The 214,231-nt window shown below is 48.3% G+C and overlaps 16 protein-coding genes across 45 annotated transcripts; 11 read left to right on the top strand and 5 right to left on the bottom strand.

Moving 5' to 3' along the window:
- The first annotated feature begins 265 nt into the window (after positions 1-265).
- Positions 266-15,991, top strand: DUS1L (dihydrouridine synthase 1 like). Of its 8 annotated transcripts, XM_082326792.1 has the most exons (15): positions 552-632; positions 901-1,025; positions 2,590-2,652; positions 3,021-3,129; positions 4,056-4,106; positions 5,859-5,971; positions 6,726-6,808; positions 6,954-7,057; positions 8,022-8,166; positions 8,791-8,887; positions 9,251-9,339; positions 10,151-10,317; positions 10,874-10,911; positions 13,025-13,100; positions 15,719-15,991. In XM_082326792.1, exons 2-15 carry the CDS (start codon positions 1,020-1,022, stop codon positions 15,892-15,894), a joined length of 1,317 nt encoding a protein of 438 aa, XP_082182918.1. In that variant the 5' UTR covers positions 552-632; positions 901-1,019; the 3' UTR covers positions 15,895-15,991. The 8 variants fall into 8 exon arrangements, with proteins under 8 accessions (XP_082182912.1, XP_082182915.1, XP_082182913.1 ...); XM_082326786.1 differs by lacking the exon at positions 901-1,025 and having other exon boundaries at positions 266-632; XM_082326789.1 differs by lacking the exons at positions 901-1,025; positions 15,719-15,991 and adding an exon at positions 15,597-15,707 and having other exon boundaries at positions 266-632.
- A 5,510-nt stretch (positions 15,992-21,501) lies between these two features.
- GPS1 (G protein pathway suppressor 1) lies at positions 21,502-34,065 on the bottom strand. Its single transcript, XM_082326799.1, has 14 exons — positions 34,018-34,065; positions 31,393-31,485; positions 29,255-29,436; positions 27,863-28,027; positions 27,546-27,681; positions 27,318-27,395; positions 26,852-26,912; positions 26,364-26,449; positions 25,795-25,889; positions 24,564-24,669; positions 24,135-24,215; positions 23,825-23,962; positions 23,459-23,593; positions 21,502-22,699 (listed from the first exon to the last, which is right to left on the bottom strand). Exons 1-14 carry the CDS (start codon positions 34,048-34,050, stop codon positions 22,625-22,627), a joined length of 1,464 nt encoding a protein of 487 aa, XP_082182925.1. The 5' UTR covers positions 34,051-34,065; the 3' UTR covers positions 21,502-22,624.
- Positions 34,066-34,414: 349 nt separating this feature from the next.
- Positions 34,415-43,325, top strand: RFNG (RFNG O-fucosylpeptide 3-beta-N-acetylglucosaminyltransferase). 5 transcript variants are annotated; one of them, XR_014229740.1, is made up of 9 exons: positions 34,415-34,849; positions 35,688-35,736; positions 36,245-36,347; positions 36,734-36,887; positions 37,877-37,965; positions 38,056-38,221; positions 39,603-39,688; positions 39,921-40,964; positions 41,776-43,323. XR_014229740.1 is itself a non-coding variant. In XM_082326873.1 (9 exons), exons 1-8 carry the CDS (start codon positions 34,436-34,438, stop codon positions 39,985-39,987), a joined length of 1,128 nt encoding a protein of 375 aa, XP_082182999.1. In that variant the 5' UTR covers positions 34,415-34,435; the 3' UTR covers positions 39,988-40,028; positions 41,776-43,325. The 5 variants fall into 5 exon arrangements, 3 of the variants coding, with proteins under 3 accessions (XP_082182999.1, XP_082182998.1, XP_082182997.1); XR_014229741.1 differs by having other exon boundaries at positions 39,921-41,044; XM_082326873.1 differs by having other exon boundaries at positions 39,921-40,028; positions 41,776-43,325.
- Positions 43,326-43,447: 122 nt separating this feature from the next.
- On the top strand, positions 43,448-46,842 carry DCXR (dicarbonyl and L-xylulose reductase). Its single transcript, XM_082326723.1, has 8 exons — positions 43,448-43,595; positions 43,697-43,794; positions 43,917-44,071; positions 45,177-45,219; positions 45,536-45,635; positions 45,799-45,863; positions 45,958-46,075; positions 46,546-46,842. The coding sequence occupies exons 1-8, from the start codon at positions 43,538-43,540 to the stop codon at positions 46,647-46,649; spliced, it is 741 nt and encodes a 246-aa protein (XP_082182849.1). The 5' UTR covers positions 43,448-43,537; the 3' UTR covers positions 46,650-46,842.
- On the bottom strand, positions 46,837-52,309 carry RAC3 (Rac family small GTPase 3). The gene is made up of 6 exons (XM_082326724.1): positions 52,202-52,309; positions 49,814-49,885; positions 49,417-49,534; positions 48,716-48,778; positions 48,067-48,226; positions 46,837-47,949 (listed from the first exon to the last, which is right to left on the bottom strand). Exons 1-6 carry the CDS (start codon positions 52,234-52,236, stop codon positions 47,819-47,821), a joined length of 579 nt encoding a protein of 192 aa, XP_082182850.1. The 5' UTR covers positions 52,237-52,309; the 3' UTR covers positions 46,837-47,818.
- Positions 52,310-53,144: 835 nt separating this feature from the next.
- Positions 53,145-64,876, bottom strand: LRRC45 (leucine rich repeat containing 45). 6 transcript variants are annotated; one of them, XR_014229721.1, is made up of 18 exons: positions 64,654-64,876; positions 63,800-63,861; positions 62,855-62,925; positions 62,365-62,543; positions 61,504-61,632; positions 60,823-60,935; positions 60,211-60,269; positions 60,012-60,089; positions 58,929-59,064; positions 58,569-58,646; positions 58,285-58,396; positions 58,041-58,111; positions 57,069-57,161; positions 56,373-56,465; positions 55,251-55,424; positions 55,009-55,156; positions 54,345-54,597; positions 53,145-54,253 (listed from the first exon to the last, which is right to left on the bottom strand). XR_014229721.1 is itself a non-coding variant. In XM_082326715.1 (18 exons), the coding sequence occupies exons 1-17, from the start codon at positions 64,871-64,873 to the stop codon at positions 54,401-54,403; spliced, it is 2,013 nt and encodes a 670-aa protein (XP_082182841.1). In that variant the 5' UTR covers positions 64,874-64,876; the 3' UTR covers positions 53,145-53,528; positions 54,358-54,400. The 6 variants fall into 6 exon arrangements, 4 of the variants coding, with proteins under 4 accessions (XP_082182841.1, XP_082182842.1, XP_082182843.1 ...); XR_014229722.1 differs by having other exon boundaries at positions 53,145-53,528; XM_082326715.1 differs by having other exon boundaries at positions 53,145-53,528; positions 54,358-54,597.
- A 64-nt stretch (positions 64,877-64,940) lies between these two features.
- On the top strand, positions 64,941-67,000 carry CENPX (centromere protein X). Of its 4 annotated transcripts, none has more exons than XM_082326728.1 (5): positions 64,941-64,999; positions 65,083-65,134; positions 65,218-65,271; positions 65,545-65,633; positions 66,869-67,000. In XM_082326728.1, the coding sequence occupies exons 1-5, from the start codon at positions 64,961-64,963 to the stop codon at positions 66,872-66,874; spliced, it is 240 nt and encodes a 79-aa protein (XP_082182854.1). In that variant the 5' UTR covers positions 64,941-64,960; the 3' UTR covers positions 66,875-67,000. The 4 variants fall into 4 exon arrangements, with proteins under 4 accessions (XP_082182854.1, XP_082182852.1, XP_082182853.1 ...); XM_082326726.1 differs by lacking the exon at positions 66,869-67,000 and adding an exon at positions 66,489-66,845; XM_082326727.1 differs by lacking the exon at positions 66,869-67,000 and adding an exon at positions 65,769-66,482.
- Positions 66,842-118,494, bottom strand: ASPSCR1 (ASPSCR1 tether for SLC2A4, UBX domain containing). Of its 5 annotated transcripts, none has more exons than XR_014229723.1 (16): positions 118,262-118,310; positions 117,202-117,313; positions 112,315-112,415; positions 104,578-104,635; positions 103,682-103,755; positions 102,433-102,871; positions 95,405-95,544; positions 92,842-92,923; positions 91,908-91,974; positions 90,950-91,012; positions 90,590-90,642; positions 72,265-72,316; positions 71,484-71,553; positions 70,969-71,156; positions 69,526-69,618; positions 66,842-66,962 (listed from the first exon to the last, which is right to left on the bottom strand). XR_014229723.1 is itself a non-coding variant. In XM_082326720.1 (16 exons), the coding sequence occupies exons 3-16, from the start codon at positions 117,238-117,240 to the stop codon at positions 69,605-69,607; spliced, it is 1,440 nt and encodes a 479-aa protein (XP_082182846.1). In that variant the 5' UTR covers positions 117,241-117,313; positions 118,262-118,317; positions 118,402-118,494; the 3' UTR covers positions 69,486-69,604. The 5 variants fall into 5 exon arrangements, 4 of the variants coding, with proteins under 4 accessions (XP_082182846.1, XP_082182848.1, XP_082182845.1 ...); XM_082326720.1 differs by lacking the exon at positions 66,842-66,962 and adding an exon at positions 118,402-118,494 and having other exon boundaries at positions 69,486-69,618; positions 118,262-118,317; XM_082326722.1 differs by lacking the exons at positions 66,842-66,962; positions 118,262-118,310 and adding an exon at positions 118,402-118,492 and having other exon boundaries at positions 69,486-69,618.
- Positions 118,495-125,420: 6,926 nt separating this feature from the next.
- Positions 125,421-133,078, top strand: NOTUM (notum, palmitoleoyl-protein carboxylesterase; the record flags this gene model as incomplete). Its single annotated transcript, XM_082326657.1, has 11 exons — positions 125,421-125,929; positions 126,406-126,458; positions 126,627-126,722; positions 127,741-127,801; positions 128,699-128,757; positions 130,202-130,304; positions 131,100-131,291; positions 131,643-131,743; positions 131,843-131,990; positions 132,614-132,661; positions 132,772-133,078. 11 exons carry the CDS (start codon positions 125,421-125,423, stop codon positions 133,076-133,078), a joined length of 1,677 nt encoding a protein of 558 aa, XP_082182783.1.
- Positions 133,079-140,662: 7,584 nt separating this feature from the next.
- MYADML2 (myeloid associated differentiation marker like 2) lies at positions 140,663-141,571 on the top strand (the record flags this gene model as incomplete). The annotated part of the gene is made up of 1 exon (XM_082326942.1): positions 140,663-141,571. One exon carries the CDS (start codon positions 140,663-140,665, stop codon positions 141,569-141,571), a length of 909 nt encoding a protein of 302 aa, XP_082183068.1.
- Positions 141,572-146,245: 4,674 nt separating this feature from the next.
- PYCR1 (pyrroline-5-carboxylate reductase 1) lies at positions 146,246-151,383 on the top strand (the record flags this gene model as incomplete). Its single annotated transcript, XM_082327083.1, has 7 exons — positions 146,246-146,312; positions 146,403-146,473; positions 146,578-146,757; positions 147,426-147,647; positions 148,133-148,225; positions 148,623-148,786; positions 148,887-151,383. 7 exons carry the CDS (start codon positions 146,246-146,248, stop codon positions 149,044-149,046), a joined length of 957 nt encoding a protein of 318 aa, XP_082183209.1. The 3' UTR covers positions 149,047-151,383.
- Positions 151,384-152,936: 1,553 nt separating this feature from the next.
- Positions 152,937-161,236, top strand: MAFG (MAF bZIP transcription factor G). 2 transcript variants are annotated; one of them, XM_082326784.1, is made up of 3 exons: positions 152,937-153,031; positions 157,181-157,242; positions 157,332-161,233. In XM_082326784.1, exons 2-3 carry the CDS (start codon positions 157,207-157,209, stop codon positions 157,782-157,784), a joined length of 489 nt encoding a protein of 162 aa, XP_082182910.1. In that variant the 5' UTR covers positions 152,937-153,031; positions 157,181-157,206; the 3' UTR covers positions 157,785-161,233. The 2 variants fall into 2 exon arrangements, with proteins under 2 accessions (XP_082182910.1, XP_082182911.1); XM_082326785.1 differs by lacking the exon at positions 152,937-153,031 and adding an exon at positions 156,925-157,026 and having other exon boundaries at positions 157,332-161,236.
- A 491-nt stretch (positions 161,237-161,727) lies between these two features.
- SIRT7 (sirtuin 7) lies at positions 161,728-167,098 on the top strand (the record flags this gene model as incomplete). Its single annotated transcript, XM_082326780.1, has 10 exons — positions 161,728-161,907; positions 161,978-162,115; positions 162,681-162,785; positions 164,606-164,676; positions 164,773-164,845; positions 165,338-165,436; positions 165,917-166,153; positions 166,397-166,477; positions 166,662-166,768; positions 166,870-167,098. Exons 1-10 carry the CDS (start codon positions 161,812-161,814, stop codon positions 167,096-167,098), a joined length of 1,236 nt encoding a protein of 411 aa, XP_082182906.1. The 5' UTR covers positions 161,728-161,811.
- A 103-nt stretch (positions 167,099-167,201) lies between these two features.
- On the top strand, positions 167,202-178,615 carry PCYT2 (phosphate cytidylyltransferase 2, ethanolamine). Of its 3 annotated transcripts, none has more exons than XM_082326781.1 (13): positions 167,202-167,311; positions 167,809-167,897; positions 168,682-168,843; positions 170,743-170,809; positions 171,308-171,392; positions 172,458-172,502; positions 173,894-174,032; positions 174,712-174,794; positions 174,982-175,059; positions 175,672-175,737; positions 175,992-176,057; positions 176,549-176,637; positions 177,330-178,615. In XM_082326781.1, exons 1-13 carry the CDS (start codon positions 167,226-167,228, stop codon positions 177,418-177,420), a joined length of 1,146 nt encoding a protein of 381 aa, XP_082182907.1. In that variant the 5' UTR covers positions 167,202-167,225; the 3' UTR covers positions 177,421-178,615. The 3 variants fall into 3 exon arrangements, with proteins under 3 accessions (XP_082182907.1, XP_082182908.1, XP_082182909.1); XM_082326783.1 differs by lacking the exon at positions 167,202-167,311 and adding an exon at positions 167,323-167,661; XM_082326782.1 differs by lacking the exon at positions 172,458-172,502.
- Positions 178,616-179,114: 499 nt separating this feature from the next.
- LOC309597437 (uncharacterized protein C17orf67 homolog) lies at positions 179,115-184,777 on the bottom strand. The gene is made up of 4 exons (XM_082326819.1): positions 184,706-184,777; positions 183,926-184,026; positions 180,755-180,894; positions 179,115-179,249 (listed from the first exon to the last, which is right to left on the bottom strand). Exons 1-3 carry the CDS (start codon positions 184,758-184,760, stop codon positions 180,778-180,780), a joined length of 273 nt encoding a protein of 90 aa, XP_082182945.1. The 5' UTR covers positions 184,761-184,777; the 3' UTR covers positions 179,115-179,249; positions 180,755-180,777.
- Positions 184,778-186,858: 2,081 nt separating this feature from the next.
- Positions 186,859-204,077, top strand: DGKE (diacylglycerol kinase epsilon). Of its 4 annotated transcripts, XM_082326418.1 has the most exons (12): positions 186,859-187,454; positions 187,638-187,774; positions 189,461-189,620; positions 190,155-190,274; positions 191,187-191,330; positions 193,284-193,441; positions 193,664-193,715; positions 193,866-193,979; positions 194,462-194,533; positions 195,078-195,205; positions 196,150-196,261; positions 196,578-204,077. In XM_082326418.1, the coding sequence occupies exons 1-12, from the start codon at positions 187,317-187,319 to the stop codon at positions 196,767-196,769; spliced, it is 1,527 nt and encodes a 508-aa protein (XP_082182544.1). In that variant the 5' UTR covers positions 186,859-187,316; the 3' UTR covers positions 196,770-204,077. The 4 variants fall into 4 exon arrangements, with proteins under 4 accessions (XP_082182544.1, XP_082182543.1, XP_082182541.1 ...); XM_082326417.1 differs by having other exon boundaries at positions 186,859-187,774; positions 203,502-204,077; XM_082326415.1 differs by having other exon boundaries at positions 186,859-187,774.
- The last annotated feature ends 10,154 nt before the right edge of the window (positions 204,078-214,231 follow it).

Genomic DNA, 214,231 nt, shown 5'->3' with positions numbered 1-214,231 from the left:
CGGCGGGGAGGCCGCCCGTGGCCGTCGCCACCGAGCCCCGGGCGGGGGGGTCCGAGCACCGGCAGGCGCCGCCGAGGGGCCCGCAGGCTCCGAGCCAGCGCCCGCCGCCGCGGCGGGAAAGCGGCGGAGCGCGGCCCCTCGCCTTCGCACGCCGGCCCGGCGGCCGCCCGGACGCTTCCGCGCAGCGCCGCGGTTTCCGGAGGGGACGGCGCGCAGCTGCACTGCTGGGCCGGCCGGAGCGGGATGGCGGTGGTACCGTCCGGTCGCCCCGCTGCCCTGCCAGGGCCCAGCGATCGCGCCCGCCTCCGGGCCTCAGGCGGCGGCTGCGAGCCCCGGTACGGCGGCGCGGGGCGGCAGCTGCCGCAGCGCTGCGCGGGCGGGCGGGCGGGAGAGAGATGCCGAAGCTGCGCGGGGAGGCCTTCTGGAGGGAGACGCTGCGGAGCGCCCACTACGTGGTGGCGCCCATGGTGGACCAGAGCGAGCTGGCCTGGAGGCTGCTGAGCCGCCGCCACGGCGCCCAGCTCTGCTACACGCCGATGCTGCACGCCCAGGTCTTCCTCAGGGACGCCAACTACCGCCGGGAGAACCTCTACGGCGAGGCCTGTCCCGAGGACCGCCCGCTCATCGTCCAGGTGAGCATCGCGACTGCCCGCGGGCCGCCGGGACCCCCCCCCCCCGGCCCCCGGCCCCCGGCCCGGCCGCTGCGCTCCCGGAGCGGCGGCGCCGGCCCGGTCGGCCCTCGGTCGGCCCCGGCGCCGGCCCGGTCAGCCCTGGCACCGGGAGGAGCTCGCCCGGGGTTCACCTCGCGGTGCGCTCTTGGGTGACGCCGCAGAATCACGTCAGCATTGCCAAACGCACCCTCACCCTCGTCACCCACCCCGTTTGTGTCAACAAATGCAGACGTGTGCCAAACGCGCACGAGTTCAAGCTGGTCGGTCTCACCCAGATTTTAAAGTGGTTACATAGGATGACAGAAATCTCATTTTCTTCACCTAAACGCCGCTAACAGTACTTAGCTCATGAAGGTAAGTGTGGTTTTCTGTTATCCCTTGTCTAGCAAAGAGGATTTGCTGCCTTAACCACAGGGGCCTGAGCACTAGGCTTCTCACAGGGCTTCAGTCCTCTGCACCTTGTCTTTAGAGATAAATCGCAGCTGGTCTTCTAGAGGCAAGGGTTGTTCCAAATCTGGTACCGCTTAGGGAGGATCACAGGTTTTTGAACAGTTCTCTGAACCAAGAGCTCAGTGCTTAGCTGTAGAAAAAGGACGCAAGGAAGACAGGACGCACTTTTAAGCTTGCGTTGCTTCTGCTGCTTGAGTCCTGTGTGAGGTTCGGGTACTTCCCTCCGCTCCATCCCAAAGAGGGAGAGGGGCCTGGAGAGCTGGGGAATGATGCAGGGAAGGACAGTCGGCGCAAGCAGAGGAACGGTGTGATTTCCACATCTGGAGCAGTTAAATGGACGAGGACTCTTCACCCTGGAAGAGAAGTGTCTCCCCTGACTGAGGGGAGAGATGGGAGAGGTCCGTGAAAGTATGGCTGGCTTGAAGGTGGCGACCGGGAAACAAGAGTGCCGAGTAAGCGTAGTGATAGTTACAAACTGCGGAATTCATTGCTGCGTACTGGATGCTGACAGATTGCATGAGTTTAGAAAGCAAATGAAGGAAAACTCTGTTGAGGGTCATTAAGTGCAGGAAACACCACTTCTGCTTCCAAAGTCCTTGAAGACGCTTTCCAGCTTCTGCTGTTCCCTAGGCATCTGTTGTTGACCGTTATCGGAGCAGGATGAGGCGGACCTTGGTCTGTCTCAGTACAGCTTTGTTTTCCGTGGGAGGTAGTGTATTTTGCCACAGAAAAATACAGGTGGCGGAAATTTAAATAGCCTTAGAAAGCTGTAAGCCTTTTCAGCACAGATCTTCAGCTCAGTAAGCTGCGTGTTCTGAACAGTGCCAGCTACTGTGAGCTTGCTGGATTATCCTTTTTCCCACTGGCCCCTATAGGACATAAGGCGCAGAACTAACTAGATTGATCTTTGGATGGACCTGCTACAGCCATCCGTGCCGAGGTCTGCAGTAGTTCTGGGCAGGCCTGGGTTTTGGGCACGGGCTCTTGGAACCGGATTAGGCAGAGGTGCATCTGAGCCCAGCCTGCTCCGGGGGCTTCGTTTGCTGTGTAAAAGCCCTCACTGCCGTGGCTTGGTTGGAGGCTTTCCGTTGTTTCAGTCACCTCGGAGAAAGCAAATGCCTTTTCTGGTTTTAGTTGGTGTCAGCCATAATTTATGTAGTGCTGTAGGGTGTAAGTAACAGCTTCTGCTCATATGTTTTTGAGTTCAAATCCATATTATTTAAAGATGTAATGGCATTGGGGTTTGTTGATAATGAATTTTAGAAAATCTGTTTAAAAGCGTAAACGAGAAGAATAGTCTGGCTCTGTCCTCTTCAACAAAGCAGTTTCAAATTAACCTAATTTTTCTTAATAAATTGATTTTTGCACTGTGCTTTAAATGTAATATTAATTTTATTTAAGACTGAGTATTTGACTAACAGCCCAATGTGTCTGTTTCACACTCCACGCTAATGTGAATTCATTTTAGAGGCAGTGGTGCTTATTGGTGTCTACAAAGTGTGAATTGTCTCAAGAGGCAGAGGCACCACAGGTAACTCTTTCCTTCTGCACCACCTTTATGTATTAAAATGCTACAGCTGCTTGTTCTACAGGGGATTTTAAGAGTTGTTCCCTCTTGTTCTTGGGTACTACGTGTAAAATATTCTACAGATATTTCTTTGCCTCTTGAATGCTCATCTTTCTCATTTTGTCATTTGAAGGTTGAGGATCTTTAGCTGGTAAGTGTCACAGTTTTTGTTTGTTGGGTTTTATTTGAGAAACGGTGTTTGCTGTTATTAACTGTGCCTATTATGCCTGTTTTCTGTAGCAAGTAGTTGCTTCATAACTATGTCGTAACGTGTTGTCAGTCCTTGAAGAAAGCTATTGCCTGATGATTCCATTTTTCTTTGTCTTTCTCAGTTCTGTGCCAACGACCCTGAAGTGTTTGTCCAAGCAGCACTGTTGGCTCAGGATTACTGCGATGCCATAGACCTAAATTTAGGTTGCCCCCAAATGATCGCAAAGAGAGGTACGTGCAAATCTGACCCCTGGATACCCAGAGAAATGGCATGTTTCGAATGCCAACGGTGGCCATAAAACATCAAGAGGACCAGCTTAGGCCTGGGAGGGGGGTGGCTGCAGTACCTGCAGTACTGCTGAAGTCAGACTTAGTTACACGCACTTTAACAGGTAATGCTTTGTAGTACCTAAAGCAAGAATTAGATATACTAATAATTAATTCCAGCTTCTCTTGAGCGACACCTCTTGTGTCTAGAATATCCTTCAGAAAAAGTATTTTTAGGAAGAGCTTGATCTTTGTGATCTCAGTTGTTCAAACCGCCTAATTTTGCAAAACTGCATTGAAAATTATATCATGCAGGCACTTAGCGTCCCCTCTTTCCTCGATACTTGCACAGAGTTTATTCACATTAGCGTATAAGAGGATAACACCTGCTGAATCCCTTAAAGATATTGCAAAGATAGCTGTGTTTGAAAACCAGAACCAGGGTTTGAAAATTTTGGATCAGTTAGGATGTTGAGGAAAGATTTGTTCAGTAACTGCCCATTCCTCTTCTAAAATGTCTTTCAGGGACTAATAGGAAATGATCAGTGGTGTACAGGGCAAATAGGTCTTTCAGTCTGATCAGGTTTTATCCTGAAGGGAATTTTTAAACACCCCTGAAAGTTGGACTTTGAGCTGCCAGCGTCAACACACCAGCCTTAGGGAGCAGCAGTGAAAGCAGGGTGCGGGGATTCAGTGTTTATCCTGTAAATCTAGGGTGGCATGGGGAACCGAATGATCCAACTCTTCCAGTTTGGGCAGGACAGAGCAACTCTGTTTCTGGCAGTGAGGCACATGAGTGTCTGGATCTTTGTATGTGAACATTTATGAAAGCTGTATACTTCAGAATCTTACTCTTCTGTACAAGTCTGTCGTATGCTATTTTATTATAGGTCACTACGGAGCGTTCCTGCAAGAGGAGTGGGACCTTCTTCAGAGAATGAGTAAGTCTTTAGAGGGGCCTCACTTCAGAGAGGCTTCACTTTCAGAGGGAGTGGGGTGAATTCATTACTGAGAGGAGGTCTAGGGATTTGGGGGGAGAGGAGGTGCAGCATGTTTCTTTGGGGAGGGTTGTGTTTGGGTGGGGTTTTTTTGCCTTTCTTACTGTATTCCAGTGGCACCCTCAAGAGACTTGGTGGTATCCCACTACAAACTCATGCTAGATCTGCTAAAAGACTTCAGTACCTGAAACAGATTTTAGGTGAAAGTGAGTTAATGAAGTCCCAACCTAATGATGGCTTAGTGGCTCTCCAACTCTAGAAACAACAGAACTCCCAGTGCCTTACTTTTTTGACTTTGAAGTTCTCGGGTGCCAGGAGTTGTGTTTCTGCTTGAAGCCACAGTTGCCCTTTTCTGATCATCTCAGCGTACTCTGCCCACACCATAGCAAGTTATGCCTCTCTTCTCCAAATGTGTGTAGGATGTTTTCAGACTATCAGTAGCAGTTGTGAACAGTATCATATTTTTTTAAGAAATACATTCAGAACTGATGTAAAAAGCAAGGTTTTGGTCCTTGTGTACAGCTGAGAATGCACCTTCACCCCACTTCAAAGCAAGTGTCTGAACCGTGAAGTTAAAGAGTCTTTCTTCTGTTTGCGTTCCCTGTCGTCCAGGGAATCTTGAATGATGTTTGACACGAAGACACTGCTGAGAACCTGGAAGGACAGACAGTGCTTCCCTGCCCAGCATGTAGTGTGGTTGTTAGGGCACTTTTCTTAGGAGTGAACGATGCAAATCAGAACAGCCTCAAGGTGAGAAGAGAACCAGGTCATCTAGTTGGATGAGAACCCAGGCTGTCTAGTAAGAGAGCTGTCTTATTAGGCTATTGTATAAAAGGTGGGCAAAGCTTCCTCTTCCTCCTTCTCTGCCAGCCTTCTTTAAAATGAGAGAGTACTGTTTTCTGCTTGCACCTGTACGCACCTTGCTTGCTCCTTTGAAAGGGTGATAGGACGTACCTACCATTAGAGCTTCTGGGATTTGGATTAGAAGAAAGCAGGTGACTTCCTACATTATACATCCAAGCTCTGGGAGAGAATTTCAGGCATGCCATTGCTCCGTGTTTTCTGTTGGCTGTCTTCGTTAGCTCTCTTTTTAGTAGTTTTCCGATTCCACGCACTGTGTAAAGACTGTGGGAGTTTAACATCTTGTTCTGGATTTCCCCCTGACTCCGTAACCTACATGTACGACTTAACTGGGTCCACAGCCTACCTCGGTTGCTAAGCCTCTGCTCGCCGTGGAGAAAACTCTACTTGTCATGATTATTTGGGTGATAATTTGGAAAGAAGCAAAGGATCTCTTGTAGGAAAGGTAGACAAGCGAGTGTTAATGTTGTTGGCAGAGCAGGAGGAGCACAATACCCTGTGACGATAGTAAACCTGTATCAACGATTAAAATTTGAGGGGGGTGGTCCTTGGAAGTGAAGGTTTGATGCAGTGGAAACGTTAGGGTTATTAATGCTGACTATTTTATGCCTTCTTGTTAGAATGCAGATTTTGTGCGTCATGTTTTACTATTACTTGATTAACCTGTGCAATAAGGATTGCAGAGGACATTGCTGATTGTTTAAGCTGTGAGAACTGCATAGCGTTAACTTTTCAGGCTTTTTCCGTACCACACCCAGTATCAGATCTTGAGGAGAGTAGGCACTTTTCATAGCATTGTGCAGCCCACTTACCTGTCTTTTCAATCTTTCCCAGTTTTACTGGCTAACGAGAAGCTCTCTGTTCCCATCACATGCAAAATCCGCGTTTTCCCAGAAATTGACAAGACAGTGAAGTATGCACAGATGCTGGAGAAAGCTGGCTGCCAGGTAAGGAGGCAGCTGCTCCCTCGGCTCTCGCACTGGGCACGTCTCTCTATATAAAGCATCTGATGACCAGATCTTGGTGTACTCTGGAGGTGAATAGGCTACGTTGGTTTACAGACAGAGAAAACGGGATGCAGAGAGATTGTATGTATTCGCAGTCACAGGCAGCGGGTCGGTAGTATGATACGGAAGACATCATGACTTCAGAGTCTCTCTTGTAATCATGGCGCAGTGGGGCATCCTTCACTGTGGCTGAGCGTCTCAGTCTAACGTAGTGCTTCAGGAGGCAGTGTGAATGCATGAAATCCACAGAAAAAACCAGTATCAAAGATGGCCACCGCTAGTGAAGAAACAGGCAGCCTTCTAGGATTTAACTCCAGTTAAACTGGAAGAGAGGGTCTGTAGTTAGAGCCAGCACTGACAGTATTCAGGCCTTCTGCTGAGGAGCAAGCCAGATCAATCCATCACAAATTCCAAAGTGAATCACAGATGGGAGCCAGTGCAGTAGGAAATGTGTAGGTTCTCCCAAGATACGATCTTGTCATGCTGTGGAATAGCAAGCTGAAAGAAGCCCAAGACCGTGCCATGGTAGGTGAGCTGTTGATACCGTTCTGTGATACCAAAGTCCCTGCGCTTTGAAGTAGCCGTGGGAATTCAGTGGCATCCACGAAGTGTATGGGGTGAAAGGAAATTTTTGTCAGTGGATTTGTTCCAGTGGTTCATACACGTGAAAAGTAAATGTGACTTTGTCTTCTAGCTGCTGACTGTGCACGGCCGTACTAAAGAACAGAAAGGACCGCTTGCTGGCGTGGCATCTTGGGAGCACATTCAAGCTGTCAGGTTAGTGAGCAGTACCAATCCTAGTGGGTTTCTGCTAACAGGCATTGAAGAGCAAACAAATTTGTGTGACAGGAGTAGAATTTCTGGGTTGACTCTAAACATTCTAATTCTCAATTTTATGCATCTGTTTTATTCACTGGTATAGAAAAGCTGTGAGCATTCCTGTATTTGCAAATGGAAACATCCAGTGTCTCAGTGACGTGGAAGAATGTATCCGTAAGACGGGAGTTCATGGTGTCATGAGCGCAGGTAAAGAAAATGAACTTTTACTCATAATAGATGAGAATACGAACTATTTCTTACTCTCTTAGCAGCCCCATATACATTTATTAAAAGCTTACGTCAGACTGACTGGGTGAAGAGATTTGATTGAAAGCTGAGCGGCCATTCTCTCCCCTCTTATACTGCCCATCTCCAGGAGTCACTTCAGATTTGTAAGAATTGTTATGTTGGACTTGTAGTACCATTGAGTGGAGAGCTCAAATCTAATTCCTGGACAAAGGCATATGGGACTCCTGTTGTTCTGGAATATTTTCATGACATCTGTTAATTAATGGAATGGTTTTTGAATGGATCCTGATGCAGTAAGCGCATCCACTGATGAATGTTCCTGCCGATGGTTCATGTTGGTTTGGGACAAGAAAGAACTGGCATAGCTTCCTACAGGAAGAGCTAGGATAGACATCAGAAAAAGCTTCCAATCACTCGGACAGTTAAAGCAATGAAACATTTTCTGGGAGGTTGTAGAATCTTATTTTTAGAAAATACTGGTTAACAAAAGGCTTGTGAAGCTAGTAGAGAGAAGCAGAGTGAGAAGCAGTATCTGTAAACTTGGGGCAGACAAACGTGAATACAGACGTAAGGGAAGACACCCGGTGTCCAAGTATTTAACCACTGGGCAACAAAAGCAGTGATTTCTCCATTTATTCATTTTTTTTACTGTCTTGGTGTCAAGATTGGATGCCTTTCTGGAAAATGTACTTTAATTAGATATGAGCTATTTGGCTCAATTAAGAATTGTGTAGTGAAATATAGCATCCTGAGGTCAGGCGAGAGTTTTATGGACCCTCTGTTCCTCTCTGTGAGTACGTGGCTGATGTGTCTGTGACTGGCTGGTAGAAGCACAACAGAGCTGATCAAGCTGCAGAGCCTAGATTTTGTTTTCTGTTTCAATCCTGAAATGAAAGTTTGAGTATTTCTTTTCATTCCCTAGAAGGTAATCTTCATAACCCAGCTTTGTTTGAGGGCCGAAACCCATTGGTGTGGGAGATGGCTGAGGAATATCTGGAGATAGTGCAGAAGTACCCTTGTCCATTGTCTTATGTTAGGGCTCATCTCTTCAAGCTCTGGCATCACACGTGAGTATCTCCAGAGAACTCTTCATGTTTTCAGGGCTCATCCTGCTTAGCAAGTGTCTGGCTTTTCTGGACAAGGATTTGTTTGGCCGGAATTAGTATGCTGCAAGGTTTTCTTTCCTGGACCTGGCTGGAGAGAATGTGGGCTGAGGCCTTTACCCTTCACTGCGCGCCTGGGAAACAGGGCATGGGGAATGACTGAGTTACCACGAGATGAGCTAGGGCACGAGCTCACAGCGCATCAGCTACCGTGTGCTAATCGCCCGTACGCACACATGCGCTTCGTGGCAAACACGAGCTGATGAACTCGGTGTTCGTTGCGAGGCCAGCTGTCTTGCATTTATTGTGGAGTAGGAGCACGGCCACGGGCAGTTGCGGAGGAGCAGCTGATGCACTGTACGTTCACGTTAGCTTATCTCGAAGTACCTTGGTTGTGTGCCAAGTGTTTATTTGGAAAAGAGGAGCAGGTATGTGTGCTCGTCTCTGGACTTAGAAGATAAGCTTCTACCAAAAAGGGAAATGCAGCAAGAAAAATCTATAAAAAGCTTTTATAAAGACATTTTGAGTTGATCTCCTCAGTCTAGCAATAATGAATAAATATGACTTGATGTTTGGGATTTGCCTCAGGCTTCAAGTTTACCAGCAGCTGCGTGAAGAATTAGCAAAAGTGAAGACTCTAGAGGGCATTGTAGATGTCAACAGGGAGCTGAAGCTACGATGCCAGGTACCAAGATGGGCCCTAATCTCCCAGAACAACCCTGTCTGCACTTGGTGGGAGCTTACGTGTATGTCATGCAGTTGATGTCTGTTAGCCACAGCGTTAGAACTTTGTGGCTTGCCAACCTTGATATTGGTAGTTTGCTACAGTAGCAGCCCCTTAAGCCTGAACAGCTTTACACGGGGTAAAGTTGATTTAGGAGTTACAAATTTGCTTCATTTCATCTGTCTTAGTCGGGTTTTTTTGCGTATATTCAGCTGTCAGTAACTGTTAGTTTAAATTCCACTTTGTAGTTTCCCGGAGTTTGAAGTATTATTTAGAGTATTTCCTGAGAACTCCAGGAAAACTGACTGTAACTCTATGCTGCAGGAAGAAATAGCTAATCAGAAAGAAGGAGAAAAGCCAAAAGAAGGGTTGCCTTTTTTCCACTGGATCTGTCAGCCATACATCAGGCCAGGGTGAGTTCTCTATTCGAACACGGACAGGTACCCTTAGGCCTTTCCCACCCATGCCGTCAGTACAGAGCCATCCGGTTCTGTTCTAGGAGCTTACGTTCACTTGAAAATGAGTGAAGGCTTTGGATCATTTTTATTTGGGTTTGGTTTTTTCCTGGTTATTGCTTTGTTCGTGGGGATGTTGCTCATTGTATGCATCTTCTCCTTCAGACCCTCCTCAGGTTCTCTCTCTCTCTAAAGTAAAAAGCGAGAATTGCACTGCAGCTGAGAAAGAAAGAGAACCCGACGTGCCACAGATGTGCTACCTGGCAGTACTTTATTGTTACACGTAACGTGAACTTTGCTGGTAGCTGCCAGGGTAGCAAAGATGGGAACTAAACTGTATTCTGTAAAGGATGCTTGTGTTGTATGGACAAGCTTTACAGATAGCTTATTCCCTTTCTGTTGTGCAAATCGGGCTGAAGAAGAGAACGAGCATGTCAAGATTAATACTTCAGTAAATACTTAAGTAAATTAAGTAAATACTTAAGTAAAACCTGGGAATAACAGGTTAACAGGTACCTAACTAATTTAACTGGCCAACTTTCATTGACTTCCCAGCCGACATACGACAGCGTGTCTGTTATTAACAGCCAGCGTTAACAAAAAAGTAAGGTTTTTCTATTCACTTCTAAGGGCAATGATGACACTTCTTTGTAATTTAGCCGTGATAGAAGGGCTTACAGTTCACCCAGATTTCTGTAAACCGGAACAGTGGCCAGGGAACAGCCGCTTCTTCCCTTCAGCCAGCTTAGGATGGTATTCGCTGTTTCAGGCCAAAGGAGAGGTGCAAGGAGAATGGAGCCAGTGGGACTGAAAAAGGCGTGCGAGGGAAACGCGCCCTGGAAGAGGAGGAAGATGGAAATTCTGAGCTTCTGTCAAAGAATAAGCAAAAAAAGAAGCTAAGAAATCCAAATAAAAGCTTTGATCCATCTTTAAAACGTAAGTTCCGCTTATTGGCATAAATGCGTGGAAAGTTGCTGACACCATATTTGGCATAAATTGCCGCTACTTTATTTTCCTTGTTTATGTAATTGTAGAAACTTCTTTAAAAAGAGGGGGGATTATCGGGAAATTTTGGTAGTAGGCAGTGTGATTCAAATTATGTTCATTAGTAAAGAAAACAAGGATCAAAGAAGTAGGTCACTGATCCACTATAAGCATCTTTTTAGGATCAAAATGCTTTACAAACTAAATTGTAGCTGTCACTAGTATTTGAAATGGAACTTTCATATGCAGTTCAAGCAGATGTCCTCCTCTTTTACACTTGACTTGAGGATTAAAATTTTCTGTGTTTGGATTTAACTTAGAGGCACTTAAAAAGTCAAAGTTTCTTTACCTTTGCCCTGTTCTTTGAGGTACTGTATTTTTATTTCAGAAAAAGAGTTTCTCTCTGGCTAGAAAAGCACCAAGCTTTGTCTGACCCTGATTTTTTTTTTCACTTTACTTCTTCCATATAAAAATACCATTGCTGAAATCACGTCTCTCTCTTTTCCAGCCAAATATGCAAAATGTGATCAATGTGGAAACCCTAAGGTAAGTCAGTGCCAGTGTCCGTGAAAGCATTTCCGTGAAATGGCTCACCTTTCCAGGTCCCCTCCAACCCAAACTGTTCTGTGGTCCTGTTCTATGATTCCAACCCCTGAGGCAGGTCCATGGCGGTGTCCGGTAGGGCGTCCGTACCGAGTCAGGCTGGTAGGTGGGGGGGAAAGAAGTCCATACTTAGGCAAAAGCCTCTTAATTATTAACTGTAACCAGTCTCTGAGGTGAAGGTGCTGCACAAACATCACTAACATATGTAGGCTTTTTGATATCATTTGCCTTCCTTTCCAAAAAAACGCAGCCTTACTGCTGCTGAGGATATTTATTGCTAAGACAGTTGAGCGAGTTAGTTAGCTAGATGAACTTCCCAAGATCTCTTGGAACCAACTCTCCAAACTGCCAGTAATTACACGCGTATATTGTACTGCGAAATTCAAAACAACCCCGCTCTGACGAGGCTTAGCGGTGGGTGGGGGTTTTCTGCAAGCACTGAGAATTTGAATAAGTGGTACGGTTGTTGGTGTCTGGCCTCTGAACACCATCGCCGTGCAGCCTGCAGCGGGTGTCGGGCAGCAGTCTGCAGCGCGGGGGCCTGGTGGTTTTGCATCTATGCCCTTCATCAGAATGAGCACCTAGGCACTCCTGGCTCTTTTTGCTAGCAGATTAACATCAACTTTCACCACCAGCAGTGTTAAACAAGCCAGCTGGTTTCCAGGTTGTGTGTAGCAGAGATGTATTTGAAACGTTATGTATGAAAGTTCAAATATTTGATATTTGAAAAGAGTTGATTGGGTTTTTGTTTGGTTGGGGTTTGTTTGTTTGTTTTCCCTTGGGGTCCATAGCTGTTTCCTTGACAGGGAGATGTTGCTGAGTGTATTTATTGCTGCTAACATAGCTGTGCACGCAGACGTACGAGCAGGGTGTAAGAGGCAAGGCATACTTTTGTGTTCTAGCTGAAAAAAAATAGCATTACAGCTCTGGGGCGCCAGGGACCCAGGCATGGGGTGGTGCGCTCTTTTGTAACACGGTTCTAGCACTGTAGAAAGAGCAGCCAGCCAGGGAGCAGTTTGGAGCTGCAGCTACAGAAGAAAATGGTTTTTCTTGCTGTGTTCGTTATTGGGAAAACACTGAGCGGTCACCTGGCCTGCTTGCAAAGCCATCCTGCTTCAGCGCTAAGCCAGGCGACGCGGCTCGCTGTGTCAGCCGTCGCTGTCTGAGTTAGGCTCAGTTTTGTTTTGCTCTTACATCAGTGTCATGTTGCAGGCAGCCCTTGCGCTCTTGTGACCGGCCCTGGTTTGGTTTTGGTTTTCCCTAGATCCTATGTTTCTAAGCTATGTCGTGGAATGGGGGAGGAAAAAAAAAAAACCAACAACAACAACAACAAAAAAAACCCACCAAAAAATGTCAACCGGGGCTCCCTAAACATAAAGGAATTTTTAATTGGGGCAGAGGGAGACATGCCGAACAACACAACCCCACTTTCCCAGCTGATCACTGAGCACCTGCGAGCCAAGCCCCACGGGCCCGCAGGCAGCCCAGCCACGTTGCCAGCTAGCCAAGACTCAACTGCTGCTCTCCGCTAAGCACCATACTTTAGGTTTTAATATATACTCAGGTATAGTTTAAGCTTCAGGTAGGGACGTAATTGCCGTGGTGACATTTATTTGAGGCATAGCTACAGATGGCAGCCAGGTGTCGGGCACGGCGTTTGACCTGCTACTTTAGCAGAGGCGTACGGCCAGCTCAGCTGCAGCAGCTCTCGCGGGGCTTGCTCCACGCTGCCCGCGGCACTTGCCTGCTGCCGGTGTGCGCCTCGGGCTGCCCAGCCGCGTGACGGTGTTGCAGAAGTGGAATGTGGAATTTTTTTGGTTTGTTTTGGTTCAGTTTTTGTTCTCTGCATACGAACAGCTGATAGCTGCGGCTCCCCCCAGGAGCTCAGCTCTGTCATCTTCATTAGACCGAGGTGTGACTGCCTAATATGCAGGTGCATGGGTTTTCTCCCAAAGGTCTGAACGTGCAGAGCTGTACTGTTGTTGCTTATTATAGTAAACAATAATAATTTTATTTTCACTGATACAAGCTTCTTTCCACCCCCATCCCAACGCAGGGCAATAAATGTGTGTTTAACATGTGCCGAGGCTGCTGTAAGAAAAGAGCGTTCAAAGAGACGGCCGACTGTCCGGGTAAGTGCCGCTGCCCTCGCGAGATGAGCAAACGTCTCGTCTCCCATGGATATTCATTACTTTAATCTTTGCTTTACGGGGGCGTGTGTTAAAATCCACATACGTAGCTATCTAAAGTTTTAAAAGCCTGCTCTTCCTTCTGCATACGGTATTTCTTCTGCTTCCAAAGCCTTGGGGTGCAGAGTTTCCAGACTGTTCCAGCCCCATTCTTTATAAGGAACGAGCTGTCTGCTGACCAGTGCCCTCATCTCATTTCAGTTTCTTTTCTTTTTTTTCTCCACCCTTGCTTCTTCAGGTCATGGATTACTTTTTAAGACCAAATACGAAAAATCCCTTTCATGGCAGAGTAGTCAAACAGTAATTCAAAAGGCAGAGCTCAGTCGGAGAGGAGCTGTAGCCGTGGGGGAGGCGGCGGCGCTGAAGGAGGCTGGGGACAGCGCAGTGTGACCCTTTGGAGGCGAACAGTTAAGAGCTCCCGCCAGGCCTGCGCTTCCCTGGGCCAAAGAACGCGCCGTCTCCAGCGTGAACTTGTTCCACACGTTTATTTTAAGTTCTGGAAAAGTTTTATTTAAGTAAAAAGCTGCTTACTCAGGGAATTATCCTGCATTTGAAATAAAAAGGATGCAATTGAATTTCTCATGCTGTGTTTTGAAGACTGAAAACTGCATTTTTGGGTGGGGGCAACCTCTGTAGGCTGCCATCACAATCCGCCTCTTGTACGTTCAGTAACTCTTCACGTCCCGTTTTTAATACTGGGGAATAAATTTCTTGTAGTAGGACACCATTCTGGCGCGCTAAAAATAGCAGCATCGGTGACTTCTAACAGAAAATGCGGGACATTTGTCTGAGCTCCAGCAGACCGCGTTTTCAGTGCAGAAAAGAATCTAGCCGTACTTTGAAAACGTGAATGTAAAACTGTAAGAAGTTGCTATAACCACCTTGCGTATTAACAATTATTAGTTTTATACAGTATGATAAAGCTTAACGGTCTCCCATGAGCCAAAGGCTGGGGGAAAATGAAATCTCTATTTTAAGAGAGGGTTGTCTGCAATTACGTGCTGTTACAACCGAGTCCCTGAACCTTTCCCTGCTCAGCGTTTCATAATTATGCGATCATTCCTTCGCCTTCCCAGCGGGTAAGTTCTGGGAGAGGGGTGTCAAAGCCAGATGCAGGCCTACACGTGCGAGACCCCTACCTGCCTTTTACCCTTTTCCCCCGTGGGCTTTGTGTGTCTCCTGGGCGCTCGGTCAGCGTGGCCTTCCAGCGGTCAGCGTGCTGCAAAGAAGGTCAGCAGCCAAAAAAAAAAAATAAATAGCAGTAGTACGCGGCTGTTTAATAGACTGAAGAGCTGGAAGGCAAGCCGTCCCGTGCTTAAGCTAGAATAAGTAAAGCTTAGCTCAGCTTTGACTGTTTATCTCCCCGTGGGCTGTTTTCTGGGTGCAGTTTCCGTCGCTGCGTGCTCGGTGCCCCTGCTCCGGCGCAGGCTGCCGCCTCCTGCAGCTGCCGGCCTCGCTGCAGCGCTGCCGGCGCCGCGCCGAAGGCAGCAGGCCTGTTGGTGCCTTCTGGGCACACGGAGCCTCCCGAGGGGAACAAAGCCGCGCGGCGGCGTGCGGCCTGTAAAACACGCGGTTGGGCTGGCAAAGCTGGCACGTTACGAACGAGCCCTGTGCCGCAGCAGAGCTGCCATCGGCAGGTCTCAAACTACCGCTCCTTCACGGGACGTGGAGAAAAGAGGCAGGGGGAGAGGGGGGACAAAAAAGCCCAAGGGGGGCTGCGGGGGGAATGGGAAGGGGACAGGGCGTGGGGCAGGACCGGCCCAGAGCGACCTGCCTGGCCTGGGTGCTGAGCAACCCTTCGCGCCCATCTAACGCGGCTCGGGCGGCCCCCGAGAGCGCCGGGCTCGGCGGGGCGCAGGGCCCGAGCCCTGCGCTAGCCCCGGACCTGCCTCCGGCAACACAAACCTCTGCTTCGCGTGGCCAGACCAGCAAGAGCTGGCATACATTGACGAGCGTGCCCTGCTTGCTAGACTCAGCACGCCTGGTTTAAGCCAGTAGGTTTGCCTCCGTGGAGGCAGGTTTTATTCATAAGTAGCCTTAACTTTTTGTTTAATTTATTCTAGGCTGGTGCGTAACCTAACAGTTCTCTAACAGCCTACTGCAGCACAGTAACAAGGAATTTTGTTGTGGTCGAGCTGTCAGTTTTGTAAGCAAATAAAGCAAGCAATCTGTCAACAAACTGTCCTCAAAAACCACTGTAGGGCATGTGGTAACGCTTCTGCGTGGATACGCCGTGTTATCACTTCTGGTCTGTAGTTCTGAACAGCCGAGGCTTGGGGGGTTTGGCCGGTACGGGGCCACTTCATTTCACAGAGAGAACAGCTCACCCTGCTTTAGCTGGTGCTGCGCTCTTACGCTCAGCCTGTGCAACAGAACCCCCCAGAGTGGAGCTGCCTTAGGTGCGTACCTTATTTTAAATTTGTATTTAAAATAAAACAGGTCGTCAGCATCAACGCCGGACGTGGTATAGCCGTTTTGAGCACAACCAGGAGGACGGGAGCCAGGAGAGAGACATGGTTTCTTTCCTTGATGCTTCATCTGGCTGACATTTCTTCTTCTAGAATCCCGATTGCAGAGGTTCCTCCTCTGCCTGTCGGAATCGGTCCGATATTCCCGTTTGGAAGTTACGCTGGGGCTGAAAGGAACTGAACAAGAAACCCAGCACCCGGCCTGCATGACGCACTGGCAAAGCGCCCGCTCAGCGCCTAAGAGCCCTTCCCTTGGAAAGGAAAGATGATCAGCAGTCGTAGACCAAACATCAAAAGTGCCTCCAAGGGCAGAAAACAAATGCGGGACCAGGCATTTCTGAAAACAGGGAAGACCCTGCCCTGCCCCACCCCCAATCAAAAGAGGGGCTCGAGACTTTTTGGTTTTTTAATGACAGAAACACAGCACTCAGGAATCAGACGGTAACAGCATGCCCGGCTTATTTCATAAACCATTTTTACCACGTTTTTTTTTTTTGACTTCTCAACAACCATTCCCTGCTTATGCGTGTGTGTGTGTGTGTGTTCGGGCATGCACGTGTACACACGCCCCCTCGAGCCCGGGCAAGACCAGTTTATGTTTCCTAACCTGCCTTACAAACGATGGTACAGTTTACAGCCATGAGGTCATACACGGACTGGAACAGCATGCTGAAAACCGCCCTGCGCTACCAGTAGCTGTAGGCTTATTCAATCCATGGAGAAACGTTCTCATTCAAAGCATGAATAACAGGAGAGCCCAAAGGAAGACAAACAGGTCCCTCAGCAGAGCACCATACGCGAAGCAGAGGCCTCGGCCTGCCGTACGTCAGCCGCCCTTGTGCTCGCTTTCTTCTATTCTGTGTTCAAAGTCTCCGCGCTGTTTCTCCAGGCACCTTCCCTATCACAGCACCGGGCGCACCTTAGTCTCTCGGGCCATTTGTCTACCCCTAGCGAGTTTTTACCTAGCTGTTCCCATTTATTCACACTAAAGCCTCTAGAGCGACCACAAGGGGGAAGAACTTCGTATCCTGGACTGAATGCTGCCTAACGAAGCTTGGTTGAGGGGCTGAAAGAAAGGTTGGACCAGATGATCCTTGAGGTCCCTTCCAAGCTGGGATTCTACGGTTCTATGATAACATTTAGTTGTGTCTTCCTACAGATTATGACAATAAAAGCAGTTCAAAGTCTCCTACTGAGTCTTCCCATTTCATTTGCTCGTTACTTGAACAAAATATTTTCCATGATGTTCTGGGAAAAGCATCTTCCAGCCTTAATCAGCTTGTTAACCAAGACTTTCATAATTTCTGACCACCCTTGTATTCAAATCCAGCTCAGAGGCTAAGCTGCTAGGTGTTACTCTAGCTTGCCTTGTGAACTGGAACGAGCACAGAACCCGAGGGGGAGGCACCGGGTGTGGCATTTACCACCGAGCCCAGTGATTAGTGTGGGAGAACCACGTCTGAAAATGCTCCTCTTTCTTATTTAAAGACGGGAACTGGAAACCACCTCTCCCACCTCCTGTGGAAACAGCCCGCTTCTTCCCTCGCACAGGCATACACTTCAAAGCTCTCGAGTATTCCGAGTTCCCTGGTCTGTTCGAAAAGCCCCTCTTCTAATAAAAAGCCAAGTGTTCGTTATCATGGAATTTCAAACTGCTTACCTGACCCCGTTTACAGTTTCCCAAAAACATCAGAAAGCTCAGTCATTCTCCTGCTCGCTGTACCAGAGAAAATCCACAAAGTCAGAAAAGGCGCTGGCATGAGAAACACCCGCTGTTACAACACAGTAGCGGACTGGTGCGAGGCGAGGGGTCGGGGTTATACGCTTAACCACACAGTGGGATTTTAGAACGCATCTCTCACGAGCACAGTCTCATCACGGAGTCACTTACCAGCGTGAAGAAAGGAGCCAGCTGGCTTTAGGCTCCTAAATTCAGGAAGGGCCTTATACTTGAGAATCCTAAATGGACACATTTCTATACAGAATTAGTATTTAAGGCATATTCGTCCCCACCCTCTCTTCCAAGGCATTTCTTAATAGGCAATGCGGAGAGACGCACGCTTCTCTCGTTAGCTCCCGTCCCACGGCGTGGCAGAAGACTGCAGGGCTCCTGCCACGGGACTGGAACGCTGCTCGGTTAGGCGCTGCAACACAACGCTCCCTTTGTGCATCTAACTACAAATCACCGCGCTTGTGGAAAAAAAAAGGGGCAACCTGAACTTTCAACAGATGTTCTAGAAGATGATAACCTTGCAATTAATAAGGTAAAGATGACCAGCGTATCAATTTCTTAATAAGCAATGCTTGTGAATTAGGAGGCACTATTACAACATGAGTAAAGCTGAGCCACTTACCATTCGTGCTGGGCACGCCTGCACCCACACTAACTAGGGATTACTCTCAGGCTAGGCAATATACTAATTATCCTGTTCATCTCTCATCAAAAAATTGCAGCCTGCCAACTCAGCAAGGTAATGCCCTATTTTGTTTCTGTTTGATAGGCCCTCAAGAAGATATACACTATATTTAATTTTAATGGCAGTAGGGGGAGGAAAAGGCAGTACTCTGCATGTAGAATGAGGGCGAAAATGATCCTCAGTCTTTGGGTTTGAGGGAGATTGGATTCTTGTATCTAAATCCATTTTCAGAGGCACACAAATAGCAGTAGTTCACCTGACAAAAAGAAAGCCAACTGCCTTTATTTGGCAAACAGCTTATGAGATGAGATATCAGAGAATTTAAAAAAAAAAAAAAAAAGACAAAAAGAAGTACATCAAAACAAAGATTGAAAACCCTGGATCTCAGCGTGTATTTACAGGGTACAACCTTTATGTACACACAGACTTCAGTTCCATAAACTACAGGCACATGGAGTATAACAGTCAGAGCTACAGCTGCAGAGGTATTGGAGAACTGAAACAGCGATACCTGTGCGATCAAGGACAAGATTACCAAGCCTGATCTACCACATAAGACAGATTTTCAGGTCTTGCCACTTGAATTCTTGTTTGAATTAGACCATCTCTTGCTAACGCAGCAACCCTTCAGTCTGTAGCTTTTAATAAGTCTACTGAAGCCTAAACTTGAATTATTTCTTTGCTGTCAAGAAACTGTCTTACTTGCATTATGAATTTACCAAACTTCTGAGTCTCCTACACTTCTCTTAGAGGTTGACTACCTTATTAGCCACTTTCTGTTCCCTATCTGATTAATTTAGCCTGATCAAGTTATCCTATGAGATAATCTAAAGCTAGGTTGTTCTATCAGACCCCATGAAATGTTGAATGGAATTCACAGGTCCATAGGAATGCAGAAGCCCAAATCATACCAGTCGAAGTACCAAGCTCACTTGCAAAGCAGAGAGTAATTCATCTCCTGTTCCCTAACAGCATCAGAGAGAAGCAGGAGTCAGTTCCATACCAGTTTGGTGTTCTTCACCCTACTGCAAATTCACAGCTGATGGACTACTGAAAAAATGAAACGCTGGCTTGTATTAGTCTCAGCTCTCCTAAGGAGGTGGCGCAAGAAAATACTAAGAGCACTGTCCTGTGGAGCATACTGCTCCCCCACTGTCATCTGCTTCATATAAAAAGTAATGAAGGAGATGGCGTAAGAACCTCAAATAGCCAAATTAAGTTGGCTGAGACTTCACACTTAAAAAAAAATTAAAAAAAACCAAAAAAAAATCAATGCTTGACCAGCACTTTCTACCTATGCATGATGGGTCTTTGTCAGAAGCATTGTTGCTATTATTAGAGTTTCCTCATTTGTTTTTCTGAAAGTTTATATTACATCGCATGTATCAGAAATAATACACTATCCAGCGGCAGTTTTGGGAGCTGTCCAGAGGATGGAACAATGCTGAAATTTCAGCTAAGTTAGGAAGTAACACCGAGACCGTTACGGCAGAGTCCCAGAAAGCAATGCGCAGATCACACACGCGCGGCACGGGGGCAAAGATGGGAACTCTCCTACTTTCTCCCTCAGCCACTGAAGTCTCTCCGACGACAGCAGCTTGCGGATGCTGCTGCACCCAGGCACAGTCCAAGCAGTAACGTAATCTCCCCCTCTTACAGACCTCCCTCTACAAATCCTAGCGACACAGACCGCTATGCTGGACAAGTTCTGGCCAGATAATTACCAATCATCCCCAACTACTCCAACACAAATCTCCATGGCAGGTTCTACATTACCACTACAATTAGTTGTGCTAATTAAAACTGCCTTCACCAAAAGAAACCAGGTTCTTTCCAACTGTTTTTCCTTTATCCCTAGCTAGGTCAGGTAAAGAAAGCAGGATTTACACTGCATAAGGACACCATCAGTTATAGCCTGCCACTGGCATCTCCTTCCTCGTCAACAAAAAGGTGCTGCAAAAGTCCATGAAATCCACTTAAAGAAGTTCCTCTGAACATATCCTAGGCATACCAACATGCTACAGATCCCACAAAACTTCATCCTCTGAATTACCTTGGTGGTCACAGGGAATCGCTGGAAATTCATTCTGTGCGAGTCACTGTTTTCCCATTTATTGCTTGGGAAATTACTTAGAAATTTAAGGTAAGAATGACCTTTCACTGGGAGAAACTGCTTACAAATGCAAGTTATACAGAACTATATCTGTGCTGTGTTGTATTCCCTGATTTGTGGACTGCCAGGTAGTTAGGACTGAAGCAGGCGTTGAACAATGTCTAGAAGAAATAGGCCTGGACAGCCCTGAGTCGCGTCTACAAGATCCTCAAGCAACGGCAGCTTCCTTCACCGGCTGAAGGAGTTACATGCCAATAATTCTACACAAAAGCATACACTATGCCTGAACAGTGCCAATGAACTAAGCAATAAGAGAGAAATGCTCTATCTGTCCAAAAGAGGATGTAAGCATTTTTGGCTGGCGAGAAGAAACGGATCACCTCTGCCCAGCTACGGAACCGCCCCGGGCCACAGCAAGAGCTGGAAACTGCTGTTGCCACCTCGTGGGCTCCACGCCGACTGCTCACGGATACACGCTTCCAGCCGCTTCCCGAGCGTGGACAAGCGCTAGTGTCTGGAAGAGCAGAGACTCTCAGGGCGGCGCGCTGAAGACGTCCTTTGCAATTGAGGATTCCTCCAGCAGAAAGCCTCCAGGAAGGAACAGGAGTAATCTAACAAAAATCAGGAGTCGAAGCTGTGCGTAAGAACAGTCAGCTGACGTGATGCACTTAACTGGGTTGCAAAACCATCTTTTCAAGAGCAGAGCATCAGATCTTTTCCTTCGAAATGGTATCAGTGGCCCATTTTAGGAAGAAAGCAAGAAGGTTTAAGCAGTGTTGTAGGACTGAACGGCTTTCCTTCAGCATGAGCAGAAGGCATTAAAAGGACTTTCCCAGCATTTCTACAAGGACGTACAGCAATTTACCTGAGGACTCAACCTGCCTTTGGTGATGCCTGACTCGAAGTTCTCGATTAACTAGCTCTCTCTCCTTTCTCTCCTCAAAAATGGGAGAATTTTTCCATGCCAAATGGAAGATTTAACCAAAGACTTCACAGGAACCACTGCTTCCATTTTCAGCACCTAAGTCTTAAAAAGCACGGAAAGCCAGAGGGACAGAGCACTGCTGCAATTTAGCAGCTGTGCAAATGCAGTCCAGGAATTTTGCGGTTAGAACATTCCCTCAGATTGTACTTTCTTCACAGTTCATCCAAGCCACATCTCCAACCAGATCAGAAAGCAAAATACAATGGCCTACAAAACATCATCAAGCTTAGCAAAAAATCAATGGCTTGAGATCAAAATACCTAAAAACCAGCTTTAACACAAAACTCCAAATACTCAGAAGCTTTTTAATCCTGCTGTTTAATGCACTAGATATAACAACTTATTTTAAAAAAAAAAAAAAAAAAAAAAAAGCATTAACACATTAACAGTAACATCTGTAGTCAGTTGCCAGACCGGTCAGGGCTGGATCAAAATTCTTAGCTTGCCTTACGGATTAGATGAAAGCAAGGCTGCAGTGACTTCAGAAAATTCAGTGCATATCTCCTTTCATTGACACAGAACATGCACACACCTCGGCTGCCACCTTTAATCCCTTTATAAAAGGAAAAGCAGAATAAATGCACCTGGAGAGCGGGCACCTAGATTGGCTGCTCTCAGCTCTTCCACAGGACTCGAGTGGTATTTTATGGCATTTATCCATGCTACCAGAAGCAACTGTTGCACATGTTGGGAAACCATCACACGCTATGGCAGTAAGACTGGACAAGCAGCAATATTTGCATGAAGTAGAGATTTACTGCTGTGATAACACTGGACCCCAAAGCCAGGTCATGCACAAGTGGGAAACACATCAGGAAACAGGTCTTTGAAAACAGAGACCAGAGAGAAAGAACCTGGATCCAGGTAAACGTAACACCCTGAAATAAAGGCCTGTGACTGAATTCATGGAAGCAGTGCCATGTTTTCTGGTGTAGGTGAAAAATCATTAAGAGTTTCTCAAAGGAAATCTCCTCTCCCATCAGAACTCTAGCTCCATAATTGAGAGCAATGCACTTGTAAGTTTATCTGGAATAAACAGAAAGCTCAGCATTGCTCAGACTCAAGGCAATACTTTCAGGCCAGCAAAATTCATCTTAGATCACACCTGTCCATTGAACCTAACACTATTTTTTGCAGCTTTGAAACAAGAAAACTAATAGCAGCTGAAAAAACTCTCAAATCAGCATCTGTGTGAATAACCTGACAGCTCTTTATGGAGTGGTGGAAGAAGGAGAATGGAGGAAGATGTTCTACCAAAACTGAAATGATGACCCATTGCAGGGATGCTGTTTTTAGAAAGAATTTCTTGTCAAGGAGAATTGAAGTTATTGGAATATTCATATTATCCACCATCAGCCCTGACCCTCTCAATCCAAGCAAGAAGTGAGGGAGACAGGGACAGTTTGTGAAGCTCAGCAGTTAGTGGGTGAGACACCGGGTACAGTCCTGGAGGGACAATTTCTTTTGGTAGTGCACGAAGTTTTTCACATGTTGGTGCTCATCCTGGACTGGCTGTTAGCTGGAGTAAGCTCCCCTTGGCTACCTTCTCTCGGAGGAGACTGCAACAAGACCAAAACACATCCCAGTTAGTGATGTGTAAATATCCTGCAGAGTGCTTCCTGAGAGACCAAATGAAGCACAGGTGAAGCACAGCAGGATAACAGCAGAGGGAGAGCGGACCCCCAACTCGTAAATAACGATGGCTTTGCAAAAGCTTTGTGTTTACAGCTTCTATAGTTACAGTTCACAACAGCCGATCCTAAAAAAGTCAAACCAGAACTTTTAAGCCCCTCTTATTTACTATATACAAGGTGCTGTTGGCCCCAGAAGTTGAATCCTATCTGGCATTTAGTTATCACAGAGATTAATATACGACAGAATTTAACACGTTCTGTGGCAGGTGACCTATCCTCCCCCTAAGGGCATTCTTTTGGAACTGCATCCTGGAAGGAATACTCCAAGGAATTAATGCATTCTTTACTTCCTCTGCTAAAAAAAAATTACTTCAATCTTTGTTTTGATAAGATAAAAGACATGTCTATCAAGAGTTAGTCGGAATGAATTAGTTAGAATCAATCCAAGCCTATAAACTTCAAAGGACAGTCTGCGTTGTACAAGCGGGTCAATGTATTGGCTAGAAGCACTTGTTCCTTACATATTTAGTATTGTAAGAATTTGTCCAATCACGAGCACAATAAATCCATTCCCCTCCAGAATCTTCAATTCACCAACTTTTATAGTTTCAGTTTAAAAAAAAAAAAAAAAAAAAAAATTAAATCTTAACACTGCCTCAAAGTCCCCATTTAACACGCCCATACCTTGACATGTATCTGGTTGCGCAGGACTGCGGCTCGCAGGATCATAGCTTTGGCACGTCGCTGAAACTCTTTGCCCATTAGTAAAGACTTCTCAAAAGTTGTGCTGCGCTGATCTACATCTCGAGCATAAAGAATCTGCAACCAACAGAGAGAACTGTACACAGGAGCTATGACAGGGTTCCACAGCAGGAAGCCCTTTCTGCGCAAGGGAACAAAGCTAAGCTATCGCGGAGTCTGAGTTTACACACAGATCAGCCCTACCGAAAACACCAGTCACAACAGATGAATGCAACTTCCAAGTGTCCCAGGAATGGAGAGTTTCTAATCTTAGTACAGCTGTTCAGTCTGCGGCTCAGATGCACTCACCTTACTGTGCGAGTCTATTCTGGCATTGATCAGTCCCTCCAGGATCAGCTGAGTAAGTTCATCTTCCAGAGCAGCCACCGTGGTATTAAAAGCAGTGGCCATCTTGCGCATATCTGCCGACACATAGGGGCTGAAGTACTAGGAAGAAGAAAATATTCAGTTGCCAAGTGTACTCCCTGCCCTCTGAAAAACCACGGGAAAAGCAATTACAAAGAGATGGCCTTTTGACTCTGTTCTCTCTTTTGTCTCTGTTCAAAAGAGAGACTTTTGACGCCGTTCATCCACCTCTCAGGATTACAGGAACAATTACCTGGATAAGGGCACGATTTCGAATCTGGGTATAAAGTGTCCTGACATGAGGTGCAAGGTACATATCCAGCAGCAGGTTATCCTGTGAAAAAAAAAACACATCAGAAGCTGAGAAGCAGCTGGGAAAAAGATATTACTCCTATGTTCTGAAACATGTATGTGTATATCCTTAAGGATATTACACTACAGCAAGACAATACCATAAACCAAGAATGAATGAAGAACTAGCAATATATTTTTAAAAAGTTATCATTTCTCCTCACCCTCTACTGCTAAACTACTCCCAATTTCCCTTCGCTACATCAGGAGACAGAAGACACATAAGAGCTGAACACCCTTAGTAGCTACTTTGAACGGTCACTGCTTCTCACAAAAGGCTAGGCGAAGGGAACTTTTAAGGTCTGTTCTGCACTGCTCCCCTGCAACTCACCTTCATCTCATCCAGCATCTTCAGGCATGAAGCATATTTAGATTCATAAAACTTGAAGATGATGTCACGAACCTGTGGCTCCAGCTCCAAAAACAATTTGAAGGAGCTACAGATAAAGATAGCAGTGATTAGACATTGGAACCCACCACTTAAATACCCCACAACCCCATCACTCCAAGTTGCAAGGTTACAAACTCTCACTATCATTTGAAGATCCCAAGAAGTTACTCTCTAACAGAGCAGACAGCCCATTTTCAGCAGGGCTGGGAGCCTGGAACACAGAGAGATGCAGCACAGCATCAGAGCTGTGGTGAAGGAAAGCAAGAGACTTTTGACAAACCAAGCAGTAGAAGTGTTTGCCCACACAAAACAAAAAAATGAGTGGGAATAGGTCAAAATCAGGATACACCACCAGAAAACACAGGCCACATCTGTGCGCGCACTGTAGTCTGTGCTGGCCAGCTTTGTGTTCCCTTTCGAAGCACAGCCTTCGCTAAGTACAGCATGCCATAGGCAGGGTAAGCAGACAACTGTCTCGGGAAAATAACCTAAGTGTGGGAGATCTTTGGGATTCACACTCTTTCTCAGCGCTCTCCCAATTCTCCATCACAGATTTCCAAACCTTGGGATCTCAGCCTACGAATCAGCCAACAAAAAAGTCACGGTAACAACCCTTTTTCCACATCAATTTAAAATTAATGCTCCATACGCTTAGCTGACAGGAATTCAGTATCATTGTAATTCAGTCTATGACACACAAATAGCCATTTCCTTTCAAAGACTGTAATTCTCTTAACCTTGTATATGCCATAGTTAGATTACGCTGCAAGTTGTATCTAACAATTATTAAATTGTATTAATATGATTAACATACACCAGAACAAGTGGTAACATGAAGGCAAATTATCTTACAGCTGCCTTCTGTAGGGCTGTATCCCTCTGATTTACTATCTGATACAGACTGCTGATGGAGATAGAAAATTGGGCTATGTAGACGTTGGATTTGACCTGGGTTGGAAACTTTTCTTATATTAGGAAAATTTCAGCTGTGATTAACAACCGTGTTTTAGACAGTGAAACGTCACTTAATGCTAAAGCCGAACTAAGGCTCGGTGATTCTTTCTCTCCTGTACGATAAAGCTACTACTCCTGCCAGAATCCACTCTCAACCAAAGTCCCATGTCCCAAAAGACGTCCAGTACATACAAAGTCCTCTCAAGGCATCAGTTACCTGCTGGAGATAACATTTCGTTGCAGTTCCTGACGGTCAAAGGTAGCAAGGGCACAGAGACCACCGTACACAGCCACGTTGCTAGGAGATAACAGCTAGAGAGAGCGAGCACGAAAGAGAGCTGTCACTGACTACTAAAATGGCAGAAGGTTGGAATTAAGTATTCTACCCCAGGCCCTTCCTTCACGCAGTGCCAAGATCGGTCCTTATCGAACGCAGCGGAACCACTCAGCATGCTCTCAGGCATTCACCCAGAGCCTGAGGAGTGACTGTCCACAGCTAAGAGAGCAGAAACCAATTCCAACAGCCAGTCTTTTGATTCAGCTACACAGATACACAAATCTCACAGGTAATTCCTATGCAATCTAGAGTAAATCATCTAGAGAATCAAAGAACAGAGACTTTTATTTAAAAAAAAAACCCACAACACAACAAAACACGGTTCACAGCACCACCAAGCTATATAGGAGCGCTGTGAGAATAACTACAGTATCTGAATTTTACAACTTAATACTTAGCAGAATTACATCCCCTCCAAGAGCTGCACACAGCTCCCTCTTGCTCCTCACCTCAGGGAAATCACAGTGATCAAATGATGCCAACAAGAAGCACTTTGCTGCCTGTTTGTACTTCCGAGCAGCTAGTTCGGCCAAGCCTAGGAACCAGAAAAAGTTAGTCCTTTGTTTATGATAGCATACAAATTAGGAGAAATTGCAACATCTGGGGAGTAGGACAGGCCCCCACACGGTTGCTAGTGCCTTCGCTACTGAAGTGAAACGAGACTCTCGGACAGTATCTAGCATCCTTTCAGCTATGTTGACTCACACTGGCATCCTCTCTGAAGAAACTTAGGGAGAAGAAAGAAATGGCAAAAACAAGTCAGCAGTTCCATCTCATCAGCTTTATTAAATTTTGCATTTCTGGTGAGAAAATACAAAGTCTGTCAAATCTGAGAGAAAAAAATAAACCAAGCACACACTGCTGTCAAAGAGCCCTACGGACAGCTAGCAGGCAGACAGAGGGGCAGACAATACGGGAAGCTGAAGGAGTCACTCACCTGCTGCACATTTCAGTTTGGTGAGAATTGCTTGTGTCTGGCTGTCTCTTTCTCCTCTTTGCTAAAGGATAAGAAAAAGCAGTAGTGAGCAAGCAGTATGAAAATCATTTTGATTACAACTGTCCTTGGGATATTTCATCCTAATAATGAATTTGCAAATCTCAACGGCAAGATAACTTCATCTTATTTGTCTTGGGAAATATGGCAAGAACTGAGGATGGGAAGTCTCTCTGTTTTTACCATGAGTCAGATTTCCTACACACATATCATGGGAGAAAAGCAACAATGAATCTCAAAAAAGTAGTATAGCAGCCAAGGAGGCTGGATTAGAGGAAGAACAGACTGTAAGATGAAGGGAGTCTTATAGGGAGCAAGTCATAAAGGGGGAAAGGAAGAAATCGTTTTACAAATTTTGGAGACAGAAAACAAAGGGAAAACTCATGCAAGTTAAAAAGCAGGACCTTACTTCTGCAATTTCTGGTGTAGACTCAGCCTTGCTTACATAGCTCAGAACATGAGACCAATTCTGGAGGTAGACGCTGACCTGTGGTGTAGAATAGGCATGGATAAATGGTGTTACTTAGATCAGCAGTGTCGCTGCGGACACAAGAGGTGTAACCAGCGCGAAGTACAGGTGGACTTTACAGCAGATATCAGAAAGACACCAAGTACCATTTCCTGCAAACTCTCCTACCTTGATGACATTGAGACACATGTTGATAACGTGTTTAGCACTGGTGCAGTAATCACGGGCTCGTGAGTAACACTTGAGAGCGTTGCTGAGGTCCCCACAGTCAAGGTAATGATCACCTAAGTCATCGTGGCCTCTCCTGGAGCACAGGAATTAAAATACCAATGAACTGTGTGCTCAGAAAGGGACACAGTCAGTTTGTTCCAAACAAGTAACTCAACACACTGACCTAAGGCACTGAATGCAGTTGACATCCTGTGTTAGGTGCCTGGAGGAGCAAAATGCTCTTCCTTGCTCCAGCAGAGCCTTCCGCATCTCACCTGATACTCTCCTTGATGGAGTTTCCTTTGTAATTTTTCAGATCTGTGTCGAGTTTCTCCAGTTTAAGAAGAGCTTTTTTGCGTGTAGCTTCAACCCAAGCTGTGTCAAGAGGAGGGGGTTCAATTCCACTGTCAGGGACAGCATCAGGTGTATTCTGCAGTTCTCTGAAAGGGAAGAGTTCGAATGGGGCTATAAGGCTGCAAACCTTTCAAACCAGAGGTCTGCTAAGACCTGGCACAGTTACCCTAACAAACAGGACTGCATAGACAAAATAAATGAAAGAGAAAACAAGGATGGTGGGGAAAAAAGAAAGAGACGGCTAAGATTTCCAGCGAAAACAGTAACATAAACATCACAGATGTTCACAAATTCTTCTCAAAATTCTTCTCCTAATGATCTTTTGCAGGAATTTTATTAACAAGCAAGTCACTGGTAATTTCAAAGAAACAACCTGCTCTATAAATCAATTGAAAGCAAGTTAGTAACAGCACTGCAATCAATTATTACATTCTCTGAAAATATTTAATGACTCTGAAGAGTCATTGAATCCAATCAAACATCTCCATGTGGGACACAGCGCGCAAGTGTTTACGAGTTCTCTCCCCAGCTATATTGCAATGGCTTGATAGCAAAACTGCGCTGCACAGATACTCTCCAACTTCTTTTTCCATCCAGCTCAGATCAACATATCTACTTGCACTGAACTCACTTTCCAATATTTTAAACAGAAAAACACACTCTGAGTTTTCTGAGGGTTTTGTTTGTTTGTTTGTTTGTTTTTTACCAACAGTCCTTTTCACATATAAGAAAGCAATGACCATGCTGTCACACATACATGGTAAAGACTCCCAGGGCAAAACAGACAATAGATCAATGAAGATGCATAGCAACAACAATAACGCAACGACAAGAAGCGTGGATGGGTCAGTGAAGTATCAAACACCACCCTTAACAGCAAACCTGTTGTAAGGGGGGAAAAAAAGGGGGGGGACGACACCAAACCAAACCAAGGCAAACAGATAAGGTTTTAATTTATGAACACAAAAGCATCTAGAAGAGGCTTCATCTCTGTAATCTACCTAAGGAAAGACAACTGTTTTCATTAATATTTGAAGCAGTTGCAAGGACTAAACTCTCCTCAATATCTACCCGTAGCCTTTTAAAACACTAAGACTCCAGAATGAGATAATGTCTTCTGTGCTTCATCTTTTAAAAAAGCATGAGACCTTAGGCCTGAACACACACACACACACTGCACTGCTATCAAATTCTAACGGCAAAGACAATTTGCATACGGAACATGCTAGCATTACACGCAGAGTCCCCCATTGTGGCACATCGGTCTTAACCCAGTCAAAAAGGCTCCCCAGGTTCCCATGATCTCTTAGTACCTGGTGGCCTCAGACAACTTTCTGTGGATTTCTTCGTACACATCAACATTGAAAGTTCTCTGGACAAACGACAGTGCCATCTTGAGAGCTTCCACCCGCAGCTGTGGGCAGTGATCAGCAATAAATTGCAGCCGCTCAATTCGCATCAGACCACTGTAGCTGGACGCATACTGCTCCAAATCCTGCAAACAAAACCGGGTCTTAGAACGTGAAGATGGCAACACTAAATCAGGCTACTCCACTGTGACCTGCCCAGGTTCTCCTGCAGTCCTGGCCCCTTCATGGAAGGCAGCATGACTCAGACAAATGAAAAATCAGGTAAGATTATTCCATTTCTGCTTTCTTCAAACGTTAGTAATCTCCTCAGAAATATGCAGTACATTACAATTTACCTTTTTTTATTGCAGTTGCGATGCTGTCCGCTAAGGCTAATCAGCTCACACACTTTAAGCATCAGTTATATCACCTGTTAATAATTTTGTCAAGATTCCATCATTTGAGCTGAAGTTTCCTAAACCAGACAACCATTCCAGATGTAGTTTTTCCTTGAAAAATAGTTTCCATATGACAATTCGCATTCTTTTGCTCATACTAATTTCTTAAAGCATCTCCTTTGAGAACAAATAGGGTCTCCTACTCTTGAGGAAGGATCTGAGGTTTAAATTCTGAACACTTAACAGATTTTAAGCCTTGGGGGGGGGAGAAGAGGAGTACAAAACATCTAGTAAAGATATGATACGGCATTGCAGGGAGATTTCCAAGACAGAAGTACGCATGCAAACAACCATAGCAGAATGTTCAGGGCACAGTCAAGCATTCAGGCAGTAGCAAACACTGGATTCAGGTTGCCTGTCCACATTGAATATGCATCCTGTGTCATGTCTGACTCCCTCACCCCTGTACGTCTGAATTAAGATACCGCTCTAGATGTCACAGTAGCATTTTCTAACATGATTGTTGCCCGATTCAGTGCAATAATGATCTTGCTCTAAGACTGAAACAGGACTGTGTGCACTGAAAATCTGTATTTAGGATTCCTGCTTTATTTACTACAGAACTTGAAAAATATAAAAGCAGGAGGCATTCTTTCTTCCACAGTTTCATGCCTGATGGTGCACAATACTCCTGAAATCACTGAGCAATTTCACTTTACTCCTCAGCTCTTTGAATGTCAAAGGGGAATTATGGTCCTTCACATCAGTTACAGTGAAAAGAAAATCACTAATTTTTGTGGAACACTTAGATGCTATAGTAATAACAAAGACATAAAGGTCACAACATAATTGCTTCATCACTCCAGCTTCAGAACAGAATTGAAATGCAATGAAATCAAACAAGGTATCAGGTGATACGCTGAAAAAAACCCAAAACCAACCAAAAACCCCAAAACACACAAAAAATACCAACAACAAAAAAAAGAGGGCTGTGCAGTAAACCGTGAATAACCACATGACAACTGTTATAAGGCACGGGGACAAGAGGAACAAATTAAAGCTTCAGAGGTTATGTCAGGTCCAAAGCTTCCTAACCGAATGCTTTATTTTGCAATTTTAATGTTGCTTTAACTTTTTCCAGTTAACATTTTTGTTCTCTTCTGCAACACCCATCTCTCACTGTTACAGAGCTGTTACATAAAAATTAGCCAAAATCTTAAACCATTAACTAAAAATTGAAGAAACTGATACAAGCAAATACAGCCTTTTACAACTCTACAGCTCGGTGGGTTTTAGCCAGTCTCCAGCGGATCAAACAATGAAAGAATTCTATCCTGATTATATACTTAAAGCACCTGAGCCTTGCTCCTCAAAGAACAAGCCTCAAAATAAAGGAATGATGTCTCTGTAAGTAATCGGAGATGTACTAAACTATTTCAGAAAGGAAACTGTGTCAAACAGGCAGCGTGCAGCAAGTCATAAAACAGCAATTCCTCCTTCACCTCAGGAGGTGCAGCAGAGGTCAACACATTGACAAGCTACAGAAGAGGTCACTGCATTCTTACCCCACCTTGCTTTGAAGAGACCCTATTAATATCTAAATAACAATTTGACGAGGAGTAAAATGAAGGATTTTTTCAAAAACCTTAAAGGAAGAGGCCATGCCCAAGAAATGTAACCCACTAGCCCTCAACCAGCACATACCAGAGTGGGGTTCTCCACCACATAGTTGATGTCAGGTGCATTTTGCTGATCTTCTTGAGGATCTACGTCAATCTGCATGGGCTCTACCGCACCCTAGAATAGCAAAATGAGGTCAAAAGTAGCTTATTACGTTTGAGCAGGAAACTGCTATGTTACTCAATCTATTACGGACTTGCTTAAATACACATTAAATTTTAAAAATCAAAAACCAGCCCTCAGCCTTTAGACATGTTTAGGATTTTTCTCTAGCAACACCACTGCTCAGCACGACGCTTTGTCTAAGACAAGTAGCCCTAAGGCCCAGCATTCACACAGAGCGTTTTATTTGTTTGGTCGATTACCAAGCAAGAAAGTGAAGGGGTCAATAAATCTGATTATACAAAGTATCTATCTCAGGCATGCATGCTAAATTCCAAATGACATTCCATTTCTCTTTCTTGAGCAAGAGCAGGCATTAACACTCAGCTCAAGAAGCTCCAAAAGTCAAAAAGTACCCAATAAACTCACCAGAACTTTTCAAAGCTGCTTTAATGCTTCAAAGTAAGAATTTGGGGGGAGGGGGAAGATGACAACTGTTACACTTCTAAAAAATATTAAAAAATTTAAAGAATGCAGAATGGCAATTCCACAGTTTCTAACAAACACTGGGGAAAAATTTATCTGCACTGCAAAAATTTACCATCAGTTGAACTATCCTACTATAGTTATCCGAGTCCAACTGTTTAGGTAGATTCTCTTGCGCAGGAACAACAGAATTTTATTCTCCTGGTATATCTTGCACTGCTTTGAACCACGTGAGGAATCGCAGCAGCACAGTGACCTCAGGACAACTGCATCGATACAATACCTGCGCACGTTCCCATTTAAGACCAATTTACTATGCAGTCCCACAAACAAAATCGGTATGCTATCGTGAAATTCTTCTCCTAGTCAAAAGTGTGCTGAACCTTCCCCCTAGCTATTACCGATTTAAACTCAGGAAAACCAAGCTGAATGTCATCTTATAAAATGCTGAATATGTGCAGATATTACCATAAGCAACACCCGATTTGGGGTAAATTGCAAGAACTTTGCATGAAATTGCACGTCCTTTAGAAAGGACAAAAATGCCAGCCACATTGCCCTGACCAACACCAAATTACTTCCATGTTTTTATTGATTTTGCTGTCTGTTAAGAAACCAGAGATAGAGGGGTTTTTGGGTTGGGTTGGTGTTTTTGTGTTGGGTTGGCGGGTTTTTTTGTGAGGAGGGGTAGGGCAGATCCAGATTTCCTAACTTTAAAAATTGATGCATCTTGTATTCACCCACAGCCTGTCTATTCTTTCACACAGCGGTACGTACCAAATACGCACATATCTCAAGGCTGATGTGAAATCTCCCAAAATCTGAAGTAAAAGCAAGTAAAGCATATGAAAGCTTGTTTCCTAGTTTGTTATTCTCTGCGTGAAGGAAAGAGAGGGAGGGTGCAAAGGAGCATTTGGTTGTCAAGATCACCACTCAAGAAAACTGTGCATAAAACTATTTAAGTCATCATATATTGAAACCGTTATTTTTCCCATTTTTATCTACCTTATCTCTTATACCATAAACACTAAGTGTCAGGGTTGCTTTTTTCTGCCTACCATAGTAAAAACCTGACAGGGACTCCTTAGAAATCAGTGTTACAGAAACTAACAGTAACTCCAGCTGGCGGAAGAGAATGATTTGCGTCCTGCTAGGCTGGCAGGCTGTCCTCTGCGTGTCTCTCTTAACTCCCAGACAAGGAAAAACCCAAGTGGGCTGGCAGTCCCACTAGGACACGCGAATTCAGATGTTTTCAAGCTAACTCTTTATTTTGGAAGGAAGATGCAAGGTTTACTTAAGAACTACTCACAAAGCAAATAAAATAATGCTCGCTCCCCAAGATTTTCTGAGCCCAGAAGGGCGCCCTGTTGGAAGGTACCTCGTAAGGCCTCACACAAGCTGAGAAGCTGGCACTCAAGCTGAAGTCTCCTGCTGTACTCTGGAGGAAGAGCTGTGACCTACTGCTGGAGGGGGTGCAGTACAGATCTGTCACTGATGAAGAAGCTGAGCTGGATGCTGAACTATCCCTCATCCTGTCCTGACTCTCCACACCCCCGTGCCCTGACAGAGAGCTTGCTGGCTGCTAAAGGGAAGAAAGACAGTTAACTGGCAAAGGGATCACCTGTGCGGGTACTGAGGGCCCGGCTCAGCACACCGGGCCCTCTGGGCGCCTGCGGCTTTCCCCCTGCACTGCGGGCTCAGTTCCTCTTCACCCGCCACCTCGTTCCGGCCTCCTCTACTCCCCAGCCCTCCCGGCGCCGCGGACAACGCGAAAACCAAGCGAGGGGGCCGCGGCGGGCGCCCGGCTGGGCGCTGCTCCTCGCCGGCGGCGGCGGAAGGGCGAGCGAGGGCCCAGGGCCGGCCGAGACCGGCTCCCCCTCCCGCGAGGAACCGGCGGGCGCGGAGCCGAAGGGGAAGGCCGCACCGCGCCACCCGGAGGCCGCGGCAGGGCCGGGCCGCGGCAGGGCCGGGCCGCGCTGTCGCCCCGGGCGCGGGAGGGACGCCGAGCGCGGCGGCGGCGGGGCGGGGGCAGCGGGGGCGGCGGCGGGGGCGGCCCCGTACCTGCAAGTTAAAGACCTGGACGGGCAGCGGCATCCTTCCCCTCGCGGCCGCCACTTCCGGCTGGCCGCCCCGCCCCTCCCCCGGCTCCGCTTCCACTTCCGGGGCGCGCGGCGCCGCCAGGCCGCAGCCGACAGGTGAAGCCCTTAAAGGGGCCGCGGCCCGGCCCGCCCGCCCTCGCCTCTCCCCTCGGCGCACCGGCCGCCGGGGCGGGACGGGACGGGACTGCGCGGGGCTCTCGTCGCCCGCCGGGCCCGGCCTCCCCGCCGCGGGTCAGCGCGGCCTGGGGTGCCCGGGCGCTCCCCTCCGCCGGCCGCGGGGGCCGCCGCCGCCTCCCGGAGCGGGTCCGGCCGCTGCCGCCGCCCGCCCGCGGGGCCATGAGGCGGCCGCGCAGCGCGGCGGGGGCCGGCGGGGCTGCAGCATGAGCGGCTCCTGCCTGGGGCTGCGCAAGGCCTGCTTCCTGCTGTCCGTCAGCGCCGCCGCCCTCCTCCTCCTCCTGCTGCCGCGGGGGCAGCCCCCCGCCGCGCCCCGCCGCCGCCCGCCGCCCGCCGCCGGGCCCAGCGGGCCCCCGCCGCAGCGGGCGGGCCCCGGGGGGAGCGGCGTGGCGGGGTCGCTCGGGGAGGCGGGCGGCGGGCCGGGGGCCGGGGCGGGCGGCCGGGGCCCGGCTGGCAGCCCGCAGCCTGGGCGGAGGGGCCGCCCCGGGGCCGCCGGGGGCCCGGCCAGGGAGAGCCTGGAGCTGAAGGACATCTTCATCGCGGTGAAGACCACCAGGAAGTACCACCGGAGCCGGCTGGACCTGCTGCTCCAGACCTGGATCTCCCGGGCGAGGGGACAGGTGAGGCCTCGCCAGCGGCCCGCGGCCGCCTCCCTCCCTCCCCGGCCGCCGCTGCCGCTTCTCGCCCGCCTTCTCCCTGCCTGCGCTGACCCCGGCTTTGCCTGCGGGGCTGAGGGAGGCCGCCTTGTCTCAGCGGTTTGTCTGAGCCGGCCTCCGAACGAGTGCGTTGTCGGTTGAGCTAACGACCTGCGGTCTGGGAGCGGTGGTCCGAGCAGAAACGCTTTGCTGACTTTTGTGCGACTGTGGAAAACACTACGTGATCGTGAAAGGTCCCTAGAGCTGATGCCTCTACGCCGATATTTTTGGACTAAGTAGTTCAGCGACTTAGTTTTTTCCATAGAACGACATAGAATTTGTTCCCTTGTTTGGGAATTTCAGTATGTTCAAGCATATTAACACAATTTTGTCCAGCAGTTGGGACGAGACAGTGTTACCACCTGGCACCTTCCACCCTGACTTGCATGCTTGCCTTTAGCTTGCTTAACAGCTGTGGGTGACTCCCAGCCAGAGAGAGGACGTGAAGTTGCAGAGGGAGGTGCTACCAAAAAAGACAGTCATTCCTATCTGGAAATGGGTTGTCTGTACCTTGAGATGAGGAGAGTAAAATCTTGGATGCTTCACTGAAATGAGACTCTTCTCGTTTGCAATGCAAAAACTTACCAAGTAAGGCGAGGGCTGAAGTTGCTGGGGTTCTCCCCACTCCCAATGGCTACCGTGAAATAAACGAACCAGACAAAACATTTCGAGTTCTGACTGCAACTGGGCAAAGTTGAAATTAGTTTCTGAAATTCTCAAATGTGGACACACCTTTCTCCCAACCCGTTTTTGTCTCCCACAGACGTTTATATTCACAGACTGGGAGGATCGGGAGCTACGCCTGAAAGCAGGTAAGCTGTGGAGCGTAGGTGCATGCTGTCTGTTATAATTGAGTTTCGCTTCTGTCGTACTTTCCCTAGAAGTCCTCGTTTCATGCTGTACAAGCAATTAGGGAAATAAAGATGGAGAAAATGGAGAAAACTTCTCCTTTCACAGGAGAATATGCTGTTCCTACTTACCACCTGGACAAGATGCCTGGAACTTCCTGAATACGGGGTTCACCTTTGCACCTGTTAGTAAGCTTAAGTATGTCTGGTCCAGTTATAGTAGGTGTTTCCGTTGCGTACAGTCTTACGGCACTGTTTATACACCCTGCACTCACACGTTTTTACGTACTCTACAGCTTGCATGCCACATGCATAACCCGTGAGCCCTGCCTGGCCTGCAGTTTACTCTCCGTGTGTGCACCATATGCACTTCAGATGTACGGCATTAGTGCCAAATGTGCTCTTCTTTTGTAGTCCCTTTTGGACTACACATGCTTCTCAAACCTGAAAGGGCTGATCTTTATTTTTCTAGGGGATCATATGATCAACACCAACTGTTCTGCTGTCCATACCCGGCAAGCTCTCTGCTGCAAGATGTCTGTGGAATATGATAAATTCCTGGAATCTGGGCAAAAGTAGGTGAAACACGTTGTTCTGATTGACTTTGTTTCTTCCAGTTCTGTGTTCACAGGAAACTTGAGTAACCTCTGCTCCAGTAAGGAATGCAGTCTTAGCTAAAATGTGGTGATGAATGCAGGGAAGGGAGCACAGCGTGAAGCCGTGTTTATAAACAAGCATCATCTAAAAGGTGGAAAGGATGATAATCTAAAGGGGGTTATTAATTTCAGCCTCTTTCCAGAATTAGGATCTGTGAGTGATTTCAGCTTCCAAATTCTGTAATTCAGGACAATGGGAAATGCTTTCTGCTCCAAGCCTGAAAGACTAAGACCCAGCTGTAAACCTATAACTCATTTCTTTGTCACTGCTCTGCAGTAACTTTCTCATTTTGTTTGGTTTGAAGATGGTTTTGCCACGTGGACGATGACAACTACGTGAACCCTCGGACCCTCCTTCGTCTCTTATCTGCCTTCTCCCACAGCCAGGATGTCTATGTGGGGCGACCCAGTCTGGACCATCCCATCGAAGCAGCTGACCATGTCCAGAGCGATGGATCAGTAAGCAAACCTTGCAGTTAGTCTGAGAGACATCCTGACCTTCTAAGCTTCTAAAACTTTGAGAGTTCGTAGGATTCCCCCATAAAAACAAGTGATTTCATCTGCGAGCAATGAACCTGGCACTGCTCATTTTCAGAGACAGGGGTGCTGGGTTAAATGAACCTTTGATCTGACTTCATATGCATATGTAAAATAGAGTTTGTCTCCTGGGTGGGTGTCTGTGTCTCTTCTTTGACTCACGTATGTTGGTGATCTCCCTCACGCTGAGGTGAGTAGGGCCTCCCCGCCTTGACTCTTCCTTTAGTGGTTTTGGGGAGAGTGTTTCTTGTTTTGGAGGTTTTGTTTGCTTGTTTTGAGAGCAGTATCACATCGTCATCATCTTGAACCAACCTCAGATGGGTGACAGAGGCTCTCTGGGTATATACGGCATTTCCAGTACTTAGTGGTTACTAGCTTTCCTAGAAGTGGAAGCAAACACATCTCAGTCACAAGATACATGTGCTAAAGGACAAGTTCTTACCAGGTTGCCTATGCTGACGGGCCTAAAGATAAGTCAGTCCACTGGCCAGAGCTTATTAGGGAAAACTCTGCGCAACAAAATAGTCTCCGTGGACCTGGAGCCAAGTGACTAAGGAACCACCTTTGATTTCCTCAGGCACGCTGAGCTGGCTGTGCCCCTTGGCTCGCATGACCAGGGGACAGACGGAATGGGGTAGGAGCGGGACTGTAGTTTCCCATTTCGAGTGGGCTGCCTTAGTTGTGCTGACTTGATGGTTCACCTGCTGTCAGTTCCAGGATAGAGTTTCCTTTGAGAGAACACCTAGCGGGGCTTTCAGCAGCCGGAAGAAATAGGAATTAATCTGTAGCCTTGTTCTGACTCAAATGTAGTCTGTGATATCCAGTAGAACCTCACGTTCCCTTCCCTGCCCAGCCAAATGGAAAAAGCTGATTATCAGTAACTACTGTGTGTTTTTCTTGTTGCTCTTCAGAAGACAACTGTGAAATTCTGGTTTGCCACAGGTGGAGCAGGGTTCTGTATCAGCAGAGGTCTTGCCCTGAAGATGAGTCCCTGGGCCAGGTATGCGCTGTTCCTAGCCGAGCTCCACCAGGATGCGTTTGGTAGGCTTTGAAGCGTATTTCAGCTTGTCTCCTACGCTCTGTCTCACAGCCTAGGTAATTTCATCAGTACCGCAGAAAGAGTGCGTCTTCCTGACGACTGCACTATTGGCTACATCATCGAAGGGCTGCTGGAGGTGAAGCTGCTGCACAGCCCGTTGTTCCACTCCCATCTGGAAAATCTGCAGAGACTACAAGGCGAGTCTGTGCTGCAGCAGGTAGGGCTAAGCCTCATGTCCTGTTCTTACAATTACACCTCAATCTGATCAGAAAGAATACTCTCCATAGACGTGGCAGTCTTCAGCAAAGGATGTCTGCAGACTCGCTCAGAGCTGTGTCCTGTCCAGTTCCTTCATTTAGGTAAAAAGCATGCTTTCACCCTAGCCAGTTGGGTGACATAGCTGTCCTCTCCTTTGGGGACACGTTCTGCCACGTTAAGCCTAAATATGGTGTTCCCCATCTCCTTCTGAACTCTGACTTCCCATGAGTCGCAGAGGCAGCCAGGGTAGGAGGAGGCAATATTTAGTTTGCCAGCCTTGTCAGAAAGTATTTCCGTCTTTGCCTAACAAAGTCTCAGTCTTAATTCATGCTGTTCAAAAAGACTGTTGTCGCAGCTATAGCGAGTACCTCTGTGATAGCTAAGACACAGTTAAATGTTTGATCACTTTTAAGAATAACTTGTCCAAATTTCAAGAAACTTAATCAGTGTTTCTTAGGAAAAATCAAGTATTTTTTTAATTGCTGGGATACCTTCTTACTCACGGGCAGTAGATGGAGCTATAAGGCTATCCAGAAGCTTTGTCTGCCTCTTACTGTTTGGCACCATGAAAAAACGAGAGTGTGGTTTTACCCCTATAAACTGCTTGGTTATATTTTCCTGGCAATTGTATTAGGCAGCAGAAATGTACACTGGGGGCCAAATTCCAGCATGATGTAATCTCCTTCGTGTTAGTGAATTTAACTGTAGGCCGAAGACAGCCTTTCTTTGGTGATCATTGTCTCCCGAGACTGTAACAGCTAACCCCAAATCCAGGAAATCTAAAATTAGAAAGAAAATATAAGTCGTCTTGTATCTGGCACCTGAAAATTTCTTAATACAGTGCTTGTGTGGAAGAATAGCGCTGAACTGGAGTTCCAGAGATCGAAATTTTGTTGCCAGGTTTGTCACACGGCAGTCCTTGGCATGCCATTTAACATCCAAGTGTTTCTGTTTTCCCGCTGTGCTAAGACACTGCTACTGCAGACTTCAGGCAGTGTCCGGTGAGGATGAACATGCGTTATTTAGTGAAGGTACAGACATCAGCAGGATTAATGCCCTTACAGAGCTTACAGTTGTAACTCATCTTGTCCTTCAGGGCAATGCAACCTTCAGCTCCTTTGTTTATTCTCCCGCGCTGCCGTTAGATGAGCGGTGGTCCGTTTGATAGCTGCCATTCAGTGCCGATATTGCTTCTGTCGGAACTAACCACTGTTTTTCAAATGTAATCCACCGTTCAGATCAGACAGGATCCTTGGAGTCTGTCTTCATGCCTCATTAATAATCCACTCTGTTTTTCTGCATTAGCGTAACAATTTCCGAATATTTATTTGCTTTTACAGGTAACCCTAAGTTATGGGGACCCTGAGAACAAACACAATGTTGTGAGTGTGGGAGGAGTGTTTGGCCTTCAGCAAGATCCAACCCGGTGAGTGTCCACTTCCAAAGCAAGATCTCCCTGCCTTGTTCGCGTTTATCAACTGTGAGATGATCAAGCCCACTAATGGGGTTATTCTCTCATGTCAGCGCTTGATGCTGTGCCAGAGGCGGGTAGAGCCACCCTCTCTGCCCTGAGACTGCTGCGCATTCAATGCTAGTATGTTCCTTCTATGGAGAATTCCAGCCTGATATTTTCTTTTTTTTTTTTTTTTTCTTCATAGATTTAAATCTGTCCATTGTCTGCTCTATCCTGACACTATTTGGTGCCCTGCTAAGAAGATGTCATAATTCTCGACCAGTCGTTGACACCTGTATCTTACCTACTTTGCGTAAGACAGGAGCTGTGGTGGACTTTTGGGGGTTTTGGTTTGGTCTTTTTTTTTTCCTTCTTCTGGGAGACAACCAGAGGTATCTGCAAAGGAGGCAGGCAGACTCTACTTACAAAAGCAAGAAGGTGTGGGTTGTTCAGCTGCAGCCTGGGACATTCCAAGAAGAATCCTTGTTCCTTTGTCCAGTGGCTCTTCGTATAATGACCACAGTCATATGCGTACGAGTCGCTGTACAGGTCTGGCTGATGTCAGGTGAATCTGTGCTGGGGCACATCCTAGGCAGATGCAGTACTTGGAACGATAGCATTCTTACTACTGTTAGGGGCTTTTAGAGGCCGTTGTCTTGAAGCTGGAGTGCTATAGCAGACTGTAGTCCCCATGGTGACAAGAGAGGGGAAGTTTTCACTCGTCTTTCTTGGGAATCGGAATTATTTAAGAGCTGCTGTGGCCTGCCGTATTAAAACTCCACTTGTGGGCCAGAACAGGGTCTGTTCGTAAACACCAGAAATCCTGGAATCGCTAGGGTGAACGAGGCTGAAAGCCTTTGTCATGGGAAAACCCTGTGTAAGGGTAAGCTTACTCGGGGCTGGATAAGAGCTGCTTACAGTGCACATTCTCCCCTGCAGTCCGTGTGTACCTCCCATGGAGGTGATTGCCAGACTTGGCTCTCTTACCAGCTGAATTGCAGTGGTGGTTGATTACGATGGTGGTCTGCCAGGTCCAAGACTATTCCCTTGATATTTGATCCTGAAGAAATATTTGCCAGACTAGATGGTAATCATTTCTCCTGCGTTGCCCACAGCAGGTTGTATGAGCTAGAGCATGCTCATTGGCTGATGAAACACGCCCTGGTTCTGAAGCTGTGCTGGGTCTTTTGCTGTCTGCGAGGGAGGAGGAATGCCAGATCGCTGCAGTGCCCCGGGGAAGTTCTTGATGGTATCGTTTGAGGGCCTTTAATGGCGTGACTGTGGTTACTCCACTTCAGCTTCTTCAGAGAATCTTTTGATTACCTTAAGGTCTAGATCAGTGTTTATTTTTACTCTACTTCTTAATCTTTCAATAAATAGTTCATGCGATGACTGAAAGGAGATGGCACGCTCCCACAGAGGCAGAAGTTCAATGCTGTAGCAGTATCACCTGCTGCTGCTTTTTAAATAAAGTAAGCTTAGTTTTGGAAGTGGAAGAAATGGGGCTCCATATGTTTACGTTTCTGTTAGCCCAGGCTTTGGCCATGTGCAATCCCTACCTGACACGAAGAACAGCATAAAAAATGACTTTGTAAAACTACTGTTTACTCTCTCAAACTCTTCAGAAAATACTTGCCGGTTTAGTGCTAGAGTCTGAGGCTGAATTAGGGAGAGAATACTAGAATGACATTGTATAACCTGGACCTATGATTAACGGCTGGAATGTGGACCTAGCAAAAGTTTCAGATTTCTAACCAGCTGTGCTGGGCTGTACTGTGGACTTCAGCAAGTTGCTTAACTTCCTGCCGTTCGTAAAGCGGTATAATGTGGGCAAGCGCCTGCAGTGTATTCAAGTATGAACCTTGGCAGAGGTGTCAGCCTCCTGACGTACGCTGTTCCCTGCACTCTGGTTTTACCACAAACCTTTCAGCATTCACCTGGGCACGTTGTCCTCTCTGTTATTTTTCATTAATTCCACTGAGGAGCAAACAAGCTGACTGCTACTTGCTACAGTCCTGCTCCTCGTTCTTAAATTTCTCCTTTCCTCCATGTCTACTAAGGTGACCGTGAGGTGTGGGAATAAGGATGCTGCAGGGAACCGGACCAAAGCCCAGCTAGCACGGCGGCTGTTCCGTAAGCGGTACAGCTGTGACGCTGACAGCCTGCTACAGAAAACAGAGGAGGACTCGTGGAATAGTAGGTTGTGGTGTGTGCTACCTCTTGATTAGGTCTTCTGCTCACTAGAACTGAGGCGTCCTGTGGTTTAATGATTTGTCATTCATAGCTCCGGAGATTCCCGGCATCTGCTTTTTAAACGCTTGTGAGGTTCTTGTTTTCAACCTCCTGCAGCAGAAGGCTGTGAAATTTCATGAGCTCTTGGTGAGATTTTTGTCTTCAAACACTGATTCTGAACTCTTCTGTTGGAGCTTTTCTTCCTCTTCCACTGGCAGCAGCCTCTTGTGAGATCTCACAGACGGCACGGACTGGGTAGTGATTATGTGGCAAACTGCAGTTCAGAAATGACACCACTTCATATGGATGGCAGCAAAACTCAGCAGCAGCAGTTTTACAGCGCAGTCACTGGTCACCCTAAACTAGGTGTGCCAGAGAGGCAGCAGGCTCTGAGCCGGCCGGGTGTTTATTCAACTGAAAAAGGACCACGTTCTCTGGCACGGCAATGCAGAACTGTTCAACGTGTTCAAGCTTCTTTTAAGGTTTCTTGTGTTGACAATACAGTAGGCTGTGTGGATGTATCGGGATGCAGCTTTTTAATCAAACTACTGTCTCATACATAAAGTGATTCTACAAAATAAATATTTAAGTATGTCGAAGGCTGTGTTCTGGCATGTTTCTTGACACGTTCTCTACACCAGAAATGGACCGTAAACCCTGTAATCTAGAAAACGGCAGCCTCCTGTCAGGCTGTTGTGATGCCAAATGGCCAGAAAGCACGTGAGCGAGATGACTTTGATGTGCGGAGGAACAAATATGGATGAGAAGAATCCTTGCAGATGATGATTAACAGAGTGAAGTAAAGGAATGGAGATGAGGAATAAGTTAATGGTTGTAAACTTGTCCTCGGCACTTTCCTCTTCTGTTTCTGCACTTACTAAATATGCCACAGGAGCTCTTAAATTTATGAGTCCTCAGAAAGCAATGCCTGAATTGGGCAGTATTACAGACAGACCTGGTAATAGGGTGCACAACTGTCTGTGCTGCTCTGCTCTTGTGCGACGCCAGCTCTGCGAAATCAGGAGTTGGAGCTGCCATCCCGGCTGTCGCTGGAAGTAAACTGGGGTGCAGTAGCTCGTCTACGACCTCTTCCCTGTCTCCAGCCTGTTCCTCTGTTGCGCTTCCCAGCACGTTGCTGGTGTCACACAGGTGCTGCATGAGAAACCCCGGGTGCCTGGGTCCTCGGGCAAGCGGAGCCCATGTACTGACAGCTGATTTTCTAGGCAGTGACTATCAGACTAGGGCTGCCCGCAGCCCTCATCAGCAACTTCAAGCGGGCAGAGAAGGCAGGTCTCCCCCTCAGCTGGTAAAAGCCTGTTTCTCGTGGTCCCTCGCTACGGTACTTCATCCCTGCGTGCCCGTCTCCTGCTGGGCAAGCCCAGAAATGGCTTCGTGCCGCGTCCTCTGGGGAGGCGGGGGCTGCAGCAGGGCGGGCCCGCTCCCCGCAGCTGCCTGCCCGAGGCGGCCCGCAGCGCCCGGCCTCCCGCCCCGGCCGGGGAAGCGGAGGGGCCGTGCGGGCCCTATCAGGCCTCCCCGCTCCCGGGCCCCGCCCGGCCCCGCGGCCCGCCCAGGCCGCAGGCCGCCCGCAGCATGGAACCGCATCTCAGCTTCCGCGGCCGCCGGGCCCTGGTGACTGGGGCCGGCAAAGGTGGCCGGGGGCCGGGGGCCGGGGGCCGGGCGGGGGCCTGGGGCCGGGGGCCGGGGGCCGGGCGGGGGCCTGGGGCCGGGGCTGACGCCGTCTCCCCGCAGGGATCGGGCGCGCCGTGGCCGTGGCGCTGAGCAAGGCCGGGGCCCGTGTGACCGCGCTGAGCCGCACCGCGGCGGACCTGGAGAGCCTCGCGGGAGAGGTACGGGCCCGGGACCCCCCCCGGCGCCGGGAACCCCCCCGGGAACCCCCCCCCCCCCCCGGGCCTCCCCCGGCCCCCCGCCCGGGATAACCCCGGGCCGGGCCGCCCTGCCCTCGCCGCAGTGCCCTGGCATCCAGCCCCTCTGCCTGGACCTGGCCGACTGGGACGCCACGGAGGCGGCGGTGGGGGCGGCGGGGCCCTTCGATCTGCTGGTGAACAACGCGGCCGTGGCGGTGCTGCAGCCCTTCCTGGAGGTGACGCGGGCGGCCCTGGAGCGGTGAGTGCCTGGCCCCGGCCGCCCCCCGGCCGCCGCTGCCCCGGGCCGTGCCCTGGCGCCGTGGCGGAGCCGTGCCGCCTGCGGAGCCTTAGCAAAGCCGCCACCGTCAGAAGCTGCGGCACAGCGTTCCCGAAACTGGTGTCCTACGAAAGGAAGCAGCTGGTGCAGCGGCACCAGGCAGACACGCACGCTTTCAGAAATGCTAACGTTCCCTTTCTCAACGGTTTGTTGATCGTTACTGCTTACGTCTGCTTTCTTTTCTTTACTGTGTTTTAATACTTTGCACAACCACCTTTCACCCTGTAAACATCCAAAGGAAAACAAGTAAAGCACCGACGCTATTCCACAGTTACGGAGTAGCCAGAACCTGCCGCTTCACCTCTGGGACGGTGGTGTGCGCACGCCGTCCAGCCTGCGCAGGGGAGACGAGCGCCTTTTGCTGTTAATCAATCCATTCTAGCTCCGACTCGGTCTCTGCTAAACTGGAGGGCAGTTGTCGGTAAGACAATTCAGATGTAGAGAAGACAAAGCCAGGTAAGGCAGTATAGAACTGTCACAGCGGGAAATTAAATTTGCTTACTGCAATCACATCCTTTTTTCTCAGAAGAGCCATCGTTTCAGTTGAGGGTAAGCTTTAGGATACAGGGTGTGGTGAGTCTGCTTCTGAGAAGCTGGGTCATGCTTTGTCCCTACATGAAGAGTGGCTATTGGGGGTCTATAAGGAAGGATGCCTTTGTGACTAGAATATAAAATGTATGGATTCTACTAAGGCCAGTCTGCAGAACTAGCAGGTAAAAACCTGATCAAGTAAGGACTATATGTGGCAAAGAGAAGAAAAGCCGAGTCCTGCCAGAAACGTGACAATGCCCGAGCGCGCCTCCCGCCCTGCACGCTGAATAGCTCACGTCCAGGGAAGGGTTTATTGCCGAAAGCCTGCCTAATCGCTCTCGCTGGCCAGCCAGCTTGGCATTTCTGCCCATGCTCTAGAGTATCACCAGCGTTTCCAAGATACCAGCAGCACTTGTCCTCTGCTGCCTCCCAAAACAACTCCTCTCTGGCCTGGGCTGCAACCACTCCGTAACTTTTAAATTTGATTTATTTGTAGGTCTCTCGATGTGAATCTCGGGGCTGTGCTTCATGTTTCCCAGGTGAGGAAGAATTGTCGCTGCAGTTGTCTCCCTGAACAGCAGTGACTAAGTGTTCTGCACAGCGGAGATAAGTGCCCGCTGTGGGGGCTAAAGGGACCGTCATCCAAAGCTAACCGGACAATTGGCACGTACAGCCCCTTCGCTCTCTTGCTTTGACTCTCTTGTAAGCGGGAGGGAGTGAGGACTTGCTTCTTCCGGACGTTTTTGCTCTTTTGGCTACCACAATAGCCCAGCAAGATTCCTACTGAATGAAACAATGATTTCTCCTGTTACGATTCTGGCATCCCTTTTTTTTTTTCCTCCTCCCCCGCCCCAGATTGTTGCTCGGCAGATGATTGCTCAGGGGGTGCCAGGTGCCATTGTGAACGTCTCCAGCCAGGCCTCTCAGCGTGCTCTGCGGGACCATGCCGTTTACTGTAAGTATGTGCAGCGTTAGCAGTGCCCCCCTCATTTCTGACTAGCTGGAGGCCCACAGCCACCAAGCTGCTGGCTGCCAATTCTGGGCAGTGAAATACTCCTGTGTGTTCCAGACCAAGTGCTATGCACTTAAATGCCTCCTGGTTTTCCCTTCTCTTGAAGGTTCCACCAAAAGTGCTTTGGATATGCTGAGCAAGGTAATGGCAATGGAACTGGGACCCCACAAGGTAGGATTCCGAGAGTAAGAAACGTGTGAAAGCTGAACCTGAGCATCTCCTCTCGGAGCAGTCTGGTTAGATTGCTTGTTGCGTTTGGTCCCAGATTAGGGTAAACACTGTGAACCCCACAGTGGTTATGACCGACATGGGGAGAATTAACTGGAGCGACCCTCAGAAATCTGCTGCCATGATTAATCGGATTCCACTGGGCAAGTTTGCAGGTCAGTGGTGTGGATTTGTTGCCAGGCTGGGCTCTTTTGTCGTATCCAAGCCTTCCCTCTAATTGACATCACAGCCATAGGCACCTTGCTGCTTTTGTGGGCAAAGTCACAACTCTGCTGAATGGCTGTGCTTGAATTCCTGAAGCATTTGATGACAGGGCAAGAATCAACCTTATCTCCCCTCTCCTACAGCCTTCTCACCTCAGGACAACTGACACACACTTGCTCTATTGTTCATAAATGTGACTGGGAGGGGAGCATAGGTGCTTGCTCTGAACTAAGTATCATTTAATCACAACAAGGACTTTTTGATGTCCAGCTCTCAGCTACACTGCATCAAGCACGGTTTGGGGGCAGAGGTATCTCCCTGCCCCGATTACATGTAGAGGTCAGAGGCATACCTTTGGGGATGCTTGTTTTTCTAGGACAATTTGAGGGGTGCATCGGATGTTCTCTGTGTTTGATTCCAGAGGTGGATGATGTGGTGAACAGCATTCTCTTCCTGCTGAGTGATAAGAGTGCTATGACAACTGGCAGCTCACTGATGGTTGATGGGGGATTTCTTGTCTCCTAAGATGACACCTGCATTTCACACCTGGCCTTAATTTTCCTACTAGCACTGCATAGATGTAAACTGGATAGAAACCAATGACACAGACCCAGTCTTGCTGGAGAAGAGGGGCAGCAGGGCTGGAACCTGTATGAGAAGTGAGGCAGAAAATTACCTTTAGAAGGCTGCTATATAATAAAGCTCACATACGCCGTCATGGAGAATGTTTATTGCACCAAATAAGGTTTTATCTTGTCACTCTACATGATGATTAGAAATTGGACCTGTCTTTCTTCCAACCCTATTCCCCCCCCACAACCCTTCAGAAGCTCTCCCTGTTCCATCCAAATCCGTAGAGCCCGCCTGCACTTTCAGTGGGAAGGGAAAGAAGTTAGCAGACTCCTCATTGCTTCCTTTGCTGTCTTTAGTAGAAAAAAACAAAACAGAGGCAACAACCACAGCCCTGCTCTGCAGAGACTGGATTTGGGGGGGGGGGAGGCCCTGCTAAAGACTGATGGGAGGGAGCAGCACCACGCTGTCCTGGGGTGTGCACACATGAAAAGGCAAATACATTGATTGCACAGAGCTGTTTCACTCACTGAGTTTGGCTAGTACCCAATAAAGCACCTAATGATTAGTTCTTCAGCTTTGTATCTCAGTTACTTCAACCCCTTCCGGGGCTGGTTATGATTTCTTTAACAGTCCCAGGCACGTATCTGCTAGAGCACCAGTTTTTGTTAACTGTTAGCCACGGGAGGCTGGGCAAGGAGACCCTACCACTTTCCCAGCTGCTCTTGTTGTTCAGCACCATTCATACCAGCTCCCTCCCCACTCCCACAAGGATCTTCCCCACCTGTTTCACCTGCAGGTTGAAACTAGGTGTTTCCAGGACAGGATGGATGTCTCAGCCCTTTCAGCTCGGAGTTCAGGAGAGCCAAAACAGCCTGTTGCCCCAAGGAGCTACCTTGCCTTCCCCACTGTACCTCCCCTGGGGACTGTAGAGCCCCCAGCTAGTCTCCTGCCCCCGCTGCCCCTTCACATCAACACTGACGTTAAATCAAAGAGACATTTAAAAAACACTGACTTCGTACATGATGAAGGGCCCTACACATCCCAGCCCCCTCCAGAAACACCCAGCTAATATGCAATCTGTCGGAGGACAACATGCTGAGCCAGCACCTAGGCCACAGCCCTCAAAACACGGTACACTTTTTGCCAGGCTTCTTCACGGGCGGCGGGCAGAGCACAGCCCGGATGGCTTCATCAAACACCGTCTTCAAGCCCCGCTGCGTCAGGGCAGAGCACTCGAGGTACTTTACCGACCCTAGGGGAAAGAGAGCTCCAGCTCAACCACTCCAGTCCTGCCAGGACGTACTGTCCCTCACCCACTCCAAAATACAAAGCTCAATGCCGTGGAGATCTGCCAGCACACGAGACTCACCAATCTCCCGAGCCATGGCCAAACCTTGGGGGTAGGTGATGGGGGCCAGTTTCTTATCACGTAACCTTTCAATGGTGTCCTTATCATCCCTCAAGTCCAGCTTGGTGCCCACCAGGATGATAGGTGTATTTGGGCAATGGTGTCGGACCTCAGGGTACCACTGCAACAGAGAGGCATGATAAGAAAAGTAGCTATAGCAGTAGATGCAACCGTGAGGATGCATTTACTGTTAGGAACAAGGTTTTTACTCTCTGACATGGTGGCAATGCTTGAACAGGCTACTTCTGCCTACAGGTCTGAATATGCTCTGCAGAAAGAGATTGGTGCAGATGTAATAACAAAGGCACGGAGACACGGAATCATGACGCACGGTGCTGGCCAACTCTGCACACAGTGCTCCCCTTAACTGCGTTTTAGCTTTTAGGGCATCCCTTAATCTTTTTTAAGATGCACATTCAAAAGGGCAAAAACTTAGGCAAAGAAGTCATGAATAAAAAGTAGGCTCCTCTTAAAACCTGCAGACTATGACCTTCCCTTATCAAAACACGACTGCTAGAAATTTTGGGCTTGTAGGTGCGGTGCTGGGTGGGGCAGGGGGCTTCACCGGTTCCTCCCTTCCACTGCTTTACCCAGAAGGAGAATACTTTACCTTGGCTCTGACATTCTCAAAGGAGGCTGGACTCACAAGGGAGAAGCAGATCAAGAAAACATCCTGTGCGGAAATAAGAGGGTCAGCCGTGTAGAAAGAAACAGCTAGAGAAAATAAAGGGAGGGTAGAGAGGGAGCCTCATAGAGGACAACCTCCTCCCACAAGCTAGGACTGTGGCTGTAAGACGTTTTTCCCCACTAAGGGTGCTAAACTAATTCAGAGAGGGAAGGAATGGACTTTGAGTGTATGACTTCATCTTTTACAATACTGGGCCCTGCATGTTAAGAGCCCACGGCCACAAATACCTTAACAGTGCTGTGGGCTTCACCCCTGGTAGGGGGGCCACAGAGGAATTGCTACAGCCAGGGGAACACTACTAGTGCAGCCCAGCAGTGAGCTGTGGCACCGCGAGAGAACGGGAATACGGAACGTGGCTCGGCTGCACGGCAGCCCCGCGCCATTCCTTTCATTTGAGCCTCCCTATGGCACGCATAACTGTTCAAACACCATTACGAAGCAGGGACTAGAACAGGACAATCTCTTAGGAGAAATTCAGCCGTGATACTTCTTAAACAACCAGAATTCTGGTTACGGCTGCAGGAACTTAGACTTTCCTCAAAGGAAAGAAGCCTGGCTGTCCTTGGGAGCCTCCCTATCCCCAAGAGGGAGCAGTTACAAGCCGGTCCAAGCCCAGCACTCACCGTCTGTGGATAGGAAAGAGGCCGCAGTCGGTCATAATCCTCTTGCCCTGCTGTATCCCAGAGGCCTAGGTTCACTGGCTTTCCATCTACCATGACATTGGCAGAATAGTTATCAAACCTGCCAAGGAAGAGTCCCCATCAGTGACAATCTCCTTGTGACCCACCCATCTTTTTATACGAAATCCAAGGGGGGCAGTGAATCAGTAGAGGACACCGCAATGCTGCTCCAGTGGGGACAGCCCGCCCTCCTCACATACACAGCCATACCACCGGCTACTCCTCGCGTGTGAAGTTCATACTCTGATTTGGGACAGCCTTCTCCTCACTTACAAAACCAATTTTTACCAACACGTGCATACAGAGCAAAAAGCAACTGAAGCCCAAGGCCGTTACTCACACAGTGGGGATGTATTCTCCAGGAAAGGCATTCGTGGTGTAACTGATCAGCAAGCAGGTCTTCCCTACAGCTCTGCGGAGGGCAAGAGTGACAAGCGTAAAGAAGGGTACAGCAGGAAGCACTGTAAAACTCACCCTTTCCCCACCAAGGAAACCTTTTACCAAGGTTAGGTAAAAAGTCATCGTGTGAGGAAAAAAAACCCTGTAACAGGCTGGAATTGTCCAGCTGTCAGGGACCAGGCCTGAACTCACGATGTGCACCTTGCCTGAGCACTTACCTGACCCTGCTCTCTCCCGCTCCTTTTCCCCACCCATTCGGCCTCAGCAAAACACCCGGCAAAATACATTTGTTCCAGGAGCCAAAAGAGAGGGAATAAATTAGGGTTCTGTGCTGGGCCCAACACATCCATAATAATCTAGCAAAATGGGTAAACAGTGAGGTGAAAAAACGTGCAACACAGAATTATTTAAGCTCCTGAGAGAGAGAAGTTCCATGTCGATAAATACAAAGGGGGAAAAATAAGTATCCATCAACAAAGATTAGTTTTAAAATTGACCACTATCAGTTTGGAAAGAGATTTCGGCATCAGTGTAGATCACTGAAAATCTCAGCTCAGGGCTTTGCTGAAGGTAGGTGGGACTGGTCAGCCCAGTGGTGGCAGCTGGCAGGGGCTGGGCCTGGCTGGTGACAGCGTAAGCATAGGAACTTTAGTTGGCCCTGTAGGATAAGGGAACAGCTTAGTTGTAAGAACAGAGGAGCACGAGGAGTGTAAACAACCTATTTATTGCTGTGAAAGTTGTGAACTGCAGAGAACCTTCCAGAGAAACAGATCGTGAGTGCCAGTGACAGGGGAAGCTGTCTGTGAGGTGCCTGAGCGAAGCTGAATAGCCAACAGCGACGGGCGTCCTCTACCCCATCTGTAACTGGAGTGACATAAGGAAAGACTTCAGGAGTAAGCGAGAGACCCCAGGGGACCCCCCAGTCCTGCACCAGGATGACACGAAGCACAGCAAGAGCCACTACAGTAACCCACCCAGCTTTTCCCCGGATCAGGTCCCCCCTCTTGGAGAGCAGGGAGGTTGTGCCAGGAACCACTATGCTGACCGGCCCGGCTTGCCTCCTGAACCGCGGCCTCTCTCCCACCAAACAGGGAAGTCATGTAATTCACAAACCACACACCTATCTATGGTTAGTGTGTTCTGGTAGCCGAGTTCATTTAGTGTCTGCACTGCCAGTTTGGTCTTAAAGCAGAACACCGGACTGCAAACCTGCAGCTGAAGCCCATTTCCAACATGCTGTGCTCCCCGTTGTTGCTCTCCCCTCCACGATAAGGCTGTGCTGTGGCGGCGGGTGGCTCTTTCTCCTGCTCCCCTCTTTAGCCCCCACAGGCTAGAGCCTGGGAGGCCTCGCTCCAAATGTGTATTTGAGGGGGTGGCATGCATGGGAAGGCGGAAAGACCAGTCCCTGCCTAAGACCAGTTCATGCTTAGTTCTCCATAGCTCTGTGCTTGCTGCGGGGATCAGAAAAGCAAACAGGGATTATGAGGAAGAATATGCAGGACAAGCTAGGAAAAGTTACAAAGCACCAGAAGTCTACTGCACGCCTGCATCTTGCATACAGATGTGTTCTCAGAAAAAGGCGTATAGGAAAAGCCCAAAGAAAAGAGCAAGAAGGATGACAAGAGGCACGCGGTGAAATCAGGAACGGCAACGTATTTCACCTTGGAACCCAAACAACAAAAGCAGGCATGAGAGAAACCCGTGAACATCAAGACTTTTCGGGGGGACTTTGCGATCAGTCACGCTCGTACGACGAAGAACAGCGGAACACAGGCGGCTGACGAGGGGAGGGACGCGGACGCCAGGGAGGGGAGGCGCTGCCCAGGCGGCACAGCGCGGGGGCGGCGCTCGCAGACCGAGACCCAAGTTCCCCAACTGAGGAGGGGGCGGGAGGCCCCGGCCAGGACGGCGACGGCCGCCGCCGCAGCGAGGCCCCGGTCTCCCGCCGGGAGGCGGCGGCGCCCGCTCGGCCTCGGCTCGGCGCCCACGCCGGGGGGCGGGCGCGGGGCAGGGCCCGGGGGCCCGGCTCCTCACCCGGCGGCCGCCTCTCTCTCCGGCGGCGCCGCAGGCGAGGGGCCGCGGCCAGGCGGGGGCAGCCCCGCCCCGCCCGGGCCCCGCGCCCCAGGCCGGGCCGGGCCGGGCCTCGCCGCCCGGCGCCGCGCCTCCCGCCGGCGGAGCCGGCTCTCCCGGGCCGCGGGGCGGGGCCCCGCCGCGCCGGGCCCTCCCTCCCTCCCTTCCCTCGGCGCCGCCGGGCCCGGGCCCGCTTTGTGCGGGGCTGCGGAGGGTCGAGGCGCGGCCCCGCCGCCGCCCGCCACCGCCGCGCACTCACCCGTCGCCCACCACCACACACTTGATCGCCTGCATCTGCCCGCGATGGCGGCGCCGCCGCGACTCCGCCGCAGTGACAGCCCGCGCCGGCGGGGCGGGGCCGAGCCGAGCCGAGCCCAGCCGAGCGCGGCCGAGCCCAGCCGAGCCCTGCGGCGGGGGCGGAGCGGGCGCCGCGCCGGGCCCGCCCCTCCGCCGGGGCCTCCCGCCGGCCCCGCTCCGCTCCCGCCGGCCCCGCTCCGCTCCCGCCCGGCTGCAGGGCGGGCCGGCGGCCGCCGCTCTCCCGGGGGCCCGCCCCGGCCCCGAGGCCCGGCCGGGGACGGCGGAGCCCGCTGGAAGGCGGAGCGCACCTCCCGCCCCGCCCCGCCGCCGTCCCCGCAGCACGCCAGCCCCCAGGGCGAGGTACCGGCCCGCCGCCGCGGCAGCAGCGCGGCCGGTGCCGCTCAGAGGCGCGCAGAGCGCGGCCGCCGCCTGCGCCGGGAGGCAGGGTTTTAAACCCGGGTTGCGCCGGCTGCAGCTTTCACCCTCATCTGCCCCGAGCTGCCGGGGAACACAGAGAGAGCAGCAAAAATCCTGCGTAAAGATGACTTTCGGACTCCTCCACCTCTCCCTGGGCTCTGCCAAGAACAGAGATGACTCCTGGAGTGGTACGGTCTCAAAACAGGCTTTGCTTTTCCCTTACCTGCTGGTTTACGGAGCTGCCCAGCATCCACAGACTACCCAGCGATCAACACAGGCTCTCCTCTCCTTGTGACTGGCGCATGGGTTCCCAGCTTCTTTGCTTTTACCTTAGTCCGGAACCAAAATCTGTAGACACGCTTAGCTTATCCACCTATAACAGCCTTTTAGCTCCAGGACAGACTAGCAGGACCTTCGTGGGAGTAACGCAGCACAGGCCCCTCCCTCCACATCAGCCAAACATCCAGCTTGTCACTGCCCAGTGTTACAGCAAAATGCAAAAGCTCTTTATTAAAAAAGCAGAGCAAAACACAGTATGAAAAATCACAAAGACAAACCAACCAGTCCACAAAAGTTCCATTTTCCAGTTGCCTCTTAAAATACGTACTGCAAGTCCATTTCTCCCACCACAGACTCACTGGAGAAACTTAACAGGAGGCTCTCGCACTGCTGTCCTGACAGAGGCCTCCATCTTCTCCGATTCAGACCCTTGCATCCCTTCCCTCTCTCCATGCCACGCGAGGACTGGTGCTGCCAGGAAAAGGAAGCACCTTCTCCCCTTGGTGCTCAGAGAAGCAAGTGCCCAGCAGCGAGTCGGAAGCATCGCTCCTCTCGAGGGTAAGGCCCCGAAAACAGCACTCGGCTCCAGGATCCTGAGAAGCCAGCAGGACAGTTTGGCCATTTGTCACAGCAGAATGAAATCCTGTTGCATTTTGGCCACAAGATCTCCAGCCAAGGGCTGCAGTTCACAGTGAGGAAGCACAGACGCTGACCCCCAGCACCCCAACCCACCCCCTTCCAGGCCAGTTGGTGTTGTAGAGGTTTGAACCACGGCCAAAGCCCAGCTGTCCAACAAGGATACGGCTAGCCACTGCACAGCAGCCCCCCTCCGCACAGCTCTTTCTATATCTAACGAACGCATATCTACTGCCCATCACTACAACCAGGGGCACGGAGGGGCAGGGTAAAAGTGAGCCCTGTCAGCCACTGCTTCCATCTGTAAGCACCGGGTATAAAAGCACAGGTGGGGAAGATCTGCTGTTTCCAGCAGCTTTGGGATCCCATGAGCAAAGTAACTGGCTCCCACCTACAGGGAACTGTAAACAGTGCTGCCCGTCATTTATCAGGTTTCACTGTGAACAGCCCTGGCATCGAAACAAACGCTTCAGAATGACCGCTGCCCAGGGAACATACAACTCCCTGGTAACAACAGGGTGTGCCGACAGACTGGTGCTGTATAAAAGGACACAGAAACTACTTCGAATGCTGTAGCAGTGCAGGGGAAGGGCTCCATATCATGAACTCAGACCCAAGAGCCTCTATCCCAGCCCTGGATGGTTGTTTCCTCCTCTCCTTTTTGCAGTCGGGAGCAAGATTTCTGAAGAGCAAGAACAATATTTCTGTGTTTGCAAGCCTTCGTGTCACCCCACCGTGACAAAACTGTCCCACTTAGAAAGAAGGGTCTGTACCTGAGTTGCTCACCCTCTTCCTGACAGCAGGTATCTGGATTCTTTAAGCCATGCTCTCATTTCCTAGAACTGCGGGTTCCCAAGGGGGAGCCCTGCACATATGCCATGATGGCATTCTGCAAGAAACTTGCTCGCTGGGCCTCTTCTTCCCTCATCCTGGAGATGTCAGCCTCTTTCATTCTCAGCTTCTCCAGGAGCATAGAGATTTCCCCTTCTTTGTCCAGCAGTGCCTCGCGGTGGTTACTTGACAGGGCTGTGAAAGAAGAGCAGCATTAGTAAAGAAAATTAGAGAGTCCCTAGAATAACCAGGAACGACACGTTATGGGCACAGCCAAAGGCAACGGAAGCAGGCTGATCAACAGGCAGACGAGAGAGGCTGCATGAGACAACGTGAGAGGTTTTGCACAGACAAGATGCTACACTTCACTGCGCAGGAAATCCAAACATTTTGCTTGCTGTGCAGCTTTGGGTAGCTATCTGAGTCTTGGTCTCTATAAACCGAGGACAAGAATCCCTGCAAATACATCAGGACGGAGGGTACGCTTTATGGTTGTATGCGCAGGCAGGAAGCGCCCTTGTCAACACCTGTAAGCGTAGCTCAGTTCCAGGCCCGCTGAAGGGCAACCCAGCATTACCATTTGAGAAGCACGAAAGGATCCATCACCTTTCAGCTGTCTCTCCAGGGCTGCAATCTTCTCTCTCAGCCCTTCCTGTGCTGTGCGTTCAGCCTGCAGGTGTCCAATTTGCTCCTGTAATTCCACTTTCACTTTATTCACCTCTGTCACTTTCTCCTCTTCTTTACTGTTCAGGTCCTGACACACAAAGACAAATCCACGAATAACCAAACCACCTCAGCAACCTGTGCTGCCCCTGTGGTGACTATATTTCTACTCCAGTCCCAATTACCTGCTGAAGTTCCTCTAGCCGCCTTCGGAGTCCATCAGCATGCAGGCTCAACTGATTGGCTTTGGCTTGGGCCTCAGCAACCATTTGTTTTTGCTTAAGGCAGCAGTTCTGAGCTTCATCCCGTGACTCAGTCATCAGCCGCAGCTTCTCTTCTAGGTATTCTAGTCGTTGCTGCTGTAAGACACAAAGGAAAATGAAAATACATCAGTGCCATTCCATTCCTGCGAAGGGATTCTCCCCTTTTTGTTCCCAACACAGCAAACCCTTGGCTGAGGCAACTGGCACTGAAGAACAAGCACAGGACTCAGCCGTCATAGATACGGCACTTCTCCCTTGCATTCAGGAGCGAATCTAAGCTGCTTTCTGTTGCCAGGGAAAACGTTCTGATGGAGATGCTGCAAAGCCCAGCTCACCCGCTGAGAAACAGAGGCATGTCCTTGGTAGAAGCACCAAAGCCACTGCTGCTGTTTACAACTACTGCTCTGTCTTTACTTCCTCCATGTCCCAAATGGCTCTGAAACACTGCTGTACCTGCTAAGCAACCGCTCTGTCCCACCACAGACACACCCGGCAGCTTTTATGTGTTTGTAACTCAGTAAAGCATTTTCTTTTGTGATGTTACGTATAAGTAAACATTCCAATAGTTTTGGTGTATTTTCCTCACCCCTTGTTCTCTGTCACAGGGTGGTGACTTCATTGCCGTTTTCACAAAGTTCAATTCTACAGTGACTTTTTTTATCCAGCAGCAGTAGCCACCTGCAGAAATTCCTCTGATTCCAGAGAAACAGGAGCAGCCCATGAAAGCTGCAGTTAAACAGAAGGATCGACATCTGGCTGTTAGCTTCAAAAGCTGGCAACTTAAATTAAATCTGCTATGACAATATCCACATCAATTCTGTTACTACTGGAAAGCACAGAGCAGGTGGGGATAGTGGTTACGTTCTGCAGACAATTCAAAGCGGACTTTTCAGGGCTCCTTCCTCAGAAATCACTCTATTTGCAGGCCAGGGAAACCCAGAGCAGGGAGTTACTCAGCAGTTCCCTGAGACAAAAACATAGGCTAGGCAGCCAAATCCACTCCTTCCCACAGAGACAGGGCCCACAGACAGGTCTTGTCCTTACCTCCTCCAACCGTGCCTGATTCCGGACTTTTATTAACTCCTCCTCTGCCTGGCCTCGCTCAGTGAGCGCAGCTGCTTTGACTTGGCTCAGCTCCTGCCACAGAAACATGAAAGATCATTTCAGACAGAGAAGCTGCATCACTGCAACACTGACCAGAAAACATTAGCAGCTTCCAGTCGCAGGCTACAACATGACACTGCTCTCTCTCTCACTGAGGGGTAGGGAAAACAAACCCAAATTACATACCTTTCTCACCCCAATACTGCCATCTAAATTCAATGAGAATTTCAGTTATATGAGGGCAAGTAATGGGTGAAGCTTTCCAAAGACAGGGGAATAGGAGACGGCAGTGCTGGATCTAGCTGGGGCAACAGATAAGGAGAAATATGCTACACTACTTGGGACCACATGGGAAACCTGTGAAGTCAAATCCTGGTAAGAATCTAACCATGGTCCATGGAAACTTTATTTTTGTTCAATCAGAACCTACAAGTTTCTCCTCGGAACCTTCTCCTTCCTTAGTCCAAAGTAGTAAAAATAATTTCAGCTGGTAAACTGCTGTTTTCTGTTCCTCCCTAGAGCACATGACAATCTTTACACAGGTCAGCAATAGAAGACTCCACAAAGCTCCCCTGGCAGCCTTCTCCTGCCGCCGCTACCTGAGCGTTCCAACGCGCCTGGAGCATCCAGTCTCACCTCCTCCAGAGCTATCCTGATGGCCTCCAGCCTCTGGATCCTGTCCTGCATGGAACGTTCACTGGCCTCAATGTGCTGTGTCATATGATCCACCTGCAAAGCAGCAGAAACCATTTAAGCAAGTGCCAGAAAACCACTCCTATCTCCAGGCATAGAAGCTTGGCCATTTGGCATGAGAAAGAACATCCTCTCACTGACCCACCTACCACCAAAGAAAAACTCTTACCTCCCTCAGAGTTCTACTAGGAAACTGTAATATAGATAGAATCTGCCCTCTAGAAACTGGGAACTTTAGACAGAGATCCCTCCCGGCTGAGATGAAAGACAGAGACTCTGAGCTCTCATCTTCAAGTGATATAAAACACCAGAGATTCATTTTCTAGTTGTAATGTGGCTAAAATCTTCCTGGCCTATGTCTTTTCTTACAAGATTTCAAAATCTTCAGAGAAATCTATTGGTATAATTTTATTTTTGAGAGATTTCACACCTCAATAAACACTCCAAAGACAGTTGATCACAGCCTCTTGTCCTGTCCACACTCAGACAGAATCCCCCTGAAACATAACAGAGAAGGAACTGGCAAGCTGAGCCCCGTTAAAGGACTGGTTCTATACAGCATGTACGTCTCGATTGCCTCCATTAATGCATCTTTATTTCAGCGAGCATGGCAAGACTGCGTGCTCATAATTACCTCCATGCATAGCAAGAGTGACACAAGGGCCAGCCTCGTGTACCACTCTGGCCCATACTCTTGCAAGCTACAAAACCTTACTAGCTGGTAGAACGTCTTGTGATCTCTTCAGCTAGGCTTTGCTTGTAGAAATGGCCTATTATTCCCACAGTAAGCCTGAGTCTACTGATTTTTAAACTTGCTTAAGAGCAGCTGACAGCAAACAATGACCTCCAGTGGTGCCTGTATGTCAGGACCAAAGAGAGACTAACCTCAGGGTGCTGCAGAAACGCCATTCTTACCTCTTTTAACCGAAGGGATTCCATGTCTTCAAGGCTTTGTTTAAATCTTCTCTTCTCCATTTCCAGGCGTTCTGCAGATTAAAAGCAGGCATATCACAATCGTGGCATTCCTGCTAGGCAGGCTATATTTATACTCTATCACAAACTCTTCCACCCTTTCTCCTTGGCTGCCTTGCACCGTTGACTCATGGAGAGTAATCCCAACCCACAGGTGTCCATGAGCTGCTTCTGCTCCTCCACTCACCCTCAGCCTGCACGGCCCGCAGCTTCAGCTCTGCTGTTGTGTTGGTCAAGTCTTGTTTTACCTGGAATAGCTGATCCTGCTGAACTTTGCACTTCTTCTCCAACTCATCCACCTAAAAGGAAATTACCACCACAAACGATTTTCTTTTCCTATTAGTAGAGAAAGTTGGCTGTACAGAACAGCCAGCAGAGAGACAAACAAGGACCAAAGTAGAGGACATCTATACAGAGCAGAAGTGAACAATGCCCAAGTCCCATTTCTCAGCCTTGGACTTGCTTTCCTACCTGGTTTTTTAGAAGCAGATTTTTCTCACTGGCAGCAGACAAGTCACGCAGAAGCTTGCCTTCCCGATCAGCACCTTCCTGCAAACAGAATCAAAATTAAGAACCTGTACTCACCTTAGCTCTTGCACTGCCAACCAACTCCACACCCAACTAAATCCAACCTACCCCATAAACACCACGGCTCCTCTCCACACCTAGCACTCACCCGTCTAATTTACACAAGAATTTTTGTCATGGCAGCTGTGGTTAACCCACTAAAAATCATGCTTGCCTGTACCATCCAACATCCCCCAAATCTGCACTAATGAGGAATGCCCTGGAACCCTGCTCTCAAACCTAACTAGGACTTATCCAGCTCACCTGCTTTTGCTGCTGGAGCTCTGTAAAGTGGCGCTCAACCATGCTGGTTTGTTCCTGTTTTGTGGCCTTCAGTAGCTCTCCCAAATTGTGCACCTTCTGCTCAGACAGAGCCAGGGCAGCTTCAGTCATCTGCAGCCTACACAGAGAAACACTTTCCAGAGTCCTTTCTAAGGAAGACACTTCCAGCGAGCCCTCTACGCCACATGGCACAAGATGTCAACACATATTTGGCAGTAATCAGGCTAGTTAAATGAGGCATTTTTTTGCCCCTGGGAAAAGGACACCGCTTATCTCTGCACCCAGCAGCCTCTGCAAACAGGGAGTGATGTGGGACTTCTGTGAGCCTGGTGTTCTGGTGCCCCATTGCATTTTCCCTGTGTTGTCTTCCACGAGCCGTTTTCCCTGCCTGGACCCCTCCAGGATTTGCCCACTCTCACAGAACAAAGCTGGCTATTTTATACCACTGCAAGGTCGTTTAAAACTAGGGACAGAATTTTAAACGCAGGTAGCAGAAGCGATTTGCTCACTCTGTACATGAGGGACATATCCACACTGAGGCATGCGATAATGAAACTACCTTTACCTGACAGAATTGAACAAGCCAGGCTCATCAGTGTTTGAAGTCTAACCACTGTCAGGTGCATATGGCTCTACACAATCTAACACTGCTTTTGGGCAGCTCCACCTCATTGTTCCTAAGCATACAATCTTGTTGGTCAGGTTCCTCCTTATCTGCAGTGGTTCTCAGAGGATACTGCCAACTGCCAGGGGAAGCAGGTACAGACTCTTGCCAGGCTGTAAACTGGGCAAGGAACATGTCCCCATCCCCACAATCCTGTTTTTTCCTTTTCACCCTCTGTAATTTGCTTGCTCTTACACCAATGCGCTGTAGTTTTACTTAAAAGCAGACTAAATATCCAGCGTGGCAAAGCCAAAGGCCTGATCCGACTGTAATTTCTGGATATTACTGCAGAACCAAGCGAAACCGTAAGCCAGCCACTCTACAAGACAGATTAACAGCTCTGCTCAGCCCTGCCTATAGAGCACAGACAGTGAGAAAGCTAAGGTTTTCCTCCCCCATACTTGGCTTTCAGTGAATTCATAATAGAGTGCTGCTCATCCAACGCTTCTTGCAGCTGGCTGACTTGTGCTGCAGACATCCTGTGTTTGGAGGGAAAAAAAAAGAAAGGAAAAAAAAAAAAGGGTGGGTAATTTTGCCAGGAAATGGAGAGGGCCCCATTCTGCTATCCAAGAGCAGAAAGAACTCAGAAATTCAACTCACCTGCCACTCCTGGCTATTTCTTCTCTCTGCTTGTCTATAGTGTCCATCAAATCCAAGAACTGTGAACAAGGCAAACATCGGTGAGAAAATGAACTGCATCGCTTGAAGCATTTACAGTCCGTCTTTCTCTTCCTAGTGACAGCTGAAGACAGGTCAAGTCACTCTACTGAAAGCAAGCAAACTGGAGGTTTGACGGGTTCATTAGCACATCTGACTGAGGTCATCAGCTATAGGGAATCTGCACCATTAGGTGTCAGGAGGAAAACGGACTCATGTTTCCAGGTTTTCACCACTTGGAAAACATCAAACCAGTTGCAAAAGAAGAACCAAAAGCACAACTATGGGTGAAAAAACCCACCAAAACTCCTCCAGAATCCAGAGTGAATATGTTCATCAGGGCATGTGTCCATACACATACTGATTTGATTCCTGGGCAACCTAGCTCAGAGGAAGATCCCAATTTACTAAACCATGCTGTGTGCCGCCCATAAAGATGCACGTGCAACTTCAGGTGCACGATAATCCTGTCACTGAGCGTTTCGTGGGGACACTGAGGGAAAGCACAGGATTCCAGCTGCCCCATTTGAACTGCCAAGATGTAAGACTGCTGACCTGCTTGGCCTTCTCATCCTTCAGACTCAAAACCTCCTTGCTGAGTATGTGCGTTCGGTTCTGGGTCTCTCTCAGGATAGTCTGACGGTCTTGGTTGTGATCCATGGCTTGTTCTGATGCAGAGAGAGCAGAACATGCACATGTTTCTAAAGCAACAGAATAGCAAGCGCTGCTGGAAGAGATAGCACTCGGGATGACACCTGGCTATCAGAAGCACCAGGACAGTAGCCCTTCTCAGGCTGGCCCACACAGAGAGACTGCTCTCACCTCACAGCGACGTAAGGTGGGGCAGAATCGAAGAGAGCTGTGTATATGGGGCAATCAACACCCCAGCCACCGGAGAGCCATTCAGCTCCATGGTGGGAAGGACAACGACAAAGGACATGCTGCATTAGCCATATCCAAACTTGGCTACTCAGAGGCAAACTAGAGCCCCAAGTTCTCCCACATTCACATGGCACAGTAATCTCTAATTCAATCCAAATGATTTTTTTCCTCTTACTGGTACAAGTGACACCCCCAACCTGACCAGCCCTCATTAAAGGACAAGAGGAAGCGACGCAGGCATTGTGTAAATGCTGTTGAGAAAGGGAGGGGCGAAGGGATAGCTCTCTTCTGGAGCAGCAAGTGTCCTATGTCCCTCAAGTGCTGATTCTTTCCTGTACAACAAGTAGTACTTACCCACAGCTTTCAGGATGTCACTAGGAACGTTGTTTCCAGCCAGCTCCAGCCTCTTCAGGGTCTTGTTGCTGTGCAGGCAGTTCAGCAAAGCTCGGCCGCCCAGAAGCCCAATGTTATTCCAACGCAAATCTATACAGAAAGCAAACTTTCACCTCTGTAGTCACACATCTGAAAAACAGAGGGCTCAAGAGAAACCGTGCTCTTTATACATCTCCAATGTATATATAACAATATATAATGTATAACTAATCCCAGATGGTCTCAGCACAAACACAGGTGAATACTGTCTCCCTTTTCAAGATGAATGAGAGGGAGGGAAAATCACAGACAAAGCAGGAAAGGCAAGGGTGAATCTCAAGTGCAGTGAAGTGCAGGAAGCCATTACAGTTCAAAAGGTACACAAGTCTGCCCCTCACATTTTCACCTCATGAGCCTTCCTTCCACAACCACAATCTGTGGATGAGAAAGAACTGGCACCGAGCGCCATGTTTTCCTGAAGGAAATTCTGGCAAAATTCCTTACGAAGGACAAAGCAAGTGTAAAGTAAGTCTCAGAGTCTGGCACGAGGCATGCCAACAGCATCCACAAATGAGAATGAACCCATTTCCCTCCTCCACTAACAACTGTTCTGCTCCAAGCACACAATCTTCATCTGCAGGTTTGGTTCCAGAGACTCCAATTACAGTTCCCACTCTCCAAAGGCCATGGGGCTGCACAAAACCTGCAAAGCACTCCAGACCGACAGGAACTGGGAATGACACTGACCAGTTGGCAGAGATCAGGGCAGGCTGCAACAAACCTGAAGATATATGTGTAGGTGCATGCATACATGTAGGTGGGCGCAGAACTAGTCACTCTTACCCAGCTCCTGAAGGCTGGCATTTTGTTTCAGTGCCATGGCCAGCTCTACGGCCCCTTGATGGTTGATCTGGTTATTGCGCAGGTCTAGCCGCTGGAGACAGTTGTTTGCTCCCAGTCCTTGGCAGAAAAAGGAGAAGCCCTCCTCCCATACGCCGAGGCTGTTCCATTCCAAGATTAGGCTAGGGAAAATCAGACAGGATTGGAGTCAAAGGACAGCTGCGAGAGCTTGAATGACACCTGGATCGCAGTACCTATTTGAACACCCAGCTCCCAAACAGAGACTCATTTTCAGAGAGCAGGATGCTGCTAGGGCCACACATCCTCAGAAAGGGCACCTCCAGTTCTCAAGCCTTCACCTGTCCCATCCCTCACAAGAAATTGCACCACTCGACATTCCTCCTACCCCAACAAAAAACACCCTCAACCCTTGTCTAATGTTGTGCTCCATCTGGCAGGAATAACAGAAAGAGAGGTAGGTACAATTTTTTACCTCCTGATGGATTTGTTCTGCCTAAGAAGTTTTCCCAAAGCCTCCGCTCCCATGGTTCGCAGGTTATTTCCCTGAAACAGAAGTCCCAGGTGATCAGTAGGCTATGCCCTGTCCCAGTCCAGCCATCCCATCAAACACCACCAGGTGCAGCCCAGCTGTAATGCCAATTTCAGTCTGTCAAAGATGGTTTGAGTAACATTTGTTTCACGTGTCAGTCAGCTTTCCAGGAAATGAAAGACCCCGGGAGGAACGGTGGATACATACACCATTAGTATTTTGAGGCATCGTGACTGAGAGCTCACAAAAATCACAGGATACCACAGGATCAGCATGGCCCACGATGGGACGGAAAACGCTGGTTCTAGATAAACAGAACCATTTCAACACGCTTCATTAAAAAGGCCTCGGCTAGCAATAGCACAGATGAGAAAGAAAGGTGTGATGCGGTTTAGGACTGTAGATTCAAGGGAACAGCTATGTGCCAGAGGAATACAGACAGAAAGTCACTCTCACAGTAGTGCGATCGTCACATCTGAAAGTGCATGCTTAGTTCCAAGCCCCAGCCTAGCTGAAAGACACTGGCAAGCTAGATAAACTCTACAGAAGCGCAAGTCGAACAACTAGTAACTCACTGATGAACAAGAAACCCAAAGAAAAGCCTACATATGCCTCATCTGACGGAGCAGCAAATGACAAAAGACATACAGCAATAACTTCCTATCAAAACAGAGTGACTGAATAAAAACAGACAAAGATGAGCTGCAAAGTAACTTTGGAAAGTTGTGACACGGTGTTAGGGAGGCAAGGACTGACTCACGTGAGAACAAGGACTTTACAGAAGTACGTATCTTGTAGAACAATCCTGCACCAGGACTGTCTAATTCTGATTACGCCTGTGCTCCTATTTCCTTCCCCACCTCTTTGTCTTAATTCGACCAGACTCACCTTCAAATCTAAAGATTTGACTGTGGTGTTGGAGCAAAGACCATGCAACAGAAGTTTTACACCTGAGTAGAAAGAAAACAGACAGCTGTTTATTTCATACGTGTAACGCTCTGCCTGAGCTGGAAGAGAAAGCATCCTCTCGAACAGCCAGCTCGGCAGACGTGGCTATGGTAAAACATATAACTTAGTAAACGGCCGCTGCTGCTGGAAAGCGTGAGTCTGAGCTTTCAGGGCAGATTTTTTTATATGTTCTCAGAGAAAGAGGTGCCTGGGTAGGGAACTGCGTGTCACCCTACGTACCCTCCTAACGCCGCTATGAAAATCGCCCACGTCCAGCTAGGCCACGCAGAGAAGACGCTCGCTGGCCCACTTACCCCCGCTCACGCAGCAGGGAGGGAGCAGAGACCCGCCCTACCTGCTACGGAATCCCCTTCAACGCCTGCCAGACGTACGCACCTAGCGACCAGGCCCAGCAGATCACCGCCTGCCTCCTCCCGCTGCGGCACCCGCCACCACTCCCCTCTACTCGAGGGCAGCAAGAGCCGACGCGCTCTCGAAGCCGCAGGGGAAAATGCCTCTGGCAACCAAGGGGTTCGTGGCCAGCTACGCTGCGGCGGGCCGGGCCAGCGGAGCGAGCTGCGAGCTGCTCCCTGCCGGCCGACGGCGCCGGCCCCGCCGCCGCAGCGCTACCGCCGCCAGGCCCCGCTCGCCCGCGGGCTGCGGCACGGCCCCTCTGCGGGCAGGGCCTGCGCGCCCCGGGCCGCGGAGCGGCAGCGCAGGGGCCGGGCACGGCCCCGCTCCGCCCGCCCGGCCCGAGGGGGGAAGGAAGCCGCCGCCGCGGGCCCCGCGCCCACCTTCCTCGCTCAGGCCGCAGTCGCCCAGCGCCAGCTCGGCGAGGGGCGCGGCGCCGGGCAGCAGCCGGCCCAGGGCGCCGCACGTCTCCAGCGAGAGGCTCTGCGCCGCCAGGTCCAGGCGGCCGCCGCCCGGCGCCCCGCCGAGCTCCCGCAGCCGCCGCAGCACGGCCTCCTGCGGCGCCGCGCAGAGCCGCGCGTAGGCCCGCCGCAGCTCCTCCATGGCCGCCGGGGACGGCGTGAGGCGCCGCCGCCCCGCCCCCGCCCGGCGCCCGCTTCCGGGAGGCGGGGCCCGGCAGCGCGCGGCGCCATGGAGGAGCGGCAGAGCCGCGCCGGCGGCTTCAGGAAGGTGCGGCGGGCCCGGGCCCGGGCGGGGGCTGAGCCCCGGGCTGCCCCGCCGCGCCCCGCTCACCCGCTCTCCTCCCCGCGCAGGAGACGGTGGACCGGCTGCTCCGCCTGCACTTCCGGGACGGGAGGACGCGAGGTACCGGGGCGGCGGCGGCGGCGGGCGGGCTCGGGAGGGGCGGGCCCCGGCCCCCGCCTTCCGTCAGCGCTTTGTCGTTGCAGTGAACGGCGACGCGCAGCTGCTGATGGCGGAGATGCTGAAGGTCTTCGTCCGAGGTGAGCGAGCGCGCGGCACCGGCTCCCGCTGCCGGGCCCAGCCCGAGCCCCGGCGGGGCCCGTTACCGGCCCGGGGGCACCCCCGCCCCCCCCAGCACCGGCCCGCGGCTCTGCCGCCGCGCCCCGCAAGCCCTCCGCAGCCAGGGCCGTGCCCGGCTCCCTGCCAACGGCCTCCCGCGGGGCCCCGAAAAGCAGGGCCAGGGCCCCGGGGGGCCGCAGGCGCCGCATCTCCGGGCCCCCTCCAACAACTCTTCCCCTTCGCTTGCACTGCAGAAGCGGCGGCGCGAGCAGCACGGCAGGCCCAGGCGGAGGACCTGGAGAAAGTGGATATTGAGCATGTGGAGAAAGTGCTGCCGCAGCTGGTACGTAACTGTAGAAGCTGAACGGCACTTGAACAGGATAAGGATGTGGGCTGAAGCAGCTTAATCCTCTTCCTTTCGGGAGATGTTCAGGGACCCAGCAGACGTGCTGACTGGCTTGCTGCTCTCCCCTTCCAGCTTCTAGATTTCTAGAGGCCTCACGAAGCACACGTGGCCTGCCAGCAGAGGATCCTGACCTGACAGCGAACATGGGGCGCATCCTCAGAGCCTGGCTCTAGGAAGAACACTCCCAACTTCTCTCTCTGCCCTTTTGCTTCTGTTTCCCCTCTCCTTTACCAAGCCCAACAAAGCCCTAGGCAACTGTGCCGTCAGATGCCGTTTTTGAAAAGAGGCCGTCGCAGATTTGTTTTGGTCGGCTAAGTGTGTAACTCGTTTCTGTCTTGCTGCCTCACTCCTTTAACAGCGGCCTGTACTTCACAGCACGGTAAGATGCTGTTGCTTTCTCAGCTAGTGTGAGAAACAGGTGCTGCTGCACAGAGATGCATGGAAAGACTTAACGGCTGGAAATGTCGTCCAAACGTCAGGCTCTCATCACCTCAGCAGGCAGCTGTGGCAGAAACGTTAGGTCCAGCTCCAAGGCTGTCTAATGAATAGGTTGTTAACAGGAGCTCAGTCACGGGCTCTTGCCAAAAGCAGGTAACTGATCTTTATTTTATAAATAAACAGTGTCTGTCGCTCACTACCTTCCAGTATTTCTCCAGGGCTGTGACATCAAAGAATGCTTGGAACCTTTTAACCATTTGATATTCTCCTCAGAAGCTGCTTCCCCTCTGCTATAAATTTGTTCTCACAAAGAAACATCAATAAATTAAAACCGAGTCACCCTCCCTTGTGTAGGCTCTTTGCTGCAATTAATCATCGAAAGTCAAGTTGCTTCAAAGACTTGCAAAGTTTCCCCCTCACCCACCCTCTTCGCTCAATCTTTGTAGGACGAAAGGAAAAAGGACAGAATAACAAACAGCATGTGTGAGAATCCCACATCATGGGACAGCCTGGCCCCTCAGCCAGCAGGGGAGCCGGGGGGGAAGCTGTGAAATAAGAAACCTTACACATGTAGGCAGGACCCACACAACTGAACTGGCTTTGTTGGGAAATATATAGCCGGCTGCACGAAAAGCAGCTGACACCAGCGTGTCTTGAGGATTGCACACTCTGTTGTTGGCTCTCTGTAGTCTTCATGATTAGTAATAGCGAGCAATTTTTTTTCCCGTTGACAGCTGTAGCAGGCAAAGGCTCAGTAGGTCACCGTACTCCTTCAGCCACGGGCTATCAAGGTCATCGCTCAGGACACCAGCCACTTGGAAGCTTCAACTAAAACCACAATTTAATACACATTCTTTCTGATGACAGTACCAGCTTAAGCAGTGCCCCATCCCTCTGCGCTGCAGCCTCTTTGCCAAGACAACTGTTTGTGCAGCTGTACAATGAAACCAATGAAGGAACTGACCTAGTTCAGCCTTCAGCCGCACAACCATATGGTAAAAAAAGGCAATAGCAAAAAAATCCAAGTAATACTACCTTTGAATGCCCCAAAGCCCCAGGGATGAGTTCAGCTACTATAGCAGAAGTGATACTGAAACAAATCCAGCTCATCAGGTATCTGCATGTATGGTTCTGTGGCAGAGCAGGAATCCTTGTAGCAACTACCTTAGTGAAGAGCCTGCAGTTTTAAGTATCGGGGCATCTTGTCCCTCGTAAAGAATGGACAAGCATGGGCAGAACTGACTGAGGTAATGCACGCAGTTAGCAATATGAAGTCTCCTAATCCTCATCCCTGTATTTAACCCATGAAACTGCCCCAGTAATAACGATGTTGCTGCTTGTGTCCCTAAACTTTTCCTTCTGTGTTCCCACATCAGGTACTAGCAGGTGGTAGTTAGGGTGCTAGCTCTTTGTCAAAACTGGTGGAACCAAAAAGGCTAAGAAAATCAGCACTATTTGGCGTTGCCTGTGCTCTTCAAAAAACAAGACTAGCACATCGGAAAGCACACAACTTCCTACCAACCAGACTGCTTCTGTTTATTCTAACCCTGCGAACAGAAAACACCAGCACAATTACACCACCCCCTATCATTAGCTATGGCTATTAGTTGGCCCCTGATATCCTGCATAAAATTCAGCAAAGCAGCTCCGGCTACAGTCTGCCTCCGACTTCTGTGAAATGAATAAGCCTTACATAGCACCTGAACCAAGATACAGATAGTCCTCTGGAGTGTAGGCTCAGCCCACGCTTAATCCACTAAAGTAATAAACTTTAAACATTATTTTAATGTTTTTTGTTTTGCTGTAGCATGTCTTTTATAGCCTGGCAAGTGCCAGAAGGGCTTGCTTTCCGCAGTACGGATTTACAGCAGCAGCTGTATGCAGTGCTCTTGCATTCCCCACTGCCAGCGGCCGCACACATTCCCTGTTTATGTTTGGGTGTCATATAAGAAATCAATCAACATTTTTGCTAAAGCATTCTGCTCCCTCCGCTTTGAGTCTCCTTTTTCCTCTTCCACCTTTCTTTCATGCCTCCCCCTCCCTCTGAGTTTCTTCAAAGCATCTGGGAGCATTTGGAAGTAATTAGACCTGAAGGGAAATGTTGGCCAGGCTGGGAGACAATGACAAGTGCCAGGAACCCTGGGTGCCCTTTCTAGCCACTTTGAAGTTCATTCAGATGGTACAAAGCTCCGTTTTGCTTTGTTGGAAAAAAAAATGGGAGGAAGGGAATGAGGCATGACAGGCCCATTGAAAAGGGAGCAGGTTCCTGTGAACTGACAGAGAAACTGAGTACTGGGGGAAGAAGCATATTATCAAAGAGACCGACAAAAAGGCCTCCTATGGCCACTCTGCTTTATTACATCTACAAATTGTGCAGATGCACACGTAGTTCAGGGAACAATTGTCTATACAGGGAAAATGGAAAACATGTTATTACCGTAACACGGAACCCCAGCTGTCCAATATGAATCACTGAGCCATGGAGGAGACTTCAAATAAAATACGGCACCATGGCTACTGTGGCACTACAGAGTTCATCTCCAGTATAAGCACAATTCTAACCAACAATATTCATTCCAGTACAGCATCTGCAGGAGGCAAAGAGCTGGACTAGTGCTTCCCTCTGTACGCTAACTGCACTGCAGAGAACGGCTACTCTGCTGTGGAAACATTCGGACCACAGAAGTCCATAGATCGAGGGTCACGTGAAGAGACCCTTTTACTGGATGCTTTTTTCCCCTCACTGTACCTGTAATTGCTAATGTTAATTATATGTAGTGAAAATAAAGCACAGAGCTTGGGGCAGAAACCAACTCCACATGCATTCCCTTAACAGATACCTGTGTTCTTCGTTAGCAAGATTCTGGCAACTGAAAACAAGAGAAGTGCAGCAGACCAAGAGGTTCACAGGAAAAGCCTATTTGAACTGGTTTAAGTGACCTAAGTGGTTGCTCTTCACTCACTTTCCAGCCATCTATGCCCAGAGTTAGCAGCAGCACTAACCCTGGCCAGCAAGAAGCAGAGAGAAGTCTTGTTCTAGGCAGCATTTAACTATAGGTAAAACTGAATTGGATTGTATCTTGCTGCTAGAATTCAGGCAGCTAGACTCAAGTTATCTCTGAAGGCAGAGCTGGGAAGATTTGAATTTAAAAATATGGATAGAAACAAAGTCCTTTACAGAAAGTACATAGGAATTATTTCCCCCTTAATTCTCTATTCATACTATTGGCATGCAAGAAACCTTAAATTTAACCTCTAACCTTGCTTCAGTAGTCACAAAGACCACAAACAGGCCTTCCACTCCTTCAAAAGGTGAAACTGGCATCTGAAATAGCAATTTTCTATTTATAACTAATGTTCATACAGATTAGAACTCTCCAGGGCCACCAACCATTTCTTACACATTCTGAATAAGTTCATCAGGAATGAGGCACAGCTGACTGCTTACTGATCCAGCAGCCCAGAATGTTTCATCTCTTCCCACCTAGAAAATAAAAATAAGAGCATTAAAACGCTTAACCACGTAATTTGCACTGTAGCGTTTCTGAATAACATGATCTGGTTGCTGAGGGTTCTATACACTGCTGTGCTCAGGCGACAGTTGGGTGGCACACAGGAGCACTTCTTAGGGAGATGGAATGGTGAATACGTAACTTTTGGAGCAGGGAACTTCATCCTACATGTTATTAACATGCATGTTAGGGCATGTTATTAACCTTTCATACCAGCTGCTGATAGGTAAGCTGCACACATAGGTGAGATGTTACTTTGTACTTTATCCAGATAATCTTTACTTGGGAAAGAAAGTTCTACTCTTAAGTGGAATGCTTCAAGCATACTGGAAACGGGAAACAGTAAAGATGCTGTTTCCCCCATGATCTGCATCAGTATCCCAGCACCAGTCTAACGCAGACCAGCCGCAGCAGGGAAACACACCAACCCACTGCTTGCAGCCTTCCAGCAATCATTTCACACCTTATGCTATGCTTGCTGGAGCTGATGGCCTCACATATCTTCCAGAATCGAACACTAAAATTCTCATTCAGGAGTTACACTTGGCATTATTAGCCAGGGAATTCCATATAATCTTCCTAGTTTTATTGCCGTTAAGGGGGTTGATTGAACGTCTCCCCCCCCCCCCCCCCCCCTTCTCTTTGCCACTGCATCAAAAAGTTAATATTGCCAATTGTTTAATTCAGGAATCCTTCTTCTAGTTACTTCCTATTTTATACAAATTCTCATATAAAACCACACAGAATTTATTGGTTCTGAGACTAAAAACAAGGTTGCAGTTTTCTGATCAGGATAAACCAAGAAAGAATTCATAATGGAAACTTGGTTGCAATCTTCACTATGGAAAACCACTGCTGTTTTGCAGTGAAGATTAAAAACAGAAAGCTCAACTCAAAAAAAATCAAAAGAAAGGAAAGTACTAAAACAGACTATACCAGCAAAGGAAAAATAACGACAGAGGTTTAACAGATGACATGGGGCCTTGGTATGTAGAATATCATGCCTATTAGTATTTGAACTACACTAGCACAGTTAAGAACTCAACACATTAAGCCCAGAACATAGTCAAGAGTGCTGCAAGCATATGGATTAGACATCAGACCCAACACTTCCCAGAGCCTGCATTCAGATACTTCTCCAGTGAAGGCTGAGGTTTAAGTCACAAACTGATTTGTGACTGACAAGCATTGAACCAAATGTCCTGCAAGCCTTATGTTAGCATCTTCAGGAATATTGCCAACATCCAACACGTTTGGCACAGAGGCGCCTGCCTTTCCGGGGAGTTCAGAATGAGAAGAGCGCTCCTCTGATTTCATGATACCTGGCAGCTTCAGCCATTTGGGTATTTTCCCAGGGGCCCTTCTCAACACCTGCGGAGCTTCCTGCACGCTTGCTGGTTGTGGCTGCTCATCCGTCTTTTTGTCACTCCCCACTTCTGGTTCAGACAGGGACGGAACTGTTGATTCTAAAGACGATGAAGCAGAAGGAACTACTGATTTGGACAAACATCTGAGGAAGAAAATAAGCAAGTAGAATTAAGCTTCATTTTTTCATAATAGACCCTTGTACCACTACCACCTTTAAACTTCTAAAGTCAGATTAAAAAGGCTCTTCTTTTTCATGATAAAAGCCCTAAGATTTACTTGATTTAGTCACTGAAATCCTACTTTGCAAAGGACTCACAAAGCTATGAAGTCAAGTATGACAGTATGTTTCAGGAGAAAACGAAGTCCTAGTATCTTCAGAGCACATTTCTTTGTAGTAAGATGGGCTTGTTTCATGCTTCCCATCCCTGAAATACTCTCCCGTTTGCAACTCTATTCAGTCCCAACGTACCTGGCTACTAATAAATCAGCTGCAGAAGGGGAAACGGCAGAGCTCAGCAGGTCCGATTTCAGGTAACAATCTGTTTAAAAATGAAACCCAGACACTTGTTTGGTAACATAGAGACATCAATCACCACAGAATCACGTAGCTCTCGGCTCAGCAAATACCTGCTGTACACTATCATAAATCTCCATCACCTTCCCCCAACGGACACAGGATGCTTTTAAACTATGACGGTTTCTTTCACAACTCAAGGTGCCCTCTTTCATCATTCAAACCTCAAGATGTTGACATTTTCTTTCAATGCTCACTGCATCTCAGAAACTTTTCTGTGAAGCCAGAGCATGCTTCAATCTCTGGGAGAAACAGAGAGCCTAAGCATAAACCAGAGGTGTCACAGAATCAAAGATTCAGATCTGTTCTCCGATCACCAGCCAGTCCAGTACAACAGGAGGTCTGTAGAAGTGTTTCACAGTCTAGTTAACATTTTGAACAATGAAATTTCCTTCTACAGAGTCATTCTTCTATCATTCTTGTCCCCATAGTAGACAATGCCTACTCCAGAGCCTAACAAATCTCATAAGAAAGGTACGATGCTTATATTTGTGCTCAAGCTAACTGACCGAGCTAGCTCTGAACAGCTTCAGCTGCTCGGAATGGGAACATTTACCAGCATTCTCAAGGACTGCGTTATCTTTTGTCAGAAGAACTCTGAACATAAGGATGTAATTCTTCTGGGTGTACTATAGGAGCTATACAGTCGGCTGAAGAAGAGAGGAAATTCACTCACCCCTGCACTCCTCAGATCCAAAATGAATGACAGCAGTTGGAAAGAGTTTAGCCTGCAGCAAAAGGGGAAAAGAAGAGATCACCGATTGTAGATGCTTTCACAGTTCACTGTGAACATTAGAGACAGGTTAGACAGCCACGGACAAATTCACAGAGTTTAAGCTGAGGTCACTGAACCACCTATAATTCAGAAAAGGGCAAACTTGTGTAAAGCACAGGGCACTCAGAGTAAGACATGAAGCAAAATTCTATGATCTATTCTACTACACACAGATGACGAGACCCGTACAGCAAGTGCTCATCGTGCTGACAACCTGCCATTTGTCTTCCTCTGTCCCCTTCTCTCAGGCCATTATATTTCACCTGCATTCTCCACTGCTGAGCAGATAACGTGAGTACGATTAAGAATCCAAGACCTGAGTGGTTGATAGTAAGAGAAGGAAAATCCAGCTATGCCTTCAGAAATCTATCCCAGATTATTCTATTACATTTATACCCTGTCTCTAGTTGGAATCTGTCTAGTTTCAACAGCTTTCCAGGATGCAGTCTATCCTTTATAAATCCAGCCTGACTTCCTAGTTCCTACTTGTCAGAATAACTGCCATATTCAAACATTTTTTTCATCCATTTAGCTCATTATGTGACCTAGATAACTGTAGGACTGCCTTTTTCATGTCTGTGTTTACCAGTCTGATGATCTTTATTTCATCTGAAAATGTTATTATTTTGTATTTTTATATATACCTCCAAACCAGATAAAAACAATGAAGAGAGTCGTACTGGGTTTGTGTGGCAAGGTTTTGGTAGCAGGGGGGCTACAGGAGTGGCTTCCATGAGAAGCTGCTAGAAGCTTCCCCCATGCCCAACAGAGCCGATGCCAGCCGGCTCCAAGAGGGACCCGCTGCTGGCCAAGGCCGAGCCCATCAGCGACAGTGGTAGCGCCTCTGGGATAACATAGTTAAGAAAGGGAAAAAGTGTCTGCGCAATGGCAATTGCAGCCAGAGAGAGGAGTGAGAATATGCGAGAGGAACAACCCTGCAGACACCAAGGTCCGTGCAGAAGGAGGAGGAGGAGGTGCTCCAGGCACCAGAGCAGAGACTCCCCTGCAGCCCGTGATGAAGACCATGGTGAGGCAGGCTGTGCCCCTGCAGCCCATGGAGGTCCACGGTGGAGCAGAGATCCACCTGCAGCCCCTGGAGGACCCCACGCCGGAGCTGAGGAGGGCAGTGATAGAGCGGCTTTGGTGGGCACCTGGTCTCCAGCCAGCATCAACCCACCACAAGAGTGTGGCCAGAACTAATTCCAGCAAAACACCAGCATAAGTGATCTATGTTTTTCAACAATTCCTCTCTGACTATTATTTGAGATGTCAGTCAGCCAAATCATAATTCATTTAGTGTGTGCTTTAATTACGCTGTGTGGTACACCTTAAAAAACCCCCACATATAGGTCGTGAAGCACTGAATCAAGTGAAAGTAAGTTAAAATATGTACATTTATTGAGTCTGTGATCTCGTAAGTACTGTCTCTATATAGAAAGACCTATGCTACGACAAAAGGATAGTGCCACGGGCCCTGGCTGACCACATCAGGGGCAAGGTGGGAGACGCTGCCTGCCCCACTAGGACCGGCCCCAGAAAGGTATGCACCACATCACCTGGAATCTTATCTTCTCGCCTACCTCTTCAGTGCGCCACAACAAGCAGCAATTTCTGGTCAAACGCATACACAAAAAACACATGAAACAGAGTTCCCATTAGCTCATAACCTAACAGAACAAACTCTTCCTTCTGCGACCTAGAAGTGCAACGAAGCCAGAGTCAGCTTTTGCCACTCTCCCATTAACTACCACTCCACAGAGAAGAAACACCCTCCGCAGGGGGAAGAAAAAAAAAAAGCCAGGGGGCGAGGGGGAGAAAAGAAAAGTGGAAATGTCTGCGATTCTAGTCAGCACGTCTGGATCCTCATTTAACCTGTTCGTACATTTACCACACTGCTTTATACTCCAGTTTCCCCCATTTTAAGGTGTATACCCATCACACAGGAAGAGTGAGATGGCAACTGATGTCTCTCAAGTTACTCAAATATAATATACCAGATAGTATCTGGCTTCTTGCAGTTCACTTGTTTTTCTCTAATTTTAAACAGCAACAAATCAAAACGATGAAGCTTCTGACAACTTATGTTGAAAATGGCCATTGTCACCATCTTCTCCTTTCGTTGCCTTACGCTCAGTCTCTTATGTCATGGCTAAATAGCTTTATTCAACTACCTCTGCATAAATAAATACCGAATAAAATGCAATACAAAATACGAATTATGTTCAACATACTAACACATTAAATGACATTATACTGCTGAGAAGTAATTTGTCAGTAGCTCAAATGATGACCTACTGAACAAATAATTGTAAACATAAAAGGAATTATTTTCAACTAGCCCTAAGTAATATATAGGATCAGATTCAAGCCAATAAGAAACAGTAATTACAACGTAATAAAATTCAACACCATAAAAAAATGAAAACATATGAACAATTAACACAAACACCATATTTTAGAAAGAGAGAGTTAGTAAAATCAAGCATGCTGCTTAAAGACCTGGAAGTCAGAGGAAATGGAAGTAAAATCCCTAGTTATTGAATCCTTAGCTACTGAGTAAACATTACTTGGAAAAATGGAGTCTTAGCAATGCTGTGCAGCCCTCACTAAAAAAAAAAAAAGCACGGAAGCAAGCATTAAAGCAAACTAGCAAATGTTGCCATTTACCCATAATTTAAAAATGACAAAGATCTTTCAACTTTGGTAGCTAATACTTCTGAGGTGAATAATAAGGAACGAAGCAGCAGAATGAGCGTAGGGAAGGAAATTTGGAGAGCTAAAGTACAATTCAAGGACTAAAACAACAAAAAGTTACAATAAGAAGTTCAGATAAAGGAAGTCCCTAAAATAATTGGTTGGGCCACTAATTATTAAGATTAAGGAATCCAATTAAAGAAGGGAATTTCAATTACTTCTTTGGATCAGTTTCATCATCGGGGAGATTTGGAGAACAGTGACTTTGTTCTCCGTCTGTAACAAACTACAGTGTGGGTAAGACTGGGCAGCTACTGGGGCAGAAATACCCTGCAACGTCATCGCCACCACAGACTCACTGAACGGTTGAGGTTGGAAAGAGCATCTGAAGACTGCCCAGTCCAAATCCCGCTGCTCTGAGCAGGGTCAGCTAGAGCAGGTTTCTCAGGACCACGATGTCCAGTTGGGTTCTCAATACAAACAAGGATGGAGACTCCACACCCTGTTCCAGTGTTAAGACCACCCTTTCAGTGGGTTTGGGCTTGATTTTTTTTTCTTTTTTATTTCAGTGGAAGTTCCTGTAATTTGTGTCCATTTCCTCTTGTCCTTTTATTGGGCACCACTGAGAAAAGTCTGGCCCATCTTCCTTGCTGTTTCCCATCACATTTATTATACACGTTGACCAGACCCCCACCAGAGCCTTCTCTTTTCCAGGCTTAACAACTCCAGCTCCCTCTGCCTCTCCCCGTAGGTCAGATGCAGCAGTCCCTTAATTATCTTTTGGTCCTTTGCTGGGCACCAGAGAAACTGTAGAACTGGACTTGCAGTCCCACTGGTTCAACCGAGGAATCACAAAAACAACTGCAGGTAAGTGAGGAGGGTACCTACCTACGAAGCTTGCTCTGCCACTTATAGGGATCATAGTATGACACCACACCCTCAAAGAAACTGAAGCAGTAGAAAAACTGGAGCTGGAAATTATATATTAAAAAGCACTACATCACCATGTCCAGATGATACATCCAAATGTTCTCAAGAGACTGAAGAGTAAGAGATTTAAAATTATTAAGCTTTGTGCTAAAAACAGACACTGCTGCAAGCACAGGGTTGTATTTTTAAAAATGTTTGAAGGTGATATGCGAAGATTAATATACGGTGTAACTAACCGTACCAGTAAGGATTCCGAAAGGAAAATATCATAGTTATAACCAGAATTAACACATCACTATAATACTACGTAAAGAAAAACTAGCTGAAACAATTATTTTAAGCTTTCAGAAGGCCTTATACTAAGAGACAGGTAAAGGAACCAAATCATCATAGTGTAAGAGGCAAGTACTGCCATAGCCAGAAACTGTACAGAAAATGTTGATTAATGGTCTACATTTACCCTGGCAAAACAGTAACACTACATTTCTCACCTTGATCCAATAAGTAAATAAATAGATAAAAGCAAGCAACTGCCCCTCTTCATATCATTAATGAATACTTAGGAATTATGCAGGGTTGGCTGCCTGCTCTTGAGTTTTCTTGAACCTCTGTTGCCACCATCAGCACAGTCAGGATATGGGAATGACGGTCCTTGGACCTGATCCAGCACAGCAATTACCAGGAGTCAAAGGAACCCTGATCTTCACAGGGGAGTCTGTGGATTGCTACCTAATACAGAGGCTAATAAAACTGTATTAACTGGAGGCAAAATGAAACAGCTTCATCTATCTTCCTGACCACAAACTTCAAGTGAGTATGTGGTATTACAAATTTTTTTACGTTAATCCAAATGCTGTAGGAGACTTTGACGTACAGCATGGCCTACATCATGTTAGACTGAAGCAGGAGACATTCATCGGTCTACTCTGAGCCTCGGCTTCTGCTAAAGCGGTCAGTCATCGTCATATCCTTGAACTGACGTTTTAGCAGAAATCATTATTTATTAAGTCTTTTAACATTTAATTCCTCAATCAACAGGGCCTAAGGTTGCCTGCTCCAGTCACAAATACGGCTCTCCATAAACTTTTTTAATTAAAAAGTACCAGACACGGTTTAGAAACCCCAGCGAAAACTCTTGCAAGAGCTTTGATGTTTCCGCTGCATTCGTCTGAAGGGATCCCTCTATTTAGGAAATGGGTGCCTTAAAAAGGCCCCCCCCAACACACATACACTCGAGCCCTTTTACACACAACATCCTTTTCATGCCAGCTGCAAGTTGGAAAATGAGGTTTTTGTAGCGTGTTAGTGTTGGAATTTTTTAATAACCTCCCCTCTCTTTTTTCCCCCTCCCGACCAATTATCTTGGTAAATAATTAACATTCTGAAGGAGATAAGTAAGCACAGCATCTCAGAGCTCAAAGCTCTTTAGTTCAAAGCCCTGCCCTTTTCTCTTCGTTTCCCTGCTGCCGCCACCGAAACTTCCTTGTCAATCAAGCTCTGGGCACACACATCAAAGCTCCATGTGGGAATGGCCCCAAGGGGTCAGAGAAAATTCATGGCAGGGCCTGCATGAGGCACAAAGAGAAAAAGAGAGTGAGAAACACAGACCAAGAGCTAGACAGACACACTCAACCACACAAACACACAGACAGAATGTGCCCCGATATAAGCCTCTCCCCTATTTACTCACAGGTTGACAAATAACCATAGTTCTAAGTTTCAGGATCCACCTCCACAACCATTTCCCACTGCTGGCAAAACATCAGTCCAAATGTTTCAGTTCAAAATCTTTCAATTGAAAGAAACTTAAAGGAACTAGACAGCAGCTCACAAGTATACAGAATGCAACCCCCTTCCCATGGCTCATTTCCCTGCATCCCTCTCCTTTCCTAGGGGTCAGCCAACACAGTCCCCTCTTGCCAAACGTCCATCCAGTAAGTTCTTTTTCTTCAATTCAGATGGACTATTGGCTCATTCATACAACCCTTTGGCCAGCTTCCTTTGAGCAGAATTCTCAGGTACCATCCCAATTTCAGCACTTACTGACGGTTCAGCACAGAAGGCAGCTAGCTACATCTCACTGATCACCCCAGGAATTCTCCAGCCAGTCACTGGCAGGACATAACGCTGTCTGAGATTTTTTTGTAACACAAAAGTATTTAAATCAGCACCAATTTCACATTAAAAAAAAAAAAAAAAAAGCCAGTGGAATGATCCCACTGGCCAAGGAATGTCTTGGCATAAAGATGAGAAGGCTTTAGTAGCTGCAGTCCAGGAAAACATACAAACCCAAAGTTGGAGCCTTTAGTATTCTCTAGCACTGCTAAGCATGCAAGGATCAAATGCTGGGCAGATCGTTACCTGGAAACTATATTCTCAAGTCAGCTGGTATTTCCTCATTTGCAGTTGTTCTAATGCACATATCAATGTCTCTAGAAGAACTCTGCAGTTCTTAACCTCACTGCATAGGATTCTTATAAGAGTATCTGTGAATCAAAACAGATTTATAAACCTCTTAGAGCCACAGTGAGCCTGTCAGATTGACCAAAAGAATCATAGGCTGTTTGAAACAAATATTCAAAAAACTCCGTTCAGTTATAGGTGAAGAATTACTACAATATAAGTGAGTCAACGGCTAGTTACCATACTCAAATATCCAGCATTTCTCTTTCTTGCTGCTTTGATTTCTAGCCAAAGATACAATGCCATTTTTACTGGGAAAATAGATACTATTAATCTATCAAATTATAATGTTCAAATCACACTGTGCAAGGCATATTTACAAGAGACAGTTACATTATTATTTTTCCTGCAACAGCACCTAGAAATCCAATTGAAAATGGTGTCCCATTGTGCAATTATATATATGTAATGAGCAGCAACATGCAATATAAATAAAACTGTAAGAAAGTATGATGTTTGGGGTTTTTTTTGTACAGATGAAAACCTGAGACCTAAAGAGATTAAATAACTTATTCAAGGTCACACAGGATGGCAATAGCAGAAATGAGAACTAAGTATGTAAGTCTCCAGAGTCCCATCCAAGGCCTTAATCGCAGGACAGCTTTCTTCTGAAGGGATCGGAAAGTCACCGATGAGGCAAGAAATGGAGGAAGCCAATGTCCTGCTTACTGTCCTCCTCATTTAAGGAGTATCATTCCAAGCGACCAACTCATCATTTTAAAAAGATCTAAATAACACAGCTTCATCAATTTACTTAGTTACAGCTGCTGAAGTTTAAATGAACGCTTTCCATTTCTGAAATCTGAAGACCAGCCTGTTACTCATAAAGCCACGTTTAGTCTGAAACCGTGTAGCTAAGTAACTCAAAGTCTTATTTCAGACAGGCAGAGTGCAGTTGCTCAGACACCATAGTGGTGAGCGTGGTTTATGACAGCAGGGCATCCTGGCTGTGGAGTGGTATACTGGGGCTACTGCATCTTGCATTCCACGATAAAAATATCCACACTAGGACAACATTCCCCTGTGACTCCAGCTGCGATACACAAGAAAAACATTTCTGCTTTGTTTTACTGCGTGTTTTAGTAACTTGTTCTCTAGAGCGCAGAAAAGATTTCAGGCAGAACCCTCCCCAAATAACATCTCAAGACTTCCTCCTTCACTAGGTATCTCCAGACATACACATTTGAAAAACCCTAGAACAGAGTATTGCAAAATATGTACATTATTACCACGCAGTTATTCTGTTCACTGACAGAGTGATGCTTTCAGATCAGGCAGAGACTGCTGTCTAAGGGGAACTTGCAGCTGCCAGAATGAGAAGCATTCTTTCCGTTACATGATCTGAAAAGATTAGAGTGCCACAGGTCTGCTGTTGGTTTGATGTTAAAAGATGAATAAGAAAATAAGCACTTCAAAGGAACACGCTCATGGAAGGAGAAACCCAAGCTACCAACATGAAATACTGCATAGTACACACACCCCAAACACATAAACTAGCTCTTGGAAAATCCAACCGGAAAGCCGGTGGATCAAAAGCTTCTCCAGCAAGACTGCAAAGCATCGCTGAAACAGAAATAAACACTACAGTCATGGTGAAAGGGGCAAAGTGACTAAGTGGTTCGTGTTTATAACCCGAGAACAAAGCTGCTCAATGTGGACTGCAACTGCCAAGGAAGATGGATATTCCGCAGCCAATACGGAGGAGGTCTGATCCGGCTAGAGCAGAGGACCTTTAAAATTAATAAGGCAAAGATAAGATTTGAAAGCACTATTTTGAGAAGGCTACTTAAGAAGGAAGCCAGGTATAAAGAGCATTCATTGAGCCCTTGAGCTGAGATCAGAAAGATCTGGCCTCCGAAACTGACAGTAGGAGAGCGAACATTTTTGGCAGAATTTCCACTCTAAGCTCAGCCACCCAAGGCAGGCCCGCAGCCGGGCTGCGGTGCCTGGCCTTACTCGAAGCCAGCGTAAGATGCAAGTAGGGACAGCATTTGCGAGCACGGTTAACAGACCTCGCAAGACAAACAGGAGGTAAGATTGCTACCAAAATCTAGTCAGATGAGAAAATCCTGAGCGGGTAAGTAAAGGCTAAGACTTCATACAGGAAGGGGAATGCCATCCTCTGGGCTGGGTGAATTTCACTATTAACTGCAATTTTCTTTGCTAGCGAGCGGAATAACCGCAAGGCCCGCCACTGGAAATACCTCTGACGGACTGACTCTGATGAAGTAATTTTTTCTGAAATTGCATTCAGACTCTTGCCAAAAGGAGAGAAGGCTTCACACAGCTCAATTCGTAGTCGGCTTCATTGAACAAGCATGCCAGATGTATTGCCCAAACTGGCATTAACAAATAGGATATGGAAACAGAACCAAAGGCAAAGAAAGGAACAAACAGCTCCTCTGGATTTCTGCCCCACGGTACACGCCAGAGGAAACACTCGGTGCACTCTCAAGATCTGATTAGAAGATCTAAATATTTATGTGGAAGCCTGTGGATTCCTTTAGCTCCTCTGAAGACAGAGGATGGCCTCCTGCCCTCTTTGCTGCCTTGACTTTTCCAGTGGCTGATATTCTTACCTTCTCCTAACTCTTTCCTAGTATTAACTCAGCAATCAATGATCGTTTCCACTAGTGCACCCCAGATATGCACTACACAAGCGCCTGTTTCTGGGAGCAAAAAGAAGGGAAGAAGCAACTCTGAAAAGCTCAGCTAGCCTAGAAAAACACAAACAAGCAACTAGAGCTATAAGAAACCCAAAACCAAGTGCTACAACAGGGAAGCCTGCAGTCGATCAGTTCTGGAGAGCAGAACATTATAAAACACTTCAAGGGACATGAGGATAAGGCAGCCAGCAAAAACAGCAATAACAAAAAATCAAAGCAATGCCTTGAAGTCTTTATGGGTTCCAAAAACTCCATGTTGCTGCCAATCTGTGTGCTCACTGTACTGTAAATACCCACATATTTTTGGAGAATTCACTTCAGACAGTTCTTTCAGCCCAAGTATCTTGGCAAATAAGTTAACAATATTTGTCTTTTTTCCCCGGTTTTGCTTGCAGCGTAAAGGTTCTCCCTTCATTGTAAGCGATCAGATTTAATGAATGTGCTTCCAATCTTATCAGCTTGAATGGAGTGAGAGGGTGGAGAGAGAGCAGAAGTGTTGACAATATGGTACTCCACCATCTGCAGTGATTCCTGTTATTGGCTTCAGCACAAATTTCAGTCATTTATAAATATTTGAATGCTCAAATGTGCTCACATTACTGCCTCAAACACCATCCGCTTTCTCTTACAGACAGCACCAAGGCAGTCTATAGAGTGGAGGATAACCTACTGCTAACTTAAGACATGGGAAAGCCAGGTGCAACTCCGTGATTCATGTCTGACATCGGACAAGCAATCCCGAACAACCAACTCCCAGTCATATCACAGAAGAAGCAGCTCTACCCTCTACCCTAGCAGAGGGTGGGGTTGTGACACCACCAGAAATCATGCAGTTTCCATGACAGTGAATTCCTAAAACATCCAGGCTGGCAGGGGTCAATGTCCAGAACACTCTGTGCTTGGGCTCAAGCAGGCTCTGCCTCTGATGGTGTCAGCAAAGACTGTGAGTTTCTAGAAAATCCTTTTGAAGTTCATCAAGAGAATTCCCATATCCTTGGAGGATGCTGCTAGAACTCCCTAGGTACTGAGACATTTCTCAAAGAAAAGGAGAAAACAGAAGGCTATTAAGCAGCCTGTGACTAAACTGAAGGGAATAATGGGATGCTTCTCTGCCACAGTCATACTTAAAAGCCATAGTAACAGTCCACTTACATTTAGACATGGCAGTATCATGTATTCTGAGAAGACATGAGGCAACCTGGAAAACAAAGAATGGACTGCGCAGAAGCCATAAGCCAACCTCTATTCCTTTACTCCTTGGTTTTCTTAACTATTTCTCATTTTCTGTTTTTCAAGATTTTAAGCACAATATTTGGGGAACAAGAATCTAAGAAGTCCCTGAGAGCAAAGGGAGAATAAACCACACACACACACACAAAAAAAAAAAAAAAAAAAAAAGGAAAAGCATTTATGGAACAGGGTAATTGGACAAAATCTCATGTTTGAAAGTTAGGAATTCTAAGGCTCATACAATTTCAATTGTAGCTCACAGTTATCACTGAGATTTCAGTGCAATCTTCCTTATGATTGCCTTTGCTTCCTCTGAAAGTCACTTTATTCCTGAAAGGAATATACACTCCAGAGGCACCTACAGTCTACCTCTATTTTGGTATGTTCTGCTCAGGTAAGATGAAAGAGTGAATGGCCTGATAATATGAAAGTTAAATGTTGAAAAAATCTAGAATGGCTAGATACAACATGGTAGTACCTGTTTTGGGAGACCTATTTTGAATAGAAACATAGGTTTCTAGTCATCTAAGAAATATCCCATTAAAATCAAGTGTCAGGTTGTGTGCAGGCATCTTTGCAAGGGAACCACATCAGGTGCACAACACTCCAGCAGGCTGTTGCTAACACTACTGACACAGAGCACCTGGAGTGAAAGCTGTCAATTTTGGCAGTTACATGATACGACCTGAAAACCTTAAAGAGCTGTACTACTGATAAAGACAACCTCCCTCCTCAACCTTTCACACATTTTCCAAAAAAAAAAAGATACTACAAAAAAGCTTGAGAAACTAGTTATTCTGTTATTTTACCCAGGCTCCCTTTTCCTTACAATTTCCAGAAGAACCGCACGCTCCACAGCACTTCATTCACATTTGCACCCTAAGTACCAAAACACAGCACTATTCCAGAACAAGCTCTCACACTAGAGAGATGCTGAGTACTGCAAGGTCACATTAGCATAAAAGTTCCTCTTCCCCCAGCCCGAAAGCCACACATTTTACAAAATACCTTAACCATATGCCTTCTATCTTTGCAGAGCAGCTCTGTCTTTTCATCTCTTTCCTTCCAGATAACGGGAACGGAAGGGGAGCTCTGACTCAAGTACAAAAGGTTTCCCTTCCACAGACGACACGATGCCTGAAAGGGGCAACATCTTCACCTAACCCACCCACCCAGAGCCTAACCCCATCCAGCGCAGGACCAGGCACCGCAGCCTGCTCTGCAGCCCTCAGCCCTGCAGCGGGTGTGGATGCTGACCCGCACAAACTTCTTCCCAGAATGAAGATTTCATAGTTTGGAAGGCAATACTAGAGAGCAAGTGAGAAGCGGTGAGCAAGTCCTGTCCCCAGCGCTGCCCCACCTGGCCCGCTACCAGAAATATCACTTCTCTTGCTCCTGGTCTGGGCCAGTGTCATTTTTACTGAGAGCACTGAGGCTCAGGCGAAGCAGGCCGATTAGTAACAGCCGCCTGTAAAAAGGGCATCCAACCATAACACAGTTGCCAGGGACATGAAAGCCAGAGCAGCTTCCGCACCCGTTTCTTCCCAGAGAAGAAAGCCCCCTTCAGCCCCTGCCAAGCACTCGGATCGGCAGCAGCAGAAGGGAAAGCCTGTCCAAGCAGAAGACATTACAGCATGGGGCCTTCACTGACTCAAGGCGAAAGTTAAAGACGAAAAAGGATTTATGCTGGTAACGGGGAGCAAAGCTTCCCCCAGAATCAGCCGACCTAAACTGGGACAAGGCACCATCCTGGTAAGTTAGAGCAGCGTGGTCTCTGACAAGCAGTACGGGTAACCAGAATGGTATGACAAGTTCTCAGCAGGAATTGTTTTTTCCTGTTTGATGCTTCATCCAAATAAAATGTTTATAAACACACAGAATCATTCCTGCCATAACAGACCAAGACCTGAAAGGGCTGAAGGGCCCCAGGCTACATGGCCACAGGCATTAAACACAGCTCTTCCAATCTGCAAACCCATTTTACATAACGGCCATTTTACACCCAGCTGCATCAAACAACTTCAAGGCTTTAATGCAAATGCTCGTGTGCCCTTCCCCCAGCGCACATTCCTGGCAGCGCAGAACCCATTGCTCCAAAATCGAAAACTCTAAATAGTGGAACCCAGCCCCGGCAGGCACACATTTCTTTGCGCTCCCTCTCTTCACCCCGTTTTATCCTTCCAAGACGCTTCAGCCCCTTGCAGCCTTCTCCCTTCTCACCCTAAACATGCATGAATTTCTTTGCTCCTCAGACAAATCAATTCCCCTGCTGTTTCTTGCCAATCCAGTGACACATGTCTTCCCTTATTGCTAAGCTTCTACGCTGCTCACCTCGTTAGAGTAGTGTTGCTAGCCTCAAGCATTTGGGTCACATCGTGTACTCATTTCCAATGCCCTAGGGCCCTGTAGTCAAGGCTAAAGCCTCCCTGAATATAATTTGATGAAAAAAAACCTTTGTTTTTTCTTTAAAAAACAAATTTGATTACAAAAATGCTCTGGCCTGCTCCTTTCACCATCAACTAATTTTTGCAAGTCAGCTCTGATGAACTGGATGGGCTTTCCTAATTCTGGGGATAAACTTTTGAAAACAATAGCATTTGAAATATCATGCTGAATGCGCATGGTGAAAAAATCTAGAAAGTTAAATACCTGTAGCTGCATACACATTTCCAACCATCTGTGGTTTCTGTACCAGATGGGCTATGGGGACAAGCTACATTACAAGTAAAAGCTGTGCAAAGTTTATATACTCAACTGCAAAAGGAGCAAAAATACAAAACTCAAAAGTGAGTTCTTTGAACTCACCATGAACTTTAGCAGGGTCTCCTGCAGAAAAAGTTTGTGTGGGTCCATTGGCGTAACTGCATCAGCAAACTCTTGTAGATTGTGAGCGACATAAGTGAGCAAAACCTTTACTTTCACCATGCAGCCGACACACATCCCCTTCCAGCTAAAGCCATACCCCTGAAAAGGTTACTTTTCTGAGGGGCTGAAGCCCGTCACTACCACCCGTTGCAAGATATTAACCACTTGGATTTGCATGTTATGAGACTCTAATCTACTTCAGTCAAGAGCCCTGAGCCATTATTTAAACTGTTTATATTTATCCAACTCATGTAGAATGAAATAAATAGCAGCCCAGGTGACAGAGGTGAGAATAACTGGGGCAGCAGTGTCTTCAGCTGACTCAGCTGTAACCAGCAGCTATGCATCCACTGTCTAAGATAAAGTTCCTTTAAAACAACAAACATCCATCTTAGGGTTTTCAGCAGAAATGTCTCGAGAAATAATAAAAATTAGTATGCAAAAAAAAAAAAGCTTCTACAGGACACCTGGTTAGAAGGAGTTTGCAGTGCCCTTGTTTCATATACTCATTTTTCATTAGCTGTATGTCACACCATCACTTGCACTGTATAGCAGAACACACCATCTCATGAACAAGTTGCTTATACTTTGCATCTTTTTTTCACAGATGTGAAAAGCTACACAGGGTGCCACATAGCAAAGCAAAATCTAACAAATTCCACTGATATTATTAGCTGTTTTCTCCAGAATTCTAAGGCTCATATAGTCTGTATTATTTTTTTCTTTTTTCCTTAAAATTGGGAGAATTGTATACAAAACAGTTCTGTTAATGAAATCATAAAACTGAAAAAAAACAATCGTAAACACCTAACAGGCAGTAAAGTTACAAAGGCTTAATTATTCCAGTATATTCAAAGAAACAAGTCATATATACCAGTTTAAATCCTCTGCTATACATGAAATTTTGTGCAGTGTTTCATGCATATTAGTCTGTTATCATTCAATCTATAGGGTAGTTGAGTCAATACAGGAATTGCTGTTGGGTCGGGTAAGTTGCCAAGGCAGCCTGGCCAGTCCACCTCCAGCAATACACAAGGACATAAGAACAACTGAACGCAGGCCGAAAGTCCATCCAGTCCAGCCAGAATCCTGTCTCTAGCAGTGAACAAAAAACCAGATGCACAGAGAAGAGTATTCTCGCTCTGCTTATATGGGATACTTTCCCCTAATACTATTAGCTAGCAGTGATTTTCAGTTCAGAGGCTTCCTGAGATGGTTTCTATATATTAAGAGAGACTCACAGTAGATCTCTTCCTTGAACTTGTCCAAATTTCTCTTGAACCAGTAGATACTTTTAGTATATAGTACCCTGTGACAAGGAATTCCACAATTCAATTTTCTATTGCATGAACAACTACCTTCTACCACCTATTCTAGCTCCTGCTTGCCTCACTTGATGCCACTCACTCTTGTACTGGAGAGAGTAAGAAATCAACCCCTTCCAGCTTCTCCTTGATATTTCTTTCCCAGTCACATCTGCAGGCTGACAAGTCCCAGCCTACTTAGTCTGTCTTTATGCAGGAGCCATTCCAGACCTCTGATGATCGTCATTCCCCTTCTCTGCACCTTTACCAGTTTCTTTTTAAGATGAGAGACCAGATCAGCACACATTATTCAAGATGCGAGCAAACCCTGGTTTCATACAATGACACAGTGATCTTCTTTACTTTGTTATCTATTTTGTTCTGAATATTTTGGATTTTGGGAAGGAGGTCGTTTTGGTTTTCACTACTATTCAGTAATGAGCTGATGATTTCATCACCTTAAGACTTAGCTCCAGAGCAGTAACAATCAACCCAAGAGCTCACTGAGATGCATATGAAGTTCAAATTATTTTTCCCCACACATGCATCACTATGTTTACCTACGCTGAGCCAGCTGGTTAAGAAGAAAATGCCAAGTCATGCAACTGTTAAGTAACGTGATAATAATCTCTTCATAACGTCATGTTGCAATCCCTAAAAATATTCTAAGCATGAGATTTTACTTGCTTTCCGCATTTTGCAAATAATTGTAATGATTTTGTATACTTAGATTATGCTTTAAAAAATCCATTTTTCTTTAATTATGCCCAAATTCTCAACACAACCACATTCTAATTACAGTTTAGTTAGACTACACTGTGATTATATGTTGCATGGAAAAAAAAAATTCTTACATCAACTTTGGATTTGCCACCCTTTATCTTAATTGGATGTTATTCGTCTCTTGTGTTGACACAGAGAAAATGAGAAAAATCATTCCTTAAAACAGTCCATTGGCAGGAGAATTTTCAGCTTTTGAGCACCATATCTTGAACAGTCACAGTTCTGTACTAGCATCAAGGCTTTGCACCTTTGCCATGTGACACAGCAAGCACTTCAATCTCAGGAAAGCCACTACAAATCAAAGATGCTTGACTCTCAAATTCACCAGGTTCTTCATCAAGTTGCGATTTCTGAAGGAGTCTAAAAGACTGGGCTGTAAGGCACCTCAAAGTCTTTACAGAGCACTAATTTAACACATTTTTATATGTTCAGGGAGCTGCCGCAAGGAATGAATTCCACAGTAAATGTCACAACTGGGAAATTGCCACACATGAAACAAGGTCAAGTAATGGTGCCAGGTACGGAACAAAGGCTTTAACACAGCAAATTAAACAAAATTCCTGCCATAAAGTTTCTGATTCAAAGACAGGGAGACATAATTATTTCTGTGGTGTTTCACTGAAAAAGTTCTGTTTCAGAAGACATCCAGAGAAACTTTAGATGTATGCTGAAAAAGAGAAAAATAAAAAAACAGTATTGCCGGGGCAGGGGAGTGAGGCGGGCAAGGGGTAAATACAGGTAAGCAGAGGACTTTGAACTTTATTTAGAAGATAGACCAAAGCTAACAACAGAGACCGGAGACAGCATCAGAGGTTGGACGAATGGGAGGCAGATACAGGCCAGCAAAGAGAGTGCTGCATTCAAGTTTACTGAAAAGCCAGAGAAACCTCCTTTTCTTTGTGGAATGAGTATGGTATATACGCAAAGGATTTAGAGGTTAACTAAAAAAGAGAAAGAGAATGGTCACAGGAGATTTCAAGGTGGTACGGACAGGCACATGAGCACACAGGGTATCTTCCAACAGTGACAGAAAACAATGGAAGAAAGCAGCGTCAGAAAGGCAAGTACCTTGAATTTGAAGGAGCAACAAAACATCCAATAGAAAATGAACTAAGAATAGGAAAAAGGTTCATTACAGAGGCAGATTTTGAGTCTTCAGCATCTAGGATGTCCTTAAAACAAAAAGAAGCCTATCTTAAAGAAAAAATAAATAGTGCCAAACTTGAAGTCCATGAGATTCTAGAGGAAAATGTGGCATACGGGGTGGGTGAGAATATCACTTCTTACAGAGACACTGAAGAGAAAGCAGTATATTTTGTAGGGACACAAGTCTGAAGGCTGAGACAGGAAATCTGGGAACACATCCCAGCCACATCTTAGAAGACGACAGAAAAACACCCATTTTATGCAGGAGACCTCTGTTGGTGAGAGCTGCAGAGAGACCATGCTTTGGAATGATGAAAAAAGCTTTCCAGAAAGCTTGTTAGAAAATGTGTGTAAAGGAACTTTAGGTGAGGGATGTGCTCAGACACGACAGCTTAGGACAAAAAAAAAGAAAGGAAAATTAAGACACAGAGAAAGGCCGAGAGTAGCGTGCATGTGCCATGTCAGACCAGTCTGTGCTAGTCACAGCTCTACGGCTGCTTCCCTTGCCTCTGAACTGCAAACAAGTGCAGGACATTTTTTACTATCTGCTGTTCCTCTGAATGTTTTCCAAATATATCATTAGCAATGCAACCATAGCCAGTTTCCCCTTCGTGGGATTTCTCAGAAATCTGAAGACAAGATTTGTCCTTTGCATTTCCCATCATGGTTACCATGTGTGCTTTCAGACAGTGCTTTGGGTGGCAGATGTGGGTGAGATGGCACAAGTCAGAGGAAGCTGGGAGAACTGCCTTCATGCCCAAATGGCAAAATCTCCTGGCTCAAAGACACAAAGCACTTTCCACTGGTATTTTCGTTATTATTAAAATATACAAAATGGCTTTGAAAAGAAAAATCATTGTTCTCCCCCACCCACGATGACATTATGCCTTACCAACACAGATACCATCCCATTCCTGTCGGTGGGAGAGGCACAGCCATGCGCACTGCACATTCGAACAGAGGCCATGGTCAAGCAGAGAGCAGGAGGGCTGACAGAAACAGAGCAGTCCTCGGGCTGCGAAGCTGGGTGGAGGCCAAGAGCTACTGCACAGCAATTCCTGAACCACAGAACCAAACAGGGCTGTGATCCCCGAGAGGCTCAGCACTCCCTAGGAAGCGAAACCTGTCACGGGCATGGTGACAATACAAGGAACTCCAACCAACAAAACCACTCCCCAAAACTTCAAATTTCAGCAAAAAGGTCTTAATGAGGTATTAGGAAGGGGAGAGACTTCCCACTGTGAACAGAGAAATCCACACTTTGCTCCCCTGAACATTCACTAGTCCAAAAGCAGCTGCACGTGTATCTCTTCACGTGGGCTGGTCAGGAAGTTGTGGAATTTGGAAAGCTCCATTACAAACAACTTCAGAGGCATGCTAATCCCTACCTAATTCACCACGCTGCCTGAAAGGTTCCTTTCTCTATCCCTCTCCCTGAATGACAGCACAATTTAAACATGGTGAGTTTGGGGCAAAGTCACTGGCAAAATCACTCGATCAGTCTCTTAACACGTGTGTGATTTACACAGCCAAAGAGTCTCTGGCCAGAGACTTCAAGACCACCTTATGTGGCATTTGCAAAAAACCTCCAGCAATCTGGATTTGAAAAACTAAATTTCAGCCTTTGAGAAAAGTTACACATAGAGAGTACATATTCCCCAATGTACAAGCTGGCTTAAAATAAATTATCGCCTAGTGATTATCAAAAAGGTCAGATTTTTGTCTACTATGGCCTCTAGCTCCTGCTGTAGAAACTGAAAACAGTTACCTATCCAAATCCAGTGTCACATCTCCTACTATACTAGTCCAACTACAGGTAGAGCAAATTCGCCTTAGCTCAGCTCTTGCAATAACGTTTCAAGGTTAAAGACCGTTCAGACTCCGTAAGGCACTGAGCGTATGTATGAAACAATGCGACCCCCAAACCCTGCCACAACATGCCAGCGCATATTGTTGCACAAGGTGGACCTCTTCTGGTGAAGAGCTTGTGCTCCAAAACACCTGGTTCCATTAGTCTTGGCTAAGCAGAAGTCTACAGGGATCACAACATTATATAGCTTCTTTTAAAAGGAACTAAAGCATATGGTGGGGTGAAGGGGAGCAGCAAGTCAGAGAGAATCACAGAGCACACATGTGAGTCCTTACCTCAAAGAGTGTCAAACTTTCATCGTTCAAGATGATTCTGGGAGGTGCAATAACTGAAGTTAAAAAACAAGTTACAAAACAGGACCACCCAGCAACCAAAACAATAAATACAGCAGGTATGGGAGGGATTACTGCTCTTTAAAGGAGTGACACATTCACACTGCCCACACAGGCTTCTTATGAGGCAGAAGCATAATGTGGTTAAGTGAGCAGGTTACACCTCCTTTACACTCTGAGGCTGTATTTAGGGAAGGAATTCCTCCCCAGGTCATACCTCATGGCATCACAAGATCCCATATGCACCACAGCTAGGAACAGGCTTTGTAAAGTAAGGCCAAACATTACCAACAGCACACTCACACAAGTAAAATGGCAAGTCTGCATCTGCAAGGTGGCTTCTTACAAAGTCTCTCAAAATGCCAACTGTGAAAAAAGGAGAGAAAGATTCGCTGAATTACATTTGTTTCTTCAGATGCTGGGCAAAAAGGCTAACCTGCACCAGCAGAACTCCCCTCTACAACATCTGTAGATTGCCTTCTCTTCAAAAGAACACTGTTACTATTACAAATATCTTGGGGGGGTGGGGTGGGGGACCACAGAAAAAAACACTTAGACATGCTGGTGCCTTAGCAAAATCTAAGGATGCCAGTGAAGTTCTTCCTAGGAAATCCAATAGAAGCTGCAAGATTCACAGAGACCAGCCAGGTGAGACTCTGATAACTAGTTATTACCGCTTGTTCCATACAAAAGTATCAAAAAAATTGTGTGGGTAACCATCACTGCCAGCTGAGAATAAGAGGACCTCAATTAACAACAGTAAGAGCTACATGGTGTATGGTCTGACTGCCTTTTGTGAACGGAGAGAGGCAGAAAGGTTCATCCCCCGTTATTACAGCTTCTTTTTCTTCTTCCTGATGTTTTGGTTTTATTTTGGATTAGGGGGGTGTTGTTTTTTTCCCAAAACTTTTTAAGCTTTAACATAGAGGAAGCGTCCAAACTCATCTCAGTAACATACCATTTGGACACAAACAATGGGACATCAAGTGGGACAGTTTCCTGAGCACAAATATTTTGCCATCAAGTGGCCTGACAGTCTCCATCAAGTAATCCTGGAAATAAGTTCCCCTTAACTAAGTTAATTACCCCAGACCCTTTTCTCATCGCATTCAGGGGCCCTATAAGGACAGTGTAACTAGCTACTGGTGCTTTTCCAGAGCAGTACTACTTCCCTGGACAGCAGAAAGACCTGTCCAGAGCCACTCTCTTGATGTGAGGGGTTAGCTGCAGCTACACAGACTGAAGTGGAGATTGCTCTTACCAGTTTCACTAGGACGGAAGAATCCCTGTAGAACATGACGGTCTGGAAAATGGACTCTCAACACCACCTAAGTCAGAGGCAAAGCACATTAGGTCAATTGTTTATGGCTGTCCTGTAACACCTGTCCTTGGCTTAGAATTTGTGAGCTTTTTTTTTTTTTTTAAATGGGGAGATTTGAGATATTTACTCTACAGGGGTAGAATAGCATACTGGGTAACAATTACTGTGCAGCTCCTCAGAGAACATGGGCTGTCTGGCTTTCAAAGGCTGATCTATAGAAACAGTACGATGTACAATGCAGCAGCACTTATTCAGAGAGTGGGAGCTCCCTGCGCTAAGTGATGCACAAAGTAGAAAGTCACCCGTGGACAGGTACAGACAGTGTACCAGTATCCTGAAGCATCCATAGCAGCAGGAATCCTCCTGCCATACGTCTGAAGTAACTCGTACCATCCTATTTCCAGCATTGGTCAGAAAGCACTTAACTTGGGAACTTAATCTCTTAATTTTTTTGCAATAAATCACCAAAGACAAAAACTGCATTAGGATCATATTTACAGAGTAAGATATCTCCAATCTGTAACACCTAATCATTTAACTTGTAATGAGATACTATCAAAATATAGGAGTCTACAGAGGAGAGGCAGATAGGAAAGCTCAGTCATACAGACTGATGTGTGCAGAACATAAGGGTTTTGAAACATCTGGAACAAAATAAAAGGAGCCATACTGCCCGACACTCAACCATATCATTACAGGCCAGCTGATTTTACACGGGACAATTGTTATGCAAGTCCCACAAACAATTAACAGGGATAGGAATTTGAAAAGTCTTCCTATAAGTAGCTCAAGATCCTGCTGATCACAACTGATTCCCAAAGTTACGCAATCCCCAAGTCTGGACCAGAGGGACTGGAAAAAGAACAAAGGCTACCTTTGGGTAACGCTCTAACTTCTCCTTCACCTGAGCCTCCCGCAAAGATTTTGTCATCAGTGGAGCTTCTTCGAGGCGTTTCCTAGATACATGGGAAGAAGACAAGCTGTCATTTTTGTAGTTTTAAGATGCGTTTTTATTTTATTAAGAAAGCGAAAACTCCAAGCAGGGCTGATGAGAATTGCTCAACTGTTCCATGTGTCCCTCACAGCATTTTCTCCACCTCCTGTGGTTCCCACCCCGAAATCTCATATATGGAACTACTGAGCATCAGCAACAATACTGCATAAAATTACTTTTCTTGTACAAGTTTAAAAAGAAGTTCACCATAGCAGATGCCAGAAAAGATACTAAGAAGAGCAGGGGAATGTTCGCTTTGACTACTCAAGAAGCACTTAACTTGGGAACTTAAAGCACTTAACTTGGGACTTGTTAATCCAATAAAACAGAGACTAAAGTTGAACGTGATTACTCCAGAGAGGGAGAAGAGCTACTGAAGCTGAAAAACAATGCTGGCACAAGAAATTAATGGGTATTAATTAGCAACAGGGAAAGAAAACAGAAGTGCGAAGTTTCAGATCATTCAAGAACCGGCATTGTAGACTGGTGTTTTAAAAGGAGTAGTGGGTGCAAAAAAAATCTACCTGTATTTAAGATGAAACAATAAACTCAAGAAAACGATCATATATTTTCCTGTAAGTATAGAAATAAGCTTAGATCCGACAGATCCCATGTTCAGCTTTAGTCCCTTTTCCTTGTTTGCACTTAATTTTGAATAACCAGTTTACTAGGCTAGATTTTGGTGAAACATTTGATCATGTAATTCTGCACAACAAATCTAAGTTCATCTCTTACACCTATACAGTTTGAAGGATCTCTTTTTATTTTTAAGAATCATCAAGATGTCTCAGGAACAGCTGCTGAACAAAACTACAGTCTTACTTCACCAACTGTACCCAGAACTGCCAGCTGGTACACCACGTTCCAAGATGCTCTGAAAGCGCCAACTCACAACCCGAAAAGCAAATGTGAAACTAACCTGCTTCACTCCTTCTTTGTGTACCAATTGCTGATTCATACCAATTCTCAGCTCTTCCTGAAGTCAGAATTAAATTCTCATTTAAAATATTGCATTGTATGCAGCTAGTTTTTGTTAAGATTCACCAGCTGAGATCAGGAGCCAACTGGTACCAGTTTCACGTGTAACTTGCCTTTATTTTTATCCCTGGCTGTGAGGGGAAGAGGGATTACAGGCATCAGCAAATTTGGAAATTAGGTCTTTTTTTGAGGGGGTTGTATTCCAGTAACCCCCAACCAAATGATCCTACATTTGTACCACTAAATACTCCAGACCCACAAGCGGCAGAGCAATTTTCAGGCCAATCTGTGTACTCATGTGGATTTCAGAGGCCTGTGGGGAAAAAAATCAGCTCTAAGTAAAAAGTTCAACTCAGACTTGGTTACACTGTAAAGTAGGCTGTCCCATGGTCTCAGAGAATGCTTGTAATGTTTAAAGGAATGTTATGATCCACTTGAAACTAAATGCATTCATGAAATTAATTTCTTTAAGGAGACAAAAAAATGCTGTTGTGATAGGGAGGCTGGTTTATCTTAATCTGAGTTTTTAGTTCAGAACTGGAATAAAAGTACAACAAAATCATGAATATTTGACAGCAAGCTACTTTAACAGTGAGATGCATAGTTAGTCCAGCTTCCCATGCTTCTTCCCCCTCTTTGTTCCAAATATTCTCGTGTCGTGATTTGTGGCTAAGTTCGATTTTGCTTTATTTCCATTTGGGTAGTGTCTCAAAGTTGGACTTTTCTGATGAGGTCTAATAAAAGGTTAATTCTGTTACTTAAAATACAAGGTGTTTCTTACTGGCTGAAAATGCTACTAGCTACTATTGCAGTCAGTGGGAGTTATTCGTATGAAGCTGGATCATTGTGTTCATATATTTGTCCATTACACGTCAAAAATTCCATCCATTTAATTCCTAATAGTTAACGTGAAGTCAGATCAAAACAGATAGCAGGAGCTCACCACCACTGCTTTGGGCCTCTAGCAAATAAGAGCACATCTAATTACAAAGGCAGTGGCTTCTCCTTCAGAGGAAGGGAGAAGGAAAGAAAGAAGAGGAGGCAGGGTGTTAAGAGGCTTTGAAGAACTCCCTGAAATGCAGAATACGGGAAGGAATCTTTCTCTTAATCCCTTCTCAGTGAGGGCCCATCCCTGATTAGCTTGAGGTTCTCAGATAAACTTATCACCACATAGGTATCACAGACACTTAATGATTAAATTGTCAACATCCACATGAAACCACTATCCCATGCACGAATGCTTGACTGAGTCACTCAAAAACATAGGTTCTGTCACAGAAACATGACATAGCCCTTGAACTCAAATGGCATAAATGGTAGAGACTTCCAGTGCTGATCATTAATTAATTCCACACCCAGTAACTTATCTACAACCCTTTACCCAGGGATCACAGCCAGCTATAGGTGCATAGGCTCAATAAAAGGGTATGGAGAAACCTCAGTTGCCAGTAGAAAGGGAACTTACCTCTCACTCTGCAGCTGTGCCAAACGTTTCCGTACATCATCCACTGTGACTTCAAAAAACTCATCAGGAAGCTCTTCTGGGCCAGAAGGAAGTGGTTCTAGTAGGTCTAGGTGACATACAAGTGGCTCTCGTTCTATAAGCTATAGAATAAAAATGAACTTTGATTAGTCTTAAATGCATTGCTTTGCTTATGCTATAAAGTTCCTGAAAAAAGTAAAAGGACAGTATTTGCAAACTGAAATACAATCACTAGTGTGGAATTCCTGTCACTAACTAACAGAGACTAACAATAGAGGTTAGACTAGTCAGACTAACAATACAGAGGTTGTCAGTGTTGTTGTTTTTTATAGTTGATAGAGCTTGGGGCACAACTCCTCCCAACAAGCAGCAGGAATCTATATTGTCAGATGAGTCATGCCCTAGCAGTTAGCTGCTCTCCACTGTCAGTATGGGAAGCCCAGGGTAATAACTTCAGCAGTCATCTAACGTAAGGAGAGATGACTCCTTTCCAGGGAGTGCCTGTGGAACTCTTCACTTACAATACAATGACATTTTGCAGCTGAACCATACTTCTAGCTAGTTACAAGTCTGTTATAAGTACTCAGAAATTACTCCTGTCCCCAAACCATCACCTACCTCTCTCTGCTCTACCCCAAACCCCTCTCAGTATGTAATCACTTCCTTACCATTCTACAGGCAGGTTACACAGGTGCTATTCTTCATACTACAGACTATAAACTGCACGTTTAAGTTTTTCATCTGCCATGCACTCCTGGCTCGCATTGTGTCTTCTGTTCTCTTCGCTTCACATTCTCCTGCCACAGAGCCAACGGCACTAGTTCCCAAACAGGGCTCACTCCATTTCTTCTTACTCTAGAGAACAATCCTTTCTTTAGGAGTAAGGTAATTTTTGACCTGTTAAGTTCTCTGAACTGAGCCACTGTAGGTTTCATTGCACGCGTTTAAAATTTTTAACCTGGCTTCTGCTGTGCAGAAAGCTCCCTTAGACAGTGAAAACCCTTTTGGTTTGCACTTACAAAGTACTTAGCGCTGAAATCAGCCTTTGTTGCAGGCAAAGCAGACAGATGCGAGGGGAGCAGTTCACTGTATGAATTAGCTGCAATAAAGGTACTTAATACATTTATTGGCAACTTTCCCTACACCCCAGCTGCTGAGGATGGGCTATTCGAGCAGCACACAGACCTCAAACAGCCAAGATACCCCTCTCACCTGCGCGGCAGGGCACAGGCAGCCTGGCCGCTCTGCTCCCCCTGCCTCCAGAGCCCAGAACTGGGAGCTGGATATCATGATGGCAAACCTTTCAGCACAATTGTGCCCTGGCCTATAACTGTGGTTGCAGTTATTAAAAAAAAAACCAAAACCAAAAACCAACATCAAAACCCATAACCCCCCAAAAAAACCAAACCAACCCCCCAACCTATTAGACAAACAGCATCGCTGTCTCTGAAGGAAGAAGGACATTATGTACCCTCCCAGTTTAGAATAGGTTAGATACTGGCTACTATCCCTTACATCAAAAGCAGCACTCTGGCGGTATGCGAATACAAACCACTACCCGAGTCAAACACACAAGAGGCAGTTACACCTATTGGCTCTTGAACAATTCAAATTGTTTAAATCACAGAAATGCGTAAAAGCACAAAGCTTGAAAGCAAACAGAATAGGGTACTGCAGGCTACAGGAGATGCAGGGGGGAAGCAGTCCGTGACTGAAGAGCCCCACGAGAACAAAAACTCTGATAGTTAATACAGAATTTCTTTACAGCCAGCTGCCAGCCTAACACAGCTCTAGGCTCTGCGAACAAACCTGATGCCCATTTCTTCTCCCCTTATTCCCTCATATACTCTTTCCAATCCTAATTAATGCCCAAATGTCCTCCCTCCATCTGTTCCATCCATCCTCCCTTCCCCCAGGCACAGGCCCCTTGGGAACAGGAGTCTCCCTCAATTGTCAAAAGCGACAACACAAATTACAAGGCAATGTTCGCTCTGCTTGTGGGCACTAAAGGGTAATTTGAGAAATTAAAAGAGCGAGGTTATGTGGGTGGGACCCTTGGCTACTTTTAGAAAGTTGAGCAGGGTCAGCTCTAACTAGCGGGTGAAGGAGCCTGATTGCAGCTTTCCCGGGGCTCAGGGGGAGGAATGCCCAGCGCTGCAGGAGCGATCCTGAGCGTGCAGAGCCACCCTCTGGGAAAGGGCCTGTTGCACAACGGTCCGAACTGCTGCCAGCGGCTGGTCTGGTCAGGTCAGATCGACATCAGAGGAGAATTAATCAGGCCTCCCCAATAATCAGGTATGCTTCAATCTCCTCAAACAGGCCTGAGTTTCATTTCATTCGAAACACAAACATACTGAAAATAGACTTCTTCAGAAAAAAAACCCCAAACCCCAAGAGTCTGAGTAGGCATACCCTGTGGCATGCTGGGATACGATGGAGAGAATTCCAATGTCTGCATTAGCACACCCTAAACTTACCATTTAGTATCGGATCTAGCAAGTACTTTAGCTAAACAGTAACAGGATTCCACAGGGAAAGCATCAGTCACTGCCCAAAGCCCAGCAGTAGCTAAAGACTTCAGCCAAGACATCAGAAATCACGAGACAGCAGAAGGCAGACATGTATCCCAGTCCTAAGGGCCCACCCCTCTTCCTCGCTGTGTGTTCACTGCTCCAGACCACTCTGTGTTAGAACCGTCACTCAAGCGTCGCTTTCCAGACATCTTCACTCCAACAAATGGGTCTCCATTGCCAACGAGGTACCGCAAACGGGCGGTCAGCAACTTCCCCTCCAGAGCCATTCCCCGGCCTGCCAGAAGTAGCTACGTGCTGTGATACAAGATCTACTACTTCCCAGACATAAACGCCCTATTCTGGACCTCCAACTTGCATCCAGCCAAGATGTCCCCGTGTAATTCTCCGCAGGATACCTGTACTGGCCCTGCACAGACACACGGCTACCTTTTAGCTCCTAAGTCTATAATTTGACCTGTTTCCCCAGCCAATGCTGAATATCTTAACTTCCAAACCAAAACACATTACTTGGCTACTACTTAACATGAAGAAACATACTTTTCTGCGGAGAAGAAGGAGCAGACTTGTGCATGTCTAACAAGACCGCAAAAATGCACAATTAGAGTAAAAATTCCCTAATATTAAATTTTCAGCTAACCCCCAATAACAGAGTAAGACCTCTGGAGAGAGCTGTAATGAGTGAGGCTTTGTGACACATAATTTAGGTGGTCTGACTCATAGAGTTTCTGCAACTCAATTCCAGAACTGTGCAACAGGGTCTGATCAGAGAAGGGCAGCACAAGGTGTCTACTAAACACTGCTTAGCAACAGACGACATCATTATTTCGCCACTGAGGATGCAAAGACTGCCACATCATAACAATATCATAATATCTCTTCTGCCATGTATTTAACACCCTGTGCAATCAACCATACATCTCGCCTCCTTACAGACATAAGAACGCTCTTCAAAGAGGTATCCATTCCTGTTGCTCTACCAATTCTCTCTTTCCCCAGAGTCCAGCCATCGTTCTGTTCCTCTTTCTTCATCCATTACCATTTGCTCACTGAGGTATTCCAATTCCAACTCCCAATACAGCCTTATTTGAATGTGTTGCCAACAATCCCAAAGCGCAGACAGAATCCAAGAACTACCTTCCCGCGGCAATTTGCAAAAAGGAGGCTACCAGGTACACCAACTTGCTTCCCAGTCCACTACGCATCGAGTGTTTTCTGCCGCCGTGACAAAAGGTAACCATCTTCTGTAATACTAAATGGCCACCATACGGCAGTTTCTGCCTTCCATTAGGCAACTCTGGAGGAAAGCAAGCTGTGCATTTTGCTGTCATATGTCTGTCAGCGATACCCTTTCAGGAGCCAAAGATGCTGCGTTACAGTTTGTCAACTTCATTCTTCAAAGCCTCTACTTTTACCACCAAAATTGAGATGTTAGGCACTTTTCACCAGTAGGCTGAAGCCATCTATTCACAGCAGCGTCTACTAGGCAGTCTACATAACTGCAGTCTATGCGATAAAGCCAGGTGCCGGGAAGAACGCAGTTCACTCTGTGGTCACCACCCCGGACTTCAGTAAGCAGGTAAGCTGAGGAAAACTTATTTCAAGTGAAGCAGTGGCTGTTGTGCTTTCCACAGCAGCAAGCCCTCCCTGGAGACCCACCTCCTCCCCACCACCTCAGGAAGCTCTAATCTCATGGGGAATCTGGTGTAAAGTTACCTTCTAATAATTAATGTTCTGACATCAAAGTCAGCGTGCAGCTGTCTGTAAACCATCTTTAGCCCAAGAAACGAAGGGACGCCGGCACAGATTTTATCCAGCCTCTTTCTTCAGCTTCAAAAACCACACACAGGCAAAGCATTAATGGGAAGATTCTTTTACAAAAATGGACCTTTGATGTTTAAAAATAATTTGTTTTGTTTTGGGTTTTTTCCTCAGGACTGAAAAGGGACAAAAAGCAGATGCCATGTGGCTAGCCCTGCTCTGCTGTTGCAGCTGAGAGCAAGGAGAGCAGAGGATGGCAGGAATGGAGGAGGGAACAAAATGTAATCAATCAGCAGCAAAAGCACCAGAGATCAAAGGGCTTGAAAGCAGCAGTCAAAATCACATGCTGTTTAACACAAGGGCAGAACCCCCCCAACAGAATCTGCAGCTGCTTCCAAAGCTGCTCTCAAACTGGAAGGGCGGCTGGCTCCAGAAGTGCCTCTGAGTGGTTTGAACTGGACTGCAATTCTGAGAAAGATGCCGGATCGTGAGAGTCCTTAGGCCACCGCTGTTCAGCTCTGTGCCCAACAATACAACTTCACACTAAGCTGTAGCCAGTAAAATGATAAACTGAGTTCTGTCTCTCCAGCCAGCATAGGGAGAAGCGCGGACAACAGGCCTGGTGAAGAATACCACCACAAACCCTCGCACTTCTTCCTTCCTTCCTTTTCAGACACAATTGAAACTCCTCCTTTCCAAATCCCTCATAGGCGAGAGTGTGATTGAAGCAAGCAACACATTAAACTGGACAAACCACCCAGCCTGCTGTTCACTTCTCCATGCTCAGGGTCTGTTCCAAAGGGTTAAATAACATTGATTAGATGGACCCAAACATGTTTCTAATCTACTGAAATATTCACCACTGGGTTGACAAGGCCTCTTTCTGCTACATTTGCTAACTGCTCCGGAGTCCTTCCAGGGTCTGGCTTCTGCTCCTAAACAATTCAGAAACTCATCAAGAATGGACTGCAACCACAAAAAAAGTCAACCAAGGTACAATCTCTACATCAACGTGAGAGCATACACATAGTCTTACTAAATTCCTCCTGGATCAAGCTCGCTTTGAACCTCATCAGGCACCCTTTCTTTCTACTTATGGCTTTCCACTGTTGAATCCCGTGGCTGGATCAGAACCAGAGATAAACACAAAACTCCAATTCTCGGAGGTACTAAAGGGTGGGAAACAAAGAAGGGGATCTCTGAACACTAAAGCCAGCCCTAGTGATGATGTGTGCAGCAAAGGGGCAAGGGAAAGAGCTGCTCACAGAGAGTCCAGGATGTGAAACTCCCAATGCGCAATATTGTGGATTAAGTTATAAACTTAATGCCTCCTGTACTTCATTTTACACTGCTTGCCAGACATATCCAACCTTGCTGAAGGCACTCAATTTCATACAGCTGCCCTACAGAAAGCATACTTAACATCATTCAAAGGTCGTCATGTGATGGTATCACAGCACTCTTGAGCCATCAGTTCTGGTATCTCTACATGGGCTAAAGCATTTTTAATTTTAACCAACACAGTTTTACTTCAGAGACACCAACAATGATGATAGATGTGCAATTTGTCTTTCTGGGAAGAGGGTTAGAGAAAGGTAAACTTTTATTTAAGAAGCAGGATATTTTAAAGCAAGACAGAAGACACTTTTATACTCAAGGAGAAATAGAGAAGGCAAAGGATGGAAGGTTTCTGCTTCATCTGCAATACTAAGAAAATTAAGACTCACAGAAGGGATGGGACTAGACTGAAAGGAAGAGGTCCAGACCTGTTTTTTTTCCCAACTATCAAACTCTTGGCAAGTACGATGCAATTGTAGCTGAAAAATTCCTTTCCTAGATCTATACCCCTTACATTCTACCACATGCGTCACCAGAAGAGTTAAACTGTAAGACAGAGTGACCACAGGCAGAAGGAACTCTGAGGACGCAGATGTTAACAACTACCAGCATGGGATACTGCTTTTACAATAGCTTTACTATGGAGTTCCACATTCCACAGAAAGGCTCAGACAAGACATCTGAGCACACCTTACAACCTAAGAGAAACTGACCATCTTCTCAGATCTTCGAAGTCATGGGATCAAGTTTCAACAAACCTTTTAAGACCGCTTCTACTCCTAGGACAGTCCTATAGCAAGCTAGAAAAGTTATCCCTTTCCATATGTAAAACTCTACCAACTCAACTATACCTTCTGCGTGATCTGGGAGAGAAGTCAGTCACAACAAGCAGTAAGCACCTTCAGGGTATTATAAAACACAAGTCTGACCAAACTCTGCTCATCTTTAGCAAAACTACACAGCAGATAGCAATTTTTAAAAGAAGGACAAGTACCCAGGGCTCAGGTGACAACGTGTGCATTTGTTAATGAAATCTGCATAGAATTTTAGGCACAGAGATTGAGGCTTTTCTGGACTGTGCTTTTAATGCGGTTGTGTTGCCTCCATTAGAACCACTCATCAAGGACACCTCAAGGTTCAAAGCTTTGCTTGCCTCTGGGCAGCAAATTCTTAAATTCCCATCCATATTTCCTATAGTAAACTGTCCAAAATGCAATAGTTCCTTACTGAACTCTTGGCAGAACTGTATGTCACCAAGGCACCTAATCCTATATGATGGGAAAAAGTCTTAAATATGGAAACATCTTTTTCCTTGTAGGAGCTCAGCCTTGGGCAAGGCAGGATAAAAAAAGCCCTCATTGCAAACAAATTTTCCCTTACCTGTTCTTGCTCCTTTTGCAGTTCTTGACTGTTCTTAGACTTCTTTGGCTTAGAAGGGCCTCCAGGGCTGGAAAAAGTTGTTGGCAGCTTTGAAGATGGCATATCTAACCCAGAAGATGGTACAGCTACAGAAGAGTCCCCCAGACGCTGTCCATCTCCAAAAAAAGGGACAAATGGGGTAGACTCGGGCTCTGAGGAAGGCTGCAGCTCCTCCAAGCTGGCATGAGATTCTCTAATCGAGTCTTGCTTGTCTGTGCAGCTGTTTAAAGACATGGCCACATCCCTGTGGTCCAAGTCCTTTGGGAATGTGTTTGCTTGAGGTAGGGGCACATCCACTGCTCCTTCAATAGAGCCTGGCCTCACTGTCGGCTCATTACACTGCACCGTGGCACCCACAGCTTCCTCCTGACCAGATGAACTGCGTTTCTTCATGACAACTCTTAAAGAAGACACCAAAAGGAATAAAAACAAAATAATTTATCCTAACAGTACTGCCCTCCCCATTCTCAATGTGACCATGACACAAAGAAGACAGCTAGACTCAAATATACCCCTAATTTAATGATCTGCTTCTTCTAGACACTCACAAAGAACAAGCTCCAGTTGCTCTGAAGTTAGGGGTGGGAGGTCTGGGGTTTGTGCGAAAAAAAAAAAACAGAACAGGAACTACCCGCTTCACAGGAAGAAAACTGCCTTCCAGGAAAAAACAGCAGTCAGTTGTAAAGCACAGCTTCTAATCACTCCTGCCTTCTGTATATACTGCAAAGAACTGGCTAGAAGATCACAGAAAGGCTGTCACTGTCCCTCACCTCACCCTCCCAAACAGTCAGCAGGAGGCACTGCAGGGATTGGGAGTTTAATGCCTGAAATCCAAAGCAGAGAAGAATGAAGTGGTAGATGATTGTCCTCTCAGAGAGGCTTTTAACTTTGAATTGTCTGTTTCACTCACAGGAAAAAAAAAAAAAAAAAGGAAAAAAAAAGGAAAAGAAAAAAAAAAGAAAGAAGCAAACAAGCCCCTTTAATCTGCACATGACTGGCCAGTGCCAGCATCTGCAGCTGCAGGAAGCACATCTGGGCAGCAGTTTCAGATAAACAGGCAAATGCAATAATTACTGAGTGGCGCGATGTTTGTCTTTTTGAACTTCTTTCGTGCCTTCTTTTTTTTTTTTTTTTTGGTATTTGAAACAAAACAAATTCATCACCAGAGCGGAAAGGAAAAATAAAGAGCCCAAACTTTGCTCCTCCCAACCTGATGATGGCACTGCCTCCAGTCAGGCCAAGTGACTTCAGTGTTGTCTTCTCTAGGGCATCTTTTCCTGATATCTGCAACAAAACCAGAGGAAAGTAATTATGGCAACTGCCTACCTGGGAGAGCATTTAAAGTGCTCTTTCTAGAAAGAAGCCTGTATCAAAACAAACACCACACAGCACCAGAAACAGCTCAACACACACTGTTTCTGCAGTTGGAAATGAGACCTGAATCTATCTGTATTTACCTGTACCGCTTTACCACATTCACTGCTTATTAAATGATCTCAAGGGAAGATGACCTACATATATTTCCGTCCCATACATACATCCAAAATCGGATCTGACCTCAACAAAGCATTATTTTTATGTCAGAAGTTAAATCACAGGCAACATCTCAGAGCTGAAAGACAGCGATTTCATTACACACACCTCCCATCTGCTTGTAATGACCTGTTCCAGAATAAAGATGATCTGTCCACAGAGGTCAGTGGGAAGTGAAGGGGACAGCTAGGGAGAGCGAATTCCATAATACGCACATACAAAATATTAAACAAAACATTAATAGCAAAAGATCAAAACACAGAGAAAAGCAAATATTTATTAAAATAAAACCACTGTTTTGACTCGAGCTTTAAAAGAAGTTGGAAAGAAAAACACAAACAGGTCATTGAGCTCATTTTATGGGCTCAGAGGTCTAAACGGCTCAGGGTTACGTTCCAAGAAAGCTTTTTTCCATACAGACACGTCATGCTTTGAAAAGACCAACATTTTTCTACTTCCCCTCTCAAGAAAGTTCAAAAGAAACACTTTCCAGGTTGGAAAGCAGAGCTGAGTTTTTCTTATTTTTTAGGGACAGAAGGACAAGAGACAGTTAAGAAGACTTTGCTGACTTACCTCATCTCGCATGTAAATACAGACTGGAGAGAATTCACCATGCTGTTCCATAAACTCCCTGCAATAAAGAGCAAAATACTGCAGCATCTGTAGCACAGTCTACCCTCTCCAAAACCAATGTAGAGCCATAATAAGAAGGGAAATTAGCTAGCAACAGTCTCCTCCATGTTCCTCCAGCAACAACCATTACACAGTTCACAGAGCCAGTATCAGATATTAGGTAAAGAATTTGCTCCAATGCATTCACCGTTCCTTAAACACAGCCCTGAAAGTTTAAAACAAAGGAGACATAACTGAAGTTAATTCTGAAATTAGTCGATCTTGCTAGATAAATTTGAGCACATCATTCTTCATGTCGCTCAGTACCCGATCTGGAACATGACTTAATAATACTCACTCTTTTTAATCCCTTGACTAAGTTAAATAGTTTATTACAGTTCAGACTGTACTTTCCTTGGGGACAGGTCAGTTTCTTTCCATGTATACATAGCAACAAACAGAATGAAATACTGCTCTAAAGCAAATAATCTGAGGACAAAGAATTTGCCTGTCTTAGTATCAGACAGATTAAAAAAGAAAAAGAAAAGAAAAAAGAAACAGCAGAAGCTTTCAGATTCTGGAGACCAGGGACAAAACAAAGCCAAAGGAAAGGCTGCTGCAGCAAAGTGAAGACCAGCCCACATTTAAGCATTTCAGTGAGGCAGGACACATATTAGCCATGATGCAAACTGCTGACAGGCCATCTGCAGAGGAAGACATAAGCGAAGGACTCTTAGCACAGAGAAGGGGAAAAAACAGTAAGATGCTACTCTTCCCATTTTCCTCTAGATAAGCAATTCTGAGGCATTCAAGTGGAAGAGAAGCTTTATTACATATTGACTTGATCAAAGACAGAAGATGGACAGCGAAAAGACAATCACTGCCTGTCACAGCAAGTCTCAGTTCTCATCCACCCAAGATCATGCAATTTCAAAAGAGAGCACATGTGGAAAACCCTACAGCAGAGTGTTCTTAATGGGGGGAAAAGAAAAAAAAGGACCACCACTTTTAGCAAGGAAACCTCAGATGTCTGTAGAAAAGTAAAAAGCCTTAACAAATTAACCAGTGCATTACACTGAAGCACTGAAATCAGTCAGAGAATTAGACTCAACAGTAGAAGAAACTCTTTTTCGTGTTGGTCTCCCCTTCAGCAGTCAAAGTGAAACTCAAATTGAAATCAGCTGAGAATGTGGTAAAACATGAAATCAAGGAGAAGCATCATTTGCTTCTCCCGGACAAGCACCAGGTGACCAGGAGAACCCTGTCCATGCTGAGACAGTGGCGGTTCAGAAAGATAACTGGCTGAATTCTCACACGCATTTTTTTTTCCAAAAGTTTTAGACTCAAAAGTTTCAGCCTAATTTAGCAGGGGAAACTACAAAACAAAAGGTGAGAAAGTTGCCCCAGGATATTCCCCATCAACACAAGGAGAACTGTTGAGATTTATCCTTCTCCATAACACTCCAGTAGCTCTGGTTAGCACATTCTGTCCCGAGCTCTCTGTCATTTCAGTAGCACCAGCACATCCCTCGGTTAGGAGCTGGTATATACCATCTGCACTGCGACAGCTGTTTTATCGTCAAAAGCAAAACAGCTGAAATTCTTCTTCATGGTAAACTCCCTTGATCTTAGTGCTCTCTGGAGTCCAGTCCCTTGGGGGGGGGGGGGGAAATGGCTTTCCCTGATGCCTCACTCCACCAGGAAACAATCACCCATCATCTTGGGTGACCTGAAGAGAAGGCACCTCTCTGCAAAGCAGCTAACGAAATCCACCTGACAGCCCAGTAAAGCGACCCATCCTTGCTCAGCTCCTGAGGCCTCTGACAAAAGAGGCTGAAGCTCGCCCCTGGAGTCAGCTTGTCATTTTATGTCCTATTACGCCGGTGTTGACTCCTGAACTCATGAGGAGCTTTGCAAATGACTGACTTACAGGGCTATGTGAACACTCGCACTCAACTGCCTCTTCAGTCACCGGATTCTAGTCTCTGCAGTGAACTTCACAGGAAAAAACAAAACCTACAGGACCCTGGCAGCCTGCAAAAAAATCCGGTATTTTTCACTGGAAATTAGAAGTTTTGGAAAGATATTTCTACTTCAGTCATTTCTCTGCACTGTTTGTAATTCTGCAGCAGCAGCCATAGCCACACATTCTCCTAAATACATTTGCAAAACATTCATCAACTTGGTGTCCAAGTGTCACAAAATCTAAGCAGGAACTCAGACTGTTTATATCTAGTGCATCGCTTAACCTATCACTTGTACCTTCAGGGACTCATTTGCTACCTTGTGCTTTAACTTGTGAGCATCATACCTGGGGAACGGAACAGGGAATGACTATAAGAAAAGGATGTCAGTGATCACAGCTGGGTTCACTCTGACTTATCCTGGAAAGGAGTTTAACAAACAGAGTTCCACTACTTAAAACATTCTGCCTTCAGCATCCCGTAATTTAAACATATGTATTTTGGGATGCAATATTACCATACACAAAGTTATCTCCAGGGTTTATGTAGGAGAAGGATCCCTTAAGTAGTAGTCAAAATACATTCAGTCAACCGAGCATCTAATTCTGAACTATGTACATTACGTAGTATATCTGTGCAGTGGCCACGCTGACTACTGCTGTTAGAAAGGCTTCTGCTTCATAGCTGCTAAGTCCACAAATAGGCAAGCAATAAACCCAACCATTATGGAAAGACCACCTTAAGACAGGGACAACATTTGCTGTTCAGGTAAGAAGAAAAGAAAATAACCATTAGCTCTTTAGCAATCTGCTCGCACAGCAGAAGACAAGAGTCTGCAAAACCATATGCATATTACTACTTGCAATCAGTGGTTCCAATAATCTTAAGTATCATCATAATGTTCAAAGTTACTTAACAACAATAGCTTTGTCTTTATCATCTTATGCAGTCTATTACGTCCCAAATACATCACAGATGAGCAGCTTAGAAGAATATATATACAATCAATGTCTTACATAATATTTTAACATGCATTTATGTAGCCCAGCACAAAGTGACAAAACAAACTGAACAGGGAAGGAGTCAACCAGCCTACAGAGCAGAAAATAAAGGGAAACAGCCATTAAGTTCTGGGAAAATTCATCAAGAACATTTACATTTAGACTCAAAACTCAGCTTCGATGAACTGTAAGCTGGAACCAGAAGTCACTCAGGATTGAGAGAGCCACCTGGAAAATTATGATACTCAATCCTTGAGTAATCCTCAAAAGCAAGAGCACATCAAAGAGTTCCAGCTGGAGGATGTGGGGGAGCAAACCTGTTAAGCACAGACCAGAACTGAGACTTCTGTTTGGTTTAATTGTAGGAGTCTATCTCCTGTCTTGATCTAAAGGTTAAAACTTAAGCCTTTCTAAATAAAGCATGCAACAGCATGGTGATACGGGACAAGGTGAGTCACAATGAAACTGAGAAGCTCCAGTGCTAGAGGTGGCAAATCCAAACAGAGCAACCTGTAAAACCAGTCCTGAGGGTCGGGTCTGGTTTAGGGAAGTCAGGGGCTGAGAACTACTTCCAGACCAGCTGCAAGAGATCACAAGGGGTTTATAGTCCTGCGGTACCATTCTTTCAGAACACTTCTCCCAGCCACCGCACCAAATCCTGTTATGCAGAAAGCGACAGACGCACCCAGAGCATCCAAACTATTACATTCAAGCTTCAGATTATGAAACACAGTTAACTTTCCAACTCAAGGTGAACAACCAAAACAACACTAGAATAGGTCTGCCACCATTTGCGGTTCTGCAATTAGTTATTCTCTGTCAAGGACAGAAGGCCATATACAATGCTCTGCAGAAATCAAGAGATGAAGTTCCTAAATTAGAATGAGCACAATCTTGTGATTCAAGACCCAGGCTCCGACCTCCCTCACTCCTTTCGCAGCAGTAACCGAGTAATTTCCAAAGGCCAGCGCTTGATGAGGAAAGGCAGAAAAAAACCTTGTCTCTTGATTGGAAGATTGGAACAAAATAGCACCTAAGAGACTACCTTTAGCACACCGTAGCAGGCTATGTGCACTCAGACTTTTCCAGACAATCCAAGAGACCTAGTCATCCCTACCTTATTTTCAATGGATTTTGCTTCCAATCAGGATCAGCTGTATCCCTACAGGAATCCTCGATACAAGTGCACAAAAGATAAAGGACTGCTGAGACACGGAGAAAACAGTACAGAATCACAGAAAAGGCAGTCAAAACAGCCCAGAGGAATAAAGGCTTGAACCTCAAGTCACCTGTCTATCAGGAGAGGTGGATGATCACCATTTAGGAGGAGAGAAGCCGAGGCACAATGGAACACACGTCCTCACCACACAGACCCATAAGAGAGCAAACTCATCTGACTTACACAACCTAGTTTCATTCACCTTTCCAAAACTGCTTTCCACTTCTATCCAGCCAATTCTTTGGCTTGAAGAGCCTTCTAAAAATGTATGGAAAATATCTGAACTTAATGAGTGATACCACAAAAGTAGCAGAGAGTCATAGTCATCGTCAAAACTGTCTTCAAGTGTTCAGACTGCAATCACTTCTATGTAAAACAGTCTACAAAGCTGCTGAAGCTGCCAGACAGGCAAGAGTGGGAGACAGAAAAGCAACAGTTCTCCCAGGCCTAATGCTAAAAGGGTATACAATGCTTGTGCCCTCAACCAGTCTCTGCAGAACACACTCCAAGGAAAGATCCCCCAGAGACTTATTTTTGTATAACTCTTGGAAGCCAGCAGGCTCCTCCTCCAGCTGCTGTTAATCCATTACATGCATTCACTGAGGCAAGCACACACATCAAACACACTGTCATTTCTTTGATGTGCTGTTCTTCAGAAGGGGAACGGCAAGCAGATTAGATTCCTTCATGTAGTGATCTGACAGGGCCTGTAAACATCTTGTGCAAGGACTGCCGCATGCTGAGAGGAGGAGCAGCCTTACAATAGCTTCCAGACCTTCTTCAGACCCAATTAGCCAAGATGGACGCTGGAAACCCAGGGGAAATTCCAGTGGATTTAGAATACTTCCCCTCACGCACTTAGAGCAGCTGAGCATTCCAGGAAAACGTCTCCAGTTGGAAAGTCAAAGGAAGGATTCAGCAAAAGTCAACAACTAGCTGACTAGTTAGTCAATGGAGTCAATACACACTGAAAAGCAGCACAGCCCATGAAATCTATATGGATGGATATAGATCCAGCTTGTATTGTGATTAAGTCACATGCAGCATCTTTGCTGCTTGTTGAACTTCATCAAAAGTTTGCAAAGTCCATCCAAACATCTGAGCTTGGCTTCCAGAGGGCAGAAAAGAACAGCTGTGTCTTATGAACTGAAGTTAATAATGCTTAGCACACTGTAGCAGTTAGAATCTTAAAAAGAGCGGCATGTACATGTAACTATTAGCATTACAATAACCTGTAACAAATAAAACCACGCCAAAGGAGTAAAATTATATAAAAAGCTCAAAATTTAAACCAAAGAAATAACCAACTAATGTGTGAGAAAGCCATACAAAGGCTATTTGTCACTGTCCATAATTATCACCCCCACCAATCTACCAGTTCCCAAACTGCAACAGGCACTCTTCTCCTCCCAGAGGGCACAAAGTATGTAGTAAGGTACAAGAGGGGCCTAAAAACACCCAGGAAAATTACACCTGGCTTTTCTTGCCTACCTCTTTCCTTGATCAAAAGAAAAAGAATTCTTTTCTCTCTAGCATTTACATGAAGACTGTCCCTTTTGACTCAAGAGTAAATGCCACAGAGTAGACCTGGTCCCTGACCATTAAAGACGAAAAGAGCATGATAAGTAAGACTCATTTACACCACTTTAGAGTCACTAGACTACCCGAAGCGTTTCCTCAAACTATGGTTTGATGATACAGAACGTATCATCAAAAAAACCAACATGAGCCATTCCTACCCATCTGCTGCTTCCTCCTTTTGGATCCTTCTTTCCAGACATGCTACATTTCTTGTCATCACTGCCTATGAGAGACAACCCTCAACTGGGTTAGGAACTTATCTACCTGAAAGATAATGTAGGGAAAATACTGTTTCTCAGCTGAATCAGCTACTTAAGCCAATTCACCATAAAGCTGCGCAAACAGCATGAGGGGAGTTAGACAGGAGGGCGGGAAGTGAGCAGCAACTGATCAATCCCCTCCTGCTACACAGAAGGTGCCCCCGATCCAAACTCCCTCCCTTGGGCCAGCACTAGTCACTCCTTTGATCTTGTTATGGGCCAGTCAGGGAGCTAAGCTGGCAGAAAACTAACAGCACATCATCGGGAGCCTGGAAGAATTAGTTCCTTACCCTGGAAACAGCTCCGGAGCAACTTCACTCGCGCAATTCAACTGTGCAACCCTGACTTAATGAGATAACGTCAGCCAATTCAACCCCAGAACCATGCTTCTTCAGCTATTTCAATTGCAGCGTAGAACAAGCAACTTCAAGCTTCAGTTAAAGTAATTTATGCTAGTACATGTTAGTCTAGTACTAACACATACCTGTAACCAGTCAATTACTACAGCTCAGCTAACAGGTGACAATCCATTATTTTGGACCCTGTAACTGTACCCTAAAAGGGTGAGCTTATCTGAACGCTACTGCACCATCACCCTTACTACTGACTACTTATTTCACAGCTTTTCTAGCACCACAGCCTTGGAGACCTCAAAAGTTTTCACAGAGAAAGCTACCGTCTCTTTAGATGAATATTTAATTGGTTTGAGAAATTAACAAAAATAGTTCCAATTTGCACAATAGCCTAGCACAGCATCTGTACAGATGAGCAAGAGATTCAAATGCAACAGAGCAACTAGCAGAAGGTGAGAATGTAAGAGAAAGAACAAGCTAGAAATACAGGGTCTTGATAAAAGAAAACATTTTATCAAGAGAAAGGTAAAGCCAACTACAATAGAAGAAAATTAAATTTGGAAATTTTGTTCAGAATAGAACAGCTGTCACAGCTTCAAGGCTTCATCTTCCAAGCTATGACAAAAATAGAAGAACTGTCTTTGGAGAAAAGTTTATTAGCTTGACATTTCAAAACAATGCAGTATTTTTAAGTCAAAACTGAAGACAAAAGAAAGCACTGAATGTAGACTGGACTCTCAGATTTCTAACCCATGTATATATTCAAAAAACGTAGGACCAGAAATTCTTCCATTTAAACAGGATCTAATCAGTCTTTTGAAGATTCCACATTAGCCTGCTAAGAGCTCCACATCTCCTTGAAGAACTTGCACAACAGCAAGCCTCAAAAGGAATAGCAACTCACTTCACAAAGAACGCCCGCCACCACCTGAAACCGCAGCACAGAAATACTGGTGATCAAGATGATCTAGGCTACCATCTCAACTCTGGCAGTAACTTGACTTCAAAAGAGTGTGTGTAAAAGACAGTTGCGGCAATATATCCAGTTATAGTTTCTTCCTAGCCTTAGCTGTTTGTTACCAGTTTATGCCCTGAACCAGGAGTGCTACTCCAGGATTAAAAAAAAAATAATGAAACTGTGGAGTGTCAAATCTGAAAGAGCAAGGAAAAGGCAAATGTCTGTGTTGTAAAGGAAAAAACACAGTCAAATAAATGCAAATCCTACAAATCTGCAGGATTTAGCTGGATCACCGTAACAACAACTAACTACTGTCACACAGAGATCCATCCAAGCAAGTATTTTCTCACTGCATTGCTCACCTGATCTTTGCAAAATGGTTGAGAAGCTCCCACAAAGTCTGTTGACAGAGAAAGGTGTCTTGTAAACGGGACCCATCATCCAATTGTAATGCGATCCGAACCTATAGGAAAAATACACTGAATTAATCTGAAAATTCAATGAAAGCTTTTTCTTGACAACAATTTTTTTCAGTATTTCAATGATCTCTAGAACCTGCTATCCAAAAAAACCCATTACTTCCTTCCAAACACTTGCTGCGAAGGATTACATTACATAAAAATGCAGAAAAGCATTCAAACGATTATTTTAGAAGTTAATATTTAGAACAGTTCTATTCTGCTCTGAATATGAGTATTACATATGAGGATCTTATGAGAGACAGCGCTAAAGGCCTCACTGAAGTCCAGGTAGAAAATATCCACTGCTCTCCCCTCACCTACCAGGCCAGTCATTTCATCATAGAAGCTTATCAAGTTGGTCAAGCATGACTTCCCCTTGTTGAATCCATGCTGGCTATTCCTGATAATCTTTCTGTCGTTCACGTGCCTGGAAATGGTTTCCAGGATTAGCTGCTCCATTACCTTCCCAGAGATTGAGGTGAGGCTGACCCACCTGTAGTTCCCTGTGTCCTCCTTCTTGAAGACAGGAGTGACATTTGCTTTCCTCCAGTCTTCAGGCACATCTCCCAATCACCATGATCAATCAAAGACTATCAAGAATAGCCTTGCAGTGACATCTGCCAGCTCCCTCAGCACTCATAGGTGCATCCCACCAGGGCCAGTATGTTCAGTTTGCTCAAGTATCCCCTGACCTGATCCTCTTCCACCAAGGGTACCTCTTCCTTGCTCCAGCCTTTCCCCCTGGTCCCTGGGACTTGGGATTCCTGAAGGCCAGTTTTGCCAGGAAAGACTGAGGCAAAGGCGGCATTCAGCCCTTTCCATGTCCTGTGTAACTAAGTCCCCTGCCTTGTTAAGCAACGGGCCCACATTTTCTGTAGCCTTCCTTTTGTCACCTACGTACTTAAAGAAGCCCTTCTTGTTGTCTTTGACGTCCCTGGCCAGATTCAATTCCAGTTGGGCTTAAGCCTTCCTAACTTCATCCCTGGATGCTCAGACAAAGTCTCTCTATTCCTCCCAGGTTACCCATCCTTGCTTTCACTCTCTGTATGCTTCCTTTTTGTGTCTGTGTTCGGCCATGAGCTCCCTGTTCATCAATGCAGGCCTCCTGGCATTGTTGCCTGACTTCTGTTCGTTGGAATGGACCGCTCTTGAGCGTGGAGGAGGTGATCCCTGAATATTAACCAGCTTTCCTGGGCCCCTCTTTCCTGCCATATCCTGAACTGAAACATATTCAAAGGCCAAAGCAAGCGTCCCAAATAACGTGTCATCATGAGCAATTGAGATGTTCTGCTTTACACTAGCTGAAACTTTACAGCAAGGGTCTTTGCAGCTATATAAAATGAATTTGAATAACCCAGACAGGATTGATGCAGCTGCATAAACTAAAACACCAACCCAGAGCTCTGTCAACTTAAGCATCAATTTGCAGAACAACTTCCCCGAGGCAGAACAAACAGTATACTTGCACATCCACACAGCGAAACAAACACGGTCCAAATCTATCTTTGAGCTACAGAAGACCTAACCAGCTATTATCAGTCCAAAGAGACTACATGTGTAACTCGCAACTCACTAATGCTTCCTAACCACAAAATTTTGACATACAATTTAAGAGTGAATTAATCAAAAATCTCAAAAATAATTCTGGATGTTCAGTTATGAAGTTCTTAAACATCTGCAGAAAAAGGCAAAGGACAGCTAGCTGCCTATTCTAACAGGCCTTTTCCAACCTGGAATATGAACATCCACGTTCATTAGCAGTTGCTCATGCAGATCCTATGTATTCTTCAGAGAATTGCTACCAAAAAAAAAAAAAAAATCCAAGGCATTTCTAAAATGAACACACTGAGGACAGTCCTGAAAAACTTCAAACTCCTGATGGTCCCAAGGGAAAAAAACAGCAGCTGACCAAGAGATGGAGAACGGCAGAGCACTTCAGGTGTTATCTTTACCTTTTAGAGAATATTCAGCCTTCTTTTTCAAAATGTGTAACTCTAAGTTTTCCCAATTAGCTCACCCGTCTAAAGAAAAGTTTAAAAAAAAAAAAGGCCCTATTAGATAGCACCTAGCGTGTCTAGTCAACCACGGCTTTCTGAAGTCCACAGAAATTGGCCCTATTCAAAAGTCTGAGAAGGACATCAACAGAAGCTTGCTTTCATTCTCTGTTTTCATGTGTCCCTACCAACAATCTCCGTGCATCTTCTCTGTGAGCGCACATGAGCGTGAGGTGGGGGGGAGAGAGAGAGTTGGGGGAAAAAAAATAGACACCACACACTCCAGCTATCTACTGTGATTTCCTTGGAGGAATATGTTTGTCATCTGCCTCGGCTCCTACCAGTCCTTGCAGGACTGCAAATTGTGATCTGCTGGAGACAGGAATTTTTCTACATAAAGGAAACAGTGGCATCATCAACAACTAGCCAACAGAACTAAGTTGTTTCATCCCACCACTAACACAACCTCCTGGTTTCTCCTATGCTGGAGACAAGCCTTAGATTATTCTCAGCTACAGCAGAGTGATGACAGCTGACATCACCATCCTATAAGAATCCAGCCCAGAAATTCAGACTACCAGTTGCATCAGTTTTTGGGCAACAGTTCAAAGCTAAGCATGTCACGGAAGTCATATTCAGTCAATTAGAAAAGTCTTTCTAAAAGTTCCAGGCTCTATATAAAATAAGACAGACCAGTGACAATTACCTTCTAAGTTTACAAACACATAAACAAAAGGCTAACCACTTTAACACTCGAACTGTACTGATGGTTCCCCTAGATCACCTGCCATCACACGGGGAATTTGTTCAAGTTTTCACTGAAGAACTGTCTTAGAGGAATCAATGCTTTTTACATGCCAAGGCAAATCCAAAAGCATTCTATTTTAAAAATATCAGATTTGCTGAACAAACGCATGATTTATCGAAACTTGTATTCCGTCTCTAGGGGTAACTGCTGCCAAAGCACCACAGGAAAGCACACCTACTTCCATGCACATTATCTCGGTGAGAGAGACAACAACAAAAGGCACAGAAGCAAATTCATCCCAGCATTACTGCAGCCAGCCTGCATGATTGAGTTCGCATCCCAACTGCCGCTATATTAGGGCATAACGCTAGCGTCAGTTCTGGTCACAGAGTTATCCAGCTGTTTTAAACTTCTTACAGTATTTGACACTAGTTCCCTGCGGCAGGGCATTCTTTTGGTCAATTGTATTTTGTACAAAGTATTTTCTTATATGGTCTGTAAAATTCTTCCAAGTGAAATCTATGTTCTTCATTTATGGGACAGCGACTCTATTTAGACTGCAACCTTCACAAGCGTATTTGCTACATCTTCTCAACTCCATAAAATAGCAACGAGCGCTCCAAGGGAAGCCTCACTTCTGTAGATTCTTCCATTGAAATACAGCTGAACAGTAACAACTTAAACTTTCATTAGCTTTTCTCTTTTGTGATTCCATGTTATAACCCCTCTCCTACAGCACACAGTCGTTCTCACCCTTTCTGATATGCTGCATAGATCTTCTTGGGGGGGGGGGAATCAAATCACTGTTTTCCTTCAGTACAATACCTCCCAAACTGGATGCAAATGTCAGATAAAGTCATCACTGTACCATTTTAATAGAAACACTTTCCTCTGGAAAACAAACTCCATGCCATCACAACTTTTTTTAACTGAAAATTTTAAGCAGATGCTACCAGCTTGCAGGATTTTTTTAACTAAATATGTCATCTGGAGCACAAACTTCTTTCTACCACAAAGTCAGAAAGCAACCATTAGTGCCAAAACAAAGCACATGGAGGTTTTACAGCGAAAAACATGGACATCAGTGACCCCCAAAAATACGTTGCACACCCACAGTGAACTAGAGCAGAGATTTCAAAACCTTCTCAACACCACAAAGCTCACTTTTCAATGTATGTATCAGTTTCTCTTTGTGACAGCTAAGGCAACTGCCTGTAACAAAATACCACCAACGCAATTTGTCAGACAGACATTGAGAGATTAGCACTAATAGACCTGAAACTTTCACAAAAAATTGAGAAACTCCATGTGAGAAAGTCAGTAAGAGAAATAACTGTTAGTGATAAGACAAATTTTCATTCCCAGGCTCCTTCAATAAGATCATAGATCATTTTTACCACATAAAATGTTTACGCTCACTAACACCTATGCATCGTTTTAAAAATTATGCCTCCAGCTGTTATAACAACATGCATAAAATATTTTTTTCTCCTAAATGTGACAGTAATTCCTACAGAACACAGCATCTGTAAGCCCTTTGAAAATTATACTAAATAGAGACAACTGCTAAACGCAGCACACGTCACAAAAAATTCTAAAGCTGTGTGAACACACCGTGAACAGCAATGCTGGGAAAGAAGCAAAAGATAATCCTGTAAGAATGTGAGATTTTAGTCAAAATCCAGGGGCAGACAACAGCAACTGAAATAGAAATTAGGAAAGGGAACTGAGTTAGTAGCTCAATTGCTGAGCAAAGTCATCAGTGATGTTTAACTTCTTACACATTCATGACTACTGGCTTTTCAGCTCCCCAAAAGATCGCCCTATCCTCCAGCACACAGCCGGAACTCCACCATCACAGGGACTGCAAGCAAAGACTTCTATACTAAATTACCATTTTCCACCACACCTCAACCAGTCTTTGGGTGATCTTCCACTCAAGCATTGCCCAAGCCTAACCATAGTCTTGCTCATTAGATGTGACGAGATCATATCCAGCACGACTGATAACTGAACAAATCGGGTCACACTGTGACATGAACATACCGTGTTTCCAATTCCCACTCTATTAGAGACTGGCACCATCTCCAGCTTGGCATTGTTGGGCAGTCTGGCAAATCTCCACTGTAAAGAGAGATCCAACACACTCCTCTGAAACCTAAAGAAGAACACAGCCCATGAAGACACCAGGAACCATCCTATGCCACCTTCAGATCACTTCAGGGACTGGCAGCAATGCAAAGTCCAGGTATTGAGCAAGGGGACTCCCCGTGGGCTGACCAGAAGCCATTGAGCACGATTCAATGATGCACAACTGGTAATTCAGAAAACAGTCATCAACAAAAATTATTCTGCATACCAAAAAAGCTGCAGTTTGTAGAGGTCACAGGTAAAATACTCAAATGTATGTTCCTCCGCAGGCTTTAAGAGATAAACAGCAACTGAATACGTACTCAAGCCCGGTGTTCACTGTTAAATAAAAAGGTACTTTTTTTTACTGCCACTCAGACAAGTAACCTCTCAATTATGATCGGTTTACGGTCAAACCAGCAGGTGAGAGGGGAGAAGAGTCCTACCAGGCTGTGAGCTAGCAGAAGTGGGTGTGTGGGGAGGGACATCTTCATGGAAGTTACACAGGATCTCGGTATCCATCCCGAAAGCGAAGCGAACTTGGCACGGGGAAATCGGGAGAGATTAACTTGAACAAAACCACTTTGCTGGGGAACAACCTGAGCCGTGGCCCGTGGATCCCCCTCTCCCCAGGGACGACCGCGAATCGTTTCCTCACACAGGACCCCCGCGGCTGTGGCAAGGGCTAAAACGAAGACTGGCCTCGGCGACCGGCTCAAGGACCCCCGCCCCCACCCGCCCGCTCCCGCCGAGGCCGGGCCGCGCTCGCTGCGGCCTTGGGCGGCGCGCTGGCACCACGGCCCGCCCGCGGCCGTCAGCCTGGCCGGCAACGCGGCGGGCGGCTCGGCAGCGCCGGGCCCCGCTCGGCCCGGGAGCGCGGCCGCGGGCGGGCCAGGCGGGGCCTCTCCCACCGGCGGCGCGGCGCAGCCTCCGGCCGGGCCCGCGCACCCGCAGGCGGCCCCGCGGTGAGACTCACTTCAGGCCGTACTCGCCGGGGCTGCCGCCCTGCTTCCTGCAGACCTCCTCGAGGATCTGCGGAGAGAACGGAGGCGTTACGGGCCGGCCCGCAGCCCCGCCGCGCCGCCGCGCCGCCGGCCGCCCCCGCCCCGGACCCACCTGGAGCAGCACCGTGCCGGGCCCCACCCGCACCGTGACCCGCCGCCCGCTGGGGGCCAGCACCGACACCACGGCGCCCCCCCCGCCCGCCGCCGCCGCCGCCGCCGCCGCCGCCATCTTCCCTCCCGCCGCGGCGCCGGGCTCTGCGCGGCCGGGGCGGAGCTGGGCCCTGGGCCGCCCCTGCCTGCAGGCCCCGCCCCGCCCGGCACGGAGCGGAGGGGACCGGAGCGGAGCCGGCCGCGGCGGCGGATGGCGTTTGCCCGGGTGCGAGCGGGGCCTGCGGGGAAGCCGAGTGAAGGCCGCCGGGCGGGCGAAGGAGCGCGCAGCGGCGCGGGCGGCCTCTGCTCGGCTGAGGGAGCGGGACGGGGGGGCGGAGGCGATCCCTGCCCTCCCCGCGCAGCCCGGGACGAGGAGGCGGTTCGGGGGCCGGGGCCGGGGCGGGGAGCGGGGCGCAGGCCCGGGGCCGCCGCCGTCCCGCAGCTCTGCGGGGAGCTGGAGGGGCCAAGTGCCCACAGGCCCAGCGGCTGTTGGCAAGGCCTTGTCTTTTCCGCTGGGTTTCCAGTGTTATCGTCAGCCACCTGACCTCTGGGGAGATAAAATAGATTTATTCGTTGTGCTTGGGCCTCGTCTGGCAGCGGAGTAATCCCCCAAATCCGAGCGCGCCAGCCCTGCGCACGTAGCAAACCCTCGCAAGGCAAGAAATCTCTGCAGATGGCAGCTCTTGCCTCCTCACCCAGCAGTGACGGCAGTGACTAGTAACTCTGAAAGTATCTGCGTGTACGAGAAAGGTACTCCTTGGCAAAACGTAAAAGCTATCGCAACAGCCACATTTCAGAGAGCAGAGGGGAGCCTCTCCCCCCGTTCCCATTGCCCGATGCGTGTCCAGACAGTGTCACAACCGGGACACCAGTGTCACAACCGGGACACCGGCGGTAAGACAAAGGAAAAACGTTGATTGCGCATCTCCTGGTTAGTGTTTGCAAACTCAGCCGTTCAGATGGGATGACTGCAGCTAGGGAGCCAGGATTATCTTGCGTTGTACAACACAAAATTTCTCAGAGACTTTATTTCATTTACGAACTTCCCCTTCACTTTCAGTGCCGCCTTCTCAGCGTCGAAGGCGCTCTCGGAGAGTCAACTACAGTCTGTTTGGTTTGCTATCGTAAAAAAAACTTTTAGTTTGGGTAACCACTGGAATTTATTTAGCCAAAGTTGTTACCACATGCCAAATACTTTCTCTACTTCTTCTATATTTATCATATATGTTAAGCTTAAGTCCGCACTGCCACCCCCAGCGCCCACAAAAATGTCTGCTTTGCTTGGCTTCTAAAGGAAAAAGATCCTTTTAAGGAGAGACGCTTCTGTAAAAGATAACACTTGCTCGTTTTTACCATATCAGCAGTGTAAGCGAAGGGAGAAAAAGAGAGGATGGGAATTTTAATAATGGAGAGACATCCCCTTACTTATGCATGTGGATTCCCAAGTCCACCCAACACTATAGCTGCTCAATAAGATGTCCTGGTGTATAATGACATCCTTTATCCTCAATAAAGGATGTCCTGGTGTATAATGCGTTGTTTAGAAATAATGCTTTCAAAATGTCTTTTCATTTGTTCTTTCCATTACGTTGGGAAGGATCTTTGTCATGTCACTTATAGAGCTACAGCATTCAGGATATCGGCATCCCAGTCCATCTCTGTAACTCCTAAACACATTTAAATGGTTTAAGTCGATGTATTTCACTTTCCGAGCTGGGATGGACAAGAGGTATATATGTGGCCAGTTGCCACAGAATAGCTGATCAGTAACTTGTCAGCCCACATCGGCTGAATGACTTTCAATCATATGTCAATACCCTGTAAGTTGTCTGTGTGCGCTTTTTTTTTTTTTTCTTTGACTATTTTAGATACGTGGTTATGGAACTTTCTGAACATAACCGTGATAGCTATACCACCATCCTCCTTTTACTTGTCAGTTCTCAGCTTATGTAGCGAAGAACTTTGTTCATACGCTGCAGTTCAGCATTGCATGAGGAGGTGATGAATTACCGGCCTCTCAAGGATGCTCTTTTCTAGGAGCGAGGCCCACATCTTAAACGAGCTTCCTAATAAGAATGGCTACGCTGGCTCACACCAAGGTAATCAGAACGCTACCTCTGACGGCAATGGGGAACAGCAGCAGAGCAGGAGACTCTGCGATTATATGTTCCCCAGTACCGACTTCCAGTTTTCAGCAATCTGCATCTTCTAGACCTCCCGAGTCACAGGTTGTGTCTTTACATCTAATCATATCTGATGGATTTTTCTTACATGAATTTGCCCAGCCGTCTTCTGAGCCCGTCTGAGCTTCTGGCATCCACAGGATCATGGGGCAATGAATGCCACAGTTAAATTGTGTTGTATGACAGAAGTACTTCATTTTGTTTGTTTTAGAACTTCTTCCTTGGTGTTCCCCAGCTCTTATTAAGAAACAATCACTAATCATTCTCTGTTACCATCTCTCTAACAGTCACAAGTCTAGTGAGATATTTCTTATAATTCCCTACCTTTTTAATTGCCTTTTGCTGTAAAATATGTGAAGAGGCATGAGGACTTAAGGGCAAGATTGTCCTGAAAGTTTTCACGCTTTTGCCAACAAAAGGTGCACCAAATATCTATGGTGTGCCAGTTCTTCTTAGTCTTCAAAAATAAGGTAGAGATCCAAAGCTCTGCAAGTATCTAACACAGAATGAAGATATCCTGTCCTTCCACTACTTAATACCTTCACAGAAGGTATGAAGAAGAAGAAACAATTAAAATGGCTAAGTTAACACCAGGGACTACTCAGCTGCTGAGGTGGAGCAGCCATTCAATTTTAAAAGATACACTTTGGGTTTCGTGGAGCCCCCAAAATTGGTCTTGTTTCTGGATGGGGGGCAGCTCCTATTTGATGTCTGAAGCAGGCAGCTGTTTCCTATTTTGCGTTTGGAAGTGACACATCCCTTAAAGAAATGTTGCTCCCGTTAAAAAGCCACCGATGTAATTTGAGCTGAACATTTCCAAGTTGCAGGATTAGAGAGATGGCTCTAGTTTTTAATGGCATGTCATAATCAGAAAGTTGCATGGAGGTTAAGGGTCACATTTCATACCCAGAGCCACTTCTAATCTCAAATATTTATCTGAAATTAGAAGCATCAGGAGAGAAAGAAGGGGGAGGTAACTACAACCTGGAGTTCATTAAAGTGCTACAAAGAAAGAGGAACTCATTAGGGAATAGCTGAAAATACCCTTAGCAATTCGGATTTCTGCCACTGTCAGGGTGAAGAGGATGCCTGCAAATCTGCCAGGTGAGTCTCAGCAAAACAACATCCACCATGCTAAAAACTTCTCAGAAACTGCATTTCATTAGTGATTACAGTGAACAAACTGTAGAATGACCTTTCCCTAAAATCACCTTTTAGGCAGCTAGTGCTTTGCATTAAGTATACATCCCTGGCATTATGCACATTTGCCTATCGCGCACCCACAGACAGAATAATGCATAAATTTGCTTCTCGATGAAGCATGGAAACCCCCCCCTTTTTTTTTTCTTTCAAATGGATAGGAAATTAACTGTGAACATCTAGAAATACGTTGTAACCCGTTCCAAAACATGATACAGAACAATAGTTACTTATCACAGTAACGATGATTCTGACAAGTATTTCCTCCTGTCTGTACCAACGCTACACGCTCCTGACGATGCGGAGTCTGGGGACATCCAAGCGGGTGGCTCCTACCGCACATGGTGCAGCACGGTGCGTTCGTACGAAGGGCATACGCGAGCCCCGTTGCCCTGTCGGCGTTCCCTTACCCCCACCCACCGCTGATGTTCCCTTCATCTCTTCTGACGGCAGTAGCGTGATACACCACAGCAGGATTTTATCTGTTGGTGAGTGGTCTCCTACGGGCGGTCTTACACCACACGCACACTTCTGATCAACACGAGACCCAGGAAACCAGCCAGGGAGCTTCAGCTGAGCCAGGGCTGCAGAGCCGCGTGAATCAGGCACGAGAGTTGGCTACGCAGGGGAAACATGGCTGTGGCCCAAGTCCTTGCGCAGGACTCCAGCTGCAATCCTCTCGCTTCCGATAGGGAAACATCAAAAGGGCAAGTCCTGGAGCTGCCTGGGTCCTGGCAGAGTATAGGGAATTTCAGAACTGCCTCATTGGCTCTTGTATGGCACAGTCAGATACGCTTCAACATACAGAACTACAGGAGGACACGCTGGAACATATTATGCAGGATATTTCATTTTGAAAGGTATTAAATGAAAACAGCATCTCCCTTAACATCCCTTCCCAGTCATTAAAAATCTCTCCTCCTACGTGCCTTACTCCTACCAATACAAATGCCCAATCTTCAGTGCCTGGAGCAGGAGTCCCGCTCTTTCCCAGCTTTCTCTGAGCTCCCTTCGGTAGCGAGCCCAACCTATTCAATGTAGGGTGGCTCTTATCAAAAGATTAAAACTTAGTGAACCTCTCGTGCTGAAGGACGGTATTATAAAATTCTCTAAAATCTGCGTGCACTTTGCTGTTCACTCAAGTTCAGTATGTCAAAGAGTTAAACTGTACCAGATTTAAACATCCAGAAGTAAGAAAGCAGTCTGTCATGCCACAACCTCACACAGCCTTAAGCTCTTCTTAACAGCCCCCTTGCTCCTTCATGACCGAGCTAATCCGAACATCGTACTGGCTTTGGAAGGATGACAAGTGAGAGTGCTCTGAAAGAAACCCTCCGGAGTTACCTGAACCAAGAGAAGTGAGAAAGCTGAAGGGGGCCAAGACAGGCAAAATTTCAATTTCTTTGCTTCACCTCTTTGGACAAAGGCCCAAAGATCTGCAGCTCCTCTAAGGTTCTGCGGTGGTGTATCCCATGCAGTCGCCCCTCAGCGCACAACTGGCACGACGCCGTAGGAGTCCGGTAACAGCCGACCTCCCCAAAGAGAAGGAGCGTGGCGCCCAGGAACAACACAAGCCTCTCGGAGATGAACGGCAGCCTTTTCTCTAAAGAAGCAGGACGGAGTTCAGCAATCTCATCCGTCCTTGTTTTCTTGCCGTAGCTAGCGGAATACGAGGTCCTGGAGTTCGTTCCAGTGATCCTGAAGCAATCCTGACTTACGGATTCATCTGTTCAGACTTTGCACAAACTAAACCCGTTTCCAGCTGTACCTCTGCTCAGGCAGCCGGACGAGCTCTCTAACTTGCTCTAACTAGTACTAGTGATCAGCTGCTCGTACCTGTCGTGGCCAGTGAGGAAGGGATGTTAAGGCCAGTGTAGAAAAAGAGATGATGATGCAGAATTGCCCTGGGACCAAAAATATCTCCGGGGGTGAATGTAGTGCGTGTGTGGAGGGGTATGTTCAATGGAGTGTCTTTTCCGGGCTTAAAGATACTGTTGCAGATCAGCACTTACATAAAAGAAAACATTTGGAGGTAAAAATCTGACTGAGGACAGAGCTAAGACCCAGACTACATAAGAGTAACTGAAAGATTAAAAAAAACCCCACCAACAACATGGCAAGCAAATTGAAAAACCATGTGCTATATATGTTGGAAATTCAGAGTTGAGGATACGCTTAGAAGTCCAAACATGCTAAGGTAAAAAATGCAGTGGCGGCAGCTGGACAGCCTTAACCCTTGCGCTACAAAAATGCCTCCGCTTACTATTTTAAGATTATATGATTTTCACCTTTTCTGATCCCAGATAGATTACATTTCCTGGTAAAGACAGACTGTTTCCCCGCTCCTCTCTGGAGGGCTGTCGGGGGGTGTGAGCCGTCTGGTTTGGTATCTAAATGAAGATGGAATTATTCAAAGCACAGCATTTTCTCTGTTTTTTCTCGGGTTTCAGTACCGATGTCTGTGATAAGGACAGCATTGCTGTGGCATTCCCCGCTCTCACAGATGACGGGCACTCTGGTAACTGGGACTTAACATGGCTTTTTCTCCAGGATTCTTCTTGCAATCCCTGGAAATGTCCTAGCCCCGGGGAATAACCAGGGAGAGCTGCTGGGGGGTAAACCTCATGAGCTGCCAAGAGCCCCGAGGCAAAGTCCCCCCGCGGCGCGAAGGCTGGTGGGTTGCGGGCGGGGCGAGGGGCCGCAGGGACCGGGGCAGGGACCGGGGCAGGGACCGGGGCAGGGACCGGGGCAGGGACCGGGGCAGGGACCGGGGCGGTGGCGGCCGGCCCCGCCGCGCCCCCCGCCCCGTCCGCAGGCTCCCCCCGCTGCGGCAGAGCCCTCTCCCAGCGGCCCTCCCAAAGGCAGCCGGGGCCGCCGCGTCCCCTCGTGTCCCACGGCAGCGGCGGCCCCCGGCCTGGAGCGACCCCCTGCCCGCCCCGGTCACCCGCAGGGCGCCTACGCGGACCGGACGCCGATGTCTTGAGCCAAATGACCCGCTCCCGGCTTCCCGCTGCTCCCGGCGGGCCGGGGCCGCGCTGGAGCCCGGCACCGCGGCGCAGCCCCCCCGCCGCCGCCCCGAGGGCTCCGCGGCCACCCCCGGGGGCCCCGCACCGAGGGCGGCCGGGGGGCGCGGGGGCGGCACGGCCCGGGGGGGGGGGGGGGGCAGCACCGCCCACGTGGAGCCGGGGAGGCGCCGCCGTCGGGGCCGCGGGGGGGGGGGGGCGGGGGCCGGGGGCGCCGCCGCGGGGGCTGCCACGTGCGGGTCCTCGCGCCCGCGCGGCCCGGGCCCGGCCCCGGCGAGAGGCCGCCCCGTGCCCCCGCCGCCCTGCGGGCGAGGCTGGCGGGCGCCGCCGGCCGCGGCCGCGGTCCCGGCAGGGGCGGCGATGGCGGCGGCGGCGGCGGGGGGCGCGCCCCGACGGAGCGTCCCGCCGTGCCGGTGCGGCGCGGCTCGGCGCGGCGCAGACCCCCCGCTCCCTCCGCCTCGCTCCGAGGGGGCGGAGGGCAGGGCAGGGCGGGGGCTGGCCGGCTGCTGCCCCACGCGGCGCCCGGGCTGGCGGCGCCCCCGCCGCGCTCCCCGCGCACTCCGTGCCCCTCTGTCATGCTCGCCGCCTGGGAGCGGGCGGCGGGCTCCTGCGCCGGCAGCCGCGCCGCCGAGCCCGCGCCGCCGGCGCTGTCCTCGCCGCCCGCCGCCGACCCCCGTCCCCGCGGGCGGCGCGGCGGGGCGCGGCGGAGCGCGGGCGGCGCTGCCCGCCGCCGGGGGCTGGCTGCCGCCGCGGCGAGCGGCGGGTGGCGGCGGGCGGCGATGGGCACGGCGGCCGTGCACCTCCTGCTGCTGCTGGGGCTGCTGCACGCCGGGCCCGGCGGCGAGGGCAGGAAGGGCTGGCGGCGGCGGGGCCCGGCGGCCCGCGAGCGCGGCGAGGCGGCGGCGGCCGAGAGCTTCCCGCTGGACTTCACCGCCGTGGAGGGCAACATGGACAGCTTCATGGCGCAGGTCAAGAGCCTGGCGCAGTCGCTGTACCCCTGCTCGGCCCAGGCGCTGCCGCACGACCTGCGCCTGCACCTCCTGCACAACGCCTCGGTCACCTGCAACGACGGCAGCCCGGCCGGGTGAGTCCCCGCGCCGCGCCCGGCCCGCACGGCCGCCCCGGCCCGGCCCCGCGCCGCCCGCCGGCCCCTCGCCGCGGCCTCCCCCCCCGACCCCCGACCCCCGCGGCGCTTCCCCGCCGCCCCGGCCCCGGCCGCGGCCCCGGCCCGCCGCTCCCCGGGTGCCGGCCCCGGCCCGCCGCTCCCCCCGCCCCGGCCCCGGCCGCGGCCCCGAGGGCTGTGGCGCCACCGCGCGGCGGCGCGCGGCGCGGCGGCGACAGGTGCAGCGAGCGCCTCCCGGGCGGCGGCGGCGGCGGCGGCGGCTCCGGGCGCGTGTCCTGGCGGGCGCGAGCGCCGCCGCCCGTGCCGCCGCCGCCGCCCCTGCGCCCTGCCCACACGCTCGGCGCGGCCCCGGCGCCCCGGCCCGGCGGGCATCAAAGCGCTGCGGTCGGGCCCGGCTCCCGCTAACGCCGCGCCGCCTCCTGTGTGTTTGTCCTCAGCTACTACCTCAAGGAGTCCAAGGGCAGCCGGCGGTGGCTGCTGTTCCTGGAAGGTGAGCGACGGCGCCTCGTCCCCTCCCCGCGCCGGGAGAGGGGCGGCGGCCCGCGGCCTCCCTCAGCGCCCCGGCCCCCGCCCGCCGCCTTCCCGCCGCCGCGGCCCGGCCCGCGGGCCCCGCTGCCGGCGCCGGTCAGGGCGGTGACCCCCCGCTTCCCCTCCCCAGGAGGGTGGTACTGCTTCAACAGGGAGAACTGCGACAGCCGCTACGACACCATGCGCCGGCTGATGAGCTCCAGGGAGTGGCCGGCGACCCGAGTGGGTGAGTGGTGCCCCGCGGGGACCGCGTGCTGCTCCCGCCGCCCCACGGGCACCGGCGGGCGCTCGCCTCTGCCAGAGCGCGCCCGAACGAGTGTGCTTCTCCGCTCGCTGGGAAAGTTGCAAAAGCAGGGACGTGCACGTGCGTTGGGACGCACGCGGGTCGCCGGTACGCAGCGCGGGTCTGCTGAACGCCGGCCAACGCGCTGCCTTTATTTTAAACGCAGGCGCGTACGCGCAAACCTGCCGGGATCTTCAGAGCTGCGGTTTAGTTCTTTGGTTTTTAAAGAGGCTTTGTGTTTCTCCTGATCCTGCCAGAAGAACCGTGCTTGGGCCTCTCAATCTGTTGTCAGGACAGACGCGCTCTCTTGCACGCCGCCCTGGATGCGTGTTTGCCTGCGGCTGCCCCTGTGCGCGTAGGGAGAGAGCGGATTAACTGGGCTCTCACCTGGAGCTGCGGGGTTCCACCTTGTCCCCGTTCACAAATGCGTAACGTCACTTAACCAACCGCAGTGACTCTCTGTGCGAAGGCCTGCCTTTGGTGCGTACGTAAAGCGTTCGCAGCGTCTTTCAGTGTCATGCCTCAGGTGGAAATAGCAACCCAGATACCCACGCTCTGGACCACCGGGCTCCTGAGTCAGCACAGAAGTGTTGAGCTGCTCTCTTCGCTCTCGCTGCTTGTGCTCTGGCTTTCTGAACACCTAAACTTTTGTCACTCACACGGATCTTACAGTTGCATATATTGCAATTCACCCGCTAGGATTTGTTTTTTGGGGAAGTGCTTAATTTTAAGTATGTGTCATAGGCTCTTTTCTGTACTACAAGAGGCTTCTAGGCAGGCTTCATCTCTAGCGTGAATCAAATTCTGAAAGTCACATCTGCCTAAGAGCTAATTTAGAAAAGTTCCTTAGCAATGGTCTTGTTTTCTGTGTGGTCGGAGATCCCGCGTGAGGCTCTTACGGTTTCTCTGAAGTCATGGACTGTCATCTGTATGTTTCTTGTTTCTTTGTGCCCATCTGCAGGAACTGGGATCCTGTCGTCACAACCAGAAGAAAATCCCCACTGGTGGAATGCAAACATGGTGTAAGGAGGGACAACGAAGGGAAATAGGTTTATACTTAAACAGCATCTCCTGCCTTTTAGGCTGGCGAGAATGCTACAAAGACAGATTAAGACTAACACTTGCGAGAGGCAATTGTGTGTTTCCTCGTTTGTTCTAGTTCAGCTCTCTAACAAGTAGCGCTGGCCACGTCTGGAGAAACTTAAGTCCGGTCTCCTTGGAGTTGTGGGGTGATCTAATGAAGAAAAACGGGGGGTAGCTTAGAGAGCCTTCTCAAACAGCTGAAGTGGCAAATGCTGTTGTGAGTGGTGGGCTGATAGTATCTTACACATTTGCCAGTTGGAGAGGAATGTGGAGCAGATCTTCTAGTTCAAAGAAGAGAAATGAGAAAGACACCGGTTTTTATATGCATCTATATAGGAGGGAGAAGCGGAAGAGAGGGATGTTAATTTGCGTTCTGCAAGCCGGAGACAAAAATGGGAAGATAAGTTCATTCCTGCAAAAATCTCCAGTGGTTGCAGTCGGCATTTACGCTGCATTGACAAGGTCTTCTCATTTTTCGTGTGAAAAACTGAAGCACAGAGAGTTTCCCTGTGGCAGGCCATCCACCTTATCAGTGCGACAGCTAAGAGCAAAATCTTGGCCCGTTGTTCTGTCCACTGAGCTCCGTGCTTCAATTAGATTGATAAAAGACGCGTTAGTTACTGATTTAACTCAGTAAAACTACCGGTGTTCAGGAGAAAATTCAGGAGAGTTAGAATTGTCACTTGGTGTGCGAGAAGGTAAGTTGTCTGACTGGACAAGAAACTCTTCCCTTTTCCCCTCCCCAGAGTTTAATTTTCTTCCAGTTACTTGACCCTATCCTCACCCCTCCTTGCACGTCAAAGGAACATGAGTACTCACACAACTCTCTCTTACAGATTCATCCCTTATTGCTCAAGTGATGTTTGGAGTGGTGCCTCTTCCAAGTCTGAGAAAAGTGAGTGTTGCTGATGGGCTGTTGCTGCCCCAGACATCACACATTAAAGGATATGGCCAGACTTCTGTGAAATTACGTGAATGAAGAACAGGCTTTTTCTTGCTGCAGGGCAGGAAAGAATATCAAGCTACTTCCAGATAAAACATCCTGATCTCTTTAGCTCAGGCTGTTTTGACATAGTTCAGAGCCACTGCTTGCAGAGATGTTACACTGATGCAGTATGCAAGGATTAGAGGAACGAAATTCCTTTTAGATGAATCTCCAGGTTCCAGGACACAGCAAATTAAATGGTGTAGCTGAGGAGCCATGGTTTGTTGCATGCGACTTTGGCTTTGCTGACCTGAGAGGCAAGTGCAGCAAATTTAGTTTCAGACTTGTGTCAGGAGGATATTTGGCCTTTGAAAGGAGCTGTCATGTGTCAGGCTAAAGCTGTCTGTAGGTTTCTTTGGGAAACGAAGAACAGTTCATCTTAATACATGCATTGCCGTCGGCTGTCATTTTATGATGACGGAACTCTGGGAGTCTGCTTAAAGGAGTCCTCTTCCAGATTAAGCTGGATTTCAGGCAAATGAATTGTTCTACCTGATGTGCTTCTCTGGGTTCCCAACTTAAGCAGGATTGGCATCTGGGTGCAGTAATGTCTATAGAAGCACCAGGGGCTTAGTTCTCCTCTCGTTTGCTCATGAAGAGATTTCTTTGACCAGAATGGAATTACTGTTGATACACGCTGCTGTGAACAAAAGAATTTGGCCTGAAATGCTCCGTGGTGTGGCACTGAAAAGGCAGAAGGTTAATGCTTCGCTTTGAGTTGGTCTGGGAGTTCTGGCCTTAAACCAGGCATTGTCTCACTCGATGTCTCTCTTCCCTAACTCTTACACTGAGAAAGTGACCACTCGTGGATACCGCAGATCCACTTTTTGTCACAGTAAGGGACCTTTTCACTTCGTCGTAGCTTCTTTTGATTGTTCCTACGAAGCAGTTACATCTCCGCGAACGTGGCTGCCGAGGAAGTAGTGGTCTATGTAGGTGTAACGTTGCTTGTCTGAATTGGCTTTATGAATTGGGAAAAAAGGGATGCAGTACGTTGGAACTGAGATTCCAGGTGGTAGGAAGGTGTGCGTATTCCTCATGTATAGAGAAAGGATCCCAGCGCCTTCCTTCTTGTTTTTCTTCTCTAAGTTTACCAGTTCCTAAGTACTGTTGTAGGAAGGTATGCTTGCGTTGTTGTGTATTCTGTTCACTCTCTATTCGCTTTCTTTCAGGGAAGCGAGTTTTGTACGGGGGGGAGTATCTCTTGTAGGATGTACTTGATACAGGTGGAAAAAATGGGCCTGGGTTTAGGTTCATAATCCCTTTATAAGGTTCTTAAGCATTTGTGGAGAGGAAGCAAAAGTCTTAGCCTGGACACGGAACAGTTTTGTTGATGCTGAGCTCTCTCTTCCAGATGAATATGCCTTCATGGGAGCACTGATCATTCAGGAGGTTATAAAGGAGCTGGTGGGAAAAGGTCTTAGCACTGCAAAAGTGTTGCTGCTAGCAGGGAGCAGGTAGGTATCTACAAGATTTCCTGTGACAGGAGATTTCCACAGTAGAAAGCTGTTAGGGAGGAGGTCTCAGCAGCTCCTGACAAATTTCTTCTCGGAGTACGGTAACACTAACACAGCAAACCCTGCATCTCTTCTCAGTTGTCTCCTTTAAGTGGTACAACAGGGGATGATATAGTATCATTTCCTTGGCTTTTGGTCCAGGTACACTTATGAGACAATAGAGGAGTTATCAACAAGGTAAAAGCTTTGCAAGAGGGAGGGAATGTGTTCATCCCTCCCTGCATCAAGAATGCTGGCTCCTGTTGGCCCGCAGCATGAGACACGTGCCTCTTGTGAATGGATTCGGGACATCTGAATTAAAAAAATCAGACTTGCCTGACGCAGGTGCTCTGAATTGTGCTGTGTTGTGCAAAGCTATGATACACTCAGCATATCTTACGCAGGGGTGTAATATAGAAGTTGCAAAGGGTGAAATTGTCTCACTTCAGATTCTTTCAGTTTTTGAGCCGCCAAAGCCCTTGCAAACAATATAAAGCATATATATCTCCCAGAAGAAAGAATAAGAACAGGATTTGGTTTCTGAGGTATCAGATTGTTACTCAGCGCTGGCTTTATTACTGAGTGCTTTGCAAAGCAAGGAAATAACTTGGTTACTACCAAGTTAGTAGTGGATTGTCCTGTGGATAGATGAAGTTTGTTTATAGAGCGTCACTGCTGTGAGAGGATATGTATGCTAGCAAGCCATTTAATAGCTGTGTGTGCTTCATGACTGCAGTATTAACATTGCTGTTGCAGTGCTGGAGGGACAGGAGTGCTCCTGAATGTGGATCGAGTGGCAGAGCAGCTGGAGGAGATGGGCTATCAAGGGATTCAGGTCCGAGGCTTGGCAGACTCCGGATGGTTCCTGGATAATAAACAGTATCGCAGAACTGACTGCATTGATACCATAACATGTGCTCCAACAGAAGCCATCAGAAGAGGAATAAGGTACAATCGGATGCTCTAAAGTACACTTCCATAAGAAGTTAGGGCGTGGAGAAGATGTTCTCCTTCTCTATCTTCCTTCATTTTGATACTTAAAGAGTATTTGTCATCTACATCAGTGTTTTTTCAATTATTTTCTTGGAAAAGGCAATAATTTAAAACCTAGACGTGCAAAAGAACGCGTGCGATTGTAGATGCTCTAAAATGTGTTGATGGGATAATGTAGCCAAGAAAGAGCTCTGGTGTCGGTAAGTTGGAACGATAATCGGAACAGAAATAGACGGGGATATGGAAAGGCCATTGTTAAGATTGCGCTCGCTATACCTTTCATTCTGTTATTGCTTTGTCTGCTAGGTATTGGAATGGTATTGTTCCTGAACGCTGTAAGCTGCAGTTTAAAGAGGGAGAGGAATGGAATTGCTTTTTTGGATATAAGATTTACCCCACTCTCCGATGTAAGTGTCAGAGGAGAGACATAAAATGGATTCTAGGGTTTCCTCTGTATCCGCAGCTAACTTAGACCAATCCTTTTTCCAAATTTTTTGTCTTCCTAGGTCCAGTCTTTGTTGTCCAGTGGCTCTTTGATGAGGCCCAGCTTACTGTAGACAATGTGCACCTCACTGGCCAGCCGGTTCAGGAAGGGCAGTGGCTCTACATCCAGAATCTGGGTAGGGAGCTGAGAAACACCTTGAAGGATGTGACGTAAGTATTTCATTAAGGAAAACCTGGCACATTTATTTCTAAGAGACATTCTTGTCCAGTATCCTAGCAGCATTTCTCAGACCTCTGCAGAAAGGAGCGTTGTAAATTTGGTAACTGTTAGTTCGTCTACGTCAAGAATCTTGCCTTTTTCGTTTCTGGGTAAATGCAAAGTAATTTCCAGCTTTACAATTATCAGCTACCCTTTGTTATCAATCGGAATGTGGTTTTTTTCTTTCCTACCTCGAAGGTGAGGTCTGAGACTCCTGGCCATTGCACAGCCATTAACCTCACAGGGATGTTTTGAAAAGTACTGATCAGAAAACATCCAGAGAGTTGATGAGACAACAGAGGAGGAACCGTTAATGTGCCTTACTGGCTTCATACAAGAGCAGGTATTCAGGAGTCTCTGGTTGCAAATGTGCACTGTTAGGCAGGATGGAACCCCTGTTCTTCTGGATACTTTCCAGTCCAGCCGGGTTTCATATCACGATAGTCGTTGCTGTTTCTAAAAATCTTGCCAGGGGCAGCAAAAATCCCACCCTCTACCTAGTCCGGAAGGTTCTGTTTAGCAGGAGTTACTTTGTCCTTCCAAGACCTAATCCATGTTTCCTTTTTTCCTTTAGCGCTAGCTTTGCTCCTGCCTGTTTGTCTCATGAGATCATTACACGCAAGTGAGTGCTTTTGCAGATTCTATGAAAGGTCAACAGGGAAACGGTAGGGGAATTAACCGGTTCTGACGGCCCGACCCCTCTGATACGATCTGTACGGTTTGTCTTTTCAGTCACTGGACAGACATCCAGGTGAAGGGGACATCATTACCCCGTGCCCTGCACTGTTGGGATCGGAGCCTACATGAGAGCAACAAAAACGGGAAGGCCCCTCTGAAAGGCTGCCCAATTCATCTGATTGACAGCTGTCCGTGGCCTCACTGCAACCCCTCGTGCCCCACTATCAGGGACCAGTTCACAGGGCAGGAGATGAATGTGATCCAGTTCCTCATGCACATGGGTTTTGATGTTCAGAAGATGGCACAGCAACAGGGCCTGGAGCCCAGTAAACTTCTGGGGATGCTCAGCAGTGGTAACTAGGAAGGGGTCTTCAGAGGGGCAGAGAGAGGAGATCAGGAGGAGACTCTAAGCCCTTCTCCCACACTTTCTAATCTTCTTCCTTACGCTCATGCAGGCCGATGCACGCTCACACCCATGCATGCTCAAACCTGTACACACCCACCTGCTCCCACACTCTTGCACACTTAGGATGTGTCAAGAAAAAAAAAAAAAAAGGCAATTTCTTGCTTATACTATTTGACTGGAACTCGTTACCTCCAAACTCCAGGGCTCAGTTCTGGCCATTCGCATCCTCTTCCTGTGTTACACAAGGCAGTCTGATACAGGGAGTAGCAAAGCCATAAATAGCAGCAATGAGAACCTTCCCCAGATCTAGGACTTCTTCCCTTGCCATGAATTTCACATCATAGACTTGATACAAGTGGTGAAAAAAGCAAGCACTGGATTTCTTTTGTCCAACCAGAAGTGAAGGAATGATACATGACTCCTGGAGGTCAGCGTCTCATCATGAGTCATAACGTACAAACCCAGGACACGTGCTAGGGATGGACACTCTTGTACTCAATTTACTTTCGTATTATTTTATAAAATGACTTTTTTATTACTTTTTTAAACTAAGCAAGAAATAGAAATGATATTGTTTTGTAACATATTTTTTTTAAATAACGAAGAAACCTCTTGCTACTTTGGCAACGTGGACATATTTATTTTAATATGTAAAACGCTATTTATAAGGGCTGACCAGAGAACCATACATATGTCTTTGTAAAGTTGTATATGCTGCTCATTCGGATGGGTTATCCTTGCGGTCACTTGTGCCTGGGAGAGGGCTGAGGGTGGTATTGACATTTTGTATTAATTAGACTTCTGTGTTCCCCTTGCAGTATGTTTTGTCATTGTTTCTCTGATGAAGAGGTTGTAATCCGAGGTCTAAGTACAGAGATTTTCACCCAGCATCTGACGTTTGCCTGCTTGCGCAGTGCTTTCAGCTTGACTGTGATTTGCCAGGTATTGCAGGGCATTGACTTTTCAGATGCAGGGAGATCTGGTTTTGCAGCAAAGGCCTCTGTTCCAGTGAGAGAAATGTTTGATCAGACCGTCTGGCCCATCTTAAAATGGGGAGCATTTGGAACATAAAAGGCGGAGAACACAAGACAAGCACCAACATATTTCTATTCTTCTAGTCATTTGTGAACACACCCACCTCAGAACATGGAGAATCGCCTTTGATGGGAATGGGAGGAGAACAAGGGAGGGATCAGGAATGTGCGACTGAAGCTGGAGAGAGCGCGAGACCATTCCTGAGGGGGGAAAGCACGCAGGCAGTTGCAGAAAAGCTTTAAGCTGTAGGGTACTGCAGCTGGTGTAGACAAAGCTGCACAAGGAGCAGAATTTACATCCGTTCTGCAGAAGTTCTCGATACCGACTTTGCGTTTGCTGGCGCTTGTGTAAATGGTTACACAACGTGTAGGCCACAGAAAATTAGGGCCTAATCTTAGAAAAAATTCCCTGCACTTTCAAGATAGGTCTTGCCAGGGTAAAATGGTAGCGCTGTTTGTAAGATCCATTGTCGTAGGTGAGCAAACCCCCAATGAACAAAACCGCAGCCATTCGGTTACTTTTCATGGACTTCAGCAAACGGTCGGGCAGTGCCACCCAGGAAATTAGCCGTCCTGCTGTGCAAGATGGGTTTAGGACACATTTAAGATAAAAAAAAGTAGCTAAAGAGAAAACGAATGGTGCTCCCAGCAGAACTGAAAGGCAGGAAAACTCTCAGTGGCGTTTCCCTGTGATCAATCTAGGGATTGTTGATATCCTTTATGTTTTAATGACTTGGGTATAAAAGTAAAATTGTTATTACATTTTTCATGCCACTAAGTTGAGAGGCTTCTTCCGCACAGCCAACATTTGGAAAAGCGTACGGGAAGATGGGATTCCTCTGGGGGCTGGAGTCCCATGGAGTCAATCCGCGTGCTGGTGCTCGAGCAGTAGCCAGGCTCTCTGCTGCGCAGTAGTTCATTGGCTGGGAGCACCGAGGGGAAGGGCTGCGCGTATCGGTTGTTGGCAGGATGACTGGCCACACGGCGACGCACCTGGAGGCGTGCAAGCGCCCGAGGCTGCGTCCAGCGATGTATTTCTACTAGGAAACAGTAAAGTATAAATACCGCTGTTGAAGTGTGGAATACTTTTTGCAGAGCTGGTTACCTGTATATCTAAAACATTAATTCAAAGGTTAATTTCTAAAAGGCAAAGAATGTTCGGAGGGCTGTTTTCCTTGCAAGCACAGGAAAAAATCCCTGGGAGCCAGGGATCGCTCTTTTAGCTCAGTGTGCCTTTGCAACAGTCTTTTAAAACGTGTAACAGGGAGAAGTCTCAGAAATATTTTTAAAGGGCAACTTGGCTAATTTATTAGAAAAATTATACAATGTGGTTGCAAGTCGTAGCTGGAAACTGGAATCTGTAACCCAGGAAGTCATTTCCAGCTCTATACTTCTTGTACTTGTGCAATAAACATTGTTTTCCCAAGCCTTTGTAAAGCTGGCACTTCTAGTTCATCCCCAGTGACATCTGCTGCGTGGAAGCCAGTGGCAAAAAGGGCAAGACTGGAAGAATTCAGTACCATGTGTTTGTACTCTCAGATCTTATGACTAGATGAGATGCTTTCCCTCTGAGAGGAAAAACTTGTCTCCAAAAGCATCACATGATCGAGTCAGAATTAAAATGCAACCAAGAAGCCAAAAGCTGAGAGCAGAATGTATGGATTTGCACTGCGTGACTGCAGGTCCGGACCCGGGCATCGGGCAGGTAAGCGGTTTCAGCCGCGCGCCGGAGGGCAGAGCCCGTGCCTCTGCTCGCTCCGGGAGTCACTGCTAATACGCAGGAACGAACTCTTACCCGGGTGGCCCGCTCGTTAGCCCTCACGGAGGAGGGCCACAGGTCTGAGCAAGTAATCCACACCAAACCCAGCCGCGATACAGGGAAGACCACAGACGATTACGTTCTGCCGATCTTACCGGCGGGAGCTCCGTGCTGGACCGGGGGCAGCTGGAGGGAGGAAAGGCGCAGAAGGGCGGCTCTGGGGAAAGGCGCCCCGTTCCTCGGACAAGCAACGTGGAGGCAGCGTCATTACTGCGAAAACACTGCGAGAGGGTGGTAGCAGCAGCGGGCAGCATTCCACAGCGGCTGCTGCAGCCGCGGAGCGGCTGACCAAGCTTTTGCCCCCCACGCTAGCCCTTGCTACTCTGTCCTGGCAGCATGCCTCTCGCACGGAACCCGGGCTAAAAACCTGGACAGTTCAGTAGCCATGGTCTCTTCTGTGCCGATCAATGCCTCACTTTGTAAGATGCTGTGACTTACCGTTCGGGAGCCACTGGTCTGATGCCTGGGTATGTGGGCTTCTCAACGTTCATTTTAATTGCAAAGCTGCCGTGCCGTTCGCCAGCACATGTCTGTGGCTCTGGATCTCCTTTCAGAACAAACCTTAAACTGCGCAGGCTGAGTCTTCGCTGTTCAGCAGAACAGGGTCTCCAGGGAGCAGTGCAACGAGCTGAGCTGATGGGGTGCAAGAAGCCGTGGGTTTCTAATTCACGACCTTCTATCTCACATCTGCTTACACGTTTTTAAAGTGAAAAGAAAACGTAAGTGCTTTGGCAGTGCATCCGTACGCTGCTGGGAATGAGACTGCTGGCAGCACCCAGAGGCCCCGGGGATCCACAGAAGCCGGAGACCCGCACCTTCAAGCCCAGCACCCCGGCAGAAGGCAGTGGTCCATCTGGTGCGCTGCTCCTGCCCACTGCTCGTTTCGGGGGCCATTGCCCTCTGCCGGCACTGCCCCCCAGTGCTGAGGTCCCGCCGGAGCGGCACCATTCCTCACGGGAATCGGAAGCCCAGCAGCAGGCCCAGCTCCGCTCTGAGCCCGGGCATCACCGAGGGGTCACGGCGCGCGGGGCAGCCGCGGGGGTTGTGACGATCGGCCTGTGGCACCAGGGCCTTGCGAGCAGTTGTCTCCAAGCGTGCCTTGACACGGCGCGTCCCCTTGCTCTCCGCTCGTGAGCGCGTTGGTCCCCTGCTGAGATGGGAGGTGACGCAGCAAGTCACAGCGTAAGCAATAACAGTGGGCTATAAACTGTACAATCGCTCTCCTGCGACCGTGGAGTTGAGTACAGCCATATGATAAGTGTTGAGTAGACTTTTCCTCAGTGACCCCACGTGGCCAGTGTGGTCCAGCTGCGGCCCAGCGCGACGATGGGGAGCGCTGGGGGGGCGGGCGGTAGAGGGGCTCCTGCTAGGGCTTAAGAAGCAAAATGACGAGTGTGATTTCAGCTGTGTTTAGGTGCAACAGAGCATCACGGATGGAGTGCTGAGACTGCACAGGGACAGCAAAGCCGTGTCCCCAGACGGGATGGGTGAGTCCCACAGCGGCAAAGCTTTGCCTTGTAACACAGCCCCTCTGTTTTACAGGACGTGCCACGATACAGACAGGAATGCAGCCAGTGAAGTCTGGAAAACTTCTGCTGGAGGTGAAGGATTGACCTAGAGAGGCAGGAAGGGCAAGACCTCAGGGTAAGAGCCTGTTCACCTGGAGGCCTGGGCTCTCCTGCTGCGTTTCCTCCTTGTTGTGATGTTAATTGTGCAGCTTCCACCCCGAACAATGCAGGTTTTCTACAGTTAGCACCAGAGGTCTTTTTAAGGAAAGTGGGAGGGATTTTCGTGAAAGGGACACTGAGGTTACAAGATGGTGACAGAACTGAAGGTAGGCACCCTTTATCTTAACATCCACAAAATTTGTACTGTTCTCATGCGAATCATTGCATAAAGTTACCCCTGGCCTACAAAACGCTGACTGTGAGCTGCTGGAGTGCTGTAGCCGCTGCTTTTCACCATAGGCAATCCTGCTGTCACCTATGTCTGTCTCCATTTGTCCCTTGTCTTAAGCCACAGCTGGATCACAAGTGCCTTGCAGCAGCAATACTGGCTTAAACAGTTCCTGTCCAGTCCCCTGGTCCCGGCTGCTCTGTCTGTCGGTGCTACTGCTGTGTGGGTACAACCGTGCACATCTGCTGTGTAAATCAGACCAGGGATGACTCCAGGTTAAAAATAATCCCTGTCAGGTGCAAGTTTTCTGCTGTTCTTTTTTAAATCCGAGATTAGTATCCTGATCCAGCTCGCAGAGCAGTTGTGTAGGCAAGATGTGTAAGAGCAAGGGAGGAGGGTGGAGGGGTGGGAACAAGCAGCCAGAAACTGGACGTGCTGCATGGCCTCCAAAGCCCGTTTTATCCAAGCAGAATCTGAATCTGAATTCTCTCAGTGCCAGGAGGCACACAAGGCGCGAACATCGTTCTTCCACTTCGATCAGTCCGCGGCTGTGTGCTCTGGAGTCAAGGGCCACAGCGCAGTCTTCCGTCGGTTTCCCCCTCAGGACACGACCGATCCAGCTCCATCTCCTCCTCCTCACTTCGTTACTGATTTTCTCCATCCCCGCCATTTCTGATGCTCGTCGTTTCTGCAACTTTTTATTTTTTTTCTGGGAGGAGGTAGTTGGCCTCCTGCCCAACCCCCATGACTTGGAGGGCCAGTGGTTTTTCTGTCAGAGTGGCCTTCCCTTAGGCTGCGTTGGTTCGCGGCACCTTCTTCAATTTTATCCGGTGCACCCCCCAGAGAGGGATCCCCTATCCACCCCCCAGGGGACGCGCCTTCCAGCCGTGCAGCCCCAGCCGAAGGTTTATCCAAGCAGAGCCGCGCGTAAAGGCGCGCTGCCCGGCAGCGTGAGCTGCTGCGGCCGCCCGTCCCAGGCGGTGGTCCTGCCTGCCAGCAGCCTCGGTGCCAGCAGCCCCTGCAGGCAGCAGGTTGCTGAGAACAGATATTCTTCCAGGGGGTCTGGGAGCTTTCAGCTGGCCGAGCTCCCCGAATCGGCCTCTCCGAGTCCACAGCCACAGCACAAGGAAGGGTCGTGGGAGAGCAGGGAGCAGCGTCCTTCAGCTGCCCCAGAACTGCAGGCTAGGATTGTAAATTGGAGCAGACGCTCGCTTTTGTCAGCTCTTCTTTATAGTATCCAGCACGGAGTGTGGTGTCACATCATTACATTAACATACAAATAAGAAACATGGATATTAAGCAATTATTACTGTTACCAAGCATGAAGGTCGATCATAATTCCCAGTTAGGGAGTTACAGACTTTATCAGCACAGCTGATGACTACCTTGAACCACTCAGAAGGGTTTTAAGGCTCTGGCCTGGGCTGGCCCTCAGTCACACTGGCTCCCTGCACCAGTGTAGAGCTCCTGGGATGATCCTGCTTCCGTACTGGGACCAGCACAGCGACAGCTGGTCTGCAGGTGAGGAGTCAGCAATGCTGCTATGAGGTAAGTAAGTGAGGAATTTTTCTACTATGTTGTGTTTTTCATTTTTCCCTGTTCTGAAACTACATCAGAAATTTTCTTTGGGGCTTTTAGAGTTAGAATTAAGAGACTTTTGGGTACAGACCAAGTCTGGGGAAATGCATACCAAAAATGGCTACCTGGGAAAGCTTCGATCCAACAGGAGGGAGGGCTGGACACTCGGTATTGAAATCTGTGTTCCAAACAGCGCTAAGAATATCAAAGCAATTTTTTTTTTTTTTTTTTTTACAATTGTATTTGGGTTTGGCATTCAGAGCTACAAGAATAACTGGTTCCCATATAAGTAAAACAGAAACAGGGAAGAGTTTAAGGAGACAGTGAGGACTGGTGCTCAAAATCTTCACGGTCACATGCTCTCACTAATGCTCACAGCACAGCAGGGCCTTTCACAGCAGGTAAATCTGTTACTGCTCCAGATCAAATGGAGCAAAGTGAGTCAGCTTTTATCACAGCCTCCGGCCTAAATCCTTTTATAGGGCTTGTGATGCCTTGGGGCTCGTGCCCCTGCTCAGGGGGGCTTGGGTCTGCAGGACTGAGCTCCTCTTTCTGCAGCGTGGCTGGGTCGCAGCCCGCTTCCACAGACAGCCCCCACGGCGTGGGGCGGCTGCCGGGAGAACAGCAGCGTTCCAGTGACCCGACCGTTTCTAGAGGAATAGCAGAAGGATAATCAAGAGCCTCTGATGGAGCTCGCAGTGTCAGTGTTAAATAACACCCGCTCACGGCAGTTGGGGGGCAGGACTCATTCCAGAACTATTAATATAGACCCTATTTATACTCCTAGGTTCCTGTGAACAGTGCAGCAGAGAGCTACAGCTGCAGAGCTAAAATGGAATAAATGTCAGCCCCCAGGGAGAAAGCGATCCTTTCAGCCATCATGTGGGAAAGGAGACGGTGGAAGGACAGAAGACAGGGCAGGTTTCAGACCTGAGAAAGCGGAGCGAGCTGATCGTGGCACCCTGAGATCGCAGCCGGCGGGCAGAGCCAGCCAGTCACCTCCCTGCAGCCGGCAAGTCTGCGCTGAGAGGCTGCCAGAAACGCACACTCAGCATCAGGCGCAGCACCTACCGACGCTGGCGGAGGCAAGGCGGGGGGGTCCGAGCTGCCGCTCTGCTGATCCAGTACCAGGTGCGCCTCGGGACGCAGGAGCAAAAGCCTGGAAGGACGTTTTGGGGGGGCTTTAAGTGCATTGTCTGCAGGGCTGGGAAGATGATGGAGAGCACGGGAGGGCCGTATCTGAACACCGCTGCTGTGACGTCCCCGGTGGGAACGGCTCGTTTGCTGCAGATGACGTTTGGATGCACCACGTTCAGCCTGGTAGCCCACCAGGGGGGATTCAGCGCAGCGTACGGCACTTTCTGTATGTTTGTCTGGACCTTCTGTTTCGCCGTCACTGTCTTCATCATCGCCTGCGAATTCACGCATCTGCACAGCTGCCTGAGCATCTCCTGGGGAAACTTCACTGCTGCTTTTGCCATGCTCGCCACGCTCATGTCCGTCACGGCCGCGGTGATCTACCCGCTCTACTTTGTCCAGCTTGACTGTTACCCCATCGGCTGTGAGGTGAGAGACTTTCGCATCGCAGCCAGCGTCTTCGCAGGCCTCCTGTTCATTGTGTACGCCGCCGAGGTGTTCTTAACCAGGGCAAAACCGGGACAAGTCACCAGCTACATGGCCACCGTCTCCGGGCTCCTGAAAATCGTGCAGGCCTTCGTGGCCTGCATCATCTTCGGGGCGCTGGTGAACGACAGCCAGCATGGCAAATACGTGGCGACGCAGTGGTGCGTGGCTGTCTACAGCTTTTGCTTTGTGGTGACAGTGGTGGTAGTGGCCTTCAGCGTCACAGGTAAGACCGCCTTGCTGTGGTTCCCCTTCGAGCGCGCTGTGGTCATCTACACCTTCGTGGCCGTGCTCCTGTACGTGAGCGCAGCAGTCATCTGGCCGGTGTTCTGTTTCGACAGCAAGTACGGCTCCCCGCGGCGCCCCGGCCTCTGCGCCAAGGGCAAGTGCCCCTGGGACAGCCAGCTGGTGATCGCCATCTTCACCTACGTGAACCTGCTGCTCTACATCGTGGACCTGGCGTACTCCCAGCGCATCCGCTTTGTCTCGCACCTCTGACATGAGGGTCTGCCGCTGCAAAGCCCTCCCGGCGCCATAAGCGACAGCCGTCGGGGACGCAGCAGGAGACGGGGCGCGGGGAAGGGAGGTGCCGATCAGGCATGCGCGCAAGAACCATCAACCAAACTTCAAGGTCAAGACTGGCCGGACCAGCAAATTAACGACCCGTAGTGGGTGGGCTGCAGCTGATGCTGGGAAAAGCCCACCTCCCCCATCGTTCAACATCTGCCTCAGCCGCCTGGTGCCAGAGCGAAGGAACGATGCAGCTCCAAGTATGCAAAATGGCCTTTCATCTCCAGGCGGCAGAAACGCTTACTGCAACAGCGGGTCTGCAGGCTACTGGATTACTGAGCCAAATATTAGGAAAGACACCGAGGATTTTGAAACTGTTACCAACGCTTAACCGTAATCAAGTGACTACCCAGGAAGTGGGAAAGTTAAAAGCTGCATCAAGGAACACCAGTTCTGGAGATGAAAAACAATCCCTCAGAGTTTGGGTTAGTTTGGGCTGTGTGGCGAGACATGAAATGCTTGCAACTGTGGGAAACTGCAGTCAGGATGTTTCTGAGAAGAACATCATAGCTGTAATAGTATTTTGAAGATGATTACCAGTGCTTTCCCTTCCTCTCCTCTCCTTCACTGTTTAGCACAGAAAAAGAATATCCTCAAGCATGCACCTTGGGGGGAAACACAGGATACTCCTATTTAGCAAACACTGAGTCATTACAGAAATGAAAATTTGCGAAATCGGGGCTCTACTGCCAAGAAACAGGGTGCAGAACAGAGCCAAACTGCAAAATAACCGTGTGTAACTTGACCTCCTCGCTCGAGCCGGACCAGAAGGTACCTCGGCACGTGCTTTGTCGCAGTTCGTATGCCACCGTTTCTTTATACTGATGTCAAGAATTTTTTTTCTGGAAGCTTAAAGATAAATTCTGGGGGGAGGGGGGAAAGGGATGCAGAGACGAATTGATCTCACAGCGCTGCATAAAAGACCAAACCGGGGCGGGGGGGCACGGCCGGGACAGGACAAAACTTGCATACAGCGGTAATAAATCGGGAGCGCTGCCTCAGACCAGATCAGGCGCTAGGATTCCCGAGCTCTTTGCGTCGCCAACGAGCTGCATTTCTCTGACCCATCCCTGACAAAACACCCACTTTGAAGTCCCACATTGCATAGCTCAGATTTCAAGCTTAATAGGAAGAAATGTTCTTCATTTCTGATCCAGCGAGAAACCAAAGCAGCCTGAGTACTTGTGCAGAGAGCATGCAGACTAGATAGGTTTGATTAAAATCTAAAGTAGCTGACTGTCAGAAGCAAGATTTATTTTTTAACCGAATGAAAATAAAGCTGAATGGCAGACTTACATACTACATCTCCGGAGATTTGTATACTTTCATCTTGCTCTCCACACAGCTTTTATTTCACCAGACACGGCCCTTCTGCTTTCTGCCGGAAAGCACAGCTCAATTTATTTTGATGTATGAAGCCTGAACACAGCCCCAAAAAAGTATATACACAAGGCGGCCGAGACCTCTGACCGGCATTCTGTGTAGCAGAGTCACTCAGGAAGAAGGAAGGGAACTCGCTTTCCATCAGTGCTTTGCATGGGGTTTGAAAAGCACAGGAAAAAATCCTTGGGACAGGTCGCGTTGGATAATTCTGCTACCGGGTGAGAACCAGCCTTTAGCAGTGGGAATTATTAGCCCGTGAAACAGGTGAAGAATCAGCGTCCAGCACAAAGGGAACGCACGGAACAGCCTTCCAAAGGGTTTTCCTCTTCCGCGAGTCCCCACTACGGGCAGGATAGTGGTCCCACAAGAGGCTGGCCAGCTGCTTCTAGGGCAAGACCCAAGATTATCCACTATAGACAGAAAACAGGGTATTAGAGAGCTTTAGTTCTTGCCACCCAAACAAATTGGGGGATTGTACAAATAAGAAATGCTAACTCGGGAAAAGAAATCCATCTGTATTAGAGGAGGCAGTGTACAGAGAGCCATTGCACGCAAAAGGAACCGTGAGCATTTATGACGTATTCTTTTTAAACCCATCGACCTGGACAAATTAAGCTGCGCCACACCTTGAAAATGACTTTTTGTTATGGCAGAGCACTAAAAACCAAATAGGTGACTGTGAACCATCACGGCTTCTGTTACCAAGGTCAAACCCGCAAACCCAGGACTATTGCTTTACGAAAGCACCTTCCTGTAGGCTGCGGAGTGGCTGCGAGGGGGCGGGTGGAGGCCAGGGAGAGGGACGGCAGCGGCAGGCGGCCCGCGGGCAGCGGCTGCTTGCCCCCAGAGACGACGACGCTGACAGTCCTTCGGGCGGCCGAGTGTCCGAAAGCTCCCCAGCTGGTTAACAATTTTATCAGCTATGCATTTGCTTGCTTTTTGCTGTGAAGATTTTGCACCGAGGAGGAGCAGGAATAGGATAAAATCTGCCAGTGGCACAAGTTGATGCAACTTATACAGCGCCAGGGACGTAAAGAAAGTCCCAAGAGCCACAGGTAACTGGGAGACAATGGGGGTAAAATGTAGTGCCTTCACAATAAGGAGGAAATAGAATTTAAGATGGAAATCATGACACCACTGACTGGAGGAGCGGAAAGACAAGTCATTGCCAAGAACAGTGTGTTCAGATTTAGCTTTCTCATCTGCCAGCCAAAGACTGAGCAAAAAATGTTAGCATGGTCAAAATGGCAAAAAAAGATTGTGTGGACAACAATCCACTCTTTTAGGAGAGAGAAAAAAAATCAAAACCTCATGCTTCAGTGGTTAAAACACTCGCTAACCATTGGAAACTATGAGATTACCCAATCTAGGACACAGAACATGCGATATCTGCTTAATACGATTTTAACAACCAACGCTGCCATGATTCAGTTAATTAAAAAAACCTTCATTTCCAGAGCTCATCTTTCCCCTTAATTAATAAATAATGATCGAGTAACTTGTCTTCTGCCATAAAACAGGCTTCCTAGACCACCCATCGTTCTTTTTTGGTAAACTCATGTCAGGATGCACGCGCAGTCATTTAGAATTACGGATTTGTGTGTGCAGCCAATCTAGACAGCTCCTAGAGGATTCCAACCTGAATATATAAAAACCTGAAGCTGTAATGGGTTGGGTTTCGGTTTGGTTCTTTTTTGTTTTTCCCCTTCTCTTTCTGAAGGCTGGGATTCAGTATCCCCAGAAGATGACATTTAGGAACATTCATCCACAGGAGATGATACACTGAGATTTATTTCTGTCACTAAAGGAGTAAGAAAAAAGCCAAAAGGAGAGGGGAAAAAAAAGAACACAGTGTGGTAAGATTACATTTAGGAAAAAAAGCACTGCCTGGTGCCTGGTTTTCATAGCGACACATTTCAAAATGTCTCGGTCTCCTCACAGCCCGTTATTACGGACCTTTGAGCGAAGCCACACCACGGGGCATCTCTCTGAAGCATGTGTTAGTGCTCCCGCCACGGGTGGGACCAACCGGGCCTCCGGCCCGAGGACGCCCGCACCTTCCCGCGGGGCGGCCGCGACACTTGTTGCGGTAGCTGTTGGTTGTGCTGACAGAACTTGGCTGGTTACTGGCTTACAAAATTTCCGCCCCGGCTCAAGCGTAGGAAAATCCCTTCATTCAGGAAATCTGCAGGTAATTCCAGGGAAATGAGAAAGCCGCCGCTGCAGATCAAAGGCTGCCCGAGCGACTCCCCGGCAAAGCAAGAACCTGCAGGGCCGAAGGGAAGCGCCGCGGGGCCCTGCCCGGGGGCAGAACCGCTCGCCCCCGCTTCCCGGCACCCGCCGCCCACCTGCGGCCGAGGAGGCGGCGGCGGCGGCGGGAGGAAGGGCGAGGGCGGCGGGAGGCGGGACACCGCCGAGCGGCGGGGACCCGAGCCGCTGGCAGCTGCGGCGCCGCGGAGCCCCGGGCCCGCGGGGGGCTCGGCCGTCCCGGGGCGGGCCGCGCATGCCGCCGGGGAGGCGCTGGGCTCCGCGGAGCCAGGCGAGGGCAGGGGCATCCCGGGAATGTCGGGGACGGCAGCTGGGGCGGCCCCGAGCCCGCCCTCCCCGCTGCCACCCAGGCGCTGCGGGCACGGCGGCCCCGGGGCCGGGCCCGCGCTGGCGCCAGGCCGGAGGGGCGGCAGCGGGCGGGACGCAGCTTGCGGGGGGGGGGGGGGCGGGCAGCCCCGCGGGGAGAGGCGGCGGCCCCGGGAGACGCTGCCCGCGGGCGGCCCCGGGCGGGCGGCCCCCGACCGCGGCCCCTCCCGCTGGGCGGCCCGGAGCCCTCACGGCGGCGGCGGGCGGGCACGCGGCGGCGCCCGAACCTTCCAGAAGGGCCCGCGGCTGCGGCGGGAGAACGGCGCCGCCTGGCGGCGCGGCGGCTGACCCCCAGCGGCCGCCGTAGGCGGTGAATGATGCAACACCCGGCGCCGGTTGCCCCAATAGCTGGCGAGGGCTGCGCCGCTGGCCCCGCCCCTCGCCCCTGAGTGGCGGAGAGCCGGCCCGGCCCCGCCCTGCCGCTCGCCGATTCGCTGCGCGCCGCCGGCCCGCCCCGCTGCCACGCGGCACCGCCTCCCTGCGCGGCGCGCGGCCACGTGGACGGCGGCGCGGCTGCAGGTGGGCGCGCGGGGCCCTGCAGAGCCGCACCGCACCGCACCGCACCGCACCGCACCGCGCCGCGCCATGAGCGTGGGGTTCATCGGGGCCGGGCAGCTCGCCTTCGCCCTGGCCAGGGGCTTCACGGCGGCAGGTGGGCGCGGGGGGCGGCGGGCGGGCGGGAGGGCAGCGCCGAGCCGAGCCGAGCCGAGCCGGCTGGGCTGACGCGCGGTGCCGTTCGCAGGGGTCCTGGCCGCGCACAAGATCACGGCGAGCTCTCCGGACACCGAGCTGCCCACCGTGAGCGGGCTGCGGGTGAGTGCGGGCGGCGGCGGGGCCGGGCGGCGGCGCTCCCCCCCCCACCCCCCCGGCGGGCCGGCCCGGGCGACAGCGGTCCCGTTTCTCCCCAACCGCTGCAGAAAATGGGCGTGAACTTCACGGTGAGCAACAAGGACACGGTGAAGAGCAGCGATGTCCTCTTCCTGGCCGTGAAGCCCCCCATCATCCCCTTCATCCTGGAGGAGGTGGGCCCCGACATCGAGGCCCGCCACATCGTGGTCTCCTGCGCGGCCGGCGTCACCATCAGCTCCATCGAGAAGGTGAGGGGTGGCCGGGGCCTGCAGCCGCGCCACCGCGGGCGCCCGGGGCCCGGGAGGCCTCCGCCGCAGGGCAGGAGGGAGCGGGAGCTGCCTGGAGCCCGGCCCGTCCCGCTCCTCCAGCCCCCGCAGCTGGGGCGAGGGCCAGGCGTTGCTGGGGCTCCCCAGGGCTGCGTTCGTGCTGCAGCCAGCTGGGTGCTCTGGGTCCCCTTCGCCTGTCCTCGTCAGAAAAAGCTGTGAGTCTTTATGCCCGCTCTGTTATTACATGAGGTGCTATCAGATCTTTTTTCTCTCAACAGAGGTGGGTCATCTCCCCTGCATTCCTGCAGACTTTGTGCTAAGTGTCTGCAGGAGCTGTTTTGGAGACTTGTGAGTTGGTGTGGGAAGGAGGCCTTCAGGGTGTTGTTCCCAATAGCGGCTCTGCTCAGCCTCCTGTTCGCTGGTGCTGCTAAAGACTTCACGTTTCAGTTTTGGCCGCTTTGGCTCAAAGCAGGCAATTCGGAATACAGGAGTCTCTCTTTTCCCTCTGCTTGTGTTTTTCTTGCCCCTGGGGAGTCCCTTCCTAGACAGCCTGTTTGGTGTGCCAAATATGCACTAAAGCTCATTTTTCTCTCTTCCTTCTTTCTTTCTGTCTGTCTTTTTTTCTGTCTCCAATAATTTTCTGCCCTAAGAAACTCTCTGCCTTCTGCCCCACACCAAAAGTGATCAGGTGCATGACCAACACCCCTGTGATTGTCCGGGAAGGTGCTACAGTCTATGCCACTGGGACTCACGCGGATGTGGAGGATGGGAAGCTCTTGGAACAACTGATGGCCAGCGTAGGCTTCTGCACGGAGGTGGAAGAGGACCTGATAGATGCTGTAACGGGGCTCAGTGGCAGTGGCCCTGCGTATGTATGTGCTGCTTCCTCAACTTGTGACGGCCCTGGGGAGAGCAGTAGGCTTTGCATGCGGTGAAAGTCTGTGCAACTTCAGTTTGTCATTCCTTGTTTTGCTCATCACTTACGTCCGCGAGGGGACATGTAATCCAGGTATCCAGTTTATAACCAGTTTGGGTCAACAACAAAAGTCCGTTACCAGTTGGATGAGTCTGAAGTCCATAGCCAGCGTGCAGCGTCCACATGTCCATGTTGCAAAACGTGGGCCTGTAGTTAGTATGACCCAGAAGCTGAATTTCTCCCATTCCCCCCACTCCTGAGCTGGAACTAGTGGGAGGGAAGCCTGGCATGGCACCCACGCGGTAAAGGGGGAGGCTTTTGTCGAGTCTGTAAGTGATAGGAGTCACAGTGTGATCCTGGAGCCCTGGATTCTCTCCTCCTTTTGAATATCAGTCTTGGAGTAGAGACTTTCAGTGACCTTCTTCCTCTGTCTGGTCTCAGGCGTTCACCGCTCTGGATGCTCTGGCGGATGGGGGAGTGAAAATGGGACTTCCCCGCAGGCTGGCTGTTCGACTTGGAGCACAGGCTTTGCTGGTCAGTATTTCCTCCTCCAGAACACATTTGAGGCTGTGCCTGCTCTGTGCAGAGTATTCTGCACATCACGGTTTGAAAACGATCTCAGTCCTCTTACTGAATCTACTTTAAAAAACGCGTTTGGTTTGACTGCATGCAGGTTCCCGGTGAGGGGATGTAGGAAGTGGCCGCAGCAATCTGCTGGCGCTGATGGTGGTGTGGGAGCTGAGGCCTGGGGAACTGTGACTCCTCTGCAGGCTTTTTCAGCTCTGAAAAGTGTTTTGGCAGCCTGCTAATGGCTCTCAGGCAGGAGCCCACTTTTCCCCACTGTGAGTGTTAGGTGCTGCTCTGTGCAGTGGAGAACAGGAGTATTTGACGGTCGGTTCCTCTGCCAGTTGTTTTCTCTTCCTCACTACAGGGTGCTGCCAAAATGCTGTTAGAATCTGAGCAGCATCCCGGTCAGCTGAAGGACAACGTCTGCTCGCCCGGGGGAGCCACCATCCATGCCCTGCACTTCCTGGAGAGCGGTGGCTTTCGCTCACTCCTGATCAATGCTGTGGAGGCTTCCTGCATCCGGACAAGGTGGGCATCTAGGAAGCCCTGAAGAGCCTGCAAAACTTGCCCCCCACACTCCCTGTCTCTTCCTTTTGCTATGTCTTTCTCTCCCGCTGCCCCATTGCAGGGAGCTGCAGCATCTGGCAGACCAAGAGAAGATCTCCCCAGCAGCCATAAAGAAGACTTTGCTGGATAAGGTGAAGCTGGAGTCTCCTTCTCTGTCCGTGGCATCTGCCAGCAAAGTCAGTCTGTTCACCAACAAGAGCCCCAGCAGCAAGAAGAACTGAGCAGACGGCTGCAGTCTGGCTGGGCTGAACATCAGTCTCCTCCACGCCCTTTCTTTTTTGTCTAAGGAAAAACGCTCGCTCTGAATGTTGGTGTCCCCCATACCTGGCTCTTTGCTTGCAGCAGCTGTGGGGCAGTGCAACGCTGTAGAAGAGGGTCTTTAACCTGTAGTGGGGTTGGTGCAAACTGTCCCTGTTCTCTGTTGGGCAGGGGTGATGCCATCATCAGAGCTTCATCGAGGGCATCGTTTGCCCAGAAGCCTTGGATACTGCTAGGACTCAGGCAGCATTTGTGGTGTCCCATGCAGAAATGGTTTCTAATAGGATTTTTTAAGCAGTTTCAGAATGCCTTTTGGCCTCAAAGGTTTGAACCAGGCCTGGATCCCTCTTGCCCCATCTCGCATCTGCTGTCAGAGCTTGTGTCTTGTCACTTTATTAGCCAGAGCAGATGCTGCCACACAAACGCAGTGCTGCGTGCTACATTAGAGGCCGGGCCCTAAAGCACCTCTGAGAAGGGACCAAAGTGCCTCTGCCCCATCTGTCTGCCCTGACTTTGAGGGACAGATGGTGTGAACCTCTGGACCACACTCTCTTTCTCTCTTTGCCAGCCTCCCCTTCTCTCTTCTCTGTCTGGTTTGGGGAACCGTGAAGTGCTCTCGCCGTCCCTGCTTTGCTGCCAGCCTGGCTGGGGTGCTTGGGCAGGTGAAGGAGTAGGGAGTGCTCCCTTTTCCCTCTGACACCTCTTCGTGCTCTCCATGGGCAGAATCTGCTCCCACACACCACTGATTCAGCGTCACTGTGCTCCCCGATGCTCTCCTTGCTCTTTGCACTGCTCCTGGGGCAGCCAGGAGCAGAGCTCAAGTCAAGGACCACCTCCTCCAGAGAAAGCCGTCTCCCTGTACCATTCCCTTAGACTCAAGCAGGGTTTTGTACCCAGGTGCTGGGCTACCGCGTGGCAGCAGGACTCTTCCTCAGCACCTTTCCTTGCATCAGGGTGTGCCTCCTTCTTGGGACTGCAGGGTCGATGCCTGTTGACAGCCTGCTCTGCTTCAGCTTGTGCAATCCAGCTGTGTTGTGGTGACTGGCTGTCCCTTCCAGACAGCATTTCTCCGAGCAGAGCCCCTGGGCTGGTGAAATCCAGCCCAGCAGCCCTCAGTGTCACCTTATGTTGGCACAGTTATGTCTCTCTGGTATTTTCTAGACCATTTCTTTTTCCTGTTTCCTTGAAGGTGTTGCACCGCACTTCCCCTTTGAAGGGGAAAACACCTAGAAAAAAGTTGGGGGCTGCTTCATGCAGTTGCATTCCTAGTTCTTTAGAGTACAAGACGAAAGGGAAACACTGAGTCATCTGGTCTGGCTTGTGGCTCCGATCTCACCTAGCTTGTCCTGTGTGAGGCCCAGGAGGAAAGTCAGTCCCTGCTTGACACAAAAGAGATTCAGGGAGGACTCGAGAATGCCTGATGCCTGTCCAACAAGGAGGACTTGCTTGGTGAAACACATCCAGATGACTCTGCTTTTGCAGAGGAGGAAGACCCTTGCTGTTCTGGTCTGGAGAACTTCCCAAGTCCAACTCAAATTTATGAGCAAGAAACAGCAGCGAAGTGTGGGGTCTAGGAGCAGTGAGCCCTTCTGCCCTCCAGTATGTGTGAGGGAAGGAATCTGGCCAGGGCTGTGGGAGCAGCAAGGAGGGAGGGTGGCCCTGCTCGACGTGGCGTGGCCAGGCGTGAGCAGGCACTGCGCTGTGTCGAGGGCGACGCAGCACCTCTCTTCCCTGGGCCCGGGGAAAGGGATGAATGAGGGTTGTAGACTCTGATCAGACGCAAGGTAGCTTACAGCCTGTCATCTGGAAGGACAGTTAACCTTTCCTTCAGGCACAGTCTTGGGAGCCAGCCCCAGAACAGCAGCAAAGAGAAGCTGGCCTCTGCTGCTTTCTGTGATATCTTTATAGCCAATGTCCCTGCGTGGCTTCCTTGCCTCTCGGCTTTTCTCCCAGAGCCCGAGTCCTGTCCCAAGCCAGAAAACTGCACAAAGCATGCAAACTGCCCCTACCACTTTTACGGGGCTGCAGTGGGAGCAACAGGCTGGAGGGGGTGGAATGGATTTGGGTGGATAACTGTCGTGCTGTATTCTTCCTTGGGGTACCCTGGGGGAGTGCTGGTAAAAGGAGGACATTTAAGATGGGTTCATTGTCTCCTGAGGAATCCTGGACATGCAGGTGATGCAGGAAGAGCATTTCGGTATCGATGCAGAGGCTGCTAAAGGTGCTGGCAATGTTAAAGCGTTTTTAGTGTTAGGCTTTCAGCTGGTAGCAGGGTGTTACCCTATAGGCATGACAGATGGTTACTCCTCTTCCCTCTGTACATAATAAACTGCTTCTCTGACAGAGAGCTGTGGCTAATGCCAGCTGTTTGGACCGGGTAGATCTCTTGCCTCTGGCAGTGGCCATTGGGGCCTTGCTGCCTGCAGTGAGTGTGCTCGAGGTGTGCTGCAAACCTGTCTTTGAGGCCAGTTTGTCGGGGTGTGGGGCTGGGAAGCCTATCAGCCTGTTTCTCCTTGTCACCCGTGGTTCCTGAGCAACACAGCAGTGATTCTAGTGCCCCGTGCTACCAATTTGCAGAGATTTAAAGAGAAGGGAAGGCAGAAAGCCTGTGTGTCCCAACCCTTTAGGCTTTCTAGTGTGGTTCTGCCACTGCATACAAGATTCCATGCGAGGCGAGTGGGTGCCACGTGTTCCTCTGCTTCCCCACTCAGCAGCTGTGAATACCCCGCGCAGACAGGCCAAGCTAGAAGTCTGATGGTGTAAGGACTGCCTGATGCAAAATGAAACAGAGCATTGCAGAAGGTTTCCACTTGGCTGATACAGCGTGATGCAGAGCAAAAGGTGGCGTGACCGAGCTCGAGCCTCTCCGCAGGGAGACTTACGGACTGCCCCAGCGTACCCCCAGAGGGGCAGAGCTATAGATGAACTTCCTAGATGCGTGTAGACCTGTAACTGAGCCAGCCGCCACAGCGGATGGAAAACCCAGCCTGGCAGGGGCTACAAAAGAGCCCTGCAGGGCTCAAGTTCACGTCCCCTGCATCCCCAGTAGCGAACTGGTGCTGAATGCTGCTGCTGAATGCTGCTGCTGAATGCCCGGGGCCCAGCCTGTTCCCTCCTTAGGAGCATCCCTTCTCCGTGATGTTGCCTTAACTCCTGTACACCCAGTTTCCTTGCCGCACCTTCCACTTGTCCCTCATCCTCCTCTGCTGTACCCATCCTGCCAGCCCTGCTCTGCTTGTAGCACAGCAGTAAATGCAGTAGGCACCGGTGTTCCTGTGTTCGGGGCCCACAGTTAGAGCAGAACAGGTGGAAACACCCCTGGAGCAAGCCAGGCATGATCTGGGAGAGCAGCATTTCGCAGTGGAAGAGCCAGCCCCGGCCTTGACGCTTTCAGCCAGCGCTTGCTTCAGCGCTGTCACCAGTGCCTGGGGGAGCTGCTGCAAAGCCCTCTGCTTGAAGTCAGCAATTTCGGTGGAGACCTTGCTGCTCCTCCGTGCAGCTTCAGCAGCTCTGAGAAACTGTGGATGCAGCAGAGGGGGGCGTGGGGCCTCCTGGAGGAGAGGACGCCCGTGCTGCCGGCCACGCCGGAGCGGGCGGCGGCCGCGCTCTCCTCTGCGCCGGAGCCCCTGAAAGCGGGAACAGGGAGGGCAGCACCTCGGCTCTTCCCCGCCGTGCACCGCTGACACGCGTGGGAGCCAGGCGGCTCCCGGCAGGGCCCCGGGCCGGGCGGCGCCCCGCGCCTCCCCTTTAAGGCGCCGCCTCCGACAGAAACGCGCGTCCCCCTTAAGGCCCGGGGCGGTTGCGTCGGGCGCTTCATGAATGGAGCCACGTGACCCAAACATCACGTGACGCGTCCGTGAGCGGCGGCGGCGGCGGCGGCTCGCGGCGTCCCGGTCCCTCCCAGCGCGGCCTCCCCGCCCGGCCCGGCCCCGGCGGCTCCGTGAGGAGGTGAGCGCTACCGGCGCCGGCTGCGGCGGCGGGCGGCGGCGGGCGCGGCCCTGGCACCGGGCGGGGCGGGGCGGCGGGCGCGGCGGGCCGGTCCCCGGGGGCGGGCCGGGGCGGGGCGGGCGCGGCGGGCCCGGGATGGCGGCCGGGGCCGCCGCCGTCGCCGCGGGTCGGCGGGTGCCGCGCGGGGCCGCCGCCGCTGACTCACGGCGGGGGTTCCGGGGCCGCGGTCGCCCCGGCGCCGCCCGTCGCGGCGCCCGCCCCGCCCGGGCCCCCGCCCCGCGGCCGAGCAACAGGTGCGCGGGGCCGCCGCCTCCCGCGGGCACCACGGGCGCCGTCCGCCCCTCCCGCCTGCGGCTGCCGCCGGCCCCGGCCGCCCCGCGGACCGGCTGCCCCGGGGCCGGGCCGGCCCCTCTGCGACCCCGGCCGCTCAGCGCCCCCTCCCCGCCGCCCGGAGCCCGCCGCGGCCCGGCCCGCAGCGGGTCCCCGGGCCCCCGCTCCCGGAGGGGCGGAGGCGCTGCCCGCGGGCGGGTGCGAGGGCCCCGCCGGGCAGGCGGCTCCTGGGGGGCTCCCCAGCGGCCGGGCCTCCTCGCCCGGCTCCGCCGCGGGCTCCCCTCTCGCTCGGTGGTCTCCCTCCCGGCGGAGGAGGCGAAGGTCTAGGGAGGGCGACGAGCCACTCGCTGGTTACCGTGGCTCGTTTCCTCCTCGCCCAGAGGCTCTGCCGCAGGTGGGACAGCCACGCTGCCACCGCCTCGCCGGTGCCACCGGGAGAGAGCTGGCGGCCGAGGGGACGCGGCCGCGAGGTTCTGGCCCCTGTTCCCAAGGGGCCTGCGGACTCGCTGCCCTGCCGAGCCCCCGGTCCCTGGTGGGCGCCGGGAGCGGGCTGGGGCTGTGGGTCCGCTTGGAGCTGAGTGGATTCCCCCTGCGGTGGGAAGCAAGCCTCTCCAGCGGGACTGCGGAGCAGGCTGCAACGCCTGCCCGACACGGAGCGGCTGTGTCTGTGTGTGCGTGGGGGGGTCTTGCCGTTCGGAGTCGGGGACGTCTCTGACTGCCCCATATGCGACGTTTGAGCTGCGTGGTTAGAGGAAGGCGCTACCAGGAGGCTGGAAGGGGTCTCCGAGAGCCAGCTCTTTCCTTTATCTGTGTAGGCACAGTTAAAGCCGGCTGGGTGGGCAGATGCCTTGAGGGAAGAATTGTTGCCAGAGTGCCCTGGGTTGGATGTGAGCTCACCAGGGACTCCCGAGGGGGCGGGGGGGGGGGGCACAGGAGAGGCACTGTCCTGACCCCATAAGTAATTCAGGGAGTCATCTGATTTGTTTGAATTCCTGGGAGGGCTGCGTGAGCTAATTCACAAGAAAGCAAATAAAGAGAGTATGAAATCCGCACTGGGAGAGAGAGTTCTCATGCAGCGTGCCTGACCGCTGCCAGCAAACCACGCTCCTCCGCCCACCCGCTGCTGCGGAGCCTGTTGTGGAGCACGGCCCCTTCCTCTGCCTCCCTGGCCCTACAGATGGGTCTTCCTCCCTCCCTCCCTCCCGGCGCCCGTCTCTGGGCCAGCCTGTGCTGGAACGGGTGACGTCACCGTGTTTACACGGGGCTCGTGGCACGGTTCTGCGATCAGGAATGTGGAGAATGGGGCCTGTGTTGAATCATGCATGGTGCTGTCAGCTCCCTTGTGCTGCCTTTGAGCTGAGGAGAGAATTGGCTGCGCTTGTGCTGAGTTCAGGCCTTTCGAGCTCTGGGGAAATGTGTTGAGGCTGCATTTTCTTCATTGCAGTCATCACGTTTGGCACTTTTCAGTGTGATCTTTCTTCAGGAAGCTATCAAAAGCTGAGCAATCAGCAGTCTGGAGAGTTAAGCCAAGCTTGGTCTCTGTCTTGGTGCCAGTTCTCTGGGTGTCCTCTCTGTGAGCTGCCAAATAGTCCTGTCTCTGATCCTTCAAACGGGACCCAAAAAATAGCCAAGAACTAGTCCCCGGGTTGTTCTTCCCATTCTACAGACTGACTTGTGCGTTGCTGTGTCTCATTTTGATCCCTGTGGGAAGGGGGACTTTGCAGGGTCCGGACGGTGCGGGTACCCCTGCCGACTCCCCAGTCTGCCCCAAGGAGCTCTCTTTCCAATGCCCTGCCTGATGCAGCATGTTTGTTGCCTTGGTTGTTTTATTTCAGCTCTGCTGTAATGAAGGAAGCTTGAGTGCTTGCCAGGCAGCTGGAAATTCTTTAGTGCCACAAGGCAAACATATTTCTGTGGTTCCACTGACCATACCTGCCCCTGGCTCCTTACGCTCACCAGAGGATGGTGCAGAGAGGTGCTGCAGGGGTGACGTTATTGGTCTCCCCAGCTATTCCCTTCCTTCTCCCCTTTTCCCAGCAGCCATGTTGTTTGCCAAGTAGGAGCAGAGGAAAAAAACCACAACAGTATGGGAAAGAGTGAAGAATTGATTTTATGAAGCAGCTGCTTGTGTGCTGTCCGTCCTGTGTCAGCCTGCTTCACTGCAGCTACCGTCCTCGGACGGCAAAGTGACCCTTTACACCAGCACTGTCAGGTTGTAGCGGACATCTCGTTGGAAGGAGCATTGTCCTCTGGGTATAAATAGCCTGCCTGCTGGCAGGCTGGAGGCTTTGGGAACGTCTCTGCCGGTGTCCTGGGGAATGTTGACCCCGTTCACCTCTAATAGGTGGTAGATGCATTGCGGGGAGCCTGCGCCACAGCTGCTAGAAGAGCATAAATTCGTATTTGCTGACTTGTGCATCTGGTTCTTGGCTATAACTGTACATCAGTGCCTCTTACATCTAGCAAAGCAGTAGCAAACAAAATTGTTGTTGACTGTTTGGCACGGAAGAGATGAAAGGTACAGAGGTGTTTGTAGACTGTGCTTGCACAGGAATGCTTGCCTTGCTTAAGGGGGCGTGCTGTTCTTGGCTGCTTGTGGCACAGCTATGTCTGTCGAGCAATATCTGAGTGGATTAATTCATTGGGCAGTGTAGTAGCACTCTGAACTACCCCTCTGAGGGGAGGAGGTACATAGGGACAGAAACAGGAGCTTGGGTATGATTCACTGTAAAAAGAGTCCTGGAAATTGCTCTTAGCAGTTCTGACCTCCTGCCTTCCGTGGCAGTGAAGGATTGGTTTTAGCCGCCCTTGATCTTTGTTTTCTTATGAGCATACCTTGGCTCTGAAGATAAGGGAGGGAGAAGGTGGTTCTGGGCCCTGGCATTGCCAGGGACTGATAGGGACTTTCTCACAGAAGAGACCTAGAGCTGGGGTCAGCTTTGCGCGACCAGGAGAGGTGGAGGCTGCTGAGGCATCGGCCCAAATCTGGGATGGGATTCCACTGTGCCCAAATGCTTCCCTGTGCTGCAGTATCCAGTTGTCCTTCTGTTCTTTGGGAAAGGCTGGGCGCAGAGCTTTGACTTGAACCTGGATATGCTGGCTTTCCTGGGAAGCAGAAAAAGTTTGGAGAGGCGTGAGCGCAGCCGTGGTGTTCTCCTGTCCCGCAGGATGCCCAGCGAGGCGTGTTGCGGAGGCAAAGGCTTCCCCTGCGCTCCTTGCCCAGGGTCGCGTGTTCTTGAGCCGTACTGGTTTGGGTCCTTGGGGGTACCTGGAATCTGGTAGGAGTCCTGTCCTGGGGAGTTTCTGGGCTCTGCTTGGGCACCTGTTGGAAGGGCGTGTCGGAGCGGCTGGCTGCCGGGCCCTGCTGGGGAGTTACAGGGATGAGGCAGGGAGCAAGAGGCACGGAGTGACAGCATGCTGAGTCAGCATGACTGGCCCGCAGCAGCCGTGCTCTGGACTCAGCCTGCTGCCTGCCAGGCTATTTTTAAAAATGTGGCTTCCGTGTATTCTGACTCCTCCTAGTTTTTTTAATTTCCCCCACCCGAAGGAAAAAAAAAAAAAAAAAAACCAAAAAAAAAAACCAAACCAGCATTGCCATAAAGTCTCTGTGGGAGCAGGGGTGTGGAAGGGCAGCAGTTTCTGCTCAGGGACAGAATTTGCTGCTTGTGAGTCCAGCTCAGTTGGGTGCTTGTCAAGTGTTGCCCGGGGAGGGGAGTGGGACGTGCAGCAGCATGGGGCGTTGCTGCTGGACCCTGCCACAGGAATGCTGCAGGCTCTGCTGCGTCCTGGGGGGCTAACCTGACCTTCCTTCCCTTCCAGAACCTGATTGACAAGGCTGTCGTGTTATGACGACCCCCAACAAAGGAAACAAGGCCTTGAAGGTAAAGAGGCAGGTGGAGGAAAGGGGTGCGGGTGGTGGGTGCAGGCATCCACTCTAGGTTTCACGAACATGTGTCGCCTTCTCTTCCAGGTGAAGCGGGAGCCAGGCGAGAATGGGACCAGCTTGACAGATGAGGAGCTGGTGACCATGTCTGTGCGGGAGCTGAACCAGCATCTACGGGGCCTGTCGAAGGAGGAGATCATCCAGCTGAAGCAGCGTCGGCGCACGCTGAAGAACCGGGGCTACGCGGCCAGCTGCAGAGTCAAGCGTGTTACCCAGAAGGAGGAACTGGAGAAGCAGAAGGCAGAGCTGCAGCAAGAAGTGGAGAAGCTGGCCTCCGAGAACGCCAGCATGAAAATGGAACTCGATGCTCTCCGCTCCAAATATGAGGCTCTCCAGAACTTCGCCAGAACCGTGGCCCGGAGCCCCGTGACCCCTGCGCGGGGGCCTCTCACCGCCAGCATGGGGCCCCTCGTCCCTGGCAAGGTTGCTACTACTAGTGTCATCACAATAGTGAAATCCAAAACGGACGCCCGGTCTTAGTGAAGCGAGTGTTGCCTGAGCTTGTCTGTGCAGGGCAATTAGGCACAAAACCAGCCTGGAATCCCCAAAGCACAAACCCTCCCCACACGGGTCCGGGTTCCTTCTACTTGGCCCAGGACTGGCCTGCTGATCACTCCAGTTTTATTTTGTTGTGTCCAGATTGGTATGAGCAGTGGTGATGCGTCCCTTGTCCTTTGCAGACAGAGCCTCCCACCCAGCGGTCTGTAGCCCTCGGGCGCCCTTGGGACAGACTGCGAGATCTTGGTTTTCTAGCCAAAGAAAGTCTGTGCAGCGTGGCCGACGGCAGGGCGACGGAAGGGCTTGGGGAAGGTCCGGAGGGAAGCTTTCTTCCCGGGGGCCGGGAACCCTAGTTTTCAGTCACTTCCAAAGGCTTTACTTCATTACTCTTCCAGGTGGTGCATCTCGGTGCCTGACTGCCAGGCACCTGAACCTGCTGCTTTTGTCTCATTTGGTACCCGTAGTTGCAGTTGGGGTGTTCTGTGTCATAGGTTTTTATTCCTTTCTAGGTGTGCCTCTGTGCCCTAACAGTGGGTTTCCTTCAGACGTCCGTTGCGTTAGCTGTGTAAACTAGCAGTGGTGGAAAGGAAGATGCTGTCGTGCCCTGCTGCCTCTGCCCCAGCGATGGGGAAGGAGCCGGGACGGGACCCTTGCAGGGGCCCAGCACCCCGGGGGAGGGAGGGAAGGTACCGTGTTGACTGCAGGCCGGTTTTGTGCCTAATGTGTTGCACTGAACAAGACCAAAATCACTAGTTGTTCCCGTGTTTTGAGGGTATCAAGTGTCTCTAGTGTGATGGTTTACACAACCAGTTTATGTGGTTAAATAGCCCTTTATTTAAAGAGAGAAACATCATTTTAAGAGTTATTAAATTATCTAAGTTTAAAATTAAAATCAGACAGAAGAGAGAGCGTATTTATAGTCAGCTTTTTTATCTGAGAGGGCGAGAATATTTGACCATATAAATGGGGAAATATTCTCGGAGACTTTGCTAGTTAAAAGTTAATAAATAAATAATTTTAAAGTTTCTCATGAACCTCCCGCAAACTGTTTGTGGCTCTGAGGTTAGTTTTTATAAAGAGTTATCAGACTTTATTTATAAAACTTAGAAAAAGACAAAAAAAGAGGCAAGTCCTGTTTGATATCTTTTTGCAATTGTACCAAAAGTGACTTATTCTCGACCTTGCTGGCTTCCGTTGTGTCCCCTTGTGTTGCGCTCTCTGTGCTCTCTGAGCTCTTGCGTGGCGCTGTGGTGTGGTGGTGCCAGTGGCTGCCTTTGCCATGTGCTGTCGTTTCATGCTGCCGTCGTTTTCCCTAAGCTCGACCGAGAGATTGAGTTGGAATCTCTCCAAATTCTCCAGAAGGATTCTGGCGCACAGGCAAAGGTGCTGCTGTTCTTGAAGGCAAAACCGAATGGCTGGTGCAACTAAGTAGTGATGCCTGCCCTTCAGAAAACGCTTCTCTGCAGAGGCGTGCTGCAGGAGCACGGGCAGCTTGGGCCCCTTGCTGAGCAGCCGACACCAGGTAGCTCAGGTACCTGAATGGGGAAAACGTTGCGCTTTCCTTCCTCCAGCAATGGTGGTAGAGAAGTAACACAAGGGAGAGTTGTCTGAGTTTAGGAGGAGACCAGTGGAATTGGATCCTGTGGTCAGAACTTGTGTCGCTCTCGCGGCTCGTCTGACAAGAGGGGCAAGTCTGCCTGCCTTCTGGGCAGTGCGGGACCAGCGCTGGTCCTGAGTGTCCGCATATTACTGAAAATTAAGCTGTGGCATGGTTACTGTCTTTCCTGGTGCAGCTTCTGTCTGTGGGTGTTGGAAGAGTGCTTAGACTTACAGCAGTGCGACACAGCTGAGAAGCCATTTGTGGCCAGGCTCCATTTCTACAAACACTTTGATCCCCCTCTCCCCTACCCAGAGATTTGAGCTGATTACTGAGTTGTTTTAGAGAAGCAGGACGTGGGGGTGAAGTCCATGTGGTCTCCTGGCTGCTGAAAGTTTGGTGATGTGTTTCTCACGTAGCTGAACTGATACCGCTGTCCTCTGGGCTGAGAAGCAGGTAAACCTGATGAAAGCTGCAATGCGGCAGGAGAGGAGCAGATAGTCGGTGGGGATTTCCTGTGGGATGGGGAGATCAGCTTTGCTCTGATTGACTGGGAGTTTAGGGAGAAGCTGTTTGGGATGCTTTCCCCAGTGAACTTCCCGAACGAGGAGCCGGTTAGAACATCGCCTCCAGGCTTCCCCCTCCCAGCCCTGGGCTTTCTCTTCTCTGAGCCGACGTGTCCGACATGCCGCTTCCCAGCCGTTCACTGGATGGGCTACGCACTGAGCAGCACTCGGCACAGAGCTCTGGGCTCTAACCTTTGTCTTCCAGCTGGTGAGGTGGTGCCTGGAAGAGGTGAGATGTTCCAAAACATGGAGACCTCCAGTTGGCCTGGGGTGTTAGTCCCAACCCTGTCCCTCCTGGAGCCAGCCCGAGATCAAACCCGGCTAGAGAGCCATTCTGAGCTCAGCAGGGTGAGCAGCCGAGGCTTTGTGTATGGGGCTGGTCAGGAACTGAGCTCCAGGGGCTGGAGGCTGTGGTGTGAGGAGGGCCCCATCAATCGAGCAGGCGATGACAGGCAATCCTGCAGCTGTGGCTAACTTGCTTCCGTTGTGCTCTGCAGCAAGGAATGTCTGGGTCCTTCCCTGCCTGCTGGGTGACAGCCGTGCTGTTGCCAGTAAGAGACTGCGCTGCTTTGGAGTGAGACCGTGAGTCAGGAGGACAGAGCAGGTGGCAGCACTGACTCCACCAGACGTTAACGCTGTCATTTCTCCTCCCCTGTGCTGTGCTTGCTAGCTTGTGGCCCCAGAGTGGCCGAGTGTGTTCGATGAGGACACGTTGTGTAGGGGGGAGCAGGTGCAAAGCCATGGCTGAAGGGTGCCTGTGTGGTAAAGAAGCTCCGCAGGTGCTGGGCTGGATGTCAGCGGGGACGTGGTCCCCTCGTGAGCGCTGCTTCCCTACGCTAGCGCGTTGGTTTTGGTTTTGTTCTTGGTGAAGTGTTGGACCCCGAGTGATGTATTTCTGCAGTGTCCAAGGAGTCTCCCGTCCTGCGCCGGGGGACCCGCTCCCCAGCCAGCTGGCTTCCCGTTCCCCCTGCGAGGCGACCCCTGCCCCGAGCCGTCACGCTGACCTCTCTCTCGTATATAGCGTTCTGGAGTGTGACAGTTCTTGTTCCTGAGGTGCTCGTCCGTTTGGTTTCCTGCTGTGAAGGGTGTCGTGTTTTCTTTCTCCTTTTCCTGGTGACCTTACTGCGGCGGTTGGGGAGGGGGGCCCTGCCCAGCCCGCCCCTGGCGTGAACCCCCGCGCCGCCGCCGCCGGGGATTTGTGTATCTTGTGGTGAATTGTGTAAAGTTACCCCCGCCTTGCGCAGCCTCGGCGGGCATTGCTCTCCGGCCAGAGCGAGGGCCGGGCTGCCCTGTCCCCGGCCGGGCCTCCCTCCCCGCCTGCCCGGGCCGGGCCCGCCTCCCTGCCCGCCCGCGGCGAGGGGAGGCCCGGGCTGCCGGCGGCTCCCCCCGGGGAGGTTTCCCGGCGGGGCTCTGCCCCCGGCGGAGCGGCCTGAGGGCGGCCGGGGGCTCTGGCGAGGGCCCGGCCTGCGCGGGCCGCGGCCGCCGCGCTGCAGCAGGGCCTGTCCCGGCCCGGGGCTCCGGGGGCTGGGCGGGGCGGGCGGCGGTATTTATTGCTAAGTTATTGCCCGGGGCGGCGGGCCGGGCGGGCGTTATTTATTGCTGTACATAGTGTCCGTCCGTCCGTCCGTCCGCGGCCGCCGCTGTTTTGTACGTGACAATAAACCGCTTTCAAACAGCCGCCGCCTGGCGCTTCCTTGGGGCGCGGTCCGCCGCGGCGCGGGGGGGCGCTGCTGTAACCCGGGGGCGGTGACGCCGGAAGTTGGCGCCGGGCCGCTCTCGCCGGTTACCGGAAGCGGCGCCGCGGAGGTGGGGCGGCCGGCGGCGGAAGCGCGGCGCTTCCGGGGCGATGGCGGCCGGCGGCAGCCTCAGCCGCTCGGAGCGGAAGGCGGCGGCGCGCGCCGAGATCCTTCAGCAGGAGGAGCAGCGGGACCGGCGGAGACAGGTACGGCCCGGCCCGCCCCGCCCCGCCCCGCCGCCGCGGGCCGCCGTGACCACCCGTGTGTACCGGGCAGGTGTCCCGCATCTGGAGGAAGCCGCCGGCGGAGCGGAGCCCCGAGGAGTGCCAGGTGCTGAGCGAGAGCGAGGACATCGTCAGGGAGCTGGAGCGGCGCCGCAAGAGGCGCGAACGGCTGCGCCGGCGGCAGGAGGAGGTGGGCGGCCGGGGGAAGGGCGGGCTCGGCCCCGGCCGGGCGGCGCGGAGCCTCCCCGGCGCCGCTGCCGGGTGGCCGCGGGGAGGGGAGCCCTGCGCTCGGGGGCGGGGGGTGAGGCCGCCGGGCTGGCTGCTGCGGGGGAGCTGCGGCAGGCCTCGGTGGGAAGCCGCCGTGCCGCGTTACCGGGAACGGCCCAGGCCCCCGCGGCCGTCGCCTCCCGTGTCCGCCCTCGGTTTGGCTCTGCGTCGGCCTTGCTTGCAGCGGCTGCCAGATCTGCGTCTTTTCCAAATGCGTGCGGTTCTCTGCCTGTGTGCTGCGTGGGCGCGTCTCTGGGGAGGATGGAGCTGCGTGCGCTGCCATCCAGGAAGCTTCTTCCCTTGATCTTCCTTGGATAATATGGGTGACACCCGCATTCTTTTGTTTAGAAACCACTTCTGATATTTGCGTCGCTTTTTCTGCCTAGCCTAGGCCCATATTAAAACTTCCAGGCTGCTCCCTGTTCCTTCCAATTCGGTGATGTGCTGTGTCTCAGAAACATGTGAACTTGCTCAGTTGTATTTTCTAGGTATGTGATGAACCGGAGGAGTTAAAGAGAAAGGCTACTGAGCTGGCTGCTGCTGTCCGGAATGCCAAGCACCTTGTTATCTATACAGGAGCCGGGATCAGTACGGTAGGAGTCTTTGGGGGTGAGTGGCTGGAGCTTTGGGAGCTCCTTCAGGAGTGTTGCAATGTTGTTTGGACTTCTTTTGTGGTTTCTAAATGACTACGTGATGTGCGTTGCGAGTCTGGGATGCTGTGTTAACACGGCTGCACTGCAAACCGTGACCAAGACGTTTGCTAGTTTGCGTCTTGGGGTTGTGTCTGCTGCCCAAGAGATTCCGAGGCTGCATCACCTCTGTGACCGTGTGAAGAACGAGCTGCTTAAACGAGAAGATTGCTAGTCTTCCTTCGTTCAAGCCTCTTCAGCTGCTTCTGGTGTAAAACCTAAAAACAAGTTAGCTAATTAATGGTGCCTGCATTAATGGACAAGTAGGGATAGCTGGTGGTTATCAGAACTTGTGACAGTTTAAGAAATGGTTGGTTTCAGTGACCTCTGTTGGAAGAGTGAAAATCTGGTTGTGCCTCTTCTCGTGTGACATATGTCAGCTTTGTCTGAGCTCTGAGATGGGAACCTTCTTTTTCTTTCCCTTTTCTACAGTCGTCGTTGATACGAAGCGTGATTCTGGGCAGGGTGTATGAGTGCTAATGTCACAAGTCTTTTTGCTAAAGAATGCTGAGTGCAAGGTACCAGCAACCAGAGTCTAGTGAAAATACGGGAAGGCTCAAGAACTGAGTTCTGTGTAGGGAAGTACCAAGGGAAAAAAAAGAGTTCTGGAGGGATTCCATAATGGTAAAAATGGAGAAAATAAATCCTGGAGGTGAAAATGAGAGCTGTAAGGTAGGAGAAAAGATGCTAGAGAGCACAAAAACCTATGAAAAGAAGGTTTTCCTGTGATTAGGGAACCACTGCACTAGAATCATAGAATCACAGAATGGTTTGGGTTGGAAGGGACCTTAAAGCTCATCTGATTCCAGCCCCCCTGCCGTGGGCAGGGACACCTTCCACTGGACCAGGCTGCTCAAAGCCCCTCCAACCTGGCCTTGAACACTTCCAGGGATGGGGCATCCACAGCTTCTCTGGGCAACCTGTGCCTGTGCCTCACCACCCTCAGAGTGAAGAATTTCTTCCTTATACCGAATCTAAATCTCCCGTCTTTCAGTTTAAAGCCATTACCCCTTGTCCTGTCACTATGTGCCCTTGTAAAAAGCCCCTCTCCAGCTTTCTTGTAGACCCTTCAGGTACTGGGAGGCTGCTATAAGGTCTGCCCAGAGCCTTCTCTTCTCCAGGCTGAACAACCCCAACTCTCTCAGCCCATCCTCACAGCAGAGGTGCTCCAGCCCTCTGATCATCTTTGTGGCCTCCTCTGGACTCGCTCCAGCAGGTCCATGTCCTTCTTATGCTGGGGGCCCCAGAGCTGGATGCGGGGCTCCAGGTGGGGTCTCACCAGAGCGGAGCAGAGGGGCAGAATCCCCTCCCTCGCCCTGCTGGCCACGCTGCGGGGGATGCAGCCCAGGGTACAGTTGGCCTTCTGGGCTGCGAGCGCACATTGCCGGCTCGTGTCCAGCTTTTCACCCACCAGTACCCTCAAGTCCTTCTCCTCAGGGCTGCTCTCAATCCATTCTCTGCCCAGCCTGTATTTGTGCTTGGGATTGCCCCGACCCAGGTGCAGGACCTTGCACTTGGCTTTGTTGAACCTCATGAGGTTCGCACAGGCCTGCCTCTCCAGCCTGTCAAAGTCCTTCTGGATGGCAAGAAAACTTGGAGTGAATGAAAAGCACCCATGAATGAGGTGTATCTGGTTGTCCTGGGTGAGACTGGGTTGATGTGTTTGTGGACAAGAGGTACGAACCTTCCCGTCAGGCCTCGTTTTGTCTCTCCTGATAACACAGGCAGCTTCAATCCCAGACTACAGAGGTCCTAATGGCATATGGACCTTGCTGCAGAAGGGCAGGAGCATCAGGTAAGGAGAAATTCTGAGCTGTGTAGCAGAAAGCTGATACTGAAGAAGAGATTAATGGCAATTCTAACTTTTTTTTTTTTCCTTGCTTCTTGTCAGGGCTACAGATCTAAGTGAGGCAGAGCCCACACTCACCCACATGAGCATTGCCTGCCTACACAAGCACAACCTGGTAAGATATTTTTTCCGCACCTCACTTGTGTTCCTCTGTCTAAGTATGATAAATAAAACCCAACGGGGGAAAAAAAGCTTTTCATGAGATTGCCTGACTACTGTTTTTACTCGGGTGGCTACACCTCCACGTAGGAAAAAGCATCTGTGCTCACGTACAGCTGAGTCTTCGTTAGGCTAGCTCCAGACTGTAGCTCTGGCAGTTTGTCCCCGGTGCCTTTTCTTTAACACCTTGTATTTATTTCCTTCCTGGTGAGGCTGGTCTGGGGCCTGGGCCACAAAGCCAGCCAGACCTAGTAGAGCTCTGCTTAGCAGGACTCATCTTTTCATTTAGCTTTCATAAAGGTCTGTTCTCCGCACTTTACTTCTGTTAGTTCTGCTCTGATACATGGGGCTCTTTGGTGCGTATTGAGACATATGCGTCACCTGCATTTGAGTAATACTTTCACAGTTTTCTTCGTGCCTGTTAGCTCAGCGGTTTATTCTCTTCAAGGTGCAGCATGTGGTGTCTCAAAACTGTGATGGGCTGCACCTGCGGAGTGGGTTACCCCGAGCAGCAATATCTGAGCTTCATGGAAACATGTACATAGAGGTGAGTGGCCAGAACAGGATAAACTTACTGTCTGGTGGCCTTGCAAGGAGATAAAGTAAACTATTTATCTCTCACTGGCTCAAGAAGAGTTAGTACAAGGGGTAGCCTCTGCTAGTTCACGTCTTTAGGCCATCAGGTTTGGGATGAACTAGTTAGCAAGCACCAAACCAAAGTGTTCTGTACAACTTGGTAGCTTTTTCTCTGTACTTGCTAGAGCCTTCTGCTTCTGACTACTCTTCCTCAGGCCTTCTCTGAAATCCCTCCTATCGTATAGCCAACAGGCTCCCTGTAATTCCACTTGCTCGTTGAGGTTTTCCAAACTTTTCCAAGTTAGCATCTGACCCCTGATGATCCCTTCTACTGCTTCCAATTCATTGTCCCCCAAACGTGCTTTTCTTCTGAGAGAAGTGGCTGGCTCCTGGCGTTTCACGGGCTAGACGCTAATGAGGTAACGGGTTTTTTGCTTTCGTCCTGCACCAGGTCTGCACTTCCTGTACACCCAACAGAGAGTACGTGCGAGTATTTGACGTGACGGAGCGCACAGCCCTGCACAGGCATCACACTGGCAGGATGTGCCACAAGTGTGGGGCACAGTTGAGAGATACAATCGTCCACTTTGGGGAGAAGGGGACGTTGAGACAGCCCCTGAACTGGGAAGCAGCAACAGAAGCTGCAAGCAAAGCAGATGTGATTCTTTGTCTGGGTTCCAGCTTAAAGGTAACTTTAGAGACTCGGTGAAGACTGTTAGCAGCATTCCCTCTTGGTGATACACCTTGGTGCTGAGCAGTCTCCTCCCAAACAGACAACTGTAAACTCTGGTGTCAGGATTCGCCCACCATCTGTGATAGTCTCTCTTCCTCCCTCTTTCCCCTCCTGGTAATACATTCCTTTTCCTCTCGCTGATACGGTTCACAGTTACGCGTGCCTTTGGCTGTACTGATAATCTCTGTTTTGTGGCAGGTTTTGAAAAAATACCCGCGTCTTTGGTGCATGAGCAAGCCACCCACTCGTCGTCCAAAGCTGTATATCGTGAACCTGCAGGTGAGAGCCTTTTGCACCGGGTTTGAAGGGTTTGGGCCAAACGGCCGCTAGCGTGCGGCGAGCCTGTCCGCCCAGGAGCGTGCAGGGCCCCGGGCGCGGGCCGGATCCTGGGCAGGCAGCCCCGCTCGCCCCGCGGCCGTGCGGGGAGACGCCTGCAGCCACGGGTCTGGTGTCGCTCCTGCAGTGGACCCCCAAGGACGACCTGGCCGCCCTGAAGCTGCACGGCCGCTGCGACGACGTCATGCGGCTGCTGATGGCGGAGCTGGGGCTGGAGATCCCGCGCTACGACCGGTGGGTGAGCGGCCCGGGGCGCTGCCCGGCGGCTGTGCCGGGGCACCGGCCGGCCCCGGCGGCCGCCCGGCCGCCCTCCCACGCTCGCCCTGTCTCCGCAGGGCGCAGGACCCCATCTTCGCGCTGGCCGAGCCGCTGCGCCCCGGGGAGGAAGGCACGCACTCGCGGAAGCCGGTGGCCCCGCCGCCGGGCGCCGAGCCGCCGCCGGGGGCCGAGCCGCCGCGGGAGGAGGAGGAGGAGGAGGAGGAGGAGCGGCCGCCGCCCGCCCGCCCCGGCGGCTGGCTGGGCCGCGGCTGCGCCAAGGGCGCCCGGCGCAGGAAGAGCAACTGAGGGCGGGCGGGCGGGGCGGGGCGGGGCCGCGCCCCAAGATGGCGGCGGGGGCGGGCGCGGGGCGGGGCGGGCGGCGGCCCCGCTCGCTCGCTCGGCTGCGGGCGGCGCCGCCGGTGACAGCGCGGCCATGCTGCGCAACGGGGCGGCGGGCGGCGGCGGCGGCCCCGCGGCGGCGGCGGCGCAGCGGCCCGTGCGCGTCTGGTGCGACGGATGGTGAGTGGGGCGGGCGGCGGCGCCCGGAGAAATAAACCGCGTTGTTGGCTGCGCTGCTGCCTCCGGCTCCTCTGTGACCGCGGCGCGGGCCGGGCCCCGGGGCCACCGGTTCCTGCGGGAGAGCGGCTCCCTCCCCCGCGGGGCCGCAGCGGGACGTGACCGCTCCGGAGGCGGGGGCGCCCCCGGGCTCCGGCGCCTGACGGGCCTCGGCCGAGCCGCTGGGGCCGTCTCGCCGGTGGGGCCGGCCCGAGCGCCCGGGGCTGCGGCGGGCAGCCGGCGGGCCGGCCCCGGGGCGGGGGGGAGCGCTGCCGCCGGCCCCCGCTGCGCCGGCTGTAAAGGCGTCTGCCTAGGTACGGATAGCGGAGAGGCTTCAAACCTGCGAGCCCGCGGGGAGGGGCTCCCACCGGGGCTGCCGAGGGCAAGGTCGGCGCCCGCGGCCACCCCGCAAAGGCGCAGCCCGCTGTCCCCGGACTGAGCTGCGGCCGTTGTCTTTCTAGCTACGACATGGTGCACTATGGCCACTCCAACCAGCTACGCCAGGCTCGGGCCATGGGAGATTATCTGATTGTTGGAGTCCACACGGACGGTAAGAGGTTTTCTCAGCTTTTCACCTCCTCCCGCCTCTAGAATCGCCCAGCGACGTTAGCCCCGGGAGAGCGGAGAGACCCCGATGCAAAGCAGGCTTCGTCCTGCGGCTGCTCAGGGAGCAGCAGCCTCCAGAAGAGAAGCGTACCTTCCCCGGCACGGGAGCGGAGCCGCCCCCGTCACGCCTTCCAGAGCGAGGATTAGGTAGTTTGGAGCTTGCAGGCTTCGTTTGAGGGGCGATCTGTATTCTGTGCTGTAAAAACAATTGAGCCAGTAGCAAATCAGTCTGGTTTTGCTGGTGCAAACTGCAGAACTGATATCCCAAAACAAATTTCTGTGTGGAGAAAACTCATTTCAAGCCCATCTGAAAGTTAAGTGCTAGGAACTAGTTCTTGTGCGTGAAGATGGATTTTAAACTCGTTCATGGATGCATATTTTCTAGCATGAACCAAGCGTAGCATGAAGCTATTGTTTAAAAGGGGAATTTCCCCTCCGGAGCTGCCAGGAGCCCCGGGTAGTCCCACAGTAGGAAGTATCTGGGTACAGGGGGGGCACTGGGACCTTCCGCCTTCCGAGTGATTTCCAGGGCCCTTGTTACACACGTAGGAAATGCGACGGAATTAAAATACTTTCTGATCTAGCTGGGGCTTCCTTCTCCACCACAAATCCAAGCAGAGGCCCGCAGTGAAGTTCACCTACCCGTGAAATGAGTGAGGCTCCTGTAGGTGAGAGTCTTCGTCGCTGTAGTACGTGCTTCTAACTGGGTTTTTCTGTTTCTCGCCCAGAGGAGATTGCCAAGCACAAGGGCCCCCCTGTCTTTACACAGGAGGAGAGGTACAAAATGGTGCAAGCCATCAAGTGGGTGGATGAGATTGCTCCAGGAGCTCCCTATGTCACCACACTGGAAACTCTGGACAAATATAACTGTGACTTCTGTGTGCATGGTGGTGAGTGGTATTCTGAGGCGATAGCTGTACTCACGCAGGCCCTCCGGGGCTTGCGTGCTCTTGGTTTCCCTGCTGCAAACCGAGGAACATTGCGGCTAGCGCTGGCCATCAGAGGATGCCTCGTGTACAGAGGTCCGCCTTGCCAACGCCTGCGCTGGGCAGCATGGCTGCTCCCGTTCTGCTATTCCGGAGAAATAGGTCTGTGTGCTAGGCACCCTAAGAGTGGCCAGACCCCTTGGTTTTACGCAGCCCTTTCACTTACAACGGTGAAACGCGTTGTCTGACAATTATCCTGAGGTTGCCCTTAGCACCAGCAGAAATTTGTCTGTGGGGGAAAACAGTAATTTACAAAACTTAAATGAGAAAAACACTGTTAAAAAGGTAAGTGTGCAGCAATACGATCATGTTTATATCTACTTATCCTGGGATGAGATCAGATCTGAAAAGCTTCTCTCTCTTTATCTGGCTGATAAGCTGTTCAAGGGCTTAGCTGACTGTGTGGTCAGAGACCTAGTTCTTATTATGAACATTTTTCAGTCGATAGTCACTGAAGAGAGCCAGTGTTCTGAGGAAACAGAAGTTGTGTACCCTGTCCCTTCCTGGGGCTGCTTGTCGTGTTCATTCAGCCTCAGCCCCTCCTCCCTACTCCTCTGAAGGTATTTGGTTAGTTTAATCAGGAGTAGTCTTTGCACTCATTTCATGTATGCTTCCTCATCTGATCCCAGCCACCTGCTGTCGATAAGCCAAGTATTTCATTAAATGTAAATAAATCATTAACCTTCTGTAAGATAGATATGCTTTTTTCACGTGGACAGGGTGATTATCAAATTCCTTATCAACTTAATTACCTGCCCTGAATGTGTGTTTGGGGTATGCTGACCCCTTACTAGACCTGGTGAGGGATTATGGCAACAGAGAAGCGCTCGTGGCCTTTGCTCCGGTTTCCCTGCGTTTATCCCCTCTGCCAAATCATTCAGTACTTCTGCCTGAATAGTACCCTTGCACGCCGCAGTTTTGCCAGGCTGTGTTTATGCAAAAAGATAAGTTTTGAAATAGCCGAGCTTAATCGGGAAGGTGACAGACAGCAACCCCGCGGTTTCTGCCTCTCTCCTGGCACACGGAGCTGTGCTTGCAGCGTGTTCCCTTCTCCTGTCCCAGTGCCCTGGGGTGAGGGTGCGGGGTTTGAGAAGAACTCGGCTTCCCTGGGCGTGCACCCGGCCGGGTGAGAGCGAGCACTCGTGAGCTGCCGGCGCCTGTAACCTGGCTGTTCTGCCAAACGAAAGCCAGCTTAGGTTTTCACTTGTGAAGATTTAATACTATCACTAAAAGTACATGAGAGGTGTTTTTGTAGAGTGAGTTGGGAACCATGCCGAAGATGAACCGGAATTAACTCTGTAGATGGGTAGCCTGATGTCGCTGTAGAAGTGCCATCACGGAGGGGAAGAACTGGCTGTTGGAGGACTGTTTAATTGACTGAAAAAGTTGTAATGTGAACCAACGGCTAAAACCGGTTCTAGAGAAGTTAAGGTGCTTTTTAATACTAAGACTGATGGTAGCTGTTTATTGTCATTCAGGCAATAATTCAGTTGTGCCTGCTGCTGGATTCACTGTAAGGGCAACCAGCTCAGATTTTCTGGACTACCTAAAAAATGGTGGAGCAGATGGTTAATGGTGTTTAGCATCCAGGAATCTGCTTGTCTCCACAGATAGGGTGGTCTTGCAAACCCCTGACATTTCCATGGGATGCAGGGTGTATCCCATGTGTACGCGCAGAGATTCGGCTTGCAGGAGTTCTAGCCTGGCTTATGGGCTGGACCTGTTAGCGACTACTGTCATTCTAAAACGGCTTTTGCGCAGGAAGGCTTGGGCCGCAGTTCTGAGGCTTTTCTCTCTCTGCAGACGACATCACCTTAACGGTAGATGGCAAGGATACCTATGAGGAAGTGAAGACGGCGGGGCGATACAGGTAACCCGTTGCTGCTTACCTTCTTATCCTGTTTTTGGGCAGTTTCTGGGAGTTCATGCCCTGAAGGGAAGTCAGATGAAACACAGCTATCTTCAGGTCACACTTTAATTTTGCTGTAATGTGTCAGAGCTTCGGTTGCTCCCACCGTGTTGGCTTCTGGGAAGTGCCACAGACTAGCAGCTGACTGGCGGGGCCTTCATCTTCCTGGCAGATGCTAGTTCTGGTCTGGAAGCCTCACTAGGAGTCGGCTCTGTTGGGAAGTCTGTGCAAGGTAAGTTTTCCTCATAGGAGCAGTTGCTGTGGCATTGAAGAAGATGCAGAGGCTCAACAAATAAACACTATACTTTATATCAAGAGCAGGTAGAAGGAAGACTTTCTCAGGACGGTTCCTGGTTTGGATTTACCAGGTGTCACGGGTGCTCCTGTGGTAATGGCGGGAAGAGAAAGAGGCATATGCTCCCGTGGCTTCTGCTTTATCCTTTGCTTGTCTCCCTGCAGGGAATGCAAACGCACCCAAGGTGTGTCCACTACCGACCTCGTTGGCCGCATGCTGCTCATGACTAAGGCTCACCACAGCAACATAGTGAGTCAGAGGACTTTGGGTGGGAGTTTGGAGTCCAGGGCATATGCCAGCTCTTTCCTTTTGCTGTCCCAATGGCAGTGGAGCTCCAGAGTCCGGCTCCTAGGTGCACGGAGAACTGGCAAGCTGATTATGGGCAGTGGCAGCAAAACACCCTGCTTATGTTTGCTTCAGCTTGTCCGAGATCACTGTGCGATCTCAGCCCATGCTGCTTTGGAAAGATGTGGGGGGATAAAAGCTTCGATCCCTCGTGATTGGTGTGGGCTTCGGGGACGTTACGGGAACTACAGGCTAGCCTATGGCTTCTCCGAGGGGGAAACTACATAGTGCAGCCACTGTCATCTCTCAGCCCAGTGCTGCCAGAATTGGAAAGTCCTCTTCCTTCCCACTGAGCTGCATGCTTCTGCCTTCTGCTGTCTCTAGTCTTATCAGACCTTTCTTGAGTCTCCTCAGCTCACTACCTGGTAGATAGCTAACCTAACCAAAGAAAAATAAAGGAAGTAGTTTTATGTTGGTTAATGAGTTGAATTGACTTGGTAAACAAGCAATCCAGTGAATGGAATCACCTAGATAACAGCAGGGACAAGACAAGGGACCCACAAGAGAATTCAGGGGTAGAGGGAGATCTTTTAGTGTGCTGAGCTGTTAGATTGGCTTAGCTGTAATATATAAGTTCACACCAAGATCTGGCACGGTGCTGCTAGCTGTCTGCAGAGATCTGAGCCCGACGCTGGTGGAGTGTCTTTGGAAGAAGGAGGGACGCTGTCCTGCCAGGGGCTTGTGTAGTTGAGGGGGGACATAGGTGTGCAACGCTATCAGGTCCGCAGGTTGGGCAAGAACCGCCGCCGCTGTGTGGTACCAGGCTGAGATCAGATGAGGACACGTTTCGTCTGATTCATGCTGGGACACAACTCTGGTTTAGATATTAACTAGTTTGTCAGCATTCAGTGCCAGGGATCAATGGTGTGCAGTCTGAGCCTGGACTTCCCAGCACTTACGCACAAGCATATTCTTGGTTGGATGAGCTATATGAGTGCTTAAACATTTTGACTCTTTATCTCCCTTCAGGATGAGGACCTAGACTATCGGAAGCACACTGACAACTTTGGGAAGGTAATGTGAGTTCTGGTCGTGGACGTCTGGTTGTTGTCCTGTCTGAGAAGGATTCCAAATGTGCTTTCTGGCCTGTGTTGCAGGCTTGTTTTTTCCTCCACGTTTTGTAGTAACCTCAGTAAATGTCTGCTGCCCCTGTTAAGTAGCTACTGTTGTCAGTGAAATAGGCACGTGTGGCCGCACAGGACCCGCGAGCGAACTGTCCTTCAGCGACGCCATGGAGCTGCTGCGCCCATTGAGCCTTTGCTGTTTTCCTGGCTTGCTTGTAAATTCTTTATCGCCGCTTCCTTTGGGACCCGAGTGCCCGCGGTTCCAGCCTAGGCACAGCCTCTGTGGATGCTCCTTCTAGTGTTCACGTTTTTAAAGCGTTGCATGAGGTCTGGGAAGCATTTATGTAGCAGGCACGTAGCTAGCATGCTGCACTGCAGAATTCATATGCCTGGTCTTCAAGTAGCAGAGCAGTCCTCCTGGAGTTCTCTGCTGTCGTGTCCAGCTCATGTCTTGGGCTACCTCTAAAGAGCTATCAGCCCCCTTTATTTTTTCTCTCTTGGGTGTTGGATTGTCCCTGATTAACGAGCACCTGGACCTACAGCTTGAGTAAGTCTCTTACTCACAGGGGGTTTGCTGACCAGGCTGAATTATCCTCTTTGTTCTCCACCACGTTGGGTTTTTTGAGCAGGCTTTATGGGGCCTGTTGCTCCAGCATGGCTCTTGTCTGGTGCTTGGGTCTGGGGAGAATGCCTGGGCACCAGGTACCCTGCATGTCAACTGGGCGTCCCTTCTGCATGCTGCCGTTCGCATGGCTTGCCCTGGTCTGGCTGAGTTGTCTTTGTTCTTTCAAGCCTTGTAGAGCCGGTAGCTTTAGGGGAGCGAAGCAGGGCCGGAGCGGGTGACTCGGTGGCTGTATCCAAAACTGCCACACGGCGGGGATAAAGCTCCGTCTTTGGTTTCACCGGCGCTGGGATCTGGCCCTTGCTGGAGCTCTGGGTGATCCCTTCCCAGCTTGGCGTGCCGTCGGCCAGGTGAACGGGTAGGCTGTCCTAAGGCTTGAGAAGAGCGTAGGTAGGTTGTGTGTTTTCTCCCTTGGTAAGCCTTGCTTCTTCTGGAAATCCGAGACTGCCCTGTTGCCTTCTTCCTTCCTGAGCTTTCTTCTCAGCATCTCCTTAGCTGGCTATTGAGGGGATGATTTAGACTGTGTTTGACAGCAAGAAGGGCTTTTGTGAGATTGCACAAAGATTTGGTGCCAGGAATGTAGAAGGTCCAAGCTGCTAAGAGTTGTGATACATGCTGCAAATTAAGGCTAACAAATTGCCCGCAGCTGCGTTCTGTGTGTTGTCCAAACCCCCTCCTGGAGCTTGAAAAGGAAAGGTGTGTGGTGTGTGTTTTCCCAGGGGCCTAAAGGTCACAGTCCCTGGACTGGCGTCTCTCAGTTCCTACAGACATCTCAGAAGATCATCCAGTTTGCATCAGGGAAGGAACCACAGCCAGGAGACACTATCATCTACGTGGCCGGAGCCTTCGACCTGTTCCGTATCCTTGACTCTGTTTTGTCAAGAAAGTACCATTGGTCTTTTTGTCAAGAAAGTAGCGTTGGTCTTTTTGTTTGATGTTTTCATGTTTCAAGGCACCAGACTAGGGTATTTACCTCTTTTTTTTTTTTTTTTTCTTTTTTCTTTCCCCCTCCTGTAGGTGTGCACGTGAGGGGAGGAGGCAGGAGTTTTTACTGGCAGTTTCTTAGTCACAGGACACTGAGAAAGGAGCTACAGCTCCTCTCTAGAGAGGTTTGTGGCTGTTGGAGGGTTTTGGGAAGACAGCTGGATGCTCTCCGCGCTCCAGTGATCACACTCTAGTCCCTCTTGAGGACTGGCTGTCATAGACCAAGTGACTGCACAGGGCATCTGGAGCAGACGCTTCATCCCTGGGACAGTCTTTGAGGCATTGTGCCAGAACACCCGAAACAGGTAGAAATTCTGGACAGAAGCAAAGTTGAGTCCATGTAAGGTGGAGCTGAAAACATGTCTGGCTTTTGCCCAGAACCTGTGGAGCCTGAGGAGAAGGGAGGCAACTGTTTTTAGGACGTAGGCAACAATTAATGCAAAAATAAAATCCTTGGGATTCCTGTCTCCCACTGTGGTTTTTCAATGCATCTGTTTCTGTCTTCCTTTCCCTCTTTTCCATGTTAGCTTCAATTCCTTAAGCAGGTCTACAGATATTGGGCATGTAGATTTCCTGGAGAAGGTTCACCAGCTGGCAGAGAAACCCTACATCATCGCTGGGCTGCACTTTGATCAGGTCTGTATATAACATTGTCCACAGACAGAGCAGCTTGGCACTTGTTCTTTCTGAAACAAGCAGGCCGTGCTCTGGAAGGCAGGAAAGGGATGTGTTGGCCAATACAGGATTTTCATGTTGGGAGAAAGCAAGAGGAAAAGGGGATTGCTTTGTTTCTCTTCTAATTGTGCCTGGTGCTTTGCCTTAGGAAGTAAATCGCTACAAAGGGAAGAACTATCCCATCATGAACATCCATGAGAGAACACTCAGTGTCTTGGCCTGCAGGGTAAGTGCCTGTAGGGTAGGTGCCTCTGCGCCGTTCCAGAAATTGCCTGGAGCTGGGTGGTGTTCACCTGTAGCCAGCAGTCTTGCGTGAGCTCTTTGGTGTGCACCAAGAAGGCAAAGAGAAGACTGATCACTTCAGGCTGCCGGCGGTGCTGGTGTGCTCTCAGGGGGAATCACTAGGCTCCTCTGTCGTCCTGGCTCTCCCGAGCTATTGAACCCGGCCGCCTCTGTTCCACCGGCAGTGACAAGGCAGGGTGCCTTGCAGAGTGCTGCTCTGCTCTGCAGCTGTGCTCTTGTAGAAAACTCTCCGCTCCCTGCAGCAGGGGAGAAAATTCCTGGGAAAGAAGCATGGGGAGGCCCAGAAACATGCACCCTGAGCAATTAACTTTTGGATTTGCTATATACATGCTATGAGAAAGCATATTCTTTAGTGGAACAAAAAGATGCTGTGTGACAAGCAGTAGCTGCTAAACCCACTTTCCTGTTCCGTTATTTGAGTTCCTAACTCTCTAACCAGATGACCTGGCCAAGTCTGTTTAGGAAGCGGGCTGGCCTCTGTTTTGGCTCTTTTTTCTTTTTTCCAAATCCAGACTCTACCCGGTTTCTTTTCTAGTACGTCTCGGAAGTGGTGATTGGAGCCCCCTACGCTGTCACCGCTGACCTGTTGGATCACTTCAGGGTGAGAGTCTTTGCGTATAGATGTACATGAAGATGTTGGGGTGTGATGCGCTTAAAGCGGTGCAGGAAAACACAGGGGTGTAGAAGAGAGGTGGTCCCGCTCAGCAGGATTACAGGGAGCTCTAGCTGCACTGCCAGGCCTGGTACAGGAGGGGGGGCTTTGCTGATCTCCGGGCTGTGCCGCAGTGAGTGCAGTGGCAGGGAAAGTCCCTGTCATCTTTTGGATCTTGTCAGCAACTTTGCGTCCTCCTCCAGGTAACGCTTGTGTGTCATGGGATGACTGAGGTGGTGCCAGACAAGGATGGTTCTGATCCGTACGAGGTAAGCTACTAGCTGCTGTCGGCCGTGCTGCTTTGTCAGCATTTCATAGATCCAGAATGGCTTTGTTCGTGTTCCTGAGCTGAGAATTTGTATTGCAGAGGATGCTACCCAAGGAAGTCCTTGGCAGGTGCTGCTGGTTTTCGTCCGCCCTGCGGGTAGCTACTTGGAGCAGAGCCTGTAAATCGTTCACAACAGCTCCATTCTTTTAGTCACTGTTTTGTTTTGCCTGTTTTCTGCCATGAAGGCATCAGATGAGAAATTCTGTAATCTTTGCTCAGTGCCAGTCCTGGGCAGCCTTGCTCGGCTCCCACGTACCTGAAGCTTTGCTTTCAGCAGTTAACTTATTCTGCCTCCTAGGAGATCGCTTTGTGTCGTGCCTGGCGGGGTGCCCACAGGACCTGCCGTGACTTCTGCTCAGCTTTCACTACTGAGCTGTAAACCCGGAGGTCCTGCGTGTTTTTCACAGCTGAGTCTGCCGTGTTTGTTCACAGGAACCGAAGAGACGTGGCATTTTCCAGCTGGTGGACAGTGGCAGCAATCTCACCACAGATTTAATTGTGCAAAGAATCATCAAGAACAGGTTGGCTTTCTTCATCAACCAGTTCTGTTGCATACTGTTCTGTCCAGCTTGTCTGAGGACTAATTAATGGGATCAAACAGGAAGAGAAGGGGTTATCTAAAGGCACAGAATCAGTGAACTGGTCCTTTGTCTTCCACAGCTTGGGCAGGCTGCTTAAATGTGGATGTACTGGACTGTACAGGAAAAGGAACAGTTAAGCTCTACTATGTCAGAATGTGCTTCACAGCACATTTTATTATTTTTCCCCCTCCTCCATTAATGATAAAATGTCCTTGCTGTATTCTTGGGGATTTAGCGTGTTGCTTCTTTCAGAGCTTTGCTCTTTTAGGCCTGAGCCCTTCACCTTCAGTGAACCTTGGTTCAGGTCAGCGGTAATTTTGATTTTGGTATTACAGCACTAAGTGGTCTGTCCCAGGACAGACCAAGCATGGAATAGCAGCAGCTTCTGCAGAGGGAGAAATAAGTAGTGTTTGGCCAGTGGGGGAGCCTAGGACTTCGGAGTGATGGTAGCAGTTGTGGGAAGCTCTGGTGCTGGCTGTGGACGAGGAGTCTGGGGGTTACTGGTGAGGTTTCTGAAGTACTCTCAGAACAAAGCAGCGTAGGAGAAGGCAGTGCTCCCCTGCTCCAGGTGCTTTTAGTCTACTAGAGAGAGGGATGGATGAGAATCTCGTGGCATTTTGTGATTGATGCAGGCTGGAGTTTGAAGCTAGGAACCAGAAGAAAGAAGCAAAAGAGCTGGCTGTGTTGGAGGCCATGAAGAGACTGGAAGAGGAGAAGCACTAGGCCAGCAGAGAGCTGATGCGTGGGTCGCAGAGTGCCGCAGCCTCACCCTCTTGAGGAGCAGACGGCTCTTGGAGAGGGGACCCCTGATCGGGGACGCCGCTGCTGGCATGCAGGATGTGCTGCCCTACCCTCTTCTGTCCTCGCTCCTCCTGCACTAATTATGCAGACATAATGAGTCGGGATCCTGCTGCCTAGTTTTTCCTCCGTTAATCAGCCCCCGTCCCCTTTCCCAGGAGGAGATTTGACAAAAGAAAAAAAAAAAACGGTTTTAATTATAACTAATGTTTTAACACGTTGATGTGCTTTTACCTTCTGCCATTTCTGGCTTTTAGTAGGAGGGAAATGGAGCAGCCGCCCAGGCCGCCGCTGCCCCTCCGCGTTCGGCTGTCCTGACCGGAGCCTGCGTTCCGGAGCAGCCCTTCGGGCGGCGGTGGGAGCGGCTGGACAGACTGGCGAGAACGGCCTCCCCGGGGAAGGGATGCGGCACCCGCAGCTCCTCCTGCGAGCTTTCGGTTAGGGACGCTGGGCCATCGGCGTGCCCGCTGCTGGAGGTGCCGACAGGCCCTGTGCTCTGGGGTTCATCGTGCTGCTCTTCTCAACCGCTGCCTCTGCACAAATACCAGACCCAAAGCTGCTTTGGCTTTGGTTGGATAAAGCCTCTCTCCGCTGTGACTGGTGCCAGCGAACCGTTTGCTGCCCCAGCAAGAGGCAGCGGCATGGCAGCTGCTGAGAGGGGTGGGTGGCTGTGGTGGCACAGGGCCCCTCGGTTCTGCGGTTTTCCGGGCAGGTTGAGGGATTTCTCCCCACGAGGTGTGGGAACCCTGGGGGCTTTTGCCAAAGGCTCGTCCTGTCGCCAGGCGGCAGGACCCGCTGCTGCTCAGAGCCCTGCTTGCTGCTGCCGGCGGAGTCCGCCTTGTGCCTGATGGGTTACCCAAGGGAGGGACCTTGTCGGCTGGAATTTCACGGCTGTTTTCTGAGGGCTGGCACGCAGCAGGCGTGCCCCTGGAAGGAGGTGCAGGGCCTGAGGAGGACGGGTGCTGGGCTGAGCCCCTTTCTGCCTCTTACATTCCAGGGTGCTGTGGTGGGTGTCCTGGGCCGCTCCCTGCGCTGTGCCGGACGGTCCTTCCGCGCCAGTTCTGTTGTCCTCTCTGTTGTAAACTTCTGTTGCTGATCATTAATAAAATGTTGAAGAGTTGTGTATTGGTCTCTTTGGGGCTCGAGCCTGGGTAGCAGAAAGGGGCTGGGCCCCCGGCTGGAGACTCCTACAGCGGCTTTTCCCGGGAGCTGTGGTGGGAGCCGGGGAGAGGCCGCTGTGGCCGGAGCACGAGCTCCGTGCCCCTGGGCAGCCCAGCCTGGGCTCTGGGACGTGTTGGGTTTGTCCTGGGGCCGGGGTTCGGGATCGCTCTGCCTAGAAGCCGCGTGTTCGCAGTGTGGGAGGAGGCTTTTGCTGAATTCCCTGGGAAATTAAACTAGACCGCACGTGGTTCCCTCTCCCCTCTAAGTTCCTTTTGCTTCAGACACTCTAAAGCTGTACCCCTAAAAAGCATAGTCTAGGACTAATCAGTGCTTCGTTCTTGCTCGTATCTCAGAAACTGGGGGAAACCCTTGATTTATTTATTCATGCATGCAATCATTAGTGGTAGGAAATACATGGCGGTCTCTAACGTATCTAGCCATTTATAGCTGGAAGTTTTGCTGTATCACTGGCATCGCACTGTATTGCAAAGAGGTTCAGCTCTACAATGAGCACGTAGCCAATGCAGGAATAGTCTTGTCCTCCTTAACGCAGCCATAGCGTACATGTGCCTCTTCAGTGCCTGTGAAGAGATCTGCAGGAAAAAAAAGAAAATTAAAACACAGGCTGAGGTTGGCCACACTAATAACATAAAATGGGCTTCAAATCATTTAAGTGCTTTTCTAATATTAATTCTCCACAATCGCCTGTGAGCAGCTATTGTGAAGAATTACAGCAGCTGAGTGAGCAGCTTTCAACTGCGTCTCGGCTGGAAGATTTTTTGAAAACTGCCAACTTACCTCCTAGGGCTAAGGTTTGGGAATTTTATGGGTTTGTTTTTAAATAAGTTTCAGACCTTTGGCTTATTGTGGATTAACATAGCTCCGTTGCAGTCTACCACAACATCCAGATTTTCAAAGGTATTTCGATATGCACAGGTACAAATAGACAGCACAATTTTAAGCAGGCAAGCTTTCCGTCTTTTGAAACAGATGAGCCCTGACAGACACCGTGTCTGTATTCTACTGCTTAAAGGCTTTTGAAAGTGTGGAGCTAAATCTGCAACTTTTATGTTAAAAAGTTAACTGTGAGTGATGCAGCATTGCTATTATGGTGATGATTCAAATTTATCCCACTTGACATTCCGTGTCTGTTTAAAGAATGTAAGCAGGAAGGCTTATCCTGTTATAAAAATACACAGCTGTAGGTATATCTTCTTTTTTTTTGGCATCACAAATGGCTATTGGGTAACTGGAAGAGTTTATGATTAATACTTGTATTTTACAATCCTATACATTCCTTACCTCACGACATCACAATTTTTAAATGTAGTGCTAAGTTGATACTGGGTGCAGAACGCCCAAGGAAGAGAAGGATGACCGTACCGCAACCCTAAGGTGCACGGAGGACTACTGGAATGTGTCATTTGGTCACCAGTTGGCTCGTGAGTAGTGCCTGGCTTCTGAGCTGTGCTTTGGGGTGTATTTTTCCATTGAACTCTGTGACGCGTATGATAAACAGAGGCAATAAAGCAAATGATGCTGGCTATTACACTGATGTTGAAAACCATAAACAGAACTAATAATCCATGCAAGCTCTGTGAAAATGTTCTCTGTTAATGTTTACCAGCATGTGTACTAAATAGTAAATTCCACTTAAAAGATCAGCAGCTAGCGAGTTATTACAGCTGAGATACTGCAGAACAGGCTCAGCTCCTAGCAGGTCAGCCTGCATCTTAAATATCTCAAGGATGACACCTATGAGTTTAATCCTGCCACAGTCCTACTGAGAGCTAAGGGAGCAAGTACAAGACTTGAACAGATGAGTTGGAAAAGGAGCACAAGCAGACAGGAGAGAAACAGGAGCAATCTGAAGCAACATTAATAAGAACGTTGTGCAGTCACCAACTTCTATCCATATAGCAGGTAACCATAACCAAATGTTTTATTAACACGAACAGAAGTACAGTGACACAGTTGATGCCTGGGACCTTTCAGCACAAAGTACCTCCTCCAGCCATCGGTTATTCTCTCCTCTTCCAGCTTGTGGCTCTGCCTTTTATGAAGAAAGACATAGGCACTGTAAAAGAAATCTATATACCGATTGCAGGGGAGGCAAGAGCGTTAGACTGGATGGACTAGGTCCCTGTCGCAGTGTGGGAGGCAATGCGGGTTCAGCCAGTGTTCGAGGAACTGTTCTTCTGATGCCTGCTCCAAGCGCTGGAGGTAAACCAGATACTCCTATTTAAAGAAAAGAAAAGGTAATTTAATGATGTAACCGCTCAAGTCTAATGTCAGGCCGAGGAACCAGGAGAATTTTACAGCTTATGTAAGAGCAATTAATTTACCCCTTAAAATTATCAAATAGGGTGAAATGGTGTTGCCAGTCAGCTTGCCCCAGCTTAGCAATATTAATGAATGACATCATCACCCAGATCAGTAAAGGTGTCGAGCAAGAATTTTACAACAATATTCATAAATTAGGAATTCTGCGTACACATTTCTTGCTTGCATGTCGACACAGAAGCCTCTGTTGGTCCTGAGGGTACAGGATTCTCACAGACAGGCCTGTTGTAGCCTCTTCTGAAAATCGATTCCTGCTGATTAAAAACCATTAACCCCTTACAGGATCACGCGGCAGTGCTCTGGGGGCTTCTAGTAGTAGCATGCATCGGTGCTGATCGTTCTTTCTGCGATACATAAAATAATGTGAATTTCCCACGCTAATTTATAGTTTTTTGAAGTAAGCAACGAGTTATCAAACTGAAGTGAGCTGTGTACCAAAAACTTGGCCTCCATCAGGAACAAAATTTACTTTTAAAAAGTTACAGTCCCAGTGCATGCGGACTCATAAGCTTTGTGAAGACTAGATACATTTTTTCCAAATATACCCCCATCGCTTTGCGCAGTAGGCGTTGTAGGAACGGGAGCTGTGGTGTAAAGCCTTTGCGCTGGCCGGGTGTTCCCGCTGCCACCCAGTCCCCTGCTCTCGGTGCTGACCGGAGGGTTGGTACGCTGGGCGCCAGCAGCACCCTGCCTTTTGCTGTGCTCGCTGTCCTCGCAGCGCGGGGGGACTTGGCTCAAATCCCTCCGTGAGACTGCGTTAGGAACTCGTGGAGAACAGGACTGTATGACCGAGAAGATGCGACATGAGACAAAGCAGGGGCTCGGTTAAAGTGAGATTAAAACATGCTGATAACATAAATGGCATTTTTAAAATAATCAAAGATGGCAGATCTTGCTGTCTGTAACTGGACAGGCTCTCTGACTGAAACAGCACTGTGGAAGTCAAAGAGTTTCACAAAGAATTGCAAATTAAATTCCCCAGCTCAGCATGATCTGGCCTAGTACAAACAGCTTTTGCTTAAAATAGATGAACAGAGGTGGGTTCATCCCAGCATTCATGTCATTCTGCTACAGAGAATCCATACAAAATCAGGTTTTCTCCTTGAGCTGGTGGTAGAACTGTGCACAAGGACACAGCAGCCATGCACCTTCTTTCACAAGGGAAAATCTCCGTGTTCCACATGGCGGAGGGGATAGGTTTTTTATCAGAAGGTATCTCCTTTTCTACTGAAAACCTTGACATTTAGTGAGAAAAACAAATACTCTTACGTTCGGGTTTTCTTACAGAAAGCCAGCATTGCTGTGTAGGAAAAAAAAGAAAAAGAAGGTTGGAATTTTTCACCGAAGTGCTGCTAATTGTGGTAGGATGGCAAGTGGCGAGGGCAGAGCAGCGGAGGTCAGTAATCAAACACTGCTCTAGCCCCAGCTCCCTCTACTCCCCGCCTAGGATCATAAAACCATAGAATATCTTGAGTTGGAAGGGACCCATAAGGATCAGAGTCCAGCTCCCTGCTCCTCGCAGGACTAAACCGAAACCGTATGACTAAGTGCGTCCTATGTACCCACGTAACTTCCTGTAACACAGGATTTAACTCAATCCAACTACTGTTTTACTTATTTTGTATTTAAGATATATTTACTACATAACATATTATATAATCGTGATGGTATCTTAAGCATAAGCATAGATGGGAGCTGTATTCCCGCTGATTTTCAAAAACTCCAAAGCTCATTTAACAACAGCTTAGAAATCAACCCAGTCCTGAACGCTGTGGGCAGCAGCGAAGCCCGTGCCCTCTGGGTTTTGGCCCCGTTGTACAGTCTTCCTTGCAGAAGATTGTTACCAAGCATGGTGCAATATTCTTGTGACGGCTCTCATGTGCTGTGGCCGTCACGCTTGGCAAAGAAGCGTGGACGGCGGGAGCGGTGTACGGCCAGGCGCCCAGGACGGCCAGGTGGATTCTTTTTAGCCGGTATATAATAACGGTTAGAAACGGCAAACCGCTGCCTGTCTCCGCAGTCCTGCCGGGTGTATGTCCTAGGGAGTTCGGAAGTGTTCAGCACCTGGCTAAGCTCAGCCCCTTGTAGTTGTCATACGTGCACGATCTATTGTGTGCTTTCTGGCTTCTGTGGGGTTTGCCTCTTCCGCACCATCTAATTTTAGCACAGTGTATTTACTTTGGAAAGAAATAGGCAGTAATTTCAAAATACCTTAAGTACCTCTTGAGAAGTGCAGAATTAGATGTTACATCCTGTCAAAGCAAGTAAAACAGAAGGCTCCTTAATTCTTTCACTTTTTCTTTTGTTGTAATATGGTTTAAAAATAAATAAAGGTAAATACTGCCTGCAAAAACAATGCTGTCGCCCTAAGCTAGCAACTAACAACTTCTACAATATCGTAACAAACCATCCTATCTGTAGCATTCATAAATAAGGGAATGAAAGTGAGTGATTTTAAAAGCTAGTTCAGAACTACCTCGATCTCCGCACTCACCACTGACGCCTGCGTCTCCCTTCTGCCTTGAGTGCAGGAGGTGCGGTCAGCAGAAGACTTTTCCTGTTATTTAGTTTTTCAGGAACAACCCGATGAAATCTACATTTCTATAAATGAAAAGTCACTTTCTTCTCAATAATTTAATGGGCATTTTTGAACCGTGGTAAATAATTTCCACGTTCTGCAAGCATACATTTCCTGAGCAGTGTTCAGCACTTACAGAATGCTACTTAACAGTAACTGAAAGAATGTAAAGAGGTTTTTTAATATTTTAAGGAAGAATTGAGCTGCTTAAAAGGGTGATATTCATAACACATTGCTTGGAATTAAATTTATAGAAATTTAATACTAAACATAAATGTCTTGGGGTTTTTGGTGTTGTTTTTTTTTTTTTTTAATTAATGTAATTTAAAAATAAATATCATAAATCACCCTCATTGGCTCATCAGGAAAACCAGCTTTTCTCGGTCTGTCTTCACGACGAGTTCTCAGAATCTGTTTAGCATCTTTTTCAGTCAAAATTGGTGAAGTGTCTAAAGACAGAAAAGCAGAAATTAGTTCTGAAATTACAAACAATTTAATATTTTATCTGTCAGTTGTAAAATGAAATGTCTCCAAACCTGATTTTTGTCAATATACAAAGTGTTCTGAAATTACAGCCCCTTCCCAGGGGATATTTCGTTCCAGGAGATACGAGTGGAATTTTAAACCATTTTTATATTTGTGCTTTCTATAGTTCTACCAGTATGAAGCAAACCCTACATATTCATGTTACTCTCTAAAATGAGAAAATGTAACAGCACCATCTAACCACTGACATTAGTAACTCTTCCAACTCTTTGTTCTTTTCTGTCTTACTTTACTTTTTAGGATTATTTTTCAGAGTAATGAGTTGTTAGACTTTTCTTGCAAAGGAGAGATTGCATCGAACACTTAGCTTGCAGGACCTTGGTAAAACAAAACAGTAAGCTCGTAAAATAAAACTTTTTGGTTTTCGAATAAATTACTACAGTGTGGTAATGCAGAGAGTAAAATATCTAATACAATAGCATGATTGTTAAAAATCAAATCATGGAAAGCCTGCAATATAAAAGCAGTTAAGGATTAAAAATGAAATATGAAGATACTAAAATACAAGGCTGATAAACTAATACGATTATACTACGCTCTGCAGCTCTACACAACGCAGGTTTGTTTCACATAAACGCCTACCTGTAGAAATGGTCATGAGGACCAAAAAGAAGACAACCGCAAGCAACTTCTTCATTTTGAGTCTCCTTTCTCTCAGCCTGTTCCAAAATGAGCAACGCTGGCTGAGGCATTACCCTGTCTGGGGTAGCTACGTCAGTGACAAACGTTTGGTTGTGCTTTAACTGATTTGAGTGCTAGTATGATTTTGAAGACATCTGGCCTGAAGTTTTGAATATGGCTATTGTCTGCTCACGCAGTCTCAGCGTAACGCTGTTCCTGAGGGAAAGATGACAGAAGATCATTTTTCCCCTTCAGGCTTCAGAGTATTTTAAATTTGTATTTTTTGGGTATTTTAGATTTGTGCAAATAAAACACATGACCTTACATCTCGCCTAGCAGGCGACGGTTTCGGGTGCCCAAGATAAACGATCGTTTTTTAAAAGAAACAATTGCCCATTCCTGAATGTTAATCTCAAAGGCAGCCGCAAAGGGGCCCCTTTGTCAAAAACCATCTCTAACTTCACTCTGGCACAGAAGTCCATATTAATGTGGTTTAACTCCAGCAGAGCCAAACTACCACTGCTGAAAAACAAAGCAGGGAGATTTTTAGCAAATTAATAGAATCATAGAAATGAAAACTCACATCAATCTTCTCTTTTCAGCACAAGCTAGTAGAAAACAGGATTATAAATGCCCTTACTAGTACACACAGCGTGAAGTGAGAGTGTAAGGTTAACAACTGTACTTGCAAACATTTCTGCCTTGCGAGATGTGAGCGTCCAGACCTCTCCTGAGCCGCGCTGCGCTGGACACATGGCACCAGCATCACCAATTGGTAGGGAAAGAAATAAGTGTCCCTTTGAATATAGCGTATGAAATACGGAGTCAGAATTCACCAGCGGCTCTCGCATGAGGGACGCGAGTAATTCGGATTTCCCCTCCGAGGGAAAGGTGCAGCACGTCCCCGTACCTCCTGTACCAGGGCTTTGCCAGCCTGGCGCTGAGCACGCCTCTTCATTTGTGCCTTTTTATTTCCTAAAGAAGTGGTGTTTATTCTGCCCGTGCCGCTATGTCTGCACAAGTCAGCCAGTTTCGGTGAAATCTGGCGGAGAGCTGTGGGTCTCAGGAACATGAGGGCGCGGAAAGGCGCGAGGAAGCCAACAGCGGGTCAGAGCGCGAGGCTCTGGGAGCGCCCCGCGGCCGGACGCCTTCGGGGTCTGCTTCGCTTCGGCAAACGCCGGCGCTCGCCGGGCCGGAGGAGCTCAACCGCTCGCACGATTACCCATGAGTTTATAAACACCTGCGCGAACCAGGGGCTGAAAGGGCGAGGGCTGCAGGTGCGAGGGCTCGACCCGCGCGCCGCGGGCGATGGAAAGGGAGGAGTTCGGGGGTGCTGACGTCCCGTGACGGCACTTTTCCTGGAAACCCCAGTAGTGTCAGACTGTGGAGCATTTGCATTTTTCAGCATGTGTTTTAAGATACCAACAGCTTAAAATCCAAGAAATGTTATGTATGCTGTATGGATTTGTGTCATTCTTCAAGATACTGTTTTGAAAGTGCAAAACCCTGTAGTTTCCAATAGCTGCAACTATTTATTTCTAGAGCTGCTACAGGGGAAACAGTATAACGTGTAAGGACAGAACGAAATTAAGGGGGGGAAAGCGTTGATGGTTGGGGTAATAAAGAAACAAACAGCACGGTAATTTAGCCCGAGGGCCGGTCAGCAGCCGCCGCCGCCGCCGCCTCCTCCACCGAGGCCCCTCGCCCTGGGTTTGCCGCCCAGTGAGCTCCCGCCGGAGCTGAAGCCGGGCCGCTCCGCCACGCACTGTCGCGGCTGCGAGGAGCCGCTGACGACAAACCCAGAGTCGTGATAAATCGGTGACGAACCGCGCCCCGCCCCCCCCGCCCGCTTCCGGGCGGCGCCCGTCTCCTGGCAACCGCCCTCCGCCGCTTCCGCTTCCGCCGCCCCGCGCATCCCGGGGCCGCCGCGCGCCTCCTCCCGCGCTGCGGCCGCCGCTCGGCCCAGCGCAGGCGGCAGCGGCCGCGGGGAGCCCCCGCCTGCAGCCCCCGCCTGCAGCCCCCGCCGCGCTGCGGAGGGGGACGCGGGCGCGGGGCGAGGGAGGCCGGCGGCGGCCCCCAGCGCAGGGCAGCGGAGGCGGGGGGGCGCGGCGGCCTGAGGGGAGGTGGCGTGAGGGGCCGGGGCCTCGGCGCGGTGCCGGTCCCCGCGCCACCCCCGCAGAGGGGCCGGAGTGGAAGCGGGGCCTTCGGGGGCAGCCAGAGCCGTGTGGCGGCTCCCTCCTGGCGCCTGGGGGGAGCGGGCGAGAGAGCGGCCGGGCCGGGAGGAGGAGGAGGAGGAGGAGGCCGGGCGCCGGCCGGCCTTGCGCTAGGCCCGGGCAGGCAGCGGAGGAGCCCCTCGCACCTGGCCAGCCCTGAAATCCTTCTGTTGCTCAGATGTGGCTCATCTGTAGCTCAGATGTGGGGGCAAATAGGTGCTTAGCCCTAATAAGGGATTAAAAGATGTTTCATGAAGCTGCAGGTTGGCTCCTTGAAGTAGGGGGCCGTTGCCGGGCTCGCCCTGCTGTCTGCCCGACTGGCGTGAGGGGTTAGGCTGGGGAGGCTGAGCTGCAGAGGAATGGAAGGGACGGAGAGCAGGAGCGGCCATTCCTCCTCGGTCGTCACAGACTGGAGTTTGGTGTTTTGGACTCTGTGCTCTGTGATCCTGCCGGTGCTCATCACCTTGTGGTGCAGCTTCCAGCGGTCCCGGCGGCAGGTATTAATACGAGACATCTTTCGCAAGAGCAAGCATGACTGGCACTACACAGACCTCTTTGGCCAGCCCTCCTACTGCTGCGTGTGTGCTCAGCACATCCTTCAGGGTGCTTTCTGCAACTGCTGCGGGCTGCGTGTCAGCGAAGGATGCCTCAAGAAGGCTGACCAGCTTTTTCTCTGCAAGGAAATTATGATGAGGAGCAATGGTGGAGCCCACAGCTCTATGCCACACCACTGGATCAGAGGCAATGTCCCGCTCTGCAGCTGCTGTATGATATGCAAACAACAGTGCGGCACACAGCCCAAGCTCTGCGACTACAGGTACTGCAAGGGAATTTGGCTTTGTATGAGAAAGTACGATGCCATATCAGTATTGTATTTTCCACAGGGTTATTGGAATATGTTACCCCAAAGGAGATCCTGCAATAGTCAGATATGAAACTCTGTTAAAAAAAACAACTTCAGAGAACCTAAAATTAAAATGGATGCTTGTGGGTAACTTGAGTCATGGATTAAGAGTATGATATTGCATCTCATGTCCGCTTGTTCTCTTAATTGCATTACTCCAGCATGATGTGCTGGCTACTGTATAATTACATATAAAAGGCTCTCTATGTCCAAGAGAGTTTAATTTTAGGGGATGACCTTAATAAGGTTCTAACACATTTGTCATTTGTACTGTGGATAGCCTCAGCAATTTGGGTGGCACAGCTCACAATTCAGAGCGCCAAAATGTGTATTTATCTGCAAAATTGGCATCTGTTCAGTGTAACTAGAACAAACACCTGCCCTGTATCTGTTTTAAGTTCATTTTTAAGGGTACTCAAAAAAAGCTAATGGGAAGTTTTAAAAGCTACTGTAATATTGTTAAAGTTTGTGGTAAGAGTGTTAAAAATTTCAAGGAACTGTCGAATGGGCTTGTGCTGTCATCAGTAGGGCTGCTTGCAAAGTTATTAGCATGACAGATAGTGGCATGTTATGCCAAAATCTAGTGCTAGTGGTCTGGGTCCTGGGTACAGTGTACGTGTGACTTCAGCTTTCTCAAAGGATGTCATCTTTCCAGCATATATTCTGCCAGCTTTTCTTTTGCTTCTGTGTGATACTGTCAAATTGCTTGGTAAGTAAGCAGAATTACAGTGTAAATGAGCATACTATCAGCAACAAAACCTTGAGAGAGAGTGTGCGTAGGAGAGGATTTTGGAGGCAAAGGGAGAAGGAAGAAGAGGAAAAGAAGAAAGTCACAGTACAGGGCAAGTGTCATTGCTACTCTAGTTGTGTGCTGGATTAGTCAGAAAGACTCCAAAAATAGCTTTCACAGCTGCTTAAACCAAGGCTTTGGATGTAGCAAACGAGGATTAACATTCTGCAGAGGCTGGCAGTGGATACTGCGGTGTTTCCTCTTGTTCTGGTCCATTTTCCAGGACAGCTTTTAGAATAGGTCAAAAAGCTGAGCAGTTTTGCGTAACAAAATCCCATCAGCCTTATGCAGTACTGCGTAACCTTTTAGTTTTCAGACTTAAAGGGGTATTATCAATCTTAAAAAAATTATTAATTATTGTTATTAGTAACGCTTTATTAAATTGAACTTTAGTGTTTTATCTGTACTCTTTAAGGATGGATAGGAGTTCAGTTTCTCATACAAGCTTTCAGTGTAGCTGTTTATATTGCAGACAGTGCAAGAGGGTATTTATAGCATCTGTTTTTGGAATTAAAAAGCATAGAATTAATTTAAAACTGTTGGGTTTTTTTTGCCACAGAATTAAAATACTTTTCTAGATTTGCAAGCACATGACCAAGTTATGTAATTTTTTTGTAGCCAATACATAGTCATGGAAACTTCCAGGGAATGCATGGTTTTGTCTGTAACATGCTTAAAATATTACTTATAATGGTGCATGTAAACATAAGTACTTTTCAGAAAGTTAGTCTATCTAAAATAAATGAGCAAAATGGATGTGCCTGTTGTTTGAGGATTTTTTTTTTCATGTTTTTTGGTCTTTTTTCCAGATGTGTGTGGTGTCAGTACACTGTACACGATGAGTGCATGATGGATTGTTTAAAGACTGAGGAGTGTACATTTGGAGAATTCAGAGACTTAATTATTCCACCATACTATTTGTCTACAATCAACCAGATGCGTAAAGACAAAAGAACCAGTTATGAAAAGGTAATTGTCTACTGATTCTTGGGTTTATAATATATTAAAAAAACAAAAACAAAAACAAACCCCAAAAAACACACACCCCACCCCGCCCCAAAAAACCACCCACACATTGAAACTTGAACTCAGTACCTTGTCAGGTTAATAACTATCAGGTAAATGTTTCAATACATACGAAGTACTTGCAATGTTAATTTGGAGGTGTTTGTCATTTTATTAACATGGTAGTTGAAGCATGAGCAGACATTTGGATTTTATTGTTCCAAAGCAACACTGAGATTTGGGTACCTTAATTCCTTGAATGTTTTGTGATTTTTCTACACTGTGTTCATACCATTGTAGTATTTGTTGTCCTAGGCGCTGCAGAACAGAAACTTTCTACCTTGGTGTGTCAGAAGTATTTGTTTCTATGTTGACTACTTCAGACTGATTGGTAACTTCCTCCTTTCAGCACTTCCAGGGGACAGGTTTTGGAGAAAGGCTTTAAACATTTTCAAACGTGCAGTATTTTGTGACTGACTTACTGTTACCTTTTTGCAGGTAGTACCTTACTGCAGAAAACACTGGATGCCCATAATCATACTGGCAAACACTCGTAGTGGAAACAACATGGGTGAAACTTTACTAGGAGAATTTAAAATTCTGCTGAATCCCGTTCAGGTATTTACAGTGAAATGCCACTATAATAAAATAAAAGCTTAAACTAGAATAAACTTCACTTTGCTTACACAATGGCAGTAGGATCTTGTGGAAGATCAGTAAAGGAAACAAATTCATGCAGTTTGTTCTTTTAGAAAGAATAGCTTTATATAGAGAGACCAAAAGTGCAGAGGCTTCTCCCACCCCCAAGTTTATTATGGTTCTAATACTGGTCCAGTTTTCTATTTATAGTAATACATGCAGTAATTCTGTTAATGGTAAGTATCTGGCTCTTGAAACAGTGTAGAATTTTTAGAAAATGAAATATTTAGATCTTCTTAAATTGAAACCTGTATGTGTTTAAATCCTCCCTTCACTTGTGAAAATGTCAGCGTTTGCAGTTGCTGCTTTGTGTTGTTGCTTCACGGGGATGGCACAGGATGCTGACGTAAGGCAGTTAGTTGTTCCTTGGATTTCCTGGCTGCACCTTAATGCTCTTCCTTTAAAGTTCAAAACCCAGCCTTAGAATACAGCCTAACAGAAATCACTGTGTGTTTATTTTAAACGCATCCCAATAAGGCTTTAAAGAATAAACTTCTTGGTATGCTGAGTATTTAAAAATAACTTTTATCTCAAGTCTTTCATCTTTACAGAATTCATTGTAATGCGTCTAGACACATACTTCCCTTAGGACTCTGTCAGCTCCGTTCATCAATGGCATTTATTCCTAGTGAAGCAGCTGGAGCTCTACTGTGAATTTGGGAAACCAAATCCTGCTTATAAAAGTCAAGACAGCTCATTTGCTAATGTATACTGTAAATGGAGAATCTTTGTTTTGCGTTAGAATGAACTTCTTGAAGTTGTTTATCTGTGAGGCAAATCCTGAGTCAAGTTCTGTGACCTTACGGAACTCCGTGTTTTCCTTTCTTCTAGGTTTTTGATCTAAGCAAAACTGCACCCGCTAAAGCGCTCCAACTTTGTACCTTGCTGCCTTGCAACGCTGTCAGGGTTCTTGTCTGCGGTGGGGATGGCACAGTAGGCTGGGTCCTGGATGCAATTGATGAGATGAAGATAAAGGTATTGTGCTTTAAATTAAAAGGTGTGTTACGGTGAAATGAGTTTTGGAGCTGCTAAAGTGCTACACCTAATGTCCTACCTGCATTTATTGTTGTCATCTTCCTGAATAAGCCTACAGAGAAATATTTGCAGAATTGCTTATTCATATTGGGGCGGGGGGAAATGCATCTTGCTATGAGTCCCTGTAGTTCAGGATAAATATGAAAGCTTTAGATTTTAAATGATATTTAAAGTTGTTCTTTTCTGTAGAACAAGAAAAGAACAAGCTGCAGAATATTTTATGCATTGTTCTTTCCTCTTCATTTAAACAGATTTATTTTGCCATAAATGGCATCGTTAATAATGGCTAATGTGCACTGACTGCTTATTTCTCCCATCAGGCTCAATCTTTTATAACGATCTCATAATTTTTTTGGCTATGCTGGTTCTGTTGCCAGTGCGTGAATGAGTGCAGTAATTTGCTTCTGCTCCTTATCACATATTCTGAAGAATCTATCAGTCTGCAGCCTCATCTATTAACAGCAAGTAGAGAAGGAAAAAATAAGCTGTGTGTTTACTGTTGATTGGAAATGGAAGATATTCCAATTTACAGGGTGCTACTAAGAACTCCTGAGAGAATTAAGAATGAACAATAACTACTAGGGCTTTAGTGCTTTACCTAATAACCTTTTTCTCTCGTGATAAAAGGAAGAAAGTTACTCTTATGTTAATGTCTTTTCTGCACCCCCCGTGGCCTTCTTGTTAATACATGAAATGTTGTAGTTGAAGGCCATTATTACAACTTCAGGCATAGTCAAACTGAGCTTCTTTGAGAATTTTTATGTACTGATAAAGTAGAAATGCAACAAAGTATAACTATAAAGGTTAATGAATATGAGTATATGGTTACTTGGGCTTGGACACTTAATATATTGTCCCTCAGAGCCAATATAGTTGATGAAATTTGGGTTCTTCTTTGTTTCGAAATATTCAAATTGAGTCGTTGGAGTTACATAAATACTGTTGAGGGTATCAGCAAAACCTTTTTATTATCAGCAGTAGGTTATTTGCTCCCTTCATTTATCTTGACTCTCAAATACAGATTACCTGGCTGATACCTTTTCTTGAAAAAACAGTAACCATAATGTCAGTTATTGCAAGTGCTTTTCACAGCTGAATTTCAAAGGCCATAGTACCTCTGAAATAACTGTTCACCCTTCTGTGGTAAAGAGAGCAAAGGCGTTTGCTAAGGTGGCCATTTTGAATGTCTGCTTCTGTCACTTACTCTGTGGTCTGCAGAGGTGATTATCATCTGCTCCATCTGTTGATGACAGTTGGATCTGTGTGTGTATGTGGCACCTCTGAAACTTAGATACTGACTTTCCTTCTTTGAGTACGTGCGTTTCTCTCCGTGGTTGAATGCTCTAGTATTATGTGCACCTGCTGTTTTAGACCTAACCTCAGTTCAGTCTTGTAAGAGCGTTTTGGTGCCTTGTTATGGTTCACAGCCTTGGGTGTTACGGCTCTCTCAGTGCTCATACCACTTCCCAGAGGTGTGTGCAGTAATAGTGTTAGTAACTCGCCCATGGCTGCAGCAAGTCAGCAGCATATAATCAGGACATCAGATGAGAAGGTCAGGCTTCCACTTCTGGATCCAAAGCATCCTTCTTCTGAAGGAATACTCTATTCAGTATTAACAATGCATTGTTTCCATATTTATTATTTCCAACGCATTTCCATATGTATTCTCTTTTCTTCTCACAATGGTTTAACATTTCCTTCCTTTGCATTATCCCTACGATAGGTGCTTAAATGTGCTATCTGCTCCACTAATGCTGCCAGCTCCCTTGTTCTGCACTATGTAACAAGCTGCTATGAAGGTTAATGACATTCATCTAACCTGAACGTTTGGGGATAAAAGGGAGAAAATGAGTGCTAAAGAAGAAGCTAATATGCAGTGTTTCTGTATCTTAGGGGCAAGAACGCTATATTCCACAAGTTGCAATTTTACCTCTGGGAACAGGCAATGACCTGTCTAATACACTGGGCTGGGGTGCAGGTTATGCTGGAGAAGTCCCTGTAGAGCAAATCTTACGAAATGTCATGGAGGCAGATGGAATCAAACTAGACAGGTAAGTAACAGCGGGAAGATAATTCTGTAGAACCAAATACAAATCACTGAGGTCCAAAATTAGTCTTTATTTAGTTGTTCTACAAGGCTTAACTCTTCATCATTTAACTAAATTTGAATGTTTTGACTTGATCCCAGTATAGATATGAGGTTCCTAACTACAGCTTTGATACTAAGTGAGACCCATCTGTCATGAGTCTAAGTAATGGCTGTTGTTTTTCAGGTGGAAGGTACAAGTAACAAACAAAGGATACTACAACTTAAGGAAACCAAAGGTATGGTTTGCAAGTATAAATATGGATTCTGTGGAATACCTCTATGTTTATACTTACTGTTGTGGTTACCTACTCCCCATTAAACACTGTGACTTTTAAATCTTAATAATGATATTTAATAAGACCATAACTAGAAGTCCTGTCTTACAGGTATTCACAATGAACAACTACTTTTCTATAGGACCTGATGCTCTCATGGCTTTAAATTTTCATGCTCATCGTGAGAAGACTCCCTCTCTGTTTTCCAGCAGAATTATTAATAAGGTGTGTTTGGTAAAGTGACGTTTTCTCCTTGTAGTTGTTGACTTAAGGCTATTTTTTCCCTTTACACTGTTTTACTCCCCTACTTCCTTTCATGCCATTTTAAGAGTTTGAACTCATTTTTCTTGGGGAGGGGATTCTGTGGGTAAAACATGTTTCCAGCCTACGCACAAGTGTTCGGCCTTGCCTCTGCTTGCTTACAGAGTATGCTGTTTGTTCAGCTTTTGTTTAGAACGTCTCATTTGCTTTGAAACTTAATGGGTTAAGGACATTGCCTATTTTCTTTTAAAGTGGAAAGCAAGTTTCTTGTGCAAGTTGTAGCTTATCTCATGAAGAAAGCTTAGTTGAAGGATGTGCAGATATGTTACGTATGAATTTTAGATAAGGTTTGCAGAACAATAATTATACATAAATATTCCAAATAGTCTTCATGTGTATTGTCATTTTCTAACAGTGTTTTCTGTTCTCCCTGTTTTTTTTTATAGGCTGTTTATTTTTTTTATGGAACCAAAGACTGCTTAGTACAAGAATGTAAAGATCTTAACAAAAAGGTTGAGGTAAGTTTTTTAACTTGCTTATTCTCTGGACAATCAGTGGAGTGTAAAAACTTACCTTGTGAAAGAAAAAGGGAAAAACTTTGCGGTTTATATCTATATGATATTTGTATAAGGATGGCTCTGGACTTGGAGTGTTTTTGATATTCCTTTTGCTATCTGCAGCTTACTTCATGGAATTAATGTTTTTGAGCATACTGAACATTCCTAATTTTTTTTTTCTGGCCTTGACTCAGTTCTATGAGCTCAAGTACTGATATTCAGATAAAATTTGCCTTTGCACCAGACACTTATGTAAGTGAGAGTTCCTTTGGTGTTTTTTTTTTTTTTTCTTCTCTATTAACAGAAATTTATTACAGCTTAGGATATCTTGTGAAATCAGAAGTCATTTATTTAAAGTATGAAAAGAAAACATGTTCTATTTGTACAGGGCCATTTTTTTTTTTTTTTCAAGTGGAAGCCTATTAAATGCATAAAGAGAATAACTATCTTATATTGGAGTACTGCGTCTGATCCACAGTAATTAACTTCTCTTTGTCTTTTAAAGCTAGAGTTGGATGGTGAGAGAATCGAGTTGCCCAATTTGGAAGGCATCATTGTCCTGAATATTGGATACTGGGGAGGTGGCTGTAGGCTCTGGGAAGGAATGGGTGATGAACCTTATCCCTTGGCGAGGTACCCAGTGCATCTTTTTATTTTTTTTTTTTTCCTTTTAACAGTTCTTGTAGTGTAAGCAATTCCCTCCGATAGGCTGTGCTTATGTAGCCAGCCTTGTCTGAAAGTCAGAAGGATTCCTTGTGACACTAGGCTATCTCAGATTTTTTTATTTTCCTCATGTTAGAGACTTCAACTAAGTGCATCCCACACATCAAGTTTTTTTTAAGACCTTCTCAAAATATCTGGCATGATTAAGCAATAGCGTTGTAGAAGGCTACTAAAAATAAAGGTAGCCTTCAAAAAGTAGAAGGTACGTCCATTTCAGAATATAAAAGAACACATCTTAATAGAGGTTAAAATATAAAGCGAAAACAAAGCAAGCCAAAAATTTGACTCCCATGCTTGAATAAGTTGGCTGGAGCAATACTAAAGAGGAGAATAGGTGGGTACATTAGTTATTCCCTCTTGTGACTTCCTTCTTCAGAAGCCATGTATGTAAATATACTTCATAGTTCTGTTACAAGGCTTATGATCCTGGATTTCTAAAAAAAAAAAATATTTGGGCAAGTCTGTTACCAAAATCTAAAAAATTAAGCCATTAAAAGATTTTCCTGTAGATTAGTAACTGAGTGAAAAGACAGAGAATTGTACAAATTTATGGAAGAGAAATCCACTGTGGGCCTTAAATGTGCGCAGTGAGTCTTGGAAAGTCATATATCCATAATTTCCAGAAGGTAGCTAGGGTGTACCAGGTGGTATATTGCTCTATACTTGCGGTTTTGTATGGCTTCCTTTGCCGTTCAGGCTGGTTGGTTGTCCAGCACAAACAGGTAGTTTAAACATATTTGTAGAATAACATTTGTCGTCTCTACAGGAATAGCCATAAAAGGACTGTGTAATATTTGGACAGGTATTCTGGAGCTCATGAGCATCACTAAAGAGTCTCCTTTCTTAACTTGTAGACATGATGACGGACTTCTGGAAGTTGTTGGTGTTCACGGTTCTTTCCATTGTGCACAGATTCAGGTGAAACTAGCAAATCCTGTTCGCCTAGGGCAGGCACATACAGTGAGGGTAAGTGGTGTTTATGAACCTGTTTCCCCCAATTTTTTCTAATACACAGTATAGAATCTCAAGCGCTCAGCTGTCTGATCTGAAATTGCAGTTTGCGGTTGAGCTAGATGTTTCCTTTGCTTAGTAAAAATTAATTATGTCATAATTCACAGTCCCCTGTTGCTGTGGTTGGTGGCCTATGAGTGCAACTAATTATATACTAAGTTTCTCCCTGGCCGGGCTGAAAACGTGCAGCGTCAGTATACCGTAGTTGTAAAAGGTATCTTCAGAGCTACTCTGAACTGCTGTGATTGTGTGTTCTTCTATTTAATACTAGCTGATCTTGAAGAGTTCAAAGATGCCGATGCAGGTGGATGGCGAGCCGTGGGCTCAGGGGCCCTGCACTGTTACCATAACTCATAAGACACATGCACTGATGTTGTATCACTCGGGTGAACAAACAGACGACGAAGCTTCCAGCATGTCTGAGCAAGACCACGCGAGAGAACAGACGGATGAAGACGTATAGGTTTTGTGGAATTTCACGCAATACAGTGATGAACTTCAGCTCATTAAAAATACTGAGAACGCCTCATCTAGATTAGGGTGTATGCCATAAGGTTCATACTTGTGAATGAACGAGAGCTGAGGAAAAAGCCATGCTTTCATGTTCATGAAAACTTTCACAGCTGAATTACCACAACTGTTTTGCCTTTTAGATTGGTGGTGATGCCCAGCCTTTCTAGCTGGAGGAGTTAGTTACCCCCATGGCAGGAAGCAGACAGATACTGCAGCCCTTCCTTGCTGCGGCATCAGATCTGCTGCACGTACGCAGTATAGTATGCAAGAGGCTTGGTACCCTTGGAAAGGGGAACAGCTAGGAGTTTGGCCTGCTTCCACCTGCCTTCTTCCCCGACACGGTTCCAGAACAGAAAAACAGATGAAGTAGGATGTGGGCTGATTTTCTGACAACAGCCTGCTCCTGGCTGCCGTCTCTTCTTGGGAGCAGGACAAACACTTTTTGGTGCGCCTGCTTGTGCAGTGCATATCTGATAGGCTTGGCTGGGAGAGCAGAGGGTCTGGGAGCTCTTGGGAAGGTGGTTAGCAAGAAGGATGCTTTTGGACCCAAGGTTTCTGGAAATGTTCTGTTAGTGAACGACCTTTTTCAGTGGCTTTGTAAGCCATAGACAGAGTACTCCTGAGGTCCCGAGTACCCAAGATACAACTTCAAAATAATTGTACCATGACTTGCACTGAATGATCCTGTGACTGACTGCTTCAGTTCAGTGAGAGACTAATTCTAGTCTAGTTCTCTATCTCTCTAATAGCAACATCTTAGTTCTTGAGGAGGCGTTTTGGAGGAAAACTTGGAGAAAGGAGCTGTCTCTTTTAGCTGTTTACAGGAGGGTTTTAAAGAAATGATGATTGGCAAATGTGGGGGTTTTTTAAAGGCTTGTTAAAGATCTTCCTTCCTAATCACCTGAAAACGATCAGTAGTCAGTCTGTTAACTGTTTAACAGTTAGTGGTCAGTCTGTTAACTGTTTAAGTGTGGAGATTGAGAGCTATGTTTGCAGAGGTTAGCAAGTTCTGGTGTTCATGTGTATAATTTGATTGTGGGGAAAAAAGCATGGAAGCATTTGTTTTCTGACTGGCTCTTAGGGGGTGAAAGATATCTTGTTGGACCTGAAACTTCATTTCCCATATGAATATAGGGTGAGAAAAAGATTGGTGATCTGTACTGATAGTAAAGGTTAAGAACACATACAACAGTACATGGAAAATGTCAGTTTGGCATATCTGAAGCTTCTCAGGTTAAAAGCTTCTCAGGTGAAAACATCTTCATGGTTAACAGAAGGAAAAATCTGCTTCCTTTTTTCTTCTCTGTATTTTAAGCCTGCAGCAGGTGGGAGCTATGAGTTGACATTTAAAATTTGTCACTAAGTAATTCATTTAAGTCCAGTTGAGTTACTGAAGGTGATCTTCCAATTAGGAAGAGAATTTATGCTGAATGTATCATGCATAAGCCAAGATCATAAGAGAAGTTGAGAGCCTTGGTCTGAACTTTGAATGTTGCTGCTTTTGTCAGAACTCCCCCGATCTTTCTTTTTATTTTTTTTCCCCCTTTTTTCTTTATGCTAACTGAAAGCGATACCATTGGGTAAAGTAGGCTATGTTTCTAGGTTTTGTAAAATGAAACTGTTTTTCAGCAATCTGTAAAATGACATTTGCATTAACAGTGAATGAACTATTTATATTTTAAAATAATTTATTGAAACCTTGGCAAAGTCAGTATTTTTAAAACCTTCAATTGTAATCCTCTTTGGAGAGCATTTTTAACTTGATGGTATTCGTTGTAGAAAGTGTATGTACTAGATCTTAAATACTACTGGTTATCAGTGAATTTATAGCTGCCTGAAAATGTGATTAGAGTGTAATGAACTGTAAAGCAGAAGCCATTTGTAAATTCCATATTCATTAGCCTTATACACCTCATCTTAATTATTTTATTGTATGTAAATATAGAGAAAAAAATATTTAAATCTATGTACAAAGTGTTTAAAATAACCAAAACCATACTATGGTAGATAAATCCACTACCCTTTTTTTTAGTTATGACGTTCAATTTGTATTAGTTTCAAAAATCTTACTAGTTAAGTTATTAATTTTTTTTTTTAATAACTTGTAACCATCAGTATCCTAAAAATAGTTAAGTTCTATGCTATGGTTCTTACCTAAGTATTGTTTACAAACAAATGTCGGGTCTGGAAAAGCAGGGTATGTGCTATGAAAGGCAGTATTTTCTCAAGAGAAATGACACCACTGGCTACCTGATCTAAACTATTCATAATACAGTTTAAAGCATTACCTGAAGTTGACCAGATGATTATTCAAATTGTTTTATAGCCTAAAAACTTTTAACTGTTCAAAAACGTCATTCTTTGAACTCCTGACATCTAGAAAAAAAATAATTGAATCCAAGACTTTGAAAGCCTCCCTTTTTTACAGTAGGTGAGCTGGCTTCTCCGCTTGTGCTTTGCCGGAGTGGGTACCAGTGATGATGTACTATGTTTGTGCAGGCGAGATCCTCCCGCTTGCTGCAGCTTGCTGGGAGTCCAGTCCTAAGTGTGTCAAATCCTCTTTGGGGAATGTAAATCCATCCTTCCTTTTGGAGAAACAAAGGAGGATTAGAAGTGAAAGTAGCATCTAGTTGGGTGCTTGTTTGGGACACCCCCTGGTAAACGGTCTTGTTTGTATTGGACAGATCCTCCCCGTCTTGCATATGGAAGTGAAGACGTTGGTGTTTTACAAACTGACTGTTAGTGATTGCAGCAAATGATAGGTAGCAAACGTAGCCATTGTAAGCATGGGGACGCCTCTCGTAAAATTGTACTTATGGTATGGAGAATATTCTGTAAGGTTGAAGCGTCCAGTTCCCAATCAGACGTGGGGTCAACCTTCTGTTGTAACTGTCTGTAGCTGTCATATGCACGACAAAAAAAAAGTTCTTTTTAAACATACAGTGTTAGCACTGGAATCTGTTGGGAAGTCTTGCTGTTTCCAACATGCTGTCCTTTGATTTCAATGTGTCCTCCTTTCCAGTGTGTTGCAAATTGGATTAAAGCCTGTTTTGAGTTACTTTTATGGAACCGTTTTTAGTCCAGCTGCAGACAGTAAATGTCAGCAATGGGCTCCCAGATTCTAATGCCAACATAAATGACCTTTTCTAATTTGTAATATAGCTGTAGCTGCTCACTGTTGTCATGTGTGTTGTGACTGTAAAACTGTTACATGCTTTTTTAATGTTGTAGGTGCATAAAGCACCAGCACAATTAGCTGCTCTGTAGCTCTTCTGAAACCAGATCGGAACCCTGAAAATCCTGCAGAGCATTCTCTATCCAGAAGAGGGTACTCTGCAGCCGGATCTCATGTCCGGCGCTGGAGAATTTTCCCTTACCCTGTTAATGAGTAACATTGGGAAAAATAGTGAAAGCGATGTTTCAAAAAGACAAATAATGAATAGTTTCTTCTGGCAGTCTTCATACAGTATACCTTTGTGTAAAATGTGCGGGGTGAATCATAACATCAATTGTCAAGCACTCAAAAGTGAATTCACAATGTTTATTTTCAAGTTTTATTGCTGCATACACTAGTTTAACTGAAGTTTGGTCAGATTCTGATAACTTTCTTTACTGTAGGTTGTCAGTCCTGGGACATGCAATACAAAAAACTTAAACTTGTATGGAGAGCCTTTCTGTGAGTCGGCTTCCTACCCTGCTCAGACCTCGCTTGTTTACACCCACATTGCGAGAGCGTGTGTGCACGTTTTCATACGCATGGAACTTCTTGTCGTAGGCTTTGTTTTACTTTGTTTTCACTTCAGCAGCTCATAGCAGGGTTAAACTGTTTCAAATGCCCCCTGCATTTTGGATCTTTCTCCATGTCTGGACTTTTTAAAAAGGTGTCTGAAGGCCAAACTTGGATTCTTCATCTTCAAAAACAGCTGAGGTGAATGGCATTCACTTACGTATTTTTTTCCTAAGTATGTCTATTGTTCCTGGTGTTTAAAGCAGGTTAGGCTAGTACTTAGAGCATACTTTTAACAGCACTTTGGAATTATTGCAGTTATTAAAGAACATTGTCTTGTGTTTTCTTTCTACTGCAATGGCGATATTTGTTTCAAATTAATTTGGAATTATGTTCAAATTTGAACATTCTTCTCAGCTAGCACTGTTATGAATTGCATTTCATCTTCGTAATGTAAAGGCTGTATAGCATAATTCATGCATTTGATACTTCTTTTTTTTAATGTTCACTTTTGATGATGCCCCTTCATAGGTTTTTTTCCCAGGTCTTGCTTTTCTCAGGCACTAAGTAGCCTGAAACACCATTTACTTTAGTTAGAAGCTTTAAGTACTTGCTCTCAGAAAACAGACTTGAGTTTCTTCTGGTTGCAAAAGCAAATGCTACCGTGTTTGAACACACTTGGAGAAAATCATCTTGTTGAGGCAATGCTTATAGCAAGAGTAAGTTAAAAGTTTCTTCTGTATAACTGCAGCTGATTCAGATTGAGGATTTGTTCCCCCATGCATTTTGTCTTGCTTGTGCTTACAACTACTCAGTATTTCTTTCCCTCAGTCATTTAATTGCCTATTTTATGCTGGCTCACTTTCAGCTAAAAATGTCATTTGGGACGGTATCAAAAGCTCTGCTGAAATCAGGATAGTGAGCTTCTCTTCTGTCTACTTTATCCTTCATGCCAGCTAGCTTATCAGAAAAGAAAATTGGAATGCCTTCACACAGCTCGTTCTTCGCACAGTAACCCACCTGTTTGGCTTTTTCAGTCACCGTCGCCACACCTGGAAGATTTTTTAGAAAGGACTCCAAAGGTTCCCAGTCCCACTGAACTATTCTGAAAGTACAACTTTTGCTCTTGGCTGCTGGGGAGGAACCTCCCCATTCTCCACAGGTTCTGAGAACTGATCATTCAAGGTTCTGGTTTCCGTTTGGCCAGTTCCTTCTGGTTTTGCATTATGTTGCACTGAAGCTCGCAGCTTTTATAGCGTATGTTATTGTATCTCACTGGTTAAAAACCACTTAAAGCACTGTACCTTAGCTGTGAACAGCATAATGGTATCAATGTTATAATACTTAATCTTTTTTACTTGGTGACAAATGCTTTTTGGTAGAGCACCACTGTATCCTGGTGAGTTAATCTATGGGTAAGAGTAGGACACTTAGGAATCTTTGCATGTGTTCTAACTGAAAATCCTTTTTTTGTTCTGTATTTCCTACTGGCTACTAGCAGTTTTCTTCCTTTTGGAAAAGAAAAGAGATTTGACCCTTCAGTTAGGAGTAAACTAGGATATCTTCAGATTTAAAAGTCCTAGTGGCATAACTGAGCCTGTTGAATGTGAACCACTTATTTAAAAATGCTCTGATTTTTTTTTTCTGAGAAATGATAGCTGCTTCCTGAACACAGGAATGGGACAACAGAGAGCGCTTGTTCATTTAGCAATTAGGTGAATTGAGAGAATTTACACATTTTGCATTTCAACTTCATTTAGGCCACACGTTTAAAAGCACGGCATGACCAAAATGTCTTGATCTCGCAAAGAGTGCTGAATACCCAGTTCAGGTTTTGGGCATCTCAGGGAGAGACTTCTAGCAGGAGTAAAGCCACATGCCTTGACTAAACCTAGCGCTGTTGTGCTGGTTTACATTCGCTGAGGATCTGGCCCTTACCTGTTCAAAAGTATGAATGTTTTCAAAATTTTACCCTGGTTCTCGTTAACACTGCCCTGCGTACCGTGCTGTATACTCGTATGGCTGTACGTAATTCATTGGCTGCGTTGTTTCATTTGCAACTTGTTTGTGGATTTCGGCACAAAAATCGTTTTCTTTTTAAGAGTCAGTGGGAACTTACGTTGAGTTTATTACGTTCTGTGTCTTCAGAGTTTACATCCTTCAAAAGCCATTTTGTCTGCTACCAACTGTTGTCATCCTTAGAGTACGGCCAGCCGTCTTCTCTTTCTAGGATTTTTATAGTTAAACAGAATGTATTTTTATTTCTGTAGCTTGTAACTTCAATATGTATAGTAGTTATTTCTATTTAGTAACTAGTGATCAGAATACTGTAAAAATGTTACTTTTAAGAGTTGTAACTTTAAATTAGTAATAACTACTTGCAAGAAAATACCAGCATGTTAACAGTTTAAAAAAAAAAAGTTATTCTTTAGCTTGGAACTACTGTGATGCTGTGACTTGGGATTTGTATTGAATGTGTTTATGCCTATATTCTGAAGTTGCACTAAATAGGTAAAAAATGAGCTTAAAATGCAAGTAATAGATCAAAAAGCAGAATTTGTAACATCTTAGTTTTTTTTTTTCAACCAAGAAAGGTGACATTTGGGATTCAGTATTTTTTGGTTTTCCCCCAGAAGCGTAAGGAAGGCGTGATCGGAGTACTCTGGATGGAACAGTTGTTTCCTTATGGTGCAGTTTCAGATAGGTATTATTTAGTGCCCAAACATAAGCAAAAGCTGTCTGCACCATTCCTGCCTCTCTTAGAAAACAAAAACTCAGAGCAAACCTGAATGCTCACAGCTGTAAAGTATACGAGATCTTACTTGCAAAGAAATAACCAGCCAACATAACGTTGGACCTCCAATATAAATGTCTAAAGCCAAAATATGTTAATTTTTTCTTGACATCAAGTGATGCTTTCAAATCCCAAGGTGTTTTTCCTTTGTTTTTTAAAAGAAGGCGGGCTGAAATGAGAGGATAAGGAGGTATTCCTGTAAAACTCCTAGTCATAAAAGCTGGGAAGCGTGTTCTTTCCTTGCTGCGTAGGCACGGGACGCGTGACCGTGGAACGCCTCGCGGAAGTCTCTGCTTTGTTTGCACCCTCATTGGCTTCATCCAGCATGTCTGAAGCGGGTGATAACGCCATCGCCCCCGTAACGGCGACGTGTGCTCGCGTCACTGCGCGCGGGCGATGTGTGTTACTTGGGCCGGGTTCTGTCTGGGAGAAGCTGCAACTCTGAAGTCGCAGAACTCCACCCGGTTCTGTGGAGGTGCTCCGCATCGGCACAGGTGGAACGGAAGAAAAGTTTTGTCTTCAGTCGGGTGTACCGTGGCCTGTCGCTTGTGACTCAAGCTCCCAGCAAGCTCTTTTGAGAAACATCTGCTCCCTGTTCTTCACAGAAGTTTGTAAATACGGATCTTTCACAGCACTGACTCTGTTACTGAATTTCCTAATGCATCTTTTTGTTGTCTTGTTATTTGTACTGTATTTCTCTGTAGATTAAAGTGTGTGGATTAAAGTATTTAAACTCACTTTTTCCTGTTCCTCACTATGCATAAAAGCAAATGTGGGCTGTCAACTCTAACACCCTAGCGATGGTGATAACTGCCTGGCTTTTGGAGGGCTGCAGTATGATGAGCTTGGTCATTTTGAGAACAGGGTTGTGTTTTGTTGAACGCCGCAGCCATGCTTCTGCCCGAGGTCCCTGCTGCCACGTCCAAGCATTTCAAATCTCCGATACATGGAAGAACGTCTAGCCAGCACGGTAATGTCATTCGGAGGTAAAACTGATGCTGTTTGGTGACCTACAGCGACGTCTCAGCAGCTGCTTGCCCGCTTCTGGTTCATCCTTCTCCTGGAGGTATTCGTCCCCGGGGAAAAGCTGAGTTTGTATGGCTTTATAATAGATGTGTTTAAAATGGTTTAAAAACCCCAGGCTTCAACAGTAAGATGAAATGTCTAGCTTGCTCCTTCTTACCGATGTTATCAGTGATTTGGGAGCTTAAAACAGTTTGTGATGCACACTATTTATTTAGTCTAAGGGGGGAACTAGGCCTACCAATTTCTTATCTGCAAAGAGCAATTCCTAAATAAGAGTTGTAACGGGAGATGTTTTGGTGTTACGTGGTGCTAATATAAACCGGAGGCGGGAGGGCTGCTGAGCCCGGCTCAGCCAAACACGCAGAGGGCTTTCCCCCGACGGGAGCCGCGCCGCTGGAAGGCGGTCAGAGATCAAGTGGCTCAATGCTTTCTCCTGATGGCAGCAGATGGGGTCCTTCGGGCTTTGGGAAGCGAATAAATCCTCCTGTGGGGCCGCTTCATCAGTGTCGGTTCCTTCCCCAAGTCCTCGCCTCCGTTCCCCCGTCTCATTTGCACAAAAGGGGGAACGGGCTCTGGCCCCTCAGCTCCTGCATTATGCCGCAGTCAAACCTTTCAGAGACGCTTTGTGTGGCCTTTTCCAGTCAGGAGGGGGGCAGAGCACAGATAGTCGGCAGGTTTTTTCTTAGATGGGTAAGACAATAGTTTCACAGAGCTTTGGGGATCGCTGGCACTCGTGTTAATACAAGATGTAGGTTTAATGCATTTTTAAATGTTTTTAGAACTGTTGGAGTGAACCGTGCACAGCACCAGCTTGAGCCAGGCTTTAGCCTAAGGCCGTGTCGGGAGTCACACCGCAGGTACCTGCGGGGAGGGACGCGGGATCTTGGAAAAGCGCAAGTCAAGACCGAAATTCTGTTTCTGTCTTTTGATAATGAAAGTAAAAATGTGAAGTATTTGGTGAACGAAAAGTAAAGTGGTTGTGTGGGGGTCCAAGTAAGATTCAGGGAGTCCGGTGTTAGACACTTGAGGGCTAAAACTCTGATTTCAGGGTCTCTCCTCTTGCAAATACATTTTCCTCTTAAGGAAAAGCCTGGATTGCAGAAGTGCAACAGACAAACTCTGCTTCTCTTGCCTTGTGCATCCGTAGGCAATGTGAGCACACGCTGCTAACCGCAAGGTAACAGATGGCCGGAGAGTCCCGGCGAGGCGGGCGCTGAGCGGGGAGCCGCGCCCTGCGGGCCTTCGCCGGTGCCGCCGGCAGCGCCGAGGGCCATGGTCCCGGCCCGCTGCAAAATCCCGATTCCACGCTTAGGAGCCGCGGAAAAGGGCCTCGCTCTCTCAGACCTGCAAAAGAGCAGCTCCCCATGTCGTTCGTTGGAAATATGGAAAGGGCAATGCATATAGAAATCTAATTATCTGCAGGCACGGCCGGGCTTTTAGCACGCTAATTGCAGGCCCTTGCGCGGGCCCCTGACAGGTATCCGTGACAGCACAAGTTGGAACTATTGAATTTCCATCAGTCGTTCAATGTTTGATTACGTTGACAATGCGGAACTGTTATTAACCACTTTTCAATATTTTAAAGGCAAAGGGGGGCTGCCTGGCCCCCCTGATGGAAACAGCGGCGGGAAAACCGAAATGCGGCCGGCGCGATGGCAGAGCATTGCTATTGTACCCCGGCCCCCGCCTCTCCCAGGGTCGGGGTTCTTATTCGCGGCCGCTCGCTGCTCCGGCAGAGCGACCCGGGGGCGGCGGCCGGCTCCCCCCGGTCCCCCCGCCGCCGCTCATAGCCCTGCCGGCGGGGAAGCGGGCGCCGGGGGTCTCCCCGGGTGGGCGCAGCGAGGGAGCAGCCGGGGGGTTTCTCTTTTCCGACTTCGACAGAAGAACGCGCAACAAGGCTTTGTCACAAATTGCGTCCCTTTCCGCTGCGTTTTCTTCTCTTTTCCTTTCCTTTTAACTGATTCTGCTGTCACGGATTTGATTTTCATAAGTGACATAAGCAAAAGTAACTTTTCTGAAAGTAATGACGCTGCCTCGGCTTAAGCAAGAGCTCAGAAGCAGGGGCAGCACAGCCCGCTTTGATTAGGGACGTTTTCTTGATGAATTCTTATCAGAAGCATTAAAAATAATTTTAGAAATTTAGGCTTTTAAACCCCATTTTTCAGGCGTAACATCGGTACTTGCTGTGCAGCTCCTGCTGCCAGTCCGTGGCTCTCACCCCTGCCCACCTGCGGGGGGGATTTTCCGGAGAGCTGAGCATTGGCCAGTCCTGTCCTACAGCAAGTTTTTGTTGCTATTTAGCAGAGAGAAGTTGCCCTCTGTCGTTTTTCTGGGTGCTGCAGGCATCCGAGCACGGATTTGCCGGTAGCCAAAGGGGCTGAGGCTCCTTCCCCTGCAGCACCAGCTGTGAGCAATCCCCACCCCTTGCCCATGGCTGCAGAGGTGGGGCGGGGAGGGCAGCCCACCTGCAGCAAATTAACTCAGCGTCGTTAGGGCAGAGTCAGAGTTGGGAGTAGGACCTGGATCTTTGGGCAGCCGGCGTGGCGGTGACGGCTGTCTGGTTCTGCCTGTGCTGTGGGTATCGCTAGTGACGGATTGATGGTGTTGTCTTGGCAGCGGTTTGAGCTGGGAGCCCCGTTCCCGTGCAGCGGAGCAGGTCCATCTGCGCTGCACCGAGGGCTCCCTGGAATGGATGTACCCAGCACGAGCGCTGCGTGTCGTTCTGGAGCCCAGCCTCTCCAGTGCCCGGCACACCACTGCCTGCATCCAGCCCCCCAGTGACTTCCAGGGTGCCAGCATCTCCGTGGAATGCGCTGGGCAGCTGCATCTGGTGGGAAGCGAGGCAGAAGGGGCTCGGCCCCACCACGTGTCTTGCTTCAGTGCCCACACGCCGCAACGAGTGGCCCTCTTCCTGCAGGCCAGCCCGCAGAGGGACATCAGCCGCCGCACGGCCAGCTTCCAGTATGAGCTGCTCAGCAACCAGAGCGCTGCTGGCCCCGACTTCAAAAAGATGGCACTGGTCGAAGGTAAGAGCAGGGCCAGCCTCGGGGCTCCGCTGTTGGGGAGATCCAAGGTGGCACCCGGTATCGGTGACCTTGCCAGCGCGTCCCTAGTGACAGAAGCTGTTTTGGGCTGCGGGGTTTGTCGTTGCAAGGGAGGTCCTTCTGCCAGCTCGCTGACTGTTCGGCGGGTGCAGTATGTTTTCAGATTTCCACCGTGAGGGGCATCTTGTAGGCACGGGAGGAAACACCGCAATATAAAGAGAAGCTCTGTCTCTCCATGAGCAGCCGGCTTGGTCCTGGATGTATGCGCTGTGGTCGTGGGTGTCCCCGGCCCCTGGCAGTACCATCGCTGAGAACACCTGAGTGGGTTTTAGGAGCCTAAACCCCATGTTCAGCAGGGATTTAAATTAATCAGGAACCCAAGGCCTTAAGACAGTTGCTGGAAACGCAAGAAGCTGCTCTTAAAATGGAGAGGTTAAATAAAAAGAGCGACTATAGTACTTTTGGGTTGTCCTCCCCTCTCCTCTTTGCTAACCTGTGCCAGGTGCCGCTTTGCTGTTTGCTGGAGCTTCATGGCATTAACGCTGGGAATGTGCTTGTTTTAGGAAGTGCTTAGTAGGATTGCTGGCCTCAAGACGGGAGCTTTTGATAACAAACAGCTTTTAATACCAAGTGTGCAGATTACAAATTACATTAATGAGGGAACAGAGTGCAAGATTGAATCAATGAACCCTACGAACTGGTGTTAGACTCATGAAGGCTTCAGACATGGCGTGGGGTGTTTTCTTTTGTCACTAATATATTGAATGACTTATGCTGCTACCCCACACTTGGAATAAAATTCAGCCACATCCACGCTGGATTACTGCCGTTTTGGTAGGCAACACCGGAGTGTTCCCTGGCTGCGGACCTGCACGTCGCCTGAAGTCATCGTAGCTCCCAGCACACACATAGATGCTTGCCTTTATTCTTGTCTTTTGTAAACCAGAAGTAATATAAGAGGATCTTCCTCTCTTTCTGTTAAAACAGAACCAAATTTGAAACGGGTGAAAAATGATGGAGGGTAGGCGTGTGCCAGGTGCTGTGTTTTCTGCTCTATTTTTTGCATGCTTCCTCAGTTGTTAAAGGGATTATATGCTATCAGGCCCTGTTGTCACTCAATGACTCTTACAAATCCTCTGTGCTTATTTATTTGCTTCGGTTGTATTTGTGTAACAAGAATGTTTGTAGCGTTTTCTGCCTGAGAATGTAATATTTGGTGTTTGTAGTGCTGGGCCGACAACTAGCTCTAGTTATTGCTTAGTGCTCAACAGGAGAGACCTGAGCGAACTGGCTGTTGTGAAGCCTTGGAGGATGTACAGGGATATCCGAGTACTTGCGTCTTGAGAGCTGGAGATCAATGCTACATTTGAGATTTTTTTAAATGGAGTACTCTTTGGTTGGTATTTGCACTGTAAATATGAGATAGAATATGTTCTTTTAGTATAGATCGGAGGTACTGCATTTCTTCTTGTTTTGTATATTTGTATAAGTCAAACTTGTGTGGGTTTTTGCCTTTTAAAGGAGCCTTAGCCATTTCTTATAGCATTAATGTCGTAATATTTGCTTTCATAGAGCATCATTCCTTTGAAGTAACGTGTTCTTTCTAAAGCAAATAAGTAGCTTAGTGAATGAGCAGTTGCAAAACTAAAATAACCCAGTGTGAAGAGAAACAACGTACTTAAACACACATGTGATCTGGTGATTTAATCTACAGTTCTGCGGACTTGTCAGCCTTGCAGTGAGTGACCTGAAAGCCTTGCAATCAGTGAGAACAATGAAGAGCTTATTAGAGGTCACGGATGTTGGATATATTAATTCTATTTGACTGTAATCTCCCTGTATTGCATAGAGTTAACGATCACGATACCAGTAACTAGTGGCGGTACCTCAATGTTTCCAAGTGGTGGGGTAAAAAGCTTTTGGGAGAAAATATTTTTGTTTTAATTTGTTTCGGATTTTAAGCAAATATTCTGGCTTTTCTGGGGAAAACATGTGATGTATAGAGTGCCCACACTCGAAAAAAGTTCTGCCGTGCTAAAACGAGTAGTGCTACTGCTGTTTACATTTGGTCCAAATTTCTTCCAGCTGCCATCAAGGCAGAGGCTGTTTAGATACCGACATGAGTAACAGTGGGGCAAAGCAGCTAGCGTTCCCGTTGGGAGAAGATGGAAAAATTGAATCAGTGGAAGAGCAGTAAAGCGTATGACGCTATCGGGTCATACACTCTTAATTACAGTGACTTTGTTAGTGTGACAAGGTGGACGGCCGTTATCGCAGCAGGGAACTGTGGTTAGGTCAGGGCATTTTAATTTTGTCTCCCAGTGTTTTAAGCTCTGTGAGCCGAGAGTGACAGTGTAGTTTTCCAACTACTTAGTTTGGAGGGCAGCAAGCAATGTTTCTTCCCCTGCCATCCTACCTCACGTAGTTTCTAACTGAACCATAGAGTCCTTTCTTTAGCCACGGTAGCATAAAAGCTAAAGGGGAATAATCTTCCTTGCGCTGGCTGTGTTTATGTGTAATAGGAGCCAACGGTTGCATTTATGTGCTCATTTTAGTCATCTCGGACAACAAGAGGTTGAACAGAGACAAAACATGTTGTGCAAGCAGTTTGTAATGCCCATTGCTTCGTTACGTATGTCACTGAGTGTCTCCCGAGTTCACCCACGCTGCTTTATTTGCCCCCCTTGCAAAAGAACAGGCAGAGACCAATTGCGTTGAGGGCATGAAGCATTCAAACCAGAAAAAATGAAGGCAATTTATAAAGATAGAAGGGTGGACTGGGAGTAAGAGAGGGGAAGAACAGCAATAAGGAGTTTAAGCTACAGCTGGTTAGAGTCAGCATCTTCCATAAAGCAGCGATCTTCCGTGTAAGATCTGTTCTGTGGCTTGTTCTCTCCGTAGATGATAAAACCTTTCAAAAGAGTCCTAGGCATCCTAAAGGAGACGTTATCAGTACAGTTCCAGAGATCTGTTACAGGAGGTTCCACGTCCCAGGAGTTTGTCATTCTATGTTCAAGAACCATATAGAAGAGAAAGCATCTTTTAGGCACTAAACAAATTCTTCATTCAATTGTTTCTCAAAAATTCTGTGGATTTTCCTCCTTTCAAGACTGATAAATAGGGCCAGGCAACCTTACAAAAGCACAGTGATTCATGTATTCAGGGAACAGGTACCTAAAACAAAGTAAGGATGCCAAAAGCATCTTCATGTTCATCTTCATGTTGGTTTTTTTTTTTCGGTCTTTGGGGATCAATTTCTCCAACTCTGCATACAGGAAAATTGGGTCCGAAGGGGTTAAATACCATCACTGTTTCACATATGGAGAGTTGAGGCCATGAGAGACAGTTCTTGGTGGAATTTGGATGCCAGCTCTCGTTAGTGCCAACTTTAAGATTTGAGCTAGACTTAGTATGGGGAAGGGGAGACCTGAGTTACGGTCAAAGCACATTTGTGAACAACTGCAAGCAAACAAGTGATCTTCTTTCTTTACTGCCGTTGAATTTTACCCAATGAATTCTCTTTACTGAGGAAAGCACGTTGAACATTTTCCCCTTCAGCACTGCAAGCTTAAGTCTTTCGGCATCTTCCAGGAAGGAAGTGAAGCCTTTTCCATAACCCTTCTGACCTGTAACGTTTCATAAAGCAGCAGGGCTCTTTATGCACTTAATCCTTTGTTCTTTGCTGGACCGGTGCCTGATGTGTCGATAGAGAATCAAAAGAGGGACAGGACGTTTCCCCGTTCATTGAAAGACAAAAGAGCTGCAAGAATCTCGAATGAGTCTTTGAATGACTGGAGCAACACCATGAAGTAAAGGTTTGCGACTAGACACTGCGGGCTAAGTCGTCTTGACTGATTTGAATGAGGTTTTGCCTGCTTACACCAGGGTGGATTTGGCCCTTTTTGAATGCAGCTGATCTTTTCAATCTTCATCTCCTACTTTGCCTTTTCTGTGCAGTTTCAAATGCACTGAATTTTCAATGCACCATTCTGTAGGAAAGTAATTACATGAATACAGGCTTATTCCCTTTGTTAGAGGTTTGACTCATTCACTCCCTTCCTGCAATTCTATTGTTATTTTTAAGGTAAATGCTTCAATATTTTTCGCTGAAATGTAAGCTCAACTTTTGTCTCCAACAAAGGGATAAGAACCCTGTTTGTATAACAAAGTAGGACGATAAGCCTTCTGTCACAGTATGAAATGGCAAAGTCGCGGCTTTCGGGGAGCTTGAGAGGTCTAGCGGGAAGGCATAGGAGCTGCCTGCCAGAGTCTTGAAATCGGGGGTTTATCCCGAGCTTTGCCACCGACTCAAGTATCTAATACCTTCTGCTGTCAGTGAGAGAGCCCGTGTTTTAACACCTCTCCTAGGAGCTCGTTCTGCACTGAGATTTGTCTGCTTAACTTCAACATGGGAAGAGGAATAATTTTTTTTTTCTGTTTCTGTCCTTGACCAGGAGTCTCTCTTTTCTCCCTTTGTAATGGTCTTGATCTCATTCTGTTGAAATCTAGCAAGGCTTCAGAAATAGTCATGGAGAGTCAGAGTTAAGAATATTTATAGTTTTTCTAAATGCTTTTCTGCATTTCAGAGGGATGAGTTTTGGTTTCAGTACGCCGCAGTGATAATTTGGAGAGATGTAATTCATGCTCCTGTAATTACTATAGTCACACTTAGCATATTTATAATTCCGTCTCAGGATATAATCCTAGTAATGTTTGAGAAAGCCATTGCTCTATCTTCAGGGAAATAATATCTCGCTGGATAAAGGAATCCTCTCACTGTCACCCATAGGCGAGTACCTGAAATGAATTGGGGGCCAACAGGGAATATTGGGGCTCCAGGTCTGCTGTCAGACCAGCCATTACAGCAGCAGTTTCACGCAAAATGAATGCTTGACTTGAATCCTAGGAGATTTAATTTTGCCAGAATGATATTCCTGACTCCCAAAGAGAAACTGTTACACTCCATTCAAAAGTGTTACTGATAATTTGATCTAAAACTTTGTTTCTGACTTTTTATAAATGGAACCGTACATGAAGTATCTTATTGCAGTCAGGAGAATAAAAGTAGGATTTGCACGATCAGGCTTCTAAGGCACAACATCCCTTTACAGACAAATGTGGAAACTCTCTAAATCGGGGAAACACCTAACCCTAAAGCAAAAAAAACCCCTTTCTTCCTCCACCAAGAACAACTTGATTTTTAAAATGGAATGTAGGTGCTGTAAAAAGTACAAATTCTTTTCTTACGTTGAAAAACACTAAGGAGCTTAATACAAACACGGACAAAATACAACTAACTCGCCTCCTTAAAGTTCTGTTAAACTAATTTAGGGTCAAGAATTGCTCATGATGATGTTTTCACCTAAATTATCTTACTCTTTTCAATTAGCTTTTATTATTTTAATGGTGGCTCCTCCCCCCTCTTCCTTAGTGCTTTGGCTGAATTCACGTAATTGCCTGTATTTTATGTAAATGGAATTGTTACACCGTAAAATGATCTACAAATGTGTCTACCGCACAAAGTCCAATAAATGGTGTGAATAAACCCATTATTTTCAATGTAATGGCATCTGATAGCAGCCTGGGAAACACGGGGCTGACAGATGTGAGCCCATGACAAGGCCTGGAAAAAAAACTGAATGAGGAGCACTCTGACAGACCACAATTAATTGACTTTCGAAATAACTCGTTTTTCCACAGTTCTACTTGACTGAGCAAGACTCACAAATTGCTGTCTTGAACTTTTTAATGGGACAAAATAGCTGCCAATGAAAGTCTAAGTGACAGGGACTTTGGAGTCCTACAACGACCACACCGTGACGTGTTTTTAACTGACGTTATTTGAGAAGTAGCAGCCACTCAGCTGGGAGGGAACTGGGAAGCGGGGGAGAGAGGGGAGGGAGTCGGAGAACTGGGTTTAGAAACACAGTCTGTTAAACACTAGCCAAATATACAATTTCATTTTGGGAAGAGAAACAAGTTATTAGGAAACATCCTGCTAAACATTTTTACATGTGTTCCCGGAGAACACGATTTGGAGTCCAAGTCTGTTGTTCCTTTTGCTGTGAAAAACTGATCACAAAGCCAAATCAAGAGGAAATTACATGAGCAAGAAAGCAAGCAGATCTTGTATGAGTAATGAGCACGCTGCCTTCTCTGGCATTTCGGTTCCTGCTCAAGACCCAGGCTGTAGTCACAGTCAGGTTTACACAGGCTCAAAATATCTATTTGTCTGTCCTGTCAATTAGTTTGGCCAAACTCTGGCAGACCTAGTTGACCTCTTAATCCCAGGGACACCATGGGACAAGTAGTTAGTGAAGATCAGGGGGTTTTTTTTCCTAGTTTATGTACTATCTGCCACTGCTGATCAAGCAATACCGTTGGCTGACTCCCTGGGAACTCTTCAGAGAGTTCATTCCCCAAAACCTTCATCAGCCTCACTCACTTGGAGAACTGTAAGTGGAAAGTCAATTTGTAGCTTGTTTTGTGGGTGCCTTTGGTTTGGCTAAGGTTTAGGTGTCTTTTGAGCCACCAGAGCAGCTCCCTGTTGAGCTGCTTTCCACTGGGCACAGGGGGAGGCAGCAGCTTGCAAACCACAAGCCCTTTGGTTTGATTTCAGCACGTAACGGTAGAAATCATCACCCAGTGCTGCTTCCAGATGAAACTTAAGGTGGCAGATGCTGGACGTCACCTAAGGCTTTTTTAAGCAATCCCACTGCACATCCTTAGCCATTCATCTTCCTCCAGCTGATGACCATGTTTTTGCTTACCCACAAAGGTCTCCAGATTTGTTTATTGGATAGGATGTTCCCCTCATCCTC

The sequence above is a fragment of the Platalea leucorodia genome (assembly GCF_965183815.1).
Source record: "Platalea leucorodia genome assembly, chromosome: 14".
NCBI lineage: Eukaryota > Metazoa > Chordata > Aves > Pelecaniformes > Threskiornithidae > Platalea > Platalea leucorodia.
Note: the sequence above shows the minus strand (reverse complement) of the source record. Positions and strands in the feature narration are given on the sequence as shown.

Coding starts and splice junctions, on each gene's coding strand:
- DUS1L (XM_082326786.1), top strand. CDS start 396: ATGCCGAAGCTGCGCGGGGAGGCCTTCTGGAGGGAGACGCTGCGGAGC. Junction 8,167..8,790: donor TTCAAGCTCTGGCATCACAC/GTGAGTATCTCC, acceptor GATTTGCCTCAG/GCTTCAAGTTTACCAGCAGC. Junction 10,318..10,873: donor CTTTGATCCATCTTTAAAAC/GTAAGTTCCGCT, acceptor TCTCTTTTCCAG/CCAAATATGCAAAATGTGAT.
- GPS1 (XM_082326799.1), bottom strand. CDS start 34,050: ATGCCGCTGCCCGTCCAGGTCTTTAACTTGCAG. Junction 27,396..27,545: donor TGTGTCTCAATGTCATCAAG/GTAGGAGAGTTT, acceptor TCTACACCACAG/GTCAGCGTCTACCTCCAGAA. Junction 24,216..24,563: donor AGATGCTGGATGAGATGAAG/GTGAGTTGCAGG, acceptor TTTTTTTCACAG/GATAACCTGCTGCTGGATAT.
- RFNG (XM_082326873.1), top strand. CDS start 34,436: ATGAGCGGCTCCTGCCTGGGGCTGCGCAAGGCCTGCTTCCTGCTGTCC. Junction 35,737..36,244: donor GGAGCTACGCCTGAAAGCAG/GTAAGCTGTGGA, acceptor TTATTTTTCTAG/GGGATCATATGATCAACACC. Junction 36,888..37,876: donor ATGTCCAGAGCGATGGATCA/GTAAGCAAACCT, acceptor GTTGCTCTTCAG/AAGACAACTGTGAAATTCTG.
- DCXR (XM_082326723.1), top strand. CDS start 43,538: ATGGAACCGCATCTCAGCTTCCGCGGCCGCCGGGCCCTGGTGACTGGG. Junction 43,795..43,916: donor TGGAGAGCCTCGCGGGAGAG/GTACGGGCCCGG, acceptor CCCTCGCCGCAG/TGCCCTGGCATCCAGCCCCT. Junction 45,864..45,957: donor TGGAACTGGGACCCCACAAG/GTAGGATTCCGA, acceptor GTTTGGTCCCAG/ATTAGGGTAAACACTGTGAA.
- RAC3 (XM_082326724.1), bottom strand. CDS start 52,236: ATGCAGGCGATCAAGTGTGTGGTGGTGGGCGACGG. Junction 49,886..52,201: donor TGTGTGGTGGTGGGCGACGG/GTGAGTGCGCGG, acceptor TGCCCTCCGCAG/AGCTGTAGGGAAGACCTGCT. Junction 48,779..49,416: donor CTCTTTCCTATCCACAGACG/GTGAGTGCTGGG, acceptor ATTTCCGCACAG/GATGTTTTCTTGATCTGCTT.
- LRRC45 (XM_082326715.1), bottom strand. CDS start 64,873: ATGGAGGAGCTGCGGCGGGCCTACGCGCGGCTCTGCGCGGCGCCGCAG. Junction 63,862..64,653: donor CTGCGGCCTGAGCGAGGAAG/GTGGGCGCGGGG, acceptor CTTTCTACTCAG/GTGTAAAACTTCTGTTGCAT. Junction 62,926..63,799: donor TCAAATCTTTAGATTTGAAG/GTGAGTCTGGTC, acceptor CTTCTGTTTCAG/GGAAATAACCTGCGAACCAT.
- CENPX (XM_082326725.1), top strand. CDS start 64,961: ATGGAGGAGCGGCAGAGCCGCGCCGGCGGCTTCAGGAAG. Junction 65,135..65,217: donor CCGGGACGGGAGGACGCGAG/GTACCGGGGCGG, acceptor TTGTCGTTGCAG/TGAACGGCGACGCGCAGCTG. Junction 65,272..65,544: donor GCTGAAGGTCTTCGTCCGAG/GTGAGCGAGCGC, acceptor CTTGCACTGCAG/AAGCGGCGGCGCGAGCAGCA.
- ASPSCR1 (XM_082326720.1), bottom strand. CDS start 117,240: ATGGTGCCAGTCTCTAATAGAGTGGGAATTGGAAACACG. Junction 104,636..112,314: donor AACCATTTTGCAAAGATCAG/GTGAGCAATGCA, acceptor TCTTTATTGCAG/GGAGTTTATGGAACAGCATG. Junction 90,643..90,949: donor AGACTTGCCATTTTACTTGT/GTGAGTGTGCTG, acceptor TTTTAACTTCAG/TTATTGCACCTCCCAGAATC.
- MAFG (XM_082326785.1), top strand. CDS start 157,207: ATGACGACCCCCAACAAAGGAAACAAGGCCTTGAAG. Junction 157,243..157,331: donor AAGGAAACAAGGCCTTGAAG/GTAAAGAGGCAG, acceptor CTTCTCTTCCAG/GTGAAGCGGGAGCCAGGCGA.
- PCYT2 (XM_082326781.1), top strand. CDS start 167,226: ATGCTGCGCAACGGGGCGGCGGGCGGCGGCGGCGGCCCCGCGGCGGCG. Junction 167,898..168,681: donor TGTTGGAGTCCACACGGACG/GTAAGAGGTTTT, acceptor TTTCTCGCCCAG/AGGAGATTGCCAAGCACAAG. Junction 174,033..174,711: donor CGGAGCCTTCGACCTGTTCC/GTATCCTTGACT, acceptor GCAGGTCTACAG/ATATTGGGCATGTAGATTTC.
- LOC309597437 (XM_082326819.1), bottom strand. CDS start 184,760: ATGAAGAAGTTGCTTGCGGTTGTCTTCTTTTTGGTCCTCATGACCATT. Junction 184,027..184,705: donor CCTCATGACCATTTCTACAG/GTAGGCGTTTAT, acceptor TTCTGTCTTTAG/ACACTTCACCAATTTTGACT. Junction 180,895..183,925: donor TTCCTGATGAGCCAATGAGG/GTGATTTATGAT, acceptor TTCTTTAAATAG/GAGTATCTGGTTTACCTCCA.
- DGKE (XM_082326415.1), top strand. CDS start 187,317: ATGGAAGGGACGGAGAGCAGGAGCGGCCATTCCTCCTCGGTCGTCACA. Junction 193,980..194,461: donor CCAGCAGAATTATTAATAAG/GTGTGTTTGGTA, acceptor TTTTTTTTATAG/GCTGTTTATTTTTTTTATGG. Junction 195,206..196,149: donor GAACCTTATCCCTTGGCGAG/GTACCCAGTGCA, acceptor CTTAACTTGTAG/ACATGATGACGGACTTCTGG.